Source organism: Camelus dromedarius, chromosome 29, assembly GCF_036321535.1.
Source record: "Camelus dromedarius isolate mCamDro1 chromosome 29, mCamDro1.pat, whole genome shotgun sequence".
NCBI classification, from domain to species: domain Eukaryota; kingdom Metazoa; phylum Chordata; class Mammalia; order Artiodactyla; family Camelidae; genus Camelus; species Camelus dromedarius.
This window is the reverse complement of record NC_087464.1, coordinates 6,771,693-7,010,069: the sequence shown is the minus strand read 5'-3', so window position 1 is coordinate 7,010,069 and position 238,377 is coordinate 6,771,693. Positions and strand designations below refer to the sequence as shown.

The window sequence follows — 238,377 nt, the reverse complement described above, 5'->3', positions numbered from 1 at the left end:
GGAGCAGGCAAAGAAGGGGCTCTGGTTTGGAGCCGAGTCCCCCGGGAGCAGGACCAGCTGTTCTGTCTCTGCCACTCCCTTGGCCTTTCCCCCAGTGCAGCCTTTTACACCTCAGCGGAATATGACTTGTCACAGCCCTGCTTCATGGTCACCTGCACTGATTAAGCACCTAATGTATGCCCAGGGCTGTTCCCATGAAACAGCAGATGGAAGAGACTTTTGGTCACAGCACTGGCATCTGAAAAGCATTTGCAGTTTGAGATCCATTCTTTTGATCCTCATGGGCCACCTCTGTGTGCACAGGGTCTACGAAGTGTCCCATTTTCCAGATGAGGAAAGGGATGCTTGTGTGAGGTCACGTCATTGTGGAATCAGAAGCTAGCTGTTTTGAAGTCATCATCTCTTTTATGACAGTGAGTAGCCTCCTTCTTTTTGAGAGGAGTTTATCACTGAGTTTTGGAGACAAAGTGGCCCAGGTAAGACACCTCTTGAGCCATTGAAGCCAGCCAATAATTATGCAAGCATAATCATAACCACCCTTCTTAAGGACTCTTTGGGGAGGGTCCTTGTCACAGGGCCCCGAGGAGCAGCAGGTGCAACTGAGGGGACAGCAGGGGCAGGACCCCACTGTGAACAGAGCAGATGTGCCAGAGGGTCCCATCCTGCAGCAGATCAGGCTGGGCTGTGGTAGAGGCTAAGGAGTGTGGTCTGAGGGAGGGATAACGACACCACAGTGGGGTTTGACCTGGGAAGTGGCCCTCTGCACGTGTTCTGTCTGGAGTAGCCTGGGGAGGTGGTGGAGGAAAGGGTCTCAAATCAGAGCAGCTGGACTGGCCATATGGAAGGTGACGAGAGCCTGGAAATTGCATTTTAAAATGAGGAGTCAACAGGTCTGAATTGTAGTCTGGCACATCTGAACTGTAGTCAACATGTTTTTTGACTGAAAGGCTGGATGGATAGGTAGATGGATGGATGAGTGGGTAGGTTGGTGGTTGGATGGATGGATACGCGGCTGAATGGGTGTGGATGTGTAAAGACGCCCTTAGGCAGAAAACCAACTGAAAGTGTCCCCTTGAGTTGGAGATGGCTGGGGAGAGGGTCTTGTTGGCTGCTTCACCTGTCCCCCCAACCCCGGTATGACTCTTTGGGTTCTCTGGGCTGTGAGTGGCAGGAAAGTAAGTTGATTAAAGTGAACACTCACAGGGCCAGGAAGTAACGTGTGGTCTGGGGCAGGGTGGTTCCAGGTGAGGCTGAGCCGGGCGTAGCAATCTCAGGGGGACCTGATGTGAAAGGTGGCTGGAGAACAAAGCCTCAGATGTCACTTTGCAGCGGCCCAAATCCCCCAAAATGGAATGGCCGTCCGTACCTCCCTGTTCTAGCTGCTGGCGCCAGACATCTTTCACCTCCTGGGACCCGACTTTGTTCTCTGATCATCTGCCTGTTGAGGCGTAAAGTGAAGCAAGATGGTTCCCAGGGCAACTTTGCGATAAACTGCCTGTCCTTAGGTCTCATGGGCTTCATTGGTGAAGGTACTTGGGACCCAGGTTTTCTCACTCAAGAGCTGCAAGCCAGCCTCCAAGGAAAGCCTCCAGAAGGTCTCACACCAGCACATATGTATATGTGTATAATCATCTCTGCAGCTGTCCTTTGAGGAAAGGACTATTTCATACATATATGTGTATAATTTCAGGTCTTTGGAGAACTATACTGTGTGTGTGTGTGTGTGTGTGTGTATAACGTATGTATACATTATATATATGCATGTATAATTTTTATACATGCATATATATATATTATTTAAAGAATAAGAAAGTGCATTCATCCCTGGAGACCTGAGTTCATGCTCAGAAGCTCAAAAGTGAATGTCTGAAACATGAAATTCACAGTGGTGGCCCAGCCAGGGGGCTTGGAGCAGGCCTGCCCCTGAGCTCCGTAAACATATCAGGTTGTGGCTGTCTCATGGCTTTGGTGGCAGGAGGGGTTTAAGCCAGTGAGGACGGGGTTTCCAGAGCAGGCCAGTGGTGGTTATCAGTGATGTTGACCCTCCAGTAATTGGACACCCAGTGGGACTCCCTTCCCGGCCCCTAGCCTTCAGGCAGGGCCATGGAACTAGTTCTGCCCAGTGAGCAGAAGTGACACTTTCAGGCTGGAGCATCTGGGTGCTGGTGTGAGGCCTTCCAGAGATCTCCCTGAAACAGAAGCTGGCAAGTTCAAGAAGGTGGCTGCCCCATCCACCTGGACCTGGGGAGACAACGACACTCAGCTCTCTGCCCACGTGATGCGCATGTGCCATGAGCAAGAAGGAAAGCCTTGTTGGTTTTGGCCACCAAGTACTCTCAGTAATCCTAGAAAAATCACTTGCTTTTCCTTCCAGCCTCATCCAGGACATGCTGGTTCTCAGGGCCTCAATATGTGTGACCTAGGTTTCCTGGCCAATTCTTTCAGCAACACTGTGGATGGCCTGGCCCCCAACTTGGAAAGCTCCCCGACAGCCTCTCACTGTGGGATCCAGCCCCAGCTGTAACAGTTCACTTCACAGGGCTATGATTTCCAGCCAGGCTGAGGAACTGTAGTGAGCAAGTGGCCTCCAGGGAAGGCTTCTCCTGGACGTGTGGGCCCCAGTTGGCATAAAAAGCTGTTTTCACACTTGCCTTATTTTTTTGTTGTGAGCTGATGGTCTCCTCTGGAAGTGAAGCAGGCGGGGAGAAGTCCCTCTCCCCAGGAGGGCACGTGTGACACAGGGAGCGGAGAGGCCCGTGCATAACCTTGCAGGCCCAGCCCTGTCTCCTCATCTGTCCGAGCCCCTTACGCGAGCCGCACGCACACGGTGTGGACGGGCCTTAAGTGCCCTGGGGCTGGGCAGGCCTCGGAACGGCCAGCGGCGGGCTCGGTGGGGACGTGGTTTTTAACAGCCTCCTGCTATCGATTTCCGTGCGGTGAGGTCAGCCTCAGCCACTCTCCCCTGGAGAGAGGCTGGAAACCAGCGCTGCTTTGTCCCCGTCTATTTCCTGCAGGCTCTCGGCAGTGTGACCAGCTCCCTGCTGGCTGTGTGACCTTGGACACATCACCTTGCCCGAGTCTCAATTGCTCCCATATCCCTGTCCCCTGGCAACGACAAGTACCAAATGACACTCCCTCAGCGACCAGCCTGCAGAAGCACCTGCCCTCTTCAGCCAGCCTCCCACACAGGTGCGATTCTTACCCATTTCTGTTTTTTCAAATGAGGATGTCGAGGCACAAAGGGTAAGTAACGTAACCGAGGTCACGTAGCTGGTGGCTTTGGAGCTTAGCACCGTCCCCGCCCCTGTGCTGCCTGGGCATCCGACTGCTCAGCCGAAGACGCCCCCCCCCCCTTTACTGGGGGCACTGCTGTTTCCTGTTTTTCATGCCCTGGGCCAGTTTGCCCTCAGCCTTTATTGTCACAGCCCCTCATCTCGTTCCCTGACGGGAAACCACACCGTGGAGACCTGCTGGGCTGGCCTTCCTGTGGGTTTCAGGACCTCACCTGGGGGTGCACAGGGGCCACCAAGGGCAGGCTGTGGCCGCAGGTGACAGGGCATGGGTAGGAAGACCTGTTGGCCCACCTGAGGAGGCACGGGACCAGACTGAGATCTAGACTTTTCTCCAATGACCACACCTATAGCCCACACCGAATCCCAGAACTGACCTGACCCCAAACAGCGGCTCCCTGGGAGTGTAGTAAACACCCACTGGGTGACACTCCCAGCTAGTGCTAGGGACAGAAGTTCAGGCCCTCCAGTAGCCTGGCTCAAGCGGGGTGACAAACTGGGGAGGGTCCAGCCCTCCTGGAAGACATCAGGGAGAGGGTCTGTGGCCTGGTGGGTACGAGGAAGAGGAGCAGCCATGGGAGGCCCTGGACCCGTCCTCAGGACCCATGGAGGTGAGTGGCGCTCTGCCCAGGACAGTGTGGTGGGGATGGGGCCCTGCCCAGCTCCTCGGGGTCTGCCTCTCTTTCCCCTAGAGTCACTCTATTGGCTAATAACAGGACACAAGCAAGGATTCTGGCAGCACTGGTTTGGCGCAGGGTGGGCCATCACTGAGGGAGGGCCCTTCCAGGGTCTCTTCCCTTGGAAGTGGACTGGGGGTTGTAACTGGGAGGGTGCCAGGTAAGTGGTGGCTGCCTGGCAGAGGTTGAAGAAGGTGGGGGGGCACAGGTGTCTGACACGCCCTGCTAATCCCCCACCTGCAGGAAGGAGCCCAGCTACAGATTGGGGTGCTGAGAGTGGAACACCCCCACCGTCCCTCAACCCCAGGCTGGCTGCTCCTTGGCGGATTCCCAGGCTTTGCCTCTGCCAGCTCCGCACTCACTGTGGTCCCGGCTCCTCCAAGGCTGCCCAGCCCCCAGCCCCACTGACTGCCGCCCTGTCCACCGCGGGGTCCTCCTCCTCCAGGCCACCCAGGGTTGGGCCCCCAGCACCTCCTGCAGCCTCAGTTCATAGGGAGTCCTGTGTGGGTAGGGATGGCCCCTCGTGGGTGAGCCCAGGCCATGAAAATACCATCAAGACACAGAAGGGACACCAGAGACAGAGGTCACCTCAGCCACACTCATGCCCGCAGCTGGCTTATGCCCCATAGGTTGGGGGTGGGAGGTGATCAGACAGAGCCTGGACACTGGCTGGGGAGCCCAGGGGGACATGTGACAGGCACAGGGACACTCTGGTTAGTTTCCCCTTCTCAAAGGCCCACGGACAGCAGGACCTTGCTGTCCCCTCCCTGCTGTTAAGTGGAGAACAGCGAGAGGAAACAGAGCTGGCAGGACGGGTAAGGCATCACTGGGTGCAGCCCTGTGTCTGAGAAATCCCCTGGGCCCTGAGGGTGGAGAAACGCCACCCAGCACCCAGCGTGGTTGCTCGGCTGCAGGAGACCACGCCCTCCACCCCCGGAAGCTATTTCTGCAGCTTCCTGCTTCGGTTCCTCTCACTCCCATCCCACCTCCGTCCTGGCTTAGACCTGGCTGGGGGCAGAGGCCGCATGCAGGGCAGGGCCTGTAGGAGGGGAGGCCCCCACCTTGTGGAACAGCATGGCTGGGGAGTAGGCTCCTTTGCTACAAGATGGCCAGATTTATCCCCTAGGACTCCAGCTGAAATGGAAAGTTTGGAAAATAGCACTGTTGTGGCTCAGTCTCCCTCTTCTTCGTGAGCAGCACATGCTGGGCTCTGCCTGGCTCCTAGGTGGGCTCTGGGAGGGTTCTTGGTAACGTTTCCCACGGCAGGGACTCCACAGAACTGGGGGCAGGTGGCCATGTGCGGCTGCTCCTCCATCCTTCCCCTAGAGCAGGTGGAGAACCAGGAAGGCACCCCATTGCTAAGGGGACAGGCCTCCCCAGAATGTGGAGGGCACTAAATAACACGCAGATTCAAAGCACCCAGCCCATATCTGGTCCCCTATCCCTGCCCCTGCCAGCATCCCGATGCCCAGTCAGCCAGCCCTGGAACAGCCTGGCCACTGCCCGCTCCACCGCACCCCACCGTGATCGCCATGCAGACCCCGGTGGCTGAGCATGGGAAGAAGGAGCTCTGTCCCAGAGGGTTCATGTTCTTAGAAGACACTCAGAAATTACTCTTTTCAATTTTTTCAAGAACTAATATCTTTGGCTCTCACAAACAATCCATCTTCTAAAAGTCCACCCGGGGTCCCTGGACAGCCTCGTGGCCAGCCTGGTTGAAGGTACCACCCCCAACCCCTGCACCTGCCTGGATCCACACACTCTCTCTCTGCTTTGTTTTGCTTATACATTTATTGCCAGAAGCGCATGTCGTATTTTACTTATTTATCTTATTTAGCATGTCTCCTACTCACAAGAGGACAGAAGCAACACGAGAGAGTCACATCGTCTCTTCTGTTTACTTTACATCCTCAGAACTTAACCTGTGCCTGGAACACCTTAGACACTTAGTAAATATTTCTGGAAACATTTGTCAAAAGGACCTGTTTCTCAGAAGAGGTTGATACTTTCTCAGCAGGGAGGGGAGGACCTTGGGGACCCCATCACTCCTAGGAACCCTCCTGGCAGCACCTGCCCTGGGCTAGAATCAAGGGCACCCCCTTCCTGGTCCTTACTGAAACCCCGGAGGCCCGGACCCCCAGCCTGGTGGGGGAGGGGGGATATGCTCCAAGCACCTGCTGGGTCCTAGCTTCCCGCCTCCCACTGTGCTCTTCCTGGCACCTTGGTCCTCACACCCAGGCCTGCAGACCATCAGCCGGCAGCTTGTCAGGTATCCAAAGTCCACATTTTAACAAAATCCCCAGGTCACACAAGTACCAGTTCCAGTTTGAGAAGTGCTGCTAGCCTGCCCACAAATGCTCCCTCCTCCCAGTCTAAGGGAAATGCTTTGCTGAAACCATCTTGGTTTCTTTTCTTCTCTGCAGCTACTGAAACAGACCGCGTGTGCACACGCGGCCGAGGGGGACGGGACTTAGCGTTGCTGTGCGGAAATGGTGAAGGGCAAACCCAGCAATTAGCTGCCGAGAGTGGGGAGGCGAGCCAGGCAGGATGAAGAGCCAGGGGAAGGCAGCCGTAATTGCAGGGTGTGCCAGCCACGGGACGTGCGGTGGGGTTGGGGGAGGCGGCATTAAGACAGCAGCCACCTATGTGTGGGGGGATAAGGGGGCGAGACCCGGTGACAGGGATGCAGAGAACGTGTGAAGCCAGGAGCCCAGGCACCTCCTCACGGCTGGACCCAGCCCTCCTCAGGTTGGCCCAGGCCTGCTGGGCCTTTGTCCCCACTAGGCTGGACCCCTTACCGCCCTACCCTCTGTGGATGACACCCAAGGGACGCTGCCCTGGTTGCCTGCAGAGGCCTGTACAAGGCTTCCTGGCAGCTCGAGGGTCAGGCTTCCTGCTGAAAGCTCCGTTGGCACATCTGAGTTTGTTCCAGAGAGGTCTAGCCCTTCACAGTGATATTTAAACTGGGGTCCTGTCACCCTGGGGCTCCACGGAGGGCTGTGGGCATGGCCACCAGGGTAAAGTGGAGGCCCAGTCCCCGTCCCGCACACCCCAACTTCAACCAGGCAGCTCTGCCCTTGTCTGTTTTACATATTGGAATTCTGAATGAGAAGTCACTGTGCTCTCGTTGCTTTAAAAAGAGAGAGAAGGGAAATGCATGACCCCGCATTGTCTCGTTTTACAGATTAGTGGTGAGCCCAGAACGTCTCGGGGAGAAGTACGCTCCGTTCCGGTCGTCCTCCGCATCGTGGCCTCCAAGAAGGGAAGCCCACGTCCAGTCTCCACGTGCAGACGAGCAGGGCCTGCTCATCTCTATTGCCTGAAAGAGGACGAGGAAGCTGAGTGTCAGGGTTTTAACTCCCCCAGAAACATGCAGAGGTTGGAGGGCAAGCAAGGCTTGGCACTGAGATCTGCAAGGAGCATCAGGACACAGAAGCACCTCTGGGCCACTTAAATTGTGACAAGTGACACCCCCCACACCTCTTCTGGTGCTTTTTCGATTCAGCTTTGCTCCATCCGCTGTGGGCAGGCACCGCACACTGGGCACTGGGGACCAGGCCCTGGGAGGCCCAGATGCTGCCCTCCTGGGACTTAGAGTCCTGCCGACGGGGGAGCCAGACAGGAAACGACAGCAGCTTTGATTTCACCCATGACCAGTGCTTCTGAAAAAAGGGAACTGGTTGGGGCCAGTAGGGGTTAATCACAGGCAGCTCAGGCTGCCCTCACTTTCTGTGGGTCTGCCCCTATCTGGGACCCCTCTGCCATCTCAAGCTGATAAAACCCGACCCATCCTTCACATCCCAGGCAAGGCCCACTGCTTCTGGGAGCACCCCCTCCCTGTGCCCCCCGCCACAGGATGCTGCCTGCCAAGAGCCCCCAGCACTGGTGCCCCTCCCACGAGGAGGGCCCAATTCTGACACCCCTTCACTTTGCAGACTCCCTCTGCCACGCACAGGGAGGGCCCCGCAGACCCTCGGCCACGTTGAGCTGCAGCAGGATGAGCCTCTGAGACCAATTTGAGTGTGACCTTGGGGAGACGTATAACTTCTCTGGGTCCCCCTTTCCTTGGGTGTAAAACAGGAAGATAGTAGCAGAAGGTCTCAGTGACCCCCAGCCTGACCTCTGTGGCCCCATGCTCTCCCTCCTGCCAAGGCCCATTAGCATTTTCTCAGTGACAAGTGGGCAGCGCTGCACTGGGCCCCGGGGAGTGGGGAGAGGGGCTGTGCTGGTGGCCTTGATTGTCGGGACTGCATACTGGGGCCTCTTTCATGGAGGTTGTCAAGTCATAGGCTGCGTGGGGACACTGGTTTTTAGGCCAGCTTAGCTCCCCTGTCTTTGGGGACTGCCTTCTGCCTCCCCAGTGTGGTTCTGTGGTTCTGCCAACCCAGGCACCCTCTCTGCCTGCAGTGTGGGTTCATGTGAACAGAGTCCTTTCCTGGTATCTTACACTTGGCACTGGGCTGGGGCAGTGGGGCTGGAGGCTGAGAGCAGTCTGCCTCTCAAGTCTCCCCTGCCCTCTGCTCCTGGGAAGGGTTACCGGCAGCAGGAGAGTGAGGTCCACACGCAGGCAGGAGTGGTGAGTCCGGGAGCCCTGTGGGGCCGAGCCAGTTCTTAGCAAAAGGGCTCTGGCCCTCCTTGCTGCCCACCAGCTAGGCTCCCCAACCCTCTGGCCCCGGCCCCTCCCTACATCTGCCTTCTCTGCATCTTCTCAGGGTGGCTGACTGCCTGGTTCTGAGACAACACCCACTGGTTTCTCAGTGTTGCCCACCTCATGTGCCCAGCCCGTGCCAGGGTTCTGCTTTGGACCCGTCTGGAGTGGGGCCGGGATATCAGGCAGCAAGGTGAGACCGTGGTCCATGGGAGGGGAGCATCTCAGGAAACAGAGCTGGAGGAAAAGTTCAGCTCCACTGCTGCCTGGGGAGCCCCTGGGCCCCGGACCAGGATGACCAGGGAGGGAGACGAGATCAGCACAACGGCAGGCAAGTGTCCTCAGGGGCAGAGACCCCACAGAGCCATCAGGGTGGCCCCTTCCCCTGCACCCCTCTGTGCACCACCTCTGGTCGCTGGCGCCCGGGCCCCTCCGGATGTACCCACTCTGATCACACGTTCTGCCTCCTGTCCCCCGTGGCATCTGCTCCGTGCTGGTGGAGCAGGACGCAGCCAGCCTGGAGGCCGGGCTCTCGCCACGCCGGGGCTTGCCCGCCTCCTCCAGCTGCGATGACTTTCTGCAGGGAAGGTTTCCCAAGGTCTGGAGTCAGGAGGTGAGGAGGCCTGGATGAGGAGTGGGCTCAGCACTGGGTCCCGGAGGCCAGGGGCCACAATGGTCTGTCCATCCATCCTTGGTTACAAAGGCTTGTTCCCAAGGACACAGCAACATTGTACCAGAAACCTGGACTTGGCTTCCTGTCGCCTCTCAGAACACATTTAGCTGAGTGTGAGCGCTTTCCAGTGGCTGGGGTGACCAGCATCATCTGACCCTGAACCCCCGAGCCTCTCCCTGAGTCATCCTGGGCCTCTGGGTCGCCAGGAAGGGCTGAGGAGCTGATATAGCCTTCACTGCCACCCTCCTGCTGCATCTGCTCCACACGCTGTGCAGGGACCCAGAGTCGCTGCATGACAGCTTTTTACTTTACCATCCAGATTTCCACCCAGCTGCGCCAGCTGTGTGATGACCCTCCCTGTGAACGTACATTGCAAAGTAGATGGCAGGGTGGCTCCCCGCTCTGGGGATGGAGAGGGTCTCCACACTATTATCTCCCTGGACTTACTCCCGACTGCCCAGCTATAAAGGCAGACCCGTCATTATCCCCCCAGACCTGAGCTGGCCCAAAACCAAGTGTCCCCAGACCCAGGCCATGGGTCCCCACCTGGGGCGGGTTGCAGGCTCCTGTCCACCTCCCCCGCCCCCACCTCAGCCTCTAAGAAGTTCTGAAATAAAAAAAGGAGGTAAGTGGTGGGAGGTACCCAAAATAAAGGCCTCTGAGGATGAAAGCTCAAATCCAGTCTTTCCACTGAAAAAAGACGTCCATTTGTTCTTGGGTAGAGTTTAAAGAAGAACAGAGTATTGTCCCTGTGAAATGGTTTCATTTTAAGCCTTTACTTTGGGGGGGTTTGTTCTGATTTTGTGCTTTCTCTCCTCCCTGTGGCTGCCATGCATGAAAGGCTGGGGTCAGGCCAGGCTTGTCGGGGGCAGGAGCTGCCCAGTTCTCTTTGATTTACCCATGAACAGCAGGAAGCTCGTTCTACCTGGAGATGTCTGGCTGTCTCCTTCGGGCCAATCCCAGACTTTGCTGAGAATAATTCCTCCTTGAAAAAAAAATATAACAATTCCCATTAAACGTTTCACATCGTCCACGCCAAACTCAAAGCTCAGAGAGAGCGCTTTGAAGACTTTTCACCGAACAAAAATAAAGCCCTTCGCAGACGCTGGAGAAACGTTGCTGAAATAACTCCCAGGTCTGGGAAAGAGATGAGGTATGCGAGCGGCGGGACCACAGCCCGGGTGCCCGAGGTGGGGAAGGTTTGATGAACAGATGGAAGAAATGAGGAATGTGGTGGGAGAGAGGCTGCTTTCTGGGAGATTTGGGGGATTTTTTGTGATTCCAACCAACACTGGGCCGGTGTTGTCACTGCTGATGATCCCTGCTGGTGACGGAAGTAGATAATCCCAAATGATGTGTAATTGTCACACTGGGGGCACCTTCCACCCCCATCCCAACAAGATGGCCGGGGAAGGAGGGGTCCCAGCCATGGCAGAAACCCCGTGGCAATACAGGGGAAGGTCTTAGAGGTAGCTCTAAGCCTGGAACCTAAACCTGACGTATCCAAATTCAGCTCATTCATTCATTCATTCATTCACTCAGGAAACATTTACTGAGTGTCTACTATACATGCCAGACATTGTTCTCGGTAGGAAATACAGCAAATACAGCATTAAGCACAAAGACTTCCTGCCAGCTGTGCTCCTGACATTGGCTAAATGATCCAATAAACCCAGACGGAACCTATGACAGTTCTCTGGGGCGCACTTCTCAAACTGAAATGTGCAGGCAAACCACCTGGGACTTTGTTAGAAGCAGAAGGTGATCAAAGAGTCAAGGAGGGGCCCGAAGCTCTGCATTTCTGACAGGCTCCCAGGTGGTGGCATGGCTGCCGGCCGGTGAGCAGAGCGCCAAGCCGGCTGGGTTCTACCCCAGCTCTTCCATCTGCTGGTGAGCTTGGGCAAGCATTTCAACCACATTCTGCCTCAATTTTCTCATCTATAAAAGAGAAGTTGAAATAGTCCCCAGTGTATAGAAATGTATTATGGAAATAAATTTTCCCTTTTTTTTCCCTGAAGTCTGCTCCAAGTGGGTTTTTCCATCACTTGCACAGCATCTCAGCAATGCATCTTTATAGCTTGCTCTTATTCTGAATCCCTCTGTCTTTCCTGCCATACAGCCATATCTGCTTGGTTCAGAAGGCTCCTTCCAGACCTGAGAAAGTGGAAGGGTGCACAGCTTTGTCCCGCCACTTGGGACAGCTGGGCATGGGGAGGGAAAGGTTTCTCCACAACACTGCTGCGGGGAATCGCATCCGGGGCAGCTGGGAGACCAGAGCAGTCAGCCATGCACTGCGGCATCACATGGGGGCCATTGGGATCATCCAGAAAGACGGAAGAGCAAAGAGTTACTCAGCACCCAAGACCTGGAGTCAGACTGCCTCTGTGCAACTCGTGGCTCCCGGGTGACCTTAGGCAGGAGGCAGGGTACTTAACGTCTCAATGGCTCCTTTTACTCATGGGTAAAATGGAGTCATCCTGGTGCCCAGTCCCAGGCTTGGTTCTTCCTCCATTTCTCTGCTTTCTTGAGACCCAATTTGGAAGCAGGCCCCTAAGGGATATGTCAGGCAGCATCTGTCCTGCAGGTGGCATGTTGACTTGGGGTTTTGTTTCCTTGAGCAAAATGAGGACATTGGGATGGTGGTTTCTAATGCCAGGGAAGTCCACCTCCTATGAACAAGGGTCTAGAACATCATTGCAGCTGGGAGGTGGAGGACCACCTTGGTCTAGTCCCACACAACCTGTGTGGAGGCTTCCTTGTCTGCAGCAACACCATGCAACATTTGAAACATACTTGTACTTAAGTATTCATCGTCTATCTGAAATTCAGTTTTAACCAGCTTCCTATATTTTATCCAGTGACCCTACCTCAGATCCCCTGCTTCTTCTCCATTCTTGGTCCCCTGTCCCCAGCCACCCCGAAACCTCCTGCAGCCTGCTCCACCCTCTCCCCCAGCCCACATGCCCCTTCTCTTTAGGGGAAGGGGATGTTCTGTCTCCCCTCTATGCAAGTATTAAAACACAAACTCTGTGCTTATCTTGGGCTTCCTTTTTGATTGCAAAAAGCTATCTTGGATTTTTTTTTAAAGCCAGTTGCCTGTATCTTGCTTTTTTCATTCCCACTGTCACTTTCCTTCTTCTAAAAGCAATGAGGGGGCGGCAGCCTCTGACCAACCACTGGGAAAAAGGTTGGGTGTGAGGACTTGCGAAAAGGAAAAGTTCAGGGACAAATCTTTTGAGACACTGTTTGCCCGTGCAATGAAGCATGGATGGATGGAGCTGCCATTACTGCGGTGGCTGGGGTGGGGGTGAGGGTGGGGGGAGTGGTGTGGAAAGGAATCAGGCTGGGAACCCAAGGCAGGTGGATGAGGTGTAAACGTTCTAAGGGCATCGTGTTTGGAGTCTGGCTGTGTACACTGACAAGGCCCATTTAAATATTTAAAATAATAAGTTCGTTTTGGGGATCAGAAATGCTGGCATGTGTTTTTTTTCTCAAGCTGTACAAAGTAGATTTGGGTGAAGCCTCACTCCCACCCTATCTGGATCCAAGCCCTTTGTTTACTCCCTGGAGGTCAACATGAAGGCTGGTGCCTTTTGTCCAGGTCTAGGGCACAGGTTGTGTACCCTTGGGCATATTTGTCCCCTCCACTTGGGTGTGTCTGTGCACTGGTTGTAGCTTACATCGTGCCCTGTTCTGCTTCGTTCTCTCACCCTCCTATCTTGGAGAGCATTCCAAACTCACATCATCTGCGGTCACTTTCAGATGGCTCACTGAAGACAGGAGGGAAGGTGGCCTCTGTGTCTGTCCTGGGAGAGAGTCTGGCAACAGAAGTCCATGAAACACTTGGATAGCCCTTGAGAATGCCACCCTCTTCCTGGAACTATGGGTCCAGATCACTAATTAATATTCACAAGAGCAATTTAAAACTTAACTTTGCATTCAGAAGAGAGTCCAGCCAGTGGCATAAATTTGAGATTCTGTCTGATCCTTGTTGATGTACTTAGAGCCGTTTCTACCCACTTTTAATCAGTGTATACATGCCAACTTTTGGTTTGCACCCCCCCTTAATATCACTGCTCAAAAACATTTCCCTGTACTAACATAAGATCATATCTTTTTGATTTGCAATGGAAAAACTGTGTCACTATTTTTTCCATCACTCAAGCATCTATGGCGTTGATCTTTTTGCCAGGAGTTCTCTCACTGGTGTTTGAATACAAAAAGGAATGTGAAATATGTCATCTGAATCTGCTGATTAACTATTAAAATGGCTCAGCTCTCACATGTAAAGATGAAAATCCCTAAGAGTTATGTGTCCCCTCTTCTGCCAAAAATGGCAAGTGGAGGAACAAACCACCCCCCACCCCAGCTTCATCACACATGCCCTTCCTCCCAGGCTCCTGGCGTGGAAAGGATTCATAAACTATGTCAAAGGCCAGGAGCCAAAAATCACGCCCCATGCTAGCCAGGAAAACATTCTCCTCCACAGGCAGTGCCTTCATCCCACAGGCTCCAGTAACCCAGGTGCCTGAAATCAGAAGCAGGATGGCGGGTCCTTTGGTGGCTAAGTCTCCCCTTCATGATGTTTGCTTAAATATTTACTGGATCAAGTTGGAAGAGAGTGCATCTGGTTCTTTCTTGGAGGAAAATGAGGCTGAATCTCCTCCAAGACAGATGTCATCAGAAATTTTACTTTAAAGATGAATCTTGAGTTTGGTGCAGACGTAGGCAATAAGAGATGTGATATCACCTGGGGGCTGGAGGGGCATCACCCAATCAGAAGACATGGCAGAGGTGGGCTGGTGTTGGATCCTGGAGCCCACCCCCTAGGAATGGCAGATGTTAATCTTTCAGATGTTGGGTACCCAGGAGGGGCCCTGGAAAAGGGCTGGGGAGGCCAACAGTGGGAGAACCAGCAGTGGTTACTGGGTCGTGGTTTGGAAGGATGACTGCATGTTAACGCCCAGAACAGCCATCACTGGGGGTACTAACTGAACATGAGGTGCAGGTGTAACCAAAGGGGTGGGCTCCCTCATCTTCCATCCACATCCCCTCCCTGGGGCCATCCTCAGCCATCCTCTTATCCACAGCAGGTTAATAAAAGAAGGGTAACCTACTGAAGACTTTGAAGGGGTTCAGGGAGATCGCCACCCATCATTCAGCAGAAACGTAACCTGGTACCTCAGGAACCATTTCCCCTTCTCTCCCCATCAGCAGCCTCTCTTATCCTGTCCTTCTCTCCCAGACAGGCTTTAAGGACTCTCAGGTGTCCTGAGCAACTCAGCCCCAACACAGTGACTGTATATGGTTCAAACTGGGGTGCTCCAGGAGTGAAAAGGGGGCTGTCAGCACACCAGTTTCCAACCCAGTGAACCACTAGCTCCGACTTATGCACCCCACTTGGTGCAACACAAGCCAGCGGTGTGCTAAGGAGCTTTGCCACTTCCCCTACTCTCCTTGGAGACAAGAACAGATTTCTCCCTGTGGGTCAATTTGGCTGCTAAGAAAAGATTTTTTCCCTAGTCTTCCATGTAGGTTGTCAGAGGGAAGAAAGGAAATTTTTAAATGAACATTTTATGTGCAGTTTGGGTACCAGGAGCTCCATGTTCAGTCTGATTTAACCTAAGCCTCACAGGCCTCTGGGGAAGGTGGGATTTCCCCCCATTTTATAGATGAGGAGATTGAGACCCCAGGAGGTCCCAGCTGCTTGGTGGCAGAGCCAGGATCCTAACCAGCTGACCAGTATTTCTAAACAGGAAGACGTGAGGTCTATTCAGAGGGCCATTTGCCCCTAAAATGAGTGTTCTTCATAAAGGACTCAAGTTCACACTGGGAACACTTAACCTTTCCCTTCACAGGCACCTTCCTTTTTCACGTGGAACCCTTTTGAGATTTTTCATCAGTGGGCTGTTTCTGGCTGGTTTTGATAACCACATTTTTATTTACATGCAAATTCACAGCGAGCAGCTCGCATCGTAAATACTATACTAATTATTAAACATCTTTGGCTCATCAGAATGCTGTATCCTAATTGGTGGCAAGATTGCCGATAACTCCAATAGCCTGATTTGGAGCCGGACTGGTTTTTGCATCTGCATAATAAAAGGAAACAGGAGGCTGGGAGAGTGTACACCTATTTTATATGTGTTTCTTCAAGGTCACGTAGTCTTTTATTCCCTTCCCAATCTACATATTCATAAAGACCTTTGTACAACTGAGACAGAAGATTAAATGGTTGCAGATTAAGAACAAACTCTACTGTTCTAATTAGAGTAAAAGTTACCTAGTCAATCAGATTAGAATTCCAAATTCAAACTAGCTAATACAGAGGCATAATAATGCCCACACACACTCTCCCAACTGGCAGCTTGCTGTGTAGCCTCTGGATCCTGGGCGGGAAAGCCAGGAGCCCTGGTCATAATTTCTACCTGGAGATGGACCGTGGCGGCCCAGCGCCCCCAGTGGTAGAAGAAGGGAGGACAGAGGATGAAACCCTGTCATATCACAACTAGGTAATGTTTCTTGACCCCATTGGTGATAGAAGAAGAAATAGAGTCTCCCCACATTGAATGAGTTGTAGATTTCCCCAGAATCCTCCTTGAGGAACCTTAAGGAGTTTTGACAATCAATGAGACCCTAACCAATGCACTCTCAGGGCACTGGGGCTGGATGCAGAGAGATTTAAGACGCTGTCCCTTCTGTCAGGGGGCTTGCAGCTTCCTTTGGGTTGTCAAGATCTGTGCATCTGGAACGGCAGCCAGTGGAGATGGGTTTGGAGCAAGGTCCTCACCTGGGGTCCCCGGACTCTCCCAGCAGTATTTTTCAAACTGCGGTTCTAGAACCTGCATCCAAACAACCTGGGACCAGGGCCAAAGTGTAGATTCCTCACTCATGCCCCAGCTGAGCAGTTAGGACCTGGACGTCTGCATTTCTGACATGCCCCACACGATTCTGATGTTCACTATGGAAACCACTGGCTTGGAAGATCCACAAGTAGGCTTCAGAGAAGCCATGAACCCAGAGATACTGAAAACAACATTTCATTTGCATGTATATGTAGGAAGAGGTCCATAGCTTCCACCAGGTTCTCAAAAACGGCCATGCTTCAGAAAAAAAGGGTAGTAAACCCAGGAATAAAGGAAAGAGATTAGGAGAGCAGAATTCAGCCAAGCAGCAGATGCTGGCCACAGTATAACCTGGGACAGACCACAAAACCCAGTTTGGAGGCTTCCCCCTGCCGTGAGTTATCGGCAGTTCTTTCCTTCCCACCCCAGTGGTGCAGGCGACTGCCCCACAGGAGCTCAGGGGAAAGAGAAAGGGTGACGAGATGGCCTGGATGAGCGCTCTGCCTGGCAGAGGAGGGCATTGCTGGTGGGGGCGCAGTCTGAGTGCTGGCACACAGGTGGAAGTAAGCATGGCTGGGGAGGAGCCAGTCTCCTCCTTTCTTGTGAAGCAGGCTGTCTCCTCGCCAACCTTTCCATCACTTCCCTGAAACTTGGAGGTTGGTCCCATTTGCACCTGGAGCAGATGGTGTTTCTTCTCTGACTTTGAGCACCTCCCCCAGCCCCAGGGAGCACGGAGCCCTCCCCCAACCCACTGTATGATTGCTAATGAGATCACGTCTGCCTCCCGAGAAGAAGCGTTTACGCCGCTGCACTGGGTTATTACCCTTTACAAGTGGCGCTCCACTCCAGCTGTCTGCCCGCCCCGGGCCACACACACCTGGCCAGGCCAGGGCAGCTGCTGGGAGCCACTTGTTGGCAGCTGGCTCCTTAGCAGATGTGGCCTCCACGGCGGGCAGAGCTGGGTGGGGGACAGCATCCTGCCTGGGCCTCAGGGCCAAATCATAGGAATGGTGCATCCGGGCGGGCACTCTACAGGCCCTCGAGGCCAGGGGAGGATTCCTACCTGTGCTGAGGTCCAGGTGTCTCAGAGGAGAAGGGCCCTCATGCTGTGGAAGCCCATGACCATCCCACACAGGGCTGTCTCCTGCCTTGACCAGCAGGTCTGTGCTCTGCTCTGGTCTGTCACTCCTCCAGCATGGGGACTCCAGTCACCATTCCCCAAGCCACAACCCAGTCTTCCCAGATTCCCCTGCCAGTCCCTGCCTTTCCCTGGAGTTGGTTCTCTCCCAGTCTGGGGTCAGGGTGGGAGACAGAGGAAGGGGAGCCCAGGACACACCCAACGTCTACAGGAGCCCGCAGGCCCGAAGGACTGGAAATCTCAGTGCCAGGGACCAGGCTGTCTCTTCCCCATTACCCCTTCCCCATGTGAACCTCTGTCCACCCTTCCACGCTGTCCACCCAGCACGGGGCCCGAGGGGCTGCTAGCTTCCTGCACCTGCACGCCTGTTTTTGTGCAGCTGTCCTCAGGCCTCTGGGGGTCTGTGGGGCCTTTTGGGAGGTCCATGTGGATGTCCCCATCCTGCTCAGAGAAGGACGGGCCTTCACACTATGCCAGAGCACCTGTCCTTTGGCTTTGATCTTAGTCCAAATCCATAGCCTCACATACTGTCTTTCAGATTATCCAGTGGGGGGACGAGAGAGCAGAGAGGACAGTTGTCTACATCTGAGTCCTGGTCTTTAGCAGCAGGTAAGCGGTAATAAAGAGTCCCAGGTGACCCCCCCCCCCCAACGTGTGGCCCAGAGAGTCAGAGGCCTGAACTGGGCTGCCCAGAGCATGTCTTTCACGGCCCCTGCATTCACGGGCTGGGGCTGCCGTCACCACACACCTCTGGGGTCTCAAACAGCATAAGTCTGTCTTCTGACAGCTCAAGAGCCTAAAAGTCCCTGCTCAAAGTATCAGCAGGGTTGGCTCCTTCTGAGGGCTGTGAGGGAAGGATCTGCTCCAGGCCTCTCTCCTTGGCTTATAGACGGCTGTCTTCTCCTTGTGTCTTCACCTTGTCTTCCTTTTGTCTGTGTCTGTGTCCAAATTTCCTCTTCTGAGAAGGACACCAGCCATATCAGATTAGGAACCACTTGACGACCTCATTTAAATTTAATTACCTCTTTAAAGAGTCTACCTCCAAATATGGTTACATTCAGAGGTCCTGGGGGTTAGGACTTCAACATATGAATTTTGAAGGGGACACAATTTAGCCCCTCGCAGGATCCCAGGGGCTCACAGTTCCTCTGGGGCTCGCCCACAGAGGAGAAGGTGGGGCTCTCACCTTCTTTGGGTTGAGAATGCGAGGAGGTACCCGAGAGGGAAGCACACCCCTGGCCTGACTCTATGAAGCAGGCGCCCTTACCCCTACTTTACGGAGTAGACAAGTGAGGCACAAGGTCACCCAGGAAGCAGGAATGCTGGGATTTGAGCCCAGGTGGTCATGTCCTGGAGCTCATGCCTTTATCCAAGAACTAGAAGAAAACATAGGGGATATTTTCAAATCTCAAAATAAGAAAGGCTTTTTAAAGCATGACACAAATCCAGAAGTATTAAAGGAAAAGACTGATATATTTAACATCCTACAAAGAAATTCCTTCATGGCCAACAATAATAATAATAATAATAGTAACAATAACCACAAAAACTCAGACAAAAGACAAAGGAAATACCAGGGAAAACCATGTGTAATATAGACAGTTACCACTTTCCTTAACATATAATGAGCTCTTCCAAATCAATAAGAAAAAGTCCAATACCCAAAGGAAAATTGTGGGCAGCGGGGAAAGAAAAGCTGCAAGTAGATAATTCACAGAAAAAAACAGAAGTGACTACTAACACATGAAGAATCATCCAAAGAAACTAACAGTTAAGAAAGGCAAATCAGACTCTGAATCTTCATTTTTTCACCTGTCAGAGTGGCAAAATGGAAAAGTCTTCTATGTCCAGTACTGATGAAAGAGTAGGGGAGGGAAATTCTTCTGTATTTTGGAAGGGGGCATAAACTGATGGAACCTGTTTTATAGGCATCTAGGATCTGGAAGGATCTAAGAAAATTGGCATTGCAAATCTCATTCTGCTCAGCAATGCCACCACTAGGTATCTGCCCACAGATTCCCCAAGAAATCCCATGGTACCAGCCTTTGAAATAGTGAAAACCTAGAAACAGCCTAAATGCCTCTGATAGGGCGATGATTGAATGAATGACACCCACTCTCCTGCAACAGAGTTATACACCACCGTTAAAAGGAACGAGTTTGATTCATAAGTTCTAGCATTGGATTTGGAGGGAAAAGGTGAAGTCCTGGGTGGTGTGGAGGAAGATTTGCTCCCATTTGTGTGAGAACATAGACTGAGAAAGATTCCCAGGGGAAGGAGCATGGAGATGGAGAAGTTTTCCTTCCACAGTCTCCTTCTCTGTGCCTTGGGATCCCCTAGAGGGTCTTGTTTAAACAGAGGCTGCGGGCCTGCTCCCAGAGTTTCTGATTCAGCAGGTCTGGGGTGGGCCCTGAATTTCCAACAAGTTTGCAGGTACCGCTGCTGTTGGCCCAGGGACCACATGCACATACTACTACAGTGTTTAAATTGTGGTACCACGTAGGGTATTGGTTTTATGATTTTTAGAAATGCTTTATAAAAATAATCCCTGTTCCAGGACAGGCTAGCCCAGTTCCTTGTCTCTGCAACCCGTGCCAATGGTTAGTCATTTTCACCCTGTGGTCAGAAATGACCCTCTGTGTCTAAACCCAGTCTCTGCTGCTGTAGTCTGCACGTCCCCTCTCCCAATGAGGTCAGCAGCTCACAGGAAGGACAAGCCACATTCAGAACAAACCTGCCACCACCTGCTGGATGACAAGGAGCAGTTGCTGCCCCTTGAGCCGTCTCCTCTCTAAGATCAAAGCCCTGAAGCCCCTCATAGTTGAAGCAGCCCTTTTTTGGTTGTGTGATCGTAGATCACAGGCTTAGCTTGCCCTTGCATCCCATGTTGGAGGTATGCAAAGAAGGAAGGTTGACCCCTGTCCTTGCGGTATTGTGCTGACTTCCCTGTGACAAGTGGGAAAATTTTAGAGAGAATTGGTGTAAAACCCACAGGCTGGGAAGAGAGGTAGGTGCTTGCTAGGGAGATGGGGTCCTCCTTCAGAAGGTTTGTTCTGTCTGATGAACGCCATCTGGAACATCTCTGCTGCACTGGTGAGGTCAGGGTCCCCAGGACGGCCCCCAAGTCACCCCCAGGAGTGGGTGCCAGCAGCGGTGACCCAGATTCCCTGCCCAGATGTTGTGGGTGCCCTTTGCCCTCCTGGCAGCTAAGCAAGTGGGATCACGTCTCGCCCATAGCCTCTCCCTTCATGCACCCCTTTGAGGCTGGCGGCCACTGAGCAGGGATGCCCTGAAGAGCTCTGGGGACACTCGCTCGACCACACACCCGTTGAATGGAGTGGCCGGGTCCCTCAGCCACCCCTTCCCCTCGGACGTCCCCCGCAGGCCCCGCCCACATGCCTTTAGGGACCGCCCTCCTTTCCTCCTCACCGCCCCTCCCCCCTGCCCCCAAGCTATGACCTTGTTCCCTCCCTTGGCCTTTCCATCCTGGCTCCATTCTTGTTTTCAAATTGGGGGAATTATGAAAGCATTTTGATTATGAAGCATTTCGAGGGCTGGTGAGGTTTGCCAAGCGCTGGGCCTTTTGTTTGCCTTCCCTCCGCTACTATCTCCTCCTGACAGGTGAGGAAGTGCTGACGGAGGAGCAAAGCCCGCCCCGGCCAAGGTCAGAGCCAGGGTCCCAGGGCACGGCCGCCACCGGGAGGCTGGGGCGAGGCTGCAGCGACAAGACCCCCGGCCAGGGGCCAGGCTGCCAGGCTCCAGAGCCAGGACTGTGACAGGGAGACCCCCGCAGCTGCTAGGAGCCAGGATGAGGTGAGGAGGACGTGAGAGCAGGTCCCACCCGAGCAGGGAACTGAGAGACGATGAGAAAGTCTGGAGGAGGGAAGTGATGAGTTAGGGTTTGTTTACCAGACTTTTCACCCTATCACTGATCCTACAATCATGTCCTCATGTGATTCTTAGAAGCACCAATGGCCTGTCAGGGAACGTCATGGAAATCCAGGCTCCAGGACACAGAGACCTGTCCCAGGACACGCAGCTCATCCTCCATGGCCCGAGGGAGCTGTTCCCATTCGGTGTCTTTCTCCCTATTCCTCGGGATGTGTCCTGGGCTTTAGGGGGCCAGGCATGGGGTAGGGAGGAGCAGGAAGCCCCGCTGTGCCTGTGGGGGTCTGAGGGACCCCCCTCTGTGGAGTGGCTAAGGAGAGGCAGACCTGGCAAGTGTCAGAGTCCACAGTGACCAGCCAAGAGCCCACACTCTTCCCTCTCCAGCCTCACCCCTGGATTTTGTTCCCGGCAGCCCCTCTCCCCAGCTTCCCAGGCAGCTGGGCCCCCACCTGTGAGCAAGTTCACCAATGAGTTGCACGTGGCCGCGGGCTGGCAGGCGGGGGAAGGTCTGGTTCCAGACACAGTCACCACTCTGTCTCCCGGCTGCTTCCGGCTCTTCCTGTCTGAATGCAGAAGCAAAGTCCGGCTGGGGGCGGCTGTCTGGTGACCCTGAGGATGGCAGAGCCCTGATTTCAAAGGAGCCTGGATCCCAGTGCCCCCTCACCCAGCTCCACCAGCCCTATCTGCTTCTGGCCTTGTGCTGGGAGAAAACGAAAGTCCTATCAGGCTGAGTGGACAGCTGAACACAAGAGCCCCAAGTCCCAGTGGTGGTGGAGCCCATCAGAAAAGAGGGGACCCCTGGTCACCCATGGCCTTTTGGTTTTAACTCTGGCTCCCAGAACCTCAGGACCTGCCTACTACACCCCCCAAAGCCTGGTTCTGACCCACCACCCATTCTGAGGCTGCTGGGAGCTGGGAGTGACACCCACCCACCCTGATTCTGCTCTTCCAGCCACGGCTCCATCCACCCCTGTTGGGCACCCTGCCTGAGCTCAATTATCACCCACACTAGCTCAATTATCAGGCAGATGGGGTGACAATCCAGTGATTCTTCCCTTGTCCTGCCACCCACAAAGGTCAGTCTTGACCATCTCTGTGTGGTCTCAGAACCACCCTGAGTTGACCAGGGCAATCATAGGTGAGGCAACAATTGATGAAGTGACCTGCTGGGGACATGTGGCTGGTGAACGGTGGAGATGGAAATAGAACCAGGTGTTTTCCTGAGCTGTGGTTCTCAGAGGGGGATTCCTCAACCCCACATCCAAATCGCCAGGGACAGACCTGCTGAACTGGGGTCTCCGGGGAAGGTGCCCAGGGAATCTGCATCATCCAGCATCCCCCACAACCCTGGCGGGATTCTGATGCACCCCAAAGCCCAAGGACCTCTCCCTCAGCTGAGTAGCACCCACAGTTGTGAGGGTCAGACCTGTGAAACATCAGATGCAGCCTCCACCCACGGACTGACCTCTGGTGTCAGACAGTGACACCGAGCCAAGTGCTTCAGAAAACAGGTGCTCAGCTGGCAAGCAGTTGAAAATCCTGATCCCTAGGCTGAACTTCAGGCTGGTGAAATCCGAATATCTTGGGGCGGGACACAGGCACAGGCATGTTTAAAGTTCCCCCGGTGATTCTAAGGTGGAGAACCACCTGTTCCTGTGCTGTGAGGGTCCCCCTCAAATTAGCAGGCACCAGAATCCCCTGGAGAACTATTAAACACAGATGGCTGGGCCCCAACCCCAGAATTTCTGATTCAGCAGATCTTGGGAGGGCCCAAGAATTTCTGTTTTCAAGCTCCCAGGTGGTGTCGCTGTTGCTGGACTGGAGACCACAGTGTGAGAACCACGGGAGTAGAAGAAAGGAGGGGCAGAAGAAAAGCAAAGAGTGGTTCCATTTGGTCATTGTCAGGGAGTGACTTGGTTTTGTGAGTGGGGCCCACATGGTCCTCTTAAATGTTATATGTGCTCCCCAGGGATGGGTTCTCCCAAATGCACCTGCTGAGGATGAGAACCTATCTCCTGTAACATAATTACAACCATATAGATGGAGAGTTGGGATCTTGCATCCAAGGCCCCCAGGGATGGTTGGGCGGGTTGTGCACTACACAAATCCAGGGGCTGCCGTACACATGGATGTGAGCTGTGCTTCCCTGTATTGTCAGACCTAGAGGACTTCCCACTGAAAGCTCAGAGTGTCACCATGGAGATTTTCACACAGTGCCTCAGAAATTCTGTGCCTATATTTGCTTTACCTTGTCTCCCCTCTGCCCCTCAGTATTTCCACAGGAGTCCCCCATTCTTCATGGCCACTAACCGCAGGCCAACTCAAGCTGGGACTGATCTGGCTTTTGAGGTGTGGGGGCCTCTCCCCTACATGGAGCCACCCGAGGCCTCCATCCTGGGAGCAGGTGCTCCTGGACCCCCTGGGACCCTGGCACAGGCCGCTGGGCTGAGGCAGGAACGCATGGCCTCCCTTCTCTGCCACTTCATGCTGCTGATTATTCCTCCTCCACAGGAGATAAACCTGCGTGAGGAATTTGTTTTCTCTGGCAACACACGCTGCGCTTCCAACAGAACTGCAGGCTGAGTCACCAGCGCTGGTTTCCTCTGAGCCCACCCATCCCCCACCCCACCCTGTCCCTCCCCCACCCTCCCCTCCCCCACCCCACCCCCACACCCCACGGCCTATCCAGGCTTCTCCCTTTCAGGAAGCACTTCCTGGCCTGACATACGTGTCCTGGGTGTTTCTGTCTTGTGATTCGGCCCCAGCTGCCACCACATTCCTTCCGTGACACTTGGCCGGTGTGGGTGGGCACCCGGGAGTGGGCTGGGGGATCTTATCAGAGCATATTGTGTTTGGGGCCCAAACTCAGAGCTTGTCAGCCCAGGAGCCCGGCTGGTAGTAGCCAAGTTCCATATCCTGCCCACCAGCTTGCTTCTCTGCAGGGAGAGAGGGCAGGTGGCTGGGGACCCAGAGAGAGAGCCTCCAGCACACCAGGGGGGAGCGGGGCCTCTGCCAGGTATGAAGTAGTTGGGGAAAGAATGTCTGAACCAGCTGACGCCTCCCACATTTGTATCTTCAGCCTGGCCCTCTCCCCCGAACTCCAGGCTCGTAAATCCAGCTGCCTCCTCCCCAAACTATCACTCCTGATTTCCACTCCCAAAAGTTAATACCTCAGCAACTCCATCCTGTCTTAGCTCAGGCCCAAACCCATGATGACAGCCTTGGCTTCTTTATTTTTCTCACAGCTTATACCCAAAGCTTCAACAAATGTAACCTGCCTAATTTTTGCACACCTGAGTTTGTCCACGAGGCTGTGAAATGTCACCAGTGACACTGGCCAGGGCCACATGGGCGCCGTGAGAAGCCCTCTCTCCTGTTTACCTTCTCCCTGGAGGCAGAGAGAAGAACATAGAGCCAATAGGTTTTCTCAGCCCCATCCACCAGGGTGGAGGCAGCTCACGGGGGCTCTCGGGGTCCTGCTGGGACAGAGGGCTGGCACCATTCTTCTCCAAGCCCTGCACTCAGGGCAAGGCCTGGGGAAGCCCCTGGCTGGGCCAGTGCCAGAAAAGGCGGCTCTGGGAGCTGTGCTCTGGCTGGGAGGACCTTGTCTGGAGAGGCCAGACCCCATCATGGCCTGGCCTGGGCAAGGCTACAGCGGGACGGCTCACTCGGCCTTAGCTAACCCACCTAGCCAAGCACTGACAGTGATGTCAGTCTCATTTTTGTGAAAAAGCCAAGTCCCACAATTTGCTCAATCCCAGGATGGGAGGAGGGAGTGACAGAGGGGAGGTGGCACACAGACCGGGTCCCCTGGCAGCAGCTGAAGCTTGTGAGCTGCCACCGACTTCAATTACTTGCTGCTGCCTTTAATTTCATGTGGAACAGCCACGGGTGATGGAAAAAGAAATTGGTCCCCATGGGCAGAATGCTTTTCCGATATGCATTTATTAGCAGAGCTTCTGAAGGTGTCATGAACTGAACGTGAGGCAGCTGCCTCTGGAAGTGAGACCCACGTGCAGGGTGGGAACGGTGGATGGAGGGGGTCAGGAGGAGAGATGCCTAGGAAAAAACTTCTGCTAACAAGGGAAATTTCTTCGAAAGTTTTGAATATTTTTGCAACTATCTTCCTCCCCTGGCAACCTCCTGACCTGTCCCTCCTTTCAAATCTATCAGCGCTGTTTGAGAACCCATCCAAACAGCTGTTAACCTCCAAACTTGTGAGCCTGGGAATTTAGGTGCACCTCGCCTCACAGAATTGATGTGTGTCTAAAGAATTTTGTGTTAAATTAGCCTTGTTATCAATCGGATGCTGTTTTAAATGCACCAAGATGATTTGCATTTTGAGATCATTCTACAGTCTGTTCTTTGTTTTAAAAGGCCCTCATCGCCAGTTATACTCAAGCTCATGTCTCCTTTCCTGAATAGCCTTGAAAACATGGCTGGGAAAAAAAAAACCCTCCCATGGGTGCCTCATTTTGCAAGCATCACTCTCATAGTGCCATGAACATCCCTCCTACCTGCAGTTCTGCCTCCAAGACTCTAAATACTCCTATTTGAGCACAAATGTTCGGTACTTTATGACAGCAATTTTTTAAAAAGGAAAATAATTTTGCTCCCTGCCCCCTGCATTGTCAGTGGAGAATATAGGGAGAACCTAGATTTTTCACCCCTACTTGGCAGTAATGGGGCTTTTTCATTGTATTTCTAATATAATATAAGAAAGTAGTATTGTATTAGAATTCAGAATATAAAATAAATATCTTTGAGTCTGTATTGCTATAAAAATGATTGAATACATAAATAAATGGAGAACACAGACAAATCTCCCATGCAGAAGAATTCCAAATAATTTATATAGATACTCTGCCCTCAAGGAGATGGAACATAGCTCCCCATCTTGTTGGTGTAGGCTATGCGTAGTGACTTCCTTTCCACAGAGAACAATATGGAAGAGGAGAGGTTTGGGGAGGGTAACTTCAGAGTGGAGAAAGCTGACAAACACCATCTCATCCGGGTGATCAAGGTTAACATCAACAATGATACATCGTGCTGCTAGTACGTACTATTGATATGATGTGATGAGAATGGCACTTTGCCTTTGTGTTCTTCCTCCCCAAAACCCATAACCCCAGGGGGTTATAACCCCAGGTTAATTATAAGAAAAAACATCAGGCAAATCTCATTTGAGGGACATCCTACAAAATGTTTTACCTGTACTCCTCAAAATTGTCAAAGTCATCAAAAACAAAGAAAGTCTGAGAAATTGTCACATCTAAGAGAATTCTAAGGAGATAGTATGACTAAATGTAATGTGATAACCTGAATGGCATCTCAGACAGAAAAAAGACATTAGGTAAAAACTAAGGAAATCTGAATAAAGTGTAGATTTGAGTTACTAATAGTATATCAATATCAGTTCATTATCTGTGACAAACATAGCATGCTAATGTAAGGTGTTGATAATAAGGGAACCTGGGCATGGGGTACATGAGAATTCTCTTAACAACTTTTCTGTAACTGTAAATCTATCCTAAAATGAAAGGTTTATTTTAAAAGAAGAAAACAGCAATGGTTATATTAATATCAGATGGAGGATACCACAAAGAAAAGAAAACTACCAGACACACAGAGGGACATTATGTAATGACAAAAATGTCAATCTGCCAAAAAGACATAACAGTCCTAAATGTGTATGCACCAAACAACAGAGCTACAGACATGTGAAGCAAAAATGGACAGAACTGAGTGGAAAAACAGACAAATCTGTAGTTATAGTTGGGGACTTTAGCACTCCTCTCTCAACAATTGATTGAGCAACTAGCCAGAAATCCAGCAAGAATATGAAAGAACTCACCAGCATCAACCAACAGGATCTCATTGACACTTAGAAAGCATTCAATTCCAACAGAATATGCATTCTTTATTTCAGTGGCATCGGGTGAGCTCTCACTGGCCCTTGAAAATCTGGGGGAGAGGATGTAAATCTCATGCTGGGCTGTACCCACATCCGCAGCAGGTCTCCAAGGTGAACAGAATATACATTCTTTACAATAGCCCAAGGGACATATACCAAGATGGGCTATATTCTGGGCCATAAAATAAACCCCAACAAAATTCAAAGAACTGAACCTATACAGAGCGTGCATTCTGACCATAATGGAGCTGAACTCTAAACCAACAACAGAAAGATAACAGGAAAATTACTGAACACTTGAAAATTAAACACACTTTTAAGTAATCCATGTGTTAAAGCAGAAGTCTTAAGGAAAATTTAAAAACATATTAAACTAAATAAAATAAAAATACAATGTGTCAAAATCTGTGGGATATAGCTAAGGCAATGCTGAGAGGGAAATTTATAGCATTAAATACTTATATTAGAGAAAATGAAAAGTCTCAAATCAATAATCTAACTTTTTTCCTAGAAAGAATATGTAAGAAGTATAAAAATAAACAAAAAGAATAGCAGATCAAACCCAAGCCAAGCAGAAGAAAGGAAATAGGTTAAGAGCACTGATCAATGACATTGAAAACAGAAAAACAAAAGAGAAAATACAATAAAATAAAAAAGCTGATTCTTTGAAAAGATAAATGAAATTGACCAATTTCTAGCAAGACAGAAAAAGGAAAAAAAGACAAGACACAAATTAACAATACAAAGAACAAAACAGGGAACATCACTACAGACGCTGCAGACATCAAAAGGATAAGAAGGATACCACAAAAAACTCAACAGACATAAATTTGACAACTTAGATGAAAAGGACCAATTTCTTGAAAAGTACAAATGACAACAATTCATCCAGTGTGAAATGAATCACTTTAATAACCCTGTAACTATTAAGAAAAATGAACTCATAGTTTTAAAATTCTCAAAAGAAATCTCCATGACCAGATGGTTTCACATGGAATTTTGTCAGACCTTTAAAGAAGCATTAACACTAATTCAACACAATCTCTTCCAGAAAACAGAAGAGGGAACACTTCCCAATTCATTTTGTGAGGCCAGGATTACCCTACTATCAAAATTAGACCAAAACAGCATAAAAATAAAACTGCAAACTACATCACTCATGAAAAAAGATGCAAAAATTCCTAACAAAATTTTAGCATACAGAATTCAGTAATATAGGAATAGAATTATATCCCATGACTGAGGGAAATTTATTCTAGATATGTAAGGCTGGCTCAATAATTCAAATATCAATCAATGTAATTCATCATGTCATCAGGTTAAAGGAGAAAAATCACAATCATAAATGGACTCATAAAAAGTATTTGACCTAATAAAATATTCATTCACTCTATCTAAGAATAGAGGAAACCGCCTGAGTTTGATAAAAAAAAAATCTACGGAAAACCTAGAACTAACATTAATACTTAATTGTGAAAGAATTAATGCTTTCTCTCTAAGATTGGGAACAAAGTAAGGATGTCCACTCTCATCACTCTTATTCAGCTTAGTACTGGAAGTTCTATCCACTGTAATAAGGCAAGAAAAGGAAATAAATGGCATATAGTTTATAAAAGGAGAAATGAAAGTGTCCCTGATCTGAGTATGAAATAAAAATGACACAGCTTAATAATCACAAGAAAAAAGAACTTAAAATGTCCCTATTTGCAAATGACATAATTTTCTACATAGAAAAATCTCAAGGAACCTACAAAGAAATCTTCCTGGAACTAATAAGTGAGTTTGGCAAGGTTGCAGGGTCCAAGATAATCCTACAAAAATTAGTTGTATTTCTATATACTAGCAATGATCACTAGCAATTAAAAATAAAATACAATTTACAAGTGCTCAAAAAATGAGATACTTACAGGTAAATTTAACAAAACATAAGGACTTATTTACCAAAAACTACAAAACTCTAATGAAAGAAATGAACGATCTAAAAAATGGAGAGAAAGACTACATCTGTGGATTAAAAGATTCAAAAAAGTAAAGATGTCAGTTCTCCCCAATGTGATATACAAGTTGAACAAAATTTCTACCAAACCCTTGTCACGATTTTTTGCAGATACTGACAAAATTATTCTAAAATTTATATGGAAAAGCAAATTAACTAGAATAGCTAAAGCAATTATGAAAAAGAAGACTAAGGTGGGAAGATCAATCTACCTGATTTCCAGACTCATTATATACCTATGGTAATCAAGACTGTGCTGGATTGGCAGACAGATAGACACAGATCAACAGAACAGAGAACCCAGAAATAGACTCACACTAAAGTGCCCAACTGGTTTCTGACAAATGTGCAAAGGCAATTCAGTGGACAGCCTTTTCAACAAAGGTGCTGGAGTGACTGGACATTTACAGGCAAAAAGTGAATCTGGACCTAAACTTCACACCTAATTTAAAGTGGATCATGGACTTAAATGTAAAATGTAAAACTATAAGTCTTTCAGGGAAAAAAAAAAAACCAGGAAGAAATTCTCAGGATTTAGGGTTAAGGCAAGAGTTTCTTAACTTGACACCAAAAGCACAATCTATGTAAAAGGAAAAACTGTTAAGTTAGACTTAGTCAAAATTTAAAATTTTGCTATGTTAAAGACTCTGTTAAGAGGATGAAAAGGTAAGTTAAAGACTGGGGAAAAATATCTACAAACCACATAGCTGAGAAAGAATTTGTATCTAGAATAATATATAAAGAACTCTTAACACAGCAGTAAAACAAAACAAAGCAAAAGCCAGATAGGAAGAGGCAGGATGAGGCATTTCAGCAAAGATGTCCGGCATCATTAGGCATTAGGGAAATGTGAATTAAAACTACTGTGAGATGTTACTACATACCTGATAAAATGACTGAAATAAAAAGTAGGTACAGCACTAAATGTTAATAGAAAAGGGGTATCACTCACATGTTGTTGGTAGGAATGGAAAACAGCATAGCCCTTCTGGAAATCAGTTTGGCAGTTTCTTATAAAACTAAACATACAACCGCTATATGACATTTGCATTCCAGGGCATTTATCCTAAAGAAGTTAAATTTATATTCCCACAAAAAACAAACAAACAAACAAAAAAAAAACTGTGCAGAAATGTTTACAACAACTTTATTGGTAAAATCCCCAAACTGCAGATGTCCTTCAATGGTGAACGATTAAACAAACAGTAGCAGATACATCCCACGGAACGGTACTCAGCAATAAAAAGGAGCGAACTACTGATACCGCCGAGAACCTGAATGAATCTTCAGAGAATTACGCTAAATGGGGGAAAACAAAATCCCAAAGGCTATGTTCTGTATGCTTCCATTTATATTACATTCTTGAAGTGACAAAATTATAGAAATGGAGAATAGATTAGCGATTGCCAGGGGTAAAGGATGGGGCAGGGGAAGGGAGTGGTGGGGAGGATGGGCGGGAAGTGGGCGTGGCTTAAAAGCGCCACATGGGGGACCCTTGAGGTGATGGAAACGCTCTGCATCTTGGTTATAAGGATGCCAATATCCTGGTGGTGATATTGTACTGACTGTAGTTTTGAAAGACGTCACCCATTGGGAAAACTGGGTAGAGGGTACATGGTATTTCTCTGTATTATTTCTACAACTGCACGTGACTCTACAATTATCACAAAATAGAAGCTTTAATAACACATTTTTTTAAGGAGAGCAATTTAAATGTCTCATTAAATGAACTATAGATAATTCATATGCTGTAAGGTAAGCAGCTGTTACAAAGAATAAGGGAGTTCTGACAAAGGGACGTCGGATTAGTTTGTTAAAAACAACAGGGCACAGAAGTGTGTGTATATGGGAATCTTTTTCTAAAAAACACGATAAAATTTCAGTACATGTATAAAGGCACAGAAAAAAGTTAGGGCAGGTAAGCTATAAAGTGTTAACTGTGATTCTTCATGGGGAAAGGGATCGGTTGGGAGACTCACTTTTACTTTTGACAAACACTTCGTGCTAAACAAACAAGAAAACACTTCATTTTATAAACAAAGAGACCAGGGCTTGGCAGAGGTGAAAGCAATGGCCAAGGTCACCAAGCTGGGAAGAGGTGGAGAGCTTGGCTCCAAACTCAGACTTCTGACTCAAATCCAGAGTGGCCAAGGCAGGAAGTCAGCAGGACGGCTCCTCCAAGCCTGCCGCTGTGCACTGGACTGTCCTCAGATAAGGAGCTCTCTGGAGAGGAAGAACCCGGGACAAGGAAGATCTGTGAGGATGTGAGAACAGGAAATGGCGCCAGTTGGGATTTTCCCTGCCTCCTGGGGCAGGCAGCACCAGGAACCCAGCAGAGGGGGCAAGAGGAGCCAGCGAGCCTCTGGATTTCAGGAGATGCCCGGCCACTGTGCCAGGCTCTGGAATGGGCACTGGGCAGCCAAAGTCCCTGCGTGCCTGGATCTCACCATCCTGGCTGGAGACTGATGGCAGTCAAGTCATCAGGGTGCAGTGAGATCCTGCAATCATAGCTGCTGGAGGCCTGAGGGAGCCTCAGAGAAGAGACCATATTGGACCAGGGCCCTGAGAAAGGATGAGTAAGAAGGAGCTGGGGAAAGCTGGAACAGGTGGTTTTCTCAGTGAAAGAATAGGCACGGACCACGGCGTGGAGGCAGGTGGTAACCTGTGGCTGAAACCGCAAGTAGGGGCATGAAGCCAGGCAGCAAGCATGGGGTCCGTGGTGACATTCTCTTGTTTTGAAGGCAGTTGGGAGCCATGCAAAGTTTGTGCATGGGAGAGTTTGTGCAACAGGTTGGTGTGCGTTTCCAGAAGTGAGTTCTGGCAGCTGGGGGGAGGGGAAAGAGAAAAGTTGGGGGATGTTACTGCTGCAGCTAAGGCACCATGTGATAAGGTAGAGGCCAGGGAATCAGAAAGGCACAAGTGGTTTTGAGAAATATATTTGAAATATATCTGAAAAACCTCTTGTAGGCAGAATGGACAGCACGTGGCGTGGGGTGCATTTGTTGATTTTTGGTTACGTAGCATCCTTGGCCCCCTTTCTGGTCACAGGACCAGGATTTCCTTTGGTGACATCTTGGAGAGGTTCTCAGTCAAGAGGCCCTGCCCACAACCCAGGTTCCACCATCTTTACTTTGTGTCCTGAGACTTTGAATCTTGAGAAGGGCAGACAAACATGAATAGAGCTGGCGGAATCTACCGTCCATCCTCCAACTCCCTTACAGAGCCCTAAGTGTTTCTCCAGTCCTCCCGTCAAGCCCATGGCTTTCCCTCTCTCTGCAGCCCCTTCCCAAAGGCTTGGTGCTGGGTGGGCTGGGGCCATGTTGGAGACAGGATGGAATCCCCTTTGCTCTCAGTTCTAAACACTCTTAGAAGATTCTTTAGAAACTCCCCTGGGCCTTGTGGGCTTCTTTCTTCATTCTCTCTGTGTGGTCTGATTTCTGCTAGGTTCAAATTATCTATTTGATGCTTTCACTCAACACACATAACTAAAAAATTAAAGAATTTCCATGGTCCAACCTCCCAGAATCTGTCTCAGATGGTGGTTTCCAGGGAGTGTTGTATCCATTCCACTCTCTGAGGCACTGGGTCAAGGTGTCCTTGTGACTATAAATGAGTGGGCCTGGGTAAATACTTATGACACTCAGTTCTCCCCAGGTATCCCACCTGAGTGGTAATGCCTTGGTCTACATGTGGGTGGCAGTAACTGCTATTAGGATTTGGGCTCAAAGTTGCCCTGGTCGGGAAGGGGTTAGGAAGAACACACTGTTGCCCTTGGAGGACCTCACGTGGGTGGGAGAGGATCTAAGGGGACTGAGCTGTGTTGAGCTCCTTCTACAAGCCAGGAATGGAGCTAAGTGAACTAAGACTCTGACATACATGATCTCAAGTTTTACAACCACCTTGAGGGATACACGTCACTTACTATCCCCATTTTACAGACGAGAAGACCAAGATTTAAAAAGGTCAGGTGTTAGGAAGTGGCAGAGTGTGGGTAAGAATCCAGGAAAGTTCATCAAATTATGGGCCACATAGATCCCCAATGAAGGGAGGATTCAAGAGGAGAGAGGGTGATCTCAGGGCTCCAAGTCCTGCTGCCCAGCCCAGGCGTGGATATCTGAAGCCCAAGTGGGAGAACCAAGCTTTGCATTGCATGAGAAAATGATTAGGCTGAAAACGGCCACATCCAGATGGTTTACTAAAGCAAGCTATAATAAAGAGAGAGAGAGAGAGAACCTGAGAGTGTGGGGGTGGGCAAGCCAGGCCTCCTGCCTCCCCGGATTCCGTCACGCTGTTCCTGGCATCAGGAAAGCCTGGGAGTGCCATTTAGGTCTCTAGAACAGGGCTGTCTCCTTTCAGAGTGTCTTCCCTGTTCACAATGATGCTGTTTTCTGAACACTAAGCCCTTCCCCCCAACCCACCTACAGACGAGGGCCCCTGGCACCTGTATCCACACACACAACCCTGTCCGCCTGACGCCAGATGGCTGGACCAATTAGTGCTTGGGTGAATCTGGCCTGTCCTGTAAAGAGAGGGAATATAAACTTAGAAGCTGTGCAACAACCGTCTTCCACCCACCACAGGCACAGGGCATCACAGAGGACGGGTTGGTAGAAAGAAGCAGAGGCAAGTGAGACAGAGACAGAGCAGCTTCCTGCCTTCTTGGCACCTTCTAGGCCTGGTGCTCATCTCTCTTGAGGCCCAGTTGTTCAGTTTCATCTTGGATTCCAAGACAGTGGAATTTCCTCCCAATAAATTTCATAGGCTTCTGTCAATACATTTCATAACCTGGGCTTCTGTCACTTTCAATCCAAAGTGTCCTGATGATCCCAAGTGAGGGAGATGTATCTTTTTGAAATACTAGACCTTTAGTCCTCAAGGATCCCAGAGGGGCTGGGAAGAGAAAGGACCAGGCTTCTTCCACCCAGTTGAGGTTGAGACCCTCACTCCAACTAGATGTAAGTGAAATGAAAGAGTTAAACTGCAAGGATGTTTATCACAATAATTAAGCCCTATCAGAATGAAGCAGGCATCATTTTTCCCGTGAGAACTGAAACTTTCAATGTCAACTCCAAGGACTCGCACACAGCTTCTGGGCATAATTCATCTGCCAGGACTGTTCTGTATTACCCCATAATCTACGTCTGGCTAATGACTCAGGGCTGTGTGTTGACCTTGAGCTCACATAAAGGTTTTCCTCACGCTGCCCTCCCAAATGGAGCAAGGACTGCAGGTGAGTGCCTTGTCATCACACATTTCCCTCCACAGCTTGACTCAAGTAGGTAAAGCCTTCTGTGTCATCTTTGGCCAGTTTCCACCATCCTTCCTGGGATCTTTCCCCCAACTCAGGGAACCCACTGTCTCTAGTGCCAGCCCTGTCAAGCCCTCCTCTGTGAGAGCACGGCACATCTTACCGTCCTCCTACAGGGTCACCGACTCTCCACGGCCCCATCACTTCTAGAACCGAGTGCCCAGCAAGGAGACAGCAAACCAGCCTTCACCAGGCTTCATGGAGGGGAGGCCTCCCAGGAGCCTTGACTCCCCAGCACTGTCAGACCTCTGCTGTGTAAAGAGGGAAGACTCGGGAAGACCATGGCAGCAAAAATCCAAGGGTGGAGGGTTAGGAGGGAGGACAGGGTTGTTCTGCGTCACCCTCCCCTGCCCTTTTTTCTGGAGGATTGATCAAGGGGGCACATAAAGTGATGGCTGCAGCAAGGAGCTTCCCCCTTTCTTGCCAAGTCCCAGAGGCGGCCATGGCGCAAATGGCCCCAACAGCTGTAAGCGCCAGGCCACACCAGCGCTTCCCAGGCTGTGACCAGAGGACCACCCCTGGTTCAGTGTGTGTAACCTCGAAGCAGAGACCTTGTCTTTTATTGGAAGCCCCATGCAAATCACAAGCCTCCAAAAGCATTTATTAAGTGCCTCTTTCTTCTTCGTCCACTTCAATGCGAGACCAAAGAGGTCGGTTTTAAAATTTCCCGGACTGGTTGATACCCTGCCCATTTCCAAAGCAGATGACGAGAAAACCAGAGGGACGAGTACAGCCAGGAACATTTACCCAAGACAAAGCAGGGGGACAAAGGCAGAGAATTAGGCTGAGCCTCAGGCTCTCAGGAAGGTAAATTCTAAGATTTCATTCTCTGGGTGTCTTTAGACTTCCCCAAGATGTAATGGCTACTTTCATTTCTTTCTGTAAAACTCGTACACCCCCATCAGAGAGGCAGCCCCCGCTTCGTGGCTGTGCTCCAGTCCCACTTAGAGGAATTGCTCTGTGGCAGGGGGCCGGTGGCCACCGCAGAGGCCAAGCAGGCCTTCTGCCTGTCATGTGCCAGCCTTCTGCACGGCTGCCTCTGCCCTCTTGGCCAGGGCAGCTGAAAGCCTGGATAGACTTGTGTTTCTCATCTGAGTCTCCACGCTGCTGACAGGTCTTCTAAGCTGTGCCCTGGCCTGGTTTGCAGTGCATTCCGATTTCACTAATGGAAATAAAGGTGAAGAGATGAGAGGGGCCCCACCCACCCAGCACCACCACCCACCCCTGGCATTTCACGGTGCTGGGTGCCGGGTGCCGTGGGATGAGTGCCACGTGCTGTGCCCTTGGGGGAGGCAGATGCAGACCAGAGAGTGTCTGGAAGTGAAAGGGGAAGAGGAAGGCGGTGGAAAGCACTGAGTGTGGGCTTTGGATGGAGCCCACCCCCAACTGCAGAGCTCCTGCGGGAGCCTGAGTGTGAGGTCACACTGGCCAGGGCTGTGCTGGCCTCACTGATGCAGGCAGTGAGACCAGAAGGGGCCTCGTTTAAATTTCATTCCCTTCTGTTGACTTTCAACTTCCTTTTGTGTCTCTCCATGGAACGTAATGGAATCCGTGATCAGAAGAGGGGCCAGTGTAATCAAGAGATGGCCAGTTTCGTGGCCATCACCTGAAGGCACACAGAACATGGGGTTTGAACTTCTGTCCTGCTGCCTGCTTATTGGGCCTCCCTGAGTCTCGGACTTATAAAATGGAGACAGACAATAACCACCAACCAGGATCTTAAAAAATTAAACTAAATAAAATTTTTTTAAATATATAAGTAAAATAAAGCACATATATATATATATGTATATTCATGCATATAATTTGTATATACACATATATGCACTCAGCGTCCCCTCCGTGCAGGGACTGGAGAGTCCCTGAGTGGGGCTCCCCGGCCCCACGTGTCTCAGGTTCTGATGGTGAGGACAGCTGCCCTGGGGCCGGCTTCTCCCTCCCTCGCCTACCCCACCCCTGCCTGGCAGCAGCTGCCTCAGCACCCCTGAGGCCAACTGGGATGGGTCAAAACTCCGGCAGCTGGTCCTGGACGGGAACTTGGAGGCCTGACCGTGGGCAGACTGCTCCCTGCGCGGGCCCCAGGCCTGGAATGCCTGCCTGTGAAACCCTAGCCAGCTGACCTTTGGGGCAGGGTGTGAAGTGAAGCCCGCCTGTGCTTTGGAGGCTGGAACTGAGGGAGTGTGGCGTGGCGGGAAATGACAGTACGCCCAGCGCCGTGCGCCAGTGTTACCTGGCTTTGAATCCATCGTCCTCCCGGTTTTCTGCATCCTCCCTTCAGCATCTTCACCCCAAGCACATTGCTGTGCTAACTGCCAGCTGTCGAATAACAATACCGACAGCAGTGACATTTACCGAGCTCCCACTGTGTGCAGCAATCAGTTCGCTTCTGACTCACGGTCACTCACTCTGGTCCCTCCTGCCTCGCTACCTGCACCTTCTCAGTCTCCTCAGCTGGACACCCTCACCTTCTCAGCCTCAGCCCAACACAACAGTGCCCGAGGGCTCAATGACCTGCATCTCACTCATCTTTTGCTTAGTATTTATCACCACCTGACATGGTACCTATGCACGTGGTTGTGTAGTGTCTAGAATGTAAGTGACAGGGTGGTGGGCTCTGCCTGACGTAGAGAGAGTGCTCAGGAAATAGTCATTGAATGAATAGATGGAGGAGGAAACAGGCTCAGAGAGGGCAAGTAACTTGCCCAAAGCCACAGAGCTGGAAAGAAAGTTTAAATTCCATTGTCTCTGACTACTGGAGACCCCAGTGTCTGAACTGCCATCCCCACTCCTCCCCACTATATAGAGGCCCCCTTCCTTTGCCCCACACACCTCCGCAGGGGATGCCTTACCTGTGCTCTCAGCTGCCCCTCCCCCACTCCTGTCCCCAGGTAGCGTCACCCAGGGGGTGGCAGCTCACGGCCCCATCAGCCCAGCTTGTGGCCTTTCTAAGAGGACAAACCTGCTAAAGGAGAAAATGACCTTGTCATGCAATAAAAGGAGATGGTCCAAGCAGGTGCCGAGGTGAGAGCATCGCTCTGCTGGCTCCTTCCGAAACCCTGGGACTTGTGCATGGCAGCATTTGGAAGACAGGCGAGCTGGCTCTACCTGTCTCAGATTTGGAATCTAGGTCATTCTGCTGCCTCCCCTCCCCCTCTGGAAGACAAGCCGGATTTCTCCTAGGGTCTTGGATGGAGAGAGGGGACGACAGGAGAAAATGTTCCAGTGGGACCCATACCTCACCTACTGCTGTCAGGAACATTTCATTTTGAAGCCAGTATAATTTATGAGATGCAAATGGATTTAGCATTTTAAAAAAAAAGACTTGGAAAAGGTACAAAGTGCGCCTCACACCCTTGCGCTGAGGCGTGTCTGGGGCTCCATTAATCATCTCAGACAAAAGAGATTTAATCTGAGACTCGGCTGTCTAGGGAGCCCGGCATTGCTCCCCAAGCCCAGGGGCGGGCCGGGAGCAGCAGGCACTGGCTGCGGGCCTGGCCTCCGAGCGGCTCCGGCCTCTGGTGCTCCGCACTTGTGCTGAGCTCCGGTCTGAGTCACGCAGTAGATGAAATTACAGAGGTTCTTGCACATGATGAATCAGAAAGCAGGATCAAGCCAAATATTTGGACAAGCCTTGCCCCGCATGGTGGAGCAGGAGGGAGACTGAGCAGCCTGCCAGCAGCCTGCCCGGGGATGGTTTCTCACAAAGTGCTGCCATGGGGCAGGCTGCTGCTTAGAAGAGAATTAGCTCCCATCCCTCAGGCACCCTGCAGTCGGATCTCTCCACCAGGCCAGGGCTGGGAAAGGGGCCCGAGAGCATCCCAGAGCCCTGGGCCCTAATTCAGTCTCACCCTCGGACGAGGGGCCTTATGTGGGTGCAGAGTGCGGGGTCAGGGGAGGAGATGGTTCACTTTGAGTCACCCCATCCGCCTTTTCTGGGAGTCATCAGGGCGGCAGGCAGCGTTTCCTGCAGCAGTGGAGACCACGTGGCCCTCCCACCGCTCCATCTTGGGCCGTGGTGGGGACTCAGGCAGACAGGGTGGCCACAAAATGGGGAAGGAAGTAAAGGCCTGTGCCCCATGCCAAGGATTTACTGCTATGAGGACTTTCACAAGAGGCCAATTGCCACCTTTTGCAGCTTCAAAATCAGGAGTTTTCAAGGCTGTTCAGAACAAACAAATGAACAGGAAAACCCAGTAATAATGCTATCTGAGGTTTGTCTGGACTCTTGATTAATTTTTTTTAAATTAACATCTGAAAGAGCTCCACGCATTTTAAGCTGCCTTCTCTGTGCAGGGAAGCTCCCAGGAACTAAACAGCGTCTGCCTGGGAGAGAGCAGACAATTTCCTCCAAGCAGAAGGCTGATGCTAATGAATGGATGGCAGCTCCCATGTGCTGTGGGCTGACTATGTGCGAGGCCCCAGCCCCACGCTTCCTACAAGGTGGGTGCTGTGACTTTCCCATCATAAAGATGAAGAGACAGCCTGGGGGAGGTTATATAACTTCCCCAGACCCTCCAGCTAGTAGGTTGCACAACCAGAATTTAAACCCAAGCAGTCAGACACCCAGATTATATTCTGCCTCCCAGCAGCATTCCAGGGTACAAACCCATCTGCAAAATGACCACAGGAACAGGTTCAAGTGACACTTACAGTTCTAGTGCTCAAGTCATCAGAGCTGGAAGAGACCAGACTTGATGGCTGCCTTTGGGAGCCTGACCTGCCCTCGAAACTTGAAAAAGGCTGAGGGGAGATGGTGTCCTCAGAAGCCAGACAGTCCTCAGGGGTCACCCCAAGTCTAGCCCAAGTGGGCCAGCCCTGCTTGCTTGGAGACAAGGCTCAGCACAGACCCTCCTAACCAGACGCCGTCTGAGACAGCAAGACTGCTGAGCTGGCATCAGGAGGAGGTCAGCACGCTGAAGTCAGGGAGCCCCAGTTCTGGCCTCACCAGCTGTGAGACTCTTCCTGTTCCCATTCCCGCATGCAACCTCAAAACCTGTGGCCCGAGAGACCTGTTTTAATGATGCACATAGATCCTGTGGGTTGAGAATTCAGACCAGGGAACTTCAGACAGAATTTAGTTACCAGTAAGAGGGATCTGCTTGCTTCTGATGTCAGGCCTTGTCTGGGAACACCCAAGACGTGGGTAGATGGGGTGAATCATCTGGAGATGTCTTTGCCCTCGCGTCTGCTGGTTGATGCGGGCTGTGAGCTGGAACCTCAGCTGGGGATGTCACTGGAATACATGCACGTGGCCTCCCTCTGTGGCCTGGGCTTCCTAACAGCACGGAGGCCTCGGGGGAGTCAGCCTCCTTAGGTAACAACTGTGTTTGTTTGCTAGAGCTGTTGTAATAAGGAGCTGCAATGTGAGTAGCTTAGGACAACAGAAATGGATGGTCTCACTGCCTGCAGGCTGGAAGTCCAAATTCAAGGTGTTGGCAGGTTCCTTTTGAGGACTGTGAGGAAAGGATCTGTTCCAGGGCTCTCTCCCCAGCTTGTAGGTGGCTGTCATCCCCCTGTGTCTTCATACTGTCTTCCCTCTTGTGTGTTGCTGTGTCCAAATTTCCCCTTTTTATAAAGACACCAGTCATATTGGATTATGAGCCACTCTACTGACTTCATTTTAATTTGATTACCTCTGTAAAGACCCTGTTTCCAAAGAAGGTCACATTCAGAGGTACTGAGCATTAGTGCTCCAACATATGAATTTTGGGGGGTTCAATTTAACCCATAACAACTCAGGGTTCCAAAGGCAAGTGTCCCAAGGGAACCAGGCAGAAACCACATGGCCTCTTCTGAGTAGTCCTGGAGGCTGAGCTGCATGCTGCTGGTCACAAGGAGGTCACTAAAGTCAAGCCAGGTTCAAGGGGAGGGGGAGAGAGAGACCCCACCTCCTAGCTGGAGGAGAGTCGAGGAATATGTGAACTTTTTATCCCCCTGAAGTAGGCAGGCTTTTAAAGGCAGAGAAAGTGAGTCTTAGAGCCTTGAGATTACTTGCCCAGGGTTGGACAGTCAGTGCAGAGCAGAGCCAGGGTCGATCGCAATGTGGTATGTTCTAAAACTCCCCCAGCGTCCTTGCACAGGTCACTCAATCCCTGTAAGCACTGGTGGCCTCATCTATGAAATGGCAATCATGATACTCAATTCACACAGTTGTTTCAAAGATTTTTTTATTATTTTTATTGACGTATAGTTAGTTACAATGTGTCAACTTCTGGTGTGCAGCATAATGTCCCAGTCATGCATATATATACATATATTCCTTTTCATATTCTTTTTCACTAAAGGTTAAAACAAGGTATCGAATATAGTTCCCTGTGCTATACAGAAAATTTTGTTTTTTATCTGTTTTTATAGATAGTAGTTAATACTTGCAAATTTCGAATGAGGTGAGTTATGTAAAATGCCAGGCACACATTGCAGGAGCTCAATTCGTGGTAGTTCTTTGTCTTCATCTCCATCTCCGTCTGCTCCTCCTCTTTCTTTTTTAAAAAATATAATTGACACATAACATTATATTAGTTTAAGGTGTATAACAGGATTTGATATACATGTATATTGTAAAATGATCAGCACGGTAAGACTTACCAGACATCCGTCACTGCACACAGTCACAATTCTTTTCTCTTGTGATGAGAACTTTGAAGATATTCTTCTTATTCTTCTCAATATCATTATCATTAGCCCCAGCAGTGGAAACATGATGTCAGGAACTTCTAGGGGTAGGAGTAATGGAAGAGCATCAGATAGGAAGTTAAAATCTCCCGACCTTAATTTTAGCCATGGATATTTGCAACTGCTAACCTTTATTGTGGGCTCATGATGTATCCAGCCCAGAACTGAGCATTTCCCCACTGATCCCATTTAACCTGCACATCAGCTGGCGACGTGCGGAGCTCAGATGTGAACCCACGAGCCAATGCACTGAATCTCTATGCTGCTCCACCTCTGACCAACAATCTGTAAGATTTTTCCAACTATAAACATATGTAGCCTGTAGTAATGTCATGACTCACGTAATAACATAATGACCCATGTTCTCATGTGGGCAAAGGTGACTTCATTTATTTTTCTACACCTGAACCTATTTCCTATCTTTAGTCCCTATTTCTCTTTGATGACAAAAACTAAAACCTAGTCATTTTCACGACAACCCAGTAGAATTCAGTAATTTCTAAATTTAGATGAAAACTCGTTGCAATTTCAGGTTTTCTCCCTGAGATGACATCTCGGTTCCACAGGAGATTTTCAGACCATCATGTCCAGAATATGCCTGGTTCACAAAGACAGTAGAGACAAAACTAGGTCTTCCTAAATCTCTGGACTGTATATTCCAGCCTCCCTTGCAGTTAGGTTGGGGTCATGTGATTAGTTCTGGTCAAAGAGCTGTAGGGGGAGATAAAGTATGTTATTTATTTGCTAAGGCAATGAAAAGCCATCTGTGTGACTTTCCAGTCCTCTCTTCTCCTGCTGAGGCCACCCTAAGGTCACAGCTAAGCATATTGGATCCCTGAGTCATCACTTGGAAGGGAGCTTCTGAGGAGGAGCTGCAATGGATCAGAACCAGATGAAGAAGAAACAAACTTTCATGTTTCAAGCTACTCTGTTTTGGGGTCTGTTTGTTATTACAGCATAGCCTACCCTATCCTGACCATAACAAACGTCATCCTGTGCTGGCCCCCTTTGAGATATGCACTGTTTAATGTTGACAGTCAACACCGATTTCTGCTGGTGTCTGTTGAAGCATCCAGCACTTCCTCATGCCAATGTCTATGGGGTTAAACATACCTTTATCTGGCCTCTGGTTTGCGTGGCCCGAACTGTCACTGATGACTGTTCTCATCTCTCCCCCAGCATCCCCCAGGCCACCAGCTTCCATTCTCTTTTTCCTGCCATATTCATCTCAGGGCCATACAAGGTTTTGGCTACTCTCCTAGTCTCTGTAGGACTGCAGGAGACCCAACCAAAAGGCTCTTTCTCTCAAATGTCGTCCCCACATCCATCTGTTCTTAACTGCTCTCCTACCAGGAAGCTGGTGCAAGATATCCCCACCCTTAGATTTCCCCAAATTCATCAATGGTGTTTTTGTTTGTTTTTCAATCTTCCCCTGAGCCTGAGCTATCTTGGAAGGATGGGGGCAGTCACAGGCTTCTCCCTTGCCCTTGGCAATCTGAATCTAGTCTGCATGGCAGGTGGCTCGTTCGGATTCTTTTCCTCTCCTCTTCCTCTGTTATTTCAGGCAATAAACTTTGTGCTACAATTTTTTCAGAGTTCTTTAGTTTCTCTTTGAAACTCAGCAAACTTTCCTTTTCCAAAAGCCTCCCTCTTTGTGATGGTTAATGTCACGTGCCAACTTGACTGGGCCACAGGGTGCCCAGACTCTTGGTCAAGCATTATTCTGGGCGTGTCTGTAAGAATGTCTTGGATGATTAACATTTGAATTGGTAGATTGAGTTAATTGCCGTCCCAAAGGTGGGTGACCCTCATCCAATCAGATGAAGACCTGAATAGAACAACCTGCCCCCACTACCACCGAGGAAGATGGATCTCCTCCAGCCTGACTGTTGGGCTGGGCCATTAGCCTTGTTCTGCCCTCGAACTGGAAGTTACACCATTGGTTCTCCTGGTTTTCAGGCTTCAGACTCAGTCTAGAATTACACCATTGACCCTTTTGGGTCTCCAGCTCAGTGACGGCAGATCTGGGGACTTAGCCTTCATAATCACGTGAGCCAATTTCTCATGTAATTAGTAATTAAGTAATTATAATGCATTATATTATATTACATTATATTTTATTATATTATATTATATTATATTATATTATATTATATTATATTATATTAGCTATTGGTCTGTTTCTTTGGAGAAACCTAACAAACAATCTTACATAGCAAAAGCCTAAGATTCACACAATTATTTTCTCTTTTATAAGTTTTAAAAGTCAATTTTCAAACTCCAAAGCCAAGAATATGATCCCTTGGTATTTGTATTCTGTTGCATCTTCTCTTTCTCAGGGAAAGGAGACCTCTGGAAGAATCAGGGCAGTAAGAAAATGCTGGGGGTAGGGGTGGGTATAGTTCAGTGGTAGAGTGCGTACTTAGCATGCACGAGGTCCTGGGTTCAATCCCCAGTACCTCCATTAAAAAAAAAGAAAGAAAGAAAATGCTGGTGAATGGAAGGAGACTCCTTCACTATCATCTCCGAACATAATTGTGTTCCAGGAATAAGGGGCATTTGCATCATGCTGACTCATTTTACTCCCCTTACAGCCCACACCAGCCTGCCATGAAGAAATTACGTCTTTGACAGGTGAGCAAAGTGGCTTCAAATGTTCAAGTGTCTACACCTGGGCCTGGGGAGGGTGGTCTTTTTTGCAGGGCAGGTTTCAACACAGCTAGAAAAAGAAGCCTCCACAAGGAGAAACCATAGGCAAGTGCGCACAGCTAGTGCAAGCCGGGGCAAGCTCAAAGTGTGTGGCTGTGCCCAGTGGAACCTCAGGACCAGCGTGCTCACGGGCATCCACTGCTACAGGAGTCGAAGAGAGAAAGGTGAGCTTCAAGAGCGTGGACAATGTTCTGGTCAGTGCTGTATCCCTGGGTCCTAACAGCGTCTGCCCGCAGCACGCACTCAAATGATATTTGTCCAATGAGCGAATGAAGAAAGAGAAACGATTAGGATCTGCTCTCAGGCCCCTCGTCACTTGGCTGAGAAAACCAGTTTCAGGAAGAGGGGAAAGAGCCGAGGCAATGAAGCGCTGAGCCAGGCAAAAGACGCCTGGAGCAAATACGAATGCAGTGAAGGAATGTAAGCGGGATGTGGGTACGGCCACCTGGATATCATGAAGGTCACACCTGTGTCGTACAACCGAAGGGGCTCCAGCGTTGTCTCCGCCTGACTTTACAGAAGTCGCGATGACCGGGAGTTCTGCTTTCTGTGTCACTAGGATTAGAACTTCTCTGCAGGAGGGGCTCAACTTGGGGGAGGGAGAGTTTGTTGGTAAGCAAATTGGGAAAAGAGCAAGTCTAAAGGGGATCCTCAAGCCACAAAGGACGTCCGCTTCAGAAAGGGGTAAGGATCGGGAACGTCTATGAGAAAAATGTCCCGAGGGAAGAGCAAGCAGGGTCAGAGCCTGAAGGGGGAGAGGAGGTGCTTGGCAGAGGAGGGAGGCACTCCCGAGAAGAGTTTTGTCTTCTGGGGATATTTTTCAAGGGAAAATGATGTGCTCTGTGTGATATTCCTTCACCAAGAACCACTGAAGCCTCAGTGAGACCACCAAGGGCCTGGATAGGTGGGATTTCTGGTGGCAACGTAGGACTTCTAGTTCCTGGCTGGAACGGAGCTGAAACAGTCAGATGCACGTGCTCACACCTCTCTCACAAGACTGGTGTGAGGGTTAATAATATAAGTACTCTGTACCAGGAACATTTACCACCAAATACTTAATGAATCTGAAGGTGTTCTGGGCCAGGGTAAGGTGGGGTGGGCGGACTTAAATGATTAGGTCCTATAGAAACAGGAACTGAACATTAGTTCATGCTGTACAGCGTCTAACCCAGTCAAGGAAAACTCATGACACAGATGCTGTCATTCTTTCAGGCTGTGCCCATGGCAGACATCGCTAATAGCCTGCAGCACTCTTTCTCGTCAAGGCTAGACTCACACAGTGCCGTCTCAAGGCTGCCCTCCAGAGAGCCACTACTAATGGAATGTTGATTGAGGAGATTAAGTCAAACCGCCTTCCTTGGCCTGAGCCAGAAGGCCACGGACAAGCAGGCGGCCAGTGAGCTGGATGTGGGCTGGAGAATGATAGATTCATTTCCCCTCCCCCCACCACATAAGATTTGAATTAGCTGATGACATTTTTTAAGTGGGAAATTTCACATAAGTATCCAGATGTCTGGCTTCTCTTGAAATTGGAATGTCTTGCAACACTGAACTGGTCTCCCACATGGTAACAAGGGGCCAAGGCTGAGGAGCAGCTGCCCCCTGTGAAGGGCTGTGTGCTGTTTGTAGGTCCTTCCTGGCCCCTGTTGGCCTTTTGGATTGCCCCCATCCCTGCCTCTCAGTTGAGCATGGGCGAGAGAGTGGACTCTGGAGACAGCCTGAGTTCATTCAGGTCCCACCTCTGCCATGTATGCATCGTGTGACTTGGACAAGTCCCTCATCTTTACTGGGGCTTTGCTTTCTCATCTGTGAAATGGGGGTACCACTAGTACTTGCCTCATGAGGTGGTTGTGAAGATCAGATTAATTAGAATAGTGCCTTGCATGTGGGAACCACTTAAATAAGTTTAGCTGTCATTGTTAAGCGTTGAAGTTTCTGTAAACGCTCGAGAGCCTGTCTCTAAGTCCTGAGGAGCTGAGGCACAGAAAGGCCAGACAAGGTCCAGAGAAGATTCGGGGTCCTTGCTGGGCGGGGGCGGGTCTCTGCCGCCCACCCCAGGGCTTTGAAGCAGCTTTCTGTATTGACAACACTTGGACACACTCGTGGTGTGGGGATATGTATTTAAGCTCAGGAAAAGGAAAGAAAATGCTTGTTATTTGACCTCACTGCTTCAAGGGTGGGCCTGGAGGGTCCTATCTGGGAGGAGTTACAAGATGAAGCTAATTAGAGAAGAAATACTGGCTGGAATGTACACTCAGAGCCAGGGAAGTGGAGCCCGGGCTTCTCTAATGGCATACTTTAATGGGGCGGGGATTCAAAAATACAGGCAAACAAACAAAAAAAGGCAAAAATAAACATGCAAACAAAACCCAGCAGCACACGGCAAATGTGAGAGGAAAACATCATCCGCCTTGTAGTTGGCAGGGGTCCTCTTCACTCTTCTGCTCCGTCTTCCGACCCTCCCCGAAAGACCCTTCTGCTCCACACCCCTCCTCCTGGGAACACCCCACTGCGACTCCTGAGGACCCAGAGCATCCACATTGGCCTTTAAGGGCACAGGGGAGACTGTAGGCGAGGATGTGCCGGGAGCTGGGGCCAGGGCGGTGCGCGGTGCGGTGAGCAGGCAGCTGGGGGACACATACAGGTCGGGCAAAGAGAGCCGTGTTTTAGGGAGAGGAACAAATCTCCCCTCTCTGGGGAGACTGAGAGCAGACTGCTTTTGAACTGCATTCCTTGTTTTCTTTCTCCTTGAGAGAAAAAAGGCCATCAGTTCTGGTTGAAATTCAGCCACATGGGTTCCTGAATGCCCGTTGGGCCTCTCACTTTTCCAGCTTTGCCAGCCTCTGCTTTGTGTGTATTGCAGGTGAGAAAGGCTAGGTTTAGGTACACTTGCACTGGAGGGGAGGGGAGGGAAGGAGAGGGGAGGGAAGGGAAGGAGAGGGGAGAGAGACACCCTGTGTGGAAGGACACAGGGGATGGGGCGGGTCTCAGAATAACCAAGCTACTCACACCCAATAGACGGGAAAGAAATGGGGAGAGAATCCTACAGACTCTCCAAACCTCCGATCCCTGGAAGCGCCCAGCCACCCTCTTCCGTGTGCTCCGTAGGCCAGTGTCCCCAGCCTGGTGCGCACGCAGCCCACGTCCCCAGGCACTGGCTGCAGGAATGAACTGCTCTGTGGTTGCCTGGGCTCCCATGGACCCCACCTCCCTCCTCTTTGCTCTGTCTGTGTGTATTTTGTGGTAGGAGGGACGTGCAGTGTACAAATATTTTTCCTGGAGCAGGTTAGAGAGCTGGGGCGGGGGAGTAGGAGGAAAAGAGCGAGGAAGTGGGCGTTTGCAAGAGGTCTGAGCAGCCTGGGAGGCGAGAGGCTTGCCAGAGGACTGGGCATCGCTGTCGGCAGTGCATGCAGCCTGTGCGTGTGGCACTCTGCCCAAGGGAGAAATCTGAACCAGCTTTCTTGTGGGGCTCCTGCGTGCAGCCCCACCCAGCTTGGAGCCAGACAGCAGGGAAGCCAAGGGATGCTAGTCTTGAACCCCTCGGAGGAGTGAAGCAATCTCTTGGGCCAGGGTATTTCTAGCGGGTATAAAACTTACAGTTAGTTCTCAGATGTACAGGAAAATCACTTTCCTTATTTTCTACAGTAGAACTCGATTTGTTGAAGAGTTCCGTTCTATTCAGCGGTGGGAAAAAGGTTAACCTCATCCCTCCAGGAGAGCATGGTTGCACGAGTTTACAACTTAGTCCAGTGAGCTCAGGCTTTTTGGAGAAATGCTTGGTCTTTCCCGGGGCACACAGAGCGTGGGGACGCCCATGTACAATCTTGTCAGAGGGGCCGGGCCCTCTGATCGGCTCCATTTGGCTGGCAGGAAGCGGGCAAGCTCCCTCTGTTCTGGGATTCCCAAACCTGCTGGGGCTCCCTATCATTCCTCAGCCCAGGAACGGAGGTCACACACTCCAGCTTCATCCCTCTGACTCTCCCTCTGCCTCCAGACTCTTCCTCCAGCTCTGCCTTCCTGCCCATATGCTATAATCCTGCTCCTTTCCCATTTTACAACTGAAAAACAAAACTCTCCATTTATATGAGGCTCCTAGCTTAGTCAAATTCACAGAGGCAGAGAGTAGGACGGTGGTTGCCGGAAGCTGGGAGGAGAGGGTTAGGAGGAGTTGCTTAATTGCTTCAAAGTTTGAGTTTGGAAAGATGATAACATTCTGGAGATGGATGGCGGTGATAGTTGCACAGCATTGTGCGTGGACTTAATGCCGCTGAACTGGAAAATGGTTAAGATGGTAAATTTTGTTTTGTATATTTTACCACCATAAAACCTCCATGTTTAGTCTTTCTGGATTTGGTTTTTGATATGTAACCAGGTGCTTTTGGAATTTAGAAGACTTTTTGCTCCTAAGTACCTAGCTTTTATAATCCAAAGACTCAGTCTTGTTTCTGCAGTGGGTGTCAAGAACATATCTTGGAGTCAAGAGAGGGGCATTGTCTCTTTCTCTCTTTAATCCAGCTATGAATAATTTTAATCCTCCCCTTGCTGCACCAGGAGACCACTGATAAGGAAGTGTGAAAAAATGAAAAATGCATTAATTAGTCCTAAATGTTATCTCCTATTTTCATTAACTGTGCGTTAGATTGATGTCCTGGAGTTGGTCAAGAGATTTGAATTTATTCTGTCTCTAAGACTGGTTGAGGTATCAGAGAGTCTCACTGTGGTCAGCTGGTGAGATCCCTGAGCTTTAAGGATGCAGAGGTGGGGGCAGGGTTTGGCTCAGTGGTAGAGTGTGTGCTTAGCATGCCTGAGGTCCTGGGTTCAATCCCCAGTGCCTCCATTAAATAAGTAAATTTAGTCTTCCCCCCAACCAAAATAATGCAGAGAGAGGCAAGGAGTCTGGTAACCAAAGTGGCAGCCAATCTACTTATTTAGGTACTTAGCGCACTTCACCCTTCTTTCATTCAGCACTGGAAAGGTAACATTCCACAGCCTGCCGACTCCTACAATGTTTTAGCTTCTTTTTCTGCTGTAACAAATTACTGCAAATTTCATGGCTTAAAAGAGCATGAATTTATTATCTCACAATTCTGGAGGTCAGAAGTCTGAAATGAGCCTCACTGGGCTACAATTAAGGTGTCAGCTGGGCTGTGTTCCTTCTGGAGGCTCCAGGGCAAAATCTAGTTTTTTGCCTTTTCCAGATTCTAAAGTCTGCCCACATTCCTTCGCCCATGGCCCCTTCCCAGCAACTACATCACACCGACCTCTGCCTCCATCATCACATCTGATTCTCTGACCGCCTGCCTCCGTCTTATAAGGACACTTGTGATGACACTGGGCCCAGCTGGGTAACCTCCTCATCTCAAAATGCTTAACTTAATCATAGTGGCAATGTCCCTTTTGCCAAGTTAAGGTAACATGTTCCCAGATTCCAGGGATTAAGGCATGGATGTCTTAAGGGAGGGCTGTGACTCTGCCTGCCACGTGGAGTTTCTGTTGACAATTCAGCCATACAACTTACAGTTTGCTCCCTGCAGGTAATGACCCTTCTGCTAAGAATTGCTTTTTAGATTTTATCTTTGTTTTTGGTTTTCCACAGCTTGACTATGACGTGCCTGGGAGTGATTTTCTTTGTATTTTTTCCTGCTGAGGGTTTGCTGAATTTTTTTGGTTTGGGAAAATTCTCAGATATTATCTCTTCAAATATTGCCTCTGCCCCTTCTCTCCTCTCTGCCTCTAGGCCTCTCATGATGACATGCTGGACATCGGAAGGTGCCCCACGTGTCTACCACCCTGCGCTGTTTCCATTCTCTTCTGTCTGCACTTCAGCTTGACTATTTCTATCAGCCTCTCTTTGAGTTCACTCACTGAGTCTTCTTTGTCCATCTGCTGTTAAAACCATCCAAGAAATATTGATTTCAGATACCCTCTTTTACAATTCTAGGATGTCCGTTTAATTATTTTATACATTCCAATTTTCTGATAAATTCTCTATCCTTTTTTTTTTAAATCCTCTTTGTCCATCTCTTCTACCTTATTTCATGCATTTATTTAGTTATGTTAAAGTCTGTAACTGTTAACTTGAAAGTCCTTGGCCACGTCTATAGTCTGTTTTTTATTTTTGGCTATAGTTTCCAACCTCTAAAATTTTTAACATGTGCTGGACATTGTGAATAACAGAACCCTAGAGGCTGCAGAAGATTCACCCTTTCCTCCATTCAGTTGGTGGGGCTGATGGCCTCAGTCCACGAGGAACTGAGCCGGTTGGGGCTGGGCTGCAGGTTGAGTGTGACTGACTGCACCTCTGATTTAATCCTGTTTCTCAGGTGAGACTCTCCCAGACATGTTACTGAAAGCCTATCAGGGCTGGTCTTAGCCTTGGGAAAGGTCTTCCTTCCCCCATATTCTAAGTGATCAGGTCTTCAGTGCATCCACAGCTCTCCAAGGTCTTTTTGAACATGATTGTCCCAAGTTTATTGTCTTTTCTTCACTTGTTGCAAAAGCAGTGTTGCCTGCGAACATCTACTACCTCCTTCCAGGAAGCGAAATTCCCTCCTCTGTTTCAGCACAGCCACAGGTGGAAACACCCAGAGGATAACAAGGTAACAAAAAGAAGTGAGGAAATGGGTGGTGGTCTCTCCAGAGAACTAGAAGAGGGGCCTCTATTTTGGGGTCATTGAGAGAGTCCGATAAATAGCACCCTTCTTCCTCACCCCATACGTAGTTCTGAGATAGAAAGCCAGGAAGATGGTTCCACTGTGATGAGTCCAGACAGAACTGGAGAGACATGCGGGTGTGAGGCAGCAGGACCAACGTGAAGGAAAGCGGGGGGGGGGGGGGGCAAGAAGACTGAAGGGGAGGGGGGTGGGGCCTGGAGGAGCCCTCGGAGCCGAAGTGGGGGCTGAAGGACTGTCAGCCTTCGGGTGAGGCCAGAGGGGACTTGGGAAGGCGGCCACAGTGCTGGGAAAATGGGTCCTGAAATTTCATTGCCACAGTTCCGATCCCCCAAGGCCATGGCCCCTGGGGGTCCTTTGGACACTCATATCTGACCCAGTGTCCAGTCAGCAACCTTGGACATTTCTTCACCTTCTTCAAGGGGAAGGATAATCTCCTTGGCATGACTTTCCAGGCTCCTTTCTGTAATGCTACCTGCTTTTCCAGCCTCAACCTCCATCACTCTCACCTTGTCCCCATCCCACATTTGGCCTTACCACAGGGCTCTTCTCTGACACCCGATCCCAAGGCTGAGCAGGGTGGCGCATGTCTGAAAAGGTCAGGCCTGCCGAGGGAACCACTTTGGGTGCTGGTCCTGAGGCCAGGCCAGGCCGTATTCCAAGTAATACTTAGAAAGGAGGAAGCAAGCTTTGAGCCCAGAGACAAAGATGGGGGAGGGGCCAAGCACAGAATAGAAAGAACGGGGGAAGGACAGGCCGGGAGGCGGCCAGCCCTGGCATGACTCCTGTGGAAGCAGCTTCCAGCCACAGCATCCCTTCCAGATGAGGCTTCCCCACCTGTACCTGGACCTCAGCTGTGACCACCCACGGGCCTCCATGCCCTCTGATGTCAGTCACCCCCCACCCAGCCTGTGCCACCTGCTGGAGTGGCTTCCCTCCCTCAACGAGCCGGCTCTTCCCTGGTGGCCCCACTGGTACGTGCTGTCACTGCAGCGCTTGTCCCAGGCGCCCCAGGTGAGGCCGTGCTCTCCACTATCTCTGAGAGCTCGAAGCGACCCACCTGTCCCCCAGCCTGCACCTGAGGTGCAAGGGAAGCTGAGAAATGAATTTTTTTTAATTCAACAGTGGAAAACATAGACGTGCAGGGTGGATTGTAATATAGTTTGCCCCATTAGATTATTAGTGTTCTCCGAGCAAATCACAATCACCTGGGCTTGTGCCTGGGCCTGGGAAGACGGCACCGCCAGCCCAGGTGTCCCTCGTCCCGCAGATGGCCCGGGTCCTCCCGTGGAGAGATGCCCCACCTCCCCCAGGAGCCCTTTGTCTGCAACCAAGCTCTGCTGTCGGCCCTGCAGGGGCACCACGGTGCCTGGTGGGATTGCTCCTCTGTGGACCCTCACTCCACCGCCTCAGGACTGTTAGGCTGTGAGGTCAGGAGGACTCAGAGGGCCTCACCTCACAGGCTGACTCCTTAGGAGCCCGCCAGTGACCCGAGCCATGACTTAGGGTGGGCATGTCACCCACTGGCCTCCTTCAGCCTCCAGGGAGGCCAATTGCCTTTCAGGGATGGGGCCTCACTGCTGCTGTCAGCTGATGGGACCAAGCAAGCTGGGACGCCCCCTCACCAAGGACCCAGGAACCCTAGGTGAACAACAGGAAGGGAAGAAATTCTAAGGAGGTGGGCTGGACTCCAGGCCGGCCTCCATCCCCAGCAGGGGGAAGGCCTGGCACAGGGCTCAGCATGGGGACTGAGGATGCTGTTTGTTCCCTAAATGGGGCCCAGCAGGCATCTGCAGGAAGGATGGTAGGCCCTGGCCTCCAGCCCCAGGCAGGCCCAGCCTCACGGAGTCCCCAGCAGAGCGGGCAATGGGGACAGGGACTGCAGTGGGGACAAGGCCTGGCTTTGTGGACTTCCATTATTGCCAGCGGGGGTGGGGAGCAACTCTCAGATCTGACTGGTGCTGGGTTGGTAAATATTTGGAGAATGTAAGCATCAGAATTTCTGTAGCGAAGTAGGCAGGGGCTCCGAACCACTGAGATCTGGACACTGATGCTGGAGACCTTTGTCCCTTGGGGCTGGTGACATGTGTGCACGGATTCTGTAGAAAGGGCCACGCCCCTGGGACCGAAGTATACAAAGGAACCTCCGTGCAGACCGACAGGCTAAAGAAAGAGAGCAAAGCTGCCATTGTGCTCCGGCAAGAGAGAGGCAGAGGGGACTCAACACGCTTTTAACAAAATGATGGAGCCCACAGCCACCCCCTGCGCAGAGGGTCAGGGCGGCACTTTGTACCAGGGCCGCACGAGGGTGGCTGCCACTGGACTGGAGAAACAAATGAAAAGTCCAAGGAGGCCAGTCTGATCCTTCAAAACAAGGAGGCGTCCACGTTTGTAACTGAGATGAGACGGGGAGCTGCATTATTTATGAAACAGCTCAGCCCAGAGTTAACAAGGAAGAAGGAAGCCCTTAGAGGGGAAAGTGGTTTCCAAAGCATCCGTATTTCGCTGCAAACACACACACACAAACTATGATTTAGGGTGTGCTGAGGTTTAGAACCGGAGATGACTCCAGTGCAGTTAGAGACCACCATGGGAGAGGGGGACGGGGGTGCGGGCAGGGCGGGCAGAGGGATGGAGAGCCGGGGAGGGTGACCTTGCAGGCTCCCTGTGAGAGAGGGGCATGCTGCTGGGACGCCCCCTGGTACAGAGGACAGTGTATGTGCAAGTGTGTGTGCATGTGTGTGAATACACTTGGAATGGATCGAGGGTCAGAAGGAAAGTGCACCCCTGAAGATGCATAGCCTCCTGGGACTTGTAGGTTAATTCTGTTTGCCTGGCTAATCTGCTGTAAGAACTTGGGCCAAGATTCTGAGAAAACAGTATCTTTAATCTTGTTTTAAATTAAGCTATAATAAATTAAGGTATAAAATGTTCAGTTCGATGAGGTTTGATAATTGTGTATGCCCCTGTAACCAGCACCATGGTTATTACAAACAAAACACAGGACATATTCACCACCCAGAAAGTGCCCTCATGCCTCTGACCACTTTTTGACTTCTTTTGGGGGGGGGGAAGTTGGGGGAGGTAACTAGGTTTATTTATTTATATTTATTTTTAATGGAGGTACTGGGGATTGAACCCAAGACCTCATGCATGCTAGGCAGGCACTCTACCCCTGAGCTACACCCTACCCCCCAACCCATTTTTTGACTGTCCTAGAAATTCATATAAATGGAAGTGTACAGTATACACTCTTTTGTGTCTGGCTTCCTTCACTTGGCATAATGTATTTTGAGATTTATCTGTGTTGTGGGTTTAATAGTAAGTGGTTCTTTTTACTGCTGAGCCATGTCCTATGGAATGAATACGCCATATTTTCTTGATCTGTTTGGTTGGTTCTTATGAATATGACTACCTAAGCATTCATGTTCAAGTCTCTGCATAGACCTATGTCTTCCTTTCTTTTGCGTTGGTACCTAGGGGTGGAATTGCTGGGTCAGAGTGTAGATGTTTGTTCCCCACAATGAGAGACTGTGGGACGGCTCTCAGTGCACTGGATTGAGTTCCCTTTGGCCCGCATACTTCCCAGCATTCATTGTATTTTACTTTATTCCCCCTGGTGGATGTGAAATGTATCTCACGATAGGTTTCATTTGCATTTCCTAATGTCTAATGGTGTTGAGCATTTTTCATGTGTTTATCAACCATTCATGTGTCTTCTTCATGAGATGCCCGTTGGACTCCTCTGCCCATTTAGAAAATTGGACTGTTCATCTTCTTCTTGTTGCTGTTGATTTGTAGGCATTCTTTATATATTCTAGTCCTGCCAAAGGGAGGTTTTTTTTAAAAAGTAAAAGAGCAGTTACTAGTCTGTTCCTTAGGTGAATGCCACACCTCCAACCCTCTTCATATCATATCTTTTGGGGGGTACACTGGGTTTAAAATGCACCCACTGTGATCCCACTGGCAGAAATGCTAAATTCTACTTAATCAAACTCAACTGCCTTCTGAGGCTCTACTTCTACTGAAAGCAGAAAAAATGTTAGCCACTACATATAAAAATAGATTAAAAAATAAATTTCTCCTGTATAGCACAGGGAACTATATTCAATATCTTGTAATAACATTTAACGAAAAAGAATATGAAAACAAACGTATGTGTGTACACGCATGACTGGGACATTGTGCTGGACGCCAGAAACTGACATGGTGTAATTGACTGCACTTCAATTAAAAAAAAAAAGCAGAAAATAAAACAAAAACACGAACAAATAAAAGCAACTAATCTTACTGCTTCAAAGTAAACCCCCATTTAAAGACTTAATCTCTTTTGTATAATTACTCAGGCAAGTCAAGATTTAACTTAACTGACCGAAGTTTAAAGCCCCTTTCGTGTTTCTACCTCCTTAAAAGTCTTCCTGTCCCCACAAAGGATTTAAAGGATTGTCAGGAAGTTGCTTCCGTTCCTCGTGGCAGCAATCCTGGTCTACTTCCTGTCCTCCAGTTGCAAGTCGAACTGTATGGGAGGTACCTGGGGTCAGCCATGGTCTCTGGAGGTCAGCTCCATCCCTGGACCCATGCTCCTACTGACCATGACCTTACCTTGACCTCTGGCTGTAGGGTTTTGTCTCCTACCAGGCTCCCACCTTCCTCTCCCCCCACCCTCTTAGCATTACTGCTCCCCACTCCCAACCTACACAGAAAGTTCTGGATCTCACACAAGCCACACATCCACCCCAGGGAACCTGGTCTATGGGATCTCAGAGTCCCTCTCTGTCTAAATGTGCCCCATCAGCATTTCCTTTCTCCTGAAGCCACCCCATGTGGGTGTAGGTCACACTGGAAGGTGCTCTCTGCCTAGAATTTTAAACCAAAAGGGGTGCATACGCTTGTGGATACTTCCTCAGACCATCTGTTATTTCCATAACCTCACCCTGCACCCTGACTGTAGGATTTCATTCTAACTTTGTTGACTGAAAAGGTCTCCGATCTTTGCCTTACCACAATATCCCAGCCCAGGAAGAGCTGTTCCCTTTCCTGTGGGGTTGGGGATCCCCCTTAGGTACACTGCCCAGTCTTCCCTACTCTGTGGTCTGTAGTAAAAACTCCACGATCATCCTCCAAGACTGTTATTTTTAGAAGACATCTATTTGGATTCAGGAAAAGCTCCTCCTCTCTCAATAGCCTGATCTTGCCGGTGAAAACTTGGCTTTCAATCCCACTGTTTCAGAGCTCTTCTTACCCGTTTCTCCTCCCTCCTTCATCCCAGCTACCACTCATGAAAGTGATGGAAACTGAGGCTAAATAAGGGAAAATCACAATGAAGGAGTGAGAAAAGTAAGCACATTAGTATCATTCAAGGTATTAATCTTAACACACTTATTTTGGTGACAACCGAGGGACTTAACTGCCTCCTTCCAAAAGAGTCATGTCCTCCTGGACTCAGCTCCAAATTTAGTTCCCATTTGACCCTCCTACATTGGTTGTCCTGGTAGACACTTCGCAAGCCCAGAATGACAGTGGCCGTCCACTGTGGTAGGCACGGCTTCTCCATCCAGACCCAGAGGCTCATAGAAGAGGAATCGGAGGCCAGAAGAGGCTGGAGGATCCATCAACGTCACACATCTGGTCAGTGCCCAAGCCACGCCTGGATTCACAGCCCCGTTTTAATGAATGGATTGATTTTCAGGTCACAGTGGTGTCTCAGACGATACCATTAGTGCCTCCTGTGCCCTGGCTTCTCTGTGCTAAAGAGCCTTGTCATCAGGGGAGACCAGGATATCCTGTTGTGGGAGACAGGGGCTGGGGGTGGGGGTGATGGGCACTCTAAGTTGAGAAGATAACATGGCTAAAGGCACAGTGGTGAGAAAATGTGTGATATTTTTGGAGATGAGCAAGTTGCCCACTGCAATGGGAAGGCTGGTGCCCCGTAAGAAGTCCTTGAATATGGTACAAGGGGAGGCTTCCTGGAGAACGCTGAGGCTGCCCCAGGCCTGCGGCAAGACTCCTGCCTCAAGTTCGCAACAGGCAGGGTATCTGTCCTCGAAGGTGGAGTGCACTGACCAGCAGACACACTGGGAGCATGTGTATCATCAGCCCGAGCATTATGGAGCCCAAGGAAAGATGCCATTAAAGCAAGAGGCAGAGTGAGGGCAATCTGCCCACGCATACTTGATCCGAGGCGATGTTTCTAGAACAGCATGAGGCTGGAGGGCTCAGAGGGGGCCCTGCAGTGGCATCTGGGGCTCCAGGGCTAGCCCTGATGTCCCAAGAATGCTGATCTTTGGAAAAACTTCCTCAGCAGGCTCTCAACAACCTCTGGGTCTGAGCTTCCAAAAACAGGGGCTGAAGCAGCAAAGGCAGATGGAAATGCATTGATTCCTTTGGCTTTGTTTCACCTTGTTTTCATTCACTGCAGCAATTTTCTCCCCAGGAAAGCAGAGAATTTCCTAGAATTAGGGTCCTGACATTCTAGATGATCTGCCTGTAGGCGTTACTTGTCAAGGTCAATTCGCAGTCACATTTCTTGTCTATAAGTTCAGAGATGTGATCACATCAAGTTCAGAAAGCCTGGACTTCTTCAAGAGAAAGATAGAGCTGAGTTGGAGGCAGGATGGTTCTCTATCCCTGATCTGCACCCCCTTCGAGAATGTAACTTAGCTCCCAAGCCCTGGTTTACATTCACTCACTGCTAGATTTTTCTCAGTGCCCTTTGGGTTAAAACTAAATCAGTTAGGGATTTTTTCCCCACATTCCTCTTTCCCTCCCTTCTCTCTTAAGTTTGAGGAGGATGAATTATGGGTGGGAGGCACTGTGTAACTGTGACCAAGATGTCCAGTGCCCACTGGCCCCAGGACATTGTCACCTACTCTTCTACACGTATCTGTGGCCCCTTCACTCTCTGGTTGCTAGATGCACGTAGGTACCTCTGCATCCCCTTTATCCCATGACTAAGGCTCCCTAGCTTGCTCTCAGGCACACCAATGCCACCCCCGCCCTGCCTGCTGCCATGGCACAGAAATACTGGTTGCCCTACCAAGGCTCTGGGGGACCACCTGTGGCCCATCTACTGGAGTCCATCCATGCTCAGGCTGCTCCTGCTCTGGTGTCTGGTGCATATGGGCTTCTCCAAGAGGCTTGCTTCCCTTCTGTCTGTCCTCCTCCTCTTCAATTATTCATTGAAGAAACCAAAGCCTTGGCTTTTTTTGAAGAGTATAAGAGTATTGTCACTGTAAAAAAAAAAAAATCCATTCAGAAATTCAAATGACTTTCCCTCTCTTTCTTTGGGTAGAGGCTGCAGGCCAACAAGGGAAACAGGATAAAGAAAGGAAATCTCAGTGACAGGAGTTCTGATGGAGTTTAAGTTGGAGGGAAACAGACGATCTTCCCAACAAAGTTCTCAGATGCAAGCAACAGAAACCAACTCTGGCTAAATTACAAGAAAGGAAGTCTCTTAAAAGGACATTGGGTAGCTAACAGAATCATGTGGAAGGCTAGAGGGCAGGTTCAAAGCTGATCTTTGAAGAACAACAAGTCAAACCACACCGCAGAACTGGCTGACGCAGAACCCCCACCACCACCACTACTGCACCACCAGGAACCGTGCTGGGCTGCCACCGCCGCTGCGGCCACCACCAGCTCCTTCCTCCTGAGTCACTGCACTGGTGCATTTGCCTAGTAGAGACGAGGCCCCCGTTTTGAGCCCCAGCTGCAAGGCAAGCTGGGAAAGGAAGTATCTGACCATCCCCGTATCTGGGGGAGGGGTGCTTTTTCAACTCACAGACTCATACAATTGGCCATTCTCCAAATTAAGATGCCAGGAAGCCAAAACAAATGACCAGGGTCCTCTTTTCACATAAGAAACACACTAGAGGTGGGCTGAGAAGGTGCTCTGATAGTCTTAGATGCTCTGTCTTAGGATCGGAGCCAGCCAGCAGGTGGGAGGCCGAGGGCACAAAGAGATTGGGTATTAGGGAAGGGGAGCAGAGGCGTGTCAGGAGGCTGTGAGGGGGTAAGAGATGAGAACCACAATGAAAGATGCTCACCTATTGGGGAGCTCCTCCTCCGAGGATGTGTATGGGCTGGAAGTTATGGCTAAATGGAAGGAAAGGACTATTATGCCCAGAAGAGCTTGATTGGCCAAGAGCAAAGTTATTTAATAACCGACTGCCCTGCCCCTCCCTCCTGTTACTAGGGGGCAGTGCAACACCAAGATGAAACCAGATTCCACTGAAGTGAGGTCAGGGAAGGGGGAGAGGCGAAGACCTCAATGTCTGGATGTGAATGTGAGAGGACAGGGAGGGGGCAGGGCTCCAGGTGGGGTCACAAGGCAGTTCCCTTTTGGTCCACATGGTGACCTTTTGCCTGTGGCCTCTTGTCCACAAGGATAGTATTTCCACTTAAAGGCCACGTCCCCCAGGGAAGCAACCATGACTGTTTAGCAGCCTGGTGGGAAGGTCAGAGTATAAGTCATCAGATGACAAAGAAGAAACACAGCAAGAAAGGAAACCGACATTTCAGGGTGCTGTTCTGACCACTCCCCAGCCATGGAAGCACACAGTCCCGGGGGAGGTGGTTCCTGCCTGCCCCGCTGTCCGGCTCCTGCAGTCACCGGGTGCCCAGGAGTGCCTTTCCTGCTGATGCCACCAGCTTCCTTTGGTTAGAAACAAAACAGCCGCATCAATCCAAGTTGTCGTTAGGAGCTTTTAAAAGAGATGTCGGTTGCACTTAACACACAGTTGGGGCCAGAGTAAAAGCTGGGTAGGTGCCCGGGCTATTCAGCTGGAAATTATATCCTGCTCAGGAACATAAATGTCACGCCCCCCAGGCCCCAGCACAGGAAAACCACCTCACAATGCCTGTTCCCCAGGACTCCAAATTTTCCAACCAATGGCCCTGTGATGGCCTTCAGACCTAACCTGTCTCAGTAAGGAAGGCCAAGCTGACAGGAAACATGGGAGAGCTATCGTTGACCTAATCTTTTCATTTGCAAAACCTGTCCAAGTCAAAATGCACCACTTCAGAAACCATACAAAGGACCTGATACGTGGATTCTTTCAAAGGTCATCTCGATAATTCAAACCAGTAGCACAACCAGGAAAACATGCTAATCTAATGTGGTTGAAAACACCCACAGGCAGGTCCTTAATGCTGGTGAAAACGAAGACTCGAACATCCTTGAAGCCTTAATTTCAGAGATAGAGGGATGTTCGTGGGCTTGTCCTTTTGTGGGCAAACAACCCTGTGTTATCTGCTGAATGCAATCACCTGATGGCAAATTGAGTTAGTGAGATGGTAAATGCAACCCAAGAGAGATTTACAGACAAATCAAGAGGGTGTTTCATTTGATTGCACAAGTCAATCAAAGCAAGAAATGCAGCAATCTGAGAAAAGACTCCTTGGCATGAGGAAAGAAGACTGAAGTGGCTATTTCTTCCGAGGATAAAGGAACCCCCACCAAGCCTGTGCTTGGCATCCTCAGCCTCCCCTTTCTGAGGCTTTCACATCTTGGGGTTCCCTTGGGCACCCCCGGTCCCGCCACCATAGCACACAGGGGCCCAGACGTTGTTCTCAGAATCATTCACACTCAAGTGTGAGTGACTGATCACAACCAAATTGGGCACCAGAAGCAAATGTGAAACTCAAAGGAGACTTCCAGAGAAACTTCAGAAATCCTCACTGGGAAATCTGGGGACCTGCAATGGGGAAGGGGTTCTTCATACTCACCATTTCCATGAAGGGACAGAATAACTAAACTCACTGGGTCTGAGTGGAAACTCCAGCTCTGAACCTTCCTTCCTACTTGGCATGCGGGATGGTTCTGAGCTTCCTTATTGCGTCAACAAAAAAGGAGAGACCCGCAGACCTCTCAGGTCGGGATGAAGTGGGTCCTATTTGTGAGGGTGTCTGGCACATCAAGGTGTTCACAGGACTGAGGAACTTGTGCTTCTTCAAGCCGTGGCCAGAGTGGACCAAGTTTTAGTGGAAAGCCTGTTGTCGCGGTCAAGAGCTGTCCCGAGGTTGGTGCTCTGAGCGGAAAGCCAGTCTTTGGTGAGCAACCCACACACTGTCTCCGGGAGCTTCAGGGACACGTTGTACAGGTGTCTCTCGCCCCCATGGGTTCTGAGCGCTAACTCTCTTAACATAGTATTTACTCATTGGCCTCCTGGAGCTTGTCACTGGAGGGGGCAGAATGAGTCAGATTGTACAATACCAAGCTCTTTTGTTCAGAAGTGATACAGGACACGGAGTTCCCGTGGAATTTGCTCAAAATTAATTTAGCCACAATGGCTTATTATTAGATTTAATTATAAATGAAACGATTCACCAGGGACTTTTTACTTTGTAAACAAGCACCTTGGAGTCAGAAGGGAATTTTTTTTTTTTCCTATTCTCTGGTCTCCCCACAGGTTTTCACAAAATTGTGGCCAAATTAAAAAAGGGATTTGGATGAGAAGCCACTATGCCAGCCACCCTTTCAGGTGCCCCTGCTTTTGAGAGGAGAGCTCTAGTCCCACACCGTCTGCTGCAGTTAATACATCATCCAAAAATCACCCCGACTTCTTTCCAGAATCCCCAGTGCTTCTGCATAAACATTGACTCTGCTGAAATTAAAGAGTCCAAGGAACAAGTTCTGGACAGTCTGGCCTATAGTTTCCTCCAGAACTCCTCTTACCGGTGTTTTCTTGGAACGTGATGCTCTGCTTTACCATTGATGGAACATGAGATTACTGTAGACCTATGTTTCTTACCTTAACAGTTATGTGTTCACTTTAAGGTGTATTAAAACAAAAATCACTCCTCAAAGCTGTGATTTCATGGCAATATACAGATCTTGAAATTTAAAGGTAGGTCAGTTTGAAGAAAAGTATTAGTTAAACAATAATAATAATAAAAAGACATGTAACGGAAAATGAAAAAAGTTTGCTAAATAATGTGTTGGAGCCTGGCTCCCCAGAATGTGATCCTCAGACAACATCATGGGTACTGCCTGGAAGCCTGTTAGATCGGCACTCTCAGGCCCCACCCTAGCCTTGCTCAATTGGAATCTACATTTTAACCAAGTCCCCGGGGGGTTAGCGTGCCCTTCAGAGTTTGAGAAGCACAGCCTGAGAAAAGCCTGGGGCAGCATTCCCCGGGGCTGCTGAGATTGCTGGATGGATCAAATGCATCTAGCTCTGGCAAAACTGCATGAACGTTTGCCCAGCAGAGAATTATTTTGAGTATTTGCAGCCCCTCTTTCACTCTCCCAGCAAGATGTTTCCACTGTGTGCAGGGGCCAGGGCCTCCGCATCTACCTCCCTTTGAAGGCATAGAATCAGAGGCTCCTCCTGGCACTGGAGACCGAGCCCTGGGTGCTCCCACCTGCACATGCGCAAAGGGGCTCCTGGCAGCTGCCCACCTGGGATGGTCCAGGCCATGGCTGGGCCTAAAGCAAATGCCTCAAAGACCTATAGGGAGGCTGCCAGCTGCAGGGGCCAGAAGATAAGAGTGTTAATTTAGCTTGGCTGGCACCCAGAAAGCTGAGCAAAGCTACGCCTCCAAGCTAAGGGCATGCCAAAATAAAATAAAATAAAATAAAATAAAATAAAATAAAAGAAAGAAAAGAAAAGAAAAGAAAAGAAAAGAAAAGAAAAGAAAAGAAAAGAAAAGAAAAGAAAAGAAAAGAAAAGAAAAGAAAAGGAAAGGAAAAGAAAAGAAAAGAAAAGAAAAGAAAAATAGAAATAAGTTGACAGATGTTCGTGCTTCCCTTTGTAACCCTAGCTGCACACATGCGGCACATCCTATGCACCAGGCACTGGGCCAGAATGTCCGTCTCACACTAAAACCCATGCCTGTCAGCGTGGTCACACTCACTGGCAGTGAAGTCGACGTGGCTGGAGAGGCGTCTTGCCTGTGGTCACCCAGCCCTTCGCTGGCCCCTACCGCTTTCTGCTGAGACCAGCTCTGGGCAGGAAATGGAAACAGGCTGCTTGTTTTCAGTGCTGCAGCATGACCAGTTCTCCCTAGTGGATTCTGGCTGGGAAGAACTCTCAGGAACCTAATAAGGTTTCAGAACAGAAAGGAGCGTCTTTATCATGCTCGGTTTTACCAACATATCTCATCCATCTTCTCCGCACTTTGACGCAGACATGACGGGCTATTCGCCACACAGCAAACTTGGAGGCACCTTGAAAAAGAGTCTAAGCAAGTGCCAAGATGCTCATCTTACAGCGGGTGCATCGATGACACGTAGCCCGAGAGGCCAGCAGAAGGAGTCGGGCCACTTTGGGAAAGTGCACACCACGTGCCTGATGTAATGGAGCAGGCTCTCCAGGCGCTCTGTACAAAAGCGGCTTTCTTTCCCCTCCCCCACATTCTCTGAATGTGGCTGACGTTTCAGATCATATCCCCATTCACCTCACGGAGAACTAAAGAGACCAAGTCAGCCTCTGTCCAAAGAGGAATGGATTCTGCTGCTAGCCAGACAGTTGGAGAAGCTCCTCCAAAAATGCTGTTTCTCAAATGTTTTTCATCCTTGCCCTGTTTTTGATCAATGTAAACATTGTGTGCCCTTCTTCAATATTATTTGAGATTTCAAATGAAATTAAACGCTGGGATTCAAAGCAAATAAAATGAATTACGTAATTTAATATACTTTATGCAAACTGCCTCCACCCCCGAGATCCTGATAATCCCAGTATACTCTCAGTAAGGACACCAGACTGCTCTCGGCTGAGTTTTGATGGATCAAGCTATTGCCATGAAAAGATGTGGGCAGAACAGCAGACCTATACCGTTATCCCCTGCCCAGCACTGGGTAACCACCGCCACCCCTTTGAAGCTGGGCCAGTCGTAGTGCCTCACCCGCGTGACCTAACCCTCCTAGGACATTTCAGTTTGGAGGGGTGGGAGGGGAGAGTGGGGGAAGCGGGGAGGGAATGGAGATGGCTCTCTTCTCTGGTCTGGAAGCTGGAGGGGAGAAGAGCCCAGAGCCCGGGCACCACATCTTTTGCTTTACAGAGGAGTTGTCTGAAACAGTGAAGCCTGCTCATATAGAAAGGCCAAGATGACAGGCAGGGAGCATTGGAGAGCAGGGGGCTCTCATCTGGGTCTTGGCTCCATTTGCTTCCACAGTGGGTGCCCATCTACCCTCCCCACCATTTGACTGCTGCAGGCAGCACAAAATTGTGGCCAAAGAAAAAAGGGATTTGGATGAGAGGCCAAATTTTCTTATTTGACTAAAAATTGTTCATTCACAGTTCCCTCTGCACCCGCAAGCAAGAGTGGCCTGACTAAAACGAGGAGCGTGGAGGAAGGTCTCAGAATATCCCTGGACGTTGATGCAGTTGTCTCTCAGTGTCAGTTAGTTTGCACTGACCCTTCCATGCACCAACATGGTTTTCTTCCTCTGCCTTTTCACACGTCTCTCTAGATCTCACAGTCTCTCTCAGTCTTTCCATCCTCACACCTCCCCTAATTCTCTTCCTTTTCACTACATGCTTTTTTTCCACGCAGACCTCTGACTTTCAAGTGCATTGGCTATTGGCTCACATTATCCATAGTATTTTTCCCTCTGGGAAATAAGGGTGCCCACATGCCCGTACTCTTGGGGCTCTGGGAGTGCTCCCCAGCTGCTGGGCTGCTGGCTGCTCAGGACCCTGCCTGTCTGCCAAAGCACATGCTCTGGCCTGATGTGCCTTGGTTGGGGGCAGGGGGTTGTAAAGCCACAGCAGGCTTGACAAATGCAGACAGGAAGCAGCCCCATTTCCTCAGAAGCTGCCCAACTTCTGCGATTCAATTTTAGCATCTGGCCAACCAAGCAAGTTGGGCCTGATACATTTATAAAATCATTTGTTGGAGCAATTATATTCTAGAATCCCATCTGTGATCTTTCATTTTCTGTTTGGTGTTACACGTGTTCGGGGGATGAAGTCAATAAAAACCATCATAATTTAATTTTAATTCACACAAAGGCAAGAGACACCAGAAAGTGACATGATATAAACCCAAATGGGTTAGGTGGCAAATGCACACTTGTATGAATGGCTACGGAGTCAGTGACCCAGGGTTTCAAAGCCCCTTCAGTTAGATCAGCTCAGACAAGTTCCTTCACTTCGCAGAACATCACTTTCCTTGTCTGTGAAACAGGTGCTCCCAGAGTTCACCGTGTGAATTTAAGGTGAAGTGAATCTCTGATACCATTGCTATTCTGGCCCTGGGCAAGCTTACACCTCGTGCATGAGGGCTGAGAGGCAGATCGGGGCTACAGAAAGGGAGCCAGATCCCAATTTCCAAATTAAAATGGAGCTTATTGGATTCAATAATGTCATAACCTGGATTAAAACCTCAGTTAACCACATTGTGCTCTATTACAAAATGCTTTTTACAGTTTTGGGAAACAGTAACTGCATGCTGTAACTCAGCCTGCAAACAATCACCACCATGTCTGATTTAGAGAACTTTCCAAACCACTTGCCATCCAAGAAGGACTTCCTACTTTTATGGGCACTTACAAATGACGAATTCATCTGGACTTTATATTGCCTTTGGCCCTTCTTTGCATCTTCATAAGAATGGGTTCAAATTTTTTTTCCAGTTGTCTAAGTAGCTAGAAATTTAAACCAATTAATTTTCCATTTAAAAAAATTTCTCCTAAGATAACTGTACACAGTAAGACTAAATTTTTCAGTATGGAGGAAGTCAAGGAAACCCTCATTTCAGCACGTCCCCTTTATAAATTTTCTACACATTTTTGTAAAAGGCTATTTTCAAACCCCAAAGCTTAGAGTTAATGAATACACCCCTCCTTTTTTTTTTTTTTTTTTTACAAAATACAATTTTGTGGTGAAGTGACCAAATAGAAAAATAAGATCTTATGAAGAAAATGCTAGACTTCTAATAACTTTTCTCTAAGATCCATTCATATTGCTGACTTCTTCTAAGTTAGCTGTCGAATTCTAAGCCACAGAGGTACACCCTGACTCTATAAATATACACACATCTAACATACTTCTAAAAGAAGTAAATGTGTGCTGGGAAAATATTGGAACAATGAAGTTCCTGAGAGCAGCTTGTTTTTTTTAAGTTATTAAAAGAAGGTGGCAAGCATTCATGAGGATATGAAAAATTTAACGTCGTCTGAAGGAAACTCTTGAATATGGTTAACGCTGCTGCCAAAAATCTCAGCTATGTTATGTCAGGATGTCCAATTGCAAGCTACATTTTAATGAATGGAAAGATAGGGTAACAGCAGGAAGTTTCTGCAGCAACACACAGCAACCTTGAAAACCAAGTCCCCAGCGTTGGATTCAATCGTTCAGGTTACATGATCTCCCAGTTCGCCATCAGCAGTGCCTAGTGCCCACGAGGAGCAGGAGCAGTCTACACCCCACTACATTGTCCTCAACAATACTTAGATGCAAACGATGCTCACTTTGCTCTTTCTGAAAAAGCAGGCACTCCAGAAAACACAGCTCTGGACTCAGAAAAGGTAATGAGTGCCACCCTGCATTCAGTACTTGATTCCTCTCTTCTCCAGGCAGCTTGCTCGCATTGAGGCTGCTATTTTTAATCAGCTCTCTGCAACCCAGCGGTTGCTTCGTGTTAACATGGCGAATGGTGTGAAAGCCCCAGCAGAGGCGCGTGAATCCCAGCGGGACCTGTCTCCTGTCATTTCCAGAACGGATGAAATGTCAGGAGCCTCAGTGGGGAATGGGTCAGGGACCTTTCACCAACAGAGGCAATGAGAACATTTCTGACATTTAACTGATGTGGAGCCAGGGGCCAAACCTCCCCCTCATCAGCCCCAACCAAAAGCGTGCAGCTCGCGCACGCACGCGTCTAGTGGCCGATAAGGGACCATGAATCTGGGTAGAAAAATTGGAAGCAGGAGTCTTCCCATTTCAGGGACAGGCCATGGTCGTCCCAGGTGCTGGACATTGTAGCGTCATGAGGTTGGAACAACCGCATAGAGTCCAGCCCGGAGGTTGCCCCAGAGAACCCACTTCCTTTTTCTGACTTAGAATGTGACTTGTAATTTTAAACCCACTCTTTGTATTTCCTCTGTGAAAATAACAGCGTTTTGGCGAGACTGTGTATGGCGAGTGAAGAGGGGGAGTGCCACATAAAACTTAGACGATTTAAAAATACCCCTCTAATTGCAGGGTTGTTTTCCCATGGTTTGGCAAATTAGGGGGGCAAATTGGAGGGGCAGTTGGAACTTGTCGCAGGCACAAAAAGACTGCTCAGTTACCCATCCAACGGTGGAGTCCTGAACGCTTTCAAAACCTATGAAAATACGATTTTAGGAGCTTCCTTCTTGAACAACGGCTACTTTCTAAGGGGGATATTTTGTGTCTGAGTGCTGCAATTCAGAGTGTGAGCATCAAGGGCTTGGGTGTCTCTGAATTTTTCTTTCTCTGGCTTTCATATGAGGGCAAAATGACTTTCCTTCTTATTCCACAATTCTCAGATTCTCTTAGGATTTGTATCCACAGGACACTGAGGACAAGAGTTAGAGCTTCCAAATTTCTGTACAAACCTTGATCCACTGTCATCTTTAATGCCTTTAAGATTAAGAAATAGTCTAAAGGGAGGCTAAGATGCGAGAGACACTGTGGATTGACATACAGTCCATTTTGACCTCTTGGTGGGTCTTTCTGTATGTACCTCAAGGCTAACAACCAACAACCTCAAGTTAACAACTGCTCTTCCAGGATCCCTTGCAGCTCAACTTTTGGGTACGATTCCACCTGGGCCTGTCAAGCAGCCTTGCACAAAGCTTGGAAGGTAGAAGTAAAGTGGAGACCACGTTTTGGTTGCTTCTGCTGACAAGTGCCAGCAGAAGGCGTGGTGGATCAGGACACAGCCATCAGCCCACCCCATTGCGCTCTTGACATCCACATGCAGAGCACAGAGCACTCATCTTTCTGGTGTAGATGAATAATCACCACTTGGCTTGAAAGCCAGTGTTTCTGAGTAGATTTCTGAGAACTGGATTGCAACTCCAGACAACGTGTCAAGGGAAGCTGCTAGAAGCTCCTTCTTTCTGGCTGTGGCATCTCCCCAGCACACCACTCGTGCCTCAGTGTGTTGGAAGTTGTTCCTCAAAGCCCTTCCTGAGGCCTGGGCCTGAAGCCTCCCAGTGAATTTTTAAACACATAGTTCCTTGTATTCAATCCCTTTCTGATCAAAATAAGGAAAGTGGTAAATCCTGACTTGGAAAGCAGGCAACATGGAGCTATAGAAAATTGGGTTCCAGTCTCAGCTCTGTTCTCACTCACTGAGACCAGTCACCCTCTGCCGAATCCCACCATGAACCTGGTCCTCCTCCCTCTCAGCTCCTGTCACTGCCTCTGCTTCACAGAGAAAATAGGGGGCAGGAATGCCTTCAACTTTGAATTTTTACCTGTGACAAAATGAGTTTCAGGTCCTTCACATTCTAAGAGAAAACAAATCCATTACCAGAAATTTTTACAAATAATGGAGAGCTTTACTCTTGGTGTTTCTAAAGGGTGGGTCTCTGGGGTCTTACACAACACACACCACAGAGAGCTACCCCTAGATCCCATGCAGACCTTTCTCCCCACACTGGCCCTCATTTGTCCCAGGCTCTCTTCCCTCCCCTCCGCTCCGCTCCACTCTCTCCCTGAGGAGGTCCCTGCTGCATCTGCCTACCAGGCCCGTAGCTGACTGGGAGCCCTCTGACACCATAGCCCCTGCTCCTATCTTGCCTCCCAGTCAAGAAAGCTCAGAAAGACCCAAAGATTGAGACAGAGAGTTTCTCTATTATTCCAACTGATTTTTCTCATGAGAAAATTTCTGGTGAGTAACATTCTCTACCCAGCCATAGAACGTGACGTGGGGAGAAAATTCAAACACAAGTCTAGTCTTTTCCAAAGCAGATGGAACATGAATCTAAAAGGGCAAGATAATGTATTCATCCTTTTTTTTAAAAAAAAGTATTGAATTGAAATTCACAAATCATAAAATGAGCCATTTTAAAGCAAACAATTCAGTGGCAATCAGTTCACTCACAAGGTTGTACGAGGACCACGTGACCTAGATCCATGACGTCTCCATCACTCCAGAGTAAACCCCCTTGCTCACTAAGCCGGTACTTCTCACCTTTTCCTTCCCCAGCCCCTGGTAATCACCTGTCTGTTTTCTGTCTCTATGGATTTACCTATTCTGGATATTTCCTGTCAACAGGATCATATAATATGTGTTTAGTGTCTGGCTTCTTTCACTTAACATAGTGTTTTCAAGATTCTTCCACGTTGTAGCAGGTTTTAAAACTTCATTCCTTTCTAAGGTTGAGTAATATCCCACTGTATGTGTATACTACAATTTGTCCATCTATTCATCCCCTGAGGGACATCTGGAGTTTTTAACCACCTGTTGGCTATTGTGAACAGTGCTACATGAACATTCATGAACAAGCATTTGTCTGAGTAATTTTTCCATTTAGGAGGGCATATACATAGGAGTAGAATTGTTGGGTCATATAGTAATCCTACATTTAACTTTGGGGGGAATCACCATACTATTTTCCATCAGGGCTGAACCATTTTACAGTCTCACCAGCAATGTACAAAAGTTCCAATTTCTCCACATCCTTGCCAACACTTATATTTTTCATTTTTTTCTTCTTCTTTTTTTTTTCTTCACTATAGCCATTCTTGTGTGAAGTCGTATCTAATTGTGGCTTTGACTCGCCTTTCCCTAATGACTAATGGCGTTGAGCATCTTTTGTGTGCTTGCTTGTTAGCCATTTGTTTATCTACTTTGGAGAAATTATCCATCCATTTTTGATCTGGAAACTTGATGGCCTTTGGAACTAGAGAAACTTGGGTTCAAATAGGTTCAACTATTTAGAAGCCATGTGACCTTGGGCTGATTACTTCTCCAGGTTTCATTTTCTTCTTCCATGAAGAGCACGGAGTAACTTCACATGGCTGCCCCTTGACATCCTTCAGGTCTTGGCTTAAACCGTTGGCTCAGAGAGACTTTCCTGATACTTTTCTTTAAGTCCAAGTCTTATTCTGTTTTACAGTGTCTACTTCTTTCCTTCATAGTACTTGACACAGTTTGCAATTATGCTTTCATTTGTAAGTTTTTGTCACCCATCTCCTCTGCTAGATCATTCACTCTTTGTGGTCAGGAACCATTGACTGTCTTGTTCACAACTGTATATCCACAGGATAGCACAGTGTCTAGCATGTAAAAGGATATATAATATTTGTCAAATGGGAAATTATAATACATTATTAAGGATATTTATAGGGAATTTAGTACAGTGTCTGGCACATATTAAATCAATGGTTCACAATGAGAAATTTTGGAAATGTCGCGGGGGTAGGAGGGGAGAATGTTTGTGGTCACCGTAACAATTGGGAAGACACTACTGGCATTTAGAGGGCAGGGCCAAGAATGCCTAGACAATGCCTATGAGGCAACCCTGTAAAGCAAAGAACTGGCTCACATCCCTCACAACTTTAGAATATCCTGCCAGACATCGATATGGGGGGGAACATCTGTGTGTAATTTTCTGCATTTTATAATACTCTGTTTTACATATAAGCAGAAAGTAACATTTGCACATTTTAACATGCACTGAATTTTCCAGGAATGCCACTATCACATAAATTTAGAAAAGATTGCATTGCGTTTTGTTTGAAACTCCATCGAGAACTGTTCACATTTTCAGAAAATCACACATCCATTAGCAGCACTGCTTATGGTATTTGGTCCCTCGAAATAACACTCTAGGATTAGGCTGTATTTAGAAGTGTGATTCTACATATTGACGCAAAAAACTGCTTAGTTTGTTTTATCGTCTAGTCTAGACATGCCTGAGTATCTACATATTGAAATGCATATTATTTTATCATAAACTAATTTCTTCTTTCTTTCTTCTTTATGTTTAAAGAATATTAATTATTTTGAAGTTATGTATATAGGTAGGTTATCTATGAATTTTATTGCAAGATTTTATTTACTCTTCTCCTTTTTCAGTTTTATTAGGTAGAATATTGCAAGATTTTAAAAAATTAACTTTGTTTTAAAGGAAAGCACTGAGTCTAGTAGGAATTAAAACTGCTGTAATAGATGCTTTCATCATCATCATCATCATCATCATCATCACCATCATCATAATGGAATCTTACAGCTTTGCCTGAGTGAATGGTAAAAGAAATAAGATCTTTCTTATTTGTATTCTAAAATCTTACTTTCTGATTCTTTTTGCCAAATTACTCCTTTACACCTTTACACATACCTAGGGACACTTTAAATACCTTGTACACTCAAAGTACTGGTGCCTCAAAGAAAAAGGTGCATTATAGGACTTGTGAGTAAAATTTCTACACAGGAGCCCAAAGTGAGGTTTGGCAGCTGTAATTATACAAAGTCGGGCTGGTGTTTGAGAGGCACATGATACAGGAGAGAGTTCTGGGGCACGTGGGCTGTTTAGTCCTGGGTTTAAATCCTGGCTCCACTCCTTAGTAACTGCATCATCTCAGACTAATTGTTGAATCCTCTGAGCCTCAGTTTCCTCGGCTGTAGAATGGAGTCAATGACAGCTGTCCCCAGTGTTGCTGTGTCATGTGATCATGTGAATACAGGGCCCAGCACGATGCAGTCACCTACGTGGTAGGTACTTCGTGTTCATTTCTTTCTCCACCTGTAATCTCCCAAATTATTCAAATAACTTCCACCCAGAGACACAGGTTCTGTATAGCATCTTACGAATATGAACTCATAAAATGGTAACACATCACAGACATCATGGACTTGGATTAAACAAATGTATGTTTGCACTGCATTCTGTGCATTCTGCTAAATATAAACCTTGGTCCAAGGTTACCGAACCTGCAGTTTGCCAATGAGCATTTTTCCAGGAATTCTGTGGCTTTCATCATCCTGAAAGGGAATGGCAATCTTCAAAGGTTAAAAATAACCACCGTAGAGAAAATCAGTTCATCAGTTTTTGAGGCAATTATCAGATGGTCAAATTGTATTTAACTTTACAGATACTTAAGAAGTATGTTAAATAAGTTAGAAGCAGTCAACCACCAAGATTCATCCACTATTTATTGTGTTATATTTGAAAGAAGTAAAAACTTTCTCTTGTTCAAGGAACTGTTGACTGAGACTAGGAGACAAAAACTTCAGACAACTTCAGAACACTTAGAGCATGTGTAACTAGATTTAGTTGAGTGAGTATGTCAAAACTGAGGCCATTCAACAAAGAGGCCATGTGGAAGAGATGAACTGGGAGGAGACGGAACTCTGGTGACATACTCGTGGTGTTGTCAGAGATGTGGATCTGGAACTAGCACATGTGAGGACAAAAATATTACAAAGACCTGTTAACTGAGTCAAGCAAGCATGTTGTTGTATGGTCATCAATTCAATCTTACTGGTAGAAACCTTAGCTGAAGTCAACTTGTTGGTTTTGATGGAAAATGCATGCTTTCATTCAACAAATATGCATTGAACTTCTGGTATGTGTCAAGCACTGAGAAAGAAAGTGGGGACTCCCAGGTGACCAATTAGACACAATCCCTGCCCCCTGAAACATCCATTCCAGAGGCGTAGATAGACATTATCTAGTTATAAGTGTGCAGCTGCCTCCTACAATACAGAGAGGAACCAGGATCCACAGGAACAAAAAATGGCACCAAATCTAGTCTGAAATGTTCAGAAAGAATTTCCTGAGATAGTGATGGTTCAGTTGAATTTTGAGGAATGACATAAAGTTATCTAGGGGGAGGGGAAATGAGCATTCCCGACAGAAGGAACAACATATATAGAGGTTACGTTACTTTACCTTCTAATATTTTTAAAGAAATCTAGACAGGAGACTCAAGATGTCTGACCCAAAATTAGGAGTTTGGGATTAGCAGATACAAACCACTATATACAGAACAAACAACAAGGTCTTACTGTAAAGCACAGGAAACTATACTCAATAGCTTGTAATAACCCATAATGAAAAAGAATATGAAAAAGAACATGAAAATGAATGTGTAACTGAATCACTATGCTATATACCAGAAACTAACACAACATTGTAAATCAACTATGTCTGATTCAAATAATTCTCTGTGCTATATTATTCACATTATAATTCTGCAGAGTCTTTGATTTTTTTTATGGTTTCAGTCAATTATGAAAATGTCCCCTGAATATTTTAAAAAACTATCCCAGAACCACCCTCCCCAAAAGACAATGGCCTTGAGATCATAAAAATGGTAGGGGCAGAGACACCCACTGAAATGACTAAGTAATTGACTGGATCTTTATCCAAGATAGAGATTTGGGTAGGAGAGAGGCAGGTGGTTAGTCTTGGGGTGAGGAGTGCAAGGTCAGCAGGATTCAGTGACAGTGGCCTGCACAGTGACAGGCACTGTACTTGATTCGCTCTGAGTTGGAGCCGACTAGAGGGAATTTTAGATCCAGAAATGATCTTAAAAATATTTTTTTTTCTATTCTCCTATACTCTCAAATAGCCAGATTTTTGCTGTGCCATGCCATCTGGCTCAGAACTTCTTGTTATAACTTCTTAAAAATGATGAAAGTAATGCACATATTTATTTTGAAAAGATAGAAATTATGAGAAAGAATAAAAAATAAAAAAAGAAAAGCACTCATAATCTTATTTTATTCCATTATGGGGTTTATAGTCATTTAATTAACCATGCCTCTATTTTTTGGATTATCAAATTTCTTCTTTTTCTTTTCCTTTTTTCCATTCTTCCTTTTCTTTCTTTCTTTCTTTCTTTCTTTCTTTTTCTTTCTTTCTTTCTTTCTATCTTTCTTTCTTTCTTTCTTTCTTTCTTTCTTTCTTTCTTTCTTTCTTTCTTTCTTTCTTTCTTTCTTTCTTTCTTTCTTTCTTTCTTTCTTTCTTTCTTTCTTTCTTTTTCTTCTTAAATAATGCTACAACAAACATCTTTGTTCCTAAAATTCCATTACACATATTATTCCCCCTTATTATACATTTCTAGAAATACTATTTGGACATAGAGGATTTGAATATTTTTGAAGTTCTTGATAAATCCTGCATGAATTGTCAATGGCTGCTAATGTCACTAGATGGAATATTGATGGGGAACTTTATAAAAGATGAATCTGACAGAATACATCTAAATATTCCTGATTAATCTTAACGTCACTAAAAAAGTGACAAACATTATGTTCAGCCCTTGATTTGATGCCATAGAAAGTACAGAGTCCCGCCTATGAAATATTCTCACTGAAATTTTTTTAAAGTGCAAACTTATCAAGCTTTTAGGATTTAATCCCAGTGTACAGGACACATAAGGGATAGAGGAAAACGTTAAACAAGGAAATCATCAAATACAGAATCTGGAGAAGTATTCTCCACAAACAAGTCAGTTCTCCCAACAAGTGGCATGAAATGAAATAGAGAGGGAACCTCACGGATTAAAAGAGATGTAGTGACAGAACAGATTCAATCTGCGGCTCTTTCTTGGAGCTTGATACAAAAAAGCAGCCAGAAGGAACCACGTTTGAAACGACTGGAGACATCTGATTACGGACTGGGTCTCAGATAACATTCGAGTAATTTTGTTAGGAATGAAAATGGTGTCGTGGATATGCCAAAAGTTATTCTTACCTGTGAAAGATTCGTACTTAAGAGTACACAAGTGAAGTTAGATAGTACCTGGGATTTTCTTTGAAATAATCCAGCACAAAAAATGCAAGTGTGTGAGTGTTGGGTGGGGGGTGAGTGTTAAATTAAACATATTTGTCAAAATGTGAATAACTGATGAAGTTCGATGATGCATACGAGAAGTTCACACTTGTCTATGTTTGAAATTTTCCATAATAAAAAGTAAAAATAAGTGTTAATGGGGTGGTAGTAAGAGAGTAAATTTTATTTTGAAATTTACAGGTTGGAATCTGTTTTAGTTGTCAGCAGCAGCATTTTGTGCAAAATTACCTCGTGTGTCTTTTGAAATCGGGATACCAGGAGTGCACTGTTTGCATGGCTCTCTCATTGTCGTGGGGGTGCAGTGTCGGACACCCTGCACCACGGACATCCCTTAGCTGCAGACACAAGGAAGACTTGAAATAGTTGCCTCTTTAAGAGTGGATGCCGGATTGTCATTACAATCTACAGGCTCAACACAATAGTAGCTCGAATTCTGAGAGGAAATCTAATCTGTTTAAAGAGTTCTAGGAACAGAAATAATTTCCTGAACCCAGGTTGGGGTGTTAGACTCAGCCTATGTAATGGATGCCTGAGTCTTCTGATGACTGGTTCTTCAACCTTAAATGTTTTAAAAAAGGAAAGTCAAGGAGGGAGGATGTAACTCAAGCACTAGAGCACATGCTTAGCATCCACGAGGTCCTGGGTTCAATCCCCAGTACCTCCATTATAATATAATAATAAATAAATAAACCTAATTACCTCCCTGCCCCCCCTCAAATAAAATAAAATAAAATAAAGCACATATGTTGAGAAGGCATTGATATTAAAAAAAAATAAGATTGTTAAAAAAGAAGGTCGGATGAAATAGCTTCAAAATGTGGAGTGGCACATTATCTCGGAAAAAGGTTATCTAGTCAATACACTAGACAAGGAAAGTGATGACCATCCTAGCAGGTTAAACCTGAGTTACTTACACCCTGAAACTGACAGAGAGCATGCAATCTGGGCACTGACAAAAACAAAGGGCAAGACTTGAAAGGATAAGTGAAATAAAGCAGACACAAAAGAACAAAATATTATATGATTCCATTTACCTGAAGTACCTAGAATAGATAAATGCATAGAGGCAGAAAGTAGAAGAGAGGTTACCAGGGGCTGGGGAGAGGAGGAACTGGGGAGTTTGTGTTTAATGGGTACAGAATTTCATTTTGGGACATTGAAAACATTCCGGAGATGAACCGTGGCGATGATTGTATGACACTGTGCATGTACTTAATGCCACCGAATTGTATATACTTAAGACAGGTTAAAATGGTAAATATTATGTTTTGTAATATTTTTACCATGATCAAAAACAAACAAACACATTGGCAGAGGGGAAGGGAGGAAGCAGAGTGGGCAATGGAATGGTTTCTTTCCTGCCTCAGCTGCTTTGCCCCACAAATGATGTCCTTTGTGGTTGTGCCATGAATTTTAAAAAAAAAAAAAAGCCTCTCTAGCTTTTGCCTACCAAACCACAGTCTATTTTACAGTTCAGTGGTTCACAAACTTGGCCAGGCCTCAGAATCACCTGCCTGGTTTGTGAAAACACAGAGGGTTTCACACCCAGAGTTTCTGATTCAGTAGGTCCGAGGTGAGGCCTGAGAATTTGCATCTCGACTAAGTTCCCAGGAGATGCTGGTGGTGCTCCTAGCCTGGGAACAGCTGTTTGAGAACTGTAATTATAGTCTAATAGAGTCTTTCCATTGTTTAAAAAAAAAAAGTCCTAAAATATTTCCCTAGTTGCCTGTCTAAAACGTTAGGAGTTTTTCAGATGCAGGCAAAGAAAGTTCAACCCAAACAACCTAAAGGAAAAGAAAAAAAATGGTACTTGCTGGTTCTAGTGACCAGAAGTTAGGGGTAGGGCAGTCTTCAGGTACTGTTTGATTAGTTGACTCACTACATCCTCAGATTTATGGCTCCATTTTTGTTATGGGTTGAGTTGTGTTCTCCCCCCTCAAAAAGATAGGTTGGAGCCCTAAACTCTATGGCCTCATAATGTGAGCTTATTTGGAAATAGTATCTTTGCAGAGGTAACCAAGTTAAAATGAGATCATTGGAGTGGGCCCTAATCCAACATGACTGATGTCCTTATAAAAAGAGGAGAATTGGACACAGAGCTAGACACACACCCAGGAAGAACACCATGTGAAGATGAAGGCAGAGATCAGGAAGATTCGCCTACCAGCCAAGGAACGCCAAAGATTGCTGCAAACCACCCGAAGCTGGGGGAGAGACCTCTTCACAGCCTTTCAGAAGGAACCAACCTGCCGACACCTTGCTCTCAATACTTCCAGCCTCTAGAACTTGGAGGCAAACTTTGTTGTTTAAGTTACCCAGCTTGTGGTACCTTGTTATGATGGCCCTGGGAAGCTAATGCAATTTTTTAAAAGATTGTTCTGGCTTGACCCTCTTCTGTGGTTGGCTTCATCCCAGGATACCTCCCATCAAGTGGTAACAGTGGCTTTAGTAAATTCCAGCCCTCCTATCCTCACATCCACCGTCTAGAGGAGGAGTCTGTTCCTAGAGAAGAGAGACAAAACTCTTTTCCAGAATGCCCCAGAAAATATCTCCTGAGTTTCATTTGTGCAAATCACACCACGTGCCTACCTGGAACTAATCACTGTGGTCAGGAGAATGGAAAATGTTAATTGGCTCAAGCTCATCAGGGCCCATTCTTTTTTTTTTAAATTAACTAATTATTTTAAATTGAAATATATAGTCAGTTTACAATGTTGTGTCAATTTCTGGTGTAGAATATAATAGTTCAGTCATACATATACATACATGTATTCATTTTCATATTCTTTTTCATTATAGGTTACTATAAGATATTGAATATAGTTCCCTAGGCTATACAGTAGGACCTTGTTGTTTATCTATTTTATATATAGTTGTTAGCATCGGCAAATCTCGGACTCCCAATTTATCCCTTCCCACCCTCTTCCCAAACTGGTAACCATAAGTTTGCTTTCTATGTCTGTGAGTCTGTTTTTGTTTTGTAAATAAGTTCATTTGTCTTTGTTTTTCAGATTTCACATATGAGTGATATCATATGGTATTTTTCTTTCTCTTTCTGGCTTACTTCACTTAGAATGACCATCTCCAGATCCATCCATGTTGCTGCAGATGGCATTATTGTATTCTTTTTATGGCTGAGTAGTATTCCATTGTATAAATATACCACAACTTCTTTATCAAGTCATCTGTTGATGGACATTTAGGTTGTTTCCATGTCTTGGCTATTGTAAGTAGTGCTGCTATGAACATTGGGGTGTGTGTATCTTTTTGAATTAAAGTTCCCTCTGGATATATGCCCAGGAGTGGAATTGCCCGATCATATGGTAAGTCTATTTTTAGTTTTAGGAGGAATCCACATACTGTTTTCCATAATGGCTGCACCAAACTACATCCCCACCAACAATGTAGGAGGGTTCTCTTTTCTCTACACCCTCTCCAGCATTTATCATTTGTGGACATTCGGTGTCCATTCTTGAAGAAGACTGATAGAGGAAAAGTGTGCTTCCCCAGAGGAAAACCTTGTGCATTTGGTGGAAGGGAAGCTGTGCGGGCATAATTACATTGTCATCCAGGGAATGGAGCAGGGGATTAACATTACCATGCCCTAAGAATGTGGCAGGCACCATGAGCTAAAGAAAAAATTAATTACCCTTTTCTTTCTTTATTGAAGTATAACTTACACACAATAAAATTCAACAATTTTGTGTATATTTAGAGGAGGTTTGACAAATCTAACTACCATCACAATCATGATATAGAACATTTCTATCACCCCTAAGAAGTTATCTTGTACCTCCTTGCAGTCAGTTCTCCACCCCTCACCCACAATCCCAGGCAACCACTGGTCTGTTTTCTGTAACATAGCATCACCGTATCATAGTGATAGGATACATTTTCCAGAATTGGCTACAAGTGAAATCCTACAGTAGGTAGTCCTGTGTCGTGCTTATTTTACTTACTCTTAATGCTTTTGAAATTTATCGATGTTTATTGAATGGATATACCATTTTTTGTCTTTCTGCTCATCAGTTGATGGACACTGGGGCACTTTCTGGTTTGGGAGCTATTATGAATAAAATTTCTATGAACATTTCAATACACATCTTTGCATAGAAATATATTTTCATTTCTGCTAGGTAAATACCTAGCATTGCTAGGTTTGTGTGGATTGTATGGTAAATATGTGTTAGCAATATAAAAGCTACCAAACTATTTGTTTTCCAAAGTATTTATTCACGTTTGCTTTCCTGCAAGCAGTCTATGAGAACTCCTATTGCTCCAATTTGACATTGTCATGTTTTTTCATTTTAGACATCCTAGTGGGAATGTAGTAGAATCTCATGGTGGCTTCAATTTGTATTTTGTAATAACTAGTAATATTGAGCATCTTCTTTTTTACTTATTTATAATTTATATATTTTCAATGATGTATCTGTTCAAATCTTTTGATCATTTTTAATTGGGTTATTCATCATTAGGTTGTAAGTGTTCTTTATATAATCTGGATACAAGTCCTTTATTAGATAGAATTTTCATAAATATTTGCTTTTAGTCTGCAATTTATCTTTTCATTTTCTGAACAATGTCCTTGAAAAGCAAAAGATTTATACTTTGCTGAAGCTAAATGTATCAATTTTTTTCATTTATGTTTCATGTTTATGTCTTATTTAAGAAATCTACCTAACCTATTGGCACAAAGATGCTCATATTTTCTTCTAGAAGTTTTATAGCCTTAGATCTTATATGTAGGTCTGTGATCCATTTCTAGGTAATTTATGTATATATGATATGACATAAGGAATCTGTTGTTTGTTTATGAATAGCCAGTTTTTCCCACAGCATTTATTGAAAAGTCAATCCTTTCCTTAATGAATTACCTGTCATCTTTGCCAAAATTCAATTGACCTTCCCTGTGTAGGTCAGCTTGGGGGCTCTCTGTTCTGTTCCATTGACATCTATATTTATCTTTAAACTAATAGCATGCTATCTTGATTATTGTAACTTTTTACTAAGTTTTCAACTCGGATAGTATGAGGCCTCAAACTTTGTTCTTTCTCAAATTTGTGTTGGCTATTGTAAATCCTTTGAATTTCCACATAAATTTTAAAATCACCATATCAGCGTCTATACCATTACCTCCCAAAAAAAGCCTGCTGGGATTTTAATTGGCACTGCATTGAATCTATAGATTAGTTTGGAAATTGTTAACATTCACATCTATGAACATGGTATATCTCTTCATTTATTCATGTCTTTTAAAATGTCTCTTAGCAATGATTTGAAGTTTTTAATGTACAGCTCTTGCACGTACTTTTTAAAATTGATTCATATTTCTAATGTTATTATATATAATATATGTTATACTTCTGTTATAATTGGTACTATAATTTTAACTGCCAATTTCTATTTATAAATCAATTCAACCATTTTTGTATTGATTTTTTAGGTTACAATCTTGCCAAATTTGCTTTTTTGTAATCCCTTCAGATTTGCTATGTATATGTTTGTGTCTTCTGTGAATAAAGAAAGTTTACTTATTCTGTTTGTATGGCTATTAGCATAATTGATGCCATCTTGGGCCCTTATAGTTTCTCCTGTCCTCCCACTGACCCTACCCAGGACTGTCCTGTGCAGTAAACCACTTCTGTCGTCAAGGGCTTTGTAGTTAATAGATATTGTTGAATAATCATTAGGACCAGGTGGCCTTTATGCTCTGCTAGTCCCCAAACAATGATGAAAACCTTAGCTGACGTATTTCCCAGCACCCACAAGACTAGTTACCCATTCATAAATCTTAACCTAGGAATGCACATCCTGTTTCCAACCACCTCCCCTCCCACCTAGATTAACTGTAAAATTGTCCCAATGACCCCTTGGTGGTGCAGAGTGCAGCTGTGAATGCTTTGGGATTGTTGTCCTCCCAATCCCAACCCCACCCCATGAGTAAGATACCCTATAATAAACTGGTCCATTGGCTATATGGAGCTGCCTGCATCATTTTTTCAGTCTCAAGCTGCCTTCTCAGTTCAATGGGCACTTTTCATTCCCTCCATCCTCCAAAACTGTTCAAATCTCAATAACTTTTATTTCTTTCTCTTGCCTTATTGCATTGATCAGGATCACCGATAGACATTGAAAGAAAGCAGTGAGAATGGACATCTTTACCTTGTTCCTGACTATGATGAGAAAACAGCTGTTTTGAGCTGCTGCCTATGCTTTTTACAGTAGGATAACCCTTCTCATACTCAGAGTCCGGACATTTAGGTAAAGACCTGGGATTAAGATTCTCATATAAGTTCACACTCTGCTTTTCCTGAGGCAGCTTCAAAAATAACCACTTATTTTTGAGCCCTTGAAAAGTCAGTGACCTCTGCCCCAACCACCTTATAAGTAATAGGTGCTTGCTACCTGCTCTCTACCGCCTGCTGCACCATGACCTGGGATGGAGGACTGCCCTTTGCCCGGCTCATTGCACACCCCCACCCCCATTTCTGGGATCTGTAATAAATCTTGTGACTTTACTTCCTTTGTGAATGTATTGAAACTGTGCCTTCAATAAAACTAACCCAGATTTTCACTTCCCCAAAGTGGAAGCCCAGATGCTGAGGTAGCCACCTGCCAACACTGTGTGGGTGGTTTATGCCTCTTCAGTCAGCAAGTCATAATTTGCATTCTCTTGATTCAATACACCAGCTACACACAAGCACCCTCCAACCCCAACACACTGATCTTAAGTGTAAAAATTCGATCTTTCATTATTGAATGTATTAGTTGCAGGATTTTTGTAGATGCCCTTTGTTCTGGTTAACATATTTGCCTTCTAATCCTAGTTTACTGAAAGTTTTTTTTTTGTCATAAATGGATGTTGAATTTTTATCAAATGCTTTTTCTACATCTATTGAAAAGATTATATGAATGGTTTTTTTCAATCTGTAAATGTGGAGAAATACATTGGTTGATTTTCAAATGTTAAATGAAACTTGCATTCCTGGGATAAACACCACTTGGCTGTGATGTATTATTTATTTTATATATTGCTAGTTTCCATCAGCTAAAAGTTTGTTAAGGATTTTTATATCTGTGTTCATGAGAGATATTGGTCTGTAGTTTTCTTTTCTAGTATTAGCTTTGTCTGGTGTTAGAATCAGGGTGATGCAGACCTCATAAAATGAGTTGAGAAGTTCCCTTCACTTTTATTTTGTGGAAGAATTTGTGTAAAATTTGTATTAGTTCTTTCAGATTCCCAGAAGAGAAGCAGTTGTTCTCCATAAATTGCATTGTTTATACAAACAGTTTAGGCACAGTGAGCCACTATTATCAGTTCTTTAAAAAAGAGTAACCCCCTCCAAAGTCCTGAAGTACCAGACACCAGCCAAAGACCAACCTTTCAAGAAGACCTGTCTAAGGATAGCAGTCCTAGGCCATTTATATTAACTTTTTTTCTGCACACACACTATATGGTTTTCCATCCTTTCATTTTTTAAAATATATATGAGTTTATACCTTAAAAGGCTTTATTGTAAGCAGTATGTATTTGGTGCTTGCTATTTTAGTCTTATTTGACAATCTCTGCCTTTTAATGGGAGCGTTCACATCATTCATATTTAATGTAATTATTAGTATGATTGATTTAAATCTATCTTGCTATATTTTTACTATTTGTTCCATTTACCATTTGCTCCTTTTTCCTTCTCTTTTCCTGCTTTCTTCTGGATTGAGTATTTTTTATGATCCCATAGTATCTCCAATGTTAGCTTATCAACTCTACTGCTTGGTTTTACTTTTCGATGTTTGCTCTAGGGTTTTATGTATGTATATATATATATATATACACACACATATATATGTATATATGTGTGTATATATGTACACATACACATATATACACAGTTGACCCTTGAACAGCAGGGTGATTAGGGCACCAACCTTCCGTGCAGTTGAAAATTTGCATATGAGTTTACAGTCAGCCCTCTCAACCAACAGTTCTGCATCTGTGGATTCAACCAACTGCTGACTGTGTAGTACTATAATATATATTTATTGGAAAAAGTTTTTGTATAAGTGATTCGTGCAGTTCAAACCCATGTTGTAAAAGAATCAACTGTATGTATGTTTGTATACAAAATAGTATTGGAAATAAAATTAAATAATTTATGTATGAATTAATGATGATAATACATTAAATTAATAAATTTTAATACATTTACACATTATATATAAAATTATCTTACTCTTATTTCAAATAATATTATATAACTTACACAGTGTAGGAATCTTAAAACAGTATAGTTCCATTTCTACCCTCATGACCTTTGCACTCCAGTGGTCAAACACTTTACTTCTATATATGTTATAAGCACCCCCAGTACATTCTTTTTATTTTGCTCTAAATAGTCAAATATTTTTAAAGAGTTTAAAAATAAGAAATATTTCTTTTTTGCTATAATAATTAGCTTTATTCAAAATTCTGGAGATGAAGATTTTCATATCTGACAATAGAAAACACCAAAATCCAAATTCAAAAACGGGCAGTCATTTTGACTTAACTCGAAGTAAAGTCTCTGTCATTTAACTGAGCAGTGTCCAGGGCGAACACTGAGGGCTTGGTCGCCATTATTTAATACACACCACAATCCTCATTGTCTTCATTCACCAAACACTTACAGAGATTGTGGCAAGTATCTAGCATACAAGCATTTCTTTCCCACATAAAGTTTTCTTTTTCTTTTCTCAATGGCTCTTAACACTTTATCCACCAATTCAGCACCATCACACCCCTTAGGTATTTTTACCCCAAATTTTGACCCACATACTACAATGGGGCAATGAAAACTGGATCCTCATCTTTTACTGATTTCTCTGAGCATTCTCTACATTCAGTGCAAAAAATGACACAGCTCAGTGCTCATGCACTCATCACGGCAGCAGCTATGTTGTTACAGATTCCTCCAGACTGTGTCAATCAGCTCTTTAAATTAATTTAATTATCTTTTCATCATGTTCACTGGCACCATGTTATTACATTTTCCCTATTTAGGGAATGGTCATCGAAACAACACCTCATGTTTCTTTCTATTGTTGAGCTCCAACCTTTTAATTTACACAGGAAATTAAAAGTCGTAGAGGAAGCTCTTTGTCCACGAGGAGCAGATGGAACAGATAGAGGATTCTTGTTCAGGCCCTTTACACTGTGCTTATTATTATGGTACAGTTTTGTTGCTTTCCTTCTTTTTACAACACCAAGGTTGCTGGCACAAATTATAAACTAACCTCCAAGGTCACAGAATACTGTGAGTTTAAGTTACTTGAAATAATTATTTTTTATGTATAAACATGTTATCAGTTAGTGTTCATGAGCTTATGCTTTGTTTTTGTCTGCTTGCTTTTTTCAATTTTTTAAATTAAAATCTTTTTAATTCTTATTTTTACTGAAGTGTAGTCAATTTACAATGTTAAGTTTCAGGTGTACAGCAAAGCAATTCAGTTATACATATACATACATACATATATATATATATATATTTTTAGCTTCTTTTCCATTATGGCACATTACAAGAAATTGAATATGTTAAATATTGTGTTTTGAACATCTGAAACATTTATATAGATCAAAATTCAGAGCTATTGAAAAAGCGTGGAGAATTTTGCCATCTGTATTCTCTTTACCACATTCCTATCTCCCCACCCTCCTACCACCCGGGTACTATTTTCATTAGCTTTTGTGTTTCTATTTGCAGAAATAAGCAAATATGTATGAATGTGAATGCACATATATATTTCTTATTTCCCCTTCCTTTTGACATGAAAAGTTGTGTACCATGCACACCTTTCTGCATCTCGCTTTTTTCAGTAGTTATTTTTCTTTGAGTTTCTTCACCTGCAAAATGGGGAGGAGACAATGTGTGAAGAGTAGAAGGAGGCATATGAGTCACCTGCTGCAGGATCAGGCTCCGTGGAACCTCCCTCACACTGTCACTACAGCCTGTTCCTCTTGCTCCACATGGCAACATTGTGGCTGCAAACATGTCCGTTACTTCCCATTGGCACTGTAGCTTGAAGCATCCTTGGGGAAGTCAGGAGCACCCAGCAGGTCTTCCAGTGTGAATGGTTTGTAGCTTTCTACTTGCATCTACACCTAAAGCACTGCACCTTCTCAGACTTTGAAGCAAAGCCTCAGAACCCAAGGTTGGCTCCTGACAGCCCTCCTGGTGGTGCCCAGCACCCATCTACCACAGGTAGCCGTGAATCCATCCAACTTACCACAGGGACAAGCAGATGGATGGCCAGTCTGCAGTGCAAAGACTCCTCTGTTTGCCTACATAGTTACCACTCTGTGCACTCTTCCTTAGTTTGTGTAGATGCACATTTCCATCTGGTATCATTTTCCTTTTTCATGAAGAACTTTCTTTAACCTTTCTTGTGATGCAAGTCTAGTGGGAAGATATTCTCTTACATTTTGTTTGTTATTTTTTTGCCTTTATGTTTTGATTAATATTTTTGCTGGGTATACAGTTCTAGATTGACAAGTATTTTAATTCATCAATTTAATTCTATTGCCTCATATTCCAATGGTTGGTAGCATTTGTGAATAGAAATTTGTTGTTATTCATTCTTGGTACTGTTTCTCTGTATGTAATGTGTCCTTTGTTTTTTACCTAGCTGCCTTTAAGAGTTTTCTTTATTGTAGGCTTTTAGCAATTCGATTATGATGTGTTTTGGTGTGGTTTTCTTTAGTTTATTCTGCTTGAGTTTGTTGTGCTTCTGTAATGGGTTTATAGTTTTCATCAAATCTGGAAAATGCTTGCACATTATTTTTTCAAATTTTTTTCTGCTGCAGGTGGATCAGACTGCTTGTTGTGTTGCACAAGTCACTAACGGTCTGTTCATTTTTATTTCAGGCTTTTTCCCTCTATGCTTCATTTTGGATACTTTTACCACTGTGTCTCCAAGTTTACTGATCTATTATAGTATCTAATTTGTTCTAAATCTCATTCCCTACCCTTCTTTACTTCGGGCACTGTATATATATATATATATATATATATATATTTTTTTTTTAATATCTAGAGATTCCATTTGTGTCTTTTTAAACCTTTCACTTTCATGTTTTCCTCTATCTTCTTGAACATAAGGGGCGTATTTATGATGACTATTTTAATATCCTTTTCCAATACTTTCATCATCTCTATCATCTCTTTGTGCCTATTGACTAAGTTTTCTTCTGGTTATGAAACATATTTTCCTGCTTCTTTCCATAATTGATCATTTTTATTTTGATGCTAGACATTGCAAATCTTATGATGCTTAATGCTGGATTTTGCTGTATTTTTAATAAAGTGTTGACTGTTGTTCTGACATGCAGTTAAGTTACTTGAAGTCAGTTTGAGCCTTTCAAGGTTTGCTTCGAAGGTTTGTTACAAGTCTTTAGTCATGGGGTGATTAAACCCCATTGCTTCCCAGTGCCTTGTGTATTAAATGGTCTTTTCATGCTGGCTAGTAAGAACATGACTTCATCCCAGCACCGTATTAACTCCAGGAATTGTTATCACTAGATCAGTCTCTTCAGGCTGCCATAACAAAATGCCACAGGCTGGGCGAATTAAACAACAGAAATTTATTTCTTATGGTTCTGAAGGCTAGGAATCCCAGATCAAGGTCTGGCAAGGATTGGTTCTGGTGATAGCTCTCTTTCCAGCTTGAAGATGGCCACCTTCTTGCTATGTCCTCATACGGCCTTTTCTCAGTGTGTGCATGGGGAGAGAGAGAGAAGAGAGGGAGCAAGACAGGAAGAAAGACGGAGTGCTCTGCTGTCTCTTCTTAGAAGGATACTAATCCTATCAAGTCAGGGCCCCACCCTTATGACTTATTTAACCTTAATTACTTCCTTATTCAAAATACAGCTACACTGATAGTTAGGGCTTTAACATATGAATTTGAAGGGAACACAAATATTCAGTTTATAATGACTGCTTTCTACTGATTCTTTCTCTGGTCTTGGGTAGTTTCTTCTCAGACATGTGCAGATGAATACTTACCCAAAGACTCCAGGTAATGCCTTTGTATATCTCTAGTACCTTTTCTCTGTGCATCTCCCTCCTCTGTGGTATTCTGCTCTGAAAACTCTAGCTATCCTGACCTCCCAAAACTCTGACCTCTGACTCTTTGACTCAATAAAACCATCAGGCTCTGTGAAGTTTCCGCCTCCCTGCCCTGCAGCCTGAACCTGCCCCCAGGCTATAAGCTGGGACAATCCTAGAGTTCATCTGATTTGTTTCCTTTCTCTTGAGAATCATGGTCCTGTGCTGCCTGTTGACAATGTCTTAGAACCATTGTTTTATATGTATTTGTCTGGTTTTCTAGTTGTTTCCATGCAGGGATAAATACAATATCTGTTACACCATCATGTTTAGTACAGATTACCTTAATTTACAACAATGACCACTCTACTATTCCATGCATGGAAAATTGGGACATTCAGCTTCCTTACCTTCCATATACCTGTTGCTATCTGAAAGTGTTTGAGTGTATTTGAAAATTTTCCAATTAAGAGTGAAAGACAGTCATGTCTTTCCCTGGCAGAAGATGGAAAGCAAAAAAGCAGAGAGAACAGTGAGCTTTAGAGACCTGGAGTTTCTGGCTCCTCACAGTCTCACCCAATTAAAAATTATTTTGCCACAGTGACATTCCTTCCTTAACCACCACAGAAACTGCTCCCCTGCAGTCTTTATTTTATGTTTTAGGTGGTTACCATACTGCACTTATTTAAATTATCGAAGGCTGTTACCATACCATGGCAGGCAGGTGCACACACTCTATACCGTATTTTTGTGTTGATCTTTGTCTAACCTAACTGGACAGGAAAGCATCTGGAAAGCTAGTTGGTATCATGGAAACAAAAGGCGAATTTCAATTTTTATCTGTGAAGCAGTTTTTTTCCCTTCTCCAGTTTCATTTTCAGATATCTGGCTCTACAGCAAAACAATGTTCTGTCTCCCTCTTATTTCCAGTTTCAGATGAGAGTCTTTTTATAAACATCACTTTCCAAAATCTCCACTCCTTCAGGTCCTCCTTATTTTATGGGTAACTATGGAGCTAGATGCTAGCACTAGGAAGAGAGATCAGCTCTCGAGCTTGCCTGATGTCCACTGTCTTGAGAATTGTTATTTCATACATTGTGCCCAGTTTTAAAATTATATTGGCAGAGAGTAAATCCAGTCCTTCCTATTCCATCTTGGCTGGAAACAGAACTCTTTAGAGGTAGTGAAATACCTCTAAAGATTTAGCCTCATATTGAATGTGGGTGAGAAAAACAGTACATATTGTTTAGTGGAGAAATTTTTAACTCTTTTTCCGTCATGGACCCTCTGACCATCTTGGGAAACCTATGGATGGCTTTTAAGAATAATGTTTTCAAACACACCAAATAAAATACAGGGCTACAATGGAAACAGGTATAGTGGGGATAGTTATTAACATATTTTTCTAAGTGATTTTGTGCTGTAGTAATAGATGTACTTCTTAATTAATGCATAATAACAAGATCTAGAGCTGGGTCTAATAAGCTCTATAATTTTCAAGTGATAATGAGCATAAACAATATTCTGAGACATGTGCAACAATTGTAATATGATTTGAATATTTCCATACTCTCTCGGGGACAAGGCACTGTTAACATCACTGTGGTCTGTTGCCAACATGCGTTTGGAAAGAAATGTTAAATTTCCATCTGAGACTAGTGAAAATGAACATGCAATTGTTCTCTCATTTAAGCTGAAGGACCCCTGAATTCTATCCACAGACCCCTTAGGGTCTACAGTTCCAGGGTAAGAACGCTGTTTTTAATAAATGGAAATCAGAGTACCTGGAAGTTATGGGTTTACACCATGGGCTAAGCTTATGGAATGTCGGTGATTTTATTTGCATCTCCCATCATAACGTGAAGGTCCATGGGGGTAGTTTTGGGGCTGAGAGGGAAGTATGGTGTTCACAGGACAACTGAGAGCATCCATGCCAAAATGGGCCTTCTCGCTGCAGTTCCCAGGCCAGGGGAGTCTGCCCCCAGTGCTGAGGAGCCCACCTGTCAAACGGCTTCTTGCCCAACTCCCATCCTGAATTTCAACCCTTCATCACTCATTACTGACAAATTGGGCAGGTCTGCTGTTTATTTTTACCTCTGGTCCTTTGGCCAGGCCACAAACTCCTGGATTTGTGAATACACAGCTCTGTTCCTATCCAGTGTGTCCCAACCAGAGAGTCACTGTAATTTTTGGTTTTGTGCCCATGCTGCCTCCAAATGTCATTAGTCATATCCTCCTTCCCATCTCTGCCTTGAATAGGCAGTCATTATGATGAAGCCAGGCTTGTTTCAGAATTCCATGAGAACCACAGTGTTAGGCCATCACAACTCTGGAGCTGGAAATGGAAAAGGCTGTGATCTGGGGCTGGCTGGCACTGTCCCTGTGAGTCATTATGGAAACACTGTCCCCGGATGCTGCTGAGAGGGACTGGGTTACTGGTGAGTCCATCTGTCAGATGAGATCCTGACCCCCTGACATCTTAAAACGTTTCATAATGTGTGGGATATTGGACCTTCTGTCTGGTATCCTGGTTACATTAAAATTTGGGTTGTTTTATTCTATTTTTGGTTCTCTTGCAGTTTCCAATGTGTTAAAAAAAAAAAACAAAAGACTTTTTTCAGATGACATAAATAATGCATATTCATTGTACAGAAATTGAAAGAGACAGAAAAACATTTGGAAGAAAATTCTACCACCCAGAGATACAGATTTGATTTTCTTAATGTGTTGCATTTCCTTTAGATTATATAGTGTATGCAGTGCGTTTGTCAGCTGTGGGTTGTTTTTTTTTTTTTTTAACTATAACAGTATAACTCACACAGTCCCCATTTTTAAAAGCATAAAATTATATCATTTTTGCCCTAAAGGAGACCTCACATAAGATATTTAGTCCAACACACTCTTTCTAAAAATGAGAAAATTGAAATCCCAAGAGGGTAAGTGATTTATTTGCCCAAGGCTCCCCAGCTCATGAGCCACAGAGTCCGGAATGATCTGGATTTTTGTCTCAGTATCCTTCTGCCTCATGACTTGCCCATGTCCACACTCATCTGTCCGTGCTCATCTTCAGACAAGAGCTGAAAGGGCTCTGGCCTCTCTGTCCCTTGAACCAGAGGAACTGTGTATGGGTTCTTGAATTACTAAATAGGAAGTTTGCCCCTGCCTTAGATCTTGAGTTACCTAACTACTTTAAATTCACTCCCTATAGGAAAGTTTAAAATTTGAGGGGGGAAAAAGCTCTTTCCCATGCAAAAATTATTTTGACAATCATTTGGAAATTAAAAATAAAAATAGTCATTACCAGCAACTTAACGACTTAATGAGTGTACCTGTCTTTAAAGTAAAAAATGGTTACTTAACAACATTTATGAAACTTTATAGTATGTATATTTCCTAGGATTGTAAATTCACCCCCAGAAAGTAAGGAGTTTACACAGTATAACATGCTATAGTGTGAAGTTTAGTGTGGTGTGAAGCATAGTATAGACAATATTGTGTGTAGTATAGTAAAGTGAATGTGGACTTCAGGATAAGGTGGTCTTGGATTCAGATTCTGTCTCTGCATTTTCCTGGTTTGTGATCTGGGAAACTGAATCTCTTTGAGCTTTTTTATCATCTGTAAAATGGGTATAATAAGAGCAGTTATCCTAAGATACAGATGCAATAAGTAAAATAATGCATACCATTTTCTTTCTAGGAGAAAATGGAAAAAATAGGTGAGAGATAAATTTCTGAATTGGTGATTATTATTTCTAAATTATTGATACTGATTTTTCCTACCGACCATTTGTCTTACTGTACCAAAGAGCTGTGGCCAGAGAGGTAGGGATAGGGGATTCCCCTAAGTACTGAGGCCAGTTCCTAAAAAAGGAACCACTGAGAGTCAGACTGCCACCCCTATGGGTGTAAACTTTACTCTTTCTCTACTTTCTTCTACTATCTTATCAAATAAAAATGAAATCAATAAAAATTATGTAATTGAAATATTGGAGACCATAGATAAGAATCCATTTTTCAGAATATGCAAGAACACATACAGCAGAATGTTTTGATTTCAGGGTCAAAGAAGCAGATGTGATTCAAAGAATCATCTTTGAGTGGGGCCACTCAAAGAGTCACAAAGCTGAGCCATATTTGCAGGGAGCAGTCTGTCTCTGTGGTAGCAGAGAAGGACACAGTCTGTGAGTTGTAAAGTCTGGAAGACAATACTGTCCCCAACTGCCCCCCATATCACCCTCTGCCAGAAACCTCTTGGTCTGGAAAAACCCATGACATTCAAAGATGACTAATTTTAAAGTGAACTAGCAAAACACTGATACAAAGATGCTATATTTTTATTGTGGAAAAATCAGCAGGACTTAGCAAGAAATGAAGAACATTTATCAGAAAAATGTTATCATCTGAAGCAGATATAAACTTTGGCCAATATGTTGCCATAAAACTGAAAAATTAATGAACAAATTGCCCCTAAGAGTGAAACCACAGCAGAATTTCTTTTAATCTGAAGGAAGAGGTGATGAGAAAATAAGAGGAAATAAATAACTCATGAGCTTGAAGAACTGTGGAAAGAAGTGAAAGAAAATAGCAAAACAACCATAAAAATTAAGACGAAGTCAAAAGAAACATAAGAGAGAAGACAGAGTAGGGTCCAAGAGAGTAAAAATGAGAAAGATGAACAGATTAAATGGAAGTTTAAAAAAAAAGTTTATTCAAAAGAGTAAAGAGAAAATGTTAGACTTAGAAGACAAGCAAAAGATGACCAATGTATTACATGACTAGGAACAAACTTCAGGCAACCAAGAGATGGTCAAACATGGAATACACCTAAATGTAGCTCTAAGACTAAAAGTAATGTGGGGATTAGCATCTCAGTACAGAAAATAAATATCATGTGATCTGCTGCGGTAGAAATGATACAATTCTGGAATGCAAGAAAGAAGGGAGTCAAGGATGGAAGATAGAAGAGGCCTTGCTGATTGTCTCCTTTGCAACAGCAGGAATCAAAGATATCACTTCAGCTTGAAAATCAAGTAAAAGAATCACAGGCATGTTAACTGTACAAAGATAAACATAGAAAGACAATTGTTGACAAAAATTGGGTGGTGAAGGAGAGGAAAAGGTTAAGGAAGGACATGTGCTAATTTTATCATTGCATTACAGGGAACTGATAGATGTAGTCCAAGGAAGTAGAGAACTATGAGTATTTATTATATGAAGTTATATTTATGAAGATAATAGCCAACAATGTAACAATGTAACAAGATAATAACCAACAATGTAAGCCTCCCTACATTGAAGAAGAACCCTACCCAAAAGTAAAGGAAAAAAGATGAATAGGAATGACTTGAATATAAAAAATAAGCATAATATAAAATAATGACAGAACTGAGATCAACGTATCTTCCATGTCAATCAATGTAATTAACTTACCCATATAGGAGATTTTCAAATTTCTTTTCAAACAAGTTTTCAAACAAAACCAAACCCAACTCTGTGCTATACACAGCAAGGTTGAAAATAAAAAGTAAAAGCAAGACTTCTGCCTCTGGTCCATGATGGAGTGGCAAGAACAGATTTAAACTCTCACCATAAACAGCTAGAAAACAATAAAATATTTTGAACAACTGCTTTCAGACGTTGGACAGCAGACAGCACGGGACTGTGATCCCTCAGAGAAGGGAAATAGATGAGGTGAACCATAAAATTGTCTGGTTCTCTGCCTGGAAGCAATTTCTGGACTCCTGGTGCAGGGGAAAGACATAGGCAGAGCCAGGCGGCTTTGCTGAGTCAAGGAGATGGAGTTTACAGTTCAAGGACACTGTTGGGAAAACAGCCACTCATACATTTCCAGTAGGAGGGTAAATCAGCAAAACCCTTTATAGAGGCTAACTTGGCAATATCTGGCAAACTTCCTTTTTGAGCTGGCAATCTCATGTTTGACAATTTATCTCATAAGATAAACTTGCCCAGGTGCGAAATGACATAGGTACCAGGTTGCAGCACCATCGGAGCATTGTTTGTAATTAGAACAATATTGGAAATTACAAATGTCCATTAATAAAGGTCTGGCTAAACAAAGGATAATAAATCCCCACAATGGAATACTATGTATCAACAACAACAACAAAAAGCCAATCTTGTTTCTGAATATATACAAACATTCTAAATAAAATATTAGCACATCAAATCCATTAGTGAATTAAAAATCATACATTACCCCTAACGAAATATAGGATTTGACCCAATTAAGGAGGAGAAAAAAAAGATCCTCTCGAGAAGCAAAGAAAAAGCAGTTGACAAAATTCCATGTTCATTCCTGCCAAAACTGCTTAGCAAACTAAAATCAGGAGGAAATTCTCATGACTTTTCTTAAAGGTAGGTGGTTGTTATTAGCGCTTTCACCAACATTTCTGGTTTTCCTCCTTTCAAGCACAATACGTAGTACTAGAAAGATTGGCAATCCGCTGTGAAAAATCGAACCGAGCTTTGATTTTGCACTATAAAATTAATTTATAAAGCGAAGAACAAAACAAATCCAAATAATTAGAAGAAAACATGCAGAAAATATTTATAACTTCTGAAGGTTTTCTTAAATAAGATCCATAGAAAAAGGGTTAATATATTTGGCTGCATAAAAATGTATTTTTTCTGTACCACAAAAGAAAGCATCCAAAAGTGAAAAATATAAGGATGGACTGAGAAAATATTGCAACACAAATATGGAGAAAAGATTGCTATCTCGACTAACATTGTCCAATAGAACTTTCTGTGATGATGGAAATATTTGCTTTCTGTGTTGCCCAAATGGATAGCCACTAGCCACCTGAAAAGCGGCCAGTTTAAGGAACTGAAGTCTTAATTTTACTTAATTAAATTAATTTCAATTGAAATAGACAAATATGGCTAGAAGTGACTCATATTGGACAGTTCCAATCTAAAAAAATGTAAAAAACTCTTATTGACAGAAATAGAAATAAAAAGAGGTAAATAGTAGACATACTAGCTTAGCCTATCAACTGGCCAATCATAGAAGAAGACATACAAATGATCAATAAAGATGTAAAAATATACTTAACCTGCCTCCAGAAATGCAAGTTAGAATTTGATTATATCCAGAGTTAGTGAAAATGAGAGGAAATGGTTACTCTTTTCCATTGTTGCTAGGACTATACATTGACATAGCCTTTTTATGGGCAATTTAACAGTATCTATCAAAGTTTAAAATGTGCATAATCTAGCAATTTTAACATTTAATCTTTAATCTAGCAATTACTAACATTTTTATGGAACTCAATATATTAGTTCTAAAATTCACCTACAGTAGAAAGTACATATGAATCAACAAGAAAATTTTTGAAAAGGAAAAACAATGTAGGAGGAGGCTCTTGCCCCACCAGACATCTCATTCCTAGAAAAATACTAAGTATGAGCACAAAGAGGTATAGATTAGGTATTCATTTTAAAAAGAACAGACAAATTTGAGCTTTGATGATACTGTAGGAAAACTTGAACTCTCACACAGTGCTGGAGAGAGTGCAAATTGGTATAAACGCCTTGGAAAACCATTTGCAGTGTCTACAAAAGCTGAACATATAGCGTCTACTCAACAAAAATATATCTATATTTGTGCCAAAAGACACATACAAGAACGTTCAGTGCAGCACAAGTCACAGGAGCCTCAACTGGAAATTCCCCAAATATCCATCAATAGTATCATAGGTTGATAAATTACAACATACTCATACAATGAAAAATTCTACAGCAATGAAAGTGAGTGAACCACTGGTACATGCAATTACATAAATAAATCTCACAGGTAAACGTTGAGTAAAACTAGCACAACACAAGAACATACTCTAAGAGATTCTGTTTATTTAAGTGTCACAAAAAAGCAAAAGTAACCAATGGGTGTACACACACACACACACACACACAAAATGGAATATTACTCAACCATAAAAAGAATGAAATATTGCCATTTGCAGCTACCTGGATGGACCTAGAGAATGTCATACTAAGTGAAGTAAGTCAGTAAAGAAAGACAAATATTATATGATATCACTTAGATGTGGAATCTAAAAAGCTAATACAAATGAATCTATTTACAAAACGAAAGCAGATTCACAGAGAAAACAAATTTATGGTTACGAAAGAGGGAGGAGGGAGGAATTAATTAGGAGAATGGGATTAACAGATACACACTGTTTATATAAAGTAGATAAACAACTATTTACTGTGTAACACAGGGAACAATATTCAATATCTTGTAATAACCTATAATGGAAAATAATCTCAGAAAAATATATAATGTTACTGAATCACTCTGCTATACACTTGAAACTAACACAACATTGTAAATCAACTATACTTCAGTCTAGAAAAAGGTAATGGTTATCTTTAAGGGAATGGAGTGTGACTGGGAGACAGCCATCCCAACAGGTCTGTCCCTTTATAGTGTCTGGTCCCTGGTCTCATCTAGAAGTGGTGCCAGGTTTCCACAGGTCCATCTCCCATCAGGATGCTACATCAGAGGTAAAGGTTTATTCCTCCCTGATTCACTTATTCCTGAGACCTATGCACTGAGAAACAGGAGTGATCTTTTCTGGCTCTATGCTTCCCAGCTTAGCTTAATTTCACTGAGTGAGATCGAGTTGGAAACCCCAGCAATAAAACCATTATTTCGTCAAGTGATCGTGTCCCTGGGTGGAGGTTTGCGCTAGTGTCTGACTAAAGCAGTTAATGAATAACGTGTTTAGAACTGTGGCTGGCATATACTAAGCACACATGTAGGTGTTTGCTCTGTTATTATGCCTTCCATAGCCAAACGTGACATTTATCTCCCTTTTCTCATCGCCAAGGCAAAATAATCATATGCAGAACCTGCGTGTGTGCGTGTTTATATATATATATATATGATGGGGACATTATACTGTACAGCAGAAATTGACACATTGTAACTGACTATAATTTCAAAAAGAGAGAGAGAAATCCCAATACATAGCTAAGTTTCATAAAGTTGACTTTTCTCCAACCCGTCATTAAAAAATATTTATTTTGATTTTAAATGTTTCAAAGGTACAAAAAAGTACAGAATATAATATTACACGTGTCCACAGAGCCTCACCACCTAGATTTAACAGATGTTGGTATTTGGCTATATTTGCTTCAGATCTTTGTGGGTTTTTTAAAAAAGTAAACAGAAACAGCTATGAATTCCTCCCCTAAATTACTCTTTCCTCCCCTTTTCCTTCAAATCCCAGAGGGTTTTACTCTCCTGACATTAGTATATGCCAACCCCCCCTCTTTTACTTTAAATACATCTATTAAACAATGTAGAATTCCAATTTAATTTTTAAACTATTATTTGAAAGCTGAAATCATGTACAGTCCTGATAATAACCTTTCTCAAAATGTCTTTAATAAGCAAAGCAAAGAAACACTTGAAACAAGAAAATGTCCATTGATGGGAGATGTGGTGAGCTCAAGGGGCACTGTTTACACGTAGGATGATTCTGCCTCGCACAGAATCTGTCTTTCTGTGTAAATAATTACTGGAGCCACAGCCCATCCAAGCTGGGCTCTGCATTTTAAGTGCGAGAGTCATCGACCACAGTGGCCCACAACACATGCTTCACAGAATGTCCAACAGCTGAATGATCAAGGTATCAGCTTCTGGGCCAGAGCAGTTATGGGAGGCACCTGCTAATGGCTACTGCTCTGCCTGCCTGAGGCCAGGGACAGCTGTGACCTGCAGGTGAGGCCCCTGTGGTTACCCAGATCTCTTCTTACCCTTCAGATAGCTGACCCTGGGCTCTTTTTGTGACCTACCCAGGAATCTGTAGCAGCTATGCTGACAGGTGCCACAGCACCTGTTGGGCTGAGGACTCAGTTGTTATGTGTCACCTGACATTAGACATGATGAGCTGTCCTGGTCCTAAAGCTTCCTCTATAATGTGAATTCCCACCTCCCAGGAGAGGCTCCCGAGGGAGCCACCCCTGCCCCTAGCCCTCTAGAGGCTCCCTAGGGCTTGTGAATGCCTTGGCAACAGTACAACATCGATTCATTATGGAGTTACATTATCCATTATATTATAGTTACAGAACGATTGTATTTCATTATATCATCCATCCCTAGACCAGCATTTCTAGGGAGCCCTGTGTGCAAACTCTATAGTAGCTTCTGTGGAGATTACCTCCACCCTGCTGTCCAGGTGGAGAGAAGCAGCGGGAACAGGTACCTCAGGCACCCAGGTCCGTGGATGTGCTGAAGGAATGCAGGCAAGGGAAGATGTATGGCTAGAGCTCTCACAACTCAACTTTGGAAGAGTCCCTTGATGCACTTGTTCTACTGTCCCCCACCCGCTGTCAGTCACAGTTGCCAGGAAGGTGATACATGGGTGTCCCAACATCTCTGGAGGGCCCTGCAGAAAACTCACACTCATGGCCTGACAGGTGGGCTTTCCCTCCCGACACCGTCTCAGCTGTGCCACCCATCGGGCTGCCCGGGTGGGGGACATTTCTGGTTCTTGGCTACCCTAGGATCCCATTTGCATATGTCTTTCTCTAACATTTCCCAAAGGCAACAGCCTGCACTCCTGATATCTCCTGCTTCTCTTCTCACTTTCCCATATAAACTTACCTTTCCTGGCTACCTTCTGATTAAGGTTTTATTGTTTTCCTTGTTGGTACTTTTATTGGTAACAAAATAGTTGATATAATAAAATGCGTTACTATAGAATTTAAGAGCTAAAAGCGCCATTTAGTTCTAGAGTTATTCATCTAGTTTCTGAGTGGATGGGCTTCTGGAGGCCCAGGGATTACGTAAAACTTAATGCAATGCTATTGCGCATTTTTTATGGGGAGAAGGGCCCAGAGTTTTATCAGGTTCTTAAAGGTTCCTTGACCTAAAATAATAATAATAATAATAATAATAATAATAATAATAATAATAATAATAATAATAATAATAAATCAGTAAATCTTAAGAACCACTGATCTATTGCATTGCATTCATTGATCTCAACTGCATTCAGCCAGTGTAGATAGACTGCTTTAGGCATGAGCAACAGCCAGTAACAAATCAGACATAGCCCTATCCTGGTGCAGCTAAGAATCCTATAGGTTGGAACAATAAACAAGTAAACACACATAACTAATTACCAATAGTAATGACCGCTGTGAGGGAAACAGAGAGAAATGATACTGGATAATGGGGACCAATTTAGAAGTGTGGGAAGTCCTGTTCACAGGGGTTTAAACTGAGACCTAAAAGGTGTTTAGGAACCAGCCCTAAACATGTGGGAGGAAAGCACTGTAGTCAAAGGGAACAGCAAGTGTGAAGATTTTGCAGAAGGAAAGAGACTGGTTTGAGGACTGGGAGAATAACGATGTTGGATGGAGTTGGAGAGGTGGGGATTATGCAGTGAGTAAGCAGTGGTTACAGGCTGAGTTTTTACAAGGTGCAATGAAAGCCATTTTAGGGAATTAGGCAGGGGAGTGACATGACAGCGCTTGTGTTTGAGGAATATCCCAGGGCTGCCGACGAAAAATAGTCTGTAAGAGGAGCAAGCTTTGGCAGACCACTTTCTAGATGAGGGAGAATGGTGACTTGGCTCGGAGAGGTGGAAGAGAATAGAATTAGGGTGTTTTACCACCCAAACCAAAAATGGGCAGAAGACTTAAATAAGCAATTCTCCAATGAAGACATACAGGCGGCCAATAGGCATATGAAGAAATGCTCAGTATCACTAGTTAACAGAGAAATGCAAATCAAAACTACAATCACCTCACACCAGTCAGAACGGCCATCACTCAAAAGTCCATGAATGATAAATGCTGGAGAGGGTGTGGAGAAAAGGGAACCATCCTACACTGCTGGTGGGAATGCAGTTTGGTGCAGCCACTATGGAAAGCAGTGTGAAGATTCCTCAAAAAACTAAAAATAGACTTATCATATGATCAGGCAATCCCACTCCTGGGCATATATCCGGAGGGAACTCTAATGTGAAAAGATACATGCACCCAATATTCATAGCAGCACTATTTATAGTAGCCAACACATGGAAGCAACCTAAATATCCAATGATAATCCAGTCCAGATGACTGGATATAGAAGTTGGAATACTACTCTGCCATAAAAAGAATGAAATAATGCCATTTGCAGCAACATAGATGGAACTGGAGATCATCATTCTAAGTAAAGTAAGCCACAAAGAGAAAGAAAAATACCATATGAGATCGCTCATGTGTGGAATCTAAAAAAAAAAAAAAAAAAAAAAAAAAAGACACCATGAACTCATCTACAAAACAGAAACAGACTCTTAGACATAGTAAACAATCTTATGGTTACCAGAGAAAGGGAATGGGAAGGGATAAATTTGGGAGTTTGAGATTTATAAATGTTAGCCACTATATATAAAAATAGATTTTTAAAAGTTTCTTTTGTATAGCACAGGGAACTATGTTTAATATCTTGCAATAATCTTTAATGGAAAAAATATGAAAATGAATATATGTATGTATATGCATGACTGGGACATTGTGCTGAACACCAGAAATTGACACATTGTAACTGACTGTATTTCAATTTAAAAAAAAACAGGATATGTTTTAGAGGCAAAGCTGGTGAGACTTGATGGGTTGGAGGAGGGGGAGAGAAAGGAAGGAATCGGGATGATGGCCTCATGTCTGAGTTGAGTCATTTGCTAGATGGTGATGTTTTCCAAGATGGGGAAGCCTAGAGAGGGTCAGGTTTGGGTTGACGGGTCAATCAATTCCAGCTTTCAACACATTAAGACTGAGAAGAGGCTGAGGTATAAAATAGGCACCTGAGCAGTAGGAGAGCCAGCTTACTAAGGAAATGTAGTCAGATTGCCACAAGTGTTGGGTGCTCATTTAAGGTTTTAAATCATGCACTAAAGGTCAAGCTGTGTCTAGCTGTTTGCAGCTCATAGCTGCAGTGAGCAAGAAGGCAGATGATGAGTTAATCATGAGATAGGGTGTTATGATGACAAAAATGAGCCAGATAGCCTTGTTTTTGTTTTGTTTTGTTTTAAACTGGGGCTTCTCAGCAGTGTTTTAATGATTCCTGAGCAGCAGACAGCCATAATGAGCAGAGGCAGAGTGAGACCAAAGATATACATCCTCAGAGATTAGAAACGATTCCAGGCATCTTCCCCATCCTTTGAGTAAAGAGGACTGCAGACCTACCGAGGGACTCATGGAAGATAAATTCAGGGAGGGCTGCTAGCCCTGCCAAGCCCCAGGTGAAGGCATTGGTGACGATACCAAAAGTGACCATCGGGGCTTGAAGGGCAAACACAGTGTGGACAATAGCCAGATACCAGTCTATGGTTAGCAGGATGATGAAGAAGATCTCACTGTACAAACCCATGTGATAAAGCCCAGAGAGCAACTTGCACAAGCAGTGGCCAAACCCCCACTCATTCCACTCAATATAGTGAATCCAGTGTGAGTAGGACAAGTCCAAAGTGGCTACACTGAGCAGGTGGATGATCCCTGTAGTGATCATCACCACCACTGCATTGCCCAGCAGACCAACGCTAACACCAGGGAGTACAGTGAAGGCAGGAACTGGGCCCCCAGCTCCTTGACGCTGACCTTTTCCACATGGCATTGCCTCCTCATAGTCATATGGTGTGGTACCCACAGCCTCACCCATAGTCTCAATCCCATCGACTGATGTCGCCATCTTCCTGGTCGTCCCTGTGATGGAAGAAGAGAAAGGCAACCCCACTATTAGTCATGATCACCCCTTGTGAACCACACCAGTTGATTTGTTCATTTACTCAATAAAAGCACACAGGATGAACAGCCTTTACATGCTTCAGCATGTATTTTCAAAAGAGTATCAGAGATGCTATAGGGGAGATGTCGGAGTGAAAGGTCTGACATTTTGAAAGTCAGCATGATCTGTGACGGGAAAAGAAACAGAAATGTGGACAGTGGTGAAGAGTGGGGATGTGGTTCTGAAAGCATCTGAAGGAAGACATACAAGACTGGAAGACACAGGTTGGATAATGATAACAATAATATAATAATTATTATTATTACTCTAAAAAATAAGTTAGGGTGTTGCCAGCTAATTATGAAGAATGCAGAAAAGGGCTAGAGAATTGAGGCTATTTGCAGGAAGTAACTAAGTAGTGATGCAGTAGAGACTACAATGGTTCATCAAAATCCATTTTCCTCCTCTTCTTGGGAACAAGGTGGGACTACATTTCCCAGATTCCCCAGCAGTCAGATGTGACCATATGACTAATTCCTGCCAATGGAATGAGAAGAGAAGATCTGAGGGCCACTTCTTAGCCTGCCCATCAAAACCTTCATTATGTGGTTTTCCATGCTCTTGACCCCATTCAGCTGACTGTTTTGGTGACCTCTAGGGGAACCTTGGAAGCTATTGCTGCAAAGGGCAGAACTGCAGTCAGCTGGTGTGCCTGAGGACTGTGCAAAGCAGGACACTCCACCTCTACACACATACACATCTTACCCTGCTACCTGGAACTCCCTGGATTGTTACCTGAGCAAGAAAATTTCTTTTATGCTGAGCCATTACATGTTTTGGTATATTTGTTACTAAAACCATGCTTGATCTAACTAGTACAGTAACAGGTCATGTCAGAGGGAGCAGAAGGGGTGGGAACTAATGGATCAGAGGGCTACACGGGGGCCCTTCTCCATCCGAAACCTCCGTGAACTGAGTGGATTACCTGGAGGATTTAGGGCAGTGGTTCACAGCCAGGGCTGCACGTTAAAATCACCTAATAACTTGAAAAATCTTCAATGCCCAGGCTTCACCCCAGGCCAATTAAATCAGAAGATCTGGGAGGGAGAGTGAGGCTCAGATATATTTTAAGCTTCCCAGTTAATTCCAAAGTGTAACCAGAGTTGGGAACTATAAAGCAAGGATGAAAATCCAGATAATCTGATCCATGGGTCTTTATCCCACAGGGTTCTACTTGCATTTTATGACCAATAGGGTACCTGGAGGAGCCAAGCAGCTGGGAGAGACACTGCATCCTGCCTAAGAAGACACCAACCTGAATGGACTGTAGATCTTTGGGGGATGCCAACTGGTTACAGAAAATGGCTGTGAACCAGTGTCTCTCTCTCTCCCCTACCATAATATAAGTCAGCTTCAGGGAGAAAGTGGGAGATTCCTGAACTAGATGAGATTCAACTTGAAATAACCCATTTTGCCCCCGGTTGGCTAAGGTTTACATTATCTTCTATCAGAAGGAATTAAACAAATGATATATTTAGACACTAGATTATATAGCTTGGGAAATGTGTGCCTGCTTGAGTGCATTTTAATCGTCAGCATTTTATTTTCAATCAGCCTCCACTGTCAACTCTAGGACTCAGTGTAATGGTAGAGATTTTAGGTCCCAGTCCATTTGAGGGAGAGGTTTTATGGCTACTGGTCGTCAAACCAGACTGGCTCAGTTCAGGCACCTGATCCTTACTAGGGAGCTGCCGGGTCCCTAATGCTAGTTAGCTAGCTTGCAGACATGATGCAGTGCAAATCCATCACCTCAGCTGGCAGGTGACTCAAGGGGTGTGTGTCTGTGTCCACATCTGAACCATCTTTACCTCCTTCATAGAATTAACTACAATGCTTTTGGCTTAGAGTAGACACTCAAAGATACTAACAGATAAAGGGATAATAGTAACCATAATAATAATAATGATAACAAGATGTTCTACTCAAATCTGTTCAAAGCATCGTTCATGTCTGAAGGCTCATAGACGTGACATTTTACTGTAAATTGATTGGGCTTTATGTAATTTTAAAGAACAGTTTTAAATTGTCTATTTAATTTGATCATCCCATGCCTCTTTTACAATCTGATGTTTTCTAAATTTTCTTTTATCATATTTGTATGTTGTGTGAATTTTTATAGGCAAAAAGGAATTGTAAAAAAAAATTTTTTAATGGTCCATACTCTTGCCATCCTGATAACTACTGCTGACAATGTTTTTTTTTAACAACGCACGCACGTGGCTGGAACACTTAAGCAACGTGTGAAGGTATAAAATGCCAAGAGGGCTGCCTGTGATACTCCCCACCCCACTGCCCTCAGTCCCTTTCACCAAAGAAGCAGCAACTGTTAAGAGTTTCATATTATTCTCTCCAGAAAGCAAAATATGCATATGCCAACATGGAATTTTAAATATATTCTTTTTTTGTAACTTATACAGAAAGGAGCCAGTTCTATAACTTGCTTTTTCCAAGTGATGTATCTTAGGGATCATTTCATATCAATATGTGTGGTTCTGCCTCATTTTTTAACAGTAGCAGAATATTCTGTAGAACGACTTTGATGCAGTTTATATAACATTTTTTTTTCTCCTGGGCTCTTTTCTTATTTTCAGATTCAGATTTATAAACAATGCTTCAGTGAACATCCTTGTAGACCTCCTTTGGGAAACTTACGTGAGTAAATTTTTATATGCTATACTCAAATGGTGTTTAAAATAATTTAAGAGATAATTTATGATTTGAAATACAAAAACTGTATATTCTGGCCATTCGAGAGGTCTAGCTCTGATTTACTTTTCTTATCAATACATACAGGGAAGGGAAAGAGAACTTCTCTTCCTACACCACCACGTTCTAGGGTCAACATGAGCAGAGGTGAGCAGAAAGAGAAAGTTACACTTTACTTTAGAGTCAACATTTCAGTGATATTTCTGTCCCTGGGTGACCAGAAATGGCCCAGGAACTTGTGAATACAAAAGCCCTTTTTCTCATCCTCCAGCTCACTCAGGGTGTCTGTCATTCGCTCAAAGCAAAGAGAAGATCTGAGGCAAAAGAAAGTAGAGAAATGGCTCCCATGGATACCCCGCCTGAGAGAGCCTGAGAATAAACATTTTAAAACTGCTTCTTAGTGGGTACCTTAAAATGTGGAATATATGCACATATAGAATTTCTACCAGGCAAAGGGTTACATCCAGTCTTCCAATTTCCCTTTTCAGAGGCAGCTACTATGGTTACTTATGGAAACTTCCAGATTGCCTAGGAGAAGGGTTTCTCATCCTCAGCACTATTGACATTTTGTGATAAATAATTACATGTTGTCAGAGAGGAGGGGCTGTTCTGTGCACTGTGGGATGTTTAGCAGCAACCTTGACCTCTACCCCCTAGACACCCTGTCCAGTTGTCTCCAGATATTGTCAGGGGTGTGTGTGTGTGTTTGTATACACGTATACATATTACATAAATAATACCTGAATAGTATTCTCTTGTATAGTTGGACCATAAATGATTTACCCAATCTCACTTTGATAGATACTTGTTTCTTTTTTGAATTATTTTGCTGCTCTAAATGATTCTGCAATGAATATATGTGAGTATCTCTATGGGGTAAATTCTTAGATGTGGAATTGCTGAGCCAGGGGTATGTGTATTTAAAATTGTGATAGATATTTACCAAATTGCCTTCCAAAGAGATTGTACCAATTTTCACTTGCACTAACAAGGTACAAGAGTGCCTGTTTCTGTACACCCTTGCCAACTCAGCATGTTTAACAAACCTTTTCATCTTTTTTCATCCAAAAGGTGAAAAAAATGGAGTCTTTCTTTAACCTCCACTCTGCCACTGTGTTCAGTTCTAGAAAAGGTATTCATTCTAAAGAGAAGTTGCTTCAAAATGCACCCTTTTAAAGATCCAAACACCAGGACAGAGAATTCTGGTGAAGCATTCTGATGAAGCTCTTCAGCTTGTTTTTGGCAGGCTGAATCTAATTTATCCACGCTCTTGGAAATAGCAAGTGATTCTCAAGGAGAGGACCCAGCCCCTTGACATTGTGTGCTTAACTCACACAACGTGCTGAAGCATGATTTCTGGAAAGGCTTTTTGCATTCCTTTAGATATGCATATGATAAATATTTTGTTATCATTTTCTGTGGTTTTCACCATCATGGTGCTGAGAAGTGCTGTCTGTTTTAATCTATGTGCTGAATTACAGATATACATGATCAAATAAAGTCAAGACAAGAATCAAGCCTCATAAAAATCTTGCCTACAGCATGTACAAAAAAAAAAAGTCAGTCATGCCAAGGCTATGCAGGCCGAGCAAAGCTAGAGGTTGTGCAATTACCCGGCAGAGGTTGAAATTTCTGACAAAAACAGGGACCTCATTGAAAATGTTAGCATAAAAATGAAGCCTCATTAAAAGAAAAAAAAATAAGGTCATTTTGATACTTTGCTCATGTGAACATTGAGAACCACGGTTCTGACCTCTAGTGTTTCCTTCCTCTGCAAAGCCCAGGATAAAATAGATTTTCCATGCTCAGATTTTCTGGGTTGGTCACTTTGGCTCTAACTGAAGCCAAGTTTTCAAGCAGTTGCATCAGACCAGAATGCTCCACACTTTGCCATTGCCCGACTGAAGACAAAGATCCATTCTTTGACTCAGGATCAGTTATCGGAAACCTACTATGTGTCAGGTCCTCAGCTAGACTCTGGCAAAAGCACTTATGAGTAAGAGGACGTGCCTGCTGGCCAGACCTCATAATAAAGAAGATCACCTGGGAACCAGGGACGTGGAGAAGCTTTGCCTGTGTGCGTGGACCTACCAGCAGGAGTTCTTAGGGTTTCGCAGGGTCCAGAGGCCTCAAATTAACTGACCAGTGTAAATGGCTCTGGCTATGCTTAGAAAAGCTATTGGAGTCTGTGATCTGACCACCTCCTACTCACCCTGTTGGGGTAGGAGGGATCTCCTGCTCTAGAAAATACAAGAGGCCCAAACCCATGACACCCAGCAGTGGACAGATGAGACTGGCAGCAGTTTATGGGTCACATATGCTCACAGCCTGCGGGAGGAGGAGACTGAGCACCAGGCAGGGCCACACTGGGCTTGCACTCGGGAGCAGAGCGAACCAGCAAGAGTTGTGGGAGAAACGCTTGGTAGCAACAGGAGGGTGAGATGCCCGCTGGTTCCTGCAGGAGAATGTGATTTGCTTGTTTGAATGATCGTATGAGCTGGCAGGGACATGAAACCTATGAGGTTTAGGACGAGTGTGATGTGGCTGGTCTGGCTGGTCTGGCTGAGAGGGTAACTAGCTGGGTAGGGGGCACACATGTCTGGTAAGAACAGGGAACTCATGGTTACGACTCTGCAACCCTGTGAGGGTCAAAGATGTCAAGGTCAAAGATGTCTACAACCCTATGAAGGTCAAAGATGTTGAGAAAATAAACTCAACGTGGAATTTCAGGCTTTACAATACAGTCTGTTAGGTTTCTTACTGACAATTTCCCTTCTGTGTCTCTTTTCCATTAGGATCTTAGGGTTAACTTTGAGGGTAGGAACCAAATTTCTCCACTCATGGTTTAAACACAAGCATACAATCACCTCTTGCCACTCAGCTGGTTTGGTGTCCATTTTATTTTTGTCTGTCTGGCACACAGACCCCCGTCTTGTGATAATAGCATCCTAATTTGTGCAGAACAATTCCCCCACTCTCAGTTCATGTGTTCCTGGGCTCTTGGTGAGTTTAAGTCCCCTCCCAGGACTCCAGGGGTGGGTAGTGTCCCACATGTGTCCCACATGTGTCCCACATGAGGGCATTCTGTCACCCTGGCCACTGTGATTGGTTCAGAGAGAGACATGTGACCAGCCCAGGCTTAACTCTGGGACTTTGATAATAAAGATTTAAAGAAAATTCTTTCTCAGTGGAACTTGTCTTAATCTGTTCAGGTGACTATAACAGAATGCCATAGACTAGGTGGCTTATAAAATACAGAAACTTATTTCTCACAGTGCTGGAGACTGGAAAGTCCAAGGTCAAGGAGCTAGCAGATCTGATGTCTGTTGAGAGACTGCTTCCTGGGTCAGAGATGGACTTCTTGCTGTGTCCTCGCATGGCAAAGGAGCTCTCTGGGTCCCTTCTACAAGGCCACTAATCCCATCCTGAGGACTGCACACTCATAACCTAGTCACTTCCCGAAGGCCCCACCTCTTAATCCCACCACATGGGGGATTGCATTTCAACATACGAATCTGAGGGCACAGAACAGGGTGAATGAGAGAAGGAGAGAGAGAGGAAGAGCCATTATTTTAGCTTCCAATCCAGCAATGCTGAAATTGGGAATATGCCTCAATTTTCAGTCCAACAAAGCAATAAATTTTCCCTCTTAATTTTTGATTTAAGTTGGTGTGACTTGGGTTCCTGTCACTTGCAACTAAAAAAATACTGACTGTTAGACTGAGAGACAGAAGCCTCACTTGCCCCTCTTAAATGGAAAGGGAGCGACATGTAGTAACGTGCTGGCGATTTAATCTATTGCTTTTTCCTTGTTTTGTCACATACATAACAGTGCCGAAGCAATAGGCTTCCAATGGCTTAAAGACCAGCCCGGGCCCCCCAACCCTGTTCCAGCCACACTTGCCTTCTTTCTGTTGTTTGAATGAAATAAGCTTAGTCCCATCTCGGGGACATGTTGTTCTCCCTTTGCCTGGGACAGTCTTCCCCAGGTCTTCATCTGTCTAGCTCCTTTGTCACTCATTTGAAATGTCACTGCCTCAGAGAAGCTTTCCCTGAACCCCTAGCTAAGGTCTCTTCTCAGTTGCATTCTCTCACAATCTTGTGTTATATCATCACAGCCATTATCACCATCTGACATCTTCTTGTTTGTATATGTTTTATTGTCTGTCTACCCCCATGACGACAAGCTTCCTGAGAACATCGATCTTCTCTGTATTCCCTGTGCTTAGAACGGTGCTGGGCACCCCGTAGAGGCTCAGTAGAAGTTTGCAGAATCCATCAACGAACAGCCAAACATGGAGCTACTATTTATGCATGTGGATTATGTAAGCACTGTATACGGGTTACTCAATCCTCAAAACCACCTTGAGGGAGGATTCCTCTCATCCTATAGGAAGGAAAATAGAGGCTTGGAGAAGTTGTGCAGCGTGCCCAAATTTACACACCTGGGAAATGGTAGAGGTGTGATTTAAACAAAAGACCACTGGACTCCAAAATTTGTGGTCTTACCTTTTCAGTGACTATCAGAGTTGTTTCAAATTTCAATAGTTTAAAATTCTAACAGACAAAAATCTTCGCTAGATCATAAGTAGCCATTTGGGAATGATTTGTATAATGTGGCCACTAGGACAGTTCCAGACTTCAGAAGAATTATCTATGACAACAATGTATAAGCAAAGAGGACAGCAGAGAGAAATGATGATCTCATATCAAGGGGTGGATGTGGGTGGGATATTAGGAGGATGTGTGAAATGCAGCCCCTCTTTGGATGGAACACAAACACTGAAAAGAAAATAAACTCCAGGATAGGAATTACTGTCATTGACACATGAATGTATTGTTGGTTGTAGAGAGGATCACAAAGTCGAAAAAAACTCCGTGCAGAAGGAAAAAAGTAAAATAAAATAAAATGACAACATATAATAGACATTGAAAGACTTATTTGAAGTTCGAGTGTATAAAACATCCAGCTGTCAACGATTCGATTTCTTATATTTTTAAAGTTTATTTAATCTTCATGTAGACTTTGACATGTAAGATTATAAACTGAGCAAAGGAAACATCTTTTATCTTCTTCTTTGAGAACCTGAATTCATCCTTTTCATCATCAGGCATTCAAGAATATTCAAATAAGAAAAGTGAAAACGTTTTTAATGTTTGAAAAAGATGTAATGGGCAATGTTAGAAATTATACATGTGTGTCACTTTCTGATGCTTAAGAACTGCCAGGTGGCATTCATGGACCTTACTGCTGTTAGTAGTAAATGGAAACACTGTTATATTTTGTGTTTTTTTCTTGTCAATTCAGAACACTGGCCACCTCAAAACATTCATACTTACAAACATTTTACTGATAGTTTAAATATTGCCCAATTTGAGGTTGAACTTAACTATTGAAAAAAATGCTTTATACTAGTTAATTAGACTCCATGTTACCGTTGTCACTGGGAGAGTTGAGTAAATTATAGAATACTAAAATATCTTATCACTTAAAATTTTTTTTTACCTTTAAATACTTTTAGAGTTACCCAAAGTGGCAAACATAGTGCAGAAAATTCACCCCGCTTCCTTCAGTGTTATCTTACATAAGGATAATATGATTATGGAAGCCAGGAAATTAACATTGACATAACACTATAAACTAAACTGCACACATTATTCAAATTTCTCCAGTTTTCTCACTAACATCTCTGTTCTGCACTGGGATCCAATCCAGAGTCCCATTTTGAATTTAGGTGTCAGATCTCCTTGGTCTCCTCCAATCTGTGACAGTTCCTTCGTCTTTCCTTATCTTTCATGATCTGGACGCTTTCAATGAGCACTATTATTTTGATCAGTTATTTTACAGAATGTCCCTCGATTTGTGTTTGTCTGAGGTTCTCTCATGATTAGATTCAGGTCACACATTTCAGGCAGAAATACCAAAGAAGAAATGTACCCTTCTCACTGCTTCATACCACAGGGTACGTAATGTCAATAAACTTTGTTACTGGTGATGCTAGCCTTATTCACTTGGCTGAGGTGGTGTCTGCTGGGTTTTTCTACCATAGAGTTACTATGTTTCTCTTTGTAATTAATAAATACCTTGCAGGGAACTACTTTGAGACTGTGCATTGTCCTGTTTCTTATCATTCTTTTTCTGTCTAATTTTGCATCCATTGAACACTCTTGCCTGAAACAGCAATGCTTGTCAAATTGTGGCTTTTGAATTGTTCTCACTCCTTCTACACTTTTTAATGGGGCTTGTATAAGTAAAATCTATACATTCTCTCCTGTTTATTTATTTAGTCAATTATTTATTTATATCGGTATGGGCTCATGAATATTTATTTTATTCTGTAGGTTATAATCCAATACTAGCATTATTTACTTTGTTGTTCACATTGTTCCAGCTTTGGCCATTGGCTCCTGTGTCCCTTTGACCTGCCCCACCATTTTTTGAGAACTTCCTTGCTTTCTGGCACAATAGGTTTATCTACTTTTTTGTTGGTGGGTTTTTTTTTCCCTTCTCCAGTCCTGGAATCAACCATTTCTCCAAGGAGCCCTGGTTCCTTTTATTAGAAAATGGCATTTAGATCTGAGTGTGTATCATGGAATGTGAAATAGAAAACAAATGCACAAAAGATCTCTCTCTTTCAGACATACGTTCGTGATTTTAACTCTAAAGAAACTATGGTGTACAGTACAGAGTAGATCATGTGTTTTTTGTGTAGGTTTAATTTAAAATGTGGAATTTTGATTTTCTGAAATATTTACAAGCCATTAGATCCTACATCAGATTTACAAGTTTACAAGTAGGTAACTTTACAAGTAAGATGTGGTTTCTCTTAGATGTGATATTTCTCCACAAGACATGAATCCTTACACAAAGTTAAATTTGGAGAATTTGCTAATTTGGAACACTTTTAAAACCTTCCATTTTTAATTATTTATAGTTGTACAAGACTGAGACATCATGAAAAATATTTATTGAGACACTTGCCGGGTTCACACCTTATTTAATAAACATCAACTCTGTGTAAGTGTGAGGGACACAAGATTGAACATGGTACGAAGCAGCTCACAAATTAAAACCCTTTGGAGGCTCTTTTTATTTACCCTAGTTCAAATAAACTTACTTTTTTCCCCTGACGAATCTATTTCTTTTTAACTGTCCATCCCTCTCATTGTCTTTCTTCTGGTCTATAAATTATTTCTCTTTTCCTCCAGCCCATGTAGCTCAGTTTCAAAGCTCAGCTTAAATTTCTCCTCCTCCAGGAAGCCCTCCCTACATTGTCAAATCTCATCTAGTTGTATCTTTTTCCAGCCCCATGAAGCTAAGGATATTTTGTCCCACAGGCATCTCAAATTTAACATGAGCAGAATGGAGCTCATCATACTCCCTTCCTCCAGACTCTTCAATCTCACCTTCCTCCAGTGTTCCCTATTTAAATGATGCACTATTATCCACCCAGGAGCTCAAGCCAGAAACCTGGATGCAGCTGAGACTCCTATACCTTCCCTGACCCCAGATTTAATGGGCAGCAAGCAGGTCAATTCTCCTTCTAGCTCCATGTTTTGTTCCTGCTCTGTCTTTACTATCAGGCAACCATCTTCTTACAGGTCTTCTTTCTTCCTTAGTCTCAGTTACCATTTGTCTCAAATGGGTCCTCTGAAAAGCAGGCCTCCAAACAAGGATTTTGGTACAGGTGGTTTATTTGGGAGGTGATCCTGGAAAGGGATCTGAAGGAATGGGGAAGTGAGGAGAGGCAACATGAATGTGTGCTAGTGAGCGGATCACCACTGATGACAGTGGGGGCTCAAGCCCCTGGGACCCCCCTGGGGGACTTCTGGGTACATGCCTCAGATTATCTTCCTAAGGCATGAGGAAGCTGGGGTATGTATCTACTGACCCAAGCCCTCTCCTGGGGCCAGAGCCTCAGCAGAGACTCCGGAATCCATTAGCATGTGTAGGGACAGTCTGCGGAGATCTCCAGGGATGGAGGTAGGGGTTCTGACAGCCGCAGCAACACCAGTGCCTTCTAATTTGTTGTCCTGAGTGCAGTCTTGCTTCCTCCCACCCACCCCCAACTACTGCCCTCAGCCATCCTTCTAAAATGCCAAATCGATCTTGCTATTCACCTGCTTGAAATGTCAGTGCTTCCCATTGCTTTCAGAAAGAAATCCAAATGGCTTGGCACCATCTCACTCCTGACCACTCTTCTTCTAGCCTCATCTCCCACCATTCCCAGGTGCTTGATCAGACTCCAGGCTCCAGGCACACCCCTCTAGCTGTGGTTTCTCTCCTGAGCCACACGCACAGGGTCCTTGCACACTGCAGTCCCTCTACTGAACATTTATTTGGTTGTCTGCTACACACTAGGCACTGTGCTAGACATTGTGGATCAATTAAGGAGTAAATCACAGTTTATGTCTTCGAGGGGCTCACTCACCAAAGGGGAAAAGACAGACATATAAAGATAAAGAAATACTTATCCTTCAACTAGGCGGGATATTAGAGAAGGGCTCTTAGAGAAAATGACACCTAATGGAGACTTGATGGCTGTAAAGGGGTTTACCCTGCAGACAGGAGGAAATAGCCTGGTGTACGATTCAGAATTCCTGAATGGGGATGGTGGGGTATCTGGCAGGAAGAGGTGAGGGGGAGGCTGGCCAGATGGTCAGAGATCCCTGCCTCCTAGGGAGCTTGGGCTTTATTCTTTAGAGCAGGACCATGAGAGGGCCCCTTTCCATCCTTCTCAGAGGCTTTCTGGATTCACTGTGGGGTTGCCTCCTCTAATTAGCCTTCCCTAATTCTCCTCCCTTCTTAAATACTTATCTTCTATACTCTTCTAATGCCCTTAACCCCTCTCTTGCTGGTTATCGGGCTGGCTTGTGTTTTAAGCTGTATCTCCCCCCCACCCCCCGCCCCATGGCCTGCCAGCCCCTTTTGAGGAAGGACTGTTCTTCCTCACCTCAGTACTGCAGTGTCTAGTATGGTGCTGAGTCCCTTCCCTGGACGCCTGAGCACTTTAAGGACAGAAAGAGGTGAAGACTCCTCAGAAGTTCTTTCCAAGCCAGTGGCACATGGTCTATGCCAAGCTGAGTGCAAGCTGCTGCAGACACTGGACTTTAGGTACATGTCTTTGAGACCTGAAATAGAAGCTATGATGATTTCCTAAAATTGGTTACTTTAATTACAAATAATAGGGATTATGCTTTGTTAATGGATTTTACAATAGCTGTGCTCTATAGTCCTTAAACTTACTTGTCTTTCTTCCCTCTTCTTTTCCTTCCTTCCTTCTTAAACAACTCCCTGCAATTCTTAGACGAGGGCTTTGACTTGCAGGGGGCAGTGGGGAAAGAGGTGCTTCCCTAGGTGATGCAGTCTCTCCATGTCTGCTTTGGCTGGACTCAGAGCCAAGTTGTCTGCCTGGCTTTCTGGAGTAACCAACAGCATTTGAATGGGTGGGGAGTGGGCAGTTGGAGCTGAGTCTTTTGTGCCTCAAGAGGGTCAGCATCTGCCAAGGATGGGAGATGGGGTAGAGCAATGAGAGTGTGCGACCTCTTTGGGAAGAGTCTGTTCTCACTGTCCCTCTTCTTCCAGGGTGAAGGGCAGGTGGGAATGAGGGAGCCGTGGCTCACTGTCCCCCCACCTCAGACCATAGGTTTTGAAGGAAAACTGTCAAACTCTTCTATTCTCTTGGATCAGAGAAGGCAAATTCAGCTGGCTTTGCAGCTTCTGGCAAGTTGAAAAGCATGCATTTCCACATGACTTGCTGAGTTACACCAAATTCTAACGTGTTTTAAAAACCTGCTTGCAGTCCCTGCTGCTAGCTCCTCTGAACGCTGACATTGTTGGGGCTCTGAGCACAACTCCAAGTTTGTTTTCCAGTGTCTGGTGTTTATATGTCGCTTTTGTGTTGGGTTCTCCCCAGTACACTGCCTTGTCCTTGAGGGAGGAAGCCTGCTAGCCTCCAGCTTCCTTTGTAACTTCCCAGTTCCTCTGCCCACAGCCTCTGCACATCTGCTTACCCATTCTGATCACTTTGTTTTAATGTGCTGTAGGACTGAATTTCTCATCTTCAAATGAAAACAACTCTTTGGCTTTGTGTCCATTGCATAGGTACCTCTGGTGCAGAGGTAGGCAGTGTGGCCACAGAAACTCCAGAGGCAAGCAGCCTTCAGGATGTAAGGACCATAATGGCTCACCTCCTAACGACCTCCCTCGACAAAAACCAGTAGCCCCCTAAGCAGAACGGCTGTTTCAAGAACATCTCCTTTGCACTGCTCTCAGAAAAGGCAGTATGCGGAGTGGTAAGGATTTCGAGTCCTTAGTGCCCTCCTCTTAAGCTTAACCCAAAAGGTCACGTTAGCGCTCAAGCTTCCCTTTCCTCCTATGTAAAGTGGGAACAGAAACTGAATCTACTTCATGCGGATGTTATAAGGAATACATGAGCTATCAGATGCAAGCTATTCAGCACGTAGTTTAGCGCTCAAGGCATACTAGCTGCGCCTATTAGTAATTAGATATCATTAATAGTAAAGATTATTAGGATGAGTCTCTCCTGGGACGTGGCGAGCTTGGCTGGCCAGCCGGAAAGGTGTCGCCCGCCTTCCAGGCCCCTTCAAGTCCTACTATCTGGGGGCCCGGGTCCAAGCACCATTGTGCTTGCCCAGTGAGAGTGACCTGGTGGCCGCCCAGGCGTGGGCACAGGTGCGGTCCTGACCGCAATGAGGGCGCGGGTGTGGCAAGCTAAGAACAGGGGGATCCAAGTGTGCCCCAGGGCGGGGTTCTGGCCGCGGCTCCAAGAGTCCAGCAGTGGGTGACTGAGCCCTCCCGAAGGACGCTGCCTGGCACGGGGCTCCGGGCGACTGCTGGGCTCGCTCCGGGAGCCCCGGCCCTGCCCCGCGAGCCCCGCCCTCCGGCGCCGCGGGTTGGCTGCAGTGGGCGGCCACGCGCGGCGATTCGCCACGCGCCGCGTCACTGGAGCTGCTCCCGGCCCGGCCCCCGAGGGCCGGTCAGGGAGGCAGCGGCGGGGGAGGCGGGGGAGGCGGGGGAGGCGGGGCTGCAGGGCGCGACGCCGCCGGCCGCCCCGCCCTGGGAGGCGCCCAGGCCCTCATCAAGTGACCAGTATCCCTTCCAGGAGAACACGGTCCTTCATAGGGAAGCGAGCTCTAGCCCGTAGCCGCGGCGCCAAACCGCCGTCATCTCCTTCCTGTGCCGGGTGATCTGTCTCCTCACCCACCCGAAAAAACATAGTCCGCCCCTCACGTCCTTGTGGGGTAATGCTCGCTTCCAAACAGTGTGACTCTCTTTGCCAGCCCCCTTGTCTTTCCCACTCCAAGTGCTCTAGACCCATCAAGAGGATAAATCAGCTCTGAGAAGAAACCTTAAAGAAGCAGGGGAGAGAGGGAGCGAGAAGGGAAGGAAAAACGAGGTTGGCGGAGGGACACCGAGTACCGTCAGCGTAGTGCGCACGCGCGCCGACGGGAACGAGTTCCGGTCTGGCCGGGGCCCGTCTCCTAAAAATAGCCCCGGTGTGGGGATCCGTGCGCGGATGTCCCGGCGAGTCCCGGGCTGAAGGAGGCGGCTCCGGGCGGCGCGGAGCGCTGGTGGCGGGCCCGGGCTGCGGCTGTGTGCGCCCGCCAGCTGCGCCGGAGACACGGTGAGGGCCGCGGCCGGCAGGGCTCCTTCCGCGGAGCCTGCAGGGCCAGAGGGGGCGGCGTCTCGGCGAGGGGACCGGGTAGGGGCTGGGGGCGCTGGGGCGGGGGGCGGCGCGGCCCAGGAGGGGCGCCCGCGGGACTCCGGGGACCCCGGGACGGGGCGGCGTCCGGCTGGCAGGCGGCCGAGGTCCAAGCGCGCGGCGGCGGGGCGGGTTGGGTGCGGGGAGGCTGCAAGGGGTGGTCGCGTCGGGGTCGGCGCCGAGGGGCGAGGCGCCTGTGGAGGTGGGGGCGGGGTGCCCCGAGGGCGGGCCCGAGGTCTGAAGGGGTGTCGCGGGCTGGCGGAGGGAGGCTCGGCCGCGCGGGCTTGGAGCGAGGAGCCTCCCAGGGCGCGCGCTGCGTTTGGGGCTGGGGGGCGGTAGTGGATGTCGCCTCCTTGAAAGTTGAAGGAGTTCCCTGAGGGCCCGGAGCCTCTCCGGGGCAGAACGCCCGAGGGCCCTCTTCTTCATCTTGCCTTGTGGGGCTGGGGTCTCCCCGAAGGGATTGACCCCTGGTGCGGGGGGCGTTCTGCGCTGTTGTGGGACTTGGAAGAAGTTCCCCCACTTCTGCTTTGGGAGAAGGTTGGTCTGACGGAGCGGAACATTTAGGTCCGAACTCTCCGGGTGTGTGTGTTTGTGTATGTCAGTGGCCAGGTCGATATTTGGGGCCGGGAGGTGGCCCGGGCCGGGGGCACCTGCGGGTGTGGACGCTGGAAGGTGCGGGGAGACGTCGCGCGGAAAGAAGGGGCTGCAGAGACCGTTCGCGGACCCCTCGACATCCACGTAGATCCCGGCTCTCAGGGAAGGATTTGTGTGATAGAAACTTTGCTTTTTAGTTCGATTCCATCTGCCTTTAATCAGTGAAGATTTATTAGCAGGTGAGATGATGGAAACAAGTTTGGAAGCGATGAGTATTTCTGGATTAGAAAAACAAGGATTCTTCCCCCCCGCCCCCCCTTGAAAGAGTAACTATAAAAATGTTCCTGAGACCTGATGTGTGATTCCTGAGATAAGAAGGGAGCGTCCTGTCATGATCTAGTAGGAAACCGTTTGTATATTGAAGAATAGCATAGTGTAACCTGCGTTTTAGTTTACAATGAGATTGTGATTCCAATAAGTGTGTTTTTATAGAAAGGCCTGCTGTGATGTGTTAACAATAGTGTTTGTATTTATAAACAAATATTGTCTAAAATTTTCAAATTTTAGCACAGCATGTTTCCCCTGTGTCTTATATCTATTACTATATGAAGAGAAGGTTCTTTAAGGCTTTAATTAGGCGCACATTACCCAAGAGCACTTTCGCTTTAAGAATCCAGCTGTGTTGTTTTGGCAACTGCCAAGTACTCCAGTTGTCAGTTTTACAATCTATGTTACCTTGGCAGTACTTGAAGAGTCTGTGGAAAAGGTAAACAAAATAGCTTAAAAGGTTTCTTGCAAACACAAAAATGGCATTTATTTTAATAATATGAATTTAGGAAATAAGGATAAAAGACTACTGTGCTGTTGCGGCTTTTGTGTGTACATCTTTTGGTTTTGGGTTTTTGTTTATTTTTGGAGGGCACACTCTACTCATTTCTTTTACTGTGAATGCCAACTTACGTCTTAGGAGAAATGTCAAAAGTGTTTTCACTAAAGTGGATGCCAATTTTAGTTAGACTTTATATCAAACGTAATGAACAGGTTATATGTCATATAAAACATTAAGATTAGTTCTATATGATGATGCACTAACTGATTCTGGAATCACTTAATTTTCAGTGAGCATCATGTCAAACAGTTGTGATTATGGTGTTATAATGAAAATATTCTGAAGAACCAAAACTGGTGATTTAAATACTTTGTAGACCATAGTCTTTTTAACAGTTCTGTTGGAAGAGTGCTTCCAGTAGAAACTTATTTACTAAAGCAGTCAGCGATTGTGAAGTAGTAGTGACCTTTCTAAACACAATTATTTGCTTACCTATTTCATTTAATTCACACTATTGTTATATATAAAACTATGGTTTTATTCATATGGAACAAAGGTGATAAAATTATGTTTAGCTCATTAAATTACTTCCCAGCATTTTTTTTTTTCCCCAGTATATTGTTTAGTGCAGTGAGTGAGTAAGTGTTGGGGAGTGTTCAGTGGAAGGAAAACAGCACTTTGGGGCTCAGAAATAATAATTGTAATGTCACCATGTTGAATTATGGTTTGAGAATAATCTCTTGTATTCTTAGTTTTTATGTTTCCTTAATGCGTATGTTTGACAAAGATTGTTTTTTGTAAACGCAACTGGAAATAATCTTTTAAAGAATTTGCATTTAGCATGGTGATGCTTTATTTTTCAAGGCAATTGCATTATTGTTTTGTATTTTCCGTTTAGAATGCAGTGCAGGTTAATATTAATTTTATTAATATTCAAATGGTAGCAACATTGTAACTCATTAATTGGTTACCAAGAGAGAAATATTAAAGTGTATTCTGAGAGTGGTTAAGTTATTATGGAAATGTTTATTAGAACATGATTTTGAAGTTTGAAATATTTCAATAAAATCATATTAGTAGATTTGTTTTCTGAATTTAGGAGGAGGAAGCCGTAAGTAAATTTGTTACTGGGAAGTAGCATGCTTGTCAGTCAGATTTTGGAAAGTCACCTTTTTTCTGCCCTTTGCTGCTTTTCTAAAATCTGGCAAGCGAAATTTAGTGTAATGTACAATGATGATGGTCCTGGATTTTCTGTGGGCATTTCTAATTTTATATACTGTCTTATTATCAGACCATGCACTTTTTTTTTTTTTTTGGTTTGTTTTGGAAGATATACTCACAGTACATACAAATGTGACAAAGTCTAGCCGAAGTTTTCTTATATCAGTGATGGGGCAATGAAATTACTGCTTTGTGGATTGAACATGGTCAAGTATGGAGTTTTTTTCCCCTAGATTAGAAAGAAAATCTGTGAACATTCTTAGTAAATTAAGAAGTGAGTGCCCTCTCAATGTTTAAGTACTAAGAGAAGTGTAAATATGGAAAAATCAACTCAATATTCTAGTTAGATAACCTCCTGCAAAGAACGCTTTAATATATTGTGCTGACTTGCAAGTCTTCATAAAGAAAGGTTGCTTGACTTTGTCATCAGATCTTAGTTCTGATTCCATTTCCACCATTGACAAAATTGAGACAACTTTTGTAAAATGGGAAGGAATTATACTCCCTGTCCCATAGAATTGTTAGAATTGAATGAAATAATAGTGTGAAAGTTCCTAGGGCATTGCCTGAGCTTCATGTACAAAAAATGCATGTTACTTGATGGCCCTTCATCCCTTTCTCCACACATCCCTGTCCTCCTGTGAAGATTGTGTAGGTACTCTGCCCAGTGTCTGTACATTTAGTGTCTGTTACTAAAAGGGCTTCATGTAATGTATAAATACAGGACAATGCTCATATATTTGTTTGGAATAAAATATCCCAGCATCTTAAATTTATTGTCAGATGATACATAAAATGTTTAGTTAGCTCTTCTAGTTTAAGCTTTTGATCTGCAATCATTGTTTGATTCTAACTTCCATGATCTCTCCTGATACTAAAAAAAATTAGAGGTTTAAATGTAAGTATTTTTCCTACTCCAGTGAAATATGTCTTTAAGGAATTATTGGTGGAAGTTATCTTCAAGATATGGTATTTAAAATTTGAAATTAGAAAAATGTTTTCTAACATACATGGAATGGGTATATTTAAAAAATAGCTTATCTTTAGTAGGTAAGTATAATTTTTTATTCTTCATTTTACCTGCTTGGTGGAACTAAGTGATTTTATCTGTTTATGCTTTATTTGTGTACTCTAATAAATGGACCATGTGTCTAGTTTTTTATAATTAAGAGTATAAGTCCATTCATTAATAAATCTCATGTATGGCATGGGATATGTGTTGATGCGTATTTAATAAATACTGTATTTTTAACATAGATGTTTATTATTTATTGATTTTAATATTGTCATTTGTATTTACTGAATTGGATTGATTTTTACTGAGCTTAGTATCTATTTAATATTGAATTGTCTTAGTAATCACTGAAGATGAAATCATAAGCATATGAGTTAAAAATTTTTGCTGTTTTGTGAGAATACTAGATATTTGAACACTGGTGTTACTTTTTCATCAGTTTAATAACTGACGATGCTGAAAGCCAGAGGAATTGTTAACATGGGTGAAAAACAGACGGCTGATCAGACTTATGATGACTATCAAGCAAGGCATATCTTTTTATGATTGTCTTGAATCAGTATTAATTTTATCTTCTTCCTTATACAAAAATATAAACTTTAATCTGTGAACTTAAAAAAATTCAGTCATCTATAAAGTTACATTGTTATATATTTTGAGAAATATTTTGGTAGTGGGTAGTAAATTTATACTGCATGAGCTAGGCCTTTTTACCAGGTTATTTTATTGTCAGCAGCAGGGTAGAGGTTGACTTGGATTAGTTTGAGGTATGATTTGTGACCTGAGGAACAAGAGGATACTCTCCATTTAACCTGGTAAGGTAATTTGTAACAGTTGGCTTATTAAAACAAGGTGCTCTTGCATTGACTAATACTGTGTTTGTCTCACTGTATCCCCACCACTAGCAATCCATCTTTTACATAGAGACTGGAATTACATTTCTTGAATTTCAGAATTCAGGTCTATATGTCATTCTTCTTTTAAGAAAAACTTTGAAGGCATATAAAATCAGTAGCTAGGCAGTAATTTAAGGTATTTGAGGTTGACCTCTAAAATCTGACTGCCTAAGTTAGGATACCCATTCTAGCACTTTTTGTTCTTTGGCAAGTTCTCAATCTTGAGGCTCAGTGTATAAAATCTTAGTGGTTATAGTATTACCTACTTTGTAGAGTTGTTGAGAGGATTAAATGAGATGTGTGTTGTAAAACTATTAGCACGGCGCTTGGTATCTGAAATGTAACAATTTTTTCTCCTGCTGTTACAATCATTATTACTTCGGCTCTTGCCATTATTAGTCATGGATTGCTTCATATTGTGATTCTATCTTATCTTCCCAGGCTCATTGTCAGCTACAGCCCTTCAGTTTCTGTGACCCAGTCAGGGCAGGCTGTTTGTTCTTCCCTGAAAAGGCCATTATTTTCATGCTGATGTCTCTTAGTTTTATTTTTCTAGCCCAGAATTTTCCTGAACTTGATATTCACTTGGAAATTTAGTTGGGATTTCAAACATATTAGCCATATGACTATTTATTCTTCTTCCCTAGCATTTTGCCTCCCTCCGACCTGCAAACCCTGCTGGCGTCTCTGCTGGCCTTTCCCATCTCAGTAAATGGCAGCGCTTAAGCCAGGAACTTAAGATATCATTCTGGATTCTTTTCTTTTCTTTCAGATCCAATCCATCTACATGTTCTGTTGTACCTTCAGAATTATCTTGAGCCAGTCCACTGCTCTTAGTCTTCACTGCTACCTCTTTATTTCAAGGCATCATGATCTCTTCCATGAATTACTGTGGTAGCCTCCTAACTGAGCCTCTTGTTTCTTTTCCGGTGCCTCACAAGTTCTTTATTCACACGGCAGCCCTAGGGACCATTTTAAGAGCCTAAATTATGTCATTTTCCTTAAAATCTTCCAATGACTTTCCATTCCTCTAGAAATAAACCTGTATTACTTTCCATGTCCTGAATGGCCCTGTATGATCTTTCTCATTCTTACTGTTCTTCCTTCATTCATTGGATGCCAGTGTCACACGGGTGTCTTAGTGTTCTTTAAACTGTTTACATCCTTTTGCACTTTTTCTGCTACCTGCTTGAGATGCTTCTCATGAGGCTGGCCTGACCAGACCCTTTCGAACTTGGCGCAAATCTCACTTTCTCACTCAGACCATCCTGTTTAATGTTGTATTCCATTAGTTACTCTCTCACACATCTTGTTATTTCCTTCCAGACACTTATTATAATTGGTACGTACCTTGTTTGTTTAGTTATTGCTTAATTATGGTCTTTCTCCATTATCTGAATATAAGCCCATGAAGGCAGAGGCCTTGACTGTCTTGTTGGCCTGGCACTTGGAAGACAGTAAATGTTTGAATGAATACTTTTATATCTTTGTTCATGCTTTTGCCAGGAAGTGCTCCCTTGCTCATGTGCCTGTTGAACTATTAATGAACTATTTATCTTGTGAATTGTAGCTCAAATCTTGATGCCAGTTTTAATTGTTTGATTTGTAGAGTAAACCCCATTTTAGAATAGAGTATTATAATTGATGTTATTCTCTTCTGCTGGGCTGAGTTCCTATGTCAAAGACTGCCTTGCTCTTTTTGCGTGCTCGGTACCCACCAGTCTATCACGTCACATAATGAGTGCCCAGTAAATGCTGAATTGAGTGGAAGTTGGTCTGATCAACTAAAATGACCTATACAAACCAGTTTTCCCAAATGAGAACTTTAAAATTATAAAAGTACTTTCCAGGTTATGAAATGGTACTTTATGCATTTTCTGTACATATTAATATATTGTCATCAGCATTGTGGGTCAAGGCAGGAATCTCAGAACTGTTGAGCATAAATGACATTTCTTGAGATTCCATTTTGTGAGAGCTTTTGTGGCCAATATTAGGAACCATATTTGTAATGGTGAAAACCATTCTACGTTCTAAACACCTGACTTACAAATGGATGTTTTTAGAATATCATCCATTTGCAAGTTGGGGACTACTTTAGCAAAATGTTTATTCTGTTACTGAAAACCTTTTTCTTAAAGATGCGAAACTTAATTTGACATGGATAATGAATGGAAAGGGAGAAAAGAGTCTTTAGATTTTTGTTTTTCAGAAATGACTGTTTCCCCAAAGAAAAGTTTTGGTATGAGCAGAAAGTTTTTGTTGTTGTTTTGCTTTGGGAAGACCTTAGAGAAAAGTTATAAGACTAGTGCAGTGAACTCCCATATACTTGTCACTTGGATTCACCGATTGTTAACATTTGGCATATTTGCCTTATGATTCTCTGTATTTGCAGAGTGTATTTCCAAAGTTGGGAAACAGATATTTTCTTTCATTTACAATTTGAACATCCTTGATTACATCTTCTGAAGTATACCAAAGATGCAAGTTTATTCAGTTAAAGTCAGAGGCATATCATCTGATGCAGAACATCACAGATGCATGCAAGGGATAGATAGCAAATGCTGCATTAATTCACTGAGTGCTCTGCTTACAAGGAAACCACATATTAAACATATCACATAATGTCTTTGATCATGTATTGTAATGTAATAGCTGGCATCCACTCTGTAGATCTTCTTTTTCCTCTTCTTTTTCCTTTTCTGTTTTTTCTTCCTTTTCCTATTATGATTATTTTTATTATTGAACCATTTGAGAGTAGGTCTGATACATCGTAATTCTTTGCCCCTAGATGCTTCAGCAATATTTCCCAAGAACAAAGAGATATGGGGGAAGGGTATAGCTCAATAGTAGAGCGCAGGCTTAGCATATACGGGGTCCTGAGTTCAATCCCCAGTACCTCCATTAAAATAAGTAAGTAAATTAACCTAATTACCTCCCCCCAAATCAAAAACAAACAAAAAACAAAACAAAACAAAAAGAACAAAGAGATATTCCTACATAACCACAGTATGATGGATTTAAGAAATTTAATATTGATACAATAATATAATATAGTTCATGTTGAAATCTCTTCAGTTGTGCCAATAATATCCTTAAATAACATTTTTCTAATCCAGTATTATTGATGGCATTTTAGTTATCATATCTATAGTCTCCTTTAATCTTAAACAGTCCTTTAGCCTTTTTTTCCCCTTGACGTTGAGTTTTGAAGAGTACAGGTCCTTTGTTTTATAGGATGTCCATCACATTGGGTTTGTCTTATTGTTTCTTTGTTGTTAGATTCAGGTTATGCATTTTTGGTAGGAATACCACATAAGTGGTAATATATCCTCAGTGTGTCCCTGTCGGGATTCAATATAATGTCAGTTTGACCCATTGTCGGTGGTGTTTACTTGGATCACTTAGTTAAGGTTAGCCTGCCAGTTTTCTCCATATAAACGTTATCATTGTCCTCTTTGTTATTACTGAATAATCTTTGGGGAGATGCTTTTAGAATGTGTAAATTTGTCTTCCGAAAAATGTTCGCATAATGGTTTTAGCATTCATTGATGATTCTTACCTGAGTCAGTTTTTACACAGTTGTTCCAAAGTGGTGTTTTTCTATTGTTTGTTCTACATTTGTTAGTTGGCATTCTATTTTATTGTAAAGAAGAGCTTTTCCTTCTCATTTGGTTACTTAATACCAATATAAATTCATAGATTCTTTTCTTATTAAGTTTCTTGGGAGTGGGAATCCTGTTTTATATCTCTTTGTATATTCAGCAAATATGTTCCACAGTGCCTTGGACATGATTGATACCCATATGTTGTTTATAATGTGTAATTATAATAGTGACTCAATATTATCTATTACTCATATACTATAATGAAATATTCTTGTGTTTTGCTGTAACATTTTAGGTACTTTTGTGGAAACTTCTAAATGAATTGGCTATTTATTTGTTTTGTTTTTAATAACTTTTCTATCCTTGAAGAAATGAGAAACTTGGAAGTTTTTCAGTTTAAACATTTTAAAAACCTAATTCCTAAGATTAAAGTATGTAATTAAAGAACATCAGAATGACTAATCTTGGCATTGCTGTTTGGTAGTGTTCTTTAGTCCTTTCTGGGCATCACCTTAATTATAAAATGAGATGATAACTAGGTCCTTTTAAACTCTATGTTACATGCTTTATACCTAATTAACATTGATTGTTTATGAAAGTAAAATTAAGTGCCTCAAAGTATAGTGGCAAGAATATAGTGCTCCTGAGCCAGGATTCTAATTCTTTGTAAGCATTATGCTACTTTGGCAGTTCATTTCAGTTTGGTTTTCATTATCTTATTCTTTCAGTCCACTGGACTGGGTGATGAGGAATACCAGTGAACAAGCATGGCTTTCACAGTTAGGTGGGAGTATGGACATACATGTGTCCATATAATCCACTTTGGGATGTGCACACTGCAGAGTGCTACAGGAGCACGTAGAAGGGACCATTGACCCAGTTTCAGGGAGGCCAGGACTTACTCCAGAGGAAGTACACCTTCAGCTTAGGTTGAAGCCTGAAGAGAGAGTAGGACTTAGCCTTGTGAAGAGGGAAGGTAGAGTTTACCAGACCTGTGTTAAGAACAAGAGATATACTTAGGGAGCTTGGATTGCTTGGAGAAACTCAAAAAGTACACTATGGGTGGATCAGGTAGTGCCCCTGAGGTAAGGCTGAAGAGATAAATAGGGACCAGATTATGAAGAGCCTTTAAACTGTGTTAAGGAATTTGTACTTTATCTTAAGGAAAATCGAAGCATCTTAAGCCTGGGAGGAAATTAATTAAAAAGGTAATACTGATTGCACTGTGGAGAATTCTTTGGAGAGAGTTAAAACTAGTAGGCAGGGAGAATTATTTGGAGGATATTAAACAAATCAGTTAAAATGAGTAAGGTAGCCTGGACTATGGTAGTGGGATGAGGATTGAAGAAATAGTTGGATTTAAGGAGATACATAGGAGACAGAATTAAAGGACTCAGTGATAGAGGTTTGTGTCTTGGGCAATTGAGGGAATAAATGGATAGTTTACTGAAATAGTAAGCACAAGTAGAAGATCAGGCTTTGGAGGAAGATGATGAATTTAGTCTTGATAGAGTTGCCTAGAAGGGTAAAGGGGGTACAGTCAGAGAATGGGATGTATAATTTACTCCCAGAAGTGGAATAATTCCTGTTAATGACAAAGCCTAAGGATTTGGCCATGGAATGGGTGTTTGAGGAGGAATGGAACTGAGAGAATTTATCTATTTTAAAAAGCCTTAAGGCATCCCTGCCTTAAGGCAGAGGACCCTATTTTAGATGATCTCAAGGTTTTTAGTGTTTGATCTTGGAAAATAAAATGAAAAATTTCAAATACTGTGTTCTCAATAAGATTGTCTTGAGCCAAACGAACAAACAAAAAAGCAAAAAACCCCCACAACAATAAAAATGTTTTTTTCTAAATCATATTGTATAATGTTTTTCTATTCTCTCCAGTATAATGAATTGGATATTAACATTGGAACAAAATGATGGGGTATTTTGTCATTGGTATTTCGAATTGCTGTAGAAATTGTTATAATTTACAGCATGTATAGTTTAATGATGTTAGACATAGAGAAAAGTTGTATAATATGTTTATTATATAAAGAGAAAAGTTGAAAAATAGTATATGTTTGCATATACTCTTTACTCAGCTTCCCATAGTGTTGGACAACTTATGTGACCGCAGTACAATTATCAAAGCCAGGAAATAATTGACATGATACTGTAACTAAACTGGAAATACCTCATTTGAATTTCATCAGTTTTTTTCCCTAATGATTTTTTCTGTCCTAGGATCCAATCCAGGATCCCAACATTGCATTTATTTGTTATATAGTCTCCCCAAATCTGTGATATTAACTCTTTCTTTTGTTGTCTTTATGACCTGGAAGCTTTTTAGGAGAACTGGTCACTATTTGGTAGTATTTTACCTTTCCCAGTCCTGGAATCATCTTTTTTTCCAAAGAGCCTTTGGTCCTTTTATTGGAGGATGGCATTTAGAAACCAAAATTTGGGTGCTAGGTATGCTCGTTGTTCCTGGGATGTCATTGCTTCTAGGCCTTCTCTGCAGAGCCAAGAAATACGTGTGTGTATACTAACTCACACATACACATCTACAGCCAGTTCTATAACTTGGCCTGTGTGTTCCTAAAAATTACTGTGCTATGTATGCAAAGTTGTATAATAAAGACCATGGGGTTCACGGCATCAATGGAGTTGGGTGAACAATACTCAAAAACTTTGTCAATAACACTTTAAAAAGAAAGGATAGGAACCTGATAAATGTATTTAAAACAGCAGCCCTAGTTTTAGACATGTTAAATGTAAATGGTTAAGTAATATGTAAAGTAAATATGACTCTGCTATGAAAAAGGCATGAAGTTTGCTTATGTTGGTGAGTGTTGGAAGGGTTGTGGCTTGTGAGTTATTGTGAAGTGCTGGATAGAGTTATCTGAAATCAGATGAAACATAACACCAGATGTGGATGGATGTGGCTCATAACACATGCTGTTATTTTCATTTAAGTCAAATCTCCCCTGGGTGGCTTGCAATATTTATTCTTCATTTCTGTAATAATTTTTTAAGATTTCTGTTTTGAATTCAGTCAGCTTTTTAAATTTCTCATTTTTGTTTTTAGTTTCTCAGTTTCTGATTCAAAGTGTTTTTTGTATAGATGCTTATTTGAATATATTTAATTCAGTTATTGATATATGAATAATTATATATTAATATATTAACAGAATATTTAATTCTGTTTGGATTATTGACTTACAGATTTTTTTCTGCTTTGAGGTTGTTTTTGGTAGGGGGGTTTCCTCATTTGATACGTGTCAAATTCTGTTTCCTGATTTTCTGGATTTCACATTTCTTTTGTTCGTTTTTATGATATTGGGGGGGTTTACAGTATTCCTAGTTTAATGGTGCCCTCTTCTGTCAGTATAGAACAGTCTTGTTACTTTAGTGGTTTTTATTTGTTTGTTTTAATGGTTGGACAGGAAGATTGTGAGACTTTCAACTTTATGATTCTCTTTGGTCTCCCAGGGCCTTAAAATTTCGCCCTTTTCTTTTTCCCTTTTTCATCCAGTTGCCAGAGGACATTTTTCCTTCCTTTTGCTTGTTTTCTTCTCGCAGAAGCCATGTGTTTGAAGGTTATGTCCCTTTATGTGGCAGCTAGCACTTTACATGGCAGCTGTTCCTTTAAATCACCAGAACTTTGAACTTCCTTCCCTGTACTCTTTTATGTTCTGATCTGCCCATTTCCCCAGTATTTTCAGATTTAGGGTGAGTTTAATATTTTTGATGGTCCTTGCAAGTGACTCTTAGACACCTCTGCTGGCACCAAGCCATGTGGCTGAGTAGGGGTGGAGTGAAAGCCTGAGAGATCAAGTACTGGGGTATGGTGATTTTTCTGTTTTCACTCGTAGTTGTTTTGTAGTATCAGAATTCTTTGTCTTCAGGCTGTGCTGAAAGCTTGGCTTTGTGTAATTTGTGAAATTCCTTTTTCGTTTCTTGTTAAAATATGGTTTGGGGGGACATTTTTTAGTTACTTGGATATGCTACCACCATCGTCGTCACTTTAAGTCTCTACTTTGGGGAATGGGGAGTGGGAATCTATTAATTTATGCTATCAGTGCTACAGAGCTTTTAGTTACGAAAAGACATGGGTAGTCAGCTTCCACTGATGAGCTAGAGACTTTAGCAAGTACCTTGTAGGAGAAATTAACTAATTAAATTTAAATACTCTTCATTCTGCTAGCATGCAAATGCAGGTTCTGGCTTAACTGAAAAGTCTTAAGTTTTTTTTTTCTGTAAAGTAAGGTTATTAATTTAAAGGTTTGTTTCTGTAATGTATATTGTAAATGCCTTGGTTTTATTATAACATGAATGAGTTATAGGCCTGTATTCACTAAAGGCTTCTTTGGTACTTCTTTACCCAAATGGCAATCTAATATTTGAAGTTTTCAGAAAAGGTAACTTCTAAACTTGGGAATTGATCTGATAGATGTTAACTTCTTTGAAAGTTAAACTACATGTATCTCTTTTCATTCTTTTTCTGCTTTCTTGTGACTTTCTCAGTTTTATTTTATGATCTTGACAATTGTTCTTTGATTACAGTAAATTGTAGGTGTGGTGTTATTTCTTGACTGCACACTTGTTATTGTGTCTAATAAGATGGCTCTAAATCTGTTTATTGTAGGCTAAAGTTAATTGACTCTCTGTCTTAGATGCTTTTATGTGTCTTTTTTAAAAAATGCTTCTATATGCATTCTTCTTCAATAGTAGATGACGGCTATATTACAATTTAGTTAGGCAAAGAAAACTATGAGAAAAAAAAATCCAAATAGTTGAATGTCTCATAAAAATGGCACATGTTAAGAGCAAGGTAACCTAAGTTCAACATGATATTCTACCTCAATATTATCCTTCCATGGAGTGTTGGGGTAAATGTGTTAAAGATGTATAAAGATACTCTGTAGGCTGGTTCAGTATCTACGTTCGTGCTTGCTTACTTGCTTTTTCTTTCCCTCCTTAATGTCCTTTTTCTACCCATGGTCTCTTTTTCTCTCATTTTTTTCTTGCTTTGTGCATTTTTTTAGCCTCCAGCCTGTGATGGTGACTCCCACCACCAGATCAGCACGCCGGGGATGCTTGCCCTAGCCCCGTTCATTTATTCCCTTTCATCAGTACCACCCTTTCTTACCACCTGTGTCTGTTCTCTAATCTCAAATCCTTGCCTCTGTCAGGAGTTATCTATGTCTTTTTTAAGATGAGAAATTTAACATAAAGGTGAAATTACATGTGGAAATTCTTTATACTTGGTTTCTAGAATTTAGTTGTTTAAAATATTTATTACCTTTAATCATTTCTTTTCCTAGAATTGACAAGTGTTTTGTCAGTGTTTTATGTTATTGGAATAGAAAATGACTTGTTTCATTAGTCATTAAACATCTCTTTTTAAAAATATAAACTAGAATTAAAAGGCATATTGACTTTAAACATCAGAAATCTTTCATAATTTAAATTAAAACCTTTTGCTATTAATGATGTGTTTTTGGAATTCTCCACCTGATTTTTCAATGGTATTTAAAGGCAGTCAGTACCCATGCTCAGCTCTCTGTGGAACCTCATATTTGAGCTCTCATTTCTTTTTTGATAGCTTTCATCTTAAATAATGACTTGACAGGCTCTTTATACATTTTTTTTCTTTGCCTTCCCCCTTTTTTTCCATTTAGTAACTGTGGTAGCTCCAGAGCAATGTCCATGGCTCTGCTCCCTTGCCTCCTCCTTTGAACTCTATTCCTTATCTATTCCCACTGCTTTAACTATTGTTTCTGTATTGTTGATGCAGAAATATAAACACATATGAGTTGTAACTTTTTGCTTTTAGTAAGTAATTGTGTAGGAAGAGTGAAACCCCATAAATAACTGTGGATATTAATCACCAAGTGATGTGTAAATCTTAGACACATGAATGGATTAGGGAGTTCAGGGAAGGAAGAGTTTAGAAGTGACCAGGGGATGCTTCATAGAATTGATATTTGAACTGGATGTCAAGGTTTATTGTCAGAGATGTAGAAAAGATAGTACACATAGAGAAAACATTTTGAGCAGAAAAGCTAAAGCAGAAAAGTAAGAGGTGTGTACTGGATACAGTTTGGCTGGATTGGAGGACTTTTCAAAAGTATAAGATGGTAAAGTGGGAAAGAGAGCTTGAGACCTGATGGTAGAGCACCTTGGATGTTGAGCAGTTTGGCCTTTGCTCTTCAACTGAGGAAGAGCTGTTGAAAGTCTTTAAGCTTGGAAGTGACTAGAGCCTTCTTTAATATGCTCATACAAGATAATGAAGGTGATGTTAGGTCCTTTCTTATTAATAAAGCTTGGTTCCTTAGAGAATAGAGCTCAGCATCACTTGTTTAAAAGGACAGTGCTAGCCTCATTCTTTACTTTGATTGTTTGAAAGGAATTGGTGGGAATATATCTTTCAAGTAGAATACATGGATAAAGATGGGTTATTCTTTTCTCATTCTCCTCTTTATCCCACTTCTAGATCTCCTCTGAAAAGCTGTGCTCTCCATAAAGAACAGATTACTTCCAATTAGAAGGTTTTTCTTCTGAAATACTGTAGTACTTTGTATCTGTTTTTATTGTGCTTACCATGTTTGACCTTATAATAAAGGCAGTAGATGTCGCACTGCATTGAAGGTTTTTATGCTTGTGTCTTAAATTTTCTTGCATTCTTTCACATAGATTCTCAGTAAATATATAGTAATCTATTAAACTGCTGTCTTTCAAAGGACCCTAGATTTTATGCTAGAAATTGGACTGAACTAAGGTTTTGGACTGAACTTACATGGTCTTCTTTACCACTGATGGGCTACATCATTAGTTCTCTATATTTTTTTCTGCTGTGAGATATAATAGATAAAATTTTGACACATGGACTCTTATGGATCTACTTAGCAGAGAAATGAAGCATTACAGTGATTCCTAATTGCCGCAGCTATCCTAGGATGTGTTTTTGATATAACGAGTAGTAGATGATGTACAATTCTTAGGGCAGTAGCTATAACTTAGCAGTTCTCTTCCACTGGAGAAGGCATACCAGAATGCAAGCAAAGGTAATACTGTGAGGATATTCTGAAGCCCCCTCTATTTTATTTTAAGGTTCAAAGCAGCACTTTAGAAGTATCAAATTACTTGCAAGAGAAATCCCAAATTATGATATTCATCTTTCAGGGTAACTTTAGGACTGTTTGTTTTTCTTTTTTTCCATTAGGGCACATGTTTTTGTTATTACTTGTTTGTTTTAAATAGGTAGAAGCCTATTTTGATGTGGATTAGACTGGTAGTCTGGGATTTTACTCCTGGATTCCATTTCATTTCTGTTAAGTTTTAGAGTTTGTGTTCCTCAAAAGAGCTCAGAGGCCTCTTCCAGTTCAAAACTTTAGGAAGTTGCAGAATATCATGAATACAGTGTTCAGATTCTGGCCAACATTGTTATTGGTATGGACATCTATTTGACACACTTTGCAAGTTTACCAGACTGTTTAACCAAGGTGATGTATATTTGGCCATTCATTATGTTAAGTGCCTAGTGTTACATTTTAAAATGTGCTCATTTTTGTACTTCTTTTGTGGACAAAATATGTTTTTTGTTCTTGGGGTTTGGGTGGTTGAGGACTATAAAAATGATAGGTCCCAGTAACTATATCCCTGACAAGGAATACTGGGAGCATTAGCCCTTAAGGTCAAGTTGAGGCACAGAATAAATGGAACTTCAGCATTTGAGAAGTTACACCCTCCACTTGAAGAATGACAGCATTATCAGAACATGTAACAATTATTAATATGAAATATTAAATGTGAAAGCATCAATACGGTTACTGATTGTAGATTGGAGGATGATAAATCATTTGGGAGAATAAAATAGGTGCTAGTAATTTACCTAAAATGCTTAATTATTTGTGGCATAACAATAGATGAGTGTATCATTATGGGGAAGATGTTAGATACCATAATAAAGTGAGAAGATAGAAAAGAAAATGTGAAGACATTTAATTAATTTTATTATAAGAATAGAAGATAGAAGTGAGTAACACATCCACACAAAAACTTGTGTACCAGTGTTCATAGCAGCATTATTAATGATAGACGAAAGTGGAAACAGCCAAATATCTATCATCCATATGATGAATGAATAAGTAAAATGTGGTATTTCCATACTGTAGAATATTACTTGGCAATAAAAAGGGATGAATTACAGATACATGCTACAACGTGGATGGTTCTTGAAGATATTGTTAAGTGAAATAAGCTAGTCATAAAATGATATATATGTATGATTCCATATAAATGAAATGTCCAGAATAGGCAAGTCTATAGACACAAAAAGTAGATTCCTTACTGCTTAGAGTTGGAGTGTGGGGTGGTAATAGGGAATGGGGAGTGACTGCTAATGGGTACAGATTTCTTTTAAGGCCAACAAAAATGTTTGAGAGTTAGTGGTGATGATGGCACATACCTGTGAATATAAAACACATTCAAGTGTATAGTTTAAATGGGTGAATTGTATGGTATGTAAATTATATCTCAATAAAGCTATTTACTTTTATATATTTTAAAAAAGAACAGAGGCTGTGTGAAGAGATGTTTTGGACCTAATGGACACTTTGGGGGATATAGAAGGAGATGGAAGGGCATGAGGGAAAATGGGCATTTCTTGGCATCAGTATATGATCGCATTATAACAGATGCTACCTTCTCTGTCCACTGGCTAAGAATGTAATAGGTTGTGTTTTAGTAGGCATTGTATCAGAATCCACCTTTTTAACCTTACCTAGCACTGAGGCTGAAATTGTGTGCATCATTCCACTTGACAAGATTAGTCTTGCCTTTCTTTTGTCTTTGTGTTTTGTGTCATATTAAATTCAAATGGTTTCCTGTTTTCAAGGCAGTGCATAATTGTTTTCTGCTCATCTTTCCATCCTGCATCTTCCTTTGCTCTGTTTGTTCATACCTACTAAAGTTTGTGCCATCTTTCTTTCTTACCTCCTGTAATTGGAACAGTCCCTGGCTTCATGTGTGCTTAAAGCCACTTTCTTCCTTAAATACTTGCTTCTGTGAAATTAACTGACTTAAAGATACTGTTTCTTGTGGCTTAGTGTCTTTTTTGTATGTTTATAAATCTTTCTTAGGCCACACAGTAGTATATTTTTAATTCCAGCATTATATTAACTGATTCCAAATATATTCCAAAACTTCTCATTTGGCTTTTGCTGTAGTGTTTGCCTTTCTGATTTCTTCAATAAAAGTGGTGACTTTTTAATAGGAATATTGTTAACCAATTGATTTCCACTGGCATTCTTCATCTGTTCCATTTGCCCCCTTTTCTGGGTTATTTATTTAGGAAGCTAGCACATACTGAGTTCATACTGTATTCCTGGCACATACTAAGCACATTATATGCTTATTTAATTCTCAGAACTAAATTTATGAAGTATATGAACTATTACTATACTGTTTTATAGATGAGGAAACTAAGACTCAAAATAATGCTGGTTATTCTTGGTCTTAACTTTGTAAAGTCAGAAAAATCTTTTGTGTGTGTGTGTGTGTGTGTGTGTATGTAATTTTCCAGTGTTGAGGATACTATGTGTGAATATGTGCTTTCATAACATGTGAATTGTGATCTTTGTATGTTCTTTGGTGGTTGCTCGAAATTTTGCAAATTTATTCCTAAATGGAATCATGCAATATGTATTCTTTAATATCTGGATTTTTTCCCTCACCAAAATGTTTTTGCGATTTATCCATGTTTGTGTCTATCAGTAGTTTGTTCTATTTTACTGTGGCCTAGTGTTCCCTTATATGTTTATATCACAATTTCTCCATTCACCTTTCATGAACATTTTGGTTGTTTCCAGTTTGGAGCTATTATGAATAAAGCCAGTGTGTACATTTGAGTACAAGCCTTTGTATGGACATATGCTTTCATTTTTCTTGGGTAAATACCAAGGAGTGGGATTTCTGGGTCATATGGTAAGTGTATGTTTTACCTTATAACAAACTGTTAAACTCTTTTCCAAAGTAGTTGTGTGATTTTACAGTCCCACCAGTAGTCAAAGTTGGAATTTCTTCATATCTTCATCAACACTTGGTGTTGTCGGCCTTTTAAAATATAGCCATTTTAGTGAATGTATACTGGAATCTCACTATAGTTGTAATACGCATTTCTCTGATGAATAATGGTACTAAACATTTTTCATTTACTTTTGGGGTATTCTTTGGTGAAATGTGTGCTCAGATCTTTTGACCATATTAATTTGGATTGTTTGCTTTCTTATTACTGAATTGTGAGAGATCTTTATATATTCTGGATAGAAGTCGTTTTTTTTTTTATTCTCATTGTTGTATTTTGAATATTTTCTACTAGTATGGCTGGATTTTTATTTCTTTAATGGTGTTTTTCAAAGAGCAGAAGGTTTTAATTTTGATCACGTGCTGTTTGTCAGTGTTTTCACTTGCAGTACCTCTTTTTTGGTGGCCTGTCTAATAAATCTTTACCTTACATGGGGCAGCATTTTTTTTGTCCTGTGTTTACTTTTGGAAGTTTTGTAGTTAATTTTACTTATAGGTCTATAATCCATTTTGAGGTAATTTTTGTGAAGGTATGGGGTAATATCAAGATTCACCCATTTGCTCTAGTACCATTTGTTGATAAAGCTTTCCTTTTTCCACTGAATTGCCTTGGCATCTTTATTGAATATCAAATGACCGTATGTATGTGGATTTATTTCTGGATTCTCTTTACTGTTCCATTGAGATATATATGTGTGTGTGTGTGTGTGCATATATATATATATATATATATATATATATATATATATATATATATATGTATATATAAACAGCATTCTGTATCCTCCAACATTTGTTTCTTCTCAAAATTGTTTTAGCTACATTTTAAATTTTGAATTACCTTTGTCAGTTTCTACAAGAACACTTGCTGGACTTTTGATAGGTGTTGTGTTGTTTGTAGATCAATCTGGAGAGAATATTATTATTATTGTGACAATAATCTGATTGTTTGGATCCATGAATATGATGTATATATCTCCTTAATTTCTCTCAGCAGTGTTTTCTAGTATTGCACGTATAATTATTAAATTTATCTTTAAATGTTTCATACTTTTGGTACTAAGGTGAATGGTATTTTTTAAAAGTTTAGTTTTGCATTTGTCATTACTAGTATACAGAAATATTATTTTAAAAATATTGATCTATTCTCCTACACCCTTAAAAACCCACCTTTTAGTTCAAGTCACTTTATTGTAGATTTTTGGAGGGTTTGTTATGTATGTTGTCATGTCATGTTTGAACAGAGGCTGTTTTATTTTTTTCCTTTCCCATCTCGGTATCTTTCTTTCTATTTCTTGTGTTATTTGTTAAAATCTCCAGGGGGATGGTGAATAGAAATGATAAGAATGGGCATCCTTGCTTTGTTTCCAGTTCCAGGGGAAAAAAAGCCAGTCTTTCACTATTAAGTATATTAGCTGTAGGTTTTCATAAGATGCCTTTCATTAGTTTGAGGAAATTCCCTTCACTCTTAGTTTGCTGATTTTTTTTGTCTCCTCATGAATGAGTATTTTATTATGAATAGATGCTTTCTCTACATCTGTTGAAATTACCCATATGTTGTTTTTCCTTTTTAGTATGTCAATATAGGGAAATAGATTGATTAATTTTTGATCACTAAAACCAACAGTGTATTCCTGAGACAGCTCTCACTTTGTGCTGATATTTTCCTTTTTATATGTTGCTGGATTTGACCTCTAATATTTTTTTTAATGTTGTTTGCATCTACGTACCCATGTGATACTGGTACGTAGTTTCTTTTTCTTGTGGTATTCTTGCCATGTTTTCGTATTAAGGTTATGCTGGCCTCATTAAATATGTTGGGAAGTGTCTTTTTCCTCTGTTTTCTAAAAGAGTTTCTGTAAGACTGCTACTGTATCTTCTTTAAATGTTTGAAGAATTTACTAGGAAAGCCATTTGGGTATGGAGTTTTCTTTGTGGAAAGCTTTTTGATTTTGAATTCAATTTCTTTATTAGTTGAGGGTTATTCAGACTCTTAGTGTCAGTTTTGATAATCTGCATGTTTCAAGGCATTTTGCTTATTTGAGTTGTCAAATTTATTGGCATAAAATGGCATTTAATATTATGGTAGTATGCTCTTAATATTTGAAATACATGTAGTAATGTGCTCTCTTTCAACTCTGATGTTGGTAATTTGTGTGTTTTCTGTTCCGTACCAGTCTAGCTAGGGGTTCTTTTCAAAGAACCAGCTTTTGATTTCATTGATTTTTATCTGTTGTTTGTCTCATCTATTTCACCAATTTCTGCTTTTTATTATTTCCTTATCTCTACTTTTACTTTAATGTGGGTTTTTTTCCCTAGCTTCTTAAGGTGGAAGCTAATTTAGAATACTATGTTAAAAATCTTTGTTGTTTTCTAACATAAGCACTAAAAACTATAAGTTTTCAAGTATTCTTAGTTGCACCCCACATTAGATAATGTTTTGTTATTTAGCTCAGTGAATTTAAAAATTTTCCTCATGACTTCTTTGACCTATGAGTTACTTAGAAATGTGTTAATCTCCAGATACTTGGAAAATTTTCCAGTATATTTTTGTTACTGATCTTAATTTAATTTTTCAGAATCAGAAAATATTCTCTGTATGATTTTAGTTCTTACAAATGTATATGTGTCTTGCTTTATAGTCCAGCATGTCTTCTCTCTTGTTGACTATACCAAGAGAGACATGTACACTGGAGTATTCATTGCTACGTGGTTCATTATAGTGTTCAGTTTGGTTAAGCTGGTTCATAGTGTTGTTCAGCTCTTATATTTCGTTACTGATTTTCTACCTACTCAGTTTATCAGTGATTGTGAGGGAGTCTTGAAATCTCCAGTTATAGTTGTAGAGTTATCTCTTTCTCTTTTTAGCTCTGTCAGTATTTGCTTCATATATTTTAAAACTCTGTTAATGACTGTGTAAGTATTTAGAATTATTTTGTATTTCTGATAAATTGACACTTTAAACATTATATGTTTCTTTATATCTGGTGATATTTCTTCTGCAGTCTACTCTGTCTAATATTAACATAGGCATTCCAGCTTTCTTAAGATTAATTTTTTTATGGTGTATATTTTCCTATTGTAACCTATCTATATGATTATATTTAAAGTAGGTAATCTTTATTAACAGTCTCTACTTTTAACCTAGTGTGATAGTCTACCTTTTAATTGGGACATTTAGACCGTATATTTTTAATGTAATTATTCATGTAGTTGATTTAAGTCCACTGTCATACTATGTGTTTTTTAATTTGTCCCACCTGTTTTATCTTTTTCCTCTTTTTCTACCTTTGTATTGCATATTTTTCACATTCCATTTTATCTCCTTTCTTGGCTTATTACTTTTATTTTATTAGTTTTTATTAGTTTTCTTTTTTTTTTTTTAGTAATTGCTCTAGAGTTTTATAGCCTGCATCTTGAATTTATCACAGTCTGCTTTCATCTCTTTATGAATAATGTGAGATCCTTCCATACTTTCAGTTTTCTTCCCCTCAGTTCTTTGTGCTATTTTTGTCAATCATTTTATACTACATGTTGTTATTATTATACATTATTGCTACTTTTGCTTTACAATCAAATATCTTGTTTGTTTTTTTAAATGGTAAACTCATGTACGTACCATTTTCTGTTGGTCTTCCTTGGTGTAGAACTAAATTTCTATCTGCTGTTTTCTAGGAGTAGTTTTAGGTTTATAGAAAAATTGGTCAGGAAATAGAGTTCCCATATACTCTTCTCTCCTCCGCTCTCATTTCCCTGCTTCTCTGTTATTAAGGGTTGCATTGGTGTGGGACATTCATTACAATTGATAAATATTAGTCCATTACTATTAACTGAGTCTGTGGTTTACATTAAGGTTCACTCTGTTGTACAGTTCTGCTGTTCTTCAGAGAACCTCTTTCAGTGTTCCTTGTAGTGTGGGCCTGGTGACAGATTCTCAACTTTTGTTTGTCTGAAAATGTTTTTAGTTCTTCTGTGAAAGGTATTTTTCCTTTAGATAAATTTTAGTTTACAGGGTTTTTTTCTTTCTAGCACTTTAAATGCTTTTTTTAAACTTGTTTATATTACTTTTGACAAGGAGTCTGTGATAATTCTTACTACCTTTGTCTATAAGTAATGTGTCTTCCTCCCACTTTGACTGCTTTTAAGATTTTTCTCTTACTGGATTTTAGTGGTTTGATTAATTATATTGCCTTGGTATAGTTTCTATGTGTTTAACTTTTTTTGTTCATTGAGTTTCTTGAATATATGGGTTCAGTTTTCCTCAAATTTGGAAATTCTTTGGCCTTTATTTCTTCAGATTTTGTGTGTGTGTGTCTCCACATCCGGTAACACCATCTTTACACTGCTCCTGATGTTCTCATAGGTCCTCAGTGCTCTGTTCTTTGTTTCTTTTCTTTTCTTCTTCTTCTTCTTTTTTTTTTTTTTTTTTTTTTTTTTGCTTTTTATTTTTTACATCTTCAGTTTAGGTATCCTTTTTTTTTCCCCTAAGTCTATTTAGCTGTTTTTTATTTGACATGCTACATTTTTCATCTTTCGAAATTTGAGTGTTTTTCAAAATGTCTTCTTTCTTGTTTCTGTGTTTGTTTAAATCTTTTATTATATTTGTAATATTTTGAAGTTCATGTCTTTCATGATACGATCTTTCATGTTTCTGGATCTTTTCTTTTGTCAGAGTTTTTCTTCTGGTATGGGTCACACATTTCTCCATTTTGTTATGTAAGTAAATTTTGATTGACTCTTGAACATTCATCATGCTGTTGTCTGAATTTTGTTGATTTTTTAGCAGATAGTAATTTTGTTTTGGCAGTGTATTCCATTTCTTATGAAAAAGTAGTAGTAGTTTAGCACTACTGCAAAGGGAGTGATTCTACTTCAGTTTCTACTGATTGCCCCAGGTTTCAAAGAGGTCTTTCTCCCCTCTAGTTGGAACTTGAACATCTCCAAATCTTCGTAACCTCTGGGAACTTTTGAGCCTACTATTTCCTAGTCATTATTCTTTTCCTGGCTTGTAGAGTTTCACTTTACTTATGCAAAGCTTTATATTCAACGAAAAACTTTGTTGTCAAGTATGGTAGCAATTAGCCACATGTGGCCTTTGAGTATTGGAGATTGTGGCTAGTTCAAATTTAAATATTCTGAAGTATAAAACACACTGAATTTCAGGAACTTATTAATATGGAATGTAAAATAGCCCAGTTTTTTTAATCTGAAATAATATTTTGAACATTTTGCATTAAAAGAATTATCTTAGTTTTACCTACTTCATTTTACTTTTAAAATATGGTTATTAGAAAATTTAAAATTACATTTTAGGCCCATGTTGTTTCTTTTGGACAGAGCTGCTCAGGAAACCTTTCTGCAGATTTCAGGAGTGCTTTCTTTTCTTGAGCTCCATCTTCTCTGCTGCTCTGCCCCACGGTTTCCCACTACCTCAGCCTACCTAAATCTCAGTCTCTGTCTTCCACTCACTGAATCCACTGCATTCTGCTTGGCTTCCCATTCTTGTACTAACTACCCTTCTGACTCTTCACTGTAGGGGATACTTTCTCTTTTCTCAGGTATCACTGTGCTGTGCTGGTGGTTGTCCAGTGTTTTAAGATTATAGTTATATATATCTGATCAGTTTTCTAGTTGAGTTCAGTGGGAGTGCATGTCTGGTACCAGTTATTATATCATGACTAGTAGCAAAAATCTTCTTAAGGCATGAGTGGTTTGATGCCCAAGTATAAGAGCATGAATTAAAAACACCATTTTTAACTAGGAGTGTCAATATCATGTCAGCAGCACTTTGGTTTCACTTTGCTTTTTAGTTTACTGGCATTCACTGATTAGGCATATAACAAGCTATTACGGCAATAGGTAGCAGTTAGGGAGCAAATTACTTGTTTTAGGTCATTCAGGTCTTCAATTACTATCAACAATTTTACTAGTTTTTGTCAGTTAGATACAGTGTTATTTGAAATATTTAAAGAAAGGAGTTTTGAACCTTGGTCGTTTCATTTAACCCTTCCTGTTAATATGGAAAATTGGAAGATGACAGTAACTTGTGCCACAGTATAGAATATGATATTCAGCATTTAGTGATTTAAATGGTAATGCCTCCAAAGTTCTCATTTGTTTCACAGTACCATCTTTCAAAGTTTTTGTTTTTTTTTTTTTTAATGACCTCTCCATGAGATTTTTCTGATACCATCTTGTGTAAATTTTAGTTCTGGTAATTATCATATGGAAGCTTAAAATGTTTTTTTTAAAGTTATTGAGAAATTATCAGTGTTTATCATTTTTGTTCACAGCAGGTGGCACCTGTTACTTGTGCGGGTGTCTTTCATACATAGGATGGATGCATCTTGAAGCTGCTCAAATTTATCAGTTCTCTGAGACTAATTTGCTTTGCTGTCTTTTGAATCTACTGCTGTAGTATTCACTGATTTATTTCTCTTATTTAATTTATTCAGCAAAAGCATTATCTGAACTGTGGTTGTGCATAGCTGTTAAAAGCATACCTGGGTTCTAATCCTGGCTTCACCACTTCACTGGTTTAGCTGTGTGACCTTGGCTAGTTGCTTCTTAGTGTTTCAGTTTCCTCTTGAAGATAGTAGTGAGGTTATTATTGGCTTTACATCAGTTAATACATGTAAAGCAGTTAGGATATTGATTAGCATATGATCAGTACTCAAATGTTACTGCTGCTGTTGCAGTTATTGCCACCATTTTCATTATTATTATCACATGAGGTCTTCCCTGGACACCTTTTCCCCAAACTTTAATCCCCTCCCTATGACAGTACTCCCTTTCCTGCTTTATTTATTTTTTTCTCATTAAGGACTTCCCACTAACCTGCCATATATATTCCTTATTCACTGTGTATTATAGGTTTCCTTCACTAGAATGTAAGTAAGCTCCATGAAGTCAAGGATAGATACAGGGATTTATCTATAGCACTTAGAGAAGTGTCTGGAGTATATTGTATGCTCAGTAAATGTTTTCTGAATGGATTATATTGAATTGTGTGCCAGATATTGACTAGATATTGGGGATATAAAAATAAAGTACAAAGTTCCTTCTGTTTAAAAGCATATAGTGTAATAGAAGAGACTCATACCTACAAAACTTAACTACAATTATTTTGCCCCCTGAAAGTGATGTTGATGGTAAAGGTAACCTAAGGATGCCCTCACAGAAGGTGTCATTGAACTGGAAATTTGATCCACATAAGAGACAAGGGGGAAGGGTGTTTCCAGGCAGAGGTAAAAACTCGAATGAAGTTGTAGAGCTTGATAATTTGGGCAATGGCTTGTAGTCCTGTTAACAACAGTATATGTTAATTAGAAGTAGAGGGAGCTAGGAGAATGGTTGGGACCAGGTTTGGGAAAGATAGAGGTATAGGTTGTCTAACTCTTGCCAGGACAGAGCAGTTGGATTTTTGAGGTTCAGTATGTGAAACTTAATGACAACTGGCTGCAGCACTAACATTTTAGTTTTGATTATTTTTTGAAGGTGACAGTGTGTTTCAATATAGATTGTTATAAACTAACTAAAAACTTGGTGTTTAGAATATTTCCTTTTAGAAACTATTTGAGAACTATGTGCAAAACACAGGTTGTCAGTAACAGTTCCATTTATAGAATTGAGGAATTAATATTTTGTTATAAGAATATGTACCATGGTGTGTAACTATCATATTTGTATTTAATCAGCTATTTATCATGGGTCAGGTTGCTAAACTTTACTTCCTACTGTGACACTGACACAAAGCTGGTGTTAAAATACATTTTAAAATAGTTTTGTTTATAATGAGGACACATGAAAAATAGTTTTACTTTTTAAAATTTTTAAAAAATTTTTATTTATTTTTAAAAATTTTGTTGGGGGGAGTTAATTAGGCATATTCATTTAATTTTTAATGGAGGTACTGGGAATTGAACCCAGGACCTCATGCATGCTAGGCATGCACTCTACCATTAAGCTATACCTTCCCCCCTCACTTTGAATTATTGGATTTTAGAAATTGGTAATCAAACTATATTTTAGGAGCTTTTTTTCTTTTCTTCATTTCAGTACAATTAGATTAAAAACTGAAATTGGTTTTTTAAAGCAAGCTCCTTTTAACCTTTGCCAAAAAAAGAAGGCTTATTTTTGTGTGTGTGTTTTAAAGTTCAAGCTTTTAACACTTAATTCATTAATATTAAAAGACTATTTGTCAGTTTATGGTTTTTGTCCTCTCTGGAGGAGATGTACCTTTCAAATAGAAACAAAATTACAGTGTCACAATAATTAATGTTGCTAAATAAGGTTCAAAAGATGTGTGTGTGCGTAAAGAAATTACCACAAAATTTTTGTTTGATTAAGCAGATTTACTTGGGGATTGTTAGAACTTTCCAGTCATGTAATTCTAAATGATTAGGTTAACATCACAATTAATCATGGCCAGTCAAAGTGAGGAGAGGCTTTTACCATCTTTCTTTTTCTACCTAAATGTCTTGATATTATTTCAAAGCAAAAGTGTAGCAGGACTGGATTATTCTTTATGCACTAATCCATTGGCTAGTATTCACTAGTATCACTTTATTGGTGTGAATTAGTGACATTGATCAGTTTTATAGTCATTTTTGGCATTTTTATGTTCATTGTTTTTACTTCATCGTTCCCTTTAAAAGATAGTCAAAGCTGTAAGTATACACATCGCATTTGAGTACATACACAGTTTTTGGCAGTACAAGTCACTTGACCCATCGCCATTTTTTTTTTCCTAAATGAGAATATAGTACAATGAACATTTTCAACTATTTTACCAAAACGTAAATTCGGTAGGTTGTTTATACTGGGTAAAGTATATCATGTGATATAGAGGATAGGATAACAGGACCTAGGACAGCAGTTTGTGAATCTTGGAGTGGGTAGATGCTGTACATTTAAGTAATACTTCCTGAAAAAGTGGATTAGTGACATTAGAAATGCTCAGTTGGCTAACATTATATTTTTATTAGCCAAATGAAACAGCTGACTTTTAAAGATATATTTATTATTCAGTAAGTATTTGTGGAGCTATCTGCCAGACATAGTGTTGAGTGTTCAAATTTGTAGTAAGGAAATGTGTATTTAATTTTGTTTTAGAGTTAAGAACAATTAATAACCCATTTAATATATATGTTTTTTTTAATTAAGGAATTGGATTTTGTGAAAAAAGGACAAAGAAGAATTTTCTGCAAGGATCGTATCTAAGTGCACTTTTTCCTGACACATCGTTTCTAGTAAGATGTTTTTCCTTTTTCTATGTTATGAAGTAAATAAACACAATGGAAATGTTTTTTAAAAAATAAGACAGCCTTGTGAGTTTGAATAGCAGTCATTTTGAAGTTCATGTTGGGGGTTAATGCAGATTAATTAAGGAAATTGGTAAAATCCAGTTGAAGTGCATCATGTCGTGTGGTGACAGTTTCTCACAAATTTTTTTTTGACGCTGCTGAGGTAATCCCGAACTTTTACATCTTTCCACTTCCATCTTCCATTTTAGCTACCCTTATTTGAAAAAAAAAAAAAAAGATCTACAGTAGCAGTGCATCTTTGCTGTGACAAATTGGAGGAAGACAGGGTTTGAGGATATGAGTTACATGTGATGTGGAGAGATTTTCAAATGAAAAACAAAGTGGACAAATCTAGCTATATTTCTTGAAAGGTGGAAGGGTCAAAAGAAATTAAGCAAAAACAAAAGAAATTAAGCAAATTTAAGACATATTTTTTAAAATGTGGACTTTTTTTGTGACTTTGAATTTATTGCCTTAAATCACAAGCCCACACTTGTGAAGCTCTGAAGTAGGCTATTTTGATTTAAAAACACATTAATATGTAGTCCTCCAAAAGCTTTCATGAGTGAAGCTTCACCTGAATTCTACCTTGTATTCAAAATGAAAAAGGAATGAATTTTATTAATACTAGAATAACTTAGAATAATGCAACTTTGAAAAATATTAGGGTGTAGTTTTTGGTGTGTATAGCAAGTTAACATTTTAAATATTAGATACAGTTGATCAAGCCTCATGATTATGTCAGTAAAAACTTGGGAAAGGTACTTAAAATATTTGTTGTTCTTGTTTTAAGAATAGTTTTGCTATTTAATGTAAGGTCTAAATTTTTCCTTGAATAATTAAATGGTAGAAAGAATTTAGTTTTATGAGCTTATTACAAAATGAGTTTTCCATTAAAATACTTTATTCTGATACCAGTTTTGTATGATCATATAGGTTTCTTGATAAACCTTGACTGAAAAACAGCCCATGTTATGATACCCTTTAGTTTGAGGAACTAGGGGAAAAGGTGTTGTTTTTCCAATTGAAAAGTATCCTTCAGTACAAAACTTGTATATGTACAAGAAGGATACACATTTTAAAATATAAACCTTGGTTAGTCTTCTGTAAATCTTTCAATGTTTATTTGGTTTTTTCTTTCTTCGTCTTTTTTATGTTTCTCATATATGTATTTTTTGCTCACTAACTACTCAAAACAGTGATTTGAGTTAAAGCACTATATAGGCATTTAGCAATTCTCATTTCATAGCTCAGGACCGGGTACCTTCTCTGAACCTCCATGATGGCTGTGGACATAACTTCAGCTGTTACGATATTTTGTTCACGTTTAAGCTTTAGGGTATCCTCTGTGATACTTCTCCACTAAGCTCCAGGGACATAGACAGCGTCTTATTCTTTATGACGGGTTTTGTATGGTTCTGAGGTTTGTGATTGAGTTAAGAGCTATGCTTAGGAATTACTCTGAATACTTAGATGGGAAATGCTCTTTCTTTTGAGTAGATTCAAATGAAGACTGAAGAACCTCAGATTTGGGATTTTCCATATAATTCTGCCGTAATTTGGAGTAGGAATTGGGAGGAGTTAGCACAGAGATTGGGCAAAATTTTCCTACCTTCTTTCTTTTCCTTCATGTCTTGAAACTGCTTTGGGCTCTTTTATTTTAGGTTGATGAATTTTTATATATGGTATTAGGTAAGAAATGAGATTTATTTCCTTGCATATAAAAATCAAATTGTTCAAGAATTATTTTTGAAAAGATTATACTTTCCCTTGTTGAATTCCCTTGACAACTTTGTTGAAAATCAATTGACATTATATGTGGGTCTATTTCAGTACTTTCTATTATGCTCTGTTGATCTATGTATCTGTCCTTATGGTAGTATTGTATTACATTGATGGCCATAGCTTTATGTAAGTCTTAAAATCAGGTAGTGTAAATCCTCCAACTTTGCTCTTCTCTTTCAAAGTTGTTTTTCTATTCTAGGTCCTTTCCATTTCTCTACATGTATTTTAGAATTGGCTTGTCAGTTTCTACAAAAAGCCTTAATGGAATTTTGATTATGAATACTTTTATCATAGAGGCTAATTTGGGGCAAGTTGATCTCTTGAGGATGTTGAGTCTTCTGATGTATGAACTTGGTATCTCTTTCCGTTTAAGTTGTCTTCAGTTTTTTTCAGCAATGTTTTTGTAGTTTCCAGTGTAAAGGTATTACACATATTTTGTTAAATTCATCTCTGTTTTCTATTTTTATGCTGTTGTAAGTGGCAACTTAAAATCAATTTCCAGTTGTTTGTTGTTAGTATATAGAAATATGATTAATTTTTGTATAAAACTTTCTAATTTATGATTCTGCTAAACTTATTCTAGTGGCAGTTTTGTATTTTCCTTAAAGTGTTCTGTGTAAGTTATCATCTTGTCTGTGAATAAAGACTGTTTTACTTCCTCTTTTTCAATTTTTATGTCTTTTACTTCTTTTGTTTGCTTGTACTGCCTAGTAGTCCTGACAGTGCAATGTTCAATAGATATGATGAGCTGATATTCTTGTCTTACTCCTGATCTTAGGTCAAACACATCCAGTCTTTTTAGTTTTTTAAGGAATCTCCATACTGTTTTCTATAATGGCTGCACCAAACTACATTCCCACCAACTACTAGTGTAGAGGGGTTCCCTTTTCTCCACACCCTCTCCAGCATTTATTGTTTGTGGATTTTTTAATAATGGCCATTCTGACTGGTGTGAGGTGATACCTCATTGTTGTTTTGATTTGCTTTTCTCCGATAATTAGTGGTAGAGCATTTTTTTTTTTACATGCCTGTTGGCCATTTGTATGTCTTCATTGGAGAAATGTTTGTTTAGGTCTTCTGTCAGTTTTTCTGATTGGGTTTTTTTTTTTTTGCTATTGAGTTTTATAAGCTGTTTGTGTATTCTGGAAATTAAGCCATTGTCAGTCACATTATTTGCAAATATTTTCTCCCATTCCGTAGGTTGTCTTTTCATTTTGTTTATAGTTTCCTTTGCTGTGCAAAAGCTTATAAGTTTAATTAGGTCCCATTTGTTTATTTTTGCTTGTATTTCTCTTGCCTTGGTCTACTGCCCTAGGAGAACATTGCTAAGATTTATATCAGAATGTTTTGCTGCCTGTGTTTTCTTCTAGGAGATTTATAGTGTCTTGTCTTATGTTTAAGTCTTTAAGTCATTTTGAGCTTATTTTTGTGTATGGTGTTGAGGGAGTGTTCCAACTTTATTAATTTACATGTGGCTGCCTAGCTTTCCCAACACCACTTGCCAGAGAGGCTGCCTTTTCTCCATTGTATATTCTTGCCTCCTTTGTCAGAGATTAATTGACCATAGCTGTGTAGGTTTATATTTGGCCTCTCTGTTCTGTTCCATTGATCCATATGTCTGTTTTTGTGCCAGTACTCCACTGTTTTGATTACTGTAGGTCTGTAGTATTGTCTGAAGATTGGGAAGGTTATTCTTCCAGCTTTGTTCTTTTTATTCAGTATTGCTCTGGCAACTCTGGGTCTTTTGTGATTCCATATACATTTTAGGATTATTTGTTGTAGTTCTGTGAAAAATGTCCTGAGTAATTTCATAGGAACTACATTAAATCCGTAGGTTGCTTTGGGTAGTATGGCCATGTTAACAGTATTAATTCTGCCGATCCAAGAGCATGGGATATATTTCCATTTCTTTAAATCGTCTTTAATTTCCTTAATCAGTGTTTTATAATTCTCCATGTATAAGTCTTTTACCTCATTGGTCAGGTTTATTCCTAAGTTTTTCTTTTTTTTTTTGATGTGATTTTAAAAGGGATTTTTTTTAACTTTCCTTTTCTGATATTTCATTGTTAGTGTAAAATACAACAGATTTCTGTATGTTAATTTTTTATTCTGCTACCTTGTTGAATTTGTTTATCAGCTCTAGTAGTTTTTGTGGGGAGTCTTTAGGGGTTTTTATGTATAGTATCATGTCAGCTGCATATAGTGACAATTTTACCTCTTTTCTTCCAATTTGGATCCCTTTTACTTTTTTCTTATCTGGTAGCTATGGCTGGGACATCAAGTACTATGTTGAATAGAAGTGGTGAGAGTTTCTAGCAGTCCCACTCCTGGGCATATATCTGGAGGAAACTCTAATTTGGAAAGATACATGTACCCCAATGTTCATAGCAGCACTATTTACAATAGCCAAGACATGGAAGCAACCTAAATGTCCATTGACAGATGACTGGATAAAGAAGTTGTGGTGTACACACACAAACAGAATGGAATACCACTCAACCATAAAAAAGAATAAAATAATGCCATTTGCAGCAACATGGATAGCCCTGAAGATCATCATACTGAGTGAAGTATGCTAGAAAGAGAAAGAAGAGTACCATATGATATCATGTACATGTGGAATCTAAAAAAAATGACACAAATGAACTTATTTGCAGAGCAGAAACAGACTCACAGACATAGAAAACAAACTTATGGTTACCAGACAGAAGGGTCGTGAGGAGGGATAAATAGGGAGTTTGGGATTTGCAGATACTAACTGCTACATATAAAATAGATAAACAACAAGGACCTACTGTATAGCAAAGGAAACTATAGTCAATATCTTGTAGTAGGCTATAATGAAAAGGAAGTTATATGTATGTACAACCGAATCACTATGCTGTACACTAGAAATTAACACAACATTGTAAACTGACTATACTTCAGATAAAAAAAACTAAGCCACAGCAGCATAAAATCCAGTCTTTTCCTGTTAGGTATGGTGTTACCTATAGGTTTTTCATAGATATCCTTTGTCAGATTGGGAAATTTCCCTTCTATTCATAGTCTGCTGAGAATTTTTTTCTTATCATCAGTGGGTGTTGAATTTCTATCAGACCCTTTTCTTGCAACTATTGAGATGATCGCATGTTCTTTTTCTCTTTTGTGTATAATGTAGTCAATTACATTAATTAATTTTTGAATATTGAAGCAATAAATCATGCATTTCTGAGATAATCCCCACTTGCTAGATTTATTTGCTAAAATTTAGTATTTTTTTTCATCTGTGTTCATAGTAAACATTGGTTTGTAGTTTTTTTAGTAATGTGTTTGTCTGATTTTTGTATCAGGATAATAGGGTGAGTTGGAAAGATTTCTTCTGGAAACATTTTCATACAGATGATGTTATTTCTTCTTTAAATGTTTGGTAGAATTCACCAATGAAAACCTCTGGGCTTGGAGTTTCTTTGTGGGGAGCTTTTAAACTATGAATTCAATTTATTTGATTGATATTAAGCTACTCAGATCTATATTCTTTTTGAATAAGCTTTAGTTGTGTCTTTTAAGGAATTTGTCTGTTTATGTAAATTGTCTAATTTATTGGCATGAAGTTACAAATTATGTTCCTTTATTCTGTTAGTGTTTGAAGGATCTATGCTCATATCCTCTCTTTCATTCTAATATTTCAGGCCTTTTTCTGAAGGAACAGTTAGTATTTAAAATTTTTCTGTCTGCATCCCATATATGTTGTTATGTTGCATATTTGTTTACATGCAGTTCAAAGAATGTTTAAGTTCCTTTGTGATTTTTTTCAACCTATATAATTTCCAAATAATGATAATAATAATAATAGTAATAATAGTAATAGTAATAATAATAATAATAATAATAATAAATTTGGTTAATTTTCCAGATACCCTTTTCTAGTAGGCTTTTAATTTAATTCTGTTGTGGTCTAAGAACATACTTTGTGTATTTATTCTAGACTGTGAAATGTTGTCTGTGTGAATGTTTTAGGTGCCCTTAAGAATATGTATTCTATGTTGTTGAGTGGGGCTTTTCTAAAAATATTCATTAGGTCACATTGGTTGATAGTGTTCTTCAAGATTTATCCCTTCTGATTTTCTATTTGTTACAGTAATTACTGAGAGAGGAGCCTGGAAATCTTCAACTTTAATTGTGGATTTGTCTGTTTTTTCTTTCACTTACTAGTTCATGTATTTTGAAGCTCTAATAAAGGTGCATGCATGTCTAGTTTTTTAGGTACCCTTAATGAATTGGGTCCTCTTTCCCTCTTTATTTCTGGTAATATGTTGTGAAGTTGTTTCTGAAATAGGTTGTATAGTTTCTGACAGAAAGTGTGCCATTATTCTTATTTTGTCTCATATGCAGATTTCCTATTTTCTTTGATCTCTCAAGTCATAAGACTTTTTTGATGACATGATTATGATGTCATTTGTGTAAGATGTGCCTTAGTATGATTTTCTTTGAGAAAATTCTGCTTAGAATTTATATATATATATGTATATATGTTTTTTAAACCAAATTTAGAGACATACTAGCCACTAGTTCTTCAAATATCTCACTTACCCCAAGTGGTTTTTTCAAGGGAAAGGAATTTCAGTTATACATTCGATATTGTCTCTCTTGGCACTTATACCCTTCTTTTTTGTTTTTTGTTTTTTTTTTCCTGTTTTGTATTTTGAAGGTTAATGTTATGTCTCCAAGTTCACTGATTTTTTTTTTGCAATATATAATCTATTCTTAATACCATCCAGTATGTTTTTATTTCTGATAATTTTTCATCTCTGAAAGTTTTCTTTCATTTCTCTCATCATGTTCTTATTTACCTTTACCTTTTCTAACATGAAGAGCTTATTTATAATCATTGTTTTAATGCCTTCATCTGTTAATTCCATTAACTTTATCATTCCTGGGTCTCTTTATATTGATCAACTGTCAACTCTTATTATTATGGGCCACATTTTCCCACTTCTTTTCATTTCATGTAATTTTGTTTGGATGCTGGACATTGTTCTGGGAAGACATTTTTCGTGTTTTTTTTTATAGTGTTGAACTTTGTTTTTATATACATATAAGTTTCTTGGTATCAACTGAATCCTTTTGAGGCTTTTTTTTTAAAGCTTAGTCAGCATTGGTTTAGAGCCACCATTCTTGTGGGTTAGTCATCCATTAAGGTTGTACTTTTATGAGGGTTATAATCCTTCTTGAGCATTATTCTTAATTCAGTGTAATCCCAATGGATATTATAAAATTATTTTTTTAGTTTTTCAGTTTTTGTTTTGTGTTTTAAAGGAAATTTTATGGCCCAAGAATAGTTAAAGTAATATCAAAGAAGTTCAAATCAGAAGGTTTTCTCTACTCACAGGATGTATATCTACAATAATTACTTCCATGAAGAAATGCCACAAGAATAAACAAAAGAAAAAAAGAGCCTGGAAGAGGGACAGTGTATACATGGACACTTGCTTTATCACAAAACTGGCACTTTAGAGTAGCAGGGAGAGAATTATTCCATAAGTAATACTGGAACAATTGATGATCCATAAAAAAATGACTCATGCTCCATCTATATGCAGAAATCAATTGAAGATTGATTTGTACATCTCAGCATGAAAGGCAAAACTATAAAACTTCAGAAGCTAATGTAGGGAGAACATGTTCGTGATCAATGAACAAAGATTCTTAAAAAGAAAATTTAAAAATACAAACAACTGATATAAATAAAGCAGTTGATAAATTTGATTACCTTAAAATTAAGAAATTTTGTTCTTGAAAGTCGCCATTAGAATAGACAGGCAAGCTAGAATGGTAGAAGTTATTTACAACAGATGTAGTGGACAAAAACTATGTATCAGGATATTCAAAGCCCTTCTACAAATCGGTGTGACAGAGACAAATAATCCAAGAGAAAATGGGTAAGAGTCACTTCCTAAAAGTGACATAAAGTCATTTCCTAAAAGAAATCCAAATATTCAAGAAATATGTGAAAAAGTTGCTTAATCTCATTAGTAATCCGGGAAATATAAATTAAAACTGCAAAGAGGCTCCATTATAAACCACTAGAGTGGTTAAAATTAAAAAAGACTGACAGTACAAGTTTTGGAGAGGATGTTAAGTTATGGCAGCTCAGTAAACGCTGCTGGTAGGAATGTATCTTGTTACAACCGTTTAAGGAAAGAATTTGTTATTTGCTTACCCTGTAACCCAGTAATTGCTTTCCATGGGTATACCCGTGAGAGTAATGAACGAACATGTGTATCAAGAGATGTGAACATGTGTATCAAGAGATGTGTTGATAACCTTGGTGGAAGTAGTATTTTAGTAGCTCAAACTCAGTACAATGTTCATCAACAGTTGACTGAATAAAATAGTGACATATTTATACAGCAATAAAAATGGATGAACTATAGCTATACTACATAAGTGAGTATCACAAATATCATTCTCAGAAGGAGCCAGGACTAGACACATGCACCCCAGTGTTCACATTAGCACTATTTACAATAGCCAAGACATGGAAACAACTTAAATGTCCATTGGCAGATAAATGGATAAAGATGTGAGATATATATATATATATAGATATATACACACACACATACACACACGCACACATACACAGACATATACATACACACATACAATCAAATACTACTCAGCCATAAAAAGGAAGGAAGTAATGCCATTTGCTTCCTTGGATGGACCTAGAGATTATCATATTAAGTGAAGTAAGTCAGACAGAGAAAGAAAAATATCACACAGTGTCGCTTACATGTGGAATTAAAAAAATAAATGCAAATTTTATTTACAAACCAGAAATGGATTCATGGAAATAGAAAACAAACTATGATAACCAGAGGAGAAAGGTGGGGGAGGGATAAAGAGTTTGGGATTAACAGATACTCGGTTCTATATATAAAATTGATAAACAACAAGGTCCTACTGTATAGCACAGGAAACTATATTCACTTTCTTGTAATGAGCCGTAATGGAAAAGAAACTGAAAAAATACATATGTATGTATGTATATGTATAACTGAATCGCTTTGCTGTACACCTGAAACTAACATTGTAAATTGATTATGCTTCAATAAAAAATAAGAATTAATAAGAAAAAAAGAAGCCAGAAACAAAAGAATCCATAATTTGTAATTCTATTAATGCAAAGTAAAATTGAAACACACAAAAACAAAACATGGAAAATCTATCCTTTTTATGTTTGTATACATTATATATTAACACCAAGTATGCCAGTTCCTAATTCCATTGCATGCCTACCCACATTTCTATATTCCTTTTCACATTTGTTTAGAAATCTTCTGATTCTGAATATAGTGGTATACACCCAATCATGTTTATCTTTATAAATAAAAGTTAGACCTAGAGCACCATTTATATACAGGTTTGACTGAGGTGACTGGAGGTTTAAAGTTGTTAATATATTTAGTATTTCAATTATAACATAGAGAATGAAAATGGTTTCTAGTAGTGATAATTCAGCTTTATATAGGATGTAATTATTGGCAAAGCATTTTTTCCAGAAATCATTATGATAACCTGAAAAATACTTGGGATAGGTATAAGAATCTACATTTTTAAAATGAGGGGGTGAAAATATTGAAAGTAAGTTGGTGGTGGTGAAGGACTAGAATCTCCTTTTCATTTTCACACTTTGCTTTGCTGTGTCCTTTGTTTCTCTTGTGTATCCCATGTGAAGATAGGGACATGAGATTGATCTTATTTTATGTAGGTATAATTAATCTGGGAATGAAAGGTCATGTATGGATGGGCTTTAGTGTTAATATGGTCAGTTTACAAAGTCTCCTTTCTAATAATAATTTTAATAATATTGTGCCTCTCTCAGAGGAGCCCAAGGTGCCCTCTGGTTACAGCCTCATAATTTCCTGCAAGAGTTTGAGCTGTGTATTTTTTTTTTTTTTTTTTGAGGTATGTTCTTGCTCCACTTTGTAGGACTGATATGAGATAGTGAAGAAGTGAGTTGCTGAAAATTACATGACAGTTCATTGGTATATCTAGAAATAAAATACAAATTTCATAGACTAGTCATTCTGGTAAAAATTTTAAAGTTACAGCTTCTTTTTAGTCAGTAGTTTGGATTATTTATCATGACTAATAATTTGCATCATTTTGAAATAAATTTGTCTTGCGTTAAGGAAACACGATTTTAAAAAAAGCTTCGAACTCTCTGTATGCTTAAATGAAGAGAGTGATATTGACCTTAAAAATTACTTCTAGTTTCTGTCAAATTTAGTTAATGTATAATTTTTAGTACCATATGTGTTGTTTAAAAAAGGTATATATTTCTGTAATGGGTATAGAGTGTAATAGGAATAGATTATTAACATTTTACCCCTAAGCTCCTCATTTTTTAGCATTCAGCTTTAAAATGTTTTTAATCTGAAAATATAGGGTTTAAGCATACAAAAATATATTAACTTGCTATTAGGGGATCCAAATTAACATAGAAAGATACCATTTTAGATTTTTAGATGATTTCTCTTCTCCCTCCAATCTGTTTATGTTTTGCTGTATTAACGATTTTGCCTAAAACATCTGAAATAAACTCATTGTGATAAGTGATAGTTTGGTGTTATGATTTTAGGCATTCAGTATCTTAGTTGTCCTAACCTTTCTAAGAAGCAGTTGTTTGGAGGTGTCATAGCCAGGCCACAGGTGACCTTTGCAAAGTTAGAAAAAGGCTCTTCTAATTTTTACGCGGATGCTGCCCTCTGTTAAGATGTGCAAGTTGCTGCCTCCACTGTTGTTTACAGTGGCCTAGAGTCATAATGATTTCTTTCCTTTCTTTTAGTAGCTTTATAGCATTTGAATTGTTTTGCAGGCCAGAATATCTGTCATGAGACCCACAAATTCTTTAATCAGTCCTTTTTGTAATTAGTAAGGGATTATTTCCTCAATGCTATCTGTATTTTATACTTTTATTGACCTTATTTGAATCAGGTATTAATAGTTTTAAATTTTACACAGCCTAATATAAGTCAGAGCTTTATAAAGTTACATATAAATGTTTGTAGAGCATGTTCTGCCATTATAAAAGTTATATAGTACAGAAAACTACATTTTCAAGTAATACAAGTGTATGAGCTTTATATTCAAAGTAAAGTTTTGTTGAATCGTATCTTTACTAATATCCATCATTAGGTTCATACAACATATTGTATTTTGAAAGTGTGTAATTAGATACAGCATGTACAGTTCTGGCTGAAATGGAAAGCTTTAGTCATTTTCCATAAAACAATAGTTAAATGATAGTCTTAATTTAGAATTTGAATTTCTGCCTAGATTTAATTGTAAACAGTAATGAAAACATCCCAATTTTAGAGGCAAGAAAAATGTTCTTATATTAAAAGTAACAGATAATTCTGTAAGAGCAAAAAACCTCTAATTGCACTGAAAATTACAGTAAGATAGTCTCCCTCAGGTTTGGGTGACTAAGAGAAAGAGTGGTTTTTTGTTTGTATATTTTATAAGGGGATTTAGGACATTGTGTGTGTGCGCATGCATGCACATAGTATAGTTGCATTGCCTACTATTGAAATTGGTATTAAAATTATTTGATACTGCTTGATTCTGATTTTTGAAGCTCTTTTAGCATGCTGGATAGCTACTAGGGTTTCTTGCTTATTTAGATCAATTTTTTCCCCTTATAGTAGATAAAAATTATAAGACCCAAGGCATTCATATTTAAGTGCAATAGACTTACAATTATTCTTTTTAAACTATCATTCTACATTTTTGAAGTCAAGAATCATATAGAATGATAGCAGTGAAATCCGTAAGTGAAATTTAGAAGGCAGTTCTATTTACAATAGCATCACCTGAATAACATACTTAGGAATAAATTTAACAAAATAAATGTAATACCTGTACACTGAAAACTAGAAAACATTGTTGAACGAAATTAAAACAGACCTAAATAAATACAAAGATATACCGCGTTTATGGATTGGAAGACTTAATATTATTAAAATTGCAATACTCCCCAGACAGATTCATTGCAACCACATCAGAATCTTAGCTGGCTACTTTTGCAGGAATTGACAAACAGATTATAAAATTCACATGGAAATTCAGGATATCCAGAAGAGCCAAAAAATAATCTTTAAACATAATGAAGTTGGAAGATTCCCTCTTCCTGATCTCAAAACTTGGTACAACGCCATAGTAATCAAGTCATTGTGCTACTAGTGTAGGGCTAAACATACAGATTAATGGAGTAGAATTGAGAGTCCAGAAATAAACACTTATGGTCAATTGATTTTGACAAGGGTGCCAAGACCATTCACAGGGGGAAAAGAGAGCCTTTTTAACAAATGATGCTAGGACATCTTGGTATCCACATGTAAAAGAATGAAGTTGGTTACTTGCTTTATACTGTATACAAAAATTGGCTCAGAATGGATCAAAGACTTAAATGTAAGAGGCAAAACAATATAAATTTAAATTTTGTGACCTTGAATTAGGCAGTGCTTTCTTAGATACGACACCAAAATTGCAAGCAAAGAAGAAATAGATATATTCGACTTCATCAAAATTGAAAACTTTATGCTTCCAGGGACGTTATCAAGATAATGAAAAAACAGCCTGATGAATGGGAGAATATATTTGCAAATCATGTATCTAATAAGGGTCTAGTATCTGGAATATATAAATAACTCTTACAAGTTAACAATGAAAAGACAAACCAGTTTACAAAAGGGTTTGAAATATGCATTTCTCCAAAGAAGATACACAAATGGCCAGGAGGCTCTTGAAAAGATGCTTTCTATCATTAGTCATTAGGGAAATGCAGTTCAAACTCATATTGAGATACCACTTTACATCCACCAGGATGGTTGTAATAAAAAAGACAGATAATAACAAGTGTTGATGAGGGTGTGTAGAAATTGGAACTCTTACATATTGCTGGTAGGAAGGAAAAATGGTTTAGACTTCTTGGAGAATAGCTTGGCAGTTCCTCAAAAAGTTAAACATAAAGTTACCATATGACCCAGGAAGTCTGCTCCTAGGCATACACCCAAGAGAACTGAAAACATATCCACACAAAACCCGTGTACCACTGTTCTTAGAAGCATTATTCATAATAGTGGAAATAAATCTCTCAGCTATTGAGTGAATAAGTAAAATGTGGTATATCCATAAAATACAGTATTATTCAGTCAAAAAAGAAATGAGGTACTGATTATACTTAACACATATGAACTTTGAAAAGTGAGGGAAGCCAGATACAAAAAGGCAGCATATTGTATGATTCCATTTATATGAGATGTTTCAAATGGACAAATCCATAGAGACAGAAAGCAGATAAGTAATTATCAGGAGTTGGGGAGAGAAATGGGGAGTGATTTCTAATAGGCATTGGATTTCCTTTTAGGATGATGAAAATGTTCTGGAATTACATAGTAGGAATGGTTGCACAACTCTGAATACAGTAAAAAAAAAAACAACACTGAATTGTACACTTTAAAAACAGTGATTTTAATGGCATATGTATATTATAACTCAATTAAAAATCATATAGAAATGAAAACAGTGGCCTACTTCTGATCTAATTTATCATCAAACCAGGATATTTTTGAGAGTAAGGGGTCTTGCTTAATAATTATACCCATACAATAAACAAAACTGGCTGTCCCGGGTAAGCCAGAGTGCATGTTCTCCCTGCTTCTTGGTGTGTTTAAGCCATTTTCTTTCCTCTCATAGAAGAATAATGAATGATATACAGTTCTTTTTGTATCCTTCTTTATCAAATGTGGGAAAAAGAGTAAGACCAAGAAAGCCATGTAATTCAAGGAAATGGGAGAGAAGGTATTTTTTTTTTATGGAAACGAGTATAAGTATGTGCATGAAGTGCAATGTGTAGATATAGAACAATTAGGTCTCTATTCATTTATGTGATTCTGTGACTTCACTCTCACACATAGCCAATCAGTGTTTGAATGAATAAGGAGTTTAGTGCTGTAACATAATAAAACAGTTGCTCTAAACTAGGGATGTGCGCCATTAAAAGCATATCCCTAAAAAGAGATACTCTAGCTTGGACATTAGTCTTGATTATGATTTGATAGTTTTGTTGTGAGGCCAGGGTAAGGTTATGCAAAGTATACGTTTTAGCTCCTCAGTTGAATCTAGTATCCACTTGAGAGCCACTATATTAATCAATGAATTTTGATTCATTTATTGAAATGTATAGTGATTATTTTTTGTGCATAAATAGTAAACAGCAGAAGGAACTGAGAGAACCTCTCAGTTCTACACCCACCTGCCTTTTTATCTTCCCAGGGTCAGCTCTCTTGATAATCCAGAAATTGTGATTCCTCTCATCCTCCAAGAGTAGAGGTTGGAGAAATCTTATTATTTATTAATGATTTAAGGTTACATTGAAGTAGGAGTAGTAGTGGGAAGTAGGTAGAAGCTCAAGTTCCTTTGCAAATGCTTGAAATTATATCCTCGCTAGGGAGGGAAGGGTGCTGACATGGCTGTGCTGATTAGGAGGGGTTGGGAGATGGAGAGCTTTCAGGAGGTCAGAACTCTCTCAGCTGATAACTGCCCATGGCCTTTATATTTTGACAGCCCACTGTCGTGCCAGGTAAATTGCCCTCTGATGTTGGAACTAGGGGAGGACATAGTGCAGTGTTGTGGTTTTTCTTGTGCAGCCACACACAACTTAGAAGAAATTATCTTTACACTCTGCTACCAGAAAGTAGCATAGGCTCATGAAATTGGAATTGAATCACTCCTTGAAGATTTTGTAGTTCCACTTACTTAGTGATGGATCATACCCCTCCAGAAATGCCCCCAAGATATTTTTGATTGATAGCCTTTCTTCAGCCACTGCTTAAATTGTTCCAGTGGTGATGCTGTACTGTTATACTATACATGGTAGTAGAGCCAAAATTTGAACTCTGCCTCCTTGTGTGACTTTGGATAAGAACTAGCCATTTTGGCCTCAGTGATGTGAGCAGGAACTAGATCTCGTTATGACTTTAATCTTGTAGGTAATGTGGAGTCGGTGGAGATTTTATAAATGGGAATGATTTGGCTAGATAAGATGTTCAGGAACATTACGTATAGCAGTGTACCTATTGGATTGGAGCACGGCAGGAAAGACGTGAATACAAAAAAGAAATAGACTTGATATGTTTGGTTTTTAAAAGAACTTTGGATTGAGATACCTATATGACTTGTAATAGACCTCAGTCAGATAATGTTTTGAAATTCTAAGCAAGTTACGAAGAAAGAATAACTGGAAATTGCACAAAGTGCTAAAGTAGAAGGAACATTTCAATAATGTTTAAAGTTCATGCTTTTTAGCTTTCAAGATTTTGATTTTCTTCTTAATTTTAAAAGTGACCATTAGTTTTTGTTGTTCATAATAACTTTTCTCCTTATCACAACAATGATGTTTATTCTAGGAAAAATAAAATGAAAATAATTTTCTAAAACTGACCACAGCTTATTAATTTCAATAACATTAATATACGGTGCCATCTTTTATCTCTGCACTCCATATCTACAGAATTTTTTAAAGTAGTACTAGAATTATATAGTCTGCCCACAACAATATATTTTGAATAATTTATTGTAAAATATTCAACCTTTCTAATAGTTATGGTATTTTATTACATGGACAGGTCATCCCTGTATACTTGTATAGTATTTTTCCCTCCATGTTTTCACTATTTTAGTTCCATTGGGATGAACATCCATATAGGTATATATATATTTTTTGTCATTGTCGTGTTATTTCCTTAGAATAAATTATTGAAAGTAGAGTGGGTTTTTCAAGGGAAGCTGAAGGTCAGGTTTCTTTCTGAATTTTTTTAAAATGTTGGGCAAATTATTTAAAGCCTATGTCTTGAGAATAGTTTTAGACTATTCATTTGCAGCAATAAATGAAATAATAAATGTTTTATTCCTTGGGACTTTCGCTCTCCCTCTTCATTGTACATATTATCCCTAGGTGAGCACATTATTTCCTACAACATTAGTATTATCTAAATGCTCAAGACTCCAAAGGTGTATTTTTTCCTCTAAGATCTAAATCTTATATTCTGTGTCTATATTTGACATTTCCAGTGCATGATCCATGACCATCTCAAGTTTATATGTCCAAAGCTGAATTCTTAAAGAAGTAATTTAAATATTTTCTTTTGCTAGATACCTGTTTGCTTATTAAAAGGGTTCAGTTTTTGATTGTACATAGTTACAAAGTTTAGTAACTTTTAAAAGAATTTAATAATTGATTTGCCAGAATCAACAGAATGGGGTGTTCTGATGAACTCTAAGATTGGTGTTAATAAGGGCCAAGTTTAAAAAGTAAAGTTCATCTTTTGTTTAAAGTTCATGCTCTTAAAATATTTATTTACTTAAGCAACAAGATTCTTCAAAACAAATAAAATTCATTTTAGAAGACTGAACATCTGTGATCAGTATTCGTATGAATTGGTCTGAATCTGAGTGTTAGATTCTGTGATATCTCTTGAATTAAGACAGCAGAGCCCATATTGGGAATCTTTTAAAAAAATTTCTTAAAATTTTTTTTATTAAGGTGTAGTTGATTTACAATGTTATATGTTCCAGGTGTGCAGCATAGTGATTTGTAATTTTTAAAGGTTGTACTCCATTTATAGTTATAGGGAATCTTTTAAAAAATCTAGTTCCTAATTTTAATAAAATGACATACTGAAAAAAATTTCAGTTAACTGAGAGTTCAGTTTAAGCTAATTTTTTATTGTATTAACGTTGCCTGAATGCAGATATAGGCTTTGGGATATAGTTCAATTTCTTTTCCCCTCTAGGACAATATATGTTACTTTCTCCATTGGAAAAATGCTCATTTCTGTTTGCTAAAGATTGATTTTATTTCTAAAGGTAGATTTCAAATACTGCCATTTTCATTAAAACTCATTTAGCTTTATCGTATAAAAATCAGTACTCATTTGACCTAAAGAGTTAGTGTTCAGCTTGAATTAATAAAATCAGAATACTGTGATTATTTTAAAAATGTGTACATCCCCTTTTGGGGGAGTATTTGTATTGTTTAAAATTGTGGTAAAATATACTTAACATAGTATTTACCATTTTAATCATTTTTAAGCATTCAATCTAGTGGCATTAAGTAAATTCACATTGCTGTGCAGCGATCACCACAGTCCATCTCCAGTACTTTTTCATCATCCCAAACTGAAACTCTGTACCCATCAAACACTAACTCCCCATTCCTTCCTCTCCTTATCCCTCCCCATTCTTGGCAATTACCATTTTATTTTCTGTTTCTGAATTTGACTACTCTAGGAATCTCATATAAGTGAAATTATAAAGTATTTGTCTTTCTGTGACAGGCTTATTTCACTTAGCATAATATTATCAAGGTTCATCCATGTTGTAACTTGTGATAGGATTTCCTTTTTTAAAGCTGGAAAATATCCCACTGTATGTGTATGTATTACATTTTGCTTCTTTGTTCATCTGGCTTCCATTATTTATTCGAAGAAGTGAGTTATAGCTTACTGTTGTTCTTAAAGTTAATCTTCTTTTATTTTTCTGGCTGCTTTTGAGCTCTATCTGTGGCTGTCTCTGCCTCTTTGTTTCTGTCCCTCCACCTTCCCCATTTACTTTGATGTGCTTAAATGTAGTTTTGTTTGTATTTGTTTTGCTTGGAAGTTTGTAGATCTTCTTCAGCCTGTGGCTTGATGTCATTGGTCAGTTTTTTGAAGTTTTAAACTGTTGGGTCTTTAAATATTTCTTCCTCCCCGTATGTTCTCTCCTTCCTTTCTGGGACTCCAGTTACATATATTTTGGATCTTTTCTCCAAGTTTCATAATTTTTTCACACTCTTTTCTGTATTTTTCATTGTTGTGTCTTTTGGGGCTTCAGTGTAAATAAATTTTCTTCCTTATCTTCTGGGTCATTGATTCTTTCTTCAGCTATATCTAACTTATTAAATTCATCCATCAATTTCTTAATTTCTGTTTTCTTTAATTTCTATTTTTTAGCTATCTGTTTTTCATGTTTTTAGTATTGTTGCTAAAATTCTGTTTTTTTGAAAAAATCTTTTTAACACATTTAATTAACTTACATTGAAACCCTTTCCTAACAGTAACACTATTATCTGAATCTCCTGTGGGTCTATTTCTAGTGCCATTTTTAAGTCTTAGCTTTTAGTCAGGTCTTGACTGGGTGGTTTTTTCATTTTTAGACATTTTATATGAAAAATGATAAGATAATTTGAATTTCTGGGTATTTTTGCTGATAAGATTTACTTTTGTTAAAATCTTTTGAGAAGATGTTTACTGGTATGCTGCTAGGCTAATAATAACCAGGTAGCCCAGATTACTTTAATCAGATTGAGATGATTTGAAGCTATACTTCTTTCCATGTGTGGCCTTGTCTGTTTCTGGTTTACTTTAGGGTATAGTACTTTGGATTCTCTCCAGCTTCCCACTGTATTTACTGGGGCTATTCCTCCTAGGGAGGCACTGAATTGAATTTTTGTGCCCCCATCCATAAAACTATTGAAAGCTTTTGCTAGCTTCTCAGCTTCTCAGCCAGTGTTTTAAAAATCTACAAATGATTCTAGAGGGAAAATGAGTCTTAAGTCTGGTCTCACCTATTTCTTCCAGGTTTCAGCCATGCAAATTCTCACTGTCTTGAAAGTTTTTCAGTGGTTTTAAACAGATTATTGTTTGTTTTGCTTTTTCAGTTCTCAGGGGAAGATTGATTCGAATCAGCCTACTCCACCATTGTCAAAAACAAAATGCTCAGATAGAATTAGAATTTTTCAGATTATACAAGATAAGTGTATATACTTTATAGGAGTTAGCACATTATTTCTGCAGTGAAATGTGTGAATATTTATCATACCCAGTAAAGTACAAGTTTTCATAATGGGAATTGGATGATTAGAGAACATGATTTGGGGTAAGCCAACTTCTATTGTTTATATTGCAGTCTCTTAAGAAAACAGAAATATTCTAATTCACAGCTGCTTGTTTGATTGACTCCTACTAGTGACTAGCCATCTTTCAGTTCCTCTTTTGTTTCCTGCTCTTTCTTGTCACGGGACTTTTGTACATGCAGTTTTCTCTGCCTATTATGTACACCCTCATACTCAGCTTCGAGTATGAAGCACATTCTCGATGAAGCCTGCCCTGGCCCATGAATAAATTTTGTACAGACTCATTTTTATGATAGTTTTATTAATGTGTGTTTTCCCCTACTATACCGTGAACTCTGAGATCAGAAATTTATGGTTTTTTTTTTATCCTGTGTACTTAGTTTGGAAGTACCTGTTTTGCAAGTAGTTGATTAATTAATAGGTTATCAATTGTTAATAGATGATCAGTTAATGTTTATACAGATGAAGAAATAACAATGAGTAAGGGAAGATACGAAGAAATACTGTGCTGATGATAATGATGCTTGTAGTGAGAATTGAAAAACTGCTTTTGAGCAAAAGCCAGATTTAATCAAACACTATATTTGCATGGTACAATTGAAATTTTATAGCGATACATGTGCAGTATTAAAAATGCTTCAAAAAAGTCCCCTGAGAATTTATTATTATGAATATTTTAACATTTGTCCCCAATCCCTCTGTAAATAATTTGTTTTGAAAGCACTAGATTTTTGACATAGCTATCATTCAGAGCATGACAAATTATATCACTGCCAGACATTCTGCTGTAGAGATAAATGGAATTAAAAAATCCTTATTCTTGAAAGATTCACAGTCTCAGAGGAAGATGAACTTGGAATTTATACATGCATACCCACAAAGTAAGGTGCTCTCGTTTATTCTACCAGGGGAAATTGGTATTGGCTTCATCAGGGAGATGATATTCGAACCATATCTTGACTGAATGAGGAGGAGTTAATTAAATGGCTAAAAGAACAGTATTTCATTTAAATGCATACAATTTTGAAAGTATGTAGTGTCTTTGGCAGCTAGGGCAGTTTGCAAGAAGAGTTTGTAAAGCCATACTGGGGCTATCCAAATTATTAGTTCATCCTTTGACATGAAGACCATCAGAAGCTTTTAAAGATATTTCATAATGTTTGAGAGTAGATGTTCTAGAGCCAGCCTCCCTGAGCTCATATTCCAAGCTCTGCCTTACTAACTGTGTGACCTTGGACACATTACTTAACATCTCTCTTCCTTAATATCCCTATTTATAAAATGGAGATGATAATTATAACTCAGGAGATTGTGCTTATTTTGAATGAATTAAGACATACAGGTACTTAGAAAAGTGCCTGTCACATAGAAAAATCTCAGGCAGTGGCTTTTGTTTTGTTGCTATTAAATGCAATGAGGAAAAACTCAAAGGTTGTAATTGCACTCTTTTAGCCAGAACTAGAAGCACGAAAAAAATTCAAGAGCTATTTTAGAGGTAAAGGCTTTAATTTATTTACTAATTTCAGCTGATATATGCAGTCTGTGCAGCATAAAGGCAGGTTTGAAATTTGTGTAACATTTTCATGACTTGCAAATTTAGAGAGTTTATATTTTCTCTTTGTGTTTTCTTTTAGATCTTACAGAAAATTTCAAGCTGTAGCGCTTGGACCAGAAGCTGAAATAATAGAAGCTGTGTACAATGCATTAGGGTATTGAAGAAAATTAATTTTTGAATTAAATATTTGGAATATAAGGAAGGAAAGGTGACTGAAAATGGGGCGGAAGAAAATACAAATCACACGCATAATGGATGAAAGGAACCGACAGGTAAATGAACATTTTAATTAATTTATGTAATTAATGTAAAGATTATTTAAAAGGAGTATAGGATAGAATGGTTGATTTTAAAAAGTTAATTTCAAGTCTAAGTATTTTTATTTCTAGACTACATTAAAAATTTAGCAATTGAAAACTTTTGACCTTCCTTCATGTGCTTTAAAGAAACTTTCTTTCTTATTTATTACTCTTATTACAGAAATCATTTTTGCTAATTATAGAAAACATAGGCAAAAATAGGAAAAGTAAAATTACTGCAGTCCCACCACCACCAACCATTGTGTAGATTTATCATAATATAGTTAGTTTTCTGTACACTTTTTATGTTTGATTTTGTTTTCTATATATTGATAATTATTTTAAATTATCACCTCTATTTTTATAATTAGGTAATACCTAAGTTAACTATGGTTATCAGTGAATATGTTCTGGTCAGTTAGATTTTCTTATTAACCAACAAATAATGTTTTATAACTGTTATTATCACAAACATTCCAAAATTATGTTTCATATCTCAGCTGTAATTGAAAAAAAATATATTGAACTTAATTTTCAGTACCAGTGTCAGTAAACTCTTACAAATTCAGAATAATTGTAATGATGCTGATATATGTATGATGCTGAGCAGAAGTTGTAAGAGTTTAAAGCAGGGGTTGGCAAACTATGGGCTTCCTTGGGCTGGCCCATAGGCTGGTTCCATGGGCTGGCTGCCTATTTTTATAAATAAAGCACAGTTAGAATATTGCCGTGCCCATTTGTTCACATACTGTCTGTGACTGCTTTCATGTTAGAATAACAGAGTTGAGTAGTCACGCCAGAGACTGTATGACTCATAGACCTAAAATCTCTACCCTCCGACCCTTAAGAAAAAGTTTGCCAACCCCTTGGGTTCAAAGGAAAGAAGGGAAAATAATATCATAGAATATTGTAAATGAACTACTATTTGAAGCATATGCAGGAGGGATAGATGCTGTCTCCAGAAAGGCTGCACATCAGAGTTTTCAAGAACAGCTAGCTTCTGGAAGCTTACCAGGAACAGAACAGTACTGAAGATCTGTTCTGCAAAGTCTGAGTAGTAGTTCACCTGGTAATGCAGGTATAATGAGAGACAGAACTTAACTATGCAGCTGGTAGAGAACTTAGTGGAAGTGCTTAGGGTTGCCAATAGAACAAATTGAAGAGGGTCCTTTTTTCAGCTCATGAAGATTCCTTACCTAAAGTGTAAGGCTCACACGGTGTAATTTATTATGAAGGTTGATAAAATAGAGAAGACCAATAAAATAACGTTCCATCATTCCAAAGGAATGATTCTAAAGTTGCAAGTAAATTTCCTTTCAGAAATCTGAGGATTGTGACATGTAGACGGGGCATGGGGACCTGTTTCATCAGCATGTGCAGGATAAATGTAAAATAGAATTTACTAGTGAGTGGCATACAAGCAGAGAATTAGCAAAGCACATACGATCTCTTGCGCTTTCATTATCCCATCGGGAGTCATGTTTAAATTGAGCATAGATAGACTAGAGCTCCAGTGGAAAGGACGCCACATGTTTACAGGGAAAGGAGAACGAGGAATACGTAAGTGACTGTGTCATGGGACTTTTTAAGTTAAGTAAATGACCTTGTTTAAAAAAACAAAAGAAGCCTGCCACTATATCTCAGCAACTAGAATTAGGCTGTTCTTATGTTGAATTTACCTGTTAAGTCATCTTCTTGCCAAGCTGCCAAATCGACAAGGGTATCTGAATTTCTCCTCAGATGATTTCGGCAAAGAATGCGGAAAAGATAGAAAGAGGTAATTGGGCAGTTTATTTTTAAGGTTAGATTAGGCACATACACAATTTGTCATAAACTCAAAGGGTATTTTAATTTTGCTGATTTTGAAATTTGTGAATTTTGAGTTAAAAGTTTCATTATTCTTGCATTAAAGGGGAAAAATTGTTTCTATGCAAAAGAGATGTCATTTATTTTGGATGAATCAAATTTGAATACCTACTATATCTGAGAGACTATTAGACACTGGGAATGCATTAAAAAATATATGGCCTACATAGGAGATTTAAGTGTATTGTAAATAGAAGTAAGTTTAGGTGATGGAAGTGTTTATGGAAGGAACCACCAATCTTTGATGGCAGGGTAGTTCAGGGAGCAGTTACTGAGGGAGATAATAGCAAATAGGGTTTTGAATTACTAGAGTTTTGGGGCTAGTAAGATAAATATCACACATCAAGTCACTGGAACAGTGAATGAAAAATCTGTTGATACTGTTGTGCACTTAAATATCTCCTTCACTTCACTTCTGCTTGGAAGCTTTCACTTCACTTCCACTTAGAAGCTTCTGCTGAAACTGTGTGTTTTTCCTTCTTGGTCTAATACACTTCTTTTTAAAAGTATACTTTGTATTAAACTATAACATAAAGAAAAGCCTACAAATCCTGTGTGGCTCAGTGAATTTTTGTTAAAAAGAGCATGGCCATGTGGCCAGCATACCCCAGTGTACCATCCCAGAGACACTCTTTGTCCTGTTTCCCAGTCATTATCACCCTGCCCAGAAAAGGTCTTTAACATAACTTCTGACACCAGATTAATTATGCCTGTTGTTGAATTTTTTATGAACAGCGTGTGTTCTTTAGTGTAACATTGTGTTGGTGAAATTAATCAGTGTTTTTTTGCATGGAGATACATTTTGTACATTTTCATTGATGTGTAGTATTCTGTTGTGCAAATAGAACACAATATATGTATTTTTTTTTCTGTTGTATAACGATTTTGGGGTTGTTTTCTACCTTGGGACTATTATAAAGAGTGTTATTTTGAATGTTCTTGTATTGTGTCTTTTGGTACACATGAACACTTGGATAGACCCCTAGGTGTACAATTGTTAAATCACAGAGTATATATGTGATCAGCTTTAATAGCAATTGACAAAGAGCTTTCTAAAAAGTGGTTGTAACAATTTATAATTTAAATTTTGCCGGCAGTGTATGAGAGTTACAGCTGCCCTACGTCTTCATCAATACTTGGTATTGTCCTTTTTATTTTAGCCATTCCAGTAGGTGAGCAACAGTAATATTTTATGTTTTATTTATTTATTAAAAAAATCTTTTTCCCCTCTTGTACGAGATCTTTTCATGGGGTTGGGGCTTAAGGCTCCTCTTGGAACTAATCCTTGAGTCCGAGCCCCCAGACCAAGTGCTCCATACAGATACTGGAATTTTTTTGAACCCATCTCTGAAAGCTTAGCTGCCTTCATGGGGGATGCAGATGGGGTGGGTACAAGGCTCCCTGACAGAGCCCAAGACTGAACTGAGGGCTTTCATGGCACTACTGGAATGCCTGGTGGAAACGAGGCAGGGTGGTGGTATTCAGGCTGGAGGTGAAGGCAGGAGGCAAGGAGTGCAGAGGCCCAAAGTTCAGTGGTCCCGCAGCTCCCGGGGAATCTTGAGGCTGAGCTTGCAAAGTGGTGAGCAGGGGCTGCAGCTTGGCCAAGCCTTCTGTGGCCCCAGATGGGTTACACAGGGACAGGTTGAGAGGAAGTAAAGGCCAGTGAATGGGAGAAGTCCACATTAGCAGTGCAGAGGGCTTCAGAGAGGTTGACGGGGGGCTCTTAGCAGTGCTTCACCTAGGAGGGCTGCAGCTGCTGAGGTGAGGTGGGCTGGGTTCAGCAGATGAGAGAGACAGGCTTCTAGGAAGCTCCACCAGAAAACTGTCTGCCTCCACTTTGGGCAGTTTGTTGGGCAAGTATGAAGTAGATCCAGGCTGGTATTTTGGAGGAAGATGAGCTGAGGAAGAGAGAGGTGAGGATTCCAGAGGGTAGCTCATACCCATGGGCAGCGAGGGTGGCACGCCCACACTGAGCATGGTGGGGATGTGGGCACCGTACATATCCGTGGGCAACATGCCAGGAGAGGCCTTGGCCCCTATTGCGTCCCGAGAGGCCGTGCACAGCACAGGGCTCAGCTCTTCCTTCACGTTAACTGTGGAGCTGCAGCCGAGTAGGCCTCACATGTCCACTGGCTCTGACTTGATCTTGAGTAGCTCTTGCAAGTGGCTCTTCTTGACATGGCATGTCAGATGGTCTTTGCGGCCAAATCACTGGGCACAGTTCTGGCACAGGAAGTCCTTCTGGCCTGTGTGCACCACCAGGTGCCACCACACATCCTTACGAGTATAGAACCGCCTGTCACAGTGGTCACGGGGTGCTTCTTTCCCTTGGTACCACCTGCTAGCCGGCGTAAATAGGTCTTCAGGTGGTCTAGCAGGGCCCGCGTACTCTCAGAGGTCTGCAGGCATACCTTGCTGCTGAGGCCTTGCAGCGTGCATGGCCAAGTGGTGCCAGTAGCCCAGCTTTGTACTGTAATTCTTACCACATTCAGAACAGTGGAGGACCTCTTGGTTGGGATTGTGGATCTGCAAGTGGTTCTGCAGATGGTCCTTGTGGTGAAACATCTTAGAACAGTTTATGCACTGGTGGGGTTTCTGGGCTGAGTGGGTGACCTCGTGGCTACTTGTCCTTGGAGGCAGAAGCCTGGCCACAGTGCAGCTGAGGGCAGCTGTGCAGTCTCTGCTCTGGATGGAGGAGGCAGCTAGGCCTCAGCTTCTCCCCATTTGAGAAAGATGTCCCCGAGATTTCACGATGGCACTTCACTTGACTCTGCCTCCTGGCCCCGAGGCCTGGGAACTAGTTTCTGGCTCACCTCCTCCTGCTTTGCATCTTAAATCCAGGGTGGGGACACTGGTGAAAAATGTGGTCATGGCAGTGTTAATGGCGAAGGGCCAAGTTATTGAGAAAGCCTCCCCATCAGCTCCATAGGGCTCTCTGCTCTGTCCCAACCCCCAGCGCAGCCTTCAGAAGACAACCTCTTCACTACGTGCGGGCCCTGTGTGGCAGGCCAGGCCACGCTTGGGCTCCCAGGCCCCCTCAGGCCCCAGTGGTGGTGATGGTTGGACCATTGTCAGTAATGTTTTAATTTTAAGTTTCTTTGATGTCTGATGAAGTTGATCATCTTTTCGTGTTTTTATTGGCCATTTAGCTATCTTTTTTGACTTACCTGTTTCTCTTCTATTTTTTTTAGGTGGATTACCTGCCTTTTTTTAATTAATTAGTATACGTTCTATGTGTATGTATAATCTGATAATAGTTTTTTATCCATTATATACATTACAAATATCTTCTCTCGCATCATGGCTTACCTTTTCACTTTCTTAACCTTTTTCTAAATGAGTAACATTGACGTTGTCCAGTTTACCTTTTTTTCCCTTTATGGCTAATGTTCTTTGTGTTGTGTTTCAGAAATCTTTACCTATCACAAGGCCATGAAGGTCTTCTCCTATGCTTTCTTTTATTGTTTTATGTTTAATGTTTTTTAATCTATTATTCATTTGGAGTTTATTTTTGTATGTGGTTTGAGGTGTTGGGGTCAAAATTACTTATTTTTTTGGATGGAAATTCAGTTGACTAGTGCAATTTATTGTAAAAACCATCCCAAGAAAACAAACAAAACTTATTATAATTTAGATTTTTTCCACTGGATGTATGAATTGATTTCAGGAGAACTGAAATCTTGTAATACATTATTATATTTACCTTCCATTTGGTTTTCATTAATTCTTCCATAATGTTTGGTAGTTTTCAGTGTATAGGTATTACACATTTTTGGTTATATTTACTCCTCGGTATTGGATTTTCTTTTAGTGTTATTACATTTTCCCCCATCATTCCTTAGGATTCATAATACTTTTAGTTCCACAGGGTTAATTCTTAGGGAGGTAGACCCTGTGTTGGCATCTTGTTAGTAATCTGAATTCGCTATTTTTAAACAATATTGTCAACATTAGTAGTTATCTTTTGTTCTGAAATCATAATTGCCATCGTTATTTAATTGTAGTTCTAAATTTAAAAGATTCATTGAATATCACCAGTCCTCTACTGAGGCTTTTGCATTTTTTGTTGTTTTAATCCATTTCTTGATTTATGGATTCATGCAGCAATTTTTTTTTAGCCCCATTCTTTCATGTGGCATTTTAGAAGCTGGATTTGCAGCATTTGAACAAAACTGAAAAAATAACTATTGTGATTTCTCTTGAAATTAAATCATTATAAAGAATTTACATCATTTTATGTAATTTATATCTTCAGCTGAAAAAAACAGTATTTGTCTTGGAATAGTAAGTTGAATATTGAATTGTAATTATGTTGTCAGTATTCTTTAAGTAGTCTAATTTTAGGTTCTGTTACCTGTGTCACATGAAATTTATGAACTGAAATTTATCTATATTGCAGAATTACTCATTAACAGTATACTAATGGGGGCTGTTAACTGATCTTCACTTTTCAATATCTTTTAAAACTGAAGTCTAGAAGGAAAATCTCTGTATGAAAACTAAAACCTTCTAATTAAAGTCAAGGCAAAATGTAGTCTCTATAAAGGGTTATTTTCCTGCCTTGTATTTTGTTAATTTGTTATAATCTAATCTTCTAGGCAGAATGGTTTTATCTTAAATTATGTCAGTATTTTTTCATTACTTCTTCTATTGTTTTCCCCCCACTGTATTCCATTTCCTTTTTCTTTGCTTTCAAATTTGTGAAAATTAGTACTTCAAGCAGATGTTCAGAATTTTTGCTTAACTTGTAATTTCTGTTTCATATTGAGAACTTTAAAATATCAACTATAAGCCATTGTTCAAATATACTTCATAACAGGCAGTTCAGATCTGTGGCACAACATACATATATATGCCATAAACAGACTGGATTGTTTTTGCTCTTTAAAATAGCTAATTAAATGAAAGTTTAAATGAAGTTTCTTTTGCCCTTATTTTCAGTTCGTTCACTGGCAAACAGTATATTTGTGTGGTTATACAATGTGTGGAGAGTTGTGCTTTGTGTACTGAGAATATAAAGGAAATATAAGGCTTTAGCAGTATTGAGGAAATTAGATCTATATACAGAATAAAATAATTAAAAGCTAAGATGTATTGCTATTAAATGCATTTGATGTTACCAAAAGGAAGAAAACAGACATCTTGCCTAAATTTAGTGAAAACTATTAAATGATACTACATTTCAATTTTTTTCATGCTACATAGAAAATGAAATATACTGAAAAATACAGAAACTTCTTTGAATTGTACAGTGAAATGTGTTTTCGTTGTTTCTCTTTTACATGTACACATTATACCTGTAATGTAGGTATATTTAATTTTATATCTATAGAAAAAAACGTAGTGAAAACAATTACTTTACATTATACCTGAAATCTTCAGTAGCTACTTTGGTGTTGATTCAAAGTCTAAGCCAATGGTTAGACAAAACTCATAGGAGGAAGCAAGCATGTGGTGTAGGTATTGATGGGGAGAGAAAATGCTGCACTTTGTCTACATTGTTGCACAATTCTAAAGACTATTTAAGGATATACTCTTAACGGACTTTTTCTTTTTAACCCATTTTGAAAATAGACCATTTTGTTTGATTTCTTGGGGGCAGAGGGTAGGTAATTAGTTTTATTTATTTTTTAGTGAAGGTACTGGGGATTGAATGCAGAACCCTGTGCATGCTAAGCATGCACTTTACTCTGAGCTATACCCTCCTCACAAAATAGACTTTTTAAGAGCAGTTTTAGATTCGCAGAAAATACAGTGTTCTTATATACCCTCTGCCTTCATGAATGCACAGCTCCCCCCACCACTGCCAGCATCCCACACCAGAGTGGTACGTTTGTTAAAATCGATGAACCTACATTGACACATCATCATCACTCAGTGTCCGTGGTCTACGTTAGTATTCTCTCTTGGTGTTGTACAAAGTATAGGATTTTGACAAATGTATAATGACATGCATCCACCATTTTTGTATCACACAAAATAGTTTCACTGCCCTAAACAACCTCTGTGGTCTGCCTTCTTGCCTGTTCATCCCTCCCTCCTACTAACCCCTGGCAACCAGTGCTCTGTTTTTTGTTTTTTGTTTTTGTTTTAATTTTGATCTTTCTATTGTCTCCATAGTTTTGCCTTTTCCAGAATGTCATATGTTTCAAATCATACAATAGGTAGCTTTTTCAGATTGTCTTCTTTGAAAAATAATGTGGATTTTAAGGTTCTTGGATGTTGTTTCATGGCTTGATAGGTCATTTCTTCCTAGGGCTGAATATATTCCATTGTCTATATGTACCAGTTTGTTTATCCATTGACCTACTGAAGGACATCTTGCTTGCTTCTACATTTTGACAATTATGAATAAAGTTGCTCTAAACAACCATGTGCAGGTTTTTGCGTGGACAGAAGTTTTCACTTCAGTTGGGTTAATACCAAGGATTGCTGAGTTGTATGATAAGAGTATGTTTAGTTTTGTTTAAAAAACTGGCAAACTGTCTTCCAAAGTGGCTGTACCATTTTGCATTCCCACCAGCAATGAATGAGAGTTCCTGTTTTTCCACATCTTCGCCAGAATTTGGTGTTGTCAGTGTTTTTAATTTTTTCCATTCTAACAAGAATGTAAGTAGTATCTCCTTGCTGTTTAAATTTGCAGTTCCTTAATGACATGTGATATTGAGCATCTTTTCATATGCTTTTATATCATCTGTATAATCCTCTTTGGTGAGTTATATGTTCACATCTTTTGCTTATTGTTTGTTTGGGTTGTTTTCAAATGTTGAACCTTGCATATTTGGATAGATTCCACTTGGTCCTGTTGTATAATTCTTTTTATACATTGTTGGATTTGATTAGTTAATATTCTGTTGAGGACTTTTGCATCTATGTTCATAAGAGATATTGGCCGATAATTTTCTTTTTTTTGTAATGCCTGTCTGGTTTTGGTATTGGGTTAGCCCTAGCCTCATAGAATGAGTTAGGAAGCATTCCTTCTGCTTCTGTCTTCTGGAAGAAATTGTAGAGTATTAGTATAATTTCTTAAATATTTGGTAGAATTCACCAGTGAACCCTTCAGGTCCTGGTGCTTTCTGTTTCGGAAGGTTGTTTATTATTGATTCAATAATAGACAATCAGAATAGACCTCTGTCTGTTTCTTCTTGTGTGAGTTTTGGCAGATTGTATCTTTCAAGGAATTGATCTATCTCAATTATCAAATTACACATATTAATCATAGTTATTTTGAATTGCTGATCTGATGATTCCAACATTCCTGCTATATTTGACTCTGCTTTTTTGATGCTTACTCTGTCTCTTCAAACTGTGTTTTTTGCCTTCTAGTATGCCTTTTAATTTTTGGTTGAAAGCCAGACATGATGTACTGGGTCTTAAGAAACTACAGCAAATAGACCTTTTAATAATGTGATGTTGAGGTGTGGGGAGAGTGGAAGTACTCTCTAGTCCTGTGATTAGGTCTTAGTCTTCTAGTGAACCTGGGGCTTTGGACTGTGAACTTTCTAAGTGCTTCTCAGTCCCCCTCCCAGCCTCCTCCTCCCTACCCCCACTCCCACTCCAATCTTTGGGTGGGACACGATCACTGGAGGGGGGTTAGAGTTGAGTATTTCCGTTTGCTCACATTAAAGTGAGGCATTTTAGTTTTCTCAGGTCAGTTAGGCTCTGTTAAAACCCCTGTTAAGTTAGGCTCTAGTAAAATAGTTTGTCTTGAGGGAAGACCTTGTTAAGAATAGAATGTTGTGGTGTAATTCAAATGGCTATTTTTTCCCCCTCTTCTTGCTGGAGCACAGGGGATTTTTTTTCTCAGCTCTTTACTATGAGAACCTGATAGAGGTCCTGGAGGTAAAACTCACAGAAGTGTAGGTACACCTCCCCAAGGCAGAGCCCCCCCCCGGAGTTCTTAACTTTGATACATGTCTGCAGTGAGCCTCCAGCAACTCATCAGTTACATCAGTCAGCTGTAGTGGTACTGTTTCCTATGGAGGTTTCTGCTCACGGCTCTGGTAATTTATGGTTCTCAGTATCTGCCTATCTGTCTCCAGTTTGAGGAACAGAAGTTTCCCTGGGACCTCAGTTCTCTGAGGGATCTAAGAAGAGTTGTTGACTTTCAGTTTGTTCAGCTTTTTACTTGTTTTTAGAACAGAGTGGCAACTTCCATTAGCCTTACATGCTGGAGCGGAAACCAGAAGTCTCTTCTGGACTTTTAAATTCAACAATGAAATAAAGATATGTCTAAATATATGTCATATGAAAATTTTTCAGGTACTTGGGATTTTAAGTATAGAAGGTCTTTTAGAAATGGTGCAATCCAACCTTCTTAAATTCAGAAAATTATGAGTCTCAGATTTGACACAAAATCAGGAAAGCTGGTTAGATTAAAATAAAATGTGCCTCAGTTTATAGAGGCTCTGAATTTTGTAGGTTAGCCTTTTAGTCCCATTCTTTTTCTTTATAGTGATTGCAATACTGGAGTTAAATGATAATTTAAAAATAAAATTTATTTATTTTGCCTACTACTGAAATAGTTTTATGAATACTGATATGTTAAAAAATTTAAATTTCATAATATTTAAAATAAAATGAAATGAAACATTTAATATGTTTCAAGTACAAAAATTTATAAGCCTGTTTCAAAACAAAGATTCAGATTTATAGAAGGAATTCTTCATAATCAAAGTATGGTGACTGCATAAATTCTGACTCTCCAAATGTAATTTCCCTAAAAATCAATACAGACAAGTAAGAAGAACAAATAAAAATTACATAAAATTTACAACCTTGGCACAACTAGAAGGCAAAGAATTCTAAATTCACGTTACCTCCAAGTAGAAAATTATAGCCAAGTCACAGTATGCTGCTCCTAGAATTTCTATGCAAGTCTTTGAAGTGAGCAAGCATACTTCAGGAAAAAGTATGTTTTGGAAAGGAAAAGAGGAGACCTTGTAGCTGTCTTAAGATTGTTTTGAAATCACTACCAGTAAGAGGAAGTCTACTTTATGTCCAAAAATTCTGAAAAATATTCTTTGTAGATCAGAACCAACCACGGGTAAAAGAAAGAACTTAAAATATATGTGGTGCTCAAGAAAGTATGTAGTCTTGAAAAGGCAGCCGTTTGAAGAAGAGATTAAAAAGGAAATCGAAAGTTCTCTTTGGAAAATGCTAGTTGAATGGAAAAGAGAAGATATATATTTATATATAAATTCTTTAAGACGAATATTCAAAAATGTATATTTATCAAAGGACACAAATCTCCCCACTGCCAGTCCCCCTCAAAAAAGTCTTCCATTAAAGAGGCCATACTTAACTCTTAAAAGGAGAGGTGCTCTTGAACTAAGAGTATTTTAAAGCATCTTTACTGCCTGTTCTTTCCATAGAAATTCAGTGATGTGAGCGATCTTTTCCAATGCAAATTATTATAAAGAAGAAAACAATAATATTTACAGCTATTTAGATAATGAAATTGTTCCCCCAAACAATGAAAAAGTAGGGCAAAACTGTTATATGACTCTGCAAGCAGAAGTAGATTTCCTTAAACAGATATTTTGGAATGTTACCAAAAAATCATAATGCAGAATTTTGAAACACTAAGAACAAAAATGGATTTTTTGAAAAGCATAGATGAAACAAAGTGATTGAACTCTTGAGCTCCAAAAAGAAAAAGAAAAAATAAAGTCATATCAAAACAAAGACTAAATTACAAAGTGACCAAGGAATAATAGATTCAAATGAGACCTTAATATTATTGAAGGAGGGCAGGGAGGCAACTCAATGAAAGACAATGAGATAAGTAATTTCAAAGGGATAGAGAGAAGGTGGTTGAAAAGGGAGATAAATGAAGAAGATCCAGCTATGTATAATTGTGGTCCCTGAAGAAGAAAAACAAAACCATAGAACCAGAAACCAGTATTTAAACTATAATTGAAGAGAAGTTTTCATAGAATAAGAGAAAATAAGATGCCAAGGTTTTAGGTAGACCTGCAGAAATCAACTTTGATACATATCCTACTGAAACTGTTAGATTTTGAGACAAGGAAAAAATCCTTAGGGCTTCTAGGCATAAAACAACAACAAATCTGTAAGTGCAGAGAATTAGACTGCCATCAAATTTTGCAAAATCAAGATACAAAGCAAAGCAGGAGTAGAACAGCATTTTCAAAAATTGCAAGGAAAAAACTCTGAAGCCAGGATTTTATTTGCAGTCTAGCTGTATTCAAGTACAAAGGTTATAAAAACAAGTTTAAAACATACTAGAGCTCAGGGAATTCTGTACTTATGACCTATTACTGTGCGGTCTAGTAGAGGATAAGCTTCATACAACTGAGAGACGCCTGAGGAAACTAAAGCAGAAAGACTCACGACCAACATTTAATATATTTGACTGTAGATTTGAGCCTAAAGCAACAATGGAGGCAAAGGTGGAAGAATAATATGTTATATGTTATTTATTATTTATTACTTTGCTTTGACAAAATAGAAATAATGCCACTGAGACACAGTAGAAAGGAGCGGGAAAGAGGAAAGTATAGTAAGTACACTGGTAATTGTTTAGGTAACAGGTGGGAGTTAAAGAATATCATTAAGATTTGACAAACCAAATAATGAAAGGATAAGCATGAAAACAGGAAATCCTAGGGCATTTTAAAAAGCTGTAACTGTAAAAGTAACCACTAGAACAAAACTGCTAATCTTTCCTAAAATTTTTGAAGATAAAAGAGCAAAGAAACATCATTGAGAGAGAGGAAAAATTAGGAAATATGCATAATATGTATAAATATTAAATATTTATTAAAATATTAAAATGACAACGAAGTCTCTAAGCATTATCAGTCATATCAATAAATATAAATGGGACTAACTCTTTATTAAAAGAAACATTTTCAGTTTAGTTCACAAGCCTCAACTTTTGGCAGAAAGAGACATACCTAAAGTGGAATGATCAGAAAGACTAAAAGTAAAGAGATGAGAAAAGGTGTACCAGACAAATGGAAGCAATAAGAAAATGAGTTACAGTACTGATATTAGACAGTGTTGGATAGAAGACAAAAAGCATTAAATGGGACAAAGAGAGATACTTTTCAATGCTAAAAGCTGCAATTACCTTGGAGATTAAGAATTAGGGAATATTGATACACTAAATATTACCTTCATCAAGCAAAAATTGAGATACAAAGAAACATAAATGGAAACAAACTGGTAGTAAGATACTTAAATACACTAATCTTAATGTGAGATAGATCAAATGGACAAAAAATAATTGTGAGGGTATACCAGATCTTAAGAGTATAATCAATAAAATTGACCTAAAGTGGTATGTTGAACATTACACTCAGAAAATAGAGTATATAAGTGCACATAGAACATTCACCAAAATTGATGGTGTCTTACCTAACCAAAGAAACATCAGTAAATTCAATGAGGGAGAAATATTACAAACATACACTGATTACCATGTAGTAAAACTAGAAATTAATTTTGTTTGTTCATTTGTTAAAGACCAATTCTACCTTGGAATTTCTTTTTTTTTAAAGTTTGATGCCAGTCTAACAACTTTTGGGTAAAAGAGGAACTACATAACTGAAATTACATGATTTCTAAAAAATAATATTGAAAATAGTATACATCAGTATTTTTGGAATGTATTTAATGTAGGAATCAGAAGAAAATTCATAGCTCTTTAATACTTTTATTAATGAAAGTATTTGCAAGGCTGTGAAGAAGTAAGCCCTCCTTTGCATTGCAGTTGGGAATACAAATTTGTATAGTCATTTGGGGATGTGGTATTTGATAATATCCAACACAGTTATGTTTGCATTTATCCCTTGACCTAGTCCTTTGGGCTCTCAGCAAAAGAATTATCTTTTGTTTCTAGTTGGTAGGTTTGTTTTTTCAATGTATGGGTTAGCAATTTTAAAAGTACTTAAAGTGTATTCTAAGATTGAGCAAATAAGTAAATATATTGTGGATAATGGGAGCTGGGTTTCTTACTGTCAGAGAAGGAAGTTACAGCTATGAACAGGGGAAGGCTAGAATAAACCTGATAGCATAGAATTGGAAGTATCATAAATTCTAGTATATATTTTGATAAAAATAGAAGCAGATATTGAAGTGTGTGTGTGTTGTCTATACGTATTCATATTTCCTAGTTCTGTCTGTTGAGAGGGCCTAGAAACAATGATACCCAAGTAACTTACCATCTAGATCTTGGTTTCTAAATACAGTTATCTACTAAAAGGAATCAGAGCTCAGCTCTCTGGTGAAAGGCTGATTCTAGGGCTGGGACAGGGAAAGAACAGAAAGAGCCTGGAATATCTGACTGTGCCAGGAATTTCAAGGAATATTGGGAACATGTCAGATGGACACAGGAAGTCAGTATAGTGGGTGAAGTAAAAGACAGTTTGATATGAATGGGTTATAACCTGTAGAATAAAATAAGAATCCATGAGTTGATGCTGACATGAATGAAGGCAGGAAGGAAAAGGAAAACTCGCACAGTAAAATGCCAGCTAGTAAATGTAGATAGAAAGTTTAATGGAATTAGAAAATCTCCATTTGACAACCACCATAGTAATAATTTTTCAGGCAATAATCATCAATGGATGCTAAAATCAGTTAAAAGTTTGATAAGAAAACAGGATATTTACATGGAAATCCTCACAATATACTTATTAATTACGGGGGGAAATAGTAACTTTGCAGGGGAAACAACATGGCAGACACTACCTTAATCAATTTAACAATACTAATTGGAGGGCAAATAGATACTACGTGGACTTTTCATGTGATGTATTGAGGATACAACATCACTTAAAACTGTTCCTGCCAAAATACACAATCTGTGTATAATCAGAAAGAAACATCAAAGCCAAATTGAGATACAGAGTACAATATAAATGGCACATATTCTGCAGAAGTGCCAAGGTCCTGAAAGATAAAGACCAAGGAAGTGTTTCAGATTAAAGATGATGCAATTAAATGCAAAATCTAATCCTGGATTGGATTCTGTGCTAGAGGCGGGGGGACCTTTTTTCCCCTCTATAAAGAAAATTAGTGGGACACTTGAGAAATTTAAAGTTTATAGATTAGGTAATAGTGCTGTTTCCATGTTGGGTCTTTTTATTTTGATAATTTGTCTGTGTTTTTAAGATCATATTTAGGGGCAAAGGGACCTTAAAATCTGCAGCTTAGTCCGAAGGGTTCAGAAAAAAAGTGTGTGTTTGGAGAGTGCAAATGTGTTTAAATATTAACAGGTAATCTGATTGAAGGATATAGCTGTACGTATATCTGTGAAATTAGAACACTCCCTCACACCATACACAAAGATAAACTTAAAATGGCTTAAAGATTTAAACATAAGATAAGACACTTATATAAACCTCTAGAAGAGACTATAGGCAAACCATTCTCTGGTAAATCATAGCACTGTTCTCTCAAGGCAGTCTACCAAGGTAATAGAAATAAAATAAAAAATAAACAAATGGGACCTAGTTAAACTTACAAGCTTTTGCATAGCAAAGGAAACCATAAATAAAATGAAAAGACAACCTACAGAATGGAAGAAAATATTTGCAAACAATGTGACCGACAGTGGCTTAATTTCCAGAATATACAAACAGCTCATAAAAACAGTAGCAGAACAACAGACAACACAGTCCAAAAATGGGCAGGAGATGTAAACAACAGACACATGAAAAAATACTCAGTATCACTAATTATCGGAGAAATTTAAATCAAAACTACAGTGAGGTATCACCTCACACAGATCAGAATGGCCATCATTAAAAAGTCCACAAACAGTAAATGCTGGAGAGGATGTGGAGAAAAGGAAGCCCTCCTGCACTGTTGGTGGGAATATAAACTGGTGCAGCCACTATGGAAAACAGTATGGAGGTTCCTTAAAAAACTAAAAATAGACATACTGTATGATTCAGCAAACCCACTCCTGGGCATATATCTGGAGGAAACTCCAATTTGAAAAGATACATGCACCCCAGTGTTCATAACAGCACTATTTACAATAGCCAAGACATGGAAGCAACCTAAATGTCCATCAGCAGATGACTGGATAAAGAAGTTGTGGTACATACACACACAGACACACACACACACACAGACACACACACACACACACACACACACACTGGAATAGTACTCAGCCATAAAAAGAATAAAATAATGCCATTTGCAGCAACATGGATAGACCTGGAGATCATCATACTAAGTGAAGTTAAGTCAGAAAGAGAAAGAAAAAATTGTAAGATATCTCTTATATGTGGAACCTGAAAAAAAAAAAAAAGGACACAAATGAACCTATTTACAAACCAGAGATGGACTGAGACATAGAAAACAAACTTACGCTTACTAAAGGGCAAAGGGGTGGGAAGGGATAAATTGGGAGTTCAGAATTTGTAGTAGTAACTACTACATTTTATATATATATATATATGTATTATATAATAATATAATATAACTACTACTATATAAAATAGATAAACAGGTTCCTACTGTATAGCACAGGCAACTATATTCAATACCTTATAATGGCCTGTAATGAAAAAGAAAATGAAAAGGAATGTGTGTGTGTGTATATTTATGTGTGTGTGTGTGTATATATATGAATCACTATGCTATACACCAGAAATTAACACTTTGTAAATCAAATACTTCAATAAGTAAATAGTTTATTTTTTAAATGCATATTTTAAAAATGAGATTTTTATTTTGCATCTATCATACTAGCAAAAGACTAGCAACATATGAAAAAATTATGAAATTGTTTAAAAGAGTACCTTAGAACTATACCATTTAACTTAGAGATATATGTATGAATGTGGGTAAATGAGGAAAACAAAATAAAGACTATTGTTAGAGTCCCAGTTTTGTAAAATGCTGTCAGGATCCCTTATATGAGTATATGATTATATGATCTTATACAAAAATGTGGAATGAAAAATCGTAAGTTGAAAATGTGGGTTAAGGGGTTTATGTTAGTTCAAGGGAAAATAGAGGGGCAAGCAAAATATCTTATATTTGATATATACACTTACATAAAATTATATATTTGTTTATATATCACTTTGGCAGGGATGTGGCAAATATACTGTAGCGTACAATAAGTAAAGCAGGAAATCTAATAAGATGATTATATAAATAATATACATGAGAGATTGTGTAACTTAAGGTGGTAGTGGTATAGACAGAAGTTGATAGATTTGGGATATGTTTTAGAGGTAGAGTTAACACAATTTTGCTGAATAATTGGGTGAGTTGATTATTGTGATAAGGATCAGGGATAACTCATAGATATTATTTGATTTTGTTTGAATGGATGACAGTACCTTTTGCTGAAATGGAGAAGACTGTGGAAGGAGCATATTTGTTCCTTTTAAAATCATGAAGCTGGATGCAATTACCTCACAAGATCTGTGAAAGTGAAGAGAAGGAAACTCAGGTCTAAAGCTCACAGGCACTTCAATAAGTAGAGGTTGAACAGAGGAAAAGGATAGAACGCTGGAGGCTGAGAGGAAGGAGTCCCTGAAACTAGAAGGAAAACCAGGACAGTGTTGTGTGTGTCATAAACACCTGGGTAAAAAAATGTTCAAGGAGTGAGAACATGGTCAACTTTGTAAAATGCTGCTGAGCTATATATAGTAGAATAAGAAAGAAAAAATGACCATTGACTTTAATCACAAATTGGAGGTCACTAATAATGATATTGACAAGTCTTAGTGGAATGTGGGGACTGGAAGTCTGATTGCAGTAGTTGAGGAGAGAATAGGTGGTGAGAAATTGGAAACAACTATAGGTGTTTCTTTCAAACAGTTTTACTCTGAAGTAAAGCAGAAAAAGGGGTGAAGAGAAGGGATGGAAACTGGGGAGGCAACGTGCAGTTAAAGGAAGTGTAAGAGCATGTTTATAAGCTTTGGTCTTTGATCTGATAGAGAGGAAGGAAATGATAGGGGAAGAGAGTAAAACATGTGGAAAGGAGTAGGAACAGAAATGTCAGTAATAACAGCAGAGAAGGCACAGTGTGGAACAGTATAGATGAAGCATTTGAATTGATAGATTTGGTGATGGGAAGTGAGATTGTTGCTGCTTATTTCTCAGTGGTTTGAGGCAAGGTTATCAGCAGAGAGTGGATTTGAGGGAGAGAAGGTAGTTGACCTGGAGAATGGGCTAATGAGACAGATCAGCCAAGTTAAACTGCCAGGCATTTAAGTGTTCAGATTTATGCTCATCAGTTTAGAAACTCCAGCAGGGTATGCGTGGGTGTGCACACTTGTGTTCCCAGTAGTTACCAGCTACTTGCATAGAGATACAGAGATAGATGGTTATATGAATAGAGGAGTCAGTCCCTGGTTGGGGCTGTGCCAGGCAAGTATGTTAATGACAGAAGGCTAAAGGGGTTATGTGATTTTGCAAGGAAGTGAAAATAGTGATGGAGCATGGAATCTAAAGAGGGAAGAAAGGGCATGAGAATGTGTAGATGGTAACAGAGTGATGACGTAAATGGAGGACTTGATGAAGATTTAAGAAATTTCTGGAGAGAATACAAAATAGGAGTGCTGGATAGGAGGTAGTCAAAGTGGAATGCATGAAATTGAGATTTTGGAGGTGATACGATTATTAGTGATGGCAGAGTTAAGGGCTTGATATGTGGTGGCAGTTGATCATTTTGGAGGTTGAGAGGTAAAGGATGAGGAGCTGAGAGGCTAAGGTATTTGCACTAATTTTTTATGCAGATGCTGAAGTCACCAGAGAAAAGAACAGGGTTAGAAGGAGAAGTAGTTAGGTGATAATTACCAGTGCACGAGGGAGAGTGACCAGGGGGTCACCACAAGGAGAGTTATTGGGTGGTATAAATTTCATGGCTTAAGCTTCAAAATAGCTGGGGTTTTTAGAGGAGGAGAAAGAAAAATTAATTGGAGAAGAGAACGGGGAACTAAAAAGACATGTCTTCCAGGCTCTTGAGTGCAGGAGGTATGATATTTTAAAACAAATAAAAAGCAGTCTCTATTTGAGAGGACTTCAGTGATAGAGTTCTCTTTGAGAAAGAAATATTTAAAGAATTTGAAAACACTTGGGACTTTGCTGATCCTAGACTGGGAATTTCAGTGGGTACAATAGAAGGGCTTGGGAGGAAGGGAGAGGTACAAGTTAGCTGAGTGGATGTAGGTAGTCTGTATTCAAGTACTACTAAAGCCTTTAATAAAAATACACTTTTTTATTGTCTAGGTTACTTTTACAAAGAGAAAGTTCGGATTAATGAAGAAAGCCTATGAACTTAGTGTGCTGTGTGACTGTGAAATAGCACTCATCATTTTCAACAGCTCTAACAAACTGTTTCAGTATGCCAGCACTGATATGGACAAAGTTCTTCTCAAGTATACAGAATATAATGAACCTCATGAAAGCAGAACCAACTTGGATATCGTTGAGGTAACACATATCTCTAGTAATGCCTGAATTGCAGATAATAATTAAATATTCATTTAATAACTTTAACGGAAAGATTGCTTTTTATATCCAAAGTATGAATCAGTTATAGATACATCTTTTCTCTGAGTTGTTTCTTAGAAGGATCTAATTATTGCTGTACGATGACCCACTTACGTTTAAATATATCCTAATCATTGAGGAAAAATAAATGAGGTGGTTTTATAAAAACACTAGTATAGTCTAACATTTTGTTCATGATTACTTATTTTATATGAGTTTTTAAATTCATAAGAAACTATGTCACTTTGGAAAGTGTGCAGTTTTAGTTAAAATATGTCTTGATGTCATCACTTTAAACATGAAAGAAGTAGGAGAAAATGATGTAAATATTATTCCTGTTTTATTAATAGTGTTTAGTTGTGGGAGGAGGACGGTCTCATTTTCTTTCTTTCTTTTTTTAATATCTGTTGACCTTCAGTATCTGTCATAGTTCTACCAACCCAAGTTAAGTGAAAATAAAAGGAAATTTTTTGGAATGATTTTGATCTGTTGAGAAAGTGTTTTAAAACAAAATCTTCAAAAAAGAGGTCCAGTATGCTTTTGTCTTTAATTCTTTTCTGTTGCAAAATCTCCTTATAGAAATTAACTTTCTATGTATATTTCTGACAGCATTTTAAATTAGTTTCATAGTCATTCATCTTTTTTTTTTTATATGTAGAGGTTTTTAAAATTTTTATTCAAAACAGGAATTTTTTTCCCCACTGTTTGACAAGACATATACTTTGGCTTAGTATTGTAATATTAGAAAACTGCTTCAGTAAATTAGGTATTTCTTTGGCTTAAGTCCTGAAACCATGTGAACTGATGCAAACCTAACTATAAAAGAAGAAATGAAGTCCCAACTTAGATTTTATTTGAGAAATTAAAATTAAGATAGAGGAAGAAATTTTATTTCATTGTGTAGGAGTCTAACTTATTTGCCTCCACAGATTATGTTACAGTTCTGAAAATACATTTTTAAATTCCCCTATATTTTTCTGCCTTAGCCATTCCTTTTTGGACAGTAGTTGATTGCTACTACAAAAAAATTTTTCTCATGCTTATATTTAAAAACAATACTTATTTTTTAGCAATTAATCAATTGTTTGAAATGAAAAGTAAAATATAGTGTAATTACAGCTATGACTCATCTCTGTTGCTTGATTTGCCCACTGTTTTATTTAAGTGGCTTGCTGCCTTGAACCTCCTCTGAAGTGTATATGAAGCTTTTGACCCTGCTTTTGTTGATAAATTAAATTACATGGTTACATCTTTAGCCAGACTCTTTACCACAGTAATGTTTTTATCAATTGTAAATTATTTTACATCATTGAACTTTTAGGGTATATCTTATCACTTATGTGCAATATAAACTATTTAGTAGACTGTTTCCCTGTTATATATCCTTATGCATTTTGAATCATCATTTTGTAAACTAGGAGATCTTCATTTGGTTAAGCTTCATACGAGACTACATAACTGAATTTCCTTGAAACAGAGAGTATCCCTAGTGTTTAGTTTAAAATGACATCTTGTTTTAAAAAATCTCTGTGTCTTATCAAAAGCTCCACTGCCTTAAGTCAAACAAAGAAATAGAGTTGACTTTAATGGTGTCAACAAATAGGTATTCAAGCTAGTTTCATTGTAGAAGGCAACCTCCACCTTAACCCTAACTACTCTGCTCTTTTATTGCAGCAGTTGTTGTTCTTGGCCCCTGGAAGTTGAGGGTGCTTCACACTGCCTAAAGCTTACTTCCTTAGAGAATATGAAGAATATAGTGTGATTTAATCCTCACAGAATTTTCAAACTACCTCAGTCTTCACCTGTGTTGTGGTCAGCAATCGAAGTGTAAGAGAGTAAATCCCAAACATCTTTTAGCAGTCCTCGTATATTACAGGTTACTTCAGTATGAAGGAAAAGTTTTGCAGGTCAATTATCAATTGGCATTTTGATGTTTTATTTTTTTAATTGGATTTCTTAGTTATAAGTGAACATGAATCTTACCAATAACCCTTTATGAAGTTCTGAATTATATAAATATAGTAGACAGAAGACACATTGGATTATAAGGGATTTAATTTGTTGTGGTAGGATAAAATTATAAGGCTTAATTCACCTTTCTTGTAAATGTGTCACTGAGTTAATTTTCACTGTTAGACAATACTGGTTTCCCTTGTAAGATATTCTTTTTCCACATATAAAGGTGATGCAGCTACATCCTCACTAGTAGTGCATACACACCTCAGTTCTTTTTATCAGTGTTGGTAATGGATTTATATTAATGAAGCTACCAAGATTGTTGTGAACCAAACTAAGTTAACAGAATAAGAGTAATAACAAATATTTACATAGACCTTCCTGTGGGCCACTTTCTAAGTGCTTTACAAATATCTCATTTAAGGATAATTTTAGAATGCCATTATAAATATTTTTTTCCTTTTTCACATAGTTTCCTTTAAAACAGTTGTAGTAATTGGAAGCAAACTTTTTGATGTCCCTTTGTTCATTTGACAAAAATATTTTAGGGGTTCCTGTGTGCCATTCACTTTGCAAAATGATGTTAGAGATTTCTAATTCAAGCCACAAGACTTTTTCTACCTACAGTTTTGTATACCATCGAGATACACTTTTACCAACTGAAGATTTTATATCTATAAAATTTTAACACATTGTTGTGATATTCTGGACTCTTTGGTCTTCTCATGTGGCTGTGCACATCAGCAATAAATGGAACAAGCTATAAGTCATCTACTTTAGAGTATTTCCTTATGTAATGTGATCAGCAGTGAAACTAACTGAAAACTTTGTTGAACAACTTACATAAGGCCTCTAACCTGAATTCACCTATTTCCTGTTGTATATATGTTAGTCTTTAAAATCAGCAGGGTTTTACTTTCCCCATATTACTAAAATATCCTTTGACAGAGTCTTGAATATATTCAAATGGAGTCCTCTGTAGATGTATTTCTGATCTGTTGTATCCTATACACAGGCCCTTTGGGGATGTACCGTGAAGAGAAGAAAGATGGGTGCCCTGTAATGTTAACCACTCCTGCATAGTCTACAGCATAAGGATGCACATGCATTATCCCTCTGGGAGTAGATCTAGTATGTTCTCTGAGAGCACTATAGAATAAATATAATATAGTAAAAGTAGAAGTAGCTGGTATTTGAATATTGTGATGATAAACAGAGAGGAAGACATGCTGCTTACATTTATCTACCTTTCAATTTTTAAACACAGGTGTTAGAAACCTATCTACAGAATGGTGTTCTGTCTTTGCTTTTCCTTGTTTCATATTATTTATATTTTAAAACTAGTCTCTTAAAATTTTAATCAGTTTAAATGTTTTAATTACAGTTAATACAAATTATTTCTATATAGCTTTGTTTTTTTAAGGTAGTTTACATTAAAGTCTGTTTTAAGGTAGTTTAAATTAAAGTCTCCAGTGTCTTGTGGTTTGTATGGACCTCCTGTGTTGAGAAAGCTAAACACATGAAAATGGAAACTTACACATTAGGAGATTGTCATTGAGATAAACTTTATAAGAGACTTCATAACTGGATTTCTTTGAAATAGAGAGTATCACTGCTGTATTTAAAATGATATCTTATTTGAAAATGTTTGCATACTGCTTTTCAGGAGTATCTTCTGTACAAAAAATGAGTTTTACTACCTTATTTCTTATAGTTCATTAGGAGACATCAAAGATACATGTATTTTTTCATGTTGGTAAGCACTGACACAAAAACAGGTGGCAGACTTTTGATTGGTCCTACAAAAAGTAGTCATTTAATTGAAATGTACAAAGAAAATGTTATTAACTCCCCAATTTTCAGTAAGCTAAGATTTAAAAACTTGTGAACTGTATTATTTAATTTTTTAAGACCATTAGATATATCCTAGAGTATTAGAAACTAGAAATGAAAATCACCAATATGATTAGTCACCATTATTCATACGGATGTGTATATACATTGAATTTATACTAAATAAAATCCTAGAACCAATAGAAGGTTTTGGCATCAAAATGAAAGTTATGCTAAAGGCATGAAAAGAGAATTTTAGCATCTGCTACACAAAAAAACGCCTAAGATTACTTTTGTACTCACTTTTTTCTTTCATGTTGCAATGGTATTTGAAATATTAAATATTTCTACTCATAATATTTAAAATAGCTGTGACTTGGTGGCTTTGGAGAATATTCAGTAAATATCTTACGTGGTGATTTAGATCATTATGCTGTCATTTAAGGATGTACAGGGGCCATTTATCTCTCTTATTAACACCTTGTGAACTGTTCCCAAATAGAGGTATTTTCTTCACCACAGGAATACTGAAGTATTTAAAAATTTTTTTAACTTGCATTATCTCATTTGATCTTCATATTTAAGATAAGCTTTTTCAGAAGCAGAAACTGAGACTACAGTTAAATAACTTTCCCAGAGTCATGTAGCAATTTAGTGGCAGAACAGGGATTAGAACCTGGATCTTTGACATTATCCCCTTCCTTTGCTCTCCAGTTTACCATATCCATCGGTGCTCTGGAACATTTTACCATAAATGGATAAGATTTTATACATACACCGGTCATGTATAACATAGCAAACATGAACAAGTTTTCCTCAATAATAAACAGAAAATGAATGAGGATAATTGCAATAAGAATAATATATAACATTCATCAAGTATTTAATGTGACCTGGTATTCTTCCAAGGGCTTTTACTTATATTATCTTATTGAATCCCTCTAATTGTCCCCATTTCACAGTTGAGGAAGTTGAGGCACAGTGATAAATGAAATAAGACTGATAATTTAGATTCTAAAGGGAGAGAAAATCTGCTTTTTTGAGTCTTGATAGTTCCTCCCTGCTCTCAAATTACAATGGAATTTGAAAATAATATCTTAAAGAAAGGAAGATATTAGGGAAGGGATATAAAGGAAGGGAATCAATATAAGATGCATCTATCAATTATTTAAAAAACAGCTGGTAGTAAAAGTGATCATGCTAAGGAGTACGTTATTTAAAATCAGTTCGTTCTCAGAGTGTGGTGCCCTGACCAGGAACATCAGCATCACTAGAGAACTTGTTACTGATCTTAAGTTCTTGGGCCCCATCTCAGACCTGCTGAATCAGAACCTTTTGAGATGAGGTCTAAGCAATCTTGTATTAACTTGAGTTAACTTGTCCTAAGTGCAGGGAAACTAAAAGCTTCACGTTAACAATGCAGTCTCTTGGCGGTACTTATCCGGCTTTTTCCTAAGAGTATCTATCCTCTGAAATAATTTCAAGCAGTGAGCAACCACAAATTGAAACTTTTAAGACCTTCTAAAGAGCAGTTGAAAATAGTATGCTGATATTGGTGTGAATTGCAAACTAGGGAACACATTTTTAATGGGTAACCTTTTGATTCCGTTCTGTGTAGTTACATGTACTTCTTTGAGTGTGTTTAAGGGGGCTGGCGGGAATGTGTGGGGAGATGGACTCCAGTTTCTCAGTTGAGCAAAAAAGAAAGATAAATGACTTTTGTCTCCTGAGATCAACTAGTTATAGAACTGGAGGCGTGACTGTGTTTAGGTTTTCTGACAGTATTAAGTCCTCACAGAGCCTTTTTGAGCCAGTCGGTTTTTTTCTCCCCATGTTACAGATGAGGAATGGAACAGACAGGGAGTGTTTAAGAGGCTTGCCTAATGTTTTACAGGGCTGCAGTGGAGCGGCAGGGAAAGGGAAAAAATAATGAAACACCTGAAGACAAGACAAAGCTTCCCTCCACCTCCAGCCCCCTGCCTTGCTCTTTTATTCCTAACAGAGCCTGAAGCAGCAGGATGGTGATTCACAGGGTGAGGCACGCAATCCTCATGGCTCTCCTCCTCTTCCCACATGTCCTGCACCATCACCTCACACAGCAGTCACCATAGCTCTTGCAATTTCAGTTTTACTATTTCCATTTTACTGTGTATTTGAATATTATTATTTATCATACAATATTGATTTTCATTTATGTGCTTTCTATAAGGAACAATGCATCTCTACATGTGCTTTTTATTTTCTTGAGGTCAGGTTTTTCTCCATCAGAGATTGATGGTGTTGATTTATAAACAGGAGTTCATAGATAAAAAGGATGATACATGTATCACTTTATAATATAGCTCACATTTCTGTAATGCATTTCTTGTGGTTATTGACGAATACCTTTGTGTCCTTTTTATGTCCCTGTGTGTCATGGATTGAGTGTCTAGTACTTAGATAAGTTGTTCTTTTTTCTCTAGAAGTTCTTTGATACATTTACCAAATTTCTGACCAGTGGAAGAAGGAGAATTGGGAGACTGGTCAGAGAAAATGTTCTCTAGATGTGACACCATCACCTGAGTCCTTTAAAGGATAGGGTTGGCGAGGGAAAAGGGGTTAAAAGAAAGGATGTTGTAGGTTAGGGGGGCAACTTCTGTGGAAAGGAAGAAATGAGACATAGCACAAATATCGTATGGAGTTAAAATCTGCTAAGTATAGCTGTAGTGTAGTGTGAAGAGTGGAAATAGCTAAGACCTGAGAAGTAAACCAGATTCTGAAGAGATGTGTAATGCCCTTGACTTTCTCCTGAAGCTTTGGGTAGCTATTGAAGGAGCCTAATAGAACAGCTGCTTGAGTTTTACTGACTATTTTGCACTCCCCAAGCTATTAATTTTGTTAGAATTGCATTGTAACCTTCTTGATTGGGGTTAAAGAGAAGGGAAGAGAAGAGGATAAAAGTATTTAATATAATGCATTGTTTCTTCATTTTTAAATTTATTGCACTGATACTTATCATACTATGTATGAGGCATTGTATTAGACACTGGTAATATGGTGGTAGCTGGCCATATGCCTTCTGTTTTCCTAAGAAGATGACATGTTGGCTATTACATTATCTTACCTCAGAAGTCTGTTTGTTAGATACACTTCAGTATGGATTCAAGATGCTTGGAATCCCAAGATTTTGATGCTTTCCACCAGATGTTAACCATTCAGCATATAAATGTTAAACTACTACTAGAGCTGGAAGCTCATTTAGAGCAAAAAATGAGGGTATTTACCGTATTTAACAATGTTCTGGGTATGCCTGAAAAGTGAGATATATCTATAGTGATATTTCTGTTTTCTTATATAAAGGTATCTAATGAAGACATGCATTTTTTTTTAACCAGGCCATTCAGACACATACTTTAAAATTAAGGAGATAGTTAACAGATTTTATATTTATTTTGAAGTTATTTTTATAGCTTAGTCCTGGGAGAAACTGTTTAGGGATCTGGAGTGTCTAAAGAGAGAGATCTTCTTGGCATTTGTCATAACTCTACTTTTTAATTTACAGTTATGCAATCAGTGCTGTACCTGTAAACAATTCCAAATGGTAGTATGAACTACTTATATTTTGGAAAAGTAAATATACCTTATAATTATCTAGGGTTTTGTTTGATGGTTGATTTACAACTTTTAATATGTGCTTTGATCCTTGTGTATCCTAAGGCTATTCTGTAAAGAATATTATTACATGTGTAAGCACATTGGTATGTGACTATATTTATTTGTTTAGTCAAAGAATATTATAGATCTTATTTTAGTTCATTAGCAGTAGAACACCAGAAGGTAAACTTTAATACTGTTTTTAAAATGTTAGTGATTTTTAAAAATTGATAAATAACCTATATGCTTGAGTCTTAGCGAATGTGCCAAAGCTTGATTATTCATACTGAAATTTACTTCTTGTAATTCAATGGAGAATATTTTTCTTATGCTTTGGTTCTGAACAAATTTTCTTTTCATATAACTAGTTAGTATTTTGTGGTAATTTTTGGGCTTGAGTTGTTATTTCTAGAATCTATCTTGAAAACTTCAAAAATGATTATGTTCTACAAAAAGACCTTAGAAATATCAACTAGTATTTGTGCATGAATTTTCAAATTTAGTTTGCTTTTTTATGCCACCAGTGTTTATATAGGATTATCCCATAATATTATATAATCAAAATATTTTCATTGCTATTTTCCACATTTTTATAGTTGAATTAAGTTTTTAAAAATTGTTCTGTTACTTTGGGTTGTAAAAAACCTACCAGTTATGTTTTGAAGGACAATTAAAAAGTAAAGGTTTAGGTGGATATTTAGGTGTTTGAAAAGTATTATAATTCTCAAATCTTATTTGATTATTTGATATTTCAGATATAATTAGTATTATAATTAGCATTTCTTAGCCATATTAATTGGTTACTTACTGAAAGTTTCTGGTACCAGTACTAAGCTCAGTATCAGAAGAGAAAGCAGTATGAAAGGTCTAAACCTTGTGGGTCTTGAGGATAATGTATGTGAAAACATTTTAAAACTATTCTGTATTAGTTACGTTATTTCTGGTCACAAGCAACAGTAGACCTGGCTGAAACTAGTCTTTAAAACAGGGATATTTTTTATATTACATACCAAAAAAATACAGCAGTTTGGTAGAGATTCGACTGTTGAAGTGGGCTTCAGTTTTTGTGTTTTCACAGGCATCAATTTTGTTGATTCTGGCTTCTTCATATTGAGATTGGCAGCCTGAAGAACTTAACATCTGTACATAGCATCATTGAAAGCAGCACTATTGAACTTTCTGTGATGATGGAAATGTTCTACTATGCTGTTCAGTATGGTAGCCATTAGTAGTGTAGGTGATGAGCACTTGAAATATGATTAGTGCAAGTAAGGAACTGAATTTTTAGTTTAAGCTAGCTAGTGGCTGCCATACTGTGAAGCACTGATACAAAGTATGAGAAATAAATACTCGTGCTGTCAGGAGGCCTTTCCTTTCCTGCTGAAAGTTGTTTCTGCTATTTCCTCTTTCCTGGCTCCCCTTTCCTAGGGAAAAATCACCAGGGAACCAAAGTTACTTCTTTATTACACTGACATCATTCCCTCTTTACCAGTTTCATATGAGCTAATTTACCTCCAAAAATACAGTATGGTAGAGCAGACTGTATTGTTTAACCGTAGACAGTTCTTTCTTTTCTTTTGTTTTCTTTTCTTTTTTAAAGATACCATTCATCAGCTATGTTCATCTGAATAAATGACTGCTATATAAAAGAAAATTATTCAGAGAGGGGAAGTTGTATTCTCCAGTTTCTTTTGGGGTATAATTAAAGTTGTTTTCATAGACTCTATTGGCTTTTGTTTTACTTAGTTCTGTTCATTGGTACCTGGGTATAGGACTCAATAGGTATAAATTCCATTGTGATGATTATTCACAATCATAGTAAACATTTCCACAGTTTTCAGTAACTTGCATAAAGTGCTTTCATATTACCTGATATCTTTATAGATCATTGCCTCAGATATCTTTTATTGTTATGTGACATTGAATGCTCAGTGAGGCAACTTTGTGTAGCTAGTGGCTACCACAGTGGATACTTTAGACATACTTGAGATTAACTTTCTCCATCTTTTTATTGAGATATAATCTACACACCATAAAATTCACCATTTTAAATTATACAATTCAGAGGTTTTTATTACACTCACAAGTTTGTGCAACCATGAACACTAATTCCAAAGCATTTTCATCAGTCCAAAAAGAAACTTGGTACCCATTAGCATTATTTCCCAATCCCCCTTCCCCCACATCCTGGCCACCACTAATCTACTTCTTTGTGTCTATGGATTTGCCTCTACTGGAGTTACACACAATATGTGGTCTTTTATATCTGGTTTCTTTGATTTAGCAGATGTTTTCAAATTTCATCCATATAATAGCATGTATTCATTTTTCATTTCATGGCTAAATAGTATTTCGTTGTGTGGATATACCACATTTGCTTATCCATTTATCAACAGAGGAACATTGGGTTGTTTCTACTTTTTGACTGTTGTGAAAATGCTGCTATAAAACTTGTGTACAAGTTTTTGTATGGCACATTTTCATTTCTCTTGGGTATCTCACAGGTTTATAATCTTTGCTAGATTGTATGGTATCTCTGTTTAACTTTTGGGGGAAGTTGATGGTGGAACTCTGTGGAAAATGTGGAATTCTTTACTGTATTTAACTTAAGAAGCAAAAAAATAAAAAAAAAAAAACAATTTTGTGGATGTCATTAGAAAATTCTTGGCTCATTTTTTCCTAAAAATGTTAATTTTTTCCCCCCAGTAATGTTGAGTCAGGTTATCTGGACCAACCCTTTAACTGAAGCCAACTAAAAATGCTAGATGAATTGTACAGAAATTTTTTTTTTAAACATCAGAGAGCTATTAAGGGATATGCCAGGCCAAAATCTAAGAAAAAATTGGAACCTAAAAGGTAAAGAATTGTTTAGCACTCTGGCTACACTGACTCATTTGCCCATCTGAATAAAACAGTTGAAAAACTAAGCTTCATGAAGTTTTAGTGATTCAGAGGCAAGGGGACAGTTACTACTTGTAGGTCTCTGAGTCTGTTAGATTGCCTTCCATATTATATGGTGGGACTTCAGTCAGAGGGGAGCCCACTGCCTTTTCCCTACTTAAAAGGATTGCAAAGAGAGTTTTTTTGTGCCAAAGAGAAGAAAAGTAAGAAAGAGAGCCTATCTGTGAGGTGTTCTAAAGCAAGTACCAGCATTGTGAAGAATCACAGGCCAAAGTCAGATAACACAAAAAGTCTAAGAAAATCTAGTGTGCCAGTTACTTGGGTGGAGCAAATGTATATATCCTTTTTGAAGAAAGGCACTTTATTGTAGGCATCAGAAATCTTCAAATAACCTTTCAAAATCATTGAGCATCCATCATAAAGCATCTAACATCACTTATGCTAACTAATACAGAAATTAAATCCAGCAGTATATGTAAGGGATAATAAATTATGACTAAGTTGGATTTACCCTAGGAATGCAGGGTTGACCTAACAAAGTATCCTTTTATCATGGACTGGAATTGTCAATATTGTATATATCAATCCTGCATAAATAATCTTTATAGAGTTAGGAAATGCCAGTTGAAATTCCAAGAAATTATTTTTTTAAGAATTCAGCAACTGATTCTGAAATATATAAGGAAATTTCAGAGGAAAAGAAGACAAGACACTCTGAAGAATAGCAAGGTGAGAAGGTTTGCACTACAATACATTGAGACTAATTTTAAAGCTGTAGTAATGAAGATGCTGTGGCAATGGCACAAACAGCAAATTCCAAACATGTCAATGGAGTAATAGAGAACTCGGAAATAGAAGCTCCATGCACCTATGTAGATAATATGGTATCTCAAATCAAAGTGAGGGAAAGAAACTCTTTAAGCAATGGTCCTGGGACAGTTGGATATATATCTAAGAAGGTGACTATTCATATCTTTTACAAAATCTACCTCCAGGAAGATTATAGTCCTAAATATGAAAGACAAAATTACAAAGCTTGTAGGATATAATACAGGAGAATATGTTCATGATTTTGAGGTAGGGGAGGATTTCTTACACAAGACATAAATATTACTACTATAAAGGATAATTGCAAAGGGAAAAAATTGAGCAATTTGACTTTACTAAAATTAAGAACCTGTTTTCATCTAAAGACAAGGGTTAAGCCTGCAACATAATGGGAAAAGATTTTTACAGTGCATAAAATTAGCAAAGGACTTATGTTGATTACAAATAAAAGAATGACTATACAGCAATTAAAAAAAAGACAAACAACTCAATAGGAAAATTGGCAGAATACTAGAACACTTGGCACCTCACAAAAGAGAGAAAATCCAAATGGCCAATAGTTATGAAATGTGCTGCATTTTCTTAGTAATCAAGGGAATGCAAATTAAATCCTCGTAGGTAGAAATGTACGTTAATACGACTACTTTTTAAAAAACAGTTTTGCATCATCTAGTATAACTGGATACTAAATTCTGCTTCTAAGACTACCCTAGAGAAATGTGTGCAGCTATGCAGTAAACTGTGTCTACAAAAATGTGCATAACACCATCTTCGTAATAGCCAAAAGATTGAAGCACCTCTAATACCTATCTGCAGTAGAAAGGATATGCAGCTTTTTTCTCATGCAATATAATATTTGGTGAAAATGAACAAACCGTAACTATATGCAACCGTATACAGTGATACTATAAAAATAAGTTATAATGAAGGAGGCCAAAGTAACACATGAGCAAAGCTAAATTATATTTTTAGTGAGATACACAACACACACACACACACACACACACACACACAAACACATACACACACACAAAGAAAATACAGAAACTTCTCATCACAGAGTTAGGATGGTATTACCTATAGAGGAGGGAGGGGAGAGTTGTGTGATTGAGGGAAATATGTAGGATTCTGGTTCTGGCCTTTTTGTTTTTTGTTTGTTCTTTTTTTTTTTTTTTGACCTGATTAGAATTATTGTTGTTCCCTTTATAATTCTTGAATTTTACGTAAATTTCGATGTCTTTTTCCTTATGTATGTTTCACAGTTTTAAAAAAAACTAAATGTTTTTATGTGCTTTCAAAGTGTCTAGGAAGAATTAGAAGTATTAAAACTGGTCCTTTTCCCCCAGTTCCCAAGAAACTTAAGATATATTATTCCTTTATGTTACAAGTATTCACTTACACCTTATTCTCCAGCTGCAGATTATCCACTCAGCCTGTATTTGTGGAGCATCTGCTGCCTCACTGCTTCACAGAAAGGAGATGTATGGTGGGCGGTAATGTTGAGGGTTGGTTTAGTTGATGAGCTCATTGTACATTTTAAAACTATGCATATACACCTTTTGACTACTTTTAATTCCACAGTTTCACTTCTAAGTGCTGTGATTATATTTGAAATAGAATTTGACAATTATTGTAAAATTGAGTTATATTAAAGAATATTTCAATTCTTGGTTGGCAGTAGTTAAAAATGCAGTCTTGTCTGACATGGGCTCTGGTAAACACTCAGGCAGTATAGACTCCTGAATCTAAAAATTAGTAGCATGTCTTATGCCAGTCCCTTGGGATTTTTACCAGTTCTTATTTCAGACTCCACATAGTTTAAATATTTATTTAAATATATTTATAATAAAAATATCCTGAATATTAAATTCCTTCATAAACAAATACCAAAGATTTTGTACATGTATTTGTACATAATATATTTTATATATACATATATGTGTATATATAATTTCCATGGAGAATAAATGTCTTAAATTTTAAATACGTTATTTTGTGCTGATGAGAGAATATAAGCTAGAAGAAATCTATTTAAAATTAGTTGCCTCTAATTTTTAATTTATTTTGAAATATGTTTGTTTTTTAAGTTTATTGTGTAAAGGAAAACCTGGATATACTTAGAAAAAAAGACCAGACATCATTGTTCTTGCCTCCTTAAAACGAACATGTATCAAAGATTTTATTTAATAACAGCAATAGTTAAAGAATGCTAAAATGAATTTATAAATGCAAGCAAAATTGGTCACTATTCACAAGGTGATAATCAGTGACATTCCACAGGAAACAACTTCTATGAATAGGAATTATTTGCAGTTAACTATCAGTTTTCTGATAGTTTTAAACTAACATTTATCTCTACAGATTAGTAAAATAGCCTCGTCAAAGTTATAAAGATGGATATAACCGCAGTGGAGGTTCTAGCCAGGATACCTCCTAATTTCAGTTTTTCACTGTTTCTCCTTAAGTTGGTGTGAAAATTTTAAACTTATGAGCCTTCCTACCAATGAAGTCTTTTAATTAGTAGGTAGAAGGCTTTAAGTTACTCTTTATTTGGGTAAAACTGATTTAATTAATGCCAAAAAACAAAAACAAAACCTTCTCTTATAAGTTTAATTTGGGCATTTCCGGTTGAGAAAGCTTAGATGTGATGTAGGAATCCTTTTTCCCTGGAAATGCTTTCAGGTAAAGCACTAACCACTCTTTCCTCAATAGCTTGATTTTTACTTTAGAACTCATTAACTTCAGATGGAGAGGAACTCTGTTTTAAGAATATGGGGTTTGCAGTTTTAGATGTTACACTCTTAATACTCTGATATGAATAATATTCCATTTATGAATTGTCACAAGAATTAAGGATTTTCTCCTAATTTCTTGAAGAAGAGTACTGAAGGGTCATAATCCTCCTCTGATTGTACTTCCGTAATTTTTGTTTGTTTTCATATTCTTTTTCATTATATGTTACTACAAGGTATTGAGTATATAGTTCCCTGTGCTATGGAGAAGAAACTTGTCTATTAATTTTATATATAGTACATAGTATCTCCAAATCTTGAACCATAATAAATTAATACAGATCATTAATCAGATTATCAAATATTTTCAAAAATTTTAAATAACAGCACATTGCTTTTTTCTTTTAAAAACCAATAATCAATCTAATACTAAATCCTAACAGGTGTTACCAGGAAATCTTTCCCCCTGAGTTTAGATCCTTATGAATCATGAGTCAAGGGTAGTGTCATTCTTAACAACTGTTAAACAATTTTTTTCGAAAAAAGTAAAATCATGACTCTCAGACAGATTTAAAATGAACATAAGTCAAAGGTTTTAACTTACTAATTACTGCGGAAACCAAAAAAATGTTGCAGCTGGTTAATGGGTAAGTCCAAAGATTAGACAATCCATAAGCCCATCAAAAAGGCAAAATTAATTTGCTTCATAGATGCAAAAACTAACATCTTCCACAGTGAGGAAAGAAGTCAGTTGAATCTCCACCAGACAGAATCTATTTGCGTGTCTGTAAACACTAATTATTTGCTTTACTATCAGTTTTCTACAGATTAACTTCTATATCTACAAAGTTGTGAAATAGCTTGAAGACAGGCACAAACCACATAGAATCAGATGGCCTGGAAGGATGTGTCCTAATCAATGCATAGTTTCCATTAAAGACAGTTAGCAGTTACTTTTTGATTCATTGAAAAATCTTTCACATTTTGTCTTTACATTGTGTTGAAGGTAAATGTTAGCGAAGGGCATCCATTGTTTAAAACCTATATTTTGTACCATAAATGACAGTATGCAGAAAGTACCTTGACTGAATTGGCTCAAGATCACAAAAAGAAAAGCCATTAAAATCGTAATAGAATTTAACTTTATTGTGACAAGTAGAAGTATTTGTTCTTCAAAGATGTTTAACTGACTCTCCAGAAATAAATTTTCTGTCTTCTATAGATATGGACTGATGAAAATTTGGTGCATTAATTTTATGATTTCATGTACATAATCTTGCTAGCGAGAATCTTTAAATGTGTTTGGAACACTGACTAACACTGGACATAGAACAGGTTGTATCAGGTCGGCTTAAGTTGATTAATACCTCAGTTGTTGATCACAACAGATCCCTTTAGCAATTTATAATGTGTGTTTCAGAATACAATTATTTAAGAAAAGCAACTGGGATAAATTAACTTCAATGGTATATGCCACTGAAATGTGAAACTATTTTGGCACAATTGAGTTTTCCCCTTAAGTTTGCCGTAATGGCACTGAAAAACTGTCAGTCACATGTGTAAGAATAAAGTACTTTTAAAGTCCTATTTACTTCGGAATGGGACAGTATAATCATCAGTAATAGCCATAGAGTAAGCACACAGTGCCAATACTCTTGAATTTTTTCCCACTTAAAAGCAGATTCCTCACTCAGAGAGACCTTTCAGACAGTGTTTTCTTCACTGAGCAAGTGTTTATTGTGGCTAACTTGAAGCACGTGAGAAAACTGAAGCTAGCCTGTTTCTTATATGCCTCGCTTGGCCTTGTTAATAGATTACAGCATTCCACTTGTTAGTACCAGTGACAGAGGAGGAACTTTTACTATTATGCTATGTGGTAATGATAAAGAAGACAGAAAAAGTCTTTTTATGGTAGTTGGGTGCTCACAACAACCCTCCATGTTGTGGTGATAAGAAGACACAAGTTGGATATCCTGCAGAGGCACATTAACTTGTTATCTGCAGGGCTGATACAGCCTCCTAAATTCTCTCACAGTGACAGGAACCCCATCTAAAGTGAGGGTTTGCAGAGCCAGAGATACGAGAGCACCGTTCTTCCTCATGAGTACAAATAGGGTTAACCCTACCATTGTAGAATAAAAAAGTTTTGTGATTATTAAACTAAAGCCATATTCTTCTCTTGTGCAATTTTTAAAAGTTCAAAGGGACATACTTGGTGATTGCTGTTAGTGGAAGAGCAAGACTATGAATTACCTAGTCTTAGAATATATAAATATGAGGGGAAAATACCTAGAGATTTCAGGCTAGAATAAATCAACTTTATGATAAAATCTGTGTGTAGGCACCTACTGTTTTTGTTCTGTATCTAGAGCTGCGTAGGTTATAAAAGTTCATTGTGTTCCAGTATTCTGAGTGTTAATGTCTTCACTGCTGATAGCAAGATGCAGAGTTGGCAAGCAGACCTTGCTGCCACCATGGATGGGGGAGGGTACATGTCTCCATCCTTCAGTTCTAAACAACAGGACCTTTCATGGCTGAGTACATATAAAAGTCTGTGTGATTAGTTAGACTCATAGAACTCAGAGCCATGGAGCCAGTGTTGGGGAAGTAGGTATAGTGTTTGCTGTGTGCTCATGGTTAGTGATTATGTTGTGGGGGTTTCAGGCATTGTGTGTGGGATTCGTAGCACATGCCAAGTAATCGAGAGGCTAACATATCTATACCAATGATTTCTTATGTCTTTAAACGTGCAAGGAAAAAATCAAATAGAGTAAAGTGAAATTTTAAAGAACTTCAGAGAAATTAAGGAAAAAAATCTCAAACCTTAATGTATTGTGTGTTTACCTTTTGCTTCTCTCAAGAGGAAATGAGTAAAATAAGCATTCATAATTATTATAAATGATGTTTTAAAGGACACTGAGATCTGTTATTATGAATTATTTAAAAATATTCCTTAAATCTAATATAAATAATCACTTGTAAATGCACACATCTAGTACTAGTCTATTGTGCAAACATTTCTTAACTAAACAAGCTCTGACAGGTAGGCTTACTTGAAAAAATTTAACTTCCTAAAGCTTCTCTGTAGTTGCCTGGAAAATCAGCAAGTCTCACAGCTAGCTAAGTTGTTGAAACCTAAAAATTCTACTTTAAAATAAGATCCATCAGCATTTTTTAAAATTTAGACATTCTGGAAATGAATTAATATTCCATAGATTGTTAAGCCCTAGGTTTTAAATTTTATGCTTTTAAATGCTAGACAAGTCCTTTTGTGATGATTTTAATTTAAAAAATTAAAAATCATAAAACCAACCATTCACTATATTTCTATCCCAGAATAAGAAAAAAAGAGTCAGTGTGATGTCAGGGATACTTTGATGACACTCAAAATTCTCCACAAAGTCAATTCAGTGGATCAGATCAATCCATGAGGGAGCTCTCTAGAAAGAGTTAGCAAAGTGTGGAAAAGATTATGCTGATGTAGTTTTTAATACAGATTTTAAAGATATGTGAAGTCTCTAACAATATGTACATTCTGCATAGGAAAGAGTCCTTTCTGTCATATATAAATAGGTATTTGAATTTTTCTACTTCAGAGTTATGTATGAAAATGATAGTTCTTAAGAACAAATTAGGAATGAAATTATTGGGGTGTTGTGCCTATTCTTATGAATAAGTTGAACTCTCAGGAAGAAAGGAATGTCAGTAGATGAAATTGCTGAAATATTCATTTTATAAAGGTACTATGGTAACTTCCCAAAGCATCATTTTGATACATTTGTATTTCAGTTCTTATACTCATTGGCCCTAACAGGTGTGTTGGATCAGGCTGTAACCAGATTTGAATTGTAACTGTCAGAACAGTGAGTTATTTAGTATTCTCTAGGAAGTATGGAAAGGAAGAATACAAATCTGTGAATATTCCTTTTCTCTTCATGTATAATGGGATCATGATTTTGCTTATATCTAAGGTTTACTGTATTTGAAGAATTAGAGTATGTTTGTGATCATTTAAAACCATTTCAGTGGCTCTTTTATAACCCAGTTCATTCAGTCTGTGCTCTCTTAATAAATTTTACAAAAAAAATCATGGCAAGTTAGTATCATTTGTGTGTGAATTTTCCAATTGTATTTCAGACTTTAAGAAAGAAAGGCCTTAATGGTTGTGAGAGCCCTGATGCTGACGATTACTTTGAGCACAGTCCACTCTCGGAGGACAGATTCAGCAAACTAAATGAAGATAGTGATTTTATTTTCAAACGAGGCCCTGTAAGTACTTTTACTTTACCTCTACTTTTTATTTGTTGATCCTTTTTGTTAACTTCATTATTTAGGCTCTGAACAAGAAGGAACACAGAGGGTGCGACAGCCCAGACCCTGATACTTCCTATGTGCTAACGCCACATACAGAAGAAAAATATAAAAAAATTAATGAGGAATTTGATAATATGATGCGGAATCATAAAATCGCAGTGAGTACTAAAGAATGGTTTGTGTTTTTATCTTATGCATGAAGAGATTGACCATGCATCTTGTTTATTTTCCCAGTGGGTGATGGCAACAGTAAGCAAAAGGGGGGAAGTAGTTTATTAATTTCTTTTGGTTTTATAGAACTTCAGAATAAAATTTTGGAGATCTTATGGTAGTACATCTTCAGTGTCTTAAACTTAGTAGTGAAGAGAAAGCATCCTAATCCTGACTCAGCTTTTTACTATACCTTTGAATAGGGCACCTAAACATCCTGGATTCCAATTTCTTTATCTGTAAAGTGAGTGAGTTGGCTCACATAGTTTTTAGGTCCCTTCCAGCTTTAAATTTCCATGTTAAGTATAGGGTGCACGTGAGACTTTTGCTCTCCCTCTTATGACCTTTAAAAATACTACATGTACTTAAGTAGATCTTGAGACTATAAAGTGACTGGATTTATTACAAAATTTGGTGTTTCAAAATTATTTTTAATTATTTTGTATAGTTGCTGTAATAGTCGCTTACTATTTGGCTTTCTGTAAATGTCCCAAAACAACTTTTCGACAATACCTGCAAAGTCATTTTCTTACACTGTAGGTATTGAGGAAGAGAGCCTTGGCTCGATTTTAATTTAAGGAAGCAATGTTCTTAAACTGGTTGCAAAACAAATAGTTGGTTTAAAATTTTTCCATGCTCATCCATCTAATAGTAGTGAAACAGTACTTCTTTGAGTTCCTGCTGCTTTGATAGTTCTTCAGAGAAGAACTACTTAGGACAGTTGTTCTGGATCTGATTTTTCTAGCTCTGTGTGATTTGTAGGCTTTATGGAACAAATCGGTTCCAATGCTGATTGATACTTGCTTCGTTGTCAGAGTTAACTCTCTTACAACTGTGCGTTAAAGTATGCATCACGGATTTTTTTTCTTGAAAGTTGCCTTATGCTATAAATAAGAATCTCATGAAAAACAGATTTAAGGAGGTATTTTTGTGCTAATACCATTCTTAAAAAACAAAACAACAGCAAACAAAAGAAAATAAAATCCCTTCTGACCTCACATGGATCTCGGTGATCTTGCAGTTAGTGTTAAGCTGCAAAAACATTTATAAATAAAATCGCTTTACTTTTGAAAGTTTATCATATGTCTATTGTTTTATGCCTTTTAATGAATTATAATTTTCAACCTGAAATAAACTGTTGAATAGAGTACATAAGTTACTTATATTCCTCCAACTTTGAATTAGCAATGCTACCTTACTTTGCAAATCACTATTTTAAAATGTAAGGAGAGGAATTTTTTTTCTCTCACTTTAAATTATAAAGAGGATTGTTATGTATCATGGTTAACGAGTATATTGTAAGTGGTCTAAAGAGGAAATGCAAGAGGAAAATAGAAAATACTATTTTAAAGGGAGTATGGAATATTTTGGAGGAAAAGAAGATAGCATTTATAATATTTGTAATTTAATATTTAAGCAATTTAAAGATAGCTTGTCAGTAGTTAATTTTATTATTTAGATTATTTTTTGCATTTTTATTACATTGAGATTGCATTATGCTATGTATATAACTTGATTTTTGTTTTCTTTTTTTTTAGTTTTGTCCATTAAGAATGTTAGTTAAATCAGACCAGGGCTTGTTTATAATGTTCCAGATTTGATGTATGAAGTTTATAATATGTGTACACACTTTTTCCCTTTTGTTGTATTTGGAATCTCCCAATAGAAATGTAATGTTACTAAACTAGTTTGCATTAAAATGTTAATTTAAGCTTGCTTAATAGCAGTGATATATTTTGTAATGTCTCAATTCCACAACAAAACTTTAACATCAGGTTCTGACCTCTAATTTTGATCTCTCTGAATATTTGAAATATACAATATATATATTATACTAGTATATATGTATTAATATATAAAAAATGAAATTGAATATGTTCATGTTAAACATTCTTATGTTTAAATATAATTTTAAAGAAAATAGTTTAAACCGGCAAATTGATTTAGTAAGAACCTATCCCTATCCTCTACTTTTAGTACCTTAAGTTACCTTATCAAAATAAAGTTTGTAAGTTATTAAATTAATACAGATGAAAATGAAACTAACAGTTTTCTCTTCCTTGTTCTTTATTTACAGCCTGGTTTGCCGCCTCAGAACTTCTCAATGTCTGTCACAGTCCCTGTGACCAGCCCTAATGCTTTGTCCTACACTAACCCAGGGAGTTCACTCGTGTCCCCCTCTTTGGCAGCCAGCTCAACATTGGCAGATTCAAGCATGCTCTCCCCACCTCAAGCCACGCTGCACAGAAATGTATCCCCCGGAGCCCCTCAGAGACCACCAAGCACTGGCAGTGCAGGTACGTAGTGATACTTATCCTGCCCGTTCTTTAACAAAAAGGATGAAAGGACTAATTGCTAACATAAACAGTTTCTTACTCTGCTACTCTTAATTTTATTGCTTTGATGATCAAGAGTCACTACTACATAACTGCCTCCATTTTAAAGTATTTTTTTTGAAAATCTGTGGCTCTGGCATTGAATCAGGCATAGAGGAACATCACAGAGGACCTGCCATCTCTAAGTTTTCCTTACCAAGAGAAAGCCTACTGAGAGAGGATATCACAAGCAAAGATTTAAGGTTGAGTGTGAGCCATTCATGTAAAAAATATGGAGAAATAGACTCACTTGAATGGAGCTAGAATGTTTTTTACGCGACTCTGCCTGCCTGATTCATTCATTAATTCAGCAGAAGTTTGCAGTACATTTACTGCATTATTCTGTGTAATGCAGTGTCTCCTCTCCCTAAGTCCTAGATTTTATAGCATTCCATTAGCACTGCCCCCATTCTAATCAATATGTACTATTTGGAATTGATACACAAGAAGACGGGCATGTCCAGAGCTTGATAGGTGAGTGCCTGTGTGTATATGACACATTAACACCAAGTTCAGACTGGGCTGGTTTTTATTTTTATGTTTTTTAGGGATGGAGTGAGGGTTACCTCTTTTCAGTTCATTGTCATTCAGACAAGGAAAGCCAATTCACATTCATTCCTTGTCCCCTCTCTTCTCTCTATGATGTTAGGTGGGATGTTGAGCACTTCAGACCTCACAGTGCCAAATGGAGCTGGAAGTAGCCCAGTGGGTGAGTGAATTCCTGCTGGTTCACTTTGTAGGCATCCAACCTGTCTGAGATAAAAGGAATATTGTCCTTCAAACAAGGGTTTATACCAATGAAGAGGAAAAATGGGATATATGGCTAGAGTAGACATGTCCCTTTGTGTATTTATTTAATTTCCTTTTGAGGGTACTTTCATTGATGCTTAACATTTTTTCATATCCATGTTGTATTCCTCATACCTTGGCCTTAAGTTCAGTTACTCATTCATTCAGTAAACATTGTTTCCTTCATAGCAGATATTGTTCTTTTCTAAAAATTAAATTGCCTTAATATAATTTTTACATGAGGGCAATTTCAAGCTTTCTGTGTTACTTGCCCTTACCAATGTTAAATTGTTAGCAGACTGATATATCTTACAATTGCATGAAATGTTTTCAGAGAGATTGCAGTACAAAGAAATGGTGGACCAATTCTAGAGACACAGAAAGAACTGAGAAGTTTGTCTCTGAAGGATCTGTTTTGGTAGTCACATGTAGAACATTCACATTTTGTCACAGTTGCTGTCAAATTGGTTCTTTTACTTTGAGACCCCTCCCAAGATGACTGGCAGTTTACACATGACATAATTGTGTCTGCCCAGCCCTCAAGTGCTAGTAAAGATAGATTATGACCTTAACATTACAGAAACATGGCATGTATGTCAAAAAGTCACAAGCATAACTATCCCTTTGGATTACCATCACATTAAGTCATCTTGGTCTCTTCGTCTGTAATAATCAAGTTATCATCATTGTTATCTGAAAGCAAGGACAGGAATTCCCCCCTCCCCCTCTAAATATTGTGTGTTCAAGGATCTGAAAACAGATCACTTACAGGAAGAATTCCCAACTACATGCATTCAACCCATTTATTCCACAAAGTATGTTAGACCTTCTGCTATAAGAAAAGTTCTGAGGTGATTGAATAACTTAGTTAAAAATGATAAGAAAGAAAGAAATAGACACTGAGACAAGTTAACAAAGCATATAGTGAACTAAGGTAGGAATAAATGCCTGATTATATCTGCCACTCTATTAACTGCTATTTTAATGGAATTAAACAGGTAAGACCTGTTGTGAGATCTTTTTAAAGAGGTAATTAAATGGAGAAAAATTCATGAAGGTCTTACCAACTATACGTTAGGGCTGCTATACTTCTATGTGTATTTCCTAATATTTATGATTTATTTCTTTTCAACTTTCAACCCATATACCCTTTTTGAATTGTATTTTCTCATATGCTTTTATTCCCCCAACATGATACACCTTGCTCTCCCTTCCACTTTCCAGCCTGGTTAAGGTTGGAGTCAATAATTTCTATTTCATTTAATGTTAATGTTAAATAGCTGTAGGTTTTATTTCAAAAAGCATTTTTATTTCACAGGGTTCAACTATTTGAAGTTTTCTAATGTGTTTTCCCCTTGCTTTTACTTGTTTTCATAAACTTGGTTCTTCCTCCTGTCAAACAAGTGTTTCAGTTCTTGTTGTTTTGTTTGTTTGTTTGTTGTTTGTTTGGAGAGTTTTTTTTGGTACTCTTCACACTTCCCTAAAGCTCTTTCACTGTTCTTTCCTGTCTGATGTGCAGCTGTAAATCTATCTTGGTCTTTGCTGCTCAGTTTTCTGTGTTCCTTTGGTAATTTCAGACTCAGACTTTGACATCATCCTAATTTGACTTTCTACATGTGAGCCTGTTTCTTTTTTTTTTTTAAATTTGTTTTTCTTCTTTTGTAAGCCTCTTCCCCCCTTTCTAGACTCTCAGATGTGTAGAAGGGCACATTAATTACACTCCTCAGATCATGGCTCATCATCACTGGTTTGTACAGTGCATCTCGGTATGTTATTCATTTATCCCTCTTATCCCTCTGTTCCACTCTCATGCCCTTCCTCCCCCCACCCCTGCTCCCCTGTTATAGGCAACTGTTTTAGTATGTTTAGTGTTAACAGTGTTAGTAATCATGTCAATGATTATGATTAGTGGACATGAATTTTTATTAAAATTTAAAATTCAAGTATTAAAATATTTTAAGTGCTTAGTTATTTGCAAGTGTGTTTCCATTAGTACACACACACGGAGATAAATCTGTTTCTTAGTGTGCACCTAAATGTCTTACAACACGTCAGGATTGGGTGTCTTGATTCTTAACTGATTCATACTCTTATATACCTATTTTACCTGCACTGGGTGTAACTCTGCTTATTCTGTTTGTTGAATTATATCCTAAATGACATTTTTGTTATAACTGCTTTTTAACATGTGCTACCTCAGAATTCAGATTCAACTGAGTAGTCATATCACTCTCTTCCAAAACCAGATGAAAGTAATTGTATTTGTGTAGTACTTAGAGCATACATGGGTTTAAAGTGTTTCTTGCTATAAATCTCACCCCCCCACCAGTATATTTTTTGTGAGGAAGAGTCAGATAATGTATTTTAGCTTATTTTCAACAATGGTGCCATTTTGGTTTAGTAGTTTGGAAGAATTAGTTTAAACTGAATTTTATGCCTAAATAAAGTCTTTATGAATTTTAACATTTTAAATTCCATGAGAAATTTAGAAGAAAAGATATTAAAAGCTGTGGGTATGATTTCTCATTTACATTTTTTAGAGTGTGTTTCTTGAAACTATATGAAAAGAAGGACTTAACCTGTCTGTTTGGCAAATCTTGTGCTAAATAAAACTGAACAGGTTTCCTTACTGTTGGATTTACATCAGAGCCTTTAAAATGCTAACCTGTCTTGTGAATCTTAAAACTTAGTATGTAACATGGTTATTCAAAGTGAGTTCACAATAGAACCCTCCATTTTTTTTCTCATGAAAAAGCGTCTTTCAGAATTAATGTCATAAAACATACTTTGGGAAAGACTGGTCATTTGGGCAGACTTGGTCCTTTGGACCAGCCCTTTTTCTGAGGACAACTGGAAATTCTAGGCAGAGTATTTTAAAAATCTGCGTGAAAGCATTTGAGAGCTAATAAGATAATAAAGAATTATTGGCTCAAGGCCTGGGGAGTGACAAAGTCAGAGACTCAAAGAGGTGAGCCTAGCACTTACGGCTGTTTTTTCTCAGGTGGTGGTAACCACTTCCACGGTGGGGTGCCAGAGAAGCTGAGTGTGACAGCCTCAGAGACCTAGGGGACAGAGAGATCACAGTTCAGGGCCCATAAAGAATTAGGAGGGCCTAGTATACTCGTCTCACTTTGGGTTGAGACCCCAGAAAGCTGCGCCCTGGAAGTAACGTGAAGCAGAGGTAAACGGTCCCTCGTGGTGGCTACTTCTCCTGTTTGCATCATCCCGTTTCTTAGAGTCAGGTTGTGGTGGTCTGTTGTTAGGGGCCCCAGGATGCCTGGGAAGGCAGCTACTCTCTAGAAGAATAGCATCACCATCCTGGACCTTACTATTTCTACTTGAGATACTAACTAGGCATAGTCAGGAGCAATACAGCATAAATGAAAACCTGCAGCAAAAATGGCCAGTAGAACCAGCCTCCTGGGAACTCCAGAATCTGGGGTTTTTAGATACAGACTTTGAGTTTAACATAACAAGGTTTACTGTGTCAAGGACATTTTTTAAAAGATGAAGAACTTTGGTAGAGAACTGGAAACTTTAAAAATGGACTTTTTTTACTGAAAAAATTAATTGTATTAAGAATTTACTGGATGAGTTTAATAACAAATCAGACAAAGCAAAAGGGAGCATTGGTGAACTAAAAGATGACAGGAAAAATACTCAAATTTTTGAGTCATAAAAGGATGGATAATTCAAAAGAAGAATAAGACCTAGAGAATACAGTGAGAAGGCCTAACATACTTTACATTGGAGTCCTAGAGGGCAAAGAGAGAAAAAAATTGTCCAGAAGCAGTGTTTGAAGAGATAATCATTGAGAATTTATGTGTAAACACATTTGACTGTCCTTTATGATTGGATTACTGCATTCTGTTGATTCTTATTTTGTAGTTGGCTTTATTCCTTTGATAACTAAGTTTAAAAAGCTAAAGCTCTAAACTGTTCTTAGAAACAATGATCAGTACATACATGTAAACTAAAAAAATTTGCAGTACACTGTATATATGTATTTAGATACATTATGTGTATGTGTAGTTAAACTGTAATAATTCTACCTAATGAAACTGAAAAAGGCAAAAAAAAAAAAAAAAGAATAGTAAAGCTTGGTAGCTCTGTGGAAGTGGGGATCAGAGTGATGGAGGCTGACAGTAGTGCAAGTGTTTAAAACAAGTTGAGTTTGAGATGACAGCAGTGTATCCAGGGAAAAGTGCCCACCAAGTGGTTGCTTATAGACTGGAAATTAGGAGACACAAAACAGAAATACAGATTTAAGAGTCATATTGAGGCAATGGTTGAAGCCATGGGAATGCATGAAGTCTCTGAAAGAGAAGGAGAAATGTGGCCTCTTTGGGGCTATGCATACAGGAGAGATTGGAGAGAGAACACAGAAGCAGGTTCACATGATTGTCTGTTTTAGATGATAAGTTTCTAAATGGGCAGAATCCATGTTGTTCATCATACAGGAATTTCCATTGAGTCAAGTAAGAATGTCATCAGTGATTTTAAAACCTGTGGTCGTCTTAAATTTTAGAAACCTCATTCACTTCTTTATATAAATAACATAATTTTATAGACTTTTTAAATGTATTTTTATTTATTGAATGATGAGCTGAAACTTTGTCAGATTTTATGAAAAATTTGTCAAATGTGATAAAACCAATTCTTGAACCTTGATTTGGATGAATTTTTCAGAATCCTTAAGAAATTTTCAAAATCCTTTGCATGTCAGTTGAACTTCCCAAATAGATTCAAAATAATAGCCTTAAAAGAGTAGTATTAAGAACATGGAGTGCTTTCCAGCCACTTTAGTGCGCTATTTCAGCTGATATGATATTCTGAAACGGGAGCCAGATTGATATAATTGAACGCCCTGCCTTAGAGATAACAGGTCCATAATTAAGATTAGCTTTGTCAAGTTTCTGAGGGCATTAGTGTGCAGTTTGCTCAAAAGCATTTTCGTCACATTTGTGTCAGGGTATTAAGTTACCATAAAACTGAAAACACATTTTAACAATAGTCACATTAAATTAGGTTTATTCATTTAGAGTTGGTACTTTAATTCCTAAATTTGTAGGCTGTAGCAAGATGAATTACATACTTAAAGTATACACATCAAAATTCTGTCCCAACAATATCTTCATTTTTTTTTCATAAAAAGTGAACTAGAGGTAAGAAGGCATATATTAGATAGTATATGCCCACACTCCACAAAATAACAAATGGTGTGTACAAGATTGTCTTGTTTCAGCCTGGCAAGTTACCAAGTGCTTACATCATCCTGTAATCATCTGCCGCAGACTCCAACTTCACACTAAGAACTATCATGCCTTTAGATCCCCTTTCATTCTTACAATTTGCTTCTCATGGGTTACTGTAGTACCGTGTCCGGCTGGAAAGCATCACAAACTCCATGTGGGAAAAGAGGGTTAGTGCTTCCTGATAAAGTGTTTTTCTAAATTATATCTTTGCATCATCTTATGTATTTGAGAGGAAATATCACTTTATCCTTTAGATTTGAGTGCAAATCAGGTAAATAAGAATCTTCTTCTAAATATTGTCAGAAAAATTAAGAACATGTTCATGCCGTCATTTAATTAAAAGAAACATTGTTAATCTTTGCTGACTGATGTTAATCTTACATTCTGTTCCCTTCCTGTTTTTGTATAGAATTGTTTGATATGTGTTTTATATCTAAGTGAGTTGCTTAGCAGTTACCTCTGCCCAGTTCTTGGATGAGCCCTGCTCCGCAGGGGATGGCCTAGTGGGGAGATTGTTTTCTTTTTGACAGCACTGCTTTCTGAAGTTTAACAGAATGCAGGAAATAGTCTCATAAGGTTAACTGAAATGCCAGTCCCAACAGCAAAATTAAGTCACATGATGAATTAAAACTGGTAGGTCACTTAGTAAAAGTTTTGGAGGAAGCAAGAGGAATTGGGTGAGAGTTAAGGTGGAGGAGGTAGGAGATACTGATCATCTGGAGTCCTGACATTTTGAATCACAGCTTCTGAGGAGATCCAGACCAGTTCCTAAGTGCCACACCTCATTCCTCTGTTTTTTTTGTCCCATGAAAATGCACTGGTTAGGATGCAGCAGGGTTGATGAGATCACATTGGCAAAACATTAATTTTTAGTTTCTCATATGAATAATTTACCTAAATAACATCTTTTTCAAACTCTAAAATATTATATGCAGATATACTGAAGCATCCATTTCCTTCAACAGATTATCTTCAGGAACTTTATCTCTTTCTAGTTACATTTTTTAATTTTAGAATTTATGTATCTATTCATCAGTTGACCCTATTCATTGTATTCTGTTTCTGAAAATGTTTTATAAACTGCCAAACATTATGTAAATTTTTTCATCTTTGTCCTTTCAGACTGCTTAATAGTCAGTCTCACAAAATCTTCCCTAATTAAGCCCCCATACCTGTATCAGTGCTTTGCTTTCTGTGTCCTTGTAAATTTTATGTGGTTGTACTTCATTGTGTTGCCCATAACTTAAGTATAATTTGGCATCTTCATGCCTCTGTGATGTGTGCCTGCTTTTGCTAGAAAAGGTGCTTGAAGACCATGTAGGGTGTTTTTTTTCCCTTCCTATATCCTCCTCACTGCATAGTGCTCTGCACACAGTACATGTTTAAAAGCTTATTTCCAAATTACAAAGACAGTTCTGTATTGTTACCTGATTTTAGAGAGTCACTGCTATTGATGTGTGAATGCTGAGAATTCAGGAGGCCTGTTCAGCCCTCCATGAACTTCTAGTTCACTATTCTGAATATTTTGTTCTTGATCAGCTGGTAATAAACACTAGAAATGGAATTCATAAGCCAACAAATTTATTCTCTTATCTAGTGCTCTTAAATTAGTATGTATCTGCTGTAATAGAGTAGACTTAGATACTAAGGACTATTCAAAATAGAGTAATAGTACTGCATTCACGACACTGAGTCTCTTGCTACAAGCACACCATCTACACGGTCAACTTCGTTTTTTATTTTTGATTATAAAGCTGATGATTATTTTAAAATTATGCAATACAGTGACATACGCTGTATTTTTATGAGCAGTTAACACTATAACTTAAATTTAGTAATTAAATTTTCATAAAATATTTTTTAAATATGTAATTGTTTTCTATTCTCACCTGCTTTATTTAAGATTTACTTAGGAATTAAAATAGCATATGGAGCCTCTATTTTATGTTCCTGTATATTGTTACTTTTTTTTTTTTTTAATTTGTGGCATTATCTCCACCATTGAACTGTAAGCTCATCAATAGTAACTGTTTCTACTAGGATACTATCAGTTGCAACTAACAGAAAACCATCTCAATTAGGTTTAAGTAGTATAAGGTGTTTACTAAGTTATATGTAACTGAAAAGATCCAGAAGTGGTACACACTATAAGCATGGTAGGGCTTCTACTTCATTTATTTTTAGCCTCGTTTCTCTATCAGCTTTTTCCTCATTCTGACTTTCTTCTGAGTCTCAAAATGGCTTGAGAATAAAATGCTTCCTCAGTCATATTTGGAGGAATGCAGGAGCCTCTGTGACTACCACATAGCAACTTCTTTATCTAGGTTCTGATTGGACATTCCTGGATCCCATCACTGTGGTGAGGGAGAATGCCATATACTAACTGGCTTGGACCTGAGTCAATGCCCATCACCACGCCAGTCTGTGGCAAGAGGGATGGAAGTTGAGTCAGCGCCACCCAAAGCACATGGCTGCTACACACGAGGAGGACTAGAATGAATGCAGTATCCATGATAACGGGGATGATCTCTTAACGTTTATTTTCTGTCTCAACCGGTGCCCTCAAGTACTGTGTATATAGAACATGTACCACAATATACCTGTTTCTTTAAGGAAGATAAACAGTTCTATTAGGGGAAGTTAAAAGGTAGGAATAAGATGATTACAGTCAGCTAAATCACAGATATTTAATGAAGACCTTAATGGCAGCTGAAGGAACAGAACAGATGGAGGTAGAGCTGACGGAGGAGGTACTTGGTGGAAATAGAGCATTAGACCTGAGGGCTAAATAAGTCCCAGTTAGGGAGTTGCCCTGACACCTAGGTCAGTGCCCAGAACCTAGTGGGGTCCTTTGTTGTCACGAGAATGAATGAATAGGCCAGTCTCAAGTGTTTTCTTACAATATCTCCATTATTTTGGTCCCTAGTAGGAGATGCCCCATTAGAAACATATCTTTTGTTTTAAATTTCTCTCAGCAGATCCAAGCAGTGAGGCTGGAAACAAGTGGCATCAGTCTTAAGCTTTATATGTATTTCAGACTTTGATTAACTTTCTTTGCTTATTTTTAAAATATTCAAAGATACATGGTTAGGTATTCATGAATTTTGTCATAAAATTCACTTGACACCAGGACTGAGGACAACTTGCATCATATTTATACCAAAGTATTTTAATGACTCTTTTCATGTTCATGAATATTTCTTTTTTCCAGGGAATGGATTCGTAAACTCAAGAGCATCTCCAAATTTGATCGGAACTACTGGTGCAAATAGTTTAGGCAAAGTTATGCCTACAAAGTCTCCCCCTCCTCCAGGTGGTGGCAACCTTGGAATGAACAGTCGAAAGCCAGATCTTCGGGTTGTCATCCCCCCTTCAAGCAAGGGCATGATGCCTCCACTGGTACATTAAACCCTTTTTCAACTTCATTCTTTAAAACTGTTATATACATAGTGTGTATTTTCCTCTGGACTTTCCTGTACTTCCATAGACTATAGACCTTTTCCTAATGAGTGCTTCTCTTTGAAATTAGAATTTGAAGATTACTATGAAATCTTCATTTCATAGCAGATTATGAAATGATTATGAAGAAAACAGGAAATAAATCTGCTTAGCGGTTACTTAAAATTAGGCTAAATATGGAGAGGTTATTATGCTTAATTTTATTTTACCAGATTGGAATCTTTCCTTAGAGATCTCATCCCCAATTTGATAAATTAAGCCTTATTTAAGCATTTCTTCTCTGTACTTTTCATACTTTCAGTAATCTATTGCATGTACTTTTCTGCAAGAGAAACACTAAATTATTTGTTAGAAACTTCTACATACCAAAGAGAACTACTATGGAATAGGGAGGAATGTATTAAAACTTGAATGAGTTATGCTCCATAAATTTTTCTTTGTTTATTCCTTCTCAGATAAGCTTTCCATTTGACTCTATAAGGAATACAGGTCTCCCCCACCCCATCCCTTAACAGTGTCTTTATAGTTCCAGCCTCATTTGTTTTTGAATCCTGTGTATGATGAAGAGGAGAGTATGTCTACCCCCCTTAGTCTCCCATAGGAAAAAATAAGACTATACGTGCAAGTTTTAAAATCATTCTGATCTATTAACTGTTTGCCTCCTAACAATCATCATGATGTGCCAGGTGTTCTTTCTTCTGTGCTGTTGCTGAGCGCGCCATGTGAGTTTTTGCTAAGTGAAAGTGATGCTTCAGGCTTTAGATAATAATTCTACATTTGTATAGTGCTTTACAAATTCCCAAACATTTTTATATGCATTGTATCAGTTCTTTCCCAATTAAACTATGCCCTTGGCTAGGTATGATGAGGAAACTGAGGCAAAGGTTAGTACTTACTTGTCCAGGGTAGCACAAAAGAGAGCCAGAACTGAAACCCTTTAAGTTGAAAAACAAAGAAGTACTTTTTCATTCAGAGATATAGAAAACTGGAAACTATCACTCCCAGCCTTACTGTGAAAAAAAGTTAGACAAACAAGTTCATAGTTTTCCATGAACACGCTGTAGTGCTGAGATTTTAGTGCAGCCAGCTGGCGCAGACTCTAGGGAGAGACAGATACTGCAGGGAGAGGACATTGGAGCACTGACTTATCTGGGTAAGACACAGATGATAAGAGTTAAGCTAGGGTGATGAGTGAATTGCTGGAGGCCAGTGTTGCCTGGCAGGACTCTAAAACCCCTGGGACTGTGATAGAGGGAGAGTCTTAAGCTCTCTTGCAGGCTTTTTCCCCATGAACCCCACTGGGTGCTAACAGAAAAAAAATGGAAATGTCCTGAAAAAGTTTCCTCTGTGGTTTACAACTGGGAGAGGGGAAGAGCAGCCACTGCAGTAGGGGCAAAACCCTCTCTCTCCTATGTAACAGAAGTCTTAGTCTATGAGGAGATGAACAACATAAATGCCACCTGAGGACACTGGTGAAATCCCATTGTATCTGGGGAAACGGAAAGGAAAACATCTCAACCCTTGGTGGAGGAGCGGAAACAGTGCCAGGAGCAGGGCAGAACGACTGACAGGCTTCAGCCTGGGGCACAGCACATGGAGGGGCTTAAAACTGAGGATGGAGCAGTCACTGGAGAAAAACAAACAGAAAACCTCCAGCAAACCAATCCCCTACTACCCACCAAGGGATCTGAGGCCTGTGGTGGATACATCAAGGGTAACTGTAACAGCAGTGATGCCTAAACCCAGCCCAGTTCTTAATTAACTCAAACTCTGCATTACAGGCCTAACAGGAAAGACCTACATAGGTCTACAGATCAGTAGGAATCACCCAACCTGAAATACGAAGAGAAGAGTAGATACAAAGAAACAAAACAAAACAAAAAAAAGAACATTAGTCTCCAAGAGTTGTGGGGCTTTATCAAATGTTTTAACATAGTTTGTAACTAGAATTCCAAAAGGAGAAGAGAGAGAAAACAAAGCAGAAGAAACTTGAAGAAATAATAACCAACACCAAGAAGGGTAAATACTACAACCAGCTCCCCTGTCCCCAGAACACACACACACACACACTCTCTCTCCCTCTCTCTCTCTCAGACTGGGAAAAGCAAAAGACAAAAATCTTAAAGGCAGCCAGAGAAAAGAGATGAACATACAGAAGAACAAAGATAAAAATTTGTACCATACTTGTCTTCAGAAACTATGCAAGCTAGAAAACAGTGGAATAGCAAAGTCCTGAAATTAAAACAAAGACAAAAAAACTCAACCTAGAATTTTATACCTTGCAGAAGTATCTTTCAGAAAATGAAAAAAAAGAAAAGCTTTCTCAAACAAAAATCATGGGAATTTATTACTAGCAGATGTACTTTATAAGGAATGTTAAAGAAATATGCCACCAGCAAATTCTTGAGTCTACACAAAGAAATAAAGAACAATGAAACTGAATAAATAAAGATAAAATAAAATTCATTTTTTCCTACATTTTATAAACTTTTTTCAGAAGAAACCTTTTTTTCTTAATCTATTTTTATATATAGTGGCTAACATTTGTAAATCTCACACTCCCAAATTTATCTCTTCCCACCCCCTTTCCCTGGTAACCATAAGATTATTTACTACATCTTCAAGTCTGTTTCTGTTTTGTAGTTGAGTTCATAGTGTCCTTAAACTTCTATTTTAGAACAGTTTTAAATTTATGCAAAGATTGTGAAGAGAGTATAAGTTTCCATCTGCTCCATACCCACTTTCTCCAATTGTTAACATCTTACGTTAGTATGGTACATTTGTTACAATTGATGAATCAATATTGATACATTATTATTAACTAAAGTCCATACTTTATTCAGATACCCTTAGTTTTTAACCTTATGTCTTTTTCTGTTCCGGGATCCAGTCCAGGATACCACGTTGCATTTAGTAGTCATGTCTTTTAGGCTCCTCTTGGTTGTGATAGTTTTTCAAAGACTTTCCTAACTTTAATGACATTGACAGTTTTGAGGAGTATTGGTTAGGTATTTTGTGGAATGTTCCTCAGTTGGGATTTTTCTGATGTTTTTCTGATGATTAGGCTGGAGTACGGGTTTAGGGGAGGAAGACCACGGAACTAAAATGCCATTTTCATCCTCATGTCGAGGGTACATACTATCAACATGACTGACTGCTGCTGGTCACCGTGGCCACCTTGCTGATGTAGTATGTCATGGGTTACTCTTTTCCCCCCTTTCCACATTGTCCTCTTTGGAAGGAAGTTACTGTACAAGGCCCACACTTAAGGAGTGGGGAGTTATGCTTCACCTCTTTGAGGGCAGAGTAGCTACATAAATTATTTGGAGTTCTTCTGCCAAGTGACTTATCTGTTCTCTATTAGTGTGGACTCATGGACTTTTATTTTATACTTCAGGTTGTAATATTGCTAAATTCTGTTAATATATGATTCTACCAATACTGTAGTTTATTCCGTTGCTCAAATTGTTCCAGCCTTAACTACTGGGGACTGTTGAGTTGGTTTCTGTGTCCTTTTCATATACTTTCATCCTTGTGGGGTTTTTTTGGGAGAGGTGTGGGTTACTACTTTATTTTCTGGTTACTACAAAATGTTCCAGGTGCATCTTGTGTATTTTCTGCCCAAGTCCTAGAATCAGGCATCTCTCCAAGGAACCTTGGTTCCTTTTATTGGAGAATGGTGTTAGAAACCAAGATCTGGGTGTTTTTCCCTCTTTTTAATTGCTTCAAAAGATAGTTGGCCTTTTAAAGCAAAAATCATGGCAATGAATTTTGTGTTTATAGCACATGTAAAAATAAAATACATGACAGCAAATGACAGAGCAGGGAATTAGAAATATACTGCTGTAGGTCCTTGCTCTACACGTGACATGTTATATATTTGAAGGTGAACTCTAAAACTGAAGATTTATCTTGTAAACCCTAGTACAACTACAGAAAAAAATTAAAAAGAGGTATAACTAATTAGTCACTGGAGGAGATAAAGTGGAACTATAAAATATACTCCAGTAGCCCAAGAAGTGGGAGAAAAAGAGAAAAATAAAGAACAGATGAAACAAAATAAAACAAAAAGAACAGATGGCACAAATGAAATATAACTAGCAAGATTATAGATTTTAATCCAAAATACAAGTAAATATGGTCATAAAATGTTAAAACAAAATGTCATATTGGTTTAAAAAGGGAGATCATAGTATTGACTGTAAGAACCCCACTTTAAATATAAAGACACAGGTAGAAGGATGAAGAAAAATATACCATGTAAACATTAACCAAAAGAAAGCTGGTGTAGCCATTTTAATTTTGGACAATGTAGACTTAACAGTAAGGAATATCATCAGGGTAAAGAAGAATTATATAGTCCATTTTTCAAGAAATAAGCATCTTCAATATGTATGCACCTAACAGCAGACCTTCAAAATACATAAAGTAAAAACTGATAGAACTAAAGGTAGAATAGAAAAATCCACAGTTGTAACTGGAACCTTCCACACTGTTCACTCAGTACTTGGCAGAGCAAATAGCTGGAAAAATCAGTTAAGGGTCTAAATGACCTGAGCAATATGCAACCAACCTGACCTAAGAGACATTTACAGAGCACTTCACTCCACAGCAACAGAATACACATTTTTCTTAAGAGCACTTGGAACATTCCACAAGGTAGACCATATCCTGTGCTTTACAAACCTCAACAAATGAAGTCAGTAACAGAAAGGCATATATAGGAAGTTAAATAACATACTTCTAAATTATTTGTGGGTCAAAGAGGAAATATCAAGGGAAATTTTGAAATTTATATAAGATACCAGGATTTGCGGGGCCAGAGTAGTGCTGAGAGAGGAAGTTCATAGCCTTGAGCATTTATGTTAGAAGAGGAAGGTCCCAAATCAGTAAGCTTTTACTTTAAGAAACTGGAGAAAAAAGAGCAAACTTAATCATAGCAACCAGAAGAAGAGAAAAAAAAGATCAGAAGTTAATGAAATTTGAAACAGACAGTAGAGAGAAGCAGTGAAACCAAAAGCTAGTTTTTTGAAAACAGCAGTAAAATTGCTAAATTTCCAGCCTGGCTGACCAAACAAAAAGAGAAGAATACAAGTTATCAAATATCAAGAATGAAAGAGGTTACATGAGCCAAAGGTAATACTACAAACAAAATAATACTACAAATAATTATTGTACAAAAGATAATCTATAAACAACACTACAAAAAAAAGGTGGGGTGAGGGACTACTACAAACAACTCTGTTCTGATAGACTTGATAGTTTTGATGATATGGGCAAATTCTTTTAAAGATACAAACTGCCAAAGAATTACCAGACTCGGTGAAGAAGAGATAGTTAATCTGAATAGTGAATATCTATAAAGAAATTTAATAACCTAGTTTAAAACCTTCCAAAAGAGAAAACTCCAGACCCAGATAGTTTAACAGGCAAAGTCTACCATTTAAGAAGAAATGATATCTATTCTACATAATTTCTTTCAGAAAAATAGACAAGGAGGGAACACCTCTCAACTCATTTTATTAGGCTGGCATTACTGTAATATAAACCAGAATAAGACATTATAAGAAAAGAAAACTATAAGTCAATATCCCTCATGAATGCTAGACATAAAATCCTCAGCAAATATGTTTATTAGTAGATAAATTCATCTATAATATATCAAGACCAAGTGGGTTTCATTTCAGGAATACAAAGCTTATTCTGAATTTGAAAATTCATCAGTTTTGAAATTCACCCTGTTAACAGAATTCAGTATTTATTCATGATAAAAATAACTTTCATCAAACTAGAAGAAGAAAGGAACCCTTTTAACCTAATAAAGAGCCTTTGCAGAAATTCTACAACTAACATACTTAATAAGAGGGAAACATCCAGTCTTTTACCAAAATAATGATGGGGCTACAAGGTCAATGTACAAAAGTCAGCTGTATTCTTACAACAGCAGTGAACAATTGGAATATGCAATAAAAAGTGCCATTTAAATAGTACCCCCCAGAAAAGAAAAAAATACCTACAAATCTAACAAAAATGTGTATGATTTTCGTGCTAAAATGTCAGACATTGTTGAAAGAAATCAAAGACCCAAATGAATAGAGATGTATCATATTAATGGATTTGCAGACTCACTATTGTCAAGATGTCACTTCTTCCAAAATTGGTTGATAGATTGAATATGGCCTCAGTTTAAATCTCAACAAAGATTTTTTTTGTAGACATTAGCAGCCAATTCTAAAATAGTTTGGAAAGACAAAGGAACTACAATGGCCAAAACAATTTTGAAAGAGAACAAACTAGAAAGACTAACACTACCTGGTTTCAAGACCTGCTGTAAAGCTACAGTAATGGAGAATGCGTGGTATTGGCAGAAAATCGGCACATAGATCAAAGGACAAAACAGAGCCTGGAAAGTAGACCTGCACAAATACATTGATTTGGTTTTTCACAAAGATAGCAAAGCAGTTCAAAGAAGTGAGGATAGTCAGTGCAGCTAATGGTGTTGCAGCAGTTCAGCGTCCATGTGCAAAAAACAGAACCTTGATATCATACCTTTAACAAAAATTAACTCAAAATGTATAATAACTCCAAATGAACACAAAACCCTGAAAATTCCAAAAGAAAACATTGGAGAAGTACAGCACTAAAAGCATGATCCACAAAGAGACAGTGGTTGTATTAGTATTTATCAAAACTTAAGTTTTACTCTCTGAAAGGCCCTGTTCAGAGAATAAAGAGACAACCTACAGACTAGGAGAAAATATTTGCAAAAGCACCTGTCCAACAAAAGGCTTGTATCCAAAAGAATACAACTGCACACCTGTTAGAATGGCTAAAATTTGAAAAACAAAAACTAAAAACTAAAAATGTCAAGTTCTGGTGAGGATGCAGAGCAACAATAATTGTCATATATACCTGCTTGGAATGCAGAATGGTACAGCCGCTTTGGAAAAGTTGGGCAACTTCTAATAAAGTTAAATGTATACTTGTCATACAGCTCAACAATCCTGTTTGTAGAGTGTTAACCCAAGTGAATTTAAAACCATACTTATACAGAAAAACTATATTTTTCATAATCACCCAAAGCTGAAAACAACCCAGATGTCCATCCAGCAGATGAACAGATGCACACACTGGTACATCCATATACAGGAATATTGCTCAGCAATGAAAAGGGGTAAGCTGTTTATACACAACAATATAGATTAATCTTAAATGAAGTTTGCTAATTGAAAGAAACAAGATCCAAAAGACTACAGAGTATATGATTATGTTTATATTTCATTTTGGAAAATGCAGAACAGATTCATGGTTTCCAGGGGTAGGGGCAGGAGTTAACTACAAAGGGGTAGTTTAAGGGAATTTTTGAGGGTATGGAACTATTTTGCGATACTGTGTTACTGGATACATGAATCTATGCTTTTGTTAAAACCTATAAAATGTACAAGGAGCTTTTTTTTTTTTTTTTTTTTTTTTTTTTACTATATGCAGTTTAAAAAAATGAACCAAGATCCCAGGGGAACCCAGGGTGGAATACAGACCATGACACATGACTCTAAGTGTATTATAGATGAGTGCCATGATGATTCTGAAGGGGATGAGGAAGAAAGGAGCTGGTCTAAATAACATGGAAACTTTTGACTGGATACTGTAAGAATAGAGATAAAAAAATGTATGAAATCACTCAAGATGGTAAATTTGTTACACAGACCCTTGAACAAGTGAATATGATACATTGTGGATAAAGAAAGCCACGTTTCTTGTTGTTGGAGACAAAAGTTACAAATAAGCAACGTGGGTGGGTTGGGGAAGGCTAGAATGAACCCTGTTTTTTTCTGGAGATATTTGGAGGTTTCAGTATGAACTTATTTTTTTAAACATATGTGCAGATATAGATGTGCATACACATGAATTAGTATACATCTTATATTCCCTAGCTCTGTCTGCTGAGAAGTTCTTAAAACAATGAAACTGGTAACTGAACTTACCTAGGACTCAGATCTTAGTTTCTAAACACTGTTCTCCAATAAAAGGACTCAGGATTCTTTGGAGAAGTGATTTGAGTGTAGAGCTGGGGTAAGGAAGACACATGACGAGCCAGAGGTACTAGGGGATAAGGAAGTGCATGTCAAAAGTCATGAGAATTGAGCATCTTTTCATGTGCCTGTTTGCCATCTGGATGTCGTCTTTGGAGAAATGTCTGTTTAGGTCTTCTGCCCATTTTTTGATTGGGTTGCTTTTTTTGATATTAAGCTGTATGAGCTGTTTGTATATTTTGGAAATTAATCCCTCATCAGTCACATCATTTGCAAATATTTTCTCCCATTCTGTAGGTTGTCTTGTATTTTGCTGCTAGTATCCTTAGCTGTGCAAAAGCTTTTAAGTTTAATTAGGTCCCATTTGTTTATTCTTGTTTTCTTTTTCCTATTACTCTAGAAGCTGGTTTGACATAAATTTATGTCAGAGTGTTCTGCCTATGTTTTCCTCTAGGAATTTTACAGTATCCAGTCTTATATTTAGATCTTTAATCTATTTTTAGTCCCCTATTTTTGTATATGGTGTTAGAGAAGGTTCTAATTTCATTCTTCTACATGTAGCTGTGCAGTTTTCCCAGCACCGCTTATTAAAGAGACTTTCTTCTCCACTGTATATTCTTGCCTCCTTTGTTGTAGATTATTTGACCATAAGTGCATGGGTTTATTTCTGGACTTTCTATCCTGTTCCATTGATCTGTTTGTCTGGTTTTGTGCCAGTACCATACTGTTTTGATTACTGTAGTATGGTCTGAAGTCAGGGAGCTTGATTCCCCCAGCTCAGTTCTTCTTTCTCAAGATTGTTTTGGCTATTCAGGGTCTTTTCTGTTTCCATACAAATTTTAACATTTTTTTGTTACAGTTCTGTGAAAAATCTCATTGGTAATTTGATAGGGATTGAATTGAATCTGTATATTGCCTTGGGTAATATGGGCATTTTAACAATATTGATTCTTCCAATCCAGGAACACAGTATCTATCTTTCCATCTGTTTGTGTCGTCTTCAGCTTCTTTCATCAGTGTCTTACAGTTTTCAGAGTACAGGTCCTTTGCTTCCTTAGGTAGGTTTATTCCTAGGTATTTTATTCTTTTTGATATTATGGTAAATGGGATGGTTTCCTTAATTTCTTTTTCTGATATTTTGTTGTTAGTGTGTAGAAATGCAAATGATTTCTGTCTGTTAATTTTGTATTCTGCAACTTTACTGAATTCATTGATGATCTCTAGTAGTTTTCTGGTAGCATATTCAGGATTTTCTATGTATAGGATCATGTCATCTGCAGTGACAGTTTTACTTCTTTTCTAATTTGGACTCTTTTTATTTCTTTTTCTTCTCTGATTGCTGTGGCTAGGACTTCCAGTGGCTCTGTTGAGTGAAAGTGGCAAGAGTGGGCATCCTTGTCTTGTTCCTGATCTTAGAGGAAATGCTTTCAGCTTTTCATCATTGAATATGATGTTAGCTATGGGCTTGTCATATATGGCCTAATTTCACTAGTTATGAGAGAAATGTAAACCAAAACTACAATGAGGTATCACCTCACATCAGTCAGAATGGCCATCCTTCAAGTCTACAAATAATAAATGCTGGAGAGGGTATGGAGTAAAGGGAATCGTCCTACACGTTCACTGGTGTGAATGTAAATTGGTGCAGCCACTGTGGATGTTCCTTAAAAAACTAAAAAAGACTTACCATATGATCCAGCAATCTCACTCTTGGGCATATATCATATATCATGTTATAGTTATAATTCAAAAAGACACCTGTACCTCAGTGTTCACAGCAGCACTGTTAACCTAAATGTCCATTGACAGATGACTGGATAAAGATGTAGTATATGTATACAATGGAATATTACTCAGTCATAAAGAAAGAATGAAATAAATGACATTTGCAGAAACATGGATGGACCCAGAGATAATCATATTAAGTGAAGTAAGTCAGAGAAAGACCAGTATCATATGATATCACTTATATGTGGAATCTAAAAAAAAAGAATGATACAAATTCTATTTACAAACCAAAAAGAGACCCATGGACATAGAAAACAAACTGTGGTTACCAGGGGGAAAGGGAGGATAGGGATAAATTAGGAGTTTGGGATTAATAGATATACATTATTATATATAAATAGATAAACAACAAGGACCTACTGTATAGCACAGAAAACCATATTCAGTTTCTTGTAATGAGCCATAATGGAAAAGAAACCAAAAATATGTAGATGTATAACTGAATTTCTTTGCTCTACACCTGAAACTAACATTGTAATTGACTACACTTCAATAAAAAAATAAGAATAAAGAAAAAGTCACAGGAACCAGCCTTACAGAAGAGTCCCCAGTGACCAAAACTGGAATAATTTAAGCAACTGAATAAATAACAACGTTATTGGATTATAAGCCAAAGAATAAAAAATACTGAGACTGTTACTAAGAAAATGATTGAATAAATAAAGGGAAGAAGGGACAACTCTTCCTGAGAGAAGGAAGAATGAGAGAAATAGCAAATCACCATTATAAGATCCCAGTACAGACCTTGCAGGAAAGGCCAATGGATGGATGCTAAAATTAGTGAAAATTTAAGGAGAAACAGGATATTTGATAAGCCTCAGGATGTCTCTTCCCAAATAATCATTGATTACCGAAGGGAAAATAGTGATTTTACAGTGGAGAATCCTGGAAGACACTACCTTAACCAGAAGATCAAGGTTAACATCACTGGTAATGGGATGACATGTATCTTCTGATAGGATGTGCTAAGAGGGTCCCATCACCTCTGTTCTGTTCTTACAAAAATCCATGCTGTCTGTCTTAAGTATGAGAAAATATCGGGCAGACCCAAACTGAAGGATGATCTACAAGATACCCGACCAGTACTCTTCCAGAGTTGTCAGTGTCATGAGGAACAAGGAGAGACTGAGGGAACTGGGGCAGATCTATGGAGCCTGAGGAGATGTGACAACTAAAGGCATGTGAGATGCAGGGTCGGATCCTGGACCAGAAGATGGACATTCGTAAGACTGAGGAAACCCAAGTAAATCTGTGCTTTAGTTACTCCTCCACCACTTTCGTTGTTTGACAACTGTGTCATGTGTCTTCAGGGTGTTGACAGCGGGGGGTCTGGGTGAGAAGTGTGATGGTGTGCTCTCTGTGCAAGTCCTCTCTTCTAAGTCCAAAATTATTTCAGAATTCAGAGTTAAAAATACATAATACACATTTATATAACAAAGATATGTAACCCCCCAAAAAGGAGCTGAGAAACAGTGGCATTTAAGACAGTGATTTGGTTCACCTTCCAGAAACTGGATGTGGAATACCCGCCACTGTCTTTCAGAAATAAAAACTGCAGAAAGCTTCATTTAAGGCACAGGAAGATGTTTATAAGAATCCCTAATAAACTGCAAAATTTAAGGACAAACTACAGGTAGACATTAAGCAACTTGTCAATTATCTGGGTCTTTTTTTTAGAGATTATGAAGCATCTCCATAGAATTCTTAAAATTTGCCACATAAACTATTTACACCCTTATCCCTGTAGGTTAAAGTGAAAACTGTACACACACACACACCCCCATAGTATTTTCATGTGTGTGTTACAGATGGAGATGTGTAAAGATAACTATAACGAAACGGTTGAAGAGCATTTTGCCCACATTTGAAATAGCAGTTGTAGGCCAAGCAGTTACTTTGCAGAGTAAATAATGAAAGAAACCTCCTGTTTTACACCACGGTCTGTAGATAAACCTGCTTTTAGCTTGGGGCTTCATGTACAGTGATTCATCTGTGACATCTTTCACGGATTGACAAAGAAGCTTGACTTACTCAAGTAAAATAAGAAAAACTAGTAGATTATTCCCAGCATATTAACATTTTCTAGATGTGTAGGGAAAAAGGAGCAGATGTTTCATTCATCTCTTTCCTGTGTATGATTTATCAATTCCATTTCTCCCCTAGTCTCATTTTCTTCATATATATGGTTTTCCCCATTGAAATTATTCAAAAACTGTATTTACAAATGATAAACAAATAAATTTGTATTATATAAAACTGTTATACTCAGTAACAAATATTTGAGTTCTTGTTGTTTCTTAACACTGTGCTCACTACTGTGAGAAACAAGAAAACAGTCACTTCTGCCCACACGGAGCACAGAATCTAGCATGGCTTTGTGTAGGTGAGGCCAGCATCAGAGCAGACCAAGCTGGGGAAGAGGTGTCTTTAAATCCTGGCTGTAGTGAATTTAATAGAACCTTTCCAATCTTTTGAAGTCAGCTAAAGGTACAGAGACGATAAATAATTTGTATTCATACTCATTGCATATATAATCATCTCTTTAGACTTCCAAACAACTGCTAGTGTCCAGATAACATGTTTTCTAAAGAAATATTTTATTTTCAAGTACCAACAGCCTTAGTAACTCTCTTATCCCTCTTATGCGCTGAGTGCAGTCGGAGGAAGAGGAATTGGAGTTGGTGAGTGTGGGTTCTGCTTGAAGGGAGTTGTAAAAGGTGTAGAAAGTACTAATTCTCTTCAGTGTTTCTATCTAACTAATGTTCCCTTTGTGACACAGATTTTTTTTCTTGTATTAAATACTGTCCAAACACTTTGAATAGTTAAACCAACCTATTGTACTGCAAAGTCTGGTTTTTCTATTTATAAATGTATATCTTGACCCATTTTATTTGTTGGAGGGAACATTGGGATAGAGCCTTTAAAAACAATAGCTGTGTATGCTCACCAGGCACTTGTTAAAGAATTTTTTTTAAGGAAAGATATAAAATACCTTATATAGTTCCCCAAATTATTAACGTATTTTTAGAAAATGACTTCACTCTCAGTTCCTCAGATTGTAACACACTGTCTTGTGTTGTTTCTCTTTCTTTCAAAAAGATTACATCATTTTTGGTGAGGTCACCTTTCTCACAGAGTTATTATTTCATCCTGTATGAGATGATCTGAACCACAAGGGGTTTCCCTGTTTATTAAAACAAATGTCTTTAACTGAACATATACAAACTCCTTTTCTAGCAGAAGATATTCTCTTCTTAAAAGTAGCTATTACCTCTTTTTCTATAACAAATGATTTCTATTGGCTTTTCTTCTAGAAAATAAATTTGACTAAAAATAACTTTCAGTTAGTTTATTTCTTTGGGAACTAAAACCCAAACTTACAGAACTGATTTTATGAATTCAGAGTAGCTGCTAATTAGGTAACTTTAAGGGGAATAAAAACTTGAAAATGTTTAGTTTTTAGCACGGACAAGGGCTCAGACTGCATGGAAGCATGGGGGAAAGGCGTCTGCTGGTTTTGTGTACACTGTGTCATCACAGATGCATGCATGCTGGTGTGTTTTACACAGTTTGTTTCTTTTCAAATAAGGTTGCCTGTGCTCTTTCCTTAAAATGAGAGATTGTTCTTTTAACTGCGTGATCGCTCTCACAGTTTTAGATGTGGTTTCATATTGGTTAACTGAAATAGCCCAGTCAGCTGTTACTGTGATGGGGTATATCAGATTTTGACTGTCTTTTGGGGAAATACTTTACTTGATACAGTAATGATTAGCAAGCAGAAGTTTATAATTCAAGGTAAAATAATTCATCTTATATTAAATCTCATATACCCTTAGGAAGTCATCACGACTGCTTACTTGTGAATTGTCTGGCAATATGTTGCCCTCTAGTGGTTCTGGAAATCACTTACTCTTACGTAAACTCAGTGCCATTGAGATTAGGAGCTTTGGTGGGTAGAACCACTGTGTTGTAGCCTCACTGATAGGCACGCGCGTGCGCGCACGCACACACACCCCATCTTGAGGTCATGCCAGGAGACTGCCATGGAGATGAAGCTGTGGTGTGAGCAGAGCCAGGCCAAACCATGTCACGTTGTTCTTCACCGAGCATTTGATTCTTGAGTCCCAGGGACCAAATCTGTGAGAACAGATGAAGTCCAAAGTAGATCTCTGTCTCAGAGATTCATATAAATTTTTAACTTGATGCTGAGATGAAAATGTATTCCTAGTTGTCATGTGTTGACTTTCCACATGCCTGAAAGTATACCCTCAATCACAGAATCTCAAAGATAAATTTCTAAGTATTTGAAGACTATAAAACCTAGAAATAGTAAAAATAAATATTTGTAATTGAGAAACAAATACATAACCAAAGCTGTAAACAGTCATTCATACTCTCTAACACTTCATTCACTCTAAAATTTGATCAGTTTAAAATGCAGAGCTTTGTCTCTGAACCAGACTACAATCAGAAACACAATCTGTTAGACTTCAGAAAGTTGTTGAAATTGGCTTGAACTCTAAAACGTAATCATGGATGGCTCTGACCCAAAGTAAGGACAGGTGCCCAAGAGCCTGCCCTAAAGGCGCTTTCAGAGCCAGGCTGCAGAGATTCCTTTAGCAGTCTTGCAATTCTAAAACAGCTTTACTTCATGACAGCTCCAGGGAAACAGCTGTGAATCAGAAGGGATAAATAGATTTAGCCTTTAAAAACAAAAACAAAAACAGTTTTATGTAGAAATCTTGGGCCATAGGGTTTCTTGGGACAATAAGGGGACTATCTTCTGTTTGTGTGGTATTTCTGTTACCAAAGCATCTCCCAGCTGTCACCTCACTAGATTCTCAGGGAAGTTCTACAAGGCAGACAGCACGATGAGGAGGTTTGGCGTGGTGAGATGGTTTTCCCAGTGCTTAGGAAGTAGTGAATCTGGTGGGCGGGGGGCGAGAAACAAGGCAGTATAATGAATGCTGAGTGGTCTTTCCAACATCCTCTAACTTAAATTTGGATAGAAAATACAAACTAAAAAGAAGTAAACTGAGATCTGGATCCTTTTCAGATGATCTGTATCCTTCATCTGATTACCCTTTGAATGGTGATAGAGGAAACGGAATCATGTTCTGACTCTCCTCAAGGACACTGAGTTATGTACTTCTGTTGCTCTGGCTTAGCCCCCCAAGCGACAGTTATCAGGCCGTAACTTCTTCACTTAGAAAAAGTTATGCTTTGGCCTTCTTGTGTTCCAGCCACATGGAACTTGGTGTCCATTCTGTTCCTCTGATCCTCGGTTTTAGAAAGTGTTCTCTTAAGGCAGGATGGTGAGAACTGCTCTCATGCCCTGCACATGGAGAATGGTGACTGTCTTAAACTGACTTGCTCATCTGGTGGTTGATTTCTTCCCTCTCCACTGTAGGTAGGATACCATGTAGATGCAGTCAGTCGGCAGGCGTTTAATACTGCTCCATGCATAGCCCTATCAAGGTACTTTATTCGAAAGTTCTCTATTCAAAGCCTCCCCTCTCATAAGAGTCTGGAGACTGTGAAGGGTTACAGATCTTAATCAGCTGTTAAAAAACAGGTCAGCTGGTGGACGATGTTGATAACGGGGGAGGCTGTGCACGCATCGGGGCAGGAGTACATGGGAAATCTCTGTACCTTCCCCTCAATGTGGCTGTGAGCCTAAAACTGCTCTTTAAAAAATCTTAATAAAATATATATCAAAATACATACAAACATACAAGTACATATTATACATATATGTGTGTGTCAGCTGCATGATCACAGGGAGGGAGATATGAATGCAAGCTGCACTTCAGTAAGCTGTGATTTAAAACCATGTTAACATGTAAATGCTGTAGATGGAAGTGGCCGTGATCCCTGTGCTCTCAGGGTCTCATGCCTTGCTGTCCTTGGACACTGGAAACCCACACGTGTTTTACTGAGGGTAGTCTGGCAGTCTTTGTGGTGGCAGCAAGTTCTCGTTTATGCTAACACATGAGTGTTATTACCCCTAGTGGGAGTTTCTACTTCTAAGGATGTATCTTAGACATCAGTAAACTCTTATGAAAAAGACTCTAGGCAAAAATGAATAATTAATGTTAAAATATGTCCCTTAAAATGAAGTATTTAGTTATTCCCTTTAGTATTTTTCAGGTTTTCACATCATCATTGCTTCATGACGTAATGACATTCACATCATAAAACTGTGAAAAATGTCACTTTTAAATTGAATGTTATTTTTAAAATGTGAAGTCTGCACATAAATGCTCGCAGGATAACACTTTGACTTTCTCCTCTCTCACAGAACACCCAGAGGATAAGCAGTTCTCAAGCTGCCCAGCCCCTCGCCACCCCGGTGGTGTCTGTGACGACCCCGAGCCTGCCTCCACAGGGCCTGGTCTACTCGGCCATGCCCACCGCCTACAACACCGGTGAGCCTGCCCTGCTGCCTCTCGTGGGTTTTCTTTCTGTTTTGTGCTCAACACGTGCTTTTCTGATTTTTTTAAAGTATATTTATTGAAATAAATTATCTTCAGCTTCTTAGCTTCACATTGGAACACATAATAGCCTTGAAAAAATTACAAAATACATATTGTAGAAAGATTTGCCAGTGTGAACTTTTACATACCCCTGACAAAGAAACAAGTAGCTGTTATCAAAAGTATAGCCTGGGGCAAACCAAGCAGGGCACTAGCCTGTTGCTCAGTGTTTTCTATGTAGTTCTCATGACACAGTATCTCGCCCTTCCAGGCTTTTGAAATAAGATGTCTTGCTCTTTGTGCTGTGTTAACCTACTTGTGGGGAGTGTGAATCCCTTTGGACTCAGGAATTGAGGAGGCAGCAGGTCGTGTTCTCCCGTGTGACTGCCCCGTCGGCTTCTGTGGATCGTGTGTGAGGGGCAGGACCAGGAGCCTGCTTGTTTCTCCTCAGAGCCAGGCACTCCTCACCCTGAGAGCAGTTTTCATGTTTTCTCTTTCATGTTTATTTAGACATTTCATCCCCCGATACCCTAATTGGGGGTATAGTAGGCAAGCTGAAGAGTGCTACAGTGGTTGGAAGGGTGCTGTAAGCCACGTGGGCTTGTGGAGAACCCGGTCTGTGCAGGTTTGGTTTAGAGTTGTCATTCTCAGAGGCGACAGAAGACATGTGGTTTCACTTACCCACCAGCTGAGCCACACACCTGAGGCTTCAAAAGAAGAAGGAAAGAGGGAAATAGTTAAAATTATCTTGCCAGCTGTTCAGACTGCAGTGCAGGGAATTTATTCTTTTGTGACTCTTACAAGCAGTCTGTGATAAAGATAATCTGGTTTTAGACTTCAGGGTAAATGCTGTAGCACAGTGCTTTCAGACTCCTCTGGAGCTCCCTGAGAGGTGCGGAGCCGTCAGTAAGTTTGATTGCTGCTTTAATTTCAAGTCGTTCTCTTAAAGCAGAAACAACTTTTAAAAGTTTTGTTGGAAAAGAAAGCCTTGTAGGAAATGTTTACTACCTTTTCCAACAATCAATATGAAGAAAAATCCAAATCTATCAACTAAATCTAGAGTAAAGCCAGAGATTATGCATTCATAGAAGCTCTGTTTCATTGTCCTAATCACCGGCTATATGAGCAGTGCTGTTCTGGGGACATACCTTTTCTCCCAAGTTTATCCTAGAAGAGGATTCTGGACATACCTAAGTTGGTAACTGTGGACAGGAAGCCCTGAGTTGTTGAGGTTAGAGAAGGTGGGGAAAGGGGGAAATCTGTGAGCTGGAGTGGTCAGGGGGTACTGGCTGAGAAGATGGGGCTTGAGCTGGGGATCAGTGTTAGATTACCGTTTACTGTCATTTCATGACAGCTTTTTCAGTCTGGTACTTAGAGTTCCACTGTACTTGTTTTTAGAAGTGCCATTGGATTAGAATTTGTTTCGTAAAAGTGCAGAAGGAATTACCAAAACATAAAAATGGAGTCAGATTCTCTTGAAACTGCCCATCGCTCAGCCTCAGTCTCATTCCTTCTTTAACTGCTTAGAACACCTATTCTGTTTAATGTTACACCTTATCTTTAACGTATTTATCTATTTGCCTTTTTAAAACATGTCCATGTTTTATCTTTCATTAGGATATAGCTACCTTCCTGTACAAATTTAGAGTCAAACACAAACCAGTCAGTCAGTAAAGGGATGAATAAATGAGCAGCATTTCAAAAGTACAGTAGTTCTGTGTGGAGGAATCATCGCTAAGATCACTCCCAGCTTCTCTGAGACTTATTCATGGATCCATTCAACACGTACTTGTTAAACACATGCTGTGTGGCAGTCCCTGTGCCAGGCACTGGAAATACAGGAGTGCATGGTTAACAGTGGAATGTAGGGTCTGTCAGGGGAGAAAGACACAAGACAAATAGCTCTAGGAATAATTTATTACTGTCATGTTAAGGGCTACATTTAAGCTTCCACCTGAAGGAACACACATGACCCAGCCAGGCAGAGTAGGGATTGCCCCAGGAAGAGGGAGTACTGTGTACAGTAGGAGCATGGTTAGAGGGACAGGGACGGTTACAGAGGTGAAACTCTAGAGTAAGTAGGGAGGCACTGGCCTTGTTGAGGATTTTAGACATGACCTTGAGAACATTGGGAAGCTGTAGAAAGATTTTAAGCAGAGTGGTGTCATGACCATATTTGTTTTGTTAAGATCACTTTGGCTGCAGTGTGCATAGGGACAAAATTGAGTGCAAAGATACCACACAAGAGCCTACTGTGATGGTCCCAGTAATGAGTGCTGAGGGCTTGAACTAGGGTGGTGGCAGAAGAGATGGTGAACCTTGGGCAGGCTTGAGAGACAGTGGGTAGAATTGACCAGACATGGTGGTTGATGCTGGAAGAAAGGGCAGTGTCAAGGGTAACATCCACAGGCTTCTGGCAAGAACAGTTGGGTGAAAGTTGGTGCCATTCACTAAAGCAGGTTTTGGAGGAAAAGGTGAGTCCCACTGGAGTCATGTCACATTTGAGATGTTTGGAGAGACATCCACATAGACACACCAAGTAGGTCTTTGGAAGGACGTAGAGGTCAAGAGAGAGTTGCGGGCTGGAGGGGTCACTGTGGAAGGCATCGATCGGTGTGGTGGGCTCCCCTGCCTCAGCTTCCGTGGGGACAGCGGAGGCAGTCTTAGAGAACACTGAATGGGAAAGAGTACAGAGTCAGGACAGTCTCCCTGAGCACCAGTTCTTCTCTTTCAACTCAGTTTCTTTTTTTAAAAAGCTAATTCACTTGGATGACTAGTTCCTCTTGAGACATGAAAAAGAAGTTAAAAGTAGAAGAGTTTTTGCCACCTTTCTTTAGAACTAAATAGAAAAGACAAGTGTTAATGATGAACTGAAATAACTCTACGTGTGAATGATAACTGATGTCCCAAGTCCTGGTCAGAGTGATTATGACTCAAGCATTCATGTAAAATGAGCTATATTATACTCTTGTGACAGTTTTTTCGTGAACTTGAAATCATTTGGTATGCATTCTGGGATCTTTGACAGTTCCTGTGGTTTGAACAAATGCAATTAGAATTGTGTAATGGTGCACACACTGTCCGTGTCACTAAGGTTGGTCCCCCTGAGAAGGCGGTGCTGTGTCCCTCCTATTCCCCCTGTACTTCAGGAGTGTCAGACCTGCTGATCTGGATGCAGGTAGGGTGGGCTGGCCTGTTTCTCTTTGTTCAGTAGGTTAGCAGTGGGCATATTTATTTAAAATAACGATTGTAGAGGGACATCCATTTTATTATTTCTATTTACAAGTCTGGAAAAGGTGTCTCAACTTTTTGTGAAATAATAAACTATTATGAACACTTAGTATAAAACTGAAACATTTTATTGAAATAGACAACTGAATATAGCTAGGTCCTGTTAACCTCCCAAAAGATAAATTTGGTGGGGGGGTGGTTAAGCATGTTGTTTTACATCATGGTGTACCTGGCTTCTCTGAACCTAAGAAAACTTTTGAAGCAACTATTTGAAAAAACAGTTTTGCATGGTCCTTTTGTTACACACCTGAGCAATATCTCCTTCTTCTTTAGATTACTCGCTGACTAGTGCAGACCTGTCAGCCCTGCAGGGCTTCAACTCCCCAGGAATGCTGTCACTGGGGCAGGTGTCAGCCTGGCAGCAGCACCATTTAGGACAAGCAGCCCTCAGCTCTCTGGTGTGAGTAACTAAAATTTTCTCCAAATCTCTACTCCTAGTCCGTGCACTCTCTTTCTTTCAGTCTTTTGCCCTGTTGACTTTCATATGAATATCCCACAGCGATTCTTTTTCAGATAGCACAAGTGTTTGGAAAAAATGTTTTCTTCACCTGGCTCTAGATAGCCTGGATACTGAGCACACCAGGTAGGCCTTCCTTGATGGGCTTCAGGGAGCACGGCAAGGCTTCTGTTGCGTGGGCATTCTAAGACAGACACTCAGCCAGTGTCTGAGGGGTTGCCAAGGCACAGGGATCACCCAAGTGCACCCCCTCTGCCCACTGGCCAGTGGTTAAGCTGCCTGCCTACCACCCTTCTTTTTCTGCTTTGAATATCATCAGTAGACAAAACAAGAAAATGAGCTGTCCTTTGCTTTCTTCCTGAGTCGTAGGGGAGGAATGTTAGGGGTTGGGTATCTTATGTATGAATCAGGCTACGTGGGACTCATGTGGTCTTCCCAGGCCACTGCACTCACTGTACCTCACCAAGAAGGGCTCACAATAGAGAATGTTTGTTCTGGGCGGTGTGTGGGGATACAACTGAAAAGGGTGTACAGTGGTGCCCAGCTGGGACGAGACGTCACTAGCAGGAAGGGGAAGGAACAGTGCCTTTGTAGAACCAGGATGGTAGGCACGTGCAGCAGGTGGAGGAGAGAGTCCCAGAAGCGGGGACAGCATAGCCGGCCCAGCTGGCCTCCATGAGGGCCGGCTGCCTCACCCCTGCTCAGGACGCCAGGGACATGTGTCCTCCTGGCCTCCTCCCTTAAGAGTCCCCAGAGAGACCCCCTGCATTCTGAAGTAACTCCGCAGTGCACCCTGCTGTCAGTAGTCTTCTTGGGGATTATGTCATGGAAAAAGGTACAGGTACCTAAGGGAAATTTCTTTGCCTACACAGGTATTTGGCCCTCGGGCCTGTGCAGAGCATCCTAAATGGACACACAGAACAGCCCTGCAAAAGCAAGTGGAAATGGCTTGGTGCTCAGACTGGGGAAAGAGCCTGTATGCACCCTCCTGTGTACTGCCCTGAGCAAGTCGGTCTTCCTGAGACTCTTTCCTCATCTGAGCAGGTTACTTCAGTCAGTAACTTTCTGGCATTACTCTCAATCAGAGTATTACAGAATTTTAATTTGAGAATTGAATAACATTTTATTTTCTAATAATCTCAAATAATGTCAGTGTCAGTAAGTATGCACCTGTGCAAACAGCCACCCCTTGACTCTGATTCATACTAACAAATTGTTTAAGTGTTTTACCTTTGGATTATTTTCTATAATACTCCGATTTAGAGTAATACCAGAAACGTTACTGACTACTTAGTCTTTGTGAGACCTCTCCGTGTCTGGAGAATAGGGTGACTGCCTGCCTTCTTAGAGCTGCTGTGAGAATAGGTGAGATGTTGTGCCCATCACGGGGCCCCAGCAAAGAAACGAGGCAGGAGGGCAGGCACAGCTCAGGCTGCCATGTTGTTCCCCCTCCGTTTTGGTCCGTGCACAGCGTTCGTCACTGGCACCATTTTGGTATCTTCAGCTACAAAAGTATGAAGGTTGTGGGTAGTAGAACCAGACATTAAAAGTCTCAACTGTATTGTTTTTTTCCCCTGTTGGGGAGATGTGATTTCTTTCTGTGCCAGGCGCTGCAGGAAACACCAAAACCAGTCTTGGGGAATTCTGACAGTATTCAGTCGGGTAATAATAGTTCATTTATGCAGATGTACTCTCAAACTCTCTAACATCTTTTTTTTTTCCTTCAGTGCTGGAGGGCAGTTATCTCAGGGTTCGAATTTATCCATTAATACCAACCAAAACATCAACATTAAGTCAGAACCAATTTCACCTCCCCGGGATCGAATGACCCCGTCAGGCTTCCAGCAGCAGCAGCAGCAGCAGCCGCCGCCGCCCCAGCCACCCCAGCCTCCCCAGCCGCCCCAGCCGCAGCCCCAGGCCCAGCCCCAGCCGCAGCCCCGGCAGGAGGTGGGCCGCTCCCCTGTGGACAGTCTGAGCAGCTCGAGCAGCTCCTATGATGGCAGTGACCGGGAGGATCCACGGGGAGACTTCCACTCCCCGATTGTGCTTGGCCGACCCCCAAACACTGAGGACAGAGAAAGCCCTTCCGTAAAGCGGATGAGGATGGACGCATGGGTGACCTAAGGCTTCCAGGCTGGTGTTTCACTTTGTGTTACTGCAGTGAACTGCCCTACATATCTAAATTGGTAAATAAGGACATGCGTTAAGTATATTTATATGTACATACATACATATATATCCCTTTACATATATATGTATGTGGGTGTGAGTGTGTGTATGTGTGGGTGTGTGTTGCATACACAGAATCAGGCACTTACCTGCAAATTCCGTGTAGATCTGCAGATGTGCGCCCCATGGCAAACAGAGTACCCAGTAGGCAGAGTCTAGTCTGGCACTTCCTTGGACTACTTGTTTCATAAGATAACCAGTTTTTGCAGAGAACTGTGTACCCATATATATAATTCTCCCACACTAGCTTGCAGAAACCTAGAGGGCCCCCTACTTGTTTTATTTAACTGTGCGGTGACTGTAGTTACTTAAGAAAAATGCTTTGTAGAACAGAGCAGTAGAAAAGCAGGAACCAAGAAAGCAATACTGTACATAAAATGTCATTTATATTAATTACCCAACCTGGCATGGGTCTCTATTGCAAAGAGGTGCATGGGAAAGGGCTGTTGATATTAAAAACAAAAAAACACACACAAAAAAGAAAATAAAAAAGCCCCACACATAACTGTTTTGCACGTGCAAAAATGTATTGGGTCAAAGAAATGATCTTTAGCTAATAAAAAAGAGAGAGACTAGAAAACACGCATGAGATATTCAGAAAATACTAGCCTAGAAATAGAGAACATTAACAAGAAGTTAATATATTAAGTTATAATTGGAAGATGTCAGAAGTTTCTTTTTACATTCATATCTTAAAAATTAAAGAAACTGATTTTAGCTCATGTATATTTTATATGAAAGAAAACACCCTTATGAATTGATGACTATATATAAAATTATATTCACTACTTTTGAACACATTCTGCTATGAATTATTTATATAAGCCAAAGCTATATGTTGTAACTTTTTTTTTTTTTAGAGAATAGCTTTATCTTGTTTTAACTTTTTAGTTTTATTTTAAGAGGGGAAAAAAACAAAAATACCTTGCAAGCAGAACCTTGGAAAAAAAAAGCCATGAACACTTATTATTCTATATGTAAATTAAAAGTTGAGCCAAACTCTTTGTGTACATAGCATCTTAAATATATTATCACCTTTGATGTAAGTACCTATGTATTGTATGGTCACCAGATGAAAAAGTATATTTTTGTGGATTGCCGCCAATTTGGGGGGAAAAGGCGAGATCCTTATTATTAAGTAGAGTATTCACTGTTTAATATTTACTATTTTGTTAAATATACTGTACTTTGGATTTTAATTATTAGCCCAGTCTTTTCAGAGGATTGTATAAAGGGGTTTCTCCCCTCACTGGTGGTGAATGTGTGATGTTACAGTGTAATCTTTGTGCTGTATGGGTTGAGCATCATTATATATTTTATATGTGTATATAAATAGCAAAGTGGCAAAAAAAATTGGTGTTAAGTTCATCTGCATAAATGTAAAATGTGTTGTAACAGATTTTATAAGGCACTATTTAAAACTTGCCTTTTGTGAGGAAAAAATATAGTAGAAAAGCTGGCCTAATTTAATTAATATTAGAGACAATGGCGAAATAGTAGATGAGCACAAAGGTTTTATAAGTGGTAAATGATTAGGGAAAAATATTCTCGGGGGAAGGGATCTTTTTTCCTTGACCCTCTAAAATAGAATGATGCAGCTGGTTACAAGATCCTACAGTTCAGGGCACTCTGCGCGTTGAGGTGACACTTCGGTGTGGGAAGGATCCTCTCATGGTGCAGATCTTGGCACGACTCTTGCCATTCTAGTGAAATCATGCCGCCCTCAACTTCGACGTTGACCAAGGCCTTACTCTCACGGGAAGAGGACGAAGTGGTGACAGCATGTTCAGCAGTTTCCTGGGCTTGTGCCATGAACAAAATTCAAAGGCCCGTATATCTTTCAACATAGACTTTTAAATAATCCTTTTCCTGAGAAACTCGAAATACCGGTTTAAAATTACTATTCTATATTTTAAATTTAATATTGAGCAACTACCTACAATTTTTACTTTTGTTTTTTTCCCCCTAAATTTGCGTTCCTTTTTACATTTTTCTCAGATGCTATTTGTGACAAATCATCAGCCAGACGTCCTGGCTGACACACAGGTAGTAGGCTCAGGCTAAACCTGCAGCGTTCACAGCTGCAAAACGGAATTGTTTTTAATGACTTTGAGATTTTGATAGAGGCCAAAAAAGGGAGGGTGATATGCTCTTGCCTTTCATCAGTTTAGACATTTGGCTCATTCAGAAAGGACTAGGTTTTCTTTAAAATGTACTTATGTTACTGAACTATTTACAGGCACAGTTCTTCATCAGGTGACACCTAATTGAAACAAGAGTTTCCCAACACTGAATTTCCAAGATCGTCCTTACCACTTCGTAAACCATTTATAGCTTTGAGAGTGTTCAGTGCTTCTTTGGTTGTTATTTTTGCATGTTCATGAACTTCTGCTGTACATGGGATAGGAGTTAACACATTCACATTTACTGTCTATTTTCTTGTGTGCCTTATGAGATGGCTTTTCTGACTGTATCTCAATAGTCTTTCTTTCTATGCAGGTTTATAATCAGTACAACTACTGTTTTCTAAAATAATATTACACAAGGCTCGGAGTTTGTATTTCAATTACACTGACCAAGTAACAATGTATTCCGTTTTCAGGAACTAAGTATTTGACTGTTAACCCTTTTCCCACACACCCAGCGTGACTCAGAGCGTATGGACTTCACAGAGACACTCTCGCCCAGACCCCATGTACGAACACATACACGTCTCCTGGTGGAAACCAGCTCAAAGTGGGGAAAACACTAACCGTATTACTTTAGAACCTACTTTTCTTAACCCTTTTAGACTCACGCGTTTTGTATGACACCATCGCAAGAAAATTTTATCCCTGCAGATGAAGTATTTTATTACTAAAAGACAAAAGCAAAAAAAGCTTAGAGTAAATTGCACTGGTGAAAGCACAGTTTCCAACAGCTGTGCTTCCTTCACTTCACCTGGTACTGCGTTGAAGGTCACCATCGTCTGTCCACAGACGGTCCCAAGCAAAACTCCATCTTTTGAGCCCTAATTATGTCCATTGTGTTAGAGACTGAAAAATCAGGGGTTTGTTCTAAAAGAACAATATATGTTTTACCATTTCCTTTTACTGTAAGGACAAGTAATAAAGCATTAACATACTTTCTGTATTAACCATCATGCGCACAAGAAATACATAGTAAATAAGGAACCAGAAAACTCCTGGCAGTGGATCATAAGAAGCTAGATAATTAGAATGTGAAAAAGATTTTACAAATGTAAAACTTTTATTTCTCTGTAGAAACTTTTCTTCACTTTGCTGTGCAAGAAGACACTGCTTTGCTATATTTAAAATGGCTTTTTTAAAAGAGATTTATGTATTTGGTAAATGTTTGTAGTCAACAGTTCACACAAGAAGCTGTACACGGTTTGATCATGTAAAACCGTTTGGCGGCACAAGCTGGACTTTGTTGCCATCCTTGAGATGAACCTTTTAAGAAAAATAAGTTAATCTCAATTTTTCCCTGAATGTGTTGTTTTTTTCTTCATTATACAATAAATATTATAGTGAACTTTTTATCAAATGGTTAAGAAAATGTTAGAGGTTGTTGTAAACTATTTGTATCCTGCACTCACTACAGTAAAGACGGACTGGCTTTTCCTGTGTACTCCAGACTCTGTCATGTTTGCCACCAGTCGTCCTTTCCCCTCCCCTCCTCTTCCCTTCCTAGGCCTTTTCTGCCTGCAGGTCCTTTTTACTGACCTGGAGACATGGTCAAGGCCGCTGTTGCAGCACCCCGCCAGCCTCCCCTGTACTGGTTCCTGAGGCGTCCCCAGCCTCGGCCAGCCTGGCTGTCGCTGTTACGTGTGTTGGTGGGGGCACATTAAACCCATTCAG

The 238,377-nt window shown here is 40.3% G+C and overlaps 1 protein-coding gene and 2 pseudogenes across 6 annotated transcripts; 1 reads left to right on the top strand and 2 right to left on the bottom strand.

The window, feature by feature from the left end:
• Window positions 1-99,149: 99,149 nt before the first annotated feature.
• Window positions 99,150-99,939, bottom strand: LOC105093475 (C-C chemokine receptor type 3-like; annotated as a pseudogene).
• A 13,940-nt stretch (window positions 99,940-113,879) lies between these two features.
• Window positions 113,880-238,147, top strand: MEF2A (myocyte enhancer factor 2A). Of its 6 annotated transcripts, none has more exons than XM_031440477.2 (12): window positions 113,880-114,389; window positions 141,873-141,958; window positions 162,377-162,569; window positions 181,695-181,898; window positions 200,176-200,313; window positions 202,443-202,662; window positions 203,390-203,449; window positions 211,996-212,183; window positions 224,722-224,745; window positions 228,366-228,492; window positions 232,105-232,231; window positions 234,016-238,147. In XM_031440477.2, exons 3-12 carry the CDS (start codon window positions 162,516-162,518, stop codon window positions 234,410-234,412), a joined length of 1,539 nt encoding a protein of 512 aa, XP_031296337.1. In that variant the 5' UTR covers window positions 113,880-114,389; window positions 141,873-141,958; window positions 162,377-162,515; the 3' UTR covers window positions 234,413-238,147. The 6 variants fall into 6 exon arrangements, with proteins under 6 accessions (XP_031296337.1, XP_010983631.2, XP_064336602.1 ...); XM_010985329.3 differs by lacking the exon at window positions 200,176-200,313 and adding an exon at window positions 199,979-200,110 and having other exon boundaries at window positions 113,881-114,389; XM_064480532.1 differs by lacking the exon at window positions 224,722-224,745 and adding an exon at window positions 199,979-200,110 and having other exon boundaries at window positions 113,881-114,389.
• LOC105093447 (zinc finger protein PLAGL2-like) lies at window positions 165,903-167,333 on the bottom strand (annotated as a pseudogene).
• Window positions 238,148-238,377: the final 230 nt, after the last annotated feature.

Bases quoted from the DNA above. Each gene is read 5' to 3' on its own strand.
- MEF2A (XM_064480532.1), top strand. From the start codon at position 162,516: ATGGGGCGGAAGAAAATACAAATCACACGCATAATGGATGAAAGGAAC. The intron at 212,184-228,365 runs GTACATTAAACC...CCTCTCTCACAG, and splicing joins AGGGCATGATGCCTCCACTG to AACACCCAGAGGATAAGCAG. The intron at 228,493-232,104 runs GTGAGCCTGCCC...CTTCTTCTTTAG, and splicing joins GCCCACCGCCTACAACACCG to ATTACTCGCTGACTAGTGCA.